Source organism: Peromyscus californicus, unplaced genomic scaffold, assembly GCF_007827085.1.
Source record: "Peromyscus californicus insignis strain IS unplaced genomic scaffold, ASM782708v3 Scaffold_15__1_contigs__length_86483966, whole genome shotgun sequence".
Classification (NCBI taxonomy): Eukaryota; Metazoa; Chordata; class Mammalia; order Rodentia; family Cricetidae; genus Peromyscus; species Peromyscus californicus.
In genome coordinates this window covers 4726263-5014620 of record NW_026294447.1, presented here as the reverse complement: position 1 = coordinate 5014620, position 288358 = coordinate 4726263, and the positions used below count along the sequence as shown (strand labels likewise).

Here is a 288358-nt window from a genome sequence, read left to right as displayed (position 1 = left end):
ATCTAAAACCACCTCCTCCACTAGCTGCAGGGGGAACACGGAGATTCACAGATAAAGGGAAGACGTCTCCCAGAATGCCCTAAACATGCAGACAACCACACCAGATCCCCACAATAACCCTGTGATACTCCCAACTGGCTTGTCTCAGAATCCCCATAAACATGTATCCCTGTTGAACCAAGCTTCCCAGGTAGGAGTCCTATAAAAATGTTCCCTTTGTGTGGGAAAGGGTGATTTGACATCATACATTATGACTAGAGAGGCTTCGGCCAGTCTGTTCCCAAAAGTGGAAAGCACGTGAGTACTGCCCCATGCAGTGACAGTGTCCTTTATCCTAACTTGAAATTATTTAACTGGAGAATATTAGGCCACCAGACACTGGCTCTATTCCTTAATTATGATTAATTTTTAACTTTAAGGATTTAAACAGTTTTAAGATTTATTTATTTTTAAATTTTTACTTCTGTGTATGTGACTATGTAAGTGTATGCCATATGTGTGCAAGTGCTCTCAGAAGTCAGAAGAGGGCATCAGGCCCTGCAGTTGCAGTTAACAAGCATTTGTGAGTTGCCCAGTGTGTGTGCTGGGAACCAAATTCAGGTCTTTTGGAAGAATAGCAAGTACTCTTAATCAACGAGCCACCATCTATCCAGCCCCTTTAATTATTTCTTAATCCTATGAAATTTTCAAATTAAAACCTGAAAGATTTAATCTTTTTTAAAACCTCAAATTAAGAAAAAATATTCCCGGTCTGACATACAATGTTCCCTATGAAGCCTGGCATTGGGCAACATTCTGTTAAAAATAAACGATTGACAAGTAAAACTATTACTATGCAAATAAGTGTGTGTTTTACAGCTAGGAGACTAACTATTGAGGGAAACCAAAAACTAGTTAGGCATTATTTCTTTAGAATATTTTCAAACTGGAGATTTTTAAAATGTGAAATTGGGCCGGGCGGTGGTGGCGCACGCCTTTAATCCCAGCACTCGGGAGGCAGAGCCAGGCGGATCTCTGTGAGTTCGAGGCCAGCCTGGGCTACCAAGTGAGTTCCAGGACAGGCGCAAAGCTACACAGAGAAACCCTGTCTCGAAAAACCAAAAAAAAAAAAGAAAAAAAAATGTGAAATTGTATGTTTAGAGAAATTAATATTTTTAGAAATACATGGAGAAATACAGGTGAGTTTTTCTAATATTTTATTGTTTAGAAAAATAACAAGCTGCACACATTGTTTATAAAAACAGACCCTTTGCCTCCCATACCATTAGCAGCTCAGGCTGGCCTCTACTCACTGAGAACAAAGAATCAGTGAACAGAAAGAGAAAAGAATAAAAAGGAACCCGCCTGCTGCCAGAAGATGCTCACATATCCCAGAACATCCCAACTCAACTGCTCTGTTCTTAGCTTTACCTGTAAGTTTCTTGGTTTCATTGGACCAACTGTCCATCTTTCCACTGCCTCAATTTCTCAGGATGTGCTAAGGTTCAGATTGCTCCTACTTAGGAAGTACCAATTACAAAGCAGAGCATTGGAAAGGCTCAGCTTGTGCCTATAAAGTATATTTACAACTCCCTGGAGCTAAACAGGTCGGAGCTAAAAGTATCATTATTTTTGTAGTTAGAAAGTTAGAATCCCTTCCCCCTCATGCTTTATGCCTTTGAAAGAGCTCCTTGTTTTCTGCCTAAGTTCTGGCCCACAGGGGAAAACATTCTCTTTCAAAGGGTTTCTTTCATAAACAGGTCCTTTTTTTTAAGTGGGTCCCACTGATTATGTTTATTAACTTGTAGTCACACTTAAGGAAGGTTTCATTTGGTACTGGGAATAAAGTAGTGTAGGCAGTCAGCCACACCCTAACCTAAAAAAGAAATAATGTACAGAAAAGGCCTGGGGCATCCAGGGAGGCCAGGGCTGTGACAGCTTGCTCAGAGTTCTTGCATCACTCAAACCAAGTGCAAACAATGACTGAGCGTACCAGAAGCCCTCCTCCCAGCCTTGTCAGAGATGAAAACCACCCAGCCTCAGAGCCACTGCCATGATTGCACAGGGAGACATCTCTGTCAATATAAGGGAAGCTGAAGATGTTCAAGCTGATCAACAGCAAATGAATTAACAAGCTGTCTTCTTGTTTCCTTTTGGCATGAGGTTTGAATTCTCCTCTGTTCTCTGAGCTGGACAACTCGGCTAACTCTCTCTGTCATGTTCCTCTGACCTCATATCTTACCACTTGTCATAATTCTATATTTTCTCCAGGAGGGAGCAGAAACAGAAATCTATTCAATGGAGACCATCTCAGGAGTTTCCTAGACTTTAATCAATTTTCCCGCAGGGTCATCCTTGACATTCTTTACAAAGGTAAAATCAGGTTGAAATATATGTCCAGAGCAGTCTTAAATTAGGCCAGCTGGACGGGTCAACCTGCTGACCAAGGATGTATAGTAAGAAAAAGCAGTGGCTTCTGGAGCTCAAGCAGCCGGAAGAAGCTGAGCACGGAAGGAGCTCTTTCCCCCTCCTCCCTACTGTGGTCTCCTTGCCAGTCAAAGTCACAAAGCTCAAGTCAAATGCCTGCTCCCACCCAGCTCCAACCTTCCAAACATCATTCCCAGTCACAGGGTCTAGCCCACCCTGGGACCTCAGAAACCATGATAATGATGCAATGTATTTTTTGAAACATCAAAAATGTCCTCAAAGAGTTCTACTTACTTGTGTTTACTTCCTGGTCTCTAAGCACACACGCAGCTGTTGTGATGCAGATGGTATATCTGCTCTGCCCTTCCCACTTTGCACATCCGCTGTTGTGGGAATTTGTTACCAATAGCTTTGGGGTACAATCCTTAGGGCATGGCTTCTTGTCTGCCTACATGATTTCTTAAAAGAGGAGAGGGGGTCACTCTCTCTTGGGTAGTGGAGACCGAGTCAGGCAGCATGGGGCAGCATGTGTCGATTTCCATCTTTCCTGGACGATACAGAAGGACTCTGCAACTGGATCTACCTTATCCTGTATTGGTGAGTCTGTTTTCCCACAGCACCCATTAATAAATTGATATATATTCATATATATACCATTTTGGCTCTCATTTCATACCACCTATGTTAGTCAGGGTTCTCTAGAATGACAGAACTATAGGATGAATTCTCTCTAAAAGACCCAAGAAGAATATAATATTACCTGAGCAAACAGGAAGTGCAGAGCAAACAACATCCAAAACTATAGTAATGGCAGAGACATCTGGCAACCTGGACAGTCACCCAAGGTTCCTCTGCAACATTGGGGCATCCATTTTTAGCCTACAGGCCTATAGTATCTGAAAGATGTTTCTGTGAAGCAGAAATTTTGAAGGACTGTCCTACCTTGTCTTGGCAAAGTTCGGCAGTTGCTTTTTTGTGTGTCCTGCTTGTCCAGTTTGGACAGCATATTGTCAGCAGTCAAGGCAAGGGTAGTTTCTTGACCAAATAGCTAGCCTTGCCACATTGAGAGAAAACTCCATATGGAGGTTCTTTGATGTCCATCATCCTTTTATGAAGTAAATTGGTGCTGCCAGGAGCAGACATATCTCACTGTCATGGAAAGTCTTATGTGATTAAAATATTTTAAATGCCATATTCTATAGGTCTCTGAAATGTTTGAAGACCATCTATCTATTTAAAATATATCTGTTTAACCTTGAAAACATACCTAACATGACTATAAGTTTGATTGTTATAGATGACTAACTACTAACCTGTGTTTCTTAATTATTCTAAATGGTTTATAATAATAGGTTTTAAGGAGTAGAAATTTACATTATAATGTTAAATGAACTGCATAGATGCAATGCTTTAAACAAAAGTAGAAACACGCACACATATGCACACACACACATATACACATACACAGTATAACAAAAACAACCATAAATTTGTATCAATATACAAAAACCCATATCAATGTAAGGTATTTGAGATTAATAGTTGTTGCTAAAGTTTTCCTGCCTGGCCCACAGTCAGGACAAACTCTCTCACCTGCCAGTCCCACAACCACTCAGACCCGACCACGTAAACACAGACACTTATATTGGTTACAAACTGTATGGCCGTGGCAGGCTTCTTGCTAACTGTTCTTACAGTTTAAATTAATCCATTTCTATTAATCTATACCTTGCCACGTGGCTTGTGGCTTACCGGTACTTTACATCTTCCTTGTCCTGATGGCAGCTGGCAGTGTCTCCCCCACCCAGTTCCTGTTCTCTCAATTCTCCTCTCTGCTAGTCCCGCCTATACTTCCTGCCTGGCCACTGACCAATCAGTGATTTATTCATTGACCAATCAGCAACACATTTGACATACAGACCATCCCACAGCAAATAGTTGCTTTTTAGTTTGAAGTAGATTCAATAATCTACCGTTTTATGTATCATTCCCGTATGCCCTTTTTTTCTTTTCAGAAAGAGATCCTTGAATCCAACTTCCTTTGCTTAGTTTCCTCCCATACCATGACCAACAGCAATTTGCAACCAGTTCCCCACAAACAATGATAAACATCCAAAAAATGACCAGAAAACATGCACCCCACCTCTTGGGAATGTGATTGCCATGTTCTCTAGAGTGCCTCCTCCTGTCTGGGGGCAATGGCATCTTTAGGGGACCCTGGGAAAACTGGGATATCAGTAAAGTCCTGGGAGAGCTAGCTGTGTTATTTTTGTTTAGGCTCTGTGTGATGGGAAAGTGTAGGGTTGATCTAAGTCCTGCCTGTGAGGCTTGACCACCTCAGCTAGCATTTTTGAAGTTGTTCTGGATGCAGAATTTTGAGGAAACTGCAACAGAAGCATTTTGAGGGCCTGGATCACCTGGGCTACTTGTCTTCATTGGTTTCTGGTCTTTTTTTCTGAAAACATACAAACTTTTAAAAGGTAACATTTATATCTGCTTTAATACATGTATTGAATGTGTAGTGTGCACAAGTCAGTTAAAGATGATTTTCTGGTTTATGATTGAGAAGGCAAAACTTCTTAAGTCTGTTTGGACTGTATAATCAAAACTCTATCCATGCCATATGAAAGGATGGCATGTAATAATAAGTCATAAGGACTCTGTAGCCAACAAGATATATAATGTCTCATATATACAGTCTCAGAGCTGTTCCCATGTAGAGGGATCAGCATATACATCACCTGTCTTGTAGTCTTTCTTGGTTTCTTAGTCAAGATTTTTAGGAGTTCTCCCCTAGTCAAATTTGATCTTCATTAATTTTGAAGAGAACCATAACCTTTTGTTTCCTGTGGAAAGAAAGGCATAATATCTCCCCAATGCAACATATGTTCTGACTTCCAGTTTGAACATAAGACATTTAAAAAATATATAGGCTGATTTCATTTAGCAGTTTCCATTATCCAATGTCTGTCTGCAGCTATTGATTTTTATACATTAGCATTTAAAAAATTCAAAGTCAACAAAGCACCATACAGGATCCAGAGGCCCTGTGTATTTCCCATCCCTACATGACTTATTCTTTGTATATTACTTTATTCTTTCTTTAAAGACTTTACTTTATTATTTTTAAACTATTTTTATGACTGTCTATACCTATTTTCTTTTTCTTTATTTAGCATCTAAGTACATTTTTAAACACACTGTAACCTGTTCAGAGGTTTTGTTGGCCTGGACCTGTTTTCTGTTTGTTTATTTGTTTGTTTGTTTGTGTGTTTGTTTGTTTGTTTTGTTTTGCATATCTGCAGTCTCCTCTGACCTCATGAGCCAAAATTTAAACTGCTAGGCTACTGCTGTGTGGCTTTGCTTAGCATATGGTGGACTGACAACTGGTTCTGCTCACCTTAGTTCTGTGAGAGCTTAGCCTCATGGGCAGGTACCAGCCCTGGAGCCACATTTACCTGCCCCAGCTCTTGAAATATTGTGTCCACCTGTGGCAGGTATTGGTACTGATTCTGCCTGCTCAAGTGCTCACTGCACAGCAGGGCCTCTTAAAAGAGCTATGTGTGGCGATATTTTATTTGTTCACCCCAATAAAACTTATCTGGGGATCAGAGAACAGAGCCAGCCACCAAATTAGACATAGAGTTCAGATGTGGTAGCACACACCTTTAATCTCAGCACTTGAGATCTCATGTCTTTACTTGGGAAGGACATGTGCCTTTAATCCCAGGAAGTGATGGCAGGAAGCAGAAAGGTATATAAGGCATGAGGACCAGGAACTAGAGGCTTTTAGGCAGTTCAGCTAAGATGCTCTGGAGGCTGAGGATTTCAGTCAGAGGATTTGTGGAGTTGGTGAGGTAATAGCTGGTGGCTGGCTTGTTCTGTTTCTCTGATCTTTCAGTGATCACCCCAATATCTGGCTCCAGGTATTTTTTTATTATAAGACTTTTCAAGGTTCGTGTTACAGCCATGCCTTAGCACACTCACGAGACCTCAGTCACCGGGAAGCTATACCAGGAGGCCACTTGTTCCGAACTTTTTTTTTTTTTTAGCTTTCAGGCCTTATGTGGATATATGTGGCTGGATGTTGGGGGCCACATGTAATGAATCTTTCTCTGTCCACTAGATCCCGAACAATGACACAGAAACTTCTTATTAATTATGAAAGTTCAATCTATAGCTTAGGCTTGTTTCTAAATAGTTTTATAACTTAACCAAACCACTTTATATTAATTCTGCCACATGGCTCACGGCTGTTACATCACCTCCTGTATATCTTGCTTGCTCTGCATCTCCTAATGACTCCATCTTTCTTCTTCCCAGAGTCCCCTCTGTCCCTGGAAGTCCTGAGTATACCTCCATATTGGCCATTCAGCTCTTTATTACACCAATCACAGCAATATATCTTCACACAGTGTACAATTATCCAAAAAAGTCCCAAGAGTGGGAAAGGTTTCCAAGATGGGGAAAAACCTTCCTTATGTGGAGTTTTTATAGGAAGATGTCAGAAACTGGACCAAGGTTGACATGATGACTGTAAGATTAGTTAGCACTTTGGGTGCCAAGCCAATTGAGGGCTGATATGCATATCCCTCTAGACCAACCGTGAAGATGATTATACAATGACCATGAACTGCCAACCCAAGCACAGGTTATTGCAATCCATCTGTGACTTGTTCTTGGTTAGCTGCCAGCCTTGACTGTCTGCTGGTTGTTACTCACCGACAGGTGGTGTTGTCCTCTGACCTTGCAGGTGCTCAGTGATGTTAACTGTACTGCACTCTGCTAGCACATCTAGCAATAAGCAGCTACATTTTGTCTTCATAACCCTACACCTACATGATAGTCTGGGTAGAGGAATTCTCAGAGGCTACTTTTACTTAGTTTATTACAAAATATGAGCTATGTTAAAAGCAAGACTATGTGAAAATACCTTATATGTGTTCCTCAGGGGCTAGAGAGCTGGGGAGCCAGTCGGCCGTCACTGGCTTTGCTTCTCGGAGCCTCTGTCTCCAATCAGATCTGCTTGGCTATTCCATGCCATAGGTCCTTTGTTTCTCATCCTTGGTATCCCTATCCCAAAACTCACCATTTCAACTGTGACAATTTCTTAACCCTGATGTCCATTCACGCTATAACTTGTGTGAACAGATTGTCATATTTACCACGAGTCCATTTCCTCTGCTACCTGACAAGGAAAGTAAAGTCATCAGTGCACAAGATCTCGAAAGAAATAGAGAAGTGGCCTAAATGAGCAGGCATTGATTCCTCACGGCACAAGAAGCACTCAGAAAGGGAAATGACAAAGACAACACAGAGCTTTTGGGAACTTCAAGGAAAATTATAGGACTTAACAACTGGGGGGGGGAGACGACTGATCGTGCAGGTACTGACACCATAAAAAGTTTTGTCTCACATGCTTCCAGAGCAATTTTTATTCCAGAGATGAGATACAAAAGAAAAGAAAGGGAGGGGTTTTTTGTTTTGTTTTGTTGTTGTTGTTTTTTTGGGGGGGGGTTGTTTTTTAAATTTTCTTTTTATTTATTCTTTGTGTCTTTCACATCATGCATCTTGATCCCATTCATCTCCTCATCCCTTCATATCTGCCCTCTGCCCTGTACCCTCCTCACCAAAATAAAATGAAATAAAATTTTAAAGTAAAAGAAAAATCTTGTCATGCAATCTGTAGTGTGACATAGAGAGTCACACAGTATACATCTTTATTTGTATAATGTCCATACATCTTTATTTGCAAGTGTTCAAGACCTCTGGTTTCTGCTACACCATCTATACTGGACCCTTATTGGGGCTCCTCTTGGATATTCTGTTGTTGCTGCTCTGTGTCATGAAGATCCTGCAGCTTAGGGTCTGCAGTACCTGCCCCTTCACATACTCCCATGGGTCATAGATGGGGTAGATGTTGGGGTGTGCCAACTCATAACCCTGGTTCCGTGTCTGGGTAGTTGCAGGGTTAGTCAGTCTACCAGTTCTCCCCTGTCCTTACCACCAGGGTTAACTCTCCAGCATTATCCTGACTAGCTTCCTCTATGCAGCACTGAGCATGGGTGGGGCCAGTTCTCCTGCTTTCGTGCCAACAGGGCCAGCCCCCCACACCTATACCATCAGAGCCAGCTCTACTGTGTTGCTGAGGTGAGGTGCAGAGGCCACTCTGCAGAGTGGTCCAGCTGGTGATGGGCAGGAACAGCTCTGTGCTCTTACAACCTCAGGGCCAGCTCTCCCAACATCCACAGGCAGTAAGGGGTAAGGGGAGGGGAAGGGCATCTTTCCCTGCCCCTGCCACCAAATGGTAGATGAGGGGCAGGACTAGATTTCCCACACTCATGTTCTCATGGCTGGCTCACTCATACTCCTGTCAGGAGGGTCAGCTCTACTGGGCCATCCAGGTGAGGTACCAGGCCAATTCTCCCAAGTGCTGCACCTAGTAAGGGGCTGGCTCACTCCCCTGGCTATAGTAGGTGTCAAGAGATGAGGGGGAGGAGGACATCTTTCCCTCACTCAAATACCACATCACAGATTGGGGGGCAGGATCTACTCTCCCATTCTCATGCCCTCAGAGCCAGCTTGCCCATGCCCCCTCAAACAGTATCAGCTCTACTGTGCTGTCCAGGTGAGGTGTAAGACCTGCTCTCACAGGTGCTACAGCTGGTGAGTGCAGGACCAGTTCTACCTAGTCCAACCTGACCTTTAGACAGCCCTCGGTGTAGGGGAGTGTGGATTGAGAAATAATAGATATGAAAAATAGAGACATAAACGTAAAAGAAAAAGACAGAGAAAGAATAGCATTGGGAGGGCTCTGGGTCAATACCACAATCACCTTGAGTTTATTCCTCATGAATTTTGTATACACCAGCAAGGGGAGAGGCAAAAGACCTCCTCCTCTCAAGGACACCACGGTTGAAGGTACAAAGTACAAACAAGTATAAATGCTTCCTTAATTCTCAAAACATCTAGTAGCCATGCCTTACACCAAAGCATCCTGTAATTAGGCCTTAAAGTATAAGACACCTGGTAGCCACACCTTTGGCCAAAACATCCTATTATGCAGCCTTGCAGGGCAAAACAAGCTCAGACTCTCTGACCTTGAGTCAAGATAAAATAAGGCCACACTATGGATTCTCTGTGGGCCCCCAGAGATTCCTGCTTCTTTATAATATAAAGGGTCCCTCGGAACCCTCAGATGACTGTGCCTGTCTTAGGTCATCTTCTTCAACCATCCAGTCTTACCCATCATTGGCACATGAATTGCTCATTCATGCCCTGTCTTAGGTTGAAAGGTGGTAAAAAGGACTTACCTATCTTTGACTACCAGCCTCTGGAAAAAATCTCAAGTGAGGTGCAGAGCTTAACTATGTAGTTCTGAATCAACTTTCCATCAAGAGTTCACAAGTAGCTTGATAACCATAGGCAAGCAAATAATGCCTAGCAATACACATGCTCCTATGGCTGCAATACCTCCTAATAAAGGAGAAAAGGATGACCAAGAATGGAATGGCCTTTCTAAATTGATCCAAGATGTCTACAGTAGTTTCAGCTGCATCAAGCCTTTTTTAAACCAGTAATAAGGACTCATTGGCCTCATATCAAATTCCTCTCAGATGAGCCCTAACCTTTTTCTCATCCAGTAACACTTTCATTGGAAATAGAAGAGGTTACAAACATTATCAGGTGAACACCACAATTCTAGTGTATGATTATTAACAATGGACACACAATTGGCTAAATTACAGTTCTCTTAACCTTGATCCATTCAAGGGACAAGAAAATGTTTTTGGTTTGAGTTGCTCCAGTCCCCAAATACCAAATAGCAGCAAAACCTTTGTCCCATCTCATCAGTCAGGGAGGCCTCTTCGGTACCTCCAATTTGATTTCCTGACTAGTCTAGCACATTACCTCTGTAATAGTGTTCAAATGCTTTAATGAGTCTCTTTCCCATAGGAGGGAAATCTTTGAGGCAGCTGTTCTCTAGTCCTTCTATTTCTTCTGGGCAATCAGCAGATAAACACTATGCTGGCAAAGGTGACCTCCACATCCCAAGATGTAGTGTGGATAAATGGCCAAACACACAGTCACAAACAGATAGGCATTCCTCAACTGGATTCAGAATAATTAGAACTCACAGAGGTCTGGGAAATTTGTGCAGCAAGTCTATTAGGAAGCCAGGAATCATTCCTTTCCTTCCCAGACTGTAGGATGTAACATTGGAGGATCAAGAATACAGGTTCAGCAAATTCACTCGAATTCATCTTGGGGAGTGTCAGCAGCTACAGTGTTATCAGAGCTGGCATTCCTCTGTTCCACACACCACACCAGGCACTCAGGCAGCTATCAAGCTTCATTTTCTTCCTGTGAAAAAACACAAGCATGCCCTTGACCCCATATTAAAACAGGGTCAGGACCCTTCCATAATCCAGTGCAAGGATCCTTCCATTTTACCTGAGCAAGTCACTCAGGTGCCATCATGCCAAAATCTGTCCACAGAAGATTGCTTATGGGCATCCACATTCAAAAAATTCAAATGGAAGAGGTCATGATTCAATGTATTATATGGTGACTGAGGGTATAACTCCCCCCTCTTAATTTTCTGAGGTTGTATCTTGAGATTGCCATGGGCTCGCTCAATGATGCCTTGTCCTTAATGATTATAAGGAATGCCTGTTTTATGCTCATTTTGCCACTGGGAACAAAACTGCTGAAATGCTTTACTAATATATACTGGTCCATTATCCATTTTTATATTTTTAGGAATCCCATATATGAAAAATATTTTAAGCAATGAGCTATCACATGCTTGGAGACTTCTCCATTTTGCACAGTGGCCACCAAAAGCCCTGAATACATATCTGTTGTCACATGCACATATTTTAATTTGCCAAATTTCACAACATGAGTAATATCCATTTGCCATAAATGATTAGGAAGAAGGCCTTTAGGATTTACCCCAAAGTGAGGCAGAGGAAATACTGTAGGCACACATCACATTGCTTAACAATCTGATGAGCAACTTCCCTGGTAAGGCCAAATTGTTTTCTTATACTTCTGTGATTTTGATGATGAAGGGCATGTGACTGTTGCACCAGTTCTACCTAGGATGAGGTGACCATCCATGTTAATTTATCAGCTGATGCATTACCATCAGCTAAAGGGCCAGGAAGATTGGTAACAAAGCATGGTAACTTTCTTTGATGAATGGCATCTTGAATTTGCTGAAACAACATCCTAACCTGACCATTACTAGTTCCAGTGCAGGGAACACTTTCCATAACTTGAAGGGCTCTGAAAATATGATGGTGTATATCTATATACAAATGAACTATTTAGAAGAAGCTGGAAAACCACAGCTACAGCTCATAATTCTACTATCTGAGCTGAAGCTGGAGTTGTTTGTACTAATGTAACCTTTAGCAATGATAACATAGACAGCTTTCCCATTATAGGAACCATTAGTAAAAACTAGCATAGCATCTTTTATGGAATCTTTCATCACAACCTTAGGAAATATAAAGGAATGCATTTGGGCGAATTGCAATTGATCAGCTGTAAAATGATTATCAATTTGGCCCAAAAACTGAGAAAAAGCAGTTTCCCCAAGAATCATTGTTTTGAAATAGCAAATCAGTTTGTTCTTTGGTAAAAGGAACACTGATCACACTTGGTTGTCTACCAAAATATCACTTAGATTCTATCTGGCTTTTCTGTACTAAAGAAGCTACTGCATCATAATAAGTGTTCAGCACTTGGGTTGGGGAAAAAGGCAGATATAACCACAGTAATGGCCCATCTTGCCGTAACACAGCTGTTGGAATATGTTGCAAGCAAAAATTCCTTTGTTTTTATCCTCCACCACAGCCTGATCTCTCTGGAGCAACTTCCAACCATCAGACACAGAAACAGACTCCAGGCTCGCCAGCAGGCTCTCTCAGCCATTCTAATCCAGCTACTCCAGTAGGAAGGGGATGCCCTTCCAAGAAGAGACCTGCAGAGTCTCCAACTTTTGTGAAAGGGAAACTATTGAATCTCTCAAGCCCTTCAACTCCTCCTTTGTCTCATCCAAAGGTTTCTGCTCCTCAAACCAAGCTTCATAGCCAGGATGGAACTGATCATCATCAAACAATTTATAAAGGTGTCTGCATCTAGCAGCTCCAACAACTCTAGACCCAACTCAGACCTCCATCCTCAGTACATCCAGACCATTCCCTTAGACTCACGCTGTCACTCATTCACACCCACACTCACACCATTACTCATTCATACCCACACTCACACCATCACTCATTCACACCCACACTCACACCATCACTCATTCATACCCACACTCATGCCATCACTCATTCACACTCACGCCATCACTCATTCACACCCACACTCATGCCATCACTCATTCACACCCACACTCATGCCACCACTCATTCATACCCACACTCATGCCATCACTCATTCACACACATATTCACACCATCACTCATTCTCACTCACACTCATACCATTACTCATTCACACCCACACTCACACTATCTATCACTCATTCATACCCACACTCACGCCATCACTCATTCACACTCACACCATCACTCATTCACACCCATACTCATGCCATCACTCATTCACACCACACGACATACCCAGAAGTTCACACTTTCAAGCTACTTTCACAGACCTAAAAAAAAACACACACACACTCAAACCTTCACAACTTAGATACTTGCTGCAGCTCTAACTTTAGCTTCTCTGGCTTTTAACGTATCTTTAAAGAGCTGTCTATTATTACCTTGTTCTATATTTGCAATTTACTCTCAACGTAAATCACCGCACTACCATTTCTTATCTGAGCACTCACTTCAACTGGCGGGGTCCCTCACTGGAATCCCCCATATACTAGGCCACCATCTGCCGAGTCCAGCCCAACCTTTGGACAGTCCTTGGTACAGGGGATTGTAGATTGAGAAATACTAGGTATGAAAAATAGAGACATAGATGTAAAAGAAAAAGACAGACACAGAATAGCATCCGGAGGGCTCTGGGTCAATACCACAGTCTCCTTGAGTTTATTCCTCATGAACTTTTTATACACCAGCAAGGGGAGAGGCAAAAGACCTCCCCCTCTCAAGGACACCGTGGTTCAAGGTACAAAGTACAGACAAGTGTAAATGCTTCCTTATTTCAAAATTCTCAAAACATCTAGTAGCCATGCCTTACACCAAAGCATCCTGTAATTAGGCCTTAAAGTATAAGACACCTTTGGCCAAAACATCCTATTATGCAGCCTTGCAGGGCAAAACAAGCCCCGACTCAATGACCTTGAGTCAAGATAAAATAAGGCCACACTATGGAGTTTCTGTGGGCCCCCACACAGTTCTCTTTAGTATTACAACCAGTGAGGGACAGGACCAGCTCTCTTCAGCCCTATCCTCTCAGCCTTCAGTTGGAATCAAGAGCCAGGGACATCAACACAGACCATGGCTGCAACAGGGCCATGAATCCAGACACCGGCCCTCACAGCAGCCCAGGCCCAGGCATCACCATGACTCTGGATGGTAACAATCAAGCCACGCACCTCAGCCCGCTCCTCGGTGCTTTCACCTCTTCAGATGTTACAGGAATTATTGACACCAGCCCTCTGCCATTTATAAGGAGCAGCAATGGGCATAGTCTTCTCCGGAGAGATGTGACCTGAGAAGAAGCTGTGTGTGTGTGTGTGTGTGTGTGTGTGTGTGTGTGTGTGTGTGTGTGTGTGTAGCAGGGGGTGGGGGGGTGGGAGTGGCACTCGGTCTCTCTTAGTGGTGCGGACTGGCAGAGAGCCACTGAGAAGCGTGGCTGGCAGTTTGGTCCCCACCTCCCTTGGGAACGAAGGCAGTCACAGCTGTGTCAGCAGAGGTGTGACAGCTCCGTTCTGTATCATGAGTGCATTGTGCTGATTTTACCTGTCAACAAACCATGACTTGATCCCAGACTCTCTTCCCTCTATCTGCCACCAACTTGGCTGCCTGAGTCCACCCACGTGGCCTGGCCACGCCATTCAAGGGCACAGGAGTTGCGTGCCCAACCCCTGGCTTTAAAATTCTGGTTCTGGGATGTGGAGCTGCTCAGACACATGTGGCCGCTCTGTCTGCTGAGGGGTCTCAGCGACTTTAGCCAATACACCCAGGAATGCTCCTAATTGGTCACAACTGCTCTGCAGTCAACGTAATCTCCCGCCTTCACAGGGCAAACATCCCTGTCTTGAATTTCTGCCTCCTCAGGCAGGAACTCTTGGACTTCTGCTGTCATCCTAGATAGGTTCTGCTTGGCGCACACAGACACTTCTTCCCCAGGCAGCTTCCAGGCCTGTAGCCTTGCGGATTTGAGCTGCACGCACTACCCTTGAGCTCGCGCTGGGATTTTGCAATCCCCCCACCAGACACCCTGGTACCCATGCACCCCCACCCCCTCCCCGGCCCACATGCCAGAGCCCTGTCTGCGCTGTGGTCTGGGCACCTGTAGACACCAGGTGCTTTCCTGAACCGGCTCTGCTCTCTGGGCACCAGCGCTGGGCGAATCCTAAGCGTCCCTTCAGCGTGCAGACTGGCCTGCTTTGGCTCCGCACCTGCTCCACCTGCTGGTCCAAGCATCGTTACTATATATGAACGCCTTCCGCTGGACCCAGCCATCAGAGCAGTAGCTCCACCTACTGTCAGTCAACATTACTACATCTACAACAATTATCTGAGGATCTGACCTGCTACTAAGTCACTTGATAACTTTTAAAAGGTAAACTAACATATAAATTAATAAATAAATTTTTAAAAAGGGGGGATAATAAAGGGAAAGGACAATCTGTAGACCTTTCCCAGGTCAATGGCTGCAAATATCACATTGCAGGGAATTAGAACCCTGCTCACTGCTACTATGGACAGGATACTAGAAAAATTTACTGAAGAGATAAACAACCTAGCTGGGATCAATGCAATTTTAGTCATAATTGTTATTAGTCTGGCAATTCATATCTTATCCTTAAAAATTGTTTAATAACAGTGCCAAAAATGAGAAACTGGCTGAAAAGATACAGGCCTTGGAACATAATATGCAAGTTTTGCAAGTAGTCACCAAGGAGAATAGGACAGCCTTTACTGATAAGATAAAGGAAGGCCTTAGAAGTATTTACAAATGAAGAAAACAAAGAGGTGACTGATAATATGTGATCCTTAGAACAGCTCACTACTCAGGAGATACAAGCCTTACAAAAGGCGACTACTGGTAAATTCCAAGCCTTAGAAAAATATATTAGAACTGACAATAAACGTGTTCAAACAGAGACAGAAGACTCCAGAGGAGAACCAACCTCACCACTACCTTATGTAATTAGAGAAGAGAAGCCTAAGGTTGTTAAAACATCAACCATGATTTATCCTGTTACCATTTATAAAAGACCACCAAATGACAAGTATCCCCAAGGATATACAGAATATAAATGGAATCTTATACAAATGTTAGACTTAAAGAATACTAAGGAAATAATAGTTTCCTATGGTATGCATTCAGAATATGTGAGGCAGATGTTGAATACATGGTCCTCTCAAAGGACTGGAAACAATTAGTTGCAGCAGTATTGGAATATGGTCTTCAGTTAGAATAGAGTAGCTGGTTGACAGAAGAAGCTACAGCCATTGAACAGCAAGGTAAGGTCAGAGGTTTTGAAATTTCCTAAGATCAAACCCTTGGTGAGGTCTGTTATGCTGATATGGATATTCAGGCTACGTTTGATGAGCACACCTTGTCCATATATCATACAACAGCCTTAAATGCTTGGGCTAAGATTCAAGAATCAGGAAAGAGAACCAAGCCATATACTAAAATTGTACAAGTCCCAAAAGAACCCTTCACTGACTTTTTAAAAAGACTGACTTCAGCTATAAACATAATGATATCAGATTCAGAAGTTAGACAAGTACGAATTCAATCTTTGGCTTTTTCAAATGCTAATTTATAATGCAAAAAGATAATTGGGCCTTTAAAGATCAGATCAGCACCTATAGAAGAATGAATCCAACATACGGTCAATATGGATTCTCTTAACCACGATGATGGTTGGGTAGGAGAGGTGATTTCCAAAGGGATAAGGTAATATCAAAATATCAAATGTTTTAATTGTGGTAAACTAGGTCATCTAAGAAGAAATTGTAGGCAGGGCATTCCTAGAAACAATGTTTCATTTTGAGATAACCCAAATAGGAGATCCCAACATTCTGGATTATGCAGAAGATGCAACAAAGGCCAAAATTGGACCAATGAATGCAGATGAACAAGGGACAAGCATGGCAACACTTTACTAACAGGAAATGCCTTGGGGGCTCTCACAGGCCCCCATGTCAAACTTGGTTCACTCATTCCCTGTCACCATGGTGGAAACTCCTCCCCAGAGGAATTAAAGAGCCCAGTGCCTATGGTAAAAAAAAAAAAATACTACTCTGGATGATATAATAGCTCTAGAAGATAAAACAAAAGTTTCAGGAGAAATCACAAAACAAATATTTTGGCAGACTTCTATAAATGATCAAACACCAAAGCTAAAGGTATGAATAAGTGACATTGTAATTGAAGGCCCTTTAGACACAGGGGCAGATGTGACTATAATTGCACCAGAATCATGGCATCCAAACTAGCCTCTTCAGGAGGTAGATGTTCAGCTTTTAGGGATTGGAACCTTATCTGAAGTAAAACAAAGCATCAGTTGGGTTGAATGTATAGGGCCAGAAGGACAGAGAGGAAAATTGAAGCCATATGTGGCTAATATAGCAATGAATCTATGGGTCTGTGCTTTGTTACAGCAATGGAATACTCAAATTAACATTCCTCCAATCTCAGAAACAGACCATAAACCAATGCATATTTCTGGGGAAAATATTCAAAGGTATTAAAAAGAGCAGTCACTGATCATTCAGGCTATACAAAAGGGGGGCGGGTAACAACAGCTGTTGATCTTACAGAAGTATCAACAGCCTTGCCTTTATAATGGCTAATTGACAAACCTGTCTGGGTGGAACAATGGCCTTTGACATCAGAAAAATTACAGGCCTTAGAACAGCTGGTATAGGAGCAGCTCAACATATTGAAGAATCAACCAATCTTTAGAATTCTCCTGTACTTGCTACTAAAAAAAATGTGGAAAAAGGAGAATGCTGACAGATTTGAGAGCCATAAATAAAGTAATTCAGCTGATGGGCTCTGTACATCCTAGAATTCCCCTGCCTTCTCTGTTACCTAAAAGATGGTCTATTATAGTTACTGATTTAAAAGACTGTTCACTATACCTCTACAAGAAAAGGATAGAGAAAAATTTGCCTTCACAGTGCATACTTATAATAATTCTTGGCCTGTTAAGAGATATCAATGGAAGATTATCCCAAAAGGAATGTTAAATAGCCCAACCCTGTGCCAATATTTTGTACAACAGTCATTGGAAATAATTCATGCACAATTTCCTCAATATATTATTTACCATTATATGGACATTATCTTATTAGCTGATTCAAGTGTAGATACTTTAGAAAAAAATGTTTGAAGAAGTAAAGAAAATTTTGACTTGCTTGGGATTACAAATTGCTCCTGAAAATATACAAAGAAGAGATTCTATTAATTACTTAGGATATAAAATAGGTTTACAAAAAGTCAGCCCCAAAAGGTACAAATCAGGAGAGATCAATAGCAGATGCTTAATGACTTTCAAAAATTGCTGGGAGACATTCCCTATCTACATATCACTATTGACATAACAACTCAAGAACTGAGTCATTTGTTTCAAACCTTAAAAGGTGACAAGGGCTTAAATTGTCCAAGAGAATTATCAGCTGAAGCTGAGAGAGAATTGGCTTTGGTAGAAAAGAAATTACAGGATGCACATGTGGATTGTTTGGATCCAGAGCTTAATTGTATTCTGGTTATTTTACCCTCTACACATTCCTCTACAGGGATTTTAATGCAGAGGGAAGACATTATCTTAGAGTGGAACTTTTTACCACACAGAGTAAAAAATTAAAGACGCATGTGGAAAAGGTTTCTGAGTTGATTCTAAAAGAAAAATTAAGTCTTTGTCAATTAATAGGAATGGACACAGCAGAAATTGTAGTACCTTTTACTAATGCTGAAATTTCCTCTTTATGGGCAGAAAATGAGTATTGGCAAAGAGCTTGCAGTAATTTTTGGGGAGAGATCAACAGCAGATTTCCCAAAAGCAATGGACTTCAATTCATAAAAAGAATAAATTGGGTCCTCCCTCACATTGTACAGGGAACACCAACATCTGGAGCCCCTACATACAAATCATGAAAGGCAGGTTATAAATCAGGAAATTTAAGTAAAGTGGCTCAAAGCTCTTATGATTCTGTCTAAAAGTCAGAATTATATGCTATTCTCATGGTATTAATGGACTTACAGAATCTCTTAATGTAGTCACTGACTCTCAATATGCAGAAAGAGTTGTTTTACACATTGAAACCATTGAACTTATTCCTGATGAATCAAAATTAACTTCATTATTTATACAATTACAGGAAATAGGAATAGGAATCACCCCATATATATAATACATGTCAGATCCCATATGGGTTTGCCAGGCCCTCTAGAACAAGGTAATGATGAAATTGATCAGTTATTAGTAGAAAATGTGCTGGAGGCCTTAGAATTTCATAAAAAAAATACCATAGAAATAGCAAGGGTTTGAAAAAGGATTTTTCCATCACTTGGCAACAAAGCCAAGGAAATTATAAGAAAATGTCCTATTTGTTCCTTGTATAATCAAACTCCACTACCTGCAGGAAGTAACCCAAAGTGTAATCTAAGAAATAAAATTTGCCAAATGGATGTGTTTCATTTAACAGAATTTGGAAAATTAAAATATGTACACCATACTATGGATACATACTCAGGATTTCAATGGGCAACTGCTTTGAGTACTGAAAAGGCTGATTCTGTAATTGCACATCTATTAGAAGTCATGGCTATCATGGAAATACCTGAACAAATTAAGACAGACAATGCTCCAGCATATGTCTTTAGTATAATTAAATAGTTTTTTGCATATTACAATATAAAGCATATTACAGGTATACCACACAATCCCATAGGACAAACAGTTATGAAAAGATCTAATCGCACTATTAAAGAGATGCTAAATAAGTGGAAAAGAGTAATAAAGACCTCCAGAGATAGATTACATAATAGCTTGTTAACTTTAAATTTTCTAAATGCTAATGAGAAAGAAAAAAACAGCTTCAGAAAGACACTAGACAGTAGGAAAAAACTACTGAATTAAATCAGACTGTGTACTTGAAGGATGTGTTGACCTCAGAATAGAAATCAGGATGTGTGTTACATTGGGAAAGGGGTTTTGCTTTTGTTTCCACAGGAGAAGAAAAGCTATAGCTACCATTAAAATTAATAAAGATTCAATTTGAACAGGAGAGACCGCTTGATTAGGAGAAGTGATTATTCATCATCTAAAGTGGTGATTCAACATGTTCAAATGGAAAAACTCAGCAAATTAGGGTCAGGGCAGGGTCCTTTTGCCTTTATGAGAAAAAAGTATCCATCTTGAAGACATCAAGGACCTTTGACAGATAGACATCAAAAGATGAAGGGAGAACTGTCCAGAAAAAATTACCAAGAGAAGGAATAATCTCTCCTAATGGTATAATTACTTTCTGCAGGGTTAAATCTCTTTACCTCTCAAAATATTTGTAGTCTCAACTAAATTAAAAACTAAAGATGGCTTTGGAGTTGGAGTGTGGCTCTCTCCTTCTCTAAACCCAAGCATGTTGTTAAAAGAAAATTCAGAGTCTCTGTCTCATATCTGAAGAGCCACCTGGTATGGGGCAGAAGAAAACCAAAATCTAGGGACTATTGTTGTCATAAGTCTTACACCTTTATTTTGACTCCAAAAGTTCTAGAGAACTTTTCTTTAGGTATAATACTATCTTGAAATTTAGACTGCCCATTTTGATATTAATAATGTTTAAGTTTTCCACAGTGAACAATAAACTTTCCTAACAGTGATCTCTAAAGGATAATGGGGCCCCACAACAATAATTCTACCTGGATCATTATATTGCCATTAAGCCAATAAACACCACCCAAAGATTGGCTTTGAACTATAAACTGTTCAAAACAATTCTAAGATGCTAGCTGAGATGGCTCAACTTTTTTGTACCACTCCAGCCAGAACTGCAGATAAGCTTTACCCATTACTCAGAGACTGGCTACAAATGTTGCTGCTAGTTTTACCAAGATTTAACCATTGCTTTGGGTTTTATAGGATCCCATAGAAATACCATCACCCCCCAGACAGCAGGGAGTAATTCTAAGAACAAAACACCCACTTTCTCAAGGTGGGATGGATGGTTTTTGGTTTTTCTCAGGGTTATTGAATAATTTTTGTCAGGTAGGGAGCTTAGAAATAAGTTGCTATAGGGTTGGGGGCAGAACAAAAGAAATTAGACTCCAGGATCTTATTTGGAAGAGAAAAAGAGGGGATAGATATAATAGGATGAGAAGGTAGATTATTAAATCTGCTTGTAAACTAAAAAAACCTATCAGTTTTAAATAATTTACATTGGTATAGATTCTTGTATATTGACACAAATTCCTAGTTATTTTTGTTATACTGTGTATATGCTTCTATTTCTTTTTAGGATAATTTTGTATATTGCTATATATTCATAATTATTTTTGTTATATCATATATAAATTCCTACTTCTATTTAAGACATTTTTGTATATTGATACAAATGTAAAGCTATTCCTTTTATACTGTATATATGTTTCTTCTTCTGTTTAAGATATTTTTGTATATTGATACAAATTAAGGTTATTTTGTCGTGTTGCATTATACATTTCTAACTCTGGTTAAGATAATTTTGTATATTGTCACAATTTCAAGGTTATTGTCCTTATACTGTACATCTGTTTCTAGTTTTGCATAAGGTGTTACCTCTACAGCTTGTTTATTTATATAATGTGGAGCTTTAGTCCTTAAGGTATATAGGTTAAAAAGAATTGCAGGTTAATAGTCACCCATGTTTGTCAAACCTATAGTCATGTTAGTTGCATTTTCTAGGTGTGCAGAGATATGTTCCAAATAGACACACGATCTTCAGACATTTCAAACAACTACAGAATATGGCATTTTAAATGTTTTAATAAGTTAGAATTCTTTGATGTGATACACACACGTCTGCTACTAGCAGCATCTGTCTACTCCTGAGAGGATGATGGGCACCAAAGACATGCCATATGGAGCTTGTTTTCTTTTTGTCAAAACTGGCCTATTGGGCCAGAAACTGTCCTTGCCTCAACTGCTGACAGTAAGCACACTGTCCATTCTGGACAAGCAGGACAAAAAGTGACTGCCAAACTTTGCTAAGACAGGGTAGGACAGTCCTTCAAATTTTCCTGCTTCTAAAAAAGGTCTGTCAGATATCTAGGCCTATAAGCCAAAGTTGGATGTCCCAACATTGCAGAGAAACACTGGGTGGCTGTCCAAGCAGCCAGCTCTTTCTGCCATTTCTCACATTTTTTTGGAAATCTCTTCCTTGCACTTCCTGATTACTCTGGTAATATTATTTTCCTTCTCAGGTCTTTGATGGGATTGAAGACTAGATAGTTACGGTTACAGTCATCTCAAATTTTAGCTAAAAACAAATTAGAAATGAAATTTAAAGTCTTCAGGAAAGGACAATTATTGAAGTAGTCTCTATATATTTGCCTGTTACCTATGGTCTGGACATCTAGAATGGGATTCCTACTTGATATTTGTTCTTCTTATATGTTGTGGGAGACCCACCCCCACCTTTTTCCCCCCAAGGGTACTCTTGAGGAGTGAGGGATAAAAGATTTAGATAGAAATATAGAGGGGAGAGAGACAGATAGAAACACAGGATAGCATCGGGAGGGCCTGGATTTTTATCCACTGGCCCCTTCTGTCTCTTCTAAAGGGCTTTTTAAAGGAATGCCAAGAGGTGGAGCAAAAGACCTCCCCTTAGCACAGCCGAGTACAGACCTTTCCAAACACCTGGTAACCACACACCTGGTCAGTCCATCCCTTTACGCAGCCCTGCTAAGTAATGCAAGCTCAGACCTCCCTAGGAAACCTCTGTGGGCTTCCACAATATGTAGTTTCATTTTTGTTGAGTTTATTACCTTTTCTTTCTTCTGGACAATATTTGATAATAGTTTTTAATTGTATATAGTTTTATTATGTTAGGATTAGAACCTTCCTTCTTAAATAGGTAAAAAGGGGGAAATGTTACAGAAATTCTTGACACTGCCTTGCTAGCCAGTTGTAAAAAGCAGCTTGGCCCAATGGGTGTGGTCGTCTCTGGAGAGATGTGACCCAATAAGAAGCAGGGAAGGGGAAGGGGAGGTGGCCAGTCTTGCTGGCAGTAAGACACTGAGAAGTGTGGCTGGCAGTTTGGTCCCCATCTTCCTTGGGAATGAAGAGGAAGCAACAACTGGATCAGCAGTGGTGTGCAGCTTCGTTCTGTATTGTGAGTGTACTGTACTGATTTACCTGTTAATAAACACTTACTTTAACAGAATTTTCCCAGGGGCCTGCCCTGAGAAGATTCCTTCCAGCATCCTGGGGATGATGCTACATCGGGCATCGGTTATCTGAGGGAAAAGAATCTATGTCCACGCTCTTTGTCCATTAACTTTATTCCTCTATGACAAAATTCTTTCTATGGAGCTTCAGTTCCATCCTGACTCTCAGTTCTTCTCTGTACCTACTTTTCCTGTCTTCTCATAGTCCAAACTAAGCTCCTATGCTTTTGACCTCATCTTCATCCTCTGTTCCTTCATCCTCCATCTTTCTTTCCTTGCTCCTTCCCTGAGAAACTGTTCAAAAGATCTGTCTTGCCATCTACAGAATCTCTGCCTTCTTCTCTTCTCTCTGGCCATGTGGCTCTGTCTACCATCTACAGAAAATGCCTTGTTCTTTCTCTCCTGGCCATGTGACTCTGCTCTGCCCAGGAATCCTGCCCCAGTCTTTACTGTACTTAGTTATACAAGAACCTCCTTTGTTCTGAGTCAATTGCTCTAGAATGCCTTTTTTCCTGTCTGGGGAAGGGAAGTCTGAGCTTCATTTGCACAAGAAGCAAAGCTATGCATCTACAGCCTGCCTGTTTCCTAGGCCCTGTAGGGGTCTTACGAAGTGGATCAGCAGTAGGTCTGAGAAGCTAAATTGTTTGCCATAATGCGTAGTAGTATATGGGCACACAAGAATTTCATAGCAGAAGATAGCTGATACATATTAATAAGCTAAATAGCATCAAATATTCCTTGATAAATGGCTTCCTCTTGAAGGACACCTTGGTCAGTCAAGGAATACCTTATTATATACAGCTGAATCTCTACAATATATTCTTGCAGCTCACTGCATGGGTTGATCCTAGACTTCTTTCCCTCTTTACCACAGCAGGGCCAACTCTTGGCCTTCAAGAATCAAGAGCCTTAACATCAACACAGACTGTGACTGCAGCAGGGCTATGAACACAAACATGTTCCCTGGCAGCAGCCCAGGGCCAGCCATCACCATGGCCTTGGATGTCAATCAAGCCAGCAACCTCAGCCTGCTAGTCGGCACTTTCACCTCTTCAGAAGTGCCTCTGTCCACAGAAAATGAACCATTCTGCCTCTTTCTCCCATACCACACCAGATATTTGCTCACCATAATAGTGCCTGACTTCCCAGTGCCACAAGGAGCCAGGCAGGCCTGTGTTTCCTCCTTGGCACCTGGGGTGAACTGCACACTGTGGGTCTCCGTGTCCCACTCAGTCTGTGATGGCACTGAGCAGGGACTGCTTTCTCCTTGGCATCTAGGGTTGACTGAAAAGGAAGGTTTATAGAGGCCACAAAATGGTGAGTTCTAAGCTTTATAAAATCACTGTGACTAACGTCATGATGAATCGGAAGTGACTAGTGAATCGGAAGAACTGCTGGAATCTAATAAAACCAATACAATAAAGCCTGGCCAGTGGCCCTCAAGAAATCTTTGTATCCCTTAGGAAAAAGTCACCATCCTGCCTCTGGACATACAAATTAAAGAAAATAAACTTTTCTGAACAATACAGTCTGCAGGACCCAGCTTTAAGGAGGAATCATTTGCAAAAGCAGAGATATCCTTTCTTCAATGGGGGTAAGGCTTAGTAGGAGATTCTAGCTCTAGTCATTCTCTTGTCTAGGTGTCTTTGCACAGCACATGACCTGCACAGATCCATGAGAAACAGCAGTGGTAACACAGAGGGAACAGTAACTGACTGGATAGTAGATGGTATGCTGAGGATGATCTCTGATCCATGCCTTGCATTGCAGAACACAGGCTAGTGAGTCCAGACTCTAAATCCAAACACCCAGTTAGGCCATTGGTTGAGGCCTCCTTGTTGTTGTTGTTGTTGTTGTTGTTGTTGTTTTGAAACAGGATTTCTCCGTGTAATAGCTCCGGCTGTTCTGAAACTAGCTCTGTAGCTCAGGCTGGCCTCAAACTTCACCTTCCTCTGCCTCCAGAGTGCTGGGATTAAAGGCGTGCACTCCCACTGCCAGGCTTATGTGGCCTCCTTCTTCTAGAAAGTATGATCTGTTAGAATAGATGGTGTTTTGTTCAAATATGATTGTAGATAACATGACTATAAGCAACAGCCCTAGTTGAATAACATTCAGGAGATAGCTTAGCAATAAACTTTTAGTCCCTTATAATTAGATCATGGAGGCAATCCCCTCTTCACCATGCTCCCCCTTTTATTTATCTATTTCTCTCTTGTCAGTGCAAAGGATAAAACTCAGGGCCTTGTACATGCTGGGCAAGCGCTCTGCAACTAAGCTAGGTCTCTACCTGCCCACTCTGCTGCCCCCAATTTCTACTCTAGATAAACATAAATTTCAGCTAGGACTTGTGAACTGGACCTTTTCATTGGAGATCGAGAGCTGGGGGATAGCAAAGGAAAACAGGTGAGTCAAGCCAGTGGGTGCTTGAGGAAAGATCATGTAATCATGTCAGTTGATAGGTTTTTAAATGGTTTGACCAACAACTTAAAAATAGAAAGACAAGGCTAGACATGGAGACCACGACTAATCCCCACACTTGGGAGGCAGAGAAAGGAGGATCATATAAATTGGAGCTCAGCCTATTCTACATAATGAGCCCCAGGCCAGCCAGGTTACCTAATGAGATCCTGTCCCCAAAAAATGAAATAAGAAGAAACCATAAATGAAAAGGAGATGAAAAGGGGGAAAAATCATCAGGCAACACCACAGGACAGGAGTGTGAAAGGTGGGGGGGGTTGGGAGGCACTCTTCTTTTGTTCTATAATCTTAATTCTCTCCTTTTTTTTTAACTTCAGAAAATGTCCATCTGGGCTCACTTTTAACCAGTGTGGTGTTGGTGGTAACGGTGGTTTTGCTGTGAATTGTAGAAGCCCTGCCAATTCTGGATATTAATTTCTTATCCAATGTGTGTTTGGTAAGGACTTCCTTCCTTTCTAAGTTTGTCTCTTCACTTTGTTGTTTTTCTTACCACAGATGCAAACCCCCTAAAGTCACCCACAAGGTCAACAGCAACTGAAGAACACAAATGGCTTTGCAGAGGATTTTGCAGACTCCACTTAGAAACAGGGGTAAATGTCACAAGACAAGCAGAGGCCTCAGACTGACAGACTAATTCCCAGAGAGGTGGACACAGGGAGAGGGCCAGGCTGAGAGACCTAGGGCCTCCTTGTCCACCGGTCTGTGCTTGCTGCTGACACACAGCAGCCCATGATGTTTGCTCTCTTCCAGGGATGTACACAGCAAGGGCTCTGTGCATGGGAGTTCATTCCGGCCCCACCTCTGCGCTGCAGGGCTCCTATGCAGATGCCCCATGACAGATTATGTAGGTATTTGGGGAGAGTCTGTCTTTGGGACACTGTCCTCTGGGCTATTTTTCCCTTCTATTTACTGCAGCATTATTATTTGAACAAGTTTCTACCCCACACTTTCTCAACTCTAGAGAATTCTTCCAATCCCTGTGGGTATCTACTTCATGAGAGAGAAATCAAGGACATCTTCAGACTCGTGTCCTAAAGTACGAATTATTGTGCAAAACTTTACAGACCGATGTAAGTTCAAAGGAGGCAGATACTTCCGTTTCACTTAGAATATACTTGAGGTAGAATGTGGAAAGTGCTACCTCTGAGAAGGCGAGGAACCTTTAAATGGTACCTACAATCATGTAGTTAATAACATGCTGGGAACTAAACAGCAGATCTGGTTTCTAGTCCAACAGCATCACACATCTACCCAAACTACATTTGTCTGAAGTTGGCTCTGAGAAAACAACAGCTTTTAAGAAATTGACTAATTAATCCCCTCTGCTGAAGGGTAATTGTGGGGAAAGATAAACCTCTATTAGTTGTGCTGAGACCCTGTCCCTTCCTAACTATGGCTGCTACTGGCAATTTACTTAAGCTGTTTCACCAAGTGAGGCAACATGCAGTGAGGGAAACCAACATTAAAGGATATAGAAGTAAACTCCACCGTCTAACACAGTGGTTCGTGTGACCCTGATCACAGGCTACTTGTAGCCAAGCAAGTGCATGAAAAGGTGTTCAGCATCGTTAACCATCAGGGAAAGGCAAAGTAAGCCACAGTGACCTCACATCTGTTAGACAAGCTATTGCCAAAAATGCACAAAGTAACAGGTGTTGGCAAGGATGTAGAAGTAAAATTGTCCTTCAGTGCCTCTGCTGGGAACAGAAACTGGTATAGTCATTATGGAACCCAACAAGGATGATCTTAAAACTTATACCTAGAGCTTTCACACAGAACACAGCAATCTCATTTCTGCATATCCATTCAGAGGAAATAAAATCACTATCGCCAGGATATAACTGTACTTCCAAGGACATTGCAGTGTTATACACAGTTCAGATATGGAAATGTATGCATATATACACACGTATATACATGTATATAGACAGGCATTCATTCATGGATGTCTGTACATATGTATGCATATGTATATATATGGAATTTGCCTGACATGGAGAGAGAGTGTGTGATAAAAGATGGCAAAATGATGATAAGTACTTGGGGAAGTTAAAGAGTTCTTCAGTGGAGTCCTCAGTCACAAATGGGACACTTACATCATTTGTACACACACACTCAGGTTCCTGAACCATCTCAGAAAAAGGCACAAAAAGATTGTAAAAGTCAGAGGTCCCAGCCTGGAGCAAAACTGTCTTCCAGACAAGACAGGAGTGTTCATGAACTTGCAACTGCTGTGGCAGCCTGCACAAGACCTGCACAGGGTCAAGCCAGTCAGCGCTCCAGTGCAGAGAGAGGAAGGCGCTTCCCGAGCTCCCACCTCAAACTGAGAAGACAGGAACAGTCGACGTCTGCTGAGGGAAAGAGTCAGTTGTCTTTAATGACGTGGCCCCAGCAGGTCAAGCCTTGCCCCTCACCCAGGAGCAAATGGACGGCACAAATTGGATTCCATGGTTTATTTACTTTTTAAAAAGGAGGCTGATAAACTGTGGAGGGTAGAGAATGGGGACAAATCTAGAAGGAGTTAGGGGATGAATGGCGGTAAACAGAATCAAAATACTTTGTATGGTATTCTCAAAGAATTAATAAATAATGTATTAAAATACTTTGTTATTGCTGCTTATAATAATATTTATTCTGATTCAGGGAAGAAAACACAGAAACAAGTAAATGTTTTTCAGATATGAGCAAATGAAGAAAATTTTCATATGTACACAAAACAATGTCACAAAATCCTTGAACAAGAAAGGAATCCTGCATCTAAGACAACAGTGCGCCGAGTGAAGTGAGCAGGCAATGTGTGGTCTCACCTCCGTGACTACACTGAGTGAAGTGAGCAGGAAATGTGTGGTCTCACCTCCGTGGCTACACCGAGTGAAGTGAGCAGGAAATGTGTGGTCTCACCTCCGTGGCTACACCCAGTGAAGTGAGCAGGAAATGTGTGGTCTCACCTCCATGGCTACACCGAGTGAAGTGAGCAGGCAATGTGTGGTCTCACCTCCGTGGCTACACCGAGTGAAGTGAGCAGGAAATGTGTGGTCTCACCTCCGTGGCTACACCGAGCGAAGTGAGCAGGCAATGTGTGGTCTCACCTCCGTGGCTGCACTGAAGACATCAGACTCAGAAACAGAGAGCAGATTGCTGGCTATCGGAGTGGATGACTGATGAACGTGGGTATGTTGCCAAAGGGTTCAAACTCTCTGTTATTAGAGAATAAATTCTGCAGAGGGTGTTAACTGGAAGGGGGGAGGAGGAAAGGGATGGGAGGGCCATTTACTCAACATTCAATATAGCCTGTAAAAAGTTTAGAGAAGAAGACAGGGAATCAATCTAGGTGCTTATTAATGGGTGATAGGTAAATTAAATGAACTATCTATAGATTTGAGAGAGACAGATAGACAAAGAGACAGAGACAAGATGAGAGATGAAGAGAGAGAATAAGCTCTAGAGGTTTAATGTACAGCAAGCTGACTACAAAAACAAGTATATATTCCATACTTTATATTCACTAACACAGAACCATGAAGTAATTATGTGAGATGATAAATGGGTTGACTAGCTGATTACAACAATCATTTCACAATGTATATCATCAAAATGTCACCTTGTGGACACACACACACACACACACACACACACACACACACACACATTTAATTTTTGGCCAGCAAGATGACTCGGTGGGTAAGGGCACTTGCCATCCACCTGAGTTAAATCTCCAGAACCCACATGGTGGAAGGAGGGAACTAGTAGCTACAAAGAATGGCCTCTGACCTCCATGTATGCACTGTAACACATGTCTACCCCTCTCCTCCCCAACACATACACACATTTCATATCCACATACAACAACTAAATACATCAGTCATTTAAAAATACATTTGATATATCAACTATAGCTCAACAAAGCCAACGAACTTAAAAATAAAGAAGAGAAATAACAATTTGTGGAATGTGAGTAGAAGTAAAGGAGCTGAAACATACAATGTGTAATGAGACATGATGCTGAGCACTTACGTGAATGTGTCTAGAAAATGTATACACAAAAACCTTGCTTCATCCTTGTAACAACCCCCAAGACCACACTGCCAGACTCATCAGAAGCAGAACTGGAACGACCCATCCCTCCTGCGTCTAACCTAGGCAGACTGCAGGATCCACCCCACTCGCTTCTAACTGAACTATGCTGCCGGTGCATCTTTGGGTTAACTTTTTGTTGCTATAAATACATCAGAAAGCAGCTTGAGGGAGACTTTGCCGGGTCTCTGCTCTCATGTCTGCCTTGCTTCCGGGTCCAAGCACAGGACATCTTGGCAGGGAGCATGCATAGAGCACAGGGGCTCACCCTGTGTCAGACAGTGATGGAGGATGCAGGAGGAAGGGTCGAGGGCCAGAATACACCCTCATTGCCCCAGTAACATACTTCCTTCAACTAGGATGCATCTTCTAGCAGCCTGTTCAGCTACGTGATCTAAACACCTCTCAACAGCTAGGGACCCGGTTTTCCACACACGAGCCTTTGGAGGGATGTGTCCTATGCAAAGAGGAGCAAACAGCCTCGTCCGTACAGCAGATGGTTCACTGCAGGGCGCAGTGACGATCGAAAGGATTTGCTTCACACCTGTTTACCTTTCAGCCAATGATGTCGCCTCTTTCACAAGAAGCTCGAACGTAAATTTATAAAATGACTCATGGCTGAGAAATGTCACAATGAAAATATATAATAAATGAAAGAGAAAACAACCACCCCTCCCACATTACAATGTGCAGACCACAAGTGTAGCTCACTGCGCCGACCACCTTGGGGCCAACGAAAGCACCTTGCTTTCTGGCCTGATGAGTAAGTAAGCTGGAGACGAAGGGAAAAAGAAGCAGGTGTATGATGAGGTTCACAAGGCCTGCACACCACACAGCATGCAATCTTAGAATGGATGCTTCCTGGATGGAAACCTGCCTAAGGGATAGGCTAGGAAGCACGTGGGTGTTCAGGGAACGGACAGGGCTGCTTTGTAAATTTAAGGTGGGTGTTTCTTAGGAATAATCCCTGCTGTTCGTACTTGGTAGTTTATCAGCTTACTAATTTTGTAACTTTTTAAAACGCATAAAGAAAAAAAAACATTTTGTTTTTTTAGATAGTGTTTTCCTACATAGCCAAGGCTGGTCTCCAACTCCCGATCCTCCTGCCTCAGGTTTTTTGAGTGCTGGGTTTCTAAGCATGTGCTACCACAGTCGGCTAACACTAAGAAAAGCGGCGTAAGCAAAAACAGTGGCTCAGCACTAAAGGCAAGGCCTGCTGCAAAGCCTGACCCAGAGTCGATCCCAGGGACACACTGGGTGGCAGAGAGAACCGACTTCGGAAAGTTGTCCCTGTCCTCTGCCGGTGGGCGTGACATGTGTGCCTCCCCACCCCCTTACACACAAAAATAAACATCAAAGCAAACCTCTTTTTAATGGTCAGTCCCCATCTACTGGGACAGAAATGTTACATAAGCCACCTGTTCCAGCTTGTCGGCGTTCTGCCTGGAGAACAAGGCTGACCTGGATGCAGGGACCGTGTTTCCCAGTCACGGGCTTTGATGCCGCCTGGCCTCTGGTTTCTGAGTCCCTAAAGGGCGCTGACAGTCCGCACCGCTCTGGAGTGTCTCCTCTCCTCTCCCTCTCCTGCTGTCCGGAGGACAAAGCTATGGCTGTTGCCACGTTTGGTGAAACACATCCAAGTTTTAGAAACCTAAGAAACACAGACACTAGGGACAGAAAGGGGAAGCGGCCGCGACTGTTTGAACACTAGGAACATTCCGGCTCTTTGGGGATAAAAGCTGAGTATTGGAGGCGGTGTGGACCTGTGCTGGAAACCCCTTAGAAGGCAGGCGGTTCCCAGACTTCAGGTTTCCATTGCAGACGGACCAAGGGCAGTTACACTGAGCCGTCTTTTTCGATTTGGCCACTAGAGGGGGGTGCTGCTTAACAGTTGGCGCTCTCGGTGGCAAGCTGCGTGGCTCCCCCAATGCTCATCCCAACATAGGTCAAACTAAGAATTTTTGTTTTCAGTTGTGGGTGAGGCCCTGCCACGTTGTTAAAAAAAAAAAAATGAGCAAAAGATACCTTTTGTCTTCTTTGCACCCAATAGAGTGAAAACAAATCCCCTCCCTTCCCAAACCCTTGCCCAGAAAAGATAATACTTAAATAAGATTACCAGCTGCTGAGTAACAGGCTAAAGAGGATCTGGGAGATGCTCTTTGCCGACCTAATGCCTGTGATAGAAGCTCTGAAAACTGTGTTAGTTTCTAAGAGACAAGAGACACTTGGGACAGCGTCCCCGAAGCATTGCCTAGCCCTGTAGACTCCTAAGGTATGTTTTGTAGAAAAAAAAGTTATATCTTATAATAGTCTCTTTGGGCAAAAGGAAAGTCATTCATTGAACTTCAGAGTTACAATGACTAAAATCTGAAGAATAAAATGATTCCAAATGGTTATTTGGGGAAGAAATGATTTTGTGTCTTCCCTACCCTGTAAGAGCACAGAGGGCTCCTTGCTCCCTTACGACACAGATGTCTATAGAGACTGCACCTCCACTAAAGAGACGTAATCAGTTTCACAGGCAGCAACTCAAACACGGAGCCACGAGAAGGACTTGTATGAACTTGACGTTCCCTCTAACTATTTCATGACGCAAAGTAATCTGGTAACAAATTCTCGAGGAATAATTCAATCAAAACGAAAGTTAATTCTTGGACAAAATATAATATTCTCACTAAAGTTTTAAAAATCCCACTTATAATAGTATCAAAGTAACTAGGAAAGATTTGAAAACACACGCTAGGGGCTGAGGAGAGAGCTGAGTCAGTAAAGAGCTTGACACATAAGAATGAGAGCTTGAGTTTGGCCCCCAACACCCACCTAAAAAGTCGGGTGTGGTGGCAGGTTCTTGTAGCCCACGCTGAGGGGCAGAGATGGGAGGGTGCCTGGAGCTTGCGGTCCAGCAATGGTAAACCAGTGAGTCCCGGATCTCAATGGGAAACCCTGTCTCAGAAACAAAGTGGAAGGCCTAGGAAGATGACTTCATGGGTAAGAGAACTTGCTGGGCAAACCTAAGGACTGGAGGGCCGGAGTTCAAATCCCCAGCACACACATGAAAAGCCGGCCATGGCTTCCTATGTCTGTGGCCAGGGTTGGAGCACAGAAACAGGTGGATCTTGAGAGTTTCCTGCAGAGCCAGCTTAGCCAGCTCAGCAGGCTCCCACCTCAGTGAGGGACGCTTTCGCAAAGCAGTACAGTAGGGGTGACAGAAGACACCCAGCATCTTGCTCAGGCTTCCACGTGCATGCATATAGACACACACATACATTTTCCACACATACACCATACACAGATACACATATCATTCCCCACATACAAATAAATATATTATTTTTAGGTGTGTGTGTGCATGCGCGCACGCACACATGCACACACACACATGCAAAAAGAAGGCATCAGGTATCCTCTGTCCTTCCCCACATATTCCTTTGAGGCAAGGTCTCTCCATAGCCCTGCGGTTCCTGTTTCCTCAGCTAGCCTAAAAGCCAACAAGCCCCAGATATCCTCCTGTCTCCACCTGTGGTGGTCTGAGTAGGAAGGGCACCCGTGGACTCATGTGTTCAAATGTTTGGCCCATAGGAAATGGCACTATTAGAAGTTATGGCCTTGTTGGAGGAAGTGTGTCACTATGGAGGTGGGCTTTGAGGTCTTATATTTCACGCTATACCTAGTATGATAGCAGTTCACTTCTGGTTGTCTGGGATTAAGGTGTAGAACTCTCAGCTCCTTCTCCAACACCATGTCTGCCTGCATGCCACCATGCTTCCTGTCATGATAAGGACATACCTCTGAAACTGTAAGCCAGCCCCAATTAGATGCTTTTCCTTTTATAAGAGTTTCCACAGTCATGGTGCCTCCTCACAGCAATAGAAACCCTAAGACATCACCCCACTTGGAGCTGAGATTATGTGTGCACCAGATACCTGGCTTGTTACATGGGTGGATTAGAACTCTGGTCTTTGTGGTTGTGCAACAAGTACTTTTAACCACTATGCTCTTTCTATCCCTCTACTATGTCTTTTTATTTTTTCCAAATGGATGTTTTAAGGAATGGCACTTAAGATTACTCTTTGGTCTCCACAAATGTGCTCATACATGTATATGTGTACCTGCACATACAAAAATAACCCCACAATATATACACATGCATACAAAACAAATAAAACCTGGTGGACATGTATGCTGTGGGATGGTCTGTATGTCAAATGTGTTGCTGATTGGTCAATAAATAAATCACTGATTGGTCAGTGGCCAGGCAGGAAGATAGGCGGGACAAGGAGGAGAAAAACTGGGAAGTGGAAGGCTGAGTCAGAGAGACACTGCCAGCCGCCACGATGACAAACAGCATGTGAAGATGCCGGTAAGCCACGAGCCATGTGGCAAGGTATAGATTAATGGAAATGGATTAATTTAAGCTGTAAGAACAGTTAACAAGAAGCCTGCCATGGCCATACAGTTTGTAACCAATATAAGTCTCTGTGTTTACTTGGTTGGGTCTAAGTGGCTGTGGGACTGACGGGTGAGAGAGATTTGCCCTGACCGTGGGCCAGGCAGGAAAATTCTAGCTACACATGTACATTGAAATTATAACATACCCTTGAAAGAAACCTAAATAAGTAGAAAGGAATCCCAAGTTCACATACTTGAAGACATTCTTTGGTTAAGAGAGTCAGGCATCCTAAATTGACCTCCAGATTCAACCCTGCTCCCACCAAACTCTCAGCTGGTTATTGTTTTCAGAGGTTAACAAATTAATCCTGGAAGTTCTATGGACATTCAAGAAATTCTTAGTTGTTGTGGAGTATTACTTTAACTATGTAAAGATGTGTTACATTTGCTTATATTGTGGAATATTATTTTAACTATGTAAAGGTTTTTGTATTTGTTTATGCTGTATTTGTTTAACTATGTAAAGATGTGTTACATTTGCTTATGTTGCATTTGTTTAACAATGTAAAGATGTGTGACATTTGTTTTACCTTGTCTGTCTAAGGAACCTGATTGGGTTAATAAAAAGCTAAATGGCCGATAGCTAGGCTGTAGAGGGATAGGCAGGGCTAACAGGCAGAGAGAATAAGTAGGAGAAAGAATCTAAGCTTGAAAAGAACAAGGGAGAAAGACAGGGTCACGTCCTGGGGCTAGTAAGCCAGGCAGTCACCAGACAGACAAACAGAGGAAGCAGGACAGTAGAAGATACAGAATGAAGGAAAGGTAAAAAGTCCCGAGGCAAAACGTAGATGAAGAAAAACAGGTTGAATTAAGTTATAAGAGCTCGTGGGACAAGTATAAGATAAGGCCGAGCATTCATAACTGATAATAAGTCTCCATGTTACAATGAAAGCCTGCTACACCTAGTAGCTGGAGTGACTTGGAAAAGAAGAACCAAGCTGACCATTACACACTCCCCAACACTACAGTTCACTGCCAGGCTATCGTGGTCCATCTATGTGGTGTGCCATAAGCACAGACATGCACATAGACAAAACAGAGCTGAGAGTCCAGAAATAAGTCTGTGCGTTTATGATCAACTGGTTTGTGACAAGGGTCTCAAGATAATATAATAGAAGAGGGTTTTCAATAAATGGTGCTACAATAACTGCTATCCATGTTCAAAAGAATTAATTTAGAACCTTTTCTCATATCACAAAAATGTAACTCAAAATAGATTAAAAGGCAATAGCTGAATGTGGAAGACAGGACAAAGCTCCCGGGTGGGAAATGTAGCTGTAAACATTCCAGCTTTGAATGAAACAATAGTTTCTTAGATGTGGCAGAGAACACAAGAAAAACAAATACAAAAAAAATGCTTTTAATCAAAATTAAACTATTTTGTACTACAAAGGAATTATCAGGAGAAAAATTTAAAAGACTGCCCACAGACTTGGAGACAACATTTAAATTTTACATATCTGATAAGAGTCTAATATCAAGAATACATAAAGAAGTAGACATGGATAGTAAGAAGGCAACTTTTTTTTTTTAATGAGCAAGAGTTTGAAAGACGTTTCTCCAAAAATAAGGCACAAGTGACCAATGAGCATGAAAAGACATTCGCCATGCTTAGTCATCAGGGGAATATAAGTGAGGTCACAGGGAGGTACCACTTGCTCCCCACTAGAATGGTGTGCTAAGGCATGTACACTTGGCAACGGGGTAGAGAAACCAAACCCATACATTGCTGATGAGAATGTCAAAGGCTACCTCTCCTTTACAGAGCAGTTTGCCAGCACCGAAGCTGGGTGGGGAGGGATGAATCCAACAATTCCAGTCCTCGGATAACTGAGGGTAACTGATAACTGAAAGTGAACTCAGGATACTCAGAAACAAGCTCATACAAAGCCCTGCACATGAACAGGGTGCCCAGGGTGGCATTGCCATGGTCCCCAGCCTCTTTAACTAACCCAAATGCCCTCAATAGACATAGAGGACACTGGTGAACTAATGTCCCATGAAACCAACTCACATAGCTAGGAAAGAGAAGGATTCAGGGTCAAGTTTTTTAGCTTCTGTGTAAACCTATATAACTATCGCTACTGATTATTGTCTTCACATGAATGAAGTATTAATGTATGTGTGTGTTTGTGTGTACTATGAATGTAACTGAGTTTTCTCTTTTGCTTTATTTTAGTGTTCTTATACACTGTATTGTATGCTTTTTAAAATCCAGTCCATTAAAGTTGTTAGTATATAGTGACACTTAGAGGCAAGTTGCTATGAAAAAGTTAAATAGCGAAAATCTGAGTGAAGCACCCAGAAGACAAGGGTCAAACCACTGGGCTCTTGTTGGGGATATATTTGTTAGCAGCAGCCTGGAAAAAAAGGCTCAGAGGAATGGACTTCTGAGAGATGCTGAGATCAATGGCATCCCATTCCTGCCTAAAGCTAAAGGGATTTATAAAAATTCCAGCCAGCTCACATTTTGAAGCAGAAATTTTGCAAAACACCTTCGCTGACAGCAACTGGCAGCAGACAGACGCTCTTCCTACAGCTTCCTTTACCCAGCCTTGAAGACTGGCAGTGATCTCAAAGAGCTGGTGCCCAGGATGACATACTCCGGATGAAAACTAGATGTCTTGCCCATGCTTGACCACTGCCATATCTAACCCTTCCTCATTAAAAAGGTCCCTGAGCTGATGAAAGAGGAGACACAGTGGCATCAAAGTCTAGCATGCACAAGGAGGAAATGAGGCCAAAGAAAACAGGGTCCCTCTGTCACTCTCCACCCCATCTGAATTGTACAGTATGTTGTTATTCACATATAAACAAAACTGCATAACTCATAAGGAAACAGTTTGACAGCCTCTCTGAAATCAAATACACTCCCATGGTCATTGCCCGACTGGTCCAGATGGAGAGCACTCCGTGTGACCTCAAAGCCCCTCTTCCACCTCATCCTTGTCTTCCCTCCTACAAAGGCAGCCATGTTCCGGCTCTAACATCATCACTTTGAACTTGAAACAGGGCCTCCAGATGGAGCACAGCAATAGAGCACTTGCCTAGCATATTCAAAGCCCTGGGTTCACTGTCCAGCATGGCGGAAATACTCAGAGGCATCCATGCACCCTGTCTGTATTTGCCACTTCTGTCAGAAGTAAGGTTCCTCCGAATCTGTCTTCATGGTGAGTGGAGTTACTTGTACGAGCATATGATGCTACCCGCAGCTCGACAGCACATCTCACTTCAATACATCGTTCTGTGACACTTCCCTCGGTGGGACACAGCTCTGCACATTTGTTTACTAGGTACAGTAGCATAAACCATGCTCATATATCCTCATTTTCTCACTTGTCTCTGGCTTAGGATCTGTTATGATGTCTCTTCACAGAAAAATTCACATAAGGACAATCATCACAACTAATAGTGCAAATGGATTATGGTTCAAGGAGTCCAAGATGTTTATTCTTTGCTCATGCAGGTCAGTCCCTTTACAGGGGCCCATCCCCAGATCACATGACTCCCAAATTGCCTTTATCACATCTCCATTACAGTCAGTAAGGAAAAATGAAAGATGTGAGCAGGAGGCTGTTGAATTAGGCCAGCCTAGAAATGCAATGCTTGTTCCTGTGCCCAAGCTCACCATAACCTATCACAGGTTGTCTTAGTTAGGGTTTCTACTGCTGTGAAGAGACACCATGACCATGGCAACTCTTATAAAGGAAAATGTTTAATTGGGGAGGCTCACTTGCAATTTATATGTTTCGTCCATTATCACCATGGCAAGAAGCAAGGAAGCATGCAGAGAGACAAGGAATTGAGAATTCTTACAACTTGACCCACAGGCAACAGGAAGTGGTCAGTCTCACTGGATGTGGATTGAGTATACATGAGAACTCAAAGTCCACCTCCACAATGACACACTTTCTCCAATAAGGCCCCACCTCCTCCAACAAGCCACACTTCTTAACATTGCCACTCCCTTTGGGGGCCATTTTCTTTAAAACACCACATTCCACTCCCTGGCCCCCAAAGGATTGTAGCAATATCATGATGCAAAAATGCATTCACTTCAACTTCAAACATCCCCATAGTCTCCTATAATGGTCTCAAACTCATTTAAAAGTCTAAAGTTCAAAGTCTCTTCAGAGATTCATGCATCTCTTAACTGTAATCCCCCTATAAAATCAAAATCAAAAAACGATCACATACTTCCAACATATAATGGCACAGGATATACATTACCATTCTAAAATGTAGAGAAGGGAGCACAGTGAGGAAATGCTGGACCAAAACAAGACCAAAACCTAGCTGGGAAAATTCCAAACTCTGCATCTCCATGTCTGATGTTAAAATGCTCTTCACATCTCCAATTCTTTTCAGCTTTGTTGACTGCAACACACTTTTTCCTCTTAGGCTGGTTCCACTCTCTGCTATCACTTCTCCTCAACAGGTATCCCATGGCTCTGGCCTCTCCAACATCTTGGGGTCTCCAAGGTAATCCAGGCTTCAACTTCACAGCTTCACACAATGGTCTCTCTAGGCCTCCATACAGGGATACCCTGACAGATGATTAGCCTCAGTGGCTTTCCTTAGGAGTACAGGTAAATTCCATAAACCATTTCTTCTATTCTTAACTTTAAAGCCAGAGCCACATGGCTGAGGCTGCCAAGTTCTGCTGCTTGCTGGGGCTGGAACATGGCCCCTTCATTCAATTACATCTTCACCAGCTTTCTGTTTTCCATGATTTCCTTCACTGCCTAAGCTTGGCTGTCCTGGAACTCAATCTGTAGACCACACTGGTCTTAAACTCAGAGACCTGTTAGCCTTTGCCTTGCTGAAATTTATTGCTGCCAGATAGACCAAACTCCAGACAATCCAGGGCTCAAAAGGAATCCATGGCATTGGTATATACTAAGACTTTTCTATCTGAGGGGGTTAGGGGAAAAGATATTCAAACACTCTCTTGATGGTTTCCTTCAGACCTTTTCTTTATTCTTCTTTTGCACTCTCTATTCTTTATTTCCTTGGTGAGTTCCTTCTCTCATTCTTGATGTTCTCCTTCTAATTTTATTTTATTTATTTATTAAAACATCTTTATTCTTGATGTTTCCCTTCTAGTTCCTTTTAGCTCTCTCATTCTTGATATTTTTCTTTCTAACTCTCATTCTTGATGTTTTCCTTCTAGCCCATTTTAATTCTATCTAACTCTATCTCTATTCTTTCCCTTAAAGCTTATATACCCCAGCAAAATCTTTCAGGCAATACAAAAATCACAATGTGGTTACATTTTGGTTTTCAAGTAAATGATTACAATGAATACAAAACAAACAGTAAAAAACAGCATGTTTTCCATATCCCTTACATGATTAAACATCTTACATATTACAGGTGAAAAAGAAATTATCCCAAGAACCCACATACATTCATACCTAAGCAACTTGTTATAGATTAACTGTGTGGACAAGCAGGTCTTTTACTGGCAGGCTACAGTTTTGTAGTTACAAAGAAAGGGCCAATTACTTTATTACTTATCTTGAAAGGTAATCTTATAAGGAATCTTAAAGGAATCACAAACCTAAACTTATATATGAAAAAGAATCAGTCAGCTCTACTTTAAATCTTTGGGGTGCATACCCACTCATCAATAGTTTCTTATATCAGGAGACTGAGAACAAAAGTGGGCACAAGGAATTAACCATCACCTTTGATCACCAACCAAACCTAGCAAGGAAAGTGGGTCAGCTTGCAACAATTGGGCTGCTGTGTATTTTTGTCCCTAACCTAATGAATCTAACTCAGCCCTGTGTCCTTGTGAACTTTAGATTGTTTTCTGGGGTTATTAATCGTAAAATTATTATCAAAGCATCTGATCTAACCTGAAGTTATTATAAGGCTTTGTTTCAGCTAATGATGCACACCAAAACTTGTGACTGCATCTTTCTTTCAGCATTAAGAGAATTAGAGCCAGCCTGGCTCCTGGGGACTCAGCTGTTTTCCCGAATCATTAACCTGAACTGTGATCTATGCAGCTCCTTAGGTAAAACTAATATAACATTTCCTTGTATTTATTTTTATTTATCAAAACTCCATATAAGCTAACATTATTATTATCATCAATTAAACAGTACAACTTAGGGAGGAATCATCTTTATAGTAATCCACAGGTAAAAAATGCCCAGCAGAACAGGATGTTTCCATGAGACAAACACACTGCATTACAGGCAGTGGGGATCTCCCATCACCCAATCACACCATCCCAGATACCAGAGAAATATAGCAGCAGCAAACACATAAAAGCACAGCAGAAGCAAACAACATTCCAGGGTCTGTGGTCTCAGAGGGCTTTGTCTGTCTGGGATTGCCCCATCAGAGAGTTTCCTCCTGGTGGGCTGACACTTTGAACTCCAATTGACACCTGCTGCTCCCCTGACATGGCCACTGGCAGAGATTAAGGGTGTGTATCACCACACCCAGCTGTGTTATGCCATAGTATGGACCAGAAAAAAAAAAGTCCCCTTGCCACATAATAATCAAAACATGAAACACACAGAACAAAGAAAGACCATTAAAAGCTGCTACAGAAAATGGCAAAGTAACGTATAATAAGGCAGAACTATTAGAATTACGCCTAACTTCTCAATGGAGACTCTAAAAGCCAGAAAGATCTGGACAAATGTTCAGACTCGCAGAAACCAAGATGCCAGCCCAGATTATTATATCCAGCAAAACTTTCAATTACCATAGATGGAAAAGACAAAGTCAAATTTAAACAATATCTATCCACAAATCCAGTTCTACAGAAGGAATTAGAAGGAAAACTCCTACCCAAGAAAGTTAACTGCACCCATGAAAATACAGACAATAATCTCACACCAACAAAACTCTAAGAGGGGAAACACACACAAACATACATACACACACTACACTACTATAACAACATAATAACAGGAATTAACAACCATTGGTCATTGATATCTCTCAACATCAGTGGACTCAATTCTCCAATAAGAAGACACAGGCTAACAGAATGGATGCAAAAACAGGATCCATCCTTCTGTTGCATGTGAGAAACACACCTCAACATCAAAGATAGACATTACCTCAGAGGAAAATATTGGAAAAAGATTTTCCCAAAAAATGGACAAAGAAAGAAGCTGGTGTAGCCATTCTAATATCTAACAAAATAGACTTCAAACCAAAGATAATCAAAAGAGACAGACAAGGACATTTTATACTCATCAAGTAAAAAATCAACCAAGATGATTTTTCAATTCTTAACATCTGTGCCCCAAACACAATGACACCCATATTTATAAAGGAATCACCACTAAAGCTTAAAACACATATCCACCCTCACATATTGATTGTGGGAGATTTCCATACCCCATTATCACCAATGGACAGGACATGCAGACAGAAATTAAACAGAGAAATACTGAAGCTAACAGATGTTACAAACGAAATGGACCTAACAGATTCTATAGACCATTTCACCCAAGCACAAAAGAATATACTTTCTCCTCAGCACCTCAAAGAACATTCACCAAAATTGACCACATATTCAGTCACAAAACACGTCTCAACAGATCTAAGAAAACTGAAGTAATTCCCTGTATCCTATCAGATCACTATAGATTAAAGCTGGATTTCAACAACAGAAACAACAGAAAGCCTACAAACTCATGGAAACTGAACAACTCTCTACTGAATGACTGCTCTGTCTAGCAAGGCAGAAATAAGAAATAAAGAATTCCTAGAATTCAATGAAAATGAATGCACAACATACCAAAACTTATGGGACACAATGAAAGTGGTGTTAAGAGAAAAGTTCATAGGACTAGTTGCCTGCATAAACTCATATCAGCAACTTAACAACACACCTAAAAGTTCTAGAAAAAAAAGAAGCAAATAAAACCAAGAGGAGTAGATGGCAGGAATCAAACTGAGGGCTAAGATCAATAAAATAGAAACAGAACAATACAAAAAAACAATGAAACTAAGAGTTGGTATTTTGAGAAAATCAACAAGATAGACAAACTAAAAGATAGAGAGAATGTCAAAATTAACAAAATCAGAAATGAAAAGGGGCCATAAAAACATACACTGAGGAAATTTAGAGAATCATCAGGTCATACATCAAAAAACTGTACTCCATAAAATTGGAAAATCTTAAAGAAATGGATGATTTTCTTGATAGATACCACTTACCAAAATTAAATCAAGATCAGATAAACAACTGAAATACACCTATAACACCTAAGGAATTTGAAACAGTCATTAAAAGCCTCCCAAACAAAAATAGCCCAGGGACATACACTTTTAGTGCAGAATTCTACCAGACTATAAAATGTCAATATTCCTCAAATTATTTTGCAACATCAAAACAGAAGGAACATTGTTAAATTCATTTCATGAGGCCAGAGTCAACCTGATACCCAAGAAAAAGAATTACAAAACAATTTCCCTCATTAACATTGATGCAAAAATACTCAACAAAATATTCACAGAGTCCAAGAAAACATGAGAAAGATCATCTACCATTATCAAGTAGGCTTCATCCCAGAGATTCAGGGATGATTTAACATACAAAAGTCTGTCGATGTAATCTACCATCTAAATAAACTAAAAGAAAAAAAACATATGATCAACTCATTAGATGCTGAGTAGCCTTTGACAAAATCCAACACCCCACCATGATAAAAGTCTTGGAGAGATTAGGAGTACAAGAGACATACCTAAACAAAAAGCAATATACAGCAAGCCTATAGCCAACATCAAATTAAATGGAGAGAAATTCAAAGCAATTTTACTAAAACCAGGAATAAGACAAGGCTGTCCACTCTCTCCATATTTATTCAACAAAGTACTTAAAGTTCTAGGTAGAGCAATAAGACAATCAAAGGAGATCAAAGAGATTAAAATTGGAAAGGAGGAAGTCAAGGTATCATTATTCACAGATGATATGATAGCATGCATAAGAGAACCCAAAAATTCTACCAGGGATCTCCTACAGCTGATAAACACCTTCAGCAAAGTGGCTGGATACAAGAATAATTTTTTTAAAAAATCAGTAGCCCTCCTATATATAAATGACAAAAGGGCTAAGAAAGAAATCAGGGAAACATCACCCTTCATAATGGTCACAAATAATATAAAATATCTGGGGTAACTCTAACTAAGCAAGTGAACAACCTTTATAGCAAGAACTTCAAGTCTTTGATGAAAGAAATTGAAGAAGATATCAGAAGATAAAATGATCTGCCATGCTCATGAATCAGTAGGATTAAGATAGTAAAAATGGCCATCTAACCAAAAGCAATCTACAGATTCAATGCAATCCCTATCAAAATCTGAACACAATGTTTACAGACCTTGAAAGGACAAATACTCAACTTCATTTAGAAAGACAAAAAACCCAGGATAGCTAAATGCAATCCTGTACAATGAAAGAACTTTCAAAGTTATCACCATCCCTGACTTCAAGCTGTACTACAAAGATACAGTAATTTAAAAAAGCATGGTATTGGCATAAAAACAGACAGGTTGATCAGTGGAATCTAACCTAATAACTAGACATAAATCCACACACCTATGGACACCTGCTTTTTGACAAGGAAGTTAGAAATATACAATGGAAAAATGAAAGTATCTTTAATAAATGGTGCTGGTTTAACTGGATGTCAGCATGTAGAAGAATGCAAATAGATTCATATCACCCTGCACAAAACTCAAGTCCAAGCAGATCAAAGACCTCAACATAAAACCAGACATGCTGAACTTGATAGAAGAAGAAGTGGGGAGTAGCCTTAAACGCATTGGCACAGGAGACAACTTCCTAAATAGAATACCAATAGCACAGATACTAAAAACAGCAATTAATAATTGGGGGCTCACAAAATTGAAAAATTGCTGTAAAGCAAAGGACAAAACTGCAGCCTATGAATTGAAAAGATTTTCATCAACCCTACATCTGACAGAGGGCTAATATCCAAAATATATAAAGAGCTCAAATTAGACATCCAAAAAACAAATAATCCAATTAAAAATGGGGTATAGATTGAAACAGAATTCTCCACAGAGGAATCTCAAATGACCGAGACGCACTTAACAAAATGTTCAAAATCCTTAGCCATCAGGGAAATACAAATCGAAAGGACTCTGAGATTCCATCTCAGAGCGGTCAGAATGGCTAAGACAAGAAACAAGTGGCAGCTCATGCTGGCAAGGATGTGGGGCAAGGGCAACACTCCTCCATTGCTGGAGGGCTGAAAACTTGTACAGCCACTTTGGAAGTCAGTATGGAAGTTTCTCAGAAAACTGGGAATTGATCTACCTCGAGACCCAGCTATACCACTCCTGGGCATATACCCAACGGATTCTCCATACATCATAAGAACACTTGCTCATCTATGTTCATAGCAGCTTTATTCATAATACCCCCAAACTGGAAACAATCTGGATGTCCCTCAACCAAAGAATGGATAAAGAAAATGTGGTATGTTTATACTCAGCTGCTAAAAAAAAAAAAAAAAATAACACCATGAAATTTGTGGGCAAATGGATGGAACTAGAAAAAAAAATCATCCTGAGTGAGGTAACCCAGATACCAAAAGACAAACATGGTGTGTACTCACTTATAAGGCAGTTATTTGCTGTAAAGTAAAGGATAACCATGCTACAGTCCACAGACCTAGAGAGGCTAAATGACCAGGGCAGCCCAAGGCAGGATGCATGGATCTCTCTAGGAAGCAGAAATAGAATAGATTTAGTGGGTAGACTGGGGGTAGGTGAGGATGGGAACAGGGTGAATTGGGGTGGAGGGAGAGATGACTAAACCTAGTGCAATGAAAACTCCCAGGAATCTACAAGGATGACCCTAGCTAAGACTCCTAGTAACAGGAGATACAGAACCTGAACTGGCCATCTTCTATAACCAGGCAAGACTTCCAGTGAAGGGATTAGGACACCAACCAAGCCACAAAACCTTCTACCTACAATTAGTCCTGCCTGCAAGATGTGCTGGGGTTTTACCATAACTTGTGGGGACAGCCAACCAACTGGCCCAACTTGTGACCCATGCCACAAGGGGGTCCCATGACAGACATTGCCTGGAGGGTCCGGATCCAGAGGCTGGATAGCCCAGAGGCCTAGGATAAAAACCAAACATGATCAATAAAAATAATAATAATAATAATAATAATAATAATAACAAAAAACAAGTCAATGAAATGCTTCCTAATGATACTCTGCTATACGTGTAGACCAGAGCCTGGCATAATCGTCATCAGAGAGGCTTCATCCAGCAGCTGATGGGAGCAGATGCAGAGACCCACAGCCAAACAGTAGGCAGAGCTCAGAGAATCCTGCAGAAGAGGGAGAGGAAGGATCGTAGGAGACAGAAGGGTCAGGACACTACAAGAAAACCTACAGAATCAACTAACCAGAGCTCACTGGGGCTCACAGAGACTGAACCGACAACTAGGGAGTCTGCATGGGTCTGACCTAGGTCCTCTGCATATGTGGCAGCTGTGTTCTTGTGGGACTCCTAACAGTGGGAGTGGGGGTGTCTCTGACTCTTCTGCCTTCTTTTGGGACCCTTTTCCTCCTTCTGGGTTCCCAGTCAGTCTTAATATGAGAGTTTGTGCCTATTCTTGTTATAACTTTATATGCCATGTTTGACTGAGATCCCTGGGAGGCCTGCCCTTTTCTGAAGGGAAAGGAGGAAGAGTGGACCTGGGGAAGAAGAGATGAGAGGTGGGAGGAGAGGAGGGAGGGGAAAATTTCAGTTGGGATGCAATATTTAAGAGAATGTTTATTTATCAAATAAAAAATAAATAAATGAACATATCTGAATGAGAAAAAAATAATGTGTGGCCACTGTATTTCTTACCACATAAGAATGACAACTCCCTAGCCTCTTGCTGGGAAGCAGGAGGGAGTAAAGCGAAACTCACCCCACAGCCAGTGATGGCAGAGGAATCCTGGGAGAGCACGGAGCAGGCGTCGCTCACCCTAGCACCTGCAGCATTTCACCCCGAGTGACTGACTGCCCTCTCAGGCATCACCCTGCAGAGACCGAAACAGAGAAGGACCAAGGAGAAGGACCAACAGCAGGCACAGGAGCCCGTGTGGAGGAGGAGGGCTTTGTGTTACACCGTGGGGCAGAACCGATGCCGGTGACAGAATTATTGGTGGGCCTTTTGATCATCAAGTGGAGAGCTGTCATAAATCACAAAGATAAAAGTCAGTTTCATCTAGAAGACTGTGCCGTCTCCAAACATCTGGCCTGGAAAGGATCAGGGGTGAGCGTCACTCAGATATCCTGCTGTGGAATGGGCTGCTGGACTGCAGGTACACAGGCCAAGTGTCCAGGCACAAGGATTAATGACCAGACAGGAGGGCTGGTGACCCAGTCACCCTGTTATCACTCAGCCTGGCTGGTAGACATCCCTTCAGGGTTGTGCTATCCCTTTGTCCCTGTTGTTCTGTTTATTAAGTTAACTAGTCTTTTCTCCTTAAAAGGAAAGTGGTTTCCCTCCTCTCTTCATCATTTTTAAATTTTAATTGTGAAATACACAACGTAAGCTTCACCCTCTTGACCACCTCCAGCTGCAGTACTCAGGTCAGCACTGTGCTGCTTCCTTGGGTTGTTAAGAATGGAATAATCCGTTAACTCTTTAGCATTAAGCTGAGGCACTACAGTAAACAAAACAACCCAAATACACTCAAGCAAACAGGAAATACAAGGTCTCTAGCTCTGTCTTCATCTGTGCCTTTGGATGGTGACCAGACAGCATGAAATAGCTGGGCTAATCCAACTCCCCCGCCCCCCCCCCACATACAAAGTAAGACAGATACACACACACACATACACACACACTCTGAAAGACAAACAGATACACACTGAACTCCAGACAGACAGGCAAACATACACACACAAACACTGAAAGACAGACAGACAGACACACACACACACATTGAAAGTTAGACAGACAGCCACACACACACACACTGAATGACACAGGCACACACACACACACACACACACACACACACACACACACACACACACACACACACACACTCTGAAAGACAAACAGATACACACTGAACTCCAGACAGACAAACATACAAACACTGAAAGACAGACAGACAGGCAGACAGACACACACACACACACACACACACACACACACACACACACACACACACACTGAAACACACACTGAATGGCAGACATGCACACACAACTTCGGGATCCCAGGGAAACCTCAAATGCTACAGATTCTGCTTGGCCTGTGTTCTGTCTACCAGAGCTGATAGCTCGGGATTCTCAGTCCACCAAGAACAACAAGATTCATTTCTCCTGTTTCAGACTTCCCAGCAGTTTTATTATGTCTGTGATGTCTCAGAGAGGTGTTCCAAGCCACCTTCTCTGTTTTATTCAACTCCCTTCTCAGGAACACAACTACTAAGACCAGGGGAAGCCCTGAGTGACAGTTGTCATGGGAACCTGAGTCCCACTCTCCCCTTGAGAGGCAGAACTTCCTGCTATGTTATAGAATGAGGTAGTTTCTTCATTGCCAGGATGTCCCAGCAATGGCAGACAGTGCAGGCTGCATCAGGGACCTCCATATCCTTCCCTGTGTGGGCCTGGCTTCCTTCATCCTGTCCACATCTGTGTGCTTCCAGCGGTCCCTTTATCATGGATGAGAGCCCACTGTCAGCACTTTCTGTGTTTAATGAGACTCCAAAACCTGTAGACACTCCCCAGGCATTACTATTTGCTCAGCTCCCATGGCCACCAAGCCTAAACGGAACAGAAGGAGCAAGGCATATGAAATGAGCAATGTGGTGTGATGCTATCCTGAGACAGCTAAGTCAACGCTCTCTCTTTACACGGGTCTTTAGAGATTGTCAGGGACAATTTTATTCAGATGTTTCCAGCAGCCTTTGGCGGGTGAACTGATTGTATCTCATTGCCTTCACTTGCAGGTGAGCAACTGTTACTCACAGAGGCTCAGATAAAAGGACTAGAAAACTGATATGCTAAGATCTCTGTGCGTGCAAGAAGGAACTTGGCCCTGGTTACTCACTTTTCTAAACATGTCCACCCTCACCAAGGCCGTTCCAACACTGGCAGCTGTGACAACTGTTGTCTGTAGAGCCTGAAGTAAAGTTCTGATTGTCACAGAGAAGCAGAACCAATCAGTGGAAGGAGTTTTAAAAAGACATGACTTTTGGTCTTTTTCAAGGGACTTTGGGATGTGAGCAGTATGTCCTCACTACCAAAGAACATCTTCAGATTTGGACCAACCCCGGCGGGTGACAGGCCACACTGCTAAGGCAAGGGAAGGAACAGAGACTACTCATGCATGTGAGGATAGCAGTTCGTCCACAATGTGACTAGGCTGTTTGAAACCAGGATTTTGACCAATTTTATTCCCACCACTCTTTGCTCTCCCAGCAATGTGGCTACAGTTACCAATCATGGAAAGAATAAGAAGTTGAATTGTCATCCCATCCCAAGCAACAAAGTGAACCCCAGCGATTCTGCTTAAAATCCCCTCACAGATTAGATGAGAAATAAATATAAGCCACAAGTTATTAAGCTCCTAACCAATGCTTATGGAAAAAATAGTAAAAATACTTTTTGAAAGTAGTAAAATTACTACTGTAACAAAAATGTGAAAACAGAAAAAATTTCATGGTAAAATAACTTGTTGACAAATTATTTTGTATGTGTGTGGTATGTATGTATATGATATATGCACATGTCTGTATGTATATGATATATGCACACTCATGCCCACTGTGCAGAGCAGCGGGGATATCTGGTGTCTCCCTCTATCACTCCCCACTTCATTGCCTGGAAACCAGGGCTCTGGCTCCTGATTCCATGAGGCTGGAGGCCCAGTGAGCTCCCAGGGTCTTCCTGGCTCTGCCCCTAGTGCCGGGGTCACAGGTGTGGACAGCCATGCCTGGCTTTCGATGTTGGTGCTGGGGAGTCCAACTCATCCTGATGTTTGGACAGCAAGCACTCTTATCCACAGAGGCATCGCCCCAGCCCCCAAAATATTTTTTAATTGGTGTAGGAAATATTATTCACGCTGGATATATACAGTAAATTTTCTGATTTAAAATTGATAGAAAAACCAATCTAAACAACAAAAATGAATCTTACAGAAATAACAGGTGTGCTGAGTAAGCCTTCGTGAATAAAGCAGATGTCCTCTAGAGGCTGATTGGTATATTAAAAAGAAAAATCAGAAAAGCGTAGACAGGGGCAGGAGAAACGGCTCTGTGTTCAAGAGCACTCGTTGATCTCATGAAGAACCGGCTTCAGTTCAGCACCAGCACAGAGACTGACAACCGTTGGTAACTCCAGGTCCAGGCGAAATGGTGCCTTTTTCTGACCTCGGCAGGAACCAGGCACGGATATGATGCACACACATACATGCAGGCAAACATTTGTACACATGAAATAAAACCAATCTAAAAAAAGAAGTGAAAAGGCAGCATACACAACTTTATAGTGCCATATACAGTAGATAAAATGAATGAGGAAATAGGTATGTTTTGCCTGTAAGAAACACACAAAAGATAAAACAGAAACTTACAAAATCGACACAAATTCAGTTCATGGGAACACATCCATAAAGGTAAAGTCGAAACAAAACTTCTTGAATGAAGCTTGGTATTTGGTTTTCACTTTCATACAACATAAATGTTTTACATATACCACAAAGTAGAATTAAATCAGAAACCTGGGGGAAGGAAAACTCAGTAAAGTCAGAAGGCCTTCTAACTAACTAACTATATAGATATATATGCATATATATGTGTATAATCAGTAACAACCACGTAGAGGAATAAACCCACACAATTAGAACACCGCGCTAATGGACAGAGTGTCAGGACAAAGAGAGCCGTCATGTAACCTTAAATTTGATGAGCGCATTGTTGTTATTGGTTCTGAAAGTGCGATGCACTGTAACTAGGAATAACATAACGAATAGAAAGACACTGTGAAGAACCGGAGGTTCCAGAGGCTGGAGAAACAGTACAGCAGGTGAAGAGGTTGTTGCATAAGCCTAGAGGCCACGTTTGAAAACCGCCTGACTTGAGAGTGCATGCACTCATCTGAAACCCCAGCCTCCCTTCAGGGCATGGAGGAGGAAGAGGAGGATGGCCGAAAGCTCATGCACTAGTGAGCCGGCACAGGCAGCGGTGAAGCACAAGGAGAGACCTGTCCCAGGCGAGGGGAAGCAGAGGGCTGACCCTGAGGTTGTGGGGTTGTCCTCTAACCACCACAGGCTCCCTGTAGCATGGGTGCTTACGTTCATGTACACACGCACACATGCTTGCACACACACACTCATGAACAAGAAGTTTCAATGTAAAAGAAAAATATACGTAAAATGGAATGGGCAAAGAGGAAAAATCCTTTATGTTTATTTTAATTAGAAGTATCAATATGACTGATGAAAGTATAATCCTAGCTTAATCTATTGAAAAGGTCTATAACATTCGCCATTCAAAGGAGCAGCCCTCTGGATAAATAATTGGTTACCAGGTTTGCATCAGTCTTGAACATTCACCAGCACGAATGAGTTCCCACAGAGATGAGCTTTGGAAGTGAAGCTCTGGCTGCATGTAGAAGAAGAGAGTAATGATGGCCACGGACTTCACACAATAAAAGAATGCCAAACACAGACGCTCTGCAAGACAGCATGCCTAGACTATTCCAGGCAGTCATTGGCAAGAGCAGTGGGAAGCAGAAGAGTGTTCTAGACTGGAGGAAGAATACAGATATATTCAGAGAAACAAAGAGATAACATAAGAATATCCAAAAAGTATCTCTTAGAAAGGGTATCACGTTTACTACATTTATTGGATCCTCATGGAGGAAGCACAGCCCCAGAACCTGAATTTCATTCTTGGGACACACTTGGTGGAAGAAGAATCAACTCCCCCCATATCTAAAGGGCTTTTCAGTGTGCCATGTTAACAAGCAAAGACTCTCTGGGTTTCTGAATTATGTCTGTGAGGTTGTCAGTGCTGGAATGAGGTAAACTGGTCACATCATCCAAGAAATCCTCCTTGTTCGTTGAGCTAAGGGCTCCAAACAAATGTGTGTGTTGGGTCCAAGTATCTGGTGGGAAGCAACATAAACTTGCCCTAAGGAGTAGAAAATGGGATTGCTGAAAAATGTCTGCCAGGAACCAGCATGCAGTTGGCAAGAACATGGGCAGAGCATGATGCATGCCTGTGATCTCCACACTCAGGAGACTGAGCCAGGAGAGCCAAGTGTTCAAAATCAGCCTGGGCTATACAGTGAGACCTTGTCTCAAAAACATCAAGATGTTGCTCAGTGGTAGAACTCCACCTCCCTGCTTCACTCGCTAACTCAGGATTTACCACAAATCCCACCAGCCTCTGGTCTCACCTGCAAGAAGATGCTTGCCATAACTTGTTGAGAATTGATATATGGAAGGAGGCAGTCTCCTTATATTAACTGATTGACTGATTGATTGATTGATTGATTGATTGATAGGCCTGAATGTCCTATAGTTTAAGAAGCAAATGAAGTACCCCCCAGCCCCCATCCTTAATTGGAATCTGCTTTAAGACCTAACGTTGGAGTCCAGGAGATTAAAAAGTCTCTAGTTTTTGCCTTCTGTAACAAAAGACATTTGTTAAATTAAGGAAATCAGCCTGTGGCTTCTGTTTACAAGAAGCAGCAAAAGAAACCAAGAAGTCTGCTTTTAAATAATTGTTAGCAAGCTGTATCTAAACATAAGCACACAGGATACAGACAAGGCTATTAGATAAATGATTAAAGGATTTGGTAAGTTAAAATAATCACTTGAAAATTAGAAGTGAGTTCATATGAATGTCACGACAGTGTTCTTGTAACTTAGGGAAACATGGCAAGAAATAGTCTCCCTTGGGTCTTTATGAAGAAGCCATTAGTCCCTACAAATGACCATATGGTGCTATAAAACAGAGGCCTGATTTAATAATGTTTATTTGATATTTTCTGGGTTTCAAGTGCCTTTAAAAAGCCAGGGTATACTTTTCTTTGGGAAATCAAAAATGCAAAGAGACCACATCAAGTTCCCCAGTCTGAACCAGTCTGAACTAGTTCCCAGGTCTGAACTACATAGCTAATACTTTCTAAGTGGGATAGGGAAGGGTGGGAGAGTGGGTGAGTGATGGGGCTCCCTGCACTTCAAAGGGGGTGCTGGGAAGCAGGTGGGCTGTCTGTAGGGAAGGTGAGGGACAGTTGCTGTGTTGGAACGCACATGTGGCAGGGCAGCAAATAAGGGTCCAGGAGATCAAAAGGAAACCTGAAAATCACAAGTCACCCCAATCTGTCCCTCTCAACTAGGATTACAGCAGCAGGCAGCTGAGAGCCAGCACCTGATCCTTTCAAGGTCAGGAGCCAGGACTCCAGTGTGTCTGTGAGGGATCCAAGCAGTCAGCTTCACTGCTGCCAAGTACAGAATCCAGGGCAGCTGGAGAGCTCAGCTCCAAGAGCTTCAGAGTTCACAGAGGAAACCTGCATTCCACAGGCTTCAGGGCTTGTCTGAGCATCTCTGTAAGCTCTGCTCACTTACTAATGCTCACCAACAGTAAGGGATGTTTTCCCAAACTAGGTTGTTAATGCCCAGGTTGACCAAGGACAGCCTGTGTCCTTCTGCCCTAAGCACAGTCACACACATGCAGCAGAAACATTTATAAATCCTTTAGTGTATAACGGGATCCAGTTCCAGCACCTTACTTGTTAACCCCTGGTCTCTTTCCAGACATGGGGGAGATGACAAAGGGAGGAAGCCCTTTTTAGGTTGATTTGGATTTAATTTCCCATATGCAGCATTAGCAGAATCAAGGAGTGAATGGCTACCGAGATATAGCAAAGGGCCTGGTGGGAACTATTTCCTTGAACCTTATGAAAAGCAGAAAAACCTAGTCATTGATTCCTCTCATTAGCTTTGTGAATACAAGCAATTCATAGGGTACTCTGCCCTCTGGTTTCTCCCTGTCTAAAAGCTCATACTCCCACTGGTGCAAATGAAAACTGTTGAGTAGGTCAACATAACATCTTAAATGGTGGCTCAAGGATTAAAGAATCAGTCACCGCTTTGTTCATGTGTGTCTTAATAGATCCCATTTCCAAAATTAAAATTTTGATTGACTTCTACAGTTTTCCTTTAACTACTAACATGGAAAACATGTAAAATGTAGTCACAGTTTGGGGTCCCTTGAAGCAGAGACCCTCCAGGCTGAAAATAGTTCTTTTCTTTAAGCTGGAATCACACTTGCGTGAGTAATATGAGCACCGTTGCACAGGCCTTTTCCTCCTCAGCGAGTGCTAAAATCTGGACGGGTTAGAATAAAAGTAGACTTAGTTCTGGGGCTAATATGTGTGGTTTATTACATTTCATATCACATCTTGTATGGTTCAGTGTGTCCAGGAGCAAAATTTCACAAAATAACAAATCTAGTCTAAATCCAGTGCTTAAGTCATGTTCTCTCTGCTCCAATCCCTAGTAATGTTTGCTTATTTGATTTGATTACAAAAGAGAAAATCAATAAAATGCTACCACCAGAAAATTTCAAGCTGTGATTGCTCAATAAATGTATTCATTCAGTTGTCAGAAAACACAGCAAATCATCTGGCAGAGAATATATGTTGTCTGACTTGTGGGATTGAAGATGAAGCCACAGCCAATGAGGATGAGACACCAGTCCTTGGTAGGGAAACCCCAATCACAGGATAATCAAGTTTGCTGTTGGTAATGTCTAAGATTTGTCTTTAAAGGTAACAGGGTCTGAAAAAATCTAACTCTGTCACAAAGATCTCTATGTGGGGGATTAAGTGCCACTGACTCTTGGTGACTTTCACAAAAGGATTTTAACTGGGAAGATCTCATCATTAAATGGATAGGGTGGGGTAAGGGGCTTGGCAGGGACAGCAAAGGTGCAAGGTGACACAGCGTCACAGTGACATCCCTGCTGGCCATTGTGTCAGGGATTTGACAGCACTCAACCTGCCATGGTTTCTACCCACATTGTTTACAGGATTCCCATAGACTCTGTTAGGCTTAATGTGCTTCTGACAGATGCCATCCCTGCTTGTTTACCATGTTGCTCATGGCTACCCTGACAAGTACAAAATATGACTGAGGAAGAAATGTGTCAAATACAGCAACATCAGTGTGGGTCTGAGTGGGAGTCTAGGGAAGAAGTGAAACCGCTGGGACTGGCTACTTAGTTCAGGAGGTGGTGCAGCAGCTGACCAAAGAGCACAGTTTTATAGCTTCGGGTACTGCGGCTAACGCAAGCAGGAAATGGAGGAAATTTATTATGTTGGCCTATGCTGCATAAGACTGTAGTTACACACACACACACACACACACACACACACACACACACACAAGTGTGTGTGCACATGTACACATATATCTGAGCAAGATGGTATCTTGTTTGAAAGAAGAGGATTCCAGTACTGTTCAGCTGCTCAATGTAATATTTCTGGGCTTCCTCTGTAACTGTGAAATCACATCACTCCCTTAGCATCCTCTTGAGTCGCCGGCGACTTTTCTTGGAACCCATTTCAGCAGAGCACTAAGGAGCTTGGGTCCCCATCTGAGCACTGGATACGTACCTTGTTCCTAAAAGGAGCGTGGGAGAAGGCTCCATTCTCTGCTCTCTCCTCATGGGAACTGGGTTTTCTTGATTCTAATCCCGAGCCCTGGCACTCAAGGGCCGGACAGTCTGGGTATAACCACCTGATCCCTCACTTTGGTCGGCACTATCAAAGTCGGTATCGTAGCCTCTTACTGCCCACCTGGTTCCTTTGCATTAGCTTGGAATGCACAACCCCACAATGCCTTGCCGCTGACACAGTCCAGCTCACCTCAGTTCTCTCCAACTTTTCCAATGTCCTTAAAACAAGAGAAGCTAGGTTTCTAATGGTCAAGGGTATGCCCCCAGAAGTGCTAAAACTAAGCAAGGGATTGTTTTCCTCAGAAAAACATTTTCTAAAGCTTGCTAGCTCATGTGGCCTCTCAGCAAACAGCCAGCTGCATCGGTATCAGGTGGGAGCTCGCCCGAGGTGTCCTGCCTTGAATGCCTCTTTCTTGGCAGAATCGTTCCTAGTCCCTCACCTGTACTTCTCTGGATTGTTCTCCCAAACAAATACATTCAAATATGAGTTTTGTTGGCTATATTCCCTCCAAAAACTGACCTAAAACATCCCTAATATTTCAAAATACATTATGCCCAACCTTCATCTTAGATCTCAGTCTTACCTCTTAATTTCCCCCAAGTTGAAGTGTGTCTGCCAGCTTGAATTCATATTGAAGGAGGATAGGATTGCTAACCTGTGGTTCCATTTTGTTTCCCTCTGCCTTGTTCTTTCCAAGGCTGTTCTTTCCTCAGTTTACCATGAAGTCCAGGATCATTGGTCTGATAGGCCAACATTGGGAAAGGGTATTTTCTCATTTCGTCCATACTAAAATTAAATGGTGTTTGGGTCCAGATCCTCAAAGATGTGCCATACTTCGGCATCAAGGAACAGTTTCTAGTTCTTGGAAAGCCCTTCAGTATTTATAAACTGCCTTTTCAGCCCTGTACTTGTGCATATGTTGATAAATTTCACTCAGGTTTTGTCATGACACATGCAGCTTGGTTCCCAGAACCATGGCTAGGGGTAGTGAGGAAATGAAGACTGGACAGACACACAGACATGTGTGAAGCTGGGATCCGATGGGGTTCTTGTACCACTACCATCATAATGGGGAAGCTCAGCAGCTGTAGCAGAGCGGGGAGGTTAGGTGGGCTTGGAAGGAGGACTCTCTGAGTGAACAGTCTCAGGCTGTAAACATCCAGGAGGAAGCTGCAGTTGCCATTCTTTGCACATACTGGTCAGTCCTCCATAAACACTCAGACTGGAACTAATGAGTGTCTTCTCACCCCTCTTCAGTCTGACTGAAACTGGTAATGGCTTTGCCAATTGTCCCACAGGTCTGAGGCCTTTGGAGTGCTATGCCCATATCAAAACGCACATTCACTCAGGACTTCACTCACTAGGGGGCTTCCTCCTCCATGCCTCACCAAGGGTTGATAATGGCTTCCAATTCTCAACCCAAGAAAAGACTGCAACCTTTGAAACCATATCTGTCTTTGGAACTCATCTTCTGAAAATCTCATTTCTCTTTATTAATTGAATATTAACTCAGGTGGTTGACAGTGGCAGATTCATCCCCATAAGGCACTGACTTTGTCCAATAATTCAGAAGAGATGTCTGCAAATGTATCAGCCACTGCTTCCTCTCATCAACAGCAACATTTCCATTTTCCCAAAGTATTGATGAGAAATAATAAGGTGAACAGAGTCCATGCTAGTTGGCGCTTTTATTATACATGTACTTTTTGTCATAGGGGAGATAGTTACACTAAAAACTAATCACATGCCCACAATCTGGCACTGAGGTCTGTCTTAGGGTTTCTAATGCTGTGATGAAACACCGTGGCAAAATGTCACTTGGGGAGGAAAAGGTTTATTTGGCTGATGCTGCCACATCACTGTATAGGAACACAAGCAGGTAAGGAACCTGGGGGCAGAAGCTGATGTAGAGGCCATGAAGGGGTGCTGCTTGCTGGCTTGCACTGTATGGCTTGCTAAACCTGCTATCACAGATAGCCCAGGGCCACCAGCCCAAGCATGGCACTACCCACAGGAGGCTGGGCCCTCCCCCATAGATCACTATAAAGAAAATGGCCTACAGCCCAATCTTATGGCGACATTTTCTTAATTGAGTCTTCTTCCTCTCTGATGACTCTAGCTTGTGTCAAGTTGACATTAAAAACTAGCCAGCAGAGGGCCATTATGGGAGATCCTGCCTAAAGTCAGTCTGGGCTATATATGGAATCTCATCTCAAAAATGCAAGGTCTGGGCATGTGGCTCAGAATTAGTGTACTTACCTACCACGCACATAGCCCTGGGTTTGCTCCCCAGCACTGAAACACGACAACACAGCCCTTATCATGCTTTATATCTTCTGTGCCAGAAATTCCCACAAGTCACATGAGCATGCCTGTGCTTGCCTAGATTCTCAAGTCTGAGGCTGTCATGTGATCTTGCAGCTACTAACTGAGGCCATTATGTAATCAGGGTGCATTTGACTGAGGTCCAGATAACACACCTTTGTCCTGCCTTATCTTGCACATATTTGAACCCAAGGACATAGTAGGACAGAGAAGAGTACAGAGAATGATGACCGTGCTATCAGCCATTCATACTGTGTATTTCCTGCATTTGAGCAAAGTGGTATCCGTAGCCAGTAAACCCCATTCACAAGAGCTTGCCCTCTTGAGAGGTTTTCATCAGGCTAAGAGCACACTGCAGGTAGATTATCGAGAATATACCTCTCCTCTCCAATGGAAAGCAATGCCCATCCCAGACTAGATTGCTGAGAGCAAATAAAAAAATTAAATATAAAATAAATACAGAGATGATCCAAAGCAATTCCTCAGTAATTTATGACATGATTGGTATGGAAAAGTCACATACAGACTCACAAGGTTTACTTCAGAATATCTGCATCCCTGCCAGGGCCCTCACTTCTCTGTTTAAACTGGAAATAAGGCAGTTTCATATTCTGATTTTTCAATAACAGAAACCAACTATTTTGGATTAAGCTGTCTTGGTGGGCCAAAGCCAGGGATATACTAGCTCTTGATAGTAATATATACAAATCTCACTCACTTCAGTGGGAACAGTGCTGTGTGTGGAATAGTTTATAAAACTGTGCATCTTTTTGGTTGTCCCAATAACTAGGGAGCTGTACTGATAGCCAGTGAGAACAGCGACTCCAGACAAGCTGACAACACAAGAATGCTGTGGAATGATCCTTCTGGACACTGTGAAAATGTGTTGCTCTAATTGTTAATAAGAAGCTGATTGGCTGATAGCTAAGCAGGATTTTCAGGGCAGAGAGAATTCTGGGAAGAAGAAGGACAGAGTCTTAGGAGTCATGAGCAGATGCAGAGAGAAGCATGATGAACATGCCGTGTTGAAAGAAGGTACTACCATGTGGCAGAGGTTAGATAAGAAATATGGGTTAATTTAAAAAACAAGAGGTAGCTAGTAACATACTTGAGCTATTGGCCAAGCATTTATAATTAATAGTAAGTCTTTTGAGTGGTTATTTGGAGTAGCTGCTGGGACACAGAGAAACTCCACCTCCACAGAAATTTGTCCCATGTTCCTGAGAATGTTCAAATATTGATCCACTTCCATCAAAAATACCCTATATTGCAACTGTCTATAAACACTCAAACTGGGATCTATTGCTTTTTATTTATAAACAACAGTGCTTCTTTGAAAACTCAGAAACTTCAGAGGATACGTATCAGCTGAAATGGGAACACTTCAGTATTTTTACAGCTGCTAGGTCCAGATCAGCACAAACTAGATAAGGCTCTCCAGTGTGCCTCTGCTTTATTGGTGCACCAGGAGTCTCCAACTCTTGTCCTTTGTGTTGGTGTTCAGAATAGAAAGCTTTAGTGCTGAAGGTACAAAGGCCTTTCCATTCAACATCTCTTCGTGCATTAGACTTGACAATTTGGAAGTCATCACAGAACTTACTATCAGACTCACAAAGCTTTCAGGATAATGAATTTGTATCATAGTTTGTAACTTATAATTAAATTGTCATTTCTTTTTATACTAATTCCTAGCAGAGTAAGTGGATCACAGAGATCAAATTTTCCATCAGAAGGGTAATTAATTACCAGAGCCAGGGTTAAACATTCATTTTAAGTTTTATTTTAAAATTGAAAAATTTTCATCTGAATATGTAGTGTTTTCCACAATACCTAGCTATAATACACATTTTTTAAAATATTTTGTGTATGTATGTATGCATGTATGCATGTATGTATGTATATATTTGCATGCTCCAGTGCATGTGTAAAGGTCAAAGATCAACATGCAGGAATCAGTTCTTTCCTTCTACCATGTGTGTTCAATGGAAGGAACTTGAGTGGTCAGCTTGACAGCAAACTTCATATATGCTGAGCCATCTTGCAGGCCCAATATACTATACTTTCAAGACTCAATATATAATCCATAGATGGTTGCGAAAGATCTTCCACTTCAATAAATCTACTTAAAAGACCACAGTTGTACATTTCTTAGCAATGATCACTTCAGAAGACACCATGGTATGTCCAGTGGTTCTCAGACATCCACCTTTGTCTCTCTGCACTGTTACAGTGACTCTGAGACATTCATGTTGCCAGTGTTCTGACATGGAATGGAAAGTGGACAATCCCATCTGTTTCAACCTTTTCAAACAATGGGACCTCTCAGAACACAATTCCATGAGCAACGATTTCCCTGTCTTTAGCCACGTCTCAGGATGGTGATGAACCCCCAAACCCAGACAGACCCAGTACCCCTTGTTCCTTCTCTTGACAGCTCAGTGGCCTGTGCTATCTTTAAGGATTATTAAAATAGTCTGACTTTTTCCTGAAAAATAATGCTCTCATTCTAAGTAGGCAGGCATCCTTAAAGCCTGGGTAGGCTTCTAATTCCACATTAATCCCAAGTGAAGAACTCTCATCCCAAGTTCATTAGCACAGAGGTGCAATGCTCAAAGGAAACCCTCAGAGTTCCCTCAGCAGCAAGAGGTGTTCTTCGGAGCCATGCCACAGGTGTGTGGCTGGAGGTTGACTAAGGCCTCTGGTTGGAGAGCAGAGCACACTCAACGACTGAACTGTCACTAAACACAGTCCTACTGCTAAGTGTTCTGTTCTGTCCCCACTGGTTAAAGCTGCTAGAAGGAGACGACAGAATGGTTGAACTCCTAACATTAGCCTTCAAGCTTAGGGACTACTTCCTGGGCTTCCCTCCCAACCCCAGGCGAGGCCAACAGGCTCGACACAATCAAACCCCGAGTACTACAGGCCTTGTGCACCAACAGGGTCCTCTGGGTGTGTGAGAAGAAACGGGTTTAAAGTAATTTGCATGCCTATGCTTTTTAAAGAAAGTGCAATTCTCAGTTTTGTCAAACTCTCCAATCACAAGGGCAAAGGTGAAGATGGGCAGCAGGGTCACACTATGAGCATAGTGCTGGGACTGCAAATGGGCTCTGTTTATGGATTTCCCAAAAGAACTTTAGTACTGTCTGCAGGGAGGAAGACAGCTGAAAACAGAAGATAAACTCACACAAGCAATAGGAAAAGGCAGTTAGATGTGTGTGTGTGTGGCGGGGGGGGGGGGGGTTGCCAGGCATATTTTTATAGTTAGATGTTTCATCAGTTGGTATTATTTCTGTCAGTTTATTCAAGATGTTTTCTTTTTTTTTTTTTTGGTTTTTCGAGACAGGGTTTCTCTGTGTAGCTTTGCGCCTCTCCTGGAACTCACTTGGTAGCCCAGGCTGGCCTCGAACTCACAGAGATCCGCCTGGCTCTGCCTCCCGAGTGCCGGGATTAAAGGCGTGCGCTGCCGCCGCCCGGCTCAAGATGTTTTCTTAATCCTCCCTAACGGCCACTGAGCCAGGAACAAAGATTTGCCCTTTCCTGTTCTTTCTCCAGATCAAAGTATTTCTCTCCAGCCGCAGTGTTACTTTGTAGCCTAGGCTGGTCTGAACTTGGGCCCTTCTTACCTGGGCCACCCTTTACTGGGATTACAGGGGTGCACTATCATGCCTGGTGAGGCAGGATGGGGTTACAGGTGTGCACTACCATGCCTGGTGAGGTGGGGTGGAGTTACAGGGGTGCACTACCATGCCTGGTGAGGTGGGGTGGGGTTACAGGTGTGCACTACCATGCCTGGTGAGGTGGGGTGGGGTTACAGGTGTGCACTACCATGCCTGGTGAGGTGGGGTGGAGTTACAGGTGTGAACTACCATGCCTGGTGAGGTGGGGTGGGGTTACAGGTGTGAACTACCATGCCTGGTGAGGTGGGGTGGAGTTACAGGTGTGAACTACCATGCCTGGAGAGGCAGGGTGTGTGTATTTCAGAGCAAAATTACTTCGACCTCAGTTCTTTTCTATGCTAACTTACCCCTTTCTCTGAGAATCAATAATTTCTATCTTGAGTGTGTATACCCAACAAAAAAGTAGAACATTCTCCATTTAATATCTTGAACATAGGGAGAATGTTCTTGGGGTGCAAGGTTGGGCTTTGAAAACTCTAGACTTTCTGTCAGAGAACACTTACTAGGCATTTTAAGTGTGTGTTTATTAAAAAGCATAGTAAGGCTTATAGAACAGATTATATTTTGATTTTTGCTTCAGAATAATTTTAGAATTACAAGGCAACTAAAGGACAAAAACCCGTGTTGTACACTGTCACATATACTAAATTAAAGTCACAAACGCCACGATCTTTACTTCTATAGGCCTAAAGACACTCGTGCCTTTGGAAGGTCTGTCTGGGAAGCTTCCACCACTGAGCTACATGACCCCCCACCTTCTTTGTATTTTTAATTTTGAGACAGTAAATTGGCCAGGCAGGCCTTGAGCTTGCAACCCTCCTGTTTAGTTTCTCTTAAATCTTTTGTAATAATTACTCTTGGAGGACACAGGGGGATGCGGGCAGAGAAATGGGCAATTACATGAACATCAGTGAAAACTATGTTATGTGTTGATTTGGTTTACAATCTTCAAGAGAGATGTAAGTGGTTTTTATGCTTCAGGTACCATGGTGACTGGCAGGAAGTTATAAAGCTGGTGACAGGTTTATGAGACACCACATATTAGTAGTAGCCCCAACTGCAATTTATGTAAAACTGTCCAAGTATCTCTCTATACGTAGGTCCAGAATCATGGCACATTAGCACTGGATGCATTAAAGTATACATTAGTACTTTGGTGAATATTTAGAATATGTTTAAAACTTGATATTATCATAACTGATTTACTTTGAAGAAGGAGAAATAAGCCAGATATGATACATAGCTGTAATCCCAGTACTCAGGAGGCTGAGACAGGAGGATCTTGAGTTCAAAGACAGCCTGGGTAGCATAGTGAGATGGTGTCCAGCAATGGCTCCTTGAGATAAACTCCATGCACACATCAGCCTGCTGCTTCCCAAGAGTTCTAAGGCCAGGACGAGAACTGCATTCCCTGGAGCCCCTTAGTCAGCAAAGTCCAGAGACCTACCAGTTATTCACCAGAATCTCTGGCCTCATCCACCCAGCTGACAAAAGTCCCATGGTGTTCTGTTTTTGAACCAGTATACCTGGAGTGTCAAGGTGTCTGCTGTTTCAAGAGGGTCATCAGGTGATCCTGAAATACATCAATATGTCAGTGCATCTGGACCAGTATCCCAGGACATGTCCTCTGTGATGCACTGGAGCTTTCTATGCTCTGAGCATCAGCTTGTTTCCTCATCCTCAGACCACTCCTCAATCAAATGGTGAGCCACGGCAATATATTTTAGAGTTCTGGCTCCACGCCAGGTTTAAGAACATAGGTTCTACATTAAAACCACATCTGGCTACCTCTCTATGCTACAAAAGCTTTGGAACATCACAAATACTGCAGTCAGAATCCAGGCTTTGGAGCTGATGACTGCTTCTGAGTATTGGCTTCATCATTAGCATGCTGTGGCCATCAGTAAATACAGGCACTTCAGCCATTAAACTGTTACATTATCCATTTCACAGTATTAATTTTTTATTTTAATGGTCTTATTGTGATTTAGCTACATATGGCACATTTCAAGAATACAGATTAGGGCTTGCAAAATAGCACAGAGGCTCTTGCATGCTGGTCTGACGACCTGAACTCAATTACCAGACCCCACAAGGTGGCAGGAGAGAGCCATCTCCCGAGAGCTGTCCTCTGACTTCAGTGTGCACTTTGACATGTCTGTCTGTCTGCTCCAGTGCTTGATTTCATGCCCCTCCCACTTCTCTCCCACTTTCTCACGTAAACAATGAATAAAATGAATTAAAAGCTCAGTTTAACAGCATATTTACAGAACTACACAACTATCACCATTACCTAATTTTAGAATAGTTTCCTCCAAAAAGGAACTTTATATCCATTAAAAGTTACTTCCTGTTCCTTTTCTTGCACAGACCCTGGACAAGACAACCCACCTTGCACCTCTGTAGAGTTCCTCCTCTGGAAGAGCTCATTGAAACAGAACCGTGCCTTGGCTGGCCCCTGAGACTGCTTTCTTTCACTTAGTGTTTTCAAGACTTATGTTGAGACATGTTGAAGTATTGTTAAATACTTCAACACTGCTGAAGAGCATCGCACTGTGTGAGCATACACCTTGTGTATCCACTCACCTGCTGACATTTGTGTGGCTTCCATCCCTGTGCTATTACTAAAACTATAGTGCTGGAAAACATATTCGATCACAAGGTTTTACATGGAGGCAATTTTCACTTATCATGGTACAAACCTAGGGACAGAATTACTAGCTCTTAAGATAATCCTCACCAAACATTTTGAAGAAATGGGCAAATGGTTTTCCAAAGCAGCATTTCATAAGCCCATTGGCAACCCCCCCAACCCCCCTCTCTCTCTTCTTGTTAGTGTTTATTAAAGACATATTACTGACTATGGAGCAGTTTGCATGGTGTTTTCATTTGTGCCCCCCTTAGTGTGGAGCATCTTCTCATGCATCTGACTATTTGCACGTTTTCCCCCTCTTCCTGCTCCACCTTGAGGAATATCTATCTAGACTCTTTGCCTATAGTTTTGCTGGGCAGTTTGTCTTTGTCATTATTGAGTTGCAGTTCTTCACGACTCTGGATACAAGTTTCTTAATACACATATGACTTGCAAATACTTTCTCGCTGTAGGCTAGTGGTTCTCAACTTGTGGATCATGACCCCTTTGGCAAACTCTATCTCCAAAAATATTTACAATTCATAACAGTAGCAAAATTACAGTTATGAAGCAGCAATGAAGTAACTGTATGGTTGGGCAGCGGATCAGCACAGCAGAAGGAACTGCATTAGCAGGCTGAGAACCGCTGCTGGAGGCTGTCCTTTTCCTCGACAGTGTTCTTTGAGCCACAGCATTTTTACTCTGATGAAGTCGTTTACTTCTTTTTCCCTTAGCTGCTTGTGTTTTTAGTGCCATATCTCAGAAAACGTTGCTTAATCAGGTTAAGAATGACTCCCATGTACTACAGAATTCCGGTGAAGAGCGATGGGACGAGTGTCTATGAAATCTGATAATGTAAATGTCAGCAGAAAGTAAGCAAGTATAGCAATCAATACTATCACTCAGAAACTTCCTGGAGCTCTGCTCTCCAGCTCTATCTGGGTGGTTCAGGTTCCACACCACTTTTTTTCCAGCTTTTCCCCTGGTTGAACTGGCTGGGTCTTTGATTTTAATTAAGACTATTCTTAACCTACTGTCTCTGGATACCACAGAATCTTTAGTGAAAGCAAGGGATCCATCTCCTTGCTTGTGCTGGGTTCTGGATTGTCCAGAAGAGGGCAACAGCTAACTAGAAGAGCATCCCCTGGAGAAGAGAGCACTGGCCAGACAATGCCCATCATCAGGGCATGAACACGCTCCCCTGTGAATGCTAAGTGTTAAAGGGCACAGGGTTTTCAATGAACTTAAGAAGTTTTCTCAACATGTGGTATATCGTGCAGTTACCAACTTCCCTTATCTCCCCCAAAAAGTCACAGAAGTGGCTTTCCTGCCATACTTTCACCAGAATAAGATCTCGAGAAATTACTACCCTGGGCATGGGGTTGTATCTCTCTTCAGATGAGACTTTCAAGTTCATATTTTGCCTACTTAATTCTATAGGTCACTTGCCTTTTGGAAAACAGCAGTAATAAGAATCAGGATTAAATTCACTGCATATGGCCCAAAGCAGAAAGTCCAGATAGCCCCTAACTTATGGTTCTGCTTTACAATGGTACAGAAGCAAGATTTCGATAGAAAGCAAGCTTGGAAATTTGACACCAGACCCCTATCCTATATAGCACCATGCAGTACATGGTGACACTGGGTGGTAGTGTAAACCACACCCAAAGGCCAGTCACACAGTTGCAATGACCAACACTCTGTACAATGGGAACATTAATGTTTGGGAGGTCAGGTGATTAAGCACATTCTCAATTTACAATTACTTCAACTTAGAATGTGTTTAGTAGGACACAACCCAATTTAAATCAATGAATGTCTATGTACTACCTGTCCATCTATATCTACTTGGCATTGTGGGAAAGCTTAGGATCCAAAGCAAACTTTTTATATAACTATGTGTGGGTATCTGATGTTAGCTCCTAGGGTCTTCCCACATTCTCCAAAAATTACATCAATATTACAGCTCATGAAGGCTACTCTAATCAAAGTCAATTTTCATATTACAAAGGCCAGGTATGTAGCACAGTATGAAAATTTGCTTGCATTTAGAAGGCCTTAGGTTCAACCACCAGTACCAAAATGGTAGGTGGGTAGGTAGGTAGGTAGGTAGGAAGGAGACTGACTACTCACAGTGAGAGGTCGTCGTGGGCCACTCTTCGACCCTAATGTCCCTTATAAAACTCTGAATACAACAAATGTCCTGAGATTTTGAGCTTTGCAGACTCCACATAAGATTCACTGTCTCAAGCTACCAGTGCTGGGATAGGGCAGCGAGTGCTCGTGCTTGCCCCCAAAGCCTTAGTGTAGTTTGACCAGTGCTCTTGGCTTAATCCTTAATCCATGTTAAACTGCAACATCCCCAGCACGCCCAGCTGGAGTAAGTGAGTGACTTCTCTGACTGTCTCTGTCTTTCTCGGCCTGGACAGCTGGGCAGACAGGGAGCCACAAACTAACTAAGTTAGAAGATGTAAAATGTGGTGAGAAAAATAAGATGTCAAAATGAGGTGCCAAAGGGCTTTGAACACAGCTCATCAGTTTCAGTTCTTCGTATGTGATTAGCAGCTTGCGACCACAGGGCACAGTTCATGTTTATTTGTTCCTTTGATGTCTAAAAAAAAAAAGAAAGAAAGAAAGAAAGAAAAAGAAAGAAAGAAAGAAAGAAAGAAAGAAAGAAAGAAAGAAAGAAAGAAAGAAAGAAAGAAAGAAAGAAAAACAGCAGCTGCTGCTGAAGCTCTTCCAAGACAATCCCCAGTGTAACTATTCCACACCAGGCAGAGTCCTAGACCTGGGCTTTTAGAAGATCTTCTCCAAAGATGGCTGGACAGTGTAATAGTGCCTACTGTGGTCTCACTTGTGAGGTGAATTATCTACCATTAAGCCTTAGCTTTCCAAATAGCTTGTCCCAATCTAGTTATCTCTCAGATGTCCTGATGATTCATAAATCCTGAGGCCACTCTGAAGACAATTCTATCCAATGCTAGGCCTTGCCCATGCCACCTGCAGACAAACACGGGGTTTCCATATAGCCATTAGGGGCTGGTGGCTGTATTTATGCCTCAGATTTTATGCTATATTTACGCCTATGTATTATTATAACTGTTGAATTGTTCTAGGAAGTATCTCTGCTTCCTGATCTTCGGAGCTGTCCATTTTCTCAGTGTTTCCTTCCCTCCTCACCTGCTCAGGTTTGTGTTGTGCTAACAGCTGTAGGTGGAAGTTTCTGTCCTGCCTGGTCCTGCAGCCATTCAGTTCCAAGAGGCTTATAATGATTATAAACTGTTTGGTCTATTGCTCAAGTTTCCAATTAACTAGCTCTTATGCTTAAATTAACCCATAATTCTTGTCTATATTTAGCCACGTGGCGCAGTTTCTTTTCTCAGTCCAACATTCTCATCTTCCTTCCTCTGTGTCTGGCTGGTGACTCTGTCTCTCCCTTTCCTCTTCCCAGCCTACTCCTACTTCCTGCCTACACTTCCTGCCTGGCTATTGGCCAATCAGCATTTTATTAAACCAACAGGAGTGACAAATCTTTACAGTGTACAAGAGCATTATCCCACAGCAAACAGCCATCTGTGGGATGTCCAAAATGGCTTCCAGGGAACTTGCTATCCTTCCTCTACCTAACCTCAAACTTTTGAACTTATGGTCTCTTTGTGCTAGCCCCTTAACTTTCTGACACCATATGTTCTCAGCATGCTGGACCGATTCATCATGACCTCTCCACTATAGCCTTCACCTTTTGGATTCAAAGCAATGGGATTTGAAAATCATCTAATGAGCAACAGGCATCCCACTCCTCTCTTAGTGGTCTACCATGCTGAGTCCCCTTCCTTCTCTTGGGGGCACACTGTAACCCAGGCTCTTAGTCCCCATCCCCTGGGAGTTCAGCTCTGGCCTGTCTCCTCACTCTATCTGTCCTCTCAGGCCAGCTCAGTCCCAAACCAAACATATGTTGGTCTTCTGTTCCTTCTTCTGCTCCTAGTGAACCAGCTTGGAAATTTTGTTTCTTCTTGAAATTGGAGTTCTAAATGTATAATCTGCATAGAAGTGACTCAATAGTTTCACCTCTGACAATTATTAGAACTTGCTTGATTTCTTTCCAGATTATTGGAGTGCATTAAGAACTGATAGTACAAAGAACATGATCCATCCCTGATATTTCCTAGAAACGGGCCCACTAATCAATACAAAGCAGTGATGATATCACCGCCCTCAGAGCACTATGGTATCAGCTTCATAAAACAGCCAGATACTAATGTTCCTCTCTCATAGCCTATACAAACTTTACTGTCCTGAGTTTATCCAGTGTTATTCAAAATACAGTCTTTTTCCTTGCAAGATAGGGTTTCAATTTGGTACCATTTTATACACTCTTCATAGGAGTCATGAGAACCAAGTGGAATTCTGGATCCACCAAGTCTCAGCAGTGCGACATTGCAGACTGTGTGCACTGCCTCTGTAACTGCAGAATAGAATAACACCAACGTTCACCTCATGGTGATTCTTTCACAGATACAAGAGATGAAACATGCAAAGCATTTGAATGTCAAAACTCATATTATCCAGTATTACTGATAGTCATGAAAAGATGATTAATCATCAATCAAAATTCTAAAGAGCCACTCTAAACTTGCATTAGAAAATGTAATACTATTCTTATGAAATGTAAACAGAGTCCTACTAAGTTTTACCTCCATGTCTACACCTTAATAGAAATTAACTGACTCTAAAAGTAGAAGGCTAAATCACTGCACTCATCTCTACACCAACACCAGACAGTGGCCTCTGTGTATTGGCCGGCAGATGGACTGAAGGGATACATTTTAAAAATCTTACTACTTGCAAACTAGTTATTATTTTACCCATGTAAGAAAATCCCCCAAAGTAACTGCATAGTCAAGAAAAACTGAAGAAATCCAGATAGCTCTGCAAAGGATACTGCAAACATCCCTTAGAAATAGTGGCAAGCCGAGCATGGTGGCACATGCCTTTAATGCCAGCACTTGGAAGGTAGAAGAAGGCAGATCTCTGAGTTCAAGGCCAGCCTGGTCTATAAAGCAAGTTCCAGAACAGTCAGGGCTAAACAGAAAAACCTTGACTCAAAAAAATTAGAGAGGAAAAACTAAGAAAGAGAGGGAGAAAGAGACAGAGAGAGACAGAGAGAAAGAGACTAGGAAAGGAGGGAGAAAGGAAAGGAGAGAGAGAGGAGGGAGGGAGGGAGGGAGGGAGGGAGGGAGGGAGGGAGGGAATACTCACAAGACAGCCATCTCAGGCTGACAGGAGAATGACTCCTGGAGAAGATGCAGAGAGAAGGGCCAGGCCTGCATACCTAGAGACTCCATGTCTCAGGCTGTGCTCGTCAGTGACTCACAGCCACTCAAGGGGTGCTCTCTTGCCCAGGGGCCTGGCACAGAGAAGGCTCCTGCTGGTGAGAACTCATTTTGTTCCCATCTCTGGGCAGCTCCTGAGTAACTGTCCTGTGACTAAGGCTTCACAGTGTGGGAAAGTCTGTCGAGACGATGTCCCCATTATTTCTTCTTTCTAATCATCTAGGGATGCGGTTTGGCACTCACTCCCTCACTCACCTTAGGGATTTCTCTTCTAAGAACATTCTAGTAGCCTCTGCCTAAGAATGATTCTTTTCAGTGACCAGAGTCACATAAGTGGTCAGAGAACACTCTGTGATGACCAGGAGAGTCTGACTCCTCTGCTCTTTTGACACTTGGTGCACCTGCTTATGTGAACTGTGATAGCAATCCCAGTTAGGAAGGGATGAGGTCTCAGCATCACTAATAAAGGAACAGCTTTCTCCAAAATTACCCAGTCAGCAGAGGGGATTCACTAGTGTCTTTTTTTTTTTTTTTTTTTTGGTTTTTCGAGACAGGGTTTCTCTGTGTAACTTTGCGCCTTTCCTGTAGACCAGGCAGGCATTGAACTCACAGAGATCCACCTGCCTCTGCCTTCCGAGTGCTGGGATTAAAGGCGTGCGCCACCACCGCCCGGCATTTAATTAGTGAATTCTTAAAAGCATTTTTTTCGGTCCAGCTCTAGTTTGCCATCTGAAGTTAGGAAACCCACACATCCTTCTGTCCAAGCTGTAGTTTACCACTGGAGGTAGGGCACACATGCACACTTCAGGAGCAGGGGTTAGCCATTTGAGATTGGGGGCACACTCATACTTCAGCTACAATTCCAGGCATTTGAAGTCTGGAAGGGCATCCTGATTCTCACCCCCACACCACGTGGCTCAGGGTATCAAGCCAAGGACCAGTCCCACACTCAGTCTCCACCTACCTCTAGTTCCTCTCTATAGCTCTTCCTCATTTACCTAACAGCAAGGAAGGTCCATGCAGCAGGCCTTGTCAGCTTCCTCCATGTCCCATCATCTTTCCTTGGCCTCTCCCAGGTTACAGTGCCTGTGGCTTAGCCTCCTGAGAGATGAGATTGTTCTTTACATTATTTGAGTTCCTACTTGACCTCTCTCTTTTCAGTCCACCATTAGCTAAATCTTGTATCTATCTCACCCTTCCTTTTTGCTTTGCTTCTACCATTGTTCCTCCTGTCCGGCCCCCTCCCCTAGTTCCTATCTAGCATCTCAATACTGATCTTCCCACTGTGAATTCTTTCTTTTTTCTCATTTTTTTCCTGCTCATAGTCATAATAAGTGATATACTAAGCAGTATACACAATGTTATCCACATCTTCCAAACAACTGGTGTTTAAGAGATGACTGTTTCACAGTCAACTGACTATTTTCACAGTGGGTAGACTGCTCAACAGTGACTTTTTACAGACAGTCCTCAGCCTTCAGTGGGTGCTGGGGATGATAGAGCCTGGTGCCCTAATAGTTTAGGAGAGGGAAATATCACCTCATCCCTACTACAACCTAGTCTTTCATGAACAGTGTAAATACATCCACTAAAAGCATAAAGGTGACCTGGAAACAACAACATTCTAATCCCAACTGGGCTGGTCCCAATGTAAAAACATCAGGAATATGAAAAACCAACATAGTCTGTCTCCTCCAAAACCTACAAGCCCACAGAAATGGCCCCCAATGAAAATGTACCTAGACAAAGTTTCAGACACACAATTCAAAAGAATAGTTATAAATATGTTCAAACAACTCAGCCAAGAAGGATATATATATTTGTTAAAGTTGCTTACTGTAGCATTATTATGGCGATTGATAATCACTATGAATCTAAGTGGTATAATCAAGCCCATAGTGCTCACTAAGGAAGTCCATGCTTTATAATGCATTGTTCGTTCCACGTGCCTTGACACATCACTACTGACATGTGTTCACCACTGTGATTTCAAACTGGATACTTTTATCATTCTAAAGATTCAGTGTTTCACATAGTCATCATTCCTTCTGTCTCACCAAATCCCTAGTAACCCTTTGATCCAATTACAGAATGAAGTCTCAGAAATAAACGCCATTTAGAATCAGGCTAGGTGCGTATCAGTAGATGAACTGATGTTCAGGTATCTCTGTGGATGTTGATTTATTAGAAATCTCCAGGGATATACCCAGAAATGGTATGGCTAGGTCATATGGTAGTTCTATAGTTAATTGTTTTGAGGACCCTCCATACTGATTTCCATAAAGGCTGAACCAATTTGCATTCTCATCAGCAATTGACATCAATATCACTTGTTAATGTCTGTTTTGCTAACGATAGCCATACTGACAAGGGTGAGGAAATCTCTAGGTGCTTCTAACTTGCATTTCTTTGATGGCTAAGGATGCTGAGAACTTTTTCACACTTATTGTTCATTTAAATATGAAGACACAGGTAAGTAAGAATAAAAATGCTATACCACTCAAACACTAATTAGGAGAAAGCTGGATTTTATGTTAACCTGAGAAAAAGCAGACTTTAGGAGCAGTATCATCTAGATAAGAGGCCTAGTAAGCTACAAATGTGCCAATTAATCATACAGACATTATGAATAAAAACTAAAACATGGATGCATCTAATAAAGAAGTATCAAGGACACTGTGATGCATAATCTGATGAAAGAATTACATGGAGACAGAATGACACCGGTAGGGCTGGAGAGATAGCTCAGTAGTTATATACTTACTGTTCTGGTAGAGGATCTGGGTTTGGCTCTCAGCACCCATATCAAGTGGCTCACCACCATCTGTAGCTCTAGTTCCAGGAGACTCAATGCTCTCTACTGGCCTCCAAGGGCACCTACACACTTGTGGTGCACATACTAATGTTCAGATACTCATGCATGCACATAAAATAAATACATTTCCAGAGTGACAACTGTAGTTAGATAATTCTTCTTTCTCAGTAGTTGTAAGATCAGCATTAGCAGGGATGCAGAATTAATGCATCATAAACTGCTGGCAGGTATATAACATGCTAAATCTACTTTGGAAAGTTAACTGGTAGTTGCTCTTTAAATTACATAAGTATTTGCACATAATTTAGAAACCCTACCCTGAGAATTTGTCAAAAAAATACACACACATGTCCAGAGACTTGTATATGAGTACTTATTCTGACATCACCTGGTGTACTTTAAGACAATCCTGATGTTAACATGAAAGCTAGTCTCATACTCCATAGGCTTAAAACACGATCCAAACAAGACTTATCTTTATGTCTGGTGCCAGCTTTACTTGTTAGTAAACAGGCCACTTGAATTTTGGGTCAACTGGCTATAAATCCCACAACCTTCTGAGGGGCACTGAAAGTTCAATAGAGTGAATCCAGAATTCAGGAAAACACTATGCCTATGACTGTAGTATTACTTTAACAGAAACAATTAGGGCCTTGGAGGTTCTGCAACACAGAGTTCTATGAGACTTTCTGTGGAATCAGGCCATTATCCTTGTTATAGGAAATGCAGCAGGGCCCAAACAGAATTACATGTCTAAGATATTCCACCACCAAACTGAAACCTAAGCTGTTTGCTTCTGAGAGTTGACCTTCATAGAAATGAGGAAATGACAGCTAAATCAAACAAAGTCAGCAAGATTGTGTTCATATCTTAAAATGGCCAATCCACTACTTCTTATTTAATCCTACCTCTACTTTCCCTGCCTATAAAACTTCCCTGCTTTCCGTAGTTCACAGGGAACTCCTTTTGATTTTGCAGACAGGATGCTGTCTGATTCATTTTTTAAAGAGTCAATTCAATTGTTGAAACTAAGTTTATTGAAATTTTGTTCTTTGTATCCATTTTGTACAATTAATGTGTTCTCCAATCAGGAAGTACAAACAATGCTGGGGTATCCAGACTTCTGCTGTGTGATCTTTCTGTATGCTGTGCATGTGTTGCTCTGATTGGTTGATAAATAAAGCTGTTTGGCCAATGGTGAGTCAGAATAATATTACGTGGTACATTCCAACTGGAGAGAGAGGAGAAAGGAGAGTGGGGCAGATGCTGTGAGCCGCTGCCAGGGGAAGCAAGATATGAAAGTACCAGTAAGCCCCGAAGCCACGTGGCAATGCATAGATTAATAGACATGGGTTAAGTTATAATAGCTAGCTAGCAAGAAGCCTGAGCCATAGGCCATCCAGTTCATAATTAATATAAGCCTCTGTTTACTCGGGACCAAGCAGCTGCAGGATGTAGGTGGGAGAGATTCATCCCGACAGCAGGGCCAGGCAGGACCAGAGAAACTTACTACTACAGACTTCTTCTTGGGGGTTTCATTTTCACTGGCATAGCTGGATGGTCATGAAGGTCATCCTTCACCCCTTTCATGGTTTATCTTTCTGAAGAGTAGTTCCATCGTACATCATCACATGATTAACAGATGACTCTTAATATCCAGGAAAATCTCAGGATGTAGAGTTCATTCTTATACTCACGGCAGTTTTATTCATAATCATCCAAACCTTAAAAATAACTGTCCTCCAACTGGTGAATGGATAAATGAACTGTGATGCATCCAAACAACACAGATGAAAATGTTTCTGTTAACATTACTGTTAAAGTCACTGGGGAACTGGGAGGGGGGTGTCATATTCCTCTTTGGAAACTGCTAGTCAAGTTGTTCTTGCTCAGAGAAATAAACTCCCTCCATGCTCATGCAAATGGCCTAATTCAATGCAGTGGGCAATCAACAAGCCATAAAAACAGAAGGCAGGGGGAGTTATTGGAAAGAAAAGGGGACTGGTAGGAGTAGGAAGGGTGTAAGAAAGAATCATGGTGAAAGGGTATCATCAGATACATACAAGAAATATTGAGTCTAGAGGTTCTCAAATGTTTTGTGAGACTGGGGAAAAAAGTTATTGAATACATTAAAAAAGTTTTTTACATTACCAGAATCTTAAACCTTTAGGGAAGATAAACAAAAACCCTTCCTTGAACCATTTAATCAACATAGGGAATTCAGTATTTAAAATGGGTTTCCCAACAGGAAGCAACAACCAAGTTTCACATGACTAGAAACTTTAGTATTGCTATTTATTCACTTTAGGACAAATGCCTATCGTTATTTTAAATGGAAATTATCAAACCCATATAATTTATCCAAGCACTCTATTTAGTATTACCTAAGCTTCTTTAATATTTACATATCAAATTATAAGGACTTTGTATTTTATTTTAAAAACCAAGTGCTATTAGCATTCTTCTTGCAGTTATTTGATAACATACATATCTTCACTTCTTGTAATCCAGCCATTGAGACCAACAGGTGGGCTAGCAAACTTACTACTGTTTTTATTGTTTTGAGTCCTAAAAATCATTTGGTTCTCTTAAACTTAGAGCAAGTCCACTTAAAGTGGCCCATTTATGTTTATTTGTCTCTGTCAAACTTAAGACAACCTGCTGAGTGTGTTGGTACATGACTTGTAAATGGAATACTCAGAAGGCTAAGGCAGAGAGGTTGTGAGATGGAGAGAGACCAACGTGAATTACATAGTGAGAGTCTATCTCAAATATTTCTTACACATAAGAGTTTTAGCTGAGTCTTGAGTTTCCTAGAGATGCTGGGTGAGTTTAGTGATGGGTGCCTTCCTATTTCAGGATATATGAATGTTCTGCTTGTAACATTAAGCATCTGCCCACTATCTGGTTCATCTTTTTCCTTCTGAAGAAAAAGAAAAGTCAAACTGCTCAACAGGCTACAGGTTAATATGAAGTCACACAAGCTAGCAGCAGTCTCTCAAATGTGCCAGCTCATTCCTGATCACATGTACATTCTTAATGGAGTCATTATAAAACCAAGGACAAGTGCCTCAAGTCTTCAAAACTACAGGAAACAAATTGCACTTTTTTTTTTTTTTGTAAATCTCTATATGCATCCTTTTCTACTTAATAGTTAGTCTGTCTTTTCAGATTATCTTCAGTAGTGCAGAGAAATGACCAGTTTCTGTACCTCATTAAGAGGCTGAGAGACACTGAGTGGGTCTGACGGCTGCAAACACAAGGTCAACAACTACCCTTGTAAAGGCTACTTTTCCAAAGACAAAGAGCCTTTTCATTTACATTCACATGTGCGAACACAAAACTCACTGACACACACGCACTTTTACAACTTCACCCATAAGTCAAAAATCCAAGAACAAACCTACCAATGTGTAGGAGATGAAAGAGCATGGAGCTGCTTGTTTCCCAGCAAACATAAAAAACACTTTTCTTGATCAGTTTTTAAAGTTCACAGTACTTTCTAAGTAAGACAAATAGATGATTTAACCACATACAGGAAAAACTGATACAGGCTGAAACATCAACCACTAAACCCTGTGGGTGAGACCAGCTGTTGGCTGAGATTATTAGCCCTCAGGACAGGCGGAAGAACCAGACAAAAGGTTGCCTGACAAGAGGATCAAACCACAAAACTGGCTCTGAACCCTGCCTCTGTCAAGTAAGAAATAAAGCAGCTTTGCACTAATCAAAACCGGAGCCAAGTTTACCAAGACCCAGGGAGACACAGGGACTGAGTGACGGAAACGAATCGGCATGGACTCGTCACTGGGGGCAGGTGGGCCTGGGGCCGGTGAGGGGCATTTTGTAGTACCATCACCTGACATCCCAGGAGGACATCTACCCACCAAAGGAAAATTCAAGACAGAAGCATTTAGGAATGTGTTTACTTGCAAATACAGCAAAGGAATTTTCAAGCTTTAGAAGGACAGACTCAAAGGCTACTAGGCATTTGAAAAAAAAAAAAAAACCTTCTGTAATCACCAGTTACTCAGTTATTAAGTAGTAAGCTATGGAATAAATGATCAGTTTTCTCTTGTAACCATTTGTCTCACACTTCTGTGGACCTTGAAAGCCAGCATATTTCATTATGCCCTGTACTCCCAGTTGTGGAGTGGTTATGATATGTGGAGTGGTAAAGGAAAATGCTTGGTGCTTCTGCCTTCACCCCACCCTACTCGAGGCAGTTAGGGATTCATTTATCTTTCATTAGGGAAACCACAAGCCCTCAGCCATGGCCCTATCAATGTTGTCAGGATGCCTGCCACAAGTATGAAACCCCGGAATGTCCAGTGCCAGTACTGACTGAGAAGCCAGACCATCTGGGGTTGGCTGCTTTAGTACTTCCCAGCTGTAAAACAAGCAAGTTCCACCTATAGACTGGAGAAGACAAAACTGCACCTGCACCTCGTAAGGCTGCCGAGACCACGGATTAACTGTTCGCTCTGGTCATCTTCACTGGAAATAAATGTCATCCTTCCAGCTGCTTGGACCGAGACCACGGATTAACTGTTCGCTCTGGTCATCTTCACTGGAAATAAATGTCATCCTTCCAGCTGCTTGGACTGCAACAGACATCAACTTCATCTTCATGTAACTTGTTTCTGCCATGTTTCCACTTGACGGTGTGGATGCTCCAACACTACAACTTCGCACCCCTTCCTTGGAACAACTGCTAGAGGTGGCAGAGCTGGCCTGGCTGCTGCCCTGAAGGAGGGGCTGCCGGTCGGGCTGCCCCCTTCTCAACTGTCTGAGAACTCTTTGTTGTAGGAGTGGTCCAATTAATAAAACAGCTCACTAAACCTTGACTGGATGAAAACCATAGTCCATATAGAGCAAGTTTCCTTTGAGTCTGGACTTTTGGTAAAAGTCAGGAAGCAAGGAATGGGATGGCCTTAGGCACAAAGTCTCAAAATATCTCACATTTTGTCCTAAGTCCTTGCTGGGAGAACTAAGTGCACCTTGTATGACTTCCCTGAGAGGAACACTGGCAGTTTAAGCTTGTCACTCCCATACTTCACGACAAGCTTTGCTTATCTCTTGTCTAGCTTACTGACCACATTACTGTGGTCTGAGGCTTCCAGTGAATGGGGAGGGGGAGAGAGAACCATGGGGACTTCCAACATATACTTCTATTGTTTTATTCCATTCTTAATATGTAAAAGATCACCCCAGCTTAAAAGATCACATTTAATATATTTCTCATATACTGCATTGATAAGCATGACTTGAGAAGTACAATTTTCATTCTGAGCTCCTACAAAATTTCCTGAATCAAGCACATTATTTGTCATTATATACATGAGTTAACGTCCAACACAAACATTTTAGAAATCGAAATGTGTGTTTTCCTTCATGAATTTTTCTGGTTACTACTGGCTTGATTCTAGCAGGACAAAGAATTCTATGGCAAGCACCTTTCTCATTTTCTTGAGGAAAACAATCAAGCCCCCTTCATTATTCTGGTACTCAGCCAAATTCCACTTTAACATCTACTGTCCAACCAGCTCTTTATTTATTTACCATATTTTCTGTTTTCTCCCAAAGACTGGGCATTTTACAAACAATTTAAAAAATTATTATGTCCCAAATGCACATTTTTTGTTGTTCCAGTACAATTCACATTTCCCAAGCAAAGGCACTACAACTCTCCAGTGACTATCGTAGCTCAACATTGGAAACATGATCCTTAACTGCTGTCAGAGACTGTGTGATCAATGAAGCTTAGGAAAGGGGTAAGTCCAGGGAAAGCTTTCAGAGGCTCTCTCAGAGCCTGGTACAATGCTCTGAATGTGACTACTGCAGCATTCTGTAGAACACTATGGACAGTCCTGTCAGAGCACATCTTAAAGGGACTGATATTTAAAGTATTGTTCTAAGAAATATTACACCAATTCATAGTGAGGTAATAGGTATTTATTTGATGTCCGAGCAGTCTGTGGATCTAGACCAAGAGGTTATACGTAACCAACCAAGCACTGTCTTTAGAATAGAACATGTCTAAAATACCAGTCAAAATGTGAATTTCAAATGACATAAAATACAACTTGCTAATGGATTACTATTTTTCAATCTTTGTCTTTTGGAAAACTCACTATATAATTTTAGGTGACTGTATAGCCAATGGTTTACCTTATAAAAGAAAAAATTAAATCCAGCTGTTTTTAACTATTCAGTAGCTCATCTATATTCCTGGAACTGGACTGCTCAATTTCTAAATTGAAATTAAAGAATAGAGATTGTAAAAACAAGACTACTGAGCAAGCATTTTTAAAAATAGCACATATTGCCAAATAAACTCAATGAAAGTGTTTGTTAATACTTTATTAGTATTTTCTAATGGACAGAACATAACACAAACCAAATCAAAATTTTAATCTTTGTAGTTAATAAAAATAACTGACATTCTGATGATTTCCCCTTTGTTAAGGAAGGAGAGCAGTGATAGAGCAGTTAGGCACAATTGACACTTATGTACAGTGATATGCACAGGTAATTTTCTAACAGTTAAAACCCTAAAGTGTGCTCTGTAGTTCTCCCTTATCATACAGGAGCCATGCTCCCATACGCAACATTTCTACTAATAAAGAATCTCACACGAGTGACAAAGACTTTTAAAACAAGTCCTTAATTAAGGTGCAGCAACAACGAATCCAGTTGTTGGATTAAGAAGACACAACTATATCTCAAAACATTAAAAATGTACTTATTTTACAATTACTCAAATAAACATGCATTAAACGAAAATATTGCACAAAATTAAAACTTTAGATTGTGAAATTTATGTTGTTCTTAATTTTTAAAAAATCGGTACACTTTCAGGTCACATTTAACTGTCTGATTTATTTTTTCCCCAAATATCTGCAGCACAAACTCATAGTGATCAAACTGAAATATTCAAGAATTTTTGTTTGTTTGTTTTAAATTAAGGCTAACAAAGTGCATCCATTGGTCAATGGCACAATTGTTTCCAGCAACTACATGGAATACCCTAATGATAAGAAATAGTCATCTGAGTGCTATGTTTAAATTATACAATCAAATTTTAGGTGAATAAGCTGTGATGGTTTCTAATTAGTTACACATTACCTGAAAAAAAAAAATCAGAAAACCCAAAAGAATGATTAATTTTGAAGGTCCTTGCCTAAAGGCACCACTGACGTAAAAGCATTCAGAAACTTAACATCGGAGGACATAAAGCCTCTTCGTGTACCTGGTCTTCACACGTGCAATAAATGCACGACATACAACATCATGAGTACATGTGGCACACTGCATTTGGCCTCTGGGTTAAATACTCTACACAGCTGGACCAAGTCACTCAACAGGCTACCTGCAGCCATACCACAGCCCTACTCTCCGCTGTGCAGACATTTCTGCTCCTGAAATATAAACTCTTCTCAAAAAAATTACTTTAAAAACATTTACTCAAATGGTTGTGTTTTCACTCTCTGTTCTGTTTTGGTATGATTGCAGTTGTCTTGCAGGGCTGTTAGGAGAATGTGCATTTTTTATGACCTTTTGTCCCCTGGTTAACAGTCAAGTTTTCTCACTTTATATAGAAATGCATTTCACATGTACACACTAGGCTCTTGTATGAATCCTTCTGTATATACTTAGATTTATTCATGTAAAAATATAATTGAAACGGGCAGGGATATGATATATGAACATCACTGCGCTTGTGGCCATGCTGATGCTCCCTACAGATGTGTTTGACACATCCAATTAAGCCTGGGGCCTGGGGCAGAGGGAGGGGCTGGCAGGGCAAGGACAGGATATATGGTGAGTATAAGAAATAGTTCTTCCACCAGAGGAACAGAATCTTTTCTTACTTGCAAGTTGCAAGAAAAGGATTTTACTTACGTAATTCTGAAAGACATGCAACACATGCTGAATATATGCATACTACAAATATGCACAACAGCACTGATAAACATCATAGAGCTTTACAGGAAGGCTTCCCTCTGTTCACAGGCTTTCCTGGGTGGGAAGGATCTAAGTGAAAGCAAGACACGAGTATCTTGTTCCAATCTTAAAGTTCCCAAATAACTGGGATATCAGTACTCTGTCCTTTACTGTGAGCACCCAAACGTTCTTTTAATACCAGGATACTGGCTCAGTGGTCTGAAAAGTAGCTTCACTATTTTAAGGTTTTAGTGTTAAATATTTTTAAAACAAAAAGAACTGATATATCCAAACCCTTAGTCATTGGAAGTATTTAAAAGTACAGAAATCCTGCATACATGGGATATGAAGACTTCTTAATGGACAAAATGGGGGAATACTAGGAAATGTAAAGGCTTCAAAATTAGAAAAGGTATTTTGTTTCACTGATATATAAAATTATATTAGGGAGTTAAATGTATACACCAAAGGGTTTTGTGTACTAGCTTTATTTAGAATTTTACATTATGCGAAATATAAATAAAAGCATATTTAAAAAATAGTACAGTTCTGTTTTCATTATTTATTTTCATATATGTACACATAGTAGAATTAGGCATTTGTATGTTTACATAGGACTATAAGCTCATTAATCCTTTGATTTGCTATGTCGGTAGTTACCTAAGGCATGTCTAGATCATATGATTAAAGTTATCATATGGTAACTTTTAATAGAGTACTGTTTAAATTTCCAATTTTTAGGACAGAATGTATTTGGCAGTTCTTACAATAAATAATTCCCCTTCTATATAATCAGTAATCTGTTAAAAGATTTAAAAAATCTGAACTTAGAGCTACCACATGCTTCTTCTGCACAGAATGCCAAAGGAAAAGTAGAGAGTTGAATACCTTAAGAGCAAGCTGAGCCCTTAAAGCACATAAAAATCAATGAAAATTTATACCAATGAATAATAAATCCAATCAAATTCTAGTTTTGATTGGTTCTATTTTATAGTGCTTTACTTTACACAACAAAACTGTAATTTTGGGAAAGGGTTATTTCCTACACTGAGGGCATTCTGTCACTTTTCCCAGACCTTGAAACATCTGTTCTAAAGATCACTCACCTGCTGACCCACATGATATCAAAATGCTGACAATGATCCACAAGATCACCAAGGGAAACAGACCTCTCCCAATCACGCACTGCAGTCTCCAACTATTAACCAAACTAGTGACCTCTGACCCATTGCTTTGTGCTTCCCTTAGCACTCATACATACACTCTGGCACTTTGTCACTGGTAGAGAATGCTGATTCGTTTGGAACAGAAGAGAGCAACTCCATTCTTGAATGAGATGGGGGCAGTATCCTCTCAATGTTGCAAATTATGCACCAAATCATTTAAGACACAGGAATCTCTCTTGGTATTGGCTGGGTTACAGATGAGCATGAGAAGACCCAGTCTTATGGATGTACTAGTGATTTGTTCTGAGACACTGAAAGACTGCTGTAGACGCAACAGTATGTGAGTTACACCCCGAAGAGCGGTCCACACCATCAGTCCTGGACAAGAAGAACACCAGCTTTACAGGCTGGAGTGTCACCTTTTCTGTGAAGAAGGCGCTTGAGTACTTTGAAGTTTCTGTTTATATTTCTGCATCTGCTTTGACCTTGAATGAAGTTTGTTGAAAAGTTCACGGAATTTATACTGTGGAAATAAGGTTTCTAAAAAGCCTTCTAAGAAGACATACACCATTCTCCTATTTAACTGGTTGTGCTGAAACATTTCAAAAACACGAAGAATACCTTTCCGTGTTGTTTCAGCTCCAATAATGTGCTTCAGTTCATCTGTATGAAGTAGAGAAAAACATACAAATTCATTCTTCAGAAAAAGGAAATACATGCCTAAACGATGACCATAAATCAAGACTCTACAAAGCATACAGCAGAGCAACTCATAAACAGTAGGTATCCAGTTAATGAGCTATGTATAACAGTCTTAAAGCGTCTGCAAATCTGCATCTAGCATCATCTGCCCACTAACACTGAAGACACAAAGACAACAAGACAGAACAAAGTGAAGAGCCATACTTCCAGGCTTCAGTTCATAGTCACAATCCTATCTCTTATTTCCCATGTAATACTCACTCTCCCCACCAACCACTGAATGAAGATTTCTAATAATCCATATCCTTATAGTTATACAGATTTGTAAGACTTTAGTAAGATGTTCACAGTGTGGAGATGTTTACAGTAAAATAACAAGAAAATGTCCTTTGCAGAAACAATGACTGTAGTAGATTTTGTTACTTGGACAAGACGAGGATGGGGACAAGGAAATTAAGGATTATCCCTGGTAAAAAAGAACTTAAAAAAACAAATCAGAAGTAAATAAAAAGTGGTAAGAAATGAAAGTAGAGAAACGTGGCTGAAGTTTAGAACTCCTGTACAAGAAAGTAAAGAATGGAAAAGCTGCCAGGTAGTGGTGCCCTTTTCCCATGAATCCCAGCACTCTGGAGGCAGAGGCAGGTAGATTTCTGTGAGTTTGAGGCCAGCCTGGTCTACAGAGTGAGTTCCAGGACAGCCAGGGCTGTTACACAGAGAAACCCTGTCTCGAAAAACAAAAACAAACAAACAAAAATAATGGAAAAGTTGTCATGACTATGAGGTCAAGTAAGTGTGGAGCTTACATGAACACCACCAAAGTACCACAGATAGAACACTGGAAAACTGCATACGAGTGTCTTGGAACTATTCATACATGCCCCAAGAATAAAACAAACCTGCTGTGGGATGTTTTGTATGGCAAATGTGTTGCTGATTGGTCAATAAATAGAATCACTGATTGGCCAGTGGCCAGGCAGGAAGTATAGGCAGGGCAAGGAGGAGAATAAAGCTGGGAAGTGGAAGGCTGAGTGAGAGAGACACTGCCAGCCGCCACGATGACAAACAGCATGTGAAGATGCCGGTAAGCCACGAGCCACGTGGCAAGGTATAGATGTATAGAAATGGATTAATTTAAGCTGTAAGAACAGTTAGCAAGAAGCCTGCCACAGCCATACAGTTTGTAAGCAATATAGGTCTCTGAGTTTACTAGGTTGGGTCTGAGCGGCTGTGGGACTGGCAGGTGAGAGAGATTTGTCCTGACTGTGGACCAGGCAGGAAAACTCTAGCTACACAAACCAGTATTTTGCTGTTAGAAAGAAACAGAAAAATTTAGCAGTTTGCAGACTTAGAATGTATAATATTAAATAAGCAAGGTCACACAATCAGATGTGGAATCTAGTTAATAATGTATAGATATGTAAACAAAGGTACATGTCTGTACTACCTAACATGTAAAACAAGAAAGGCTAAATATTAGATGAGGAAAGGCTGAAAGCAGGTAATAGACATGAGGTATGAAAGATAATTTAAAGCTGTTTTTCTAGTTCAAATTCTGCTGTGGATTTTTCTTTTTGTGGTAGATAAATGCATAAAAACATACTCAATAGTGAAAGAACAGCTATTCTAACTGTACAGAAATTCAGTGAAGTGTATAGACTCTGGATCTGGTTAATTTTGGTGTATGATGTTTACTTGCAAAGTTTTTAATATTAAATTTTTAAAAACATACAAAAACTTGTAACTCCCAAAAGGTCTGTATCTAAGCAGAGATACACTATAATTTAGCACAAATATGTGACTCTACTACAAAACATAGGATTAAGTAGACATAAAAAATCACAGTTTCCATCTACCCTCAACTTCTTTAGGTCTTCTTCGCAGCAAGGCCTTCCTGGTAATTGTCTCGAGAGCTGAACTCACCTGCCATGGCCTCTTCCTTCTGCTGTATTACTGTTCTCTTTAGATCTGATCACTATCTAGCACACTATGTTTATTTCTTTGTTTGGTCTGCTGGTTCCCCCTCAAAGAACAGCAGCTTTAGGAATGGAAAGCAATGTGCACAAACGCCTGGCACACCATTTGGTCCAGGTCCCATGCGTACCTATGTGACTAAGAGTTCCTGCGGCTGTGTCGGCCACAGCACAAACTGCTTTACTGGGACACTGAGGAACAACAGCCTAAGTTACTGTTTCTTTTAATTTTTCCAAAGTGCCATTTCTTTACTTTATGCCACCATATTTAACCACATATGGGAAAGTAACAGCAATGTGGCAGATTTCTAACTTAAGATAGAAAACTAAACACTGAAAATCTAATTTTAAGTCATAAAAAAAGTCAGGCATACTAGCTTATGCTCGTGTCTTTAATCCCAGGACTGGGAGGCTGAAGCAGCCTTACACTGAGGTCAAGGTCAGCAGGGGCTACACAGTTGTATCAGACCAGCCTGAGCCAGAGCGTGAGACTCCATCTCAAAAATTAGAAAATGAAGGAAAGAAACAAAGTAAAATTGTAAGCAGAAAAGCAGGTAACAACAGATCAAAGAACTTATAAATTCATCTTGTCCGTTCCCTATATCCACAATTAAAATAGAGGTACAATATATCTAGGCATTTATTTATAGCTTTGCATTTTGAAAGATACTCGTGACACAGGGACAAAACTACCATCTCCTTCTCCAGGCCATAAAAGCCCACTGGTCACAGGTTCTCTTTCTGAGAGAAAAATAAAGGACAAGTAAACCTGTGTTAATGCAGTATCACAAATAAATACTCAAATAAGACCAACAGAATACTCATTTCAGCTATGTGTTAATAAGGATTAATAATTGATCTATCAGTTAACTGCATGTAAATAGACATGCATTCTAAGTTAAACATTCTTTCTGAAAAATTCAAATTTCACTTTGTTTTTTAAGATGGGGTCTCATGTAAACCAGGCTAGTCAAGTGTTAGGATTCAAAGCATGTGCTGTGACGCCTACTATATGCAGTGCTCGGGATCTCTACGGCTTTGTGCATGCTAGGCAAACACTCTGCCAATGAGCTCCATCCTCAGCCACACTCAGGCCTTTCTTTAAAACAACAACAACAGAAAAAACAACAGGCTGTCCCCTAGGCCATGGCCTACTAGTCCCAAGTCACACTGATATTTGTATCAGCCCATCCATCTGTCATGTTGTCTTTACATAATTTTCAAAACGTTTCAAAGCAGCAGAGTAAGCTTCTTATCATTCGAAGATGAGTCAGAATTCTGATACTCACTAACTACAAATCTTGGGTCGGTGACTTGGAGCTGTTTCCTCATACACAAAATGATAAAGTTAATAGTGACTTGTTTCAAAGGGCTGTTAAGAGGATTTGTGAGCAGGTATGAGAAATGCCTCGCATAATGCCCAGTAGATAGTAAGCCATCATCTGGTAGTCAGTATAATAACAAAAATGAGCTAAACTAGCATAGTGTCAATGTCAAAAAGTCAGAAGAAATACAAATAAATCAAATTTTAATCAAATGTGTTCACTTACCTGGCATAACTGCAAATAATTTTGTTTTTCCTGCAATTCTTGTTCTCATTCGGATAGCTTTATCTCTGCATGGAACAGTCTCTGCTAAAATGCCATTGGGCCAAAATGCATCTCTATTTAAGAAAATTAAATAATATTTGTAAGTAGTTTCATTTTCTAATGATAATAGTTGATAACTTTATTACAAACTGCTAAGAAATAAAATATTCAAACCAAGATAGCATTTCTAAAATTTTACATAGACAATAACAAACATTATCTAAGAGCAGTATTCAATTTAGGCATAAAAGAATATAGACACAAAAAAGCAGCAGCTAAATTCTGGCTCCTTAGTACTTCACAAACACTAATAAAGTGGAGTATGTGGATCAACACATTACAGACATTTAAACTCCAAAGTGGGCGTGTGCTAAGTCAATATCTTATTCAAATCCACCCACAGCGCCCCGAACTTGGAAAGCCTAGCAGCTTAACAGCTAATCTCTCTCGGCCATGCCATTCCAATCCCCATCTAACTCAGCCAGCATGAATCTCAAGCTGATGCCTACAATGTATTCTCCATCTTCCAAGGATTTCAATCCTGCTTCTTGTTGTCTGGCCCAAGGGGACCTGGATTGAAAAAGAGAAACGAGGCTCCCTAGAAGACCAGAGTCCACCTTTGACCCTGAGGCATCCTGTCAATACTGTCTTCTACAGATATGCTAAGCCCCACCCATCGCTATTGGACTTGCCTGCAGAGAAATCATCTTAATGTGCACTAGAAACACCTTGGCTGTAAGGAGATAAAACCATCTCTGTTGTGAAGACCTTCTACCTGTTAAGACAAATCCAAACATCTCTAGAGAAAGGATCCACATGGGGTTAAACTTCCCCAGCTGAGTGAAATCTACACTCAAGGCTGAGAATCACTGCTACAGGATGCACTGGCCCTAACTAAATGAACACACCAGGGCCGGTAGTCCGACTCTGGAAACAATACAGTACAAAAGGGAGAAACTTAGCTTCTGATCAGAAAGGAGATTCCTCCTTTTCTCTCCCCAGAGAGAGCCCTTGGGCAAACTACTTCCCTTCTCTAACCCTCCACTGTCTCACAGCAAAGTGAAGGCAAAATGCACACCTGATGAACAGGATATAAAACCAGGGAGAAGCACGTCAGTACAGCATTGACAGTTCCCTTCTTAACCCATCCTTACATCTGAAGTACCGGTGTGAGGAAGCCCTATGCATTGCCTATCGTAACACTTACAGAGGGGTAAGCCATCCTTACATCGGAGTCCAGACGCCAGGAACCCCTATGCATTGCCTATCTTCACATTTACAGAGGGCTCACTTCTATGCATTGCCTATCTTCACATTTACAGAGGGCTCACCTCCATGCATTGCCTATCTTCACATTTACAGAGGGCTCACCTCTATGCATTGCCTATCTTCACATTTACAGAGGGCTCACTTCTATGCATTGCCTATCTTCACATTTACAGAGGGCTCACTTCTATGCATTGCCTATCTTCACATTTACAGATGGCTCACCTCTACGCATTGCCTATCTTCACATTTACAGAGGGCTCACCTCTATGCATTGCCTATCTTCACATTTACAGAGGGCTCACCTCTACGCATTGCCTATCTTCACATTTACAGAGGGCTCACTTCTATGCATTGCCTATCTTCACATTTACAGAGGGCTCACCTCTATGCATTGCCTATCTTCACATTTACAGAGGGCTCACTTCTATGCATTGCCTATCTTCACATTTACAGAGGGCTCACTTCTATGCATTGCCTATCTTCACATTTACAGAGGGCTCACTTCTATGCATTGCCTATCTTCACATTTACAGAGGGCTCACTTCTATGCATTGCCTATCTTCACATTTACAGAGGGCTCACTTATATGCATTGCCTATCTTCACATTTACAGAGGGCTCACTTCTCTATTTGCTTTCTGTGCTCTTCTGAAGAAACTGCATCTTATCTCTCCCTCCTCGGTGACTGACAGAGTGCTCTGAATACATTTTCCAATATAAACTTTAAAATTACTGTGTTAATGTTGTTTTATTTGTACTGTCCTCAAACATTAAAGATTAATGTGTCAGATACAATTTTGTAAACTCTTCATTTAGTGATTTCTATGATAAAAATGTTAAGTTTTTGAAACAGGGTTTTCAAGTGCCCAGGCTGGCACCTGAATTCACAACATAGTCAAGACTAATCTTCAACCTCTGATCCTCTTGCCTCTACCCCAAATCCCACCAGGCCCAGCTTTCTAATACTATTTCAGTGATCTTAAAGCTGTTCTATGTGATAAAATCTCACCTATCATTTTAAAAATGTTCCCTCTGCATCTTTGCTAGTCTGGTTTAGAAAAGTCAATAGCTCCACAGAACAGAGGCTTATGTATTCTAATTATCATGTGTGCATATGCATGGCAGGTATATCTGGGGGAGTGGGCACAAGGGCCACAGTACACATGGAGGTCAGAGGACAGATGCAGAGGAGCAGACTCCTCCTTCACCTTTATGTAGACTCAGAGGCTCAAACTCAAGTCACCAGGCTGGTGTGCCAAGTGCCTTTACTGTCCAAATTATCTCATCAGCCCCATTATGTATTGTAAGTCTCCTAAGTCTTTGTTCATCCAAACCAGTGTTAAGACCAGGAAAGAAACAAAACCATTAAGTTAAAAGACAAGTACGTATAGCACTGCTAAACTCAGTACTATGTCTTAAGATATACCTGAAACGCTTCACCGAGTCAGCTACTTGTTCGGGTGAGGTCATCCAGTCAACATGGTCAACTATTTTTCTGAAAGTTAAGAAATTTGAAAGAGTAAGCTTAAAGTCTTAGCAGGCAAATACAACTGACACAAGTCTCACAGTAACACTTTGAGTGGAGATGAGTTTCTTCTGAGAAGAGGAGAGCCAATGATCTTTAAAAGCTCCAAGGAAAAAGTGCCTGATAACCCTGAGCCATTCACTTAGGGAAGCGAAGTTTACGGACAGTCACATCGGCTCTAAGGAAGCAGCAGAACAGCTACCTGTTAATAGTGTCACCATATGTGGCTCTAATAAGCTGCTGGAGCAGGTTCTTGATATTCCTTCGCAGCCACTGGTTTCTCTCTTTTAAATCAAACACCTCATCCATCAGAAGCAGCATTACCCTAAGTGGAATATTGTCATCCACCTGGAAACAAAATAAGACATAAAAATCAGGATCACTGTTCAGCTTCGTACTGTGAACGACTATTTGTACTGAACAAACAGCAACCACTTAAGATGTCAGAGAGTATATGACATTAGAGTCTTCAGAAGATGACACTGCATTTTAACTCAGGAAAAAAACATGTCTAACAGGTACTTTTATAGAACACAGAATTTTACAATCCTGCGAAGTTAAGTAAATTCTAAGGTTGTAGTTTAAAAAAAGCTTCTCAAAGTCGATTCATGATGATAATCTTACAGAAATATGATTTAGTTCTAACTTTTAGCACTCTGGTAATATAATATTAAAATAGATAATTATTTTCTGGTAATATTTTTTCATAAAATAAAAAGTATTTTGGCCAGGTGGTGGTGGCACATGCCTTTAATCCCAGAACTTGGGAGGCAGAGGCAGGTGAATCTCTGAGTTCAAGGCCAGCCTGGTCTACAGAGTGAGTTCCAGGATAGCCAGGGCTATACAGAGAAACCTTGCTTCTTAAAAAAACAAACAAAAAATAGAATAAAAGTATTCTTATTATCTATATTTAAACAGATGAAACAAAGAATGTTTTGCTTAATTAAGATGTTTTATGTGTGTGTGTGTGTGTGTGTGTGTGTGTGTGCTCGCGCGCACACATATATATACAACTATTTTCAGGGAAAAAGAAGTTAAAGTACAACCCATTAAGTAATTAAACTATCATTATAAAATGAACAATTTATGGAAATTTTATGCTTCAATTGGCACAGTTAATATTATGTTATTAATATTAGTATATTTTATATAATTGGTATAATTAATTAGTGAATATAGTTAGCAAACCTAGAAGAATTTAATTAGTACACCTAAAGCTACTATAATTTTTGTAGACTTTTTACCACATATTGCTCTGTTTGGGCATTTTTTATCTTACTGATCTTTTGCTTGTACATTATGGTTTCCAATTTTGTGTTTTTTATGGCTTTGGGGTTTTGTGCATGTGTGGGTTTCTTGTGTTTTTTATTTTTAAAAAAATTCTGGGTTTTGTTTGTTTGCCTGTTTGTTTTCTAAAGAAAGAAAGGGAACATAGGTTGTGGAGTTGGGTGGGTGGATTGTGGAAGGACCTAGGACAAGTCGGGGGAGGGAAATATATGATCAGAATATGTTATATGGAAAGTTTTTATCAGTTAAAAAAGAAAAAAGAAATTAATATACTTTAATCATAAAAGCCTTCACACAATAGTGCAAAATAATAATAAAAACCAGCTGGAATGCTTTTATGTGAAAAATTATGCATGCCAGTAGAAAATCGTTACTGATTTACAACTATATGTAATGGCTGATCATTTTATAATTTTTGATAGTTTGATACTCCTTTCCCTCAATTCTGTAACTTAAATAATGAGAAAAGGCATGGGTTTTAAAGTTTTACTACTATGTTGCAAGCATTTGATTAGTATAGTTTTTATGCCATGAATGGACAGTTTATAACTTAAACACACTGGGGGGAGAGTGACTCATTTCATTATTGTGGTAGAAGAAATACTGCTCAATTATGTGATTAAAATAACAACATAAGTTGGCTAACAAGACGGTATGAAAAACAGTTAAACTATAAAATCCACATAAAAGATGCTTACAGATATTGTTAAACTCATGAAATATTCTAAAATGACCTTGAAGAAGCAAAAAAAAAAAATCAAGACAGTTTATTGTAAACTAATCTATCTGGAAACTGAGAAAGGAAATTGTAACTTTAAGATAAATCTGTCTAAGAGACCAGAGCCGAAACAGATTCAAAAACACACAAAAACTGAATCACACATATAATATATAAGATAAGGAAAAAACCAAAACAGTGGCTAAGATGGACTTTCAGGAAATGGTGCTTAGGCCAGCTGAATGCTTATCCAATCTACACATACAATTAATCATAGATAGAGTGCAAATTTAAATGCTGCCACGGTAAAGCGAGAGGGCTTGTAAAGGAAAACCACAGGGCAGCATCACTGTGACCCTAAGGTAGGCCAATTTACATAGAGTAAGTACATTGGGGGGACATTTCAGATATACACACATACACATGCACACATAAAATAAAGAAAGAACTCATACTGAGATTCTATGCAGCATCCACACTAAAAAAACACACAAAAGCAAAGACAGCTGAGCCAATAGGAAAATGAGTAAAAGATCTAGATACCCATAAGACCACTGAATGAATGGCCAACATACTGAATCTACATGAAGCACAACCACGAGAAGGCCGAGTTATAGAGACACAAATGTTGGCTCTCGGCAACATGCAGACCATGAAAACTCGTGTGCCGCTGGTGACAACGAACACGGCACAGTCAGTCATGGAAAAGTACTTGGTAGCACATGCTAAAGTTTAATTCATAGAATTCATATATAGTTTCTGACTCAGGAATTGAATTTCTAGGTAGAAGAATGTGTATTTATCTTTTTCAATTTTAAGATATGGACTAAAATGTTCCTAGAGTTCTATGCACAATCCGACATGCGAACTTACCAGATTCAATCCACATGTTACACAGACACAAACACTGAGAGACGACGACAGGACCCAGCCCAGAAGACCACACAAAGCTCAACAACAACAGACAGACTAGGGCAGTACACCCTCTGGAATTGCATTACCAAGTACAGAGTGTGAAGACCAGGGGAAAGAGTGGTAAATCCATGGTAGAGGAGAAGGTTACAACAGCAAGGGAGGATTTGGTTTCTAGGGTCCTGGTAATTTCTATTTCTTTGTTTGTTTTTTTAAATTAAGAGTGTTGATATCAGAAACATGTTCAGTCCATAAGAATTCACCATGCTTAACCCAATACGGGAATCTGAATGAATGAAACATGCACATTTATTTAAAAAAATCTGCCAAACATATTAAAATAAAATTACAGAATAAAAATTAACTCACATTATCATCAAGTTGAGCTGAGACTCGACAATGTTCAGGATCTGAATCAGTCTTCGTAATTAAAGGAGGCACCTATACATTTAAAGTAATAAAAAGTTAACACACTAGCACAGTGAAATAACCTAGCACCACCATAAACCAAAACAAACACCAGCATTTGATTTGATTTTTGGTGCAACATATTAACAAAGCTTAACATTCTAAATTTTAAACTCAACACGGCCAGGGGACAGTGCTGCAGTCTGCTTTTAAGACCTCGTGAAAGCATGTTAACAGATTTAAGCAATTAACCAATTATTTGATGAGCAGGAAGAAGGAAAAACCAGTGTTAGCTGAAAAACATCTGGAAACAGACCACGTATTTTAAAGCCCGGGAAAGTCTGATGATGTTTTCTGCTCCAGGTCATATGAGGTAGGACCAGCAGAAGTAGTACTGCCACTCATTTCAATGTTTCACTTTTCCACAGACACATGTAAGGACAAAGCACCACTGAAAGGACAATGTTTAACAGAAAAGGAACTCTAACATTAAGGAAAATCTGTGTTCAATAAATATGTGTACATGTCATTCAGATTTGCATGGAATTAGATATTACCTATGTTTACAACAACTCAAGTATTAGGTTTATGCTTTGTCTTTTACAGATTTGATAACATCCTTAAAAAACAACTATGTCAAAATTATTTTAAAAGTGTAAGTTAAAAATGCAACAAAGGTATTCGGTAGAACCCCACTGTCTAGGAACGTAATAAGAAAGCTTCCTGTCACTTCTGTACCACCCAGGGGTATGCACATGAGGACACACCCACACACTGACTAGGGGAGGACCTCTCTTGACTTTGTTCTGATGGGCCTCCACTGTTTGAATCAGGAGAAATTGAGTGAATATTAAGTACAACTCATTTACAAGTACAACTTATCTATTTGCAAAGAAATCTACACCATGAAGAATCAAAATAGCTCAGTGTAATAAGTTGATACAAAATATTAACTTTGTTAATTTTAAATATTTATTGTAAATGAATTTTTAAAAATCTACCACAACAGATTGATGAAAGAATTTTTTTAGTGTCAGTTTCTGATATAAATTTGCCCCTTTAGCTTTTTTTATAGATGTATGTCTGAAAATTTGGGGAAGTAGCTCAATACATTTTAGCTGACATAACAACAATTTGCTTTACATACCACTGGGAATCCTCTTACCTTAAAGAACGACTGCTTTATGTCTTGACCTAACCTCTCTGACATTCTGCCTACGTTGTCTGACATTTTTGTCACTCCCTCTGCCAAGCTATCAGGAAGGGATTTTACTGCATTTGAAACATTCCTCATAGAGTTGCGAAGTGGATTTACAAAAGTGTCCATCTAAAGTGAAAAAGAAATTATATTCAGATCAGTTACACAACTTGAGGCAAAGAAAATATAGAGTGCAACAATGGGAAGAGGAAATGATTTTCTAGTCAATGATATGCCATTCATTGCATTTAAAAAATTATATATATATATGTATATACACACACACACACACACAAAAATCTGTTGACTTGGTGCACCTTAATACATATCTTGATAATGCATATACATGATTTTAAAGTTTGACTGGGGAAGACAGTGTTAGGACAGGAATATAAGCCTTCATTGTTTACTTATTGAAGAAATGCTGAATACCTTCCCAAATAAATATTGATACAAATAGAATTAACCACTGCATACTTCCACCATAATCCAAAGCAATGGTGAGATATTTGCCATAGCATGAGACATGTGCCAAAGAGCTACAGAGAGAGTTGGACTAGCCAAGAGGAAGAAGTTCGCTGAGGTAAGCAAAGCCAGAAGGGTGGGGTCACCTAGGCCTTTTGACACCAGACATGGAACTACAGCTACTAGATTTGTAGTTTTCCTCCTGAATTTTGGTCTTGCTTTGGTCCAGCATTTCCTTACTATTCCTCCAACTTTCCCTTCTGGAATGGTGATGTATATTGTGTGAAATTACATGTTGGAAGTTTGTTATTTACTTTTTAATATTTATGGGAGTTTACAGTTAAGAGACTGCCTTGAGACTCAGAAGAGCCTTTGGACTTTGTGTTAAGATGTGAAAGACTATGAAGACTAAATGCATTTTGCATTATGTATGGCCACAAGCCTATGGGGGACAGAGTGGAATATGATGGTCTGAGTAAGAATGGGCCATATATTTGAACACTGAGTCCACAGATGGTGGAACTGTTTGGGACTTGTTGGGGAATGGACGTTGAGGTTCACAGAGTCATGCCAGTTGCAGTGTGCTCTCTGCCTCCTACTTGTAGATCAAGATACAAGCTCTCAGCTGTCCCTGATGCCATGCCTTTACTCTGACACCATGGACTTTAGCCCTCTGACACCATATGCTCCATAAACTCTTTAATGGAAAAGTTGCATTGGTGTTTTATCACAGCAACAGAAAAGTAAGACAGCCACCAATAAAGCTGCTATGCTTTATGGAATATTCAATCTTAATCAAGAATACACAGGTAGAATAACTTATTTATTTATTTATATTTTTGCTGCTGCTTTGTTTTCAAGACAGGGTTTCACTGTGCAGCCCTGGCTGTCCTGGAACTGTCTCTGTAGACCATGGTGGCCTGGAACTCAGTGATCTGCCTGCTTCTGCCTCCTGAGTGCTGGGTACTAAAGGCTTGTGCCACCATGTCCAGCCTGATATGCAGGATTCTAAGAAAGGACCTTATGAGAATATCTATCAAATATCTATCACATTGAAGACATGCAAATAATGAGAAAACTGCAACATTTAATATAACATGATATTCACTAAAGAGAACTTCATAAGTATAAGAGTCCATCTTATGATTACTTCTACAAATACAGGTTTTATTTGAAAACAGACCTAGAAAGTGTTCTGAAATATTCTGAAAACAGACAAGAAACACACTTTCAAACCACGAGGCACAAGAGTAATCATGGAGGCCAGTGCAAGTCAATCATGGAGGCCAGTGCAAGTCAATCATGGAGGCCAGTGCAAGTAAATCATGGAGGAGGCCAGTGCAGAACAGCTGTCTGTTCTTTAAGGCGCCATCTCTGCTCTAGTAGCACAACACACAATGGAATTTTAACTTAAATTTATACTTCTCACTATGGGCAAAAATGATTTCGCATCACAATGTAACAATAGAAAAAAGGTACATCTAAGTGAGAGAAAGGCTGCTTGGCAATTATTCTATTAATCGTTCTACAGATTTTTTTTTTAAAGAAATAGGGAAAAGTAATAGTCTCTAAGATACTTCTTAAGTTGTGAAAAGTCTCTCATAAAATGCTTATAGAAGAATCTAATGGCTACTTAGGAGGGTCTTTAGACTTTATTAAAAATTAAAAATATAAATGCAATTAACATATATGTACTACTGCTGATTATTTAAAAAGACGATGTATATTTAACATAAAATTTCTTTTATCTCAGAAGACTTATCAATTCTTTTGCTAAAATTAAAATAATCATAAAACAGAAAATAAGGAAAATACCTAAGAGAAGACTGGAACACATCCCTACTAACATTTAAGGTTGGATAATGAATGCAACCACTCTGCAGAAAGAGTATGAAAATATGCACATGCATATATGTATGTATACACACACACACACACACACACACACACACACACACACACACACTTTACTAGTTTAAAGTCTATATATAGAATTTATTTTTAAAACATTCAACTTAGGAAGGTTAGCATCCATTACGTTGTAGTTTAAAAAAAAAAAGGACTACAAAGGAAGTGGCACTATTAGGAGGTGCAGCCTTTTTGGAGTAGGTGTGTGTGTGGCCTTCTTAGAGGAAGTATGTCACTGAGGGGGTGGGCTTTGAGGTTTTCTTTACTCAAGCTATGTTCAGTGTGGCACACAGTTGCCTGTTGCCTGTGGATCAAGATGTAGAATCCTCTGTTTTTTCTCCAATACAATGTCTGCCTGCATGTCACCATGCTTCTCATCATGATGATGATGGATTGAACCTCTGAAACTGTAAGCTACCCAATTAAATGTTTTCCTTTTTGTTTTTAATGACAAGGAAGGACTTGGAAGGATGGTAGGAGCTTTTCTGTTTTTATTTTAAATTCATCGAAGACTTCCAACAATGTGCAAACGGTTACTGCATATCTTCCCAAATTCTATTACTTCTGCCTCTGCTCTTATAATTAACTGCAAACATTCATTAGTTATCTGCAAGAAACGTTTAAACACAGAATAATATCTTACGTGATTTATGCTTTGGCTTAAAATAAAGAGTTACATCTTCATTTCTTGAGAAAACTAAAGTAGCAAAATGAAAAGGAATACCATGAAGGTTGCTAGCAAAGAAGGAACAGGACTTTGAAGGCCTGTTTACAAGGCTTCTGTTCATACCACAATGCATAATTCCAAAAACAGGTCTGGTTTCATATTTTAAATGAACTAAAACACTTTAAATAATAAACATTCCACTCAGCAGGTAAAAATACTTTCAGAACACATCCTATTTAACATTTTTTCCTCATCTTTAATTCAAATAAAAGACATTTCCTCCCTATAAAGAATATTTCCAACTCAAAATAATAAATAGCTTGTAACCTATGTTAGGTTTTATTTTAGGTTTCCTAATGGACTAAGTTTATTCCCTTGTTTTTCCTTCTTTCAAGCTCCACTAGATCATAATGTGAGCTTGTACATAAGGTAAGATGAACCAGTCTGCCTCCATCTTAGGCTTGAAAGTCATTTCATAGTCAAACTAGGCTCATTCCTGTTTTGATAAAATCTGTTTCTCAAGGATTGGCTAGGCCCACCTGTAACCTTAACTACAAATGGTTCTGTGCTCCTGTTGTGGGAAATGGCAACCACATCTTTGTTTCAAAAAGTTGTTACAGCCATCTTGCAACCTTACCTTTGTTTTAAAAGGTTGTTATGACCACCTTATAGTTAAGTTTTTGTTTCATGCTAATGTCTCCTCCTGTAATCCCACCTATTTTGCCCACCAAATCTGCCATTGGAAACTCCCTACCCCTGAGCAATAAAAACCTCTTCCTCACATCCAATGCTGATCTCTTGAACCCCACTTCTGGGGAGAAACAGCCAATGTACACAAATAAAAAAGCTTGCTTTAATTAACCACTTGAGTAATTTGGCCAGGATGATTTGGATTGGCGGTCTTCCTGCTCCCGTCTTTGGGATGAACAGATCCTCCAGGCAACAGTGCAATGATTGAAGCCACCATGCCAAGATGCACTTAACATATCATTTTAAAACACGTGCAAATCTCTAGTTTTCCTCTATCAAAAAGGAACCACGAAAGAGTATCTGAAGAGGAGATTCAACAGCATGCTTACCTTGCGAGCAAAATCACCTTTCCCTTTACTGTAGGCTTTGTTCTCGAGGAAATCAAACACACAGTGAGCCAAAGCTGGGGATGCCTTCATCATCTCAGGAGTTAAGAGTAACTAACAGGGAAAGGAAGGGAGTTTAAGATGGCAGGGCAGTGGAAATTATTTTTTATAATTTCATTTTATAAGAGGTTAAGACTATAAAATACTTTAACTTGACTCTATTTTCTGACTCTACAACTTAAACACATTAGAAAACTGTGTTGTTTATATAATAATGCTCAAGATTAAAGTTAAAGAAAATAGAATTTTATGATACACATAAACAAAAACATAAAAGTTCAAAACAAAATACTGCTTACACAAATACTAATGAACTTAATAATCTAGCTTTGATCCTTCTACATCACAAGTTGTGACATAGTGAGTTCAGGAGTTAAAAGTATACAGTAGAGCCACTTTTAAAAATAGACTTATAGTACCTCATTTGGGAAAAGTCATTTTATCAACTATACAAACATAACTGATAGGGATCTTACTAGAACTAAAGTTGACTATTTTTGAAGCAAAATGTTTAAGAACAGCTTTAGAAATGTAGCATGTATGCCTTCAGCTTTGAGCTGGGAGAAAACAAAGGTCAGCAGCCACACCTTTGCCACCTCCTCTTCCTGTCCTTTCAGTACACATAACAACGAAGTACAACTGCAGTTTTAAAGCCAGTCACATGTGGAGACATTTAAGAGAAGAGATTAAAAAAAAAAAAAAAAAACAACCCAAAAAAACTTCTAAACAAATTATTCAGCTTTTAAATTTCACTAGATTCTGAGGGAGGAATTTACTAAATCTTTTTCTAAAAGAGTCATATAGTAATTATGTAGGTTATGACCATAGAGTCTCTACTGTAACTATTCAAATCTCCTGCTTGTTAAAAAAAGAAAGAAGAGAGAGAGAGAGAGAGAGAGAGAGAGAGAGAGAGAGAGAGAGAAAGAAAGAAAGAAAGAAAGAAAGAAAGAAAGAAAGAAAAGACAAGACAAGACAAGACAAGAAAAAAAGAACAGCTCCAGGCAACAGATAAAAATTCTTGGTTGCAAAGAGACGCTTATCTGTTGGCTGCAGTTTGCAGATTCCTCCTGCAGAAGACAGGGAGCTAAGTAGTGGGACACTATCAGCTGTGGTGATGCCTTTCTGAGACATACAGAACCGTTATAAACACTTACTAGGATAAACTGAAAAGGTTCATTACCCCACCTGGGTAATTCCTGGGTATTCAGGTGTAACACTTTTATCTCTGGGCATTCTACTAGCCTGTGCAATATGTAACTTGTAAAATATGTTTTGTTATTTCCTATGAGGAAATTTTATGACCAAGATGGTAGATCCAAGAAGCATCTTCAGCTATATTCCTCTCTTGAACTATTCAGAGAACAAAAAAATGTTCTGGTTTTTGTGGTAACCGGAAAAGTTACTATGTATTGAATTGGGAGCATGTAACTGTTGGGTATACCATTATGATATATCTAGTTACAATAATCTGAAAAACATGTTACACATGTTCATGTAAACATAAGGAAACAAGTATTGAGTGCTTAAAAGAAAATGTCTAAATGTATCACTAAATATAGAAATAGTTAATAAACTATTAAAAAGACTACATGTCACATTTGATACACTCCTCAAAATTGGTTATCAGTCCACTATTACAGCAAAATACTCAGTTGTGGTTTTGTTCTTACTGCTAATAAGGCTGGAGATAGAGCCAGGGTCACAGGCATGCTAAGCATATGCTGCACCAAACATAACTCAATAAAGAAATCTACTCTACGTGTGTATCATAGCAAATGAAATCTGTGGGAAATAACAAAATGCCCTTACTTGCAAATAGGCATTTAAATCCTTTTTCCTCTTCTCTAAAAAGTCCCTGTCCATGTTGTTAAAAGTCTTTTTACCAGGGAGCTTCAATATGCTGGACAGATTTTCAAACTAGAAAAGAAAATACATTCAACAGTTCTTTTAAGAGAAATAATTTCCACTTAACAATTTCTCTACATGTCAAAAGTATCTTCAGATAATTTGAGGTTATATTTTCTTACATTAAACATCACAAAAAATACTGCCCCCAAAGTCCAAAATACAGTTACCCTTCTTTATCATGATGAAGAATAACAAAGGTAGGTAACTGATGAAAATGGGCATTCTGCCATATGAAGTTTCATTTTGGTGTTCTAATTGTCAGATTATTCAAAATTTCATAGTAAAACAGTAATACCTTTCTTAGCAACCATTTGACTCATGAACAGAGTATTAAAGATTTAAAATTTTACTCAAAGTTATGATATCATGGCTTGTTAAAATCTAAAAGACTAATTTAATATTAATGACAATAAAACAATCACAGTATTATTATATTTATAAAGCAGAAAAGACAAATTACTAAGTATAGATATCAACTATATTAAACTCTGTATACATCTATAAAAAGCATTAACAATCTTTCCTCATCACCATGTGAAAAATAGGCTCATGGATTACACTATGAAAAAAACCTAAGAGTCACTGTCATGTTAAAGCAATATAGCAGTCTAGCCTTCACAGACTGATGTTTAGGTACATCTTAATGGTCCATGACAGTAACCTACTACACCTTCTCAACACAAGCTGTTACTACAGCGGTTGCTCACATGACCTAAGGGCAGGGACTTTACTAGGAACAGCTGGTCAACTGCTGGGACCTGCAGCCTTGGGCAGTTTCTTCCTCTTTCCATAGTAAACACACTGAAGCAAGCAAAGCTTTTAAAACCATCCTTTGTTTAAAATATATTATCTCTATGAAGAAAACCAATCCTTATGGGGGGGGGGGGTGTTCAGAATCATGCGGATCTTCAACACAGTGAACTAGCTCATGGTTGTTTAGAGTGAAAACATGAACAGGTTCATTGCCCATTGCATATGTAAAATAATTCTTTTCCTTTAGTCATTATCAAGAAGAAAAAACGGGCAGGAGCAATACATTGAAAGTACTATGTAGTAGTGATAACTCACAAATCTGGTTACATATAAAGCCAGAAGAAACAAATCTCCATTGAATATACTAAGTAAAATAGACTGTCTGGTTCAATGACCCCCCCGCCCCCGTAATAAAAAATTACAAGGTGGAAGTCAACATCCAATGCTGTTTTAAAAGACTGACAATTTCCTAAAATATTATTTATGTATATGACTCTAAATTACCCACTTAGTTTCCTTTCTTACCAAAGAGTAAGGGTCTGAACCGCATTTTCTCAAGCTCACATGCTGAAGGCCTCACCTCTAGTACCCCACACTGTAATCATATAAGACCAGGTCTTTAGTGAGGTAATTAAATTAATCCAAGACTTCTGGAGTAGGCTGTAAGTCAACCTGACTCTGTGTTATCTTTGTAGGAGGACAGCATATATCAGGAATATACACATACAGGAAAGAGGCCATGTCCTTGTCTGGCAACTGAGAAGCCTTAGGAGAAGCCAACCCTGCCAACACTGGACCTCAGGCTTCCAGCGATTGGAATGATTGTCATTGTGTGATTTACCCAGTCTGAAGTATTTTATGAACACAAATGCCAGTTGTCATTAAAATAAGAATTTCCCCATAAACTTTAAAATGTTAAGAAACTACAACAATAACTTAACATCACAAAATAGAAAGTCTGGATTTTAAAGACACAATCCTTTGTGAGTTATCTGCCTGTACATCAGTATTCTAAAATACTGTCACAGGAAACGGTGATAACTTTTATATAACCTATCAATACGTACAGAAATATTTTAAAGAATGAGAAAAATAGAAAAATGTCCAAACAAGTAAGAATTGGCACATACTAAATCAGAATGTCCTCTAAAAGGACTCACATACTGAATATAAATCATAGAGACACTCTAAGCCCAAAGATTTTATCTTTCAACATTAAACATATTGTGTTTAGATTCTTAATACACCTCGAGAAATTTGATGAAGCAGGTATGAAACTATGCTATGAGAAATTCAAAATGTGTAATACTCAAACACTTAATGATCGTATTCATTTGTAAAATGAATATTTAATAGCATCATCGACATCAGTGTGTGCACTCATACAGACTTCACTCAGGGAAACAGAAATGCACAGTATCTATAGGAATGTATATTCCTAGAGTCAAGACACTGCCTGCCTGGTTCACTGTTATTTTTCTAGAACTGAGTAGAGTCAGGCACATAAGAAAAACTTAATAAATCTTTTTAAAATAAATGGTCAGTTCAAGCCATTTTTAAATGTATATAACATTCAATTTTTAACTCTTAAGCTTATCAACCTTCTCCATAAATGTAAGACTATTAAAGTCTTTAAAGAAAATAAATGATAGTTCATTTACTTAGATTTAGAAAAAAAGATTATTCACTAAGTTAAGCAAAATGACACTAATTTTAAAATCATTTATTTCACTTTTAAGCACTACTTATTTATTTACGTTAAGAGAAAAATTGTAACTATTTGTTCACAGAAAAATGTCCTATAAAACCAAATTCCCATTAATTTGCACTAAGTGAAACTATTCTTGGCCATTAATGATTTTTAAAAACTTATAATTGGTTCAAGTGCATGAAAGAGCTACATGAGCTGCCTGCTTTTAGACAATGATCTAATATATAAGAAGTAAGCAGTTTCTCTCCAATGTGAGCTGGAGAGTCCTTCATAAAAGATTATTAACATAGAAAGATATAAAGGAAAAGACATGTCCAAAGACAGTTACTTATTTCATTAAAAACAGTCCTATTAGTGATGTTCAGAAGTTGATCAACACCTCCTGTTTTTAATCATTTCAAAGCTCTAGTTTATCTTCTTGTATCTGCTAAATATTTTAATGAGATTGTCATGGTACCAACCATATTTTTTCAAATACATTAAATGAAAAGGACATTTTCTGATTGCTATAGTACAAACTCATTTGAAATCCAATTAGGTGTTATCTTTATTTTATTGGCTTGATATTACTTAGATAACTAAAATTTTGAATCAATCAAATTTTGAAACTTTCAACTGTGAAAACAGATTACCTGTTCCATCTTATCTGGTATTGTTTTTTCTAAGTTAAGGAGGAGAAGAAAAAACAGCTTTTCGAAAATAATAAAGAAAAACAGTTTGTTTTCATTTAACTTTAAAAGTCTTTATAGTTATTTCTACAAAATAAGATTAAATTTATTAAGAATTTAAAACAGTATTTGGTTAATGTCAGGTTCATTTTAGACTGTGGTTCAAAATAACTTAAGTAGGTTTTAGCAACATTGTTGGATAGAAGTACCATTCAAAATAACCATAGCTTTAAAGTATGCCTCCAAAAACCACCACTGTGTTCAAATGAGCAGCTACAGCAGTCTCCTTCCCTGCTGCAAACCAGCATCTCTGTAGAGCACAGGATCTCCTCCCTCCATTCATCCATTTGTTTTCTCTCTCAGGTCAGAAATGGCATTCATTTAACTCTTCCATTTTAAAGTACCACTGGTGCTTTGGTGTTACTCCATAATGAGCAGACTGGTTCAAGTTTCCACATCTGATTTAGTGGCTCATTGCTTAAAATCATGGCAATTATATAAAAAATCAATACCTTATTTTCTCTCATTAACTTTATTCACTGTGAACATCCTTAGAGAAATGTAGATCCAAAGCTGAACCAAGAAACAGTATAAAGGCCACAAGTTTTACAAACCTCATTACCTGCTCAGTGATTCTCATGTGGAAGTCATGGAAGTCACTATACCGCCGATAGGTTTTCCACATCTCCTCGGTGTTTAGACTGCGCCGGTGGACAGTGATGGCATATAGCGCATATGTCTTGCCATGATCATTACAAACGCCTGCCACAGCATATGGGTCATAGTCAGCATATACTAGTCATTTCAAACAAATGAAGAGGAACAAAAGACACAAAAAGGAGGAAATGAAGAACAAAAACAAACAAACAAAAAAAGACAACATGAAATGAAGAATTTGAAATGACAGACAACAGAATGGCAGCAATGATGAAAGAGATTCCAGTCCTCTGTGCTCACATGACTATGGTATTATAAGCAATGACTACAACATAAAACAAGTTAAAAGTCTAATGATGCCACTGGCCACTGGAATCTCTTCTCAAGAGCTTCTATTCATTTTTAAGAATGTTGTCACAGTACTATTCAGTATACCAGGAACCCAGAAACCAAGCAATAAGCTTTTACTATTTGTTTATAGTAAACTAAAATCTGTTCAACTAAACAACAACAAAAAAGCTACAGGGTAAAGCTTATCTCCTGGTAATTCTTTTCTCAGAATTACCAATTACATTCAACAATTTACAGATACGGTTTATTCTGGGAAGTTAGCAACAACAGCAGCAATAAATAAATAAACAAAGCCTTCATCTTTCTGACTTTCCACATGCCATACAAGCCAGGGAGCCTTTAAAGTTGAAATCTGTTTCTACTTTGTACTAATCTTAGATAAAGAGAAGAACTCTTAATCATGCTCTTATCTTTCTAAGCTTACTGTTTTACTCTAGAGCAGTGGTTCTCAATCTTCCTAATGCTGTGACCCTTTAATACAGTTACACTGAGGTGACCCCCCACAATAAAATTACTTTGCTGCTACTTCATAGCTGTAATATTGCTACTATTATGAATCATAATGTAAATATGTGATATACAGGATATCTGATATGCAATGCCCAAAAGGGTTGTGACCCACGGGGGTTGGGGTTGGGTTGAGAACCACTGTTCTAGGTCTCCAAAACTTCATTACTTTCTTTTCATGTTTATCTAGTATGTATCTACATGTAGGAGTGTAAGCATGTGTGCACATTCATATAGAAGCCAATGATAAACATCAGATATCTTTCTCAGTCTCTCTACTTTTTGTCTGAGCAGGATCTCTCACAGAACCTGGAGTTATTCACAGAATTGACTAGATTAGCTGACCAGCAAGCCCCAAGGATACTCTTCTCTCTACCTGCCCAGCCCTGGGTTTCCAGGGGCATGCTGAAGTGCTACCATTTTTACACGGATGCTGGAGATCTAAATTCCAATCCTCATGCTTCGGTGGCAAGCATTTTACCAACGGAACCATCATTTTTTCCTCATAGCCTACGGCATCTGTAAACTTCTTCTTTCCTCCATTTTTAAAATATTGCCATGTGTGGCAGGCATCCAGGCTGTTTAGCCCCTCTATTCCAGTTCTTAATTGGGTATTCATCTTAATTATAATCATTGTATTTTTTTATTTTACATTCTTGGTTCTTTTCATGCTTGCCTTAGGACTTATTCTTCTATTTTTCAACATATTTAAGTACTATTAAGATGATAATTTCTGATTTTTTCAAGTATACAACTTTCCCTTACTGTGGCTCCTATTCCCTCCTGGAGCTGCTTTCTGAAATTCACCTTCAAGCTTAGGCATCTGAGTGCTCTGGCCTATGAAAGAATGCACCAGGAAAACTGTTACCACTGTAAGTGGTTTTCACACACCTGGCCCTCTGTATACTTAAATTCAGCCAACTGAGCATTGAGGATAATTTTTAAACATGCTTGTACTAGTATGTACAGATTATTTTTATCCTTATCCATAATCTCTAGCCAATACAGTACATCAATTGTTTATACAGCATTTCATTGCATTGGGTTATCAATCTAGCAATGATTCAAAATATATGGGAGGGTATGCACAGGTCACTGAAAATACCCTATGACTTCCTAAAAGAGAACAGAGTATCTGTGGATTCTGCTCTCTGAAGAGGTTTGGGAATGAATATGCCATGCCTTCCGAAGGGCAACTATACTAGCTCTCTCTGGATCGATACACTGGCGTATATAATAACTAGAGAACAGTGAAATGCACATACACTCATGTAGGCACATAAACCGAGGCTTCACTTCTAGGGGAATATCAGATATCATTCCCTATTATGACCTTCGCATTTCTCAGTCTTTACACTTGAATCTAAACTAAGTTTTCCTAGTTCTTGTTCACATCAATCTGTCCTTTCTGACACTGAAAGGGAAGAGTTCTGCTCTCCCTAAACTAAGGGCACAAAAATGCCACCAAAACTGAGATATACCATCTTATTTTCTTGTTTAGACAACAGGACAAGTGTTACTCCTTTTTTCCAAGGAGAAAACAGACTCAAGGATTCCAAATGCAGGAGCTGAGCAAAAGGCTCTTTATGTTACTGTGAGCTTCACTAGGCATCACTGCTTCTTCACTGCCCAGAACCTGCTCTTCCTCATGGCTATGGCACCTGGATACTTTTCAGCTACTTTTACAACACTGCCATGTGTGGAAGGCATTGTGGCAGTTTAGACTACTACATTATCCAAAACTCTAACATATAATGATAGATTACAATGACACATAATTGTGAAAAAAAGAAAAAAGGAGAGGTTTTAGAGCTGACTAAATGTTTTGCTGTCTTTCAAATCATCTAGCAAAGGAGTTTCTGTGTACCTTCTTAGTAAATTATTTCAATACTATAAAAGTAGATATCTATACTGGCAAATATACATGAACAAAGCCTCAGTCTAACAATTTATGATAACTTTTCCAAAATTTTCACTTCCTACTTAAAATTGTCTTTCCTTCCCTTTACATATATTACCAATATTTTTATTCGGCCAATTTAAATTATATCGATGATAATATTAGTAATAGAAATTCTTAGTCATCACATTCTACATACACATTTTTGCAGTAGGCACTGCTCACATTTTACTGTCAACTTTCTCTTACAGACTCAGTCGTATCAAATAATAGATGACTTTTCCAGTAAGTTAAAGATTCAGCTTTTCTAAACACTGTTGCCAGATCAATAAAGGATTGGCTTTATCAACTATGCTCAAGGGATGTTTGGAAAAGATAATGTAGAAGCCAATCAGACAGCTCATCATAACCAACTACAAATTAAGGAGAACAAGGAGAATAGCAAGGAACAGAAGAGACAGAGACCATGTAGAAAAGTACTTTTCAAAGGATAATCGAGATTTGTCACAAATTGTTAGGGAAAAGAGACACCCAGGGGCACGTACGGCAACAAGAATAATGAGGTTAACATTTTAAATTTCAGAAAACAGATAATTTTGATGAAAGAAAAAACAGTAGAGGTCATGGACCAGTCTTAGAGCAGCAGAGCAATGAACTTCAGTTTTATGTTCAATAACAGAAATGTTAAGGACATGAGATCATGGATCAGTGTCCAGCTGGAAAAATAAATACTGAATAAGCACCCATATATGATGACTGTCACACATAAGCAATTACTAGTAGTTAGTTACACTTATAGCTATCTCATGAGATAGGCATTTCTATCAAGGTTCTACTTGATAGGTGAAGAAATTCCAGTAGCTAGAACTGAAGCTACAGAGTGAAGGTCTGAGCCCAGGCAACTGGTCAAAGCTGTGCTCTTAACTCCACTATATGATATTGCTTTCCCAGAATTTCTGTATGTTTCAATGAGAGAAAAAACAATTTATTAAAAATGCTTTGCCTTATGCTTTCATGCATTTCAAAGAATAACATACTGTTGAAAAATAAACAACTGATTAAACAACTAGAAAATCAGAACAGCCTAAAGAGAAATATTAACATCAGAGACATGGACATGAATATCTTCTTCTAGACATAAAATTCAATATTTCTAAGAAATAAAAGACTATTACATGAAAAGACATCCTTAAATTTAGAAGACAAGCCAAGAAAGAATATGAAGACTTTCTTTAGTTTTTTTAAAAACTGATGGAAAGAAAAGGTGGGACAAGTGCTTCAAAAGTTCAAAGGAAAAATAACAAGACCTCTACTTTAATCGACAGTGCGCTCTCCAGTGATGTCTAAACGGAGAGTAATAGATGTATTCACCACATGTAAAAGGTGAAAAAACACCTGACACAACTTATTCCAGAAATCTAGCAGATGTGAGGACGCAAATGAGTCTTTAGCTCCACTGAGAATAAGAAAGCAAAGCCATACTTAAAAACGCAGATCACTACTTTTCAAACTAGATTATGTATCAAAATCTCTTTTCAAAATCTAAAATGTAAAGTAAATGAAATTTGAGACGTGTATCTCTGTATAATACAGCATTAAGTATAGCAAAAACACTCTTGCACTCTAGGCACAGTGAGAGACCAGGGAGAAAACTACCATTTCTAATACTCATCAGCATTACTTATGACTGTCACAAGGTCCTAGGTGGCTTAACCCATGAAAGTATCTGTGAGGGCCTTTGAGAAATGTGTACAAGTTCTGTCTATCCAACTCTCTCTGCCAACTCTTAAGTACATGAAAGCAAATACAGATTGGAGAGTTCTGCAACAAAGAAATAGAATTTATGAAAGGGATTACCAGCAAGATTCAAGTTCAAAGAGGAAAAGACTGGCTCTAGAATTTCCTTGAAATGATAAAATGCTTAGAAAGTAAGCATTTTCAAATGTTAACAGTGGTAACCTTAGAGAAGAAAAATAACCAAATAAGCAACCAAACATTACAGGACTTAATGAGGAATTTATTTCAAGAAAACAAAATCAGAAAATATGACCATAAAACATGCTGAATGGAGTAATAAATGTGAAAGTAACAGGGATGTTACAATCGACCATACTTAGGCGTAGTTGCAGCACGAAGCCACTTACCAGTATCAGAAATGTAGGCATGAAGTTGTCCAGAATCCTCAGAGGACACATTAGAAAGGTCATCTAAAGACTGGAAGAAAAATTAGGGAACAAAACTTTACAGGAAGAGTATTAAAAATTCTGTATCAAAGGTCTACCACTCATATCTCCTCATGTCCATTTCACACTATGTGCATGGCCACCACACCTGGACCAGGATGCTCTGCGTTTACACTGAGAGAGCTGATGAGGAAGCTAAGCTCCTGAGCTCCTGAACTTGGGAGACTGAGGCTGCAACCTTGAGTCTCAAATTGAAACAAAAATAAAAAAAGAAACCATAAAACCAAACAATTTAGTAACAACATATCACAATAGCCTCTTTAACACTTATCCACATACAATAACTTATTTTCAATTACAGACAATATAAAGGAAGTTAAAAATAAGAACTCTTTACAATAAAAATTTTAAGGTGAAATATACTACAGATAGATTTATATTTGTTAGCACTGTTGTTAACAGAAATAATCAGTTAATTTAGATTACTTAGCACAAAAGGAGGGTAATTATACCTGCATCATGGGGTATGTGAGATTAATGAGAACACATGTAAAATATTTAGAAAACTGCCTACTATAATAATTAGCCATTATGACTATTTACCAAATGGAAGTAAGTCCAGACTAAGACTTTTGTTAGTAAATTTATAATTCTACAAACAAAACCATTATTGATTGACCAAAAATTAATTTAACTATTAAATTAAGTGAAGTTAAATTTTAAATCCCTTGGCCACATACACATGCACCCCCACACACAAGCATGTCGCCAAGGCAGAGAGGGCACACAGACAACCAAGCAAGGCAACCTGAAGCTGCTCTTTGAAGACCCTGCCTGCAAGGTTCTCCTTGAATGTCAACCAGGATGGCAGAGCTGGGGTGACTCGCGCCACTCTCTGATATAATCGCCACACTCTATCTAAAACTGTCTGTGCAATGTGCTTATGATCAATACTTTTTTCCCTAGTGGGCACAGGATTTGGGATTTAGCAGGTAGAACGTGCAATTTGTCATTTGGCTCCAACAAAAACCCCTTTGCACTTAATCTCCAATAAGGTTTAATGCATTAATAACAATTCCATACCTTTGTTAGGACATAGAATAAGTGAAAATATTTTGGAAAGAAGTAAAACACATATACTTTAAGTGTTCATGTGGGGCACACAAAAATGTTTTCTTAATAGAAACAGCACAATTTAGATATAAGATTATTTTACATATCCAATATCTACCTGTAATTTATAAACTGTAAGTTCTTTCAATAGCACAGCACAAAAAAAATCACAAAATAATTTTTCAAAAATAAACATAATCTTCTTACATATAATCAAAAAATGATAAAAATCTTAAATATTGTTGCAAATATCATATACAAATAAATATAAAACAGACTATAGCTGGACGTGGTGGTGCACGCCTTTAGTACCAGTACTCGGGAAGCAGAGGCATGCGGATCTCAGTGAGTTCGAGGCCAGCCTGGTCTATAAAACAAGTTCCAGGACAGCCAGAGCTTCTACACTGAGAAACCCTGTCTTGAAAAACCAAAAAAAGAAAAAAAAAAACAAAAACCCTCGACTATGAAATTCCAAATGATAGAACAGTATTAACTCCAGAATTACATTCAATTTGGCAATTTGGAAAAAGTATTGTTTGATAAAAGAAAATTGTGATTTTTAAAACAAGTGCATGAATATTGTCCTAAAATAACCACAGTTTATAAAGCAATCCTTGAGATAACATTCTTAAATTTCTTACAAGGAAAACAAACGGTTCATTTGTTTGTTTGTTTTCTAATTTTATGGTATGGCAACATTTAAACAGATTTTTTTTCTCCCTCTTCACTGTTTTTACAGACTGCTGTCCAGGTTGACAAAGAAGTCTAGGATTCAAACGATCCTCTTGCCACAGTCTCTAGACGAGCTGGGCATATCGGCAAACTTTCTTTGTTAGCTCAGCAAACACAATTAAGATTTCATTGGTAGAGCTAGTAGGAATAATGTATCCGCTAATCTCAACAGGGTGATGTGTCAAATAATCAATGCATTAAGTATCTTTACTGCTTAGTACATTGCAATCAACAACTATGTTCAGTTTATTCAAAATCTATTTAAAATTCAGCCAGTCACTAAAGTTTTAATTCATATCATAAAACAAATCTGAGTGACTCCAGCTACATAAAAGCCGGAATTTAAAAGATTTATGAGAAAAACAAAACACTACAAGTAAATGACTCCCAATGTGACTTTTGATTTAGAGATTTTTGGATTCCTTTTAACTTCTAAAAGCACCTACTTCAGACAGAGAGAAAAAAAAATCACATTTTATTACTGTTTAAACATTTGTATAAACACTATAAATAGGAATATTAGAAAATTTCAAACTGAGAAAAGTTTTCAAGATTTGCAAAGTTTATATTTCAAAGTATATGACAAAAATTTTTGCTAACATTGAATGCTCTAAAAACAATTCCTTTTTATGTTATGACACTTTGAAATATAACAAGTAAAAAGTTTAAAAGCATTTTAAAAGTTACAAAGAATCTGGCGTGCCTATGGCTGATTTGCTTCAGTTGTTTTGCAAGTTATACTCTATGTTGAAAAGACCATTTACTCAATGAGGTTATTTCCAAATAAGAAGCAGTAGAGCTGCCAATAGACCTCTGAACTTACTACCCTTACCTCTCGGCCATCTCTAAACGACGAACTGAGTATTTCACAGAACACTAGCATTTCTTCCTAATAGTACTCTAGGAGATAAGTTATCCAATGGCAAGAGCAGATACATAGGAGAAATAATATGTTCATTATTGAACATACAACAAATTATTGTCAGTGGAGTTTATATGCTAAAAATCTATCATTCTTAATTCTCTAAATAATAAGATATAATTGCTATAAAATTCTGAATAAAAAACCCTTTTTGTAAGGACTTGAATTGTTTTGATGCACACGCTACTACATCTGTGGTGGGTTGAATGGGACTGTCCTCCACAGGTGCCTATGTTTACATGCTTAGTTCCCAGCTGTTTGGGAAGGAAGTGTGTCACTGGATGTGGTCTTTGAGTTTTCCCAAGCCCATACCAGGCCCAGTCTCTTGTGGAATATTTAAATATGTAAAGATGTGTGACATCTGTTTATGCTGCATTTGTTTAACGATGTAAGGATGTGTGTTAAATTGTGTAAAGATGTGTTGCATTTGTTTCATCTTGCCTGCCTAAGGCACCTGATTGGTCTAATAAAAAGGTGAATGGCCAAGAGCTAGGCAGGAGAGGGATGGGCGGGACGGGCAGGCAGGGAGCATAAATAGGAGAAATCAAAGCTCAAGAAAGAGGGAGAGAAGAAGAAGAAGAAGAAGAGAATGAAGAGAAAGAGGGGAACACACACCTGGGACCAGACAGCTGCCAGCCAGCCAGCCATGAGAAGCTGGGAAAGTAAGATATACAGAAGGAGAGAAAAGGTAATAAGCCTGAGGTAAAAGATAGATAAAGAGAAACAAGTTAAAAGAGCTAGCCAGAAACAAGTCTAAGCTAGGCTGAGCATTCAAAACTCATTAGTCTCCATGCCATGACTTGGGAGCTGATTGGTAGCCCAAAAAGAAAAGGCCTGGTACAGTCTCTCTCTCTGCCTGCACATCAAGATGAAGCTCGCAGCTACTTTTCCAGCACCATGTCTGCCTGTCGGACGTCACAATTTCCCTGCAGGATGACAATCAATTAACTGTCTGACGCTGTAAGCAAGCCCTCAATTGCATGTTTTCTTCTAAGAGCTGACTTGATCATGGTGTCTCTTCATAGCAATAGAACAGCAACTAAGTTGAAAGTTATTTCTTTTGAAAGTGGGAGAAAAGTGATTTAAAGCTTTAAGGATAATAAATATATGAATATAGCATTTAAAAGTGATGAAATAATTCCTTTTTTTTTATTTTAAAGATATGGCCTCACTATATAGCCCTGGTTGGCATGAAACTCACTATGTACACCAGGCTGGCCTTGAGATCACAGAGATGCCCTGCCCCTGCCTCCGATATGCTGAGATAAAGAAATCGATTCCTTTATAAAATTCAACTGCAGCTTTGTAGGTGTGATCTAATTCTCATTTCTTAAAAAGGAAAATTTAAAGTCGTAGATGCCTTACAAACTTAACATTTCTTTAAAAGCATAACAATGTCTTTTCATTCTATAGGGCAGCTTGAAGCTTCTTATTTACATGTATTAAAAGCCTGTCACATTATTTTCGAGTTATTTTACTAATTAAAGTACTTGTAAGTAGTACTTACCAAATTTATGCTTCCTGTAGGAGACCCATTAAAAGATTCTACAAAAGGAAAATAAAGCATAATATGCAGCAATACAGCTGAATATACAGCAAAAAAATGTACAAAGCTGTTGCTTTATGTAGGTTTAAACATCAACAATACAGCTCATATAAAAGCAGAGCAACAATAAAACTGTTTTACGCTTCCAAATATCTAACCTTTTAAATCTCCAACTATCATGTAATTAGACATTGAAATGAAAACATGCATACACCTGACAGGCGCACACAAACCAACTCACATGTAAGTACCAAGTAACAATAAGTAATCGTTTTTACACCCTTTCTCATGTATCATATGATGTTGTTTAATGCAATGCAAGTAACTCAGAGTTGCAAGGCAAGAACTCAGAGTGAAGCCCATTAGGTAATTACAGAATTATTTTCTTACTTCTGTCTCTGAGTATTAAAAAAATGATATAAATAATATCACTCTTCAGTGTGAGATACAAATACATGGATCTTAAAAATATCTAATAATCCATTGTTTCCTCATAAATTCAGCATAAAACATTACCGTCTAGATTCTGAAATCACTGTATGCAATGCCACTTAATTAAGCAATAATGATGAGAAAATAATTTTGTAATGAATGTTAAGAAAGTATATAGCTAGGCTTGATTTGATGATGGATGCTTACAAAGAGCCAGAGAAATCAAAAACAGAAAAGGAGAAAAATGTGCACAAAAATGTCGAGACTCACAACTTTGTATGCTGACTTAAAAAAATTTTTTTTAAGCCTTGGAGGAAAATGCAAGTGTTAGAATAAGAACAAAAAATGTAAATAAATGTTGGCAAATAAGTCAAGTAGAGATTAATAACACTAATGACTAATAACAATAATCCCTTCTTTGCTCTTGGGTTTGCTACATATTTAACCAAATGAAACTTTAAATTACACTGTCTCTGCTGTGGTAAAATACTACTCACACACAATTTAAAGTTCATGTACCTTTTCCAGACCTTACTAATGTATAAATTTGACTAGTTCAATGAATCTTCAATTAGACTGCATTACTTGGACAGTTCTAAGAGGGGCAGGTGGTATTGTCTTCTATCCTAAATAACTTGTTATACAAAGAGCACTTCTTAGTTTCCCAGACTTCTGATCACAAAAAAACAAATGGGAAACTTCATCTAGAAATACTCTTTGGTTCATAAGCAGATGATGCCTACAGCAAATAAATATGCCGACTGTCCTCCTTATATGATTAACGCTTCCTACCCTTCTGTGGTCTGGCAATCTCTTAAGCCTTGTGACCATAGAAAAGTCTCAAAAAAAAGTAACAGTACAGAGAGACGTAAGCAGTAAGAACTCAATGCGAGAATGCTAGACCTATGATCTGAAATCCAAATAAAAAGACAATAAATCTGACAGCCATTTAAAATTATGTTGCATATTATACTATTTCTCTAATATCATTTTAAAACTGGCTTTCAAAACTCAATATTTTCTGTGTGTAAAATGCATAAAAAAAAATCTATCAGTTAAGACAATAAGGTATTAGAAAGCAATGAAGCATTATCCTAAAGACAGACACACAAATGTGGGCAAGTAGATAGCTTAGCAGATTAAGGGCGATGGCCGCCCTGGCTGTTTGAAACCAAGAACCCACAAGGTGAAAGGAGAGAATAGACCTGCAAGTAGTACTCTGACCTCCACTTGTGATACATGCACACATGTATATTTTACATATATATAATTACAAACTACAATCAGTGATTTAATCTGAAGTCACTCAGTAACTGATATATGAGAGAAGTCTATTTACTTTAGAACAAAGCCAATTCAAAAAATCTTAACCTAATTTATATTTAAAGTAAGTAGAAGGTTTGGACTGACTGGTGGGAAGGGCGACTTGAGACAATAAGCCAATCCTACTCACAGAGAGTATGTAGGTACTATCAGCATCTCAAATCACAGAGCACTTAGGGTATTTGATCATGATTCAGTTTATCTTGTTCCATTCTGGGTTACACAACAGACCCACTTCAAAAGTATTAAGAAAATTTCCAAATGGATGAAATGAATATAAGCGAACACTTTACAATAGATATTTTAAAATAGTGAGCTGACAGCTGCTTTTTCAAATTTCACAAAAGGATCTAACATTTCCAGCAGCAATAAGAAATACAGATAAACTGTACAATTTTCCTATGCCTCTCCCCCACAAAGTATAACATTTCAAGAAATAAACTACTTCCTTAACTACACAATCATAACTAAAGGCTTAAGTACTCCTAGTAGATTAATGTATCTCTGTTTTCAAGTGATCTTGTCCCAAAAGCCTATGGGTAAGTAAATGGTATAATCAAAAGATGTCCTTCAGGCAATTAGTTCTAAATTTTCCAATTTACTTTATCTTCACATTGTTTATTTATTTAGAATATCCGAGAAAGCTGTTCAAATCTTAATAAAGCCCCAGAATTTCATCACAGTAAAATGACCGCTGGATCGAGGAATTCATGTTTGAAGGCCTCTTGTTCCATCATAACATGTTAGTTGCCACTTGCACAACCTTATGCCTGTGCTTTAACTCAAAAAACATTTTCAGACAGAGAATTCTGTTTAAAAATGATGAGTGAGTTATGCTATGATGATGAAACATTATTCCAGATTTACAACTGACAAAAATGAATTAAAGCAAATAAACTCTAAGACATAAGCAGTAATCAGGAGAATGAAGGTAAAAATCTAAATACCCTCTGACTCTTCCAACTGCATATCATACTAGAACATGTCGCTCACTCTCAGTATCATCGTTTAAAAAAAAATAAAAGACTGAAATAAATTACTTGGGGGTTTCTAGGTAAAAAAGCACCCCTAACGTGTAAGCTTTAGAAAAGGACACAATTAAAGCAAACAGCTACCACACTGTCCACTGCTTTACAGCCTGGGGCCTATTCTCAGAGGCCTTACTTCTTTCCTCATTTACTCTTCACAAAAGTATCACTTCATCACCACTGATCAGCAAAATAGAAATCATCATAAAAATATTCTGGATGACCCTTATTAAGAAAACATTCTTATTCTCACATTTCCTTATATTCTTTAAAATATATTACAATTTACATTTGTAGTTTAGAACCATCATTTATCACGTTTAAAAGGTCATTCTTCTGGTAATCAGAATGCACACTGAGACACACACCCACACCCACACACCTTTCCACCTTACCTCCATCCCCATCATCTGATCCTCTGAAACTGGGATCTTTTAACATGTCAAGCTCGGCTAACATCCGCACATACAGTGCATTCTGCCTGAAGGAAGGATAAAACCTTTCATCCCGCAGCATCAATTCATATACCTGTGGAAATAATTGAGGTATTCAAAACTTAATACATGTTAATTAATGATTTTGCTACGTTAAGTATCACAAAAGCTCTATTCCTATTTTTCTATAATGTATCATTATTTAAAAGGTGTCAACAATAAGACAGTTTAATAACTAATATGATATTCTGGACCTTGCAGTGACTAAAAGGTTTCTACCTTAATGTAAGTTATGTGATATTATGCCATTTTTATGCTCTAGGAAGTAGTGTTTTCTAAGGAACAAATACATATATGAAGGTTTATATTAAGATGAATTTTGAGGCATGCTTTTTTATATATAGATATCTACTTACTGAATTTTTTTTTAAAGATTTATTTATTGTGTATACAGTGTTCTTCCTGCAGGCCAGAAGAGGGCACCAGATCTCATTACAGATGGTTGTGAGGTACCATGTGGGTGCTGGGAATTGAACTCAGGACCTCTGTCTGGAAGAACAGCCAGTGCTCTTAACCACTGAGCCATCTCTCTAGCCCCTACTTACTGAATTTTCAGACGAGTATCTGGCTGTTCCTTCACATTAAACAGAGCAACACAAAATAAGAACTTTTCTCAATGGCCATTCAAGGAAATAAAAAAGTCATTTACATTCTTGCAATTATTACAACCCTAATATCTTTTTAGTAACTATTCTACTTTAAAAAAAAAAACCTGTATGTACACAGAAATACTTTTTCAAGAAACATGAAATATTAATACCTTTCTTTGAATGTCATCAAAGATTTCTGGAGTTGGATCTTCATGATTCAAAGTATCTGCTAATTTTGCTACTAAATAATCATCAACAATAACTCTTGGAGATGCCTAACAGAGAAAAAAATTAATGATCTTTGTAATTTCTAAATGTAAGTAAACAGTAAAAAATCAGAGTTAATAACAGACTCCTATCATTTAGAGCAGCTGGCAGGTAAGAATCACTGGTTTACCAACGACACTGCAGTGTTTAAGAAAGCTAAAACACAGCCAGAGTGTTTTGTTCGCGTCCTGTAGACTGCAGGACACTCACAAAGGTTTTCTGTCTTTTTGAAGAGTTGTTTACTTTATGTGTTTAAGTATTTCTTCTGTGTACCACATGTATTCCTGGTGCCAACGGAGTTCAGGAGAGGCTGCTGGGCCCCTGGAACTGGAGTTCCAGGCAGCTGTGAGCTGCCCTGTGGGTGCTGGGAATCCACCAGGTCCCCCGAGAGCACTCAGCGCTCTTACCTGGTGAGCCAGCTCTCTAGCCCTGGCAGACAGACTTAATTCTTGATTTTTATGGAGCAAATTTCATCTTAGTAGGACTTACTCCCAAAATTAAAAAAAAAAAGGAGATACTTCTACATGAGGTTATCAAAATCACTATTAAGGATTAACGAAGATTTACTTAAGGCATAGCTGTATAGTGTTTGGCACACAGGATACACTGTCATCAGGAGTTAAATCAGTCAAGCAATCAGTACTTATTTAAGTATTATAGGACTAATTTGACACCAGATAACTTTCTGAATAGCTATTAAAAGACTATCATTATCCTAAACTTATTTTAGTGACCAATGTTGCAACAAAGCTCCAATGTGATGTGGGAACAAAATAAATCTTAAAGATGAACGTGTTGCCAGAATTTTCATTTCAAAACATATGCAACAGATGCAGACATACAAAATCTGATCTTTCTTTTTATATGGTACCGGGACTGAACTGAAGGCCTGTGCAAGCTAGATGAGTGCTGAACCGCTAAGCTCCATCTGCAGCTCTCTTCTGCTTCCTTCGGCACACCCCGTCTCTTCTATCCTTCTGACTTCTGTCTATCAGGTCCCCGAATCTGAAGGAACTACCAGTCTTGACTTGGTCATTTATTATTTCCATGAACTTAGATATACTAATTAGATTTTATAAAACTGATTCCTCCCTTGGACAATAAGAATAAATATACACAGGAAGACTGTCCTTAGGATTAAATAAGGCAAGGTCATTGAAGCCATCATACCCAGTATAGTAAGTATCACAGAGTATTATGAATAATACTACCAAAGATAGAAAACAGGGATGACAATAGACCCTTACCTTCTCAGACAAATACTGTTCATAGATTCCAACAGCAGCTGCTCTTAGCAGACCTTTGGTTTGGTTGGTCTGATGTTTTCCATCTCTCTGACGACTTGATAGAACCTCCAGCTGCTGCTGGGCTGTAACCCGGTACCCTTCCACTGTCATCCAAAAGAAGAGATGAGCTTGACCTCCAGTTTGCTGCATATAATCTACCAAACCAGAGCCACAGCAACAGTTACCAATGTCATACTTTTAGGTTCATATTACTGTATGATACATAAGAAGAGTTACAGTTTCAAATACCCAAACTCTATATTTCACATACTCAAGTGGACCATGAGCCCTCCACCCTACAGAAAGAACTATGGGCAACAAAGAGATTGGGAGACATAGTCTTCCCCAGGGAAGAGCATACCACCTGGTCATCCAATACTAAATGGTCAGCTCTGAAAACACAACTATAAGAAACATTATACATAAGGAATAGGGTATTCCTTATATATTAAGGAATATATCTGTATATACACATTTGTGTGGAACAACAGTTAATGAAAAAAGAGGTCACTGATTTGACAGCAAAGTGGGGTGTATGGGAGAGTTCAAAAGGAGGAAAGGAGGAAATGATGGGATTATACTAATCTCAAAAAAAATAAACATAAGTAAAGGGTTTAGTAAATCTCTAATGTCAAAAAGTAAATGTAAATTGGTTAAGCTAATAAAACAGGAGAAAGCTTTTTGTAATTGTTTTTGAGACAGAATCTCACTAGTGGTTCAGGCTGGCCTGCAACTTAAGCGCTTTCTACCGAATCCTTCTGCATATAGGCATAAATCACTATGCCCAACTTAAAGCTTTTTAATATCATGTCTTGATGATAAAATTCCTAGTGAACATGCTACATAAACTTTTTATAAGTAACTACATAATCAACATTCAATTTTTATTCTGAAAAAAGATTAGCAATAACATGTAATTTTATAGGTATATTAAAATTACGTTTAGCATTGTATGAAACCATATATACTTTGTTCACATAAATAATGATTCAAAGATTTAAGTATGCTGGAAATGTCTACCAGATAAAAGTAATTTTAATGTGATATTAACAAAATAATATGTAAGTACTAAAAAAACATAAAAATAAAGTATCTCATTTATACATGAATATGTTATTTCACATATCATGTGTTCCCAATAAAGTATGATTTTTTGTTTTGAGACAGGAACTCCCGTAGCTCAGGCTGGCCATGGAACTGCTATACAGCTGACAAAAAACCTTGTTCTCCTAATCACAATGTTTCCACTTCCCAATACTGAGCCAATAAAGTACTGTTTCTCAATGAATTTAATTCACACTAAACTCTTCTATGGCTTATTTTTAAAATAGTTTGGCAAATGTTCATTAGTTATGAAAAGCATTTATTTATTACCAAAAAAAAAATAAATGTCTACCTCTATGGTTTCTAAAGAAAAAAAAGATAAGCTGGGTGGTGGTGGCGCACGCCTTTAGTCTCAGCACTTGGGAGACAGAAGTAGGAAGATCTCTGTAAGTTTAGGGCCAGCCTGGTCTACAAAGTGAGTTCCACGACAGCCACGACAGTTACACAGAGAAACTCTGTCTCAAAAAAACCAAAAAAAGGGGGGAGGGGAGAGGAAAAGATGAGCTCAAATTGGAAAGCAAAATAATAACCATCCAAATTCACTAATATCTTAAACTATTAAACTTCAAGTAAGGTAGCAGAGTAAGAAGCCAACAAACTCTACAATGAAGTACAGGCAGGGTCTGTCTAATGAACCCTGAAATGAATATTCTGAAAACCAGGGTAAAGACCTGGGGAATTAAACTCGCTGAAATGTAAAATAGGACAATCACTGAAAAGTAAGTATAGTGGTTCTTCAAAAAATGAGTAAGAAAATTATGATTCACTAATTCCACTCACTGTTATATACCTAACAGAATTGAAAGAAGAGTCTCAAAATGCTGCTTCTGCATCCATATACATTGTAACCTCATTCTCATTAGCAAAACTATGGACGCAACCCAAGATTCCCGTGAGGATGAATGGATATGCAAGGATACTGGGGGGCAGGAGAGGGGAGCACACATGCACACATGTGTGTTTATGGATGTGACAGCCTTAAAAAGGAGGGAAACTCTGACATATGCTGTAACACAGAAGAAACCTGAGGATATGCTAAAAAAGTAAGTCCATCACTTTAATAAGCACAGAATTCTGCCTTATAACAGAAGAACCATTTTAGAGAGATAGATGGGGGATGCTTGTACCTTAATAATGCATTTAATATCACTGAACTATACATTTAAAAGTATTAAGTTTTAGAATTTTTGGGTTACTTGTATTTTACCACAAGTTTAAAACCAAAAAAATTTAATGTCAATATTATTTAAATAAAGTTTTACCTACCCATAAAAAATTGTAGTGCAACATTATCTACAAGAATGCTGTCCAAGGGGACTGTACAAAGTTTCCCAAAGTTTGCTGCTAGCTTCACAGTATTTATTTCCTACAGACACAAATGAATACAAGTTAGCACTTTAATCACCAATCATTAGGGCAGGATGTCTATATAAATATAAGGAAAATGCAACATTCTACCAGAATGTGACAAAGACAAAGATTCCCCTTTTTATGCATGTTGGTTTCCAATAAAATACTCTGCTGAGTGACTCTAAATCCCTACTCATTTTAAGAAGTAGTTATCAAATAATCATTTAAAATATAATAAGAATTCATTTCCTCCAATACAAAATAATCTATATCATTGTATTTTCATGCATTCTCTATTTCCACATATTCTAGTGTAAAACAAACACTGCAGGAAATAAAGGCAAAAGAATATGCTTGAATGCTTCACGTATTCAAAACCACTCATTACTTTCATTTTGATTGGCATTTATCTAATAGGAAAACACTTCCAAAGAGCAGTGTTGCTTTTAACAGAGTAAAACCTCTGCTACTGATAGAGAAATTTTATTTCTTTTCAAATATAAAGAGTGAACTACACAGTCAAATCAACGGAACAAGATAGCTCCCTACAAAGAGAACTTTGATTAGAGAAAAGGTTCAAAATGTAAAGAGCATTAGTGCCGGGCACTGTGTTGGATACATTCTACACTACACTTCATTTAAACTGTACAGCAATCCTGCTGGGTACGGTCACACCTGAGTGTACAGCCAAGGAAAGCAACCACCAGAGAGGTTGGTTTCTGTCTGCACTGATGGTCCACTGTGGGCAACACCATCACCAGGGGCTGAGTCTACGCTGTGTGAGAAACTAGCAGCAGAGTGAGCAGAGCAGGTCAGGAAGCGGCACTCTCTCATGGTAGCTTCTGCCCCAGGTCCTGCCCTGCTCTCCCCTCATGTGGACTGTGGCCTGGCAGTGTCAGACGGAGTCTTCCCTTCCCTAAGCTGTCTTATCACAGCAGCAGAGCCAAGGGAGACGACCCATGAGAGCACAAGTTGGCCATCCACACATTCCCTTCTGCACTCATCTCCAGTCACCTCCAATCGGCCTTCATGCCAACTTATTCAAACGCCGTGAGCTGGCAGCAGACCAGCCCAACGTGCTGTACTGCTACCTGGTGGGACAATCTTCACAAGAGATGTTGTAGTGCATGTGCTGATGCTACACAAACTACCATATCACTCTCGATATGCTCCTAAGCAGTCCCTCAAATCAAATCTCCATTGCTTCTGACAACCATCATTAACATTTGGGTGATTTGTACTGATTTTTGTGCTAGAACCTCAAGTGTTTCTCAAACAGTTATCACTTTCACTGTCTTGTCATTTAAATTTCACTTACTATCACTTAAAGCAGACCTTATTCCTGACAGCTTTAACAGACCACATCCTCTAACACCGAGACCCATGTCCACGGCTCAACAGAGAGCTGCAGGCCAGAGCACTGCACAGGGGAGACTTCCAGGCAGTGCTACAATCAACCTTCTTGAACTGCTTTACAATGAATCGGTCATGCTCTAGCATATGAATCTCTTTGGGACTAAGAGTATGCTCAGTTGGCAAAGTACTTGCAAGCTTCAGAACCTGAGTTCAGATCCCCAGGATCATATGAAAATGCCAGACACAGAGGCTTGTATCTGCAACCCTCACACTGGGGTGGAGAGCGTAGAGACTGGGTTATTCTTAGAGCTCAGTGGCCAGCTACTCTAGGTGGCAGGCGAGCTCCAGGTTCAGTAAGGGATCCTATCTCAATAAGGTAGAAAGCAACCGTGGAAGGCACCTCTGGCCTCCACATGTACTGTACTTGAGCATGCGCACACTCTCTTCTGGTGAAGTCCTGTTGTACATAGTTCCATTAATTAATACTCTATTTTTGTCACACGCTAGGACTTCAGTCACCATTAAGTTTACAAAAAAAGTATTTTATACTTACCTTGCCTGACTGTAACCGCTGTATTCTTGAGTCACATACTTTCTTTACAAATAATAAGCTATTTATTTGATTTTTAATAGTGTTAATATCTGAAAGAAAAAAATTCATTATAAGCTAAAAATTGGTTGTAGTTTTTCAAAAATACTTAACACACACTTACTATAATTCAACAAAATAATCAATACAGCAATTTTGCTTTAATAAAAAACTATGAAGCCGGGCGGTGGTGGCGCACGCCTTTAATCCCAGCACTCGGGAGGCAGAGCCAGGCGGATCTCTGTGAGTTCGAGGCCAGCCTGGACTACCAAGTGAGTTCCAGGAAAGGCGCAAAGCTACACAGAGAAACCCTGTCTCGAAAAACCAAAAAAAAAAAAACTATGAAATTGCTTCATAAAATTATTCATATACTTTAAATTAAATCATACCTACTATCTCTAGGGACAATTGCCATAACACCATCTTCACGTTTACTGTAAGAACATGTTAGTACAGTAAGGAAGACTTAATCTGAGCATTAAAAACCAGAAATTTTTGGTTTCATTTAGGCAACTGAAAAGCTTTATTAAGGGTACGACAGTCCTCGAAGAGAGCACTGTCAGAAGAGTCACTTACCATCACCAGCTGTGTCTAAGGACCTAAGGTACTGGAGCTCTTCGGCCGCCTTATCTCGGACTGCTTCCAATTCTCCAACATTGTCACTTAATTTAATGATGTTCATAAAGGCCTCATAGTTGCAATTTGAATCACGGATCTAAAAATAAGGTTTTAAAGAACAGATAGGAGAAGGTTACTTACTAAGAGAAAACTTCAGCACTGAATGACAGCTATGGGCCAGGCACCAAAAGGAAGAAGCAGTGTGCTCAGGCACTTACATTAAAATGGATCACACTAACAAAATAGATCAAGCTAAACACATGACATCCTGAAAAGCGCACTCATGCTCAGAAAGAGTGGTGACAGCAAGGAAATGGAGGTGGCTGGAGCTAAACCACGATGACCTGCACAACAGAAGACGAGCAGCAAGAATGGAGTAAGAATTCTACAGTATAAGGGTTTGAGTGTTTTACTCTGAAAAATCAAGAAATCCAGTCACTGGGTTTAAACTAGAAACAGTTTGACAATCAAGTAGAGAAGAAGAAAAGGACAAAGTGCGGGAAAACATGGCAGCAGCAGTCATGGGGGTGTGACAAGGAGGGTTACAGAGTTCCCTGTGCACTGTTTTACAGTTACATCTTTTACAAACAGTACCAAAAGAACCAGCTAACACACCAGCTAAAGTGAGAAATGAAGAGCACTAAAACTACCCTCAAACTTGTGGCCTGGAGAACAGGAATAGTGGAGCCACCGCCAAACAGGACAGAGACAGCACTGGAAGAGCGGGGTCAGGGAGATCTGAGGCAACCAAATGTAAACATTAAGTTTGCCTTTTCATAGGAAAGGCAGGGATTCAGGAAAGACTAGGCAACACAGAGGCAACACTTAAGACCATGAAGCTGCATGGGAAGCACAGAGAACAAGTGTGGATTGAAAGAGGAGCTATCCTAGATCGAGCACACTCAAAACAGCAAAAGACTAAGAAAGGCCAAAATTTAAAATTGGAAAAAAAAAAAAGCATGGTGTCATAACCAGCCAAGTGTGGACACTTCCTCCAAAGAAACATCACCTCCAGGAGGGAGAAGGTGGCGTGCGAGCCTCAGAAGGTAAGTAAGTTCCATGCCTGGGAAAGCTGACCCTTGGAAGGTTCTTGAAGGCCCCCTCCAGCTTTAGGAGCAGGCAGTAACTGCTGGTTGCTGAGGGAGGACAAGACTAGCCCAGACCAAGAGACTTCGCAGATGTGCAGAGCTGCCTCTAAGACCTGCAGCTTTTTGAGTCATCCACCATGTTGGGGTAGGCTGTTCAGTTATCAAGTTCTTTGAAGTCACCCCTGTTCCTTCTAAGTCACCCTCTGCCCACTCCCCTATTAGCAGTCCCAATAATAATTCATTGGTTTCTTGGCTGTAATTATTACTTTGGTCTGCCATGGGTTCCCTGTCTGAAGTAGACATATGCACGTTGTGTCTCCCAAGAAAGTTTCCCACACAAAACTAAGACAGTGTTTTGTAAGGGTGGAAGCGATGGAAATATAAAAACAGAAAAAAAAATACAAAGATTTCAGGGCAGATTAAGGATACAGATAAGATGGGCAGTCATGAAGTTATAATGAGGGTAGATGCCCCCAGCACAAGCACATTCAGCAACTACTGGGGAGGAACAGAGAATAAGATTATATTAGACTTAATCATGGCTATCACACGGTGAGTAACAGAGCATCACTAAACGATAATTCCAACCACTGTGACTGATAAAACACTTTCAACAAGGAAAAGCAACCGAGCTGTGAAAAGGCAGCAGACTGTCTGAGACGCTGTCCCTCTCACAGAAAACCCAACAACAGGGACCGCAAAGGACAGACCTCAGAGACAGGCCCAGCCACGGCACGAACACTCGCTCTCATTAGAAACCAGACAGCAAGTAGACAAACTGACATTTCCAACCACACACCTTTACAAGTACTAAAATAAAACTGTCAAACACTCTAGAGAAAGTGAAAGTATTCTGAACTCTTATAGTAAAACATATTTTACGACAAGCTAAGGCTCAGTGAGCTTGAAGACACTGATGCCCATAAACCTTGAAAATTATACAAATCCTACAGGAAATTGTTCAGAATAAAATAAAATAAGAGCAAAATGATATGTAGAATTATAAAAAATTAGGATTATTAAAAATGATACATAAGAGTTTTATTTTTCCTTTGGTGTTTTTTTTTAAGAAATTATGATACAAAAAGCCTAAATTGCACTAATGAAGAAATTATATGGGTGTATAGATATATAAAAGAGTCCACAGAACAGGGAGTTGAAATGGTCCTACTGGCAAGGCTCACAATGGATGTGGGGGAGTGAAACATTGTTCTATGCATATGCTGATGAAGTGGTTCATTCTAATTTTTATAACAACCACTAAAATAGCAATAGTTACAAAAGAGAGGAGGAAGAAATATTAGCTGAAAAGCCATTTGGGATACTAAATCAAATACTAAGTATTATAGTTAACTAATAAAAAGCAAGAAATGAAGCCAGAAAATCAGCACATTAAAGGCCACACACTTTTAGGGCCAGCAAGATGGGTGTCCTCAACATTTCATAGAAGGAATATGCAACCTGTATGAGCATTGTTCAAATTACTCATCTCTACATATACAGGCAGTGAAAGCCACAACTTTAAATAGTAGTAACACCATAATAGTAAAGAAGGTACTAGAAATGTAGAGAGTACTTTAAAAATAGCTTTTACTTAATTTCTTTAATATACTATTGGTTAATCATTCTGATCTCCAAACTCTGTTTTTACTGCTAAAAACCTGTTTCAAATACAAGCCACAATTTCAAAAGGTACTTACCATCCATATGACATACTGATTAATATAATCAGGATCACTGAGTTGATTTATTAATGGAAGAAGAATTCCTCGTGCAAGGATTTCCTAAAAATAAATTTAAAAATAGATAGCTTAATTGTCTTCTCCAATCTATCATAGTGTAAGTTTCCTTAAACAACAGTAGAATTATGATACACATGGAACATGGAATCACTGCAGCCTAAAAGGCGAGCCACAATTCCCATACATTAATGAGATATAAGTATCAATACCAACTGAAACATATTTCTATGAGGCTCATACCACGGGAGGGAGCCCATGCCTGACACTGCCTGGAGGGCCAGCACTTAGAGGTTAAATAGCCCAGAGACCTAGGACAGAGAACCAAACACAACTGGCCAAAAAATAAAAATAAAAATAGTCAGTGAAATGATTCCTAATGACATTCTGCTATACTTGTAGACCAGAGCCTGGCATAATCATCATCAGAGAGGCTTCATCCAGCAGATGGATGGGAGCAGATGCAGAGACCCACACTCAAACATTAGGCAGAAGTAGGAGGGAGAGACTGAGAGGAGTGGAGGGAGGGGAAACTGAGGTCAGGATTATATAAAATATATGAGAGAAAGAAGGAAGGACGGATGGATGGATGAATGGATGGATAGATAAGATAGATAGATAGATAGATAGATAGATAGATAGATAGATAGATAGATAGATAGATAGATAGATAGATAGATACAGACAGGCAGGCAGGCAGGCAGACAGCAGACAAACGGCAGACAGATGGCAGACAGACAGACAGAGCAAGCCACATCTCTATGAAACCAGAGGGGAATAAAAATCAATAAAAGAATACCTCTGGAATATTAGTATTTGTGTGAATTTTTAAAAGACAAAATATTAGCATAAAGGTGTTTATGGATCCAAACATCTATATTAAATATATTTAAAAAGAAAAGAACACACTACTTTCAGAACTGTCCACTTCAAGTGATGAGATGGAGCAAGTACCATGTACTATCAGCAGCATGGGCTAAACCTGGGTAGCTGGTATACAAATGTCTCCTCTACCTGACTATTTTCCCAATAAAAATGTGAAAACTTAATAATATCAACTCACATACTCTAAATACAGTCCCACTCTTAGCAGTTTTTATGCTCTTATCTACTAAAACTCTGCCCTCCCTCTAATGTTTTACTCAAGAATCCATTATCCTTGTGTCTTTCCCATCATGCATCTTCATCCCATTCATTTCCCCATCCCTTTGAATCTATCCTCTGCCCTTGCAACCTCCCCACCACAAAATAAAATATAATAAATTAAAAAAAAAAAAAGGAAAAATCAATCTCGTCACGGAAGCTATAGTGTGACACAGTCTTACAGTAAATCCTTCTATCCATACATCTTTAGTTTCAAGTGTTCATTGCAAAGAATAAATAAAAAGGAAAAAAATAAAAACATAAAATTTGCATGTTTAAAAAAAAAAAAAGGACTCAGGGCGGCTGCAGGATATCCCAGAGGAGTTCCGGTGAGGATCCAGTGATGATGGTGAACCAGAAACCAGAGGTCTTGAGCCAGACCAGTGACTACTCACTGAAATGAACAACTGCTAGTTACACTGACTGGACGAAAAGTACACTGTGTGACACACCCAGGCTCCCGTGCTACCAGGACAGATGAAGAGCTGTTGGAGAGGGGGAAAAGATGGAAAAGCAGACAGTTTTTTGCTTTTCGTTTTGTTCTTGTTTTTGTTTCCTTGCTTTGTTTTGTTTTGGTTTCTTTTTTTTTTTTTTTTTTTTTAATTTTCTTGGGGATGCACTGCAGGGGTGAGGGGAGGATTGGGAGGATTGGAAGGTGAGCAGAATTGGAGTGCATGATGTGAAATTCCCAAAGAATCAATAAAGAGATTATGTTTTAAAAAAATCAATTGACCTATCAAGTGTGCCCTGATCCTTTCAGCTGAAGGCTTTTCCACTTCCAAGTTTAAAACGCATCTGTGCCTGTATTTACAGTATTTGTCTCTTAGTGTTTTTTTTTTTGTTGTTGTTGTTGTTATGTCTTACATTTCTCTTATACAATAGCACTACCTAGAAACCCTTGGTGTATAAGTGAAATTCCTCAACTGACCTAGTCACTTACTCATCTTTAAAAATACTTACCACTCCTCTAGGCTATTTAAGTCCAAGATGGGCATCTACTTACATGAATGGAAATGAAGGCTTAGGAACTTAGAACTGATACTACTAACATAGAATTTTTTTAGTGGGTATTAACCATCCCCTGATGCCTGTGATATCTAAAGTTATCAAAATTCATTTTTTGAGAATACTGGTAATGCTAACTTAATACAATATATTCATTTCCTAAGTAAAAGACCAATTGATTCTCTTGGCAAATCTCTAATTTATCAGCACCATTTGTTTTCATATATATATATATATATATATTATGCAAAGACCTCTTTTTCTTTAAAGAAATATTTTGTATAATCCTGCATGAATAAAGTTTTGCTGACAACTATTACCTCATGATAAATTAATATATTTAACAAGCAGTAATGCAGGCACCAGTAATTTCTAGAAACTGGGGTTCTTTACAGTTCTAGATTATAAAGAATATAGTTAATTTCTAACTTTTTATTTATTTATTTTACTTCTAAGATAGGGTCTCAAGCAACAGAGGCTGGCTTCAAACTTTCTATGTAGCTGAGGATGACCCTGAATGACTAATTCTCCTGCCTAAGCCTCCTAGCTTTCGATGTTACAGGCATGAGCCGCCACACTAGGCTTTCTAACTGCTTTTAACATTTTTATTATATTTGAAATTCCTTTCTTCAAATTCTGTTTATGACCCATGTGTTCAAATTTTAAAATGTACTTTGTAAGCAGAAAATCCAATCCCCAAAATCATTTTTCAGAGTTGTTTATTCAAAATAGAAAAACATTGGAAATAACTGTGATTTTATGTTTATTATTTAATATAATCAGTGGATAAGTCTTAGAAAATTACTCTGGTCTTCTAATTCTCTTCATAGAGTCTCTGGCTGTTAAAAGGTTTGTCACAGGACTCTATTCACCACAGTTTAAGACCCCCAATTCCTTTCGCATTTATTACATTTGTGGGCACACACACACAAGCACACAACTCAGCACTTGTGGAGTTCAGAGGAAAACTTGTAGGTCTCCTTCCATTGTGTTGGGAGTTCCTCCACGCAACAGGAACAACGAAATCGATACAACAGAAAGAGCTCTTCACCTGTTGTTTAACCCAAGCAAAACGTCTGCTGTGAAAGACTAACTACTAAGACAAGAAAACTGACACAGGACTCAAAGTGCAATGAACGAAACTGACTGGTTGAATGCAGCATTGTAGTAGACTAGATTTGACCAAAAAGGATGAAAACGGGCCAAAAAGCAATCTATCGTGAGACAAATCGGCCGACCATCCTGCATCATTTTAAACAACAGCTTCACTTCACAAAGCACATCTCCATTCCTGGCTCTGCAGTAGCGTGTATGCCACACCAGAGAGAAGACCAACAGACTTTCATCCTTTATCACAGCAGAGTCGCTGGTCTGTACCTGCTATATACCACACACTGTGCTAAACACTACACTCACAACCATATAGATAATAGCAGGTATGCTCTCAGTTTACACTTCATTATGGAGAAAAGTACCAAGTTAATAAATATATATATATATATATATATATATATATATATATATATATATATATATATATCACTTTAAATGTGGTAAATACTAAGAAAAACTACTGGGCACTGTCTTCAGTACAGGAAAATACAAAGGAACTTAAAATTCAGTGGTCACAAAAGAAATCGCTGATGAGGGATATTGAGATATAAAAACTGAAGATATGGCTAAGAGAGTAACAAAATCATTCTAAATAAGATGAACAAAAGTATGATACAACTATCAATGAGTGGGGAAAAAATAGTACTTCTTGGGGAGAAAACAAGTGTTAACTAGAACTGACTGGTGACAGAGCTTTTATCCTCAACCAAACTCTAGTTGGTTACTAGAACTCTCTTCCAAATTGGATCTCAACCTTTCTTCATCATTGTATCTTACATTTTAACAGAATCCAACCAAAGGTGTTTAGCAATGCTTCCACCTTCTCAATATCTGATCAAATTTCTCATCCTCACTCTTTGTATGAGAGCGATCATCCTGGCCTACCTCTAGCAGGAATCCTAATGAGGGTGTTTCACTACAGCCACCCTTATCTTTCATATGCCTCTGTCACAGTTAGCTTCAGTTGTCAACTTGATATGAACTTAGAGTCACTAGGGAAGAGGGAAGTTCAACTGAAAACTATCTGAATCAGATTGGCCTGTGGCCATGTCTGTAAGGCATTTCTTAACTGCTACTCGATGTAGGAGGGCACAGCCACCATGAACAGAGCCTGACCTATAAAAGTAAAGTGAGCTGGCATGCTGGTGAGGGTGTGAGGTAAAGGGAACATTCATCCACTCCTGGTGGGAGTGCAAACTTGTATAGTCACTCTGTAAACCGGTGTGGCAGCTTCTCATAGATCTACCCTGAGATCCAACTATCATTCTTGGGAATATACTCGAAGGACTCTACAGCCTACTACAGACACTTGCTCATCCATGTTCATTGCTGCTCTATTACTAGAGTAACCAGAAAGTGGATACAGACTAGATGTCCACCACCAGATGAATGAGTAATGAAAACATAATGGTCAAGCCATTGACTATGAATTTCCACTTGTTTTTCCTATCCTCAGAACTGGCTCTAGTTCTATAATGGAGCTTTATTATTTCCCCTACTTTACCATTCCTGAATTATAATACCTTTTTGGAGCTTTACTACAGATTGGGTTTTCTGTGATATTATGTCATAAAGGCCAGAGATAAAAGTTACATCATGGGCTGGAGAGATGGCTCAGAGGTTAAGAGCACTGGCTGCTCTTCCAGAGGTTCTAAGTTCAATTCCCAGTAACCACATGGTGGCTCAAAACCATCTATAATGAGATCTGGTGCCCTCTTCTGGCCTCCAGACATACATGCAGGCAGAACACTGTATACATAATAAATAAATAATTTTTTTTTTTAAAAAAAAGTTACATCATACAGAACCTCCAGAAGGATCCCAGATTTGAAAAACTTGCTTGATAGCTATATTATATTAAAAAAAAAGATTAAACTGCAGACATGACATAGAATCAAGAATCAGACTTCCATTCTGATGATGGGGAAATTTTTCTTTTTATGTGTATATGCACCTATATGTGTCTGCTACATCATGACTGTGGGTACCCTCAGCAGCTTAAAGAAAGTACTGGCTCCCCTGGAACAGAGTTACAGGTAGTTGAGCAGCAGATGTTCTTAACCATGAAACCATGCACTCTCATTTCGGACACTTAGGAGTTTAAAAGGTAACTGAGTTAATCAAATAGCTATTTCACATGAGAAGCGATTCAGAATGACATGGAATTCAGATGCGAAGTTTGGGCTAAAGATACAAAGTTAAAGCTCAAAAGCACTTGGACGTGCTTGAAAGCACAGAAGGTGTAAGTGAGACCAGGGCTTGGACTGGAGAACTTAAATATTTACAAAGTTAGGCAGAAAAGTTCAAAAATAATGTAGATCTGACTCTAGTAACAGACATGATGAGAATGAACCCCCCTTTGGAATGACTGGCCCAATAATTGGCTTTTACATGAACAGTTTACCCTATCACACTGTTCCCTTGAAAACATACCACTCCCTTCCTATAACTCTCATCAACACACCTGGGAAGTAAACTAAAACCAAGCTACACAAATGCTGGAAACTGTGGTACAGACTGAACAGCAATGTGGGCATAAAAGCAAGGTTGCAGCTGTGTGTACTTTGCAGGAGAAAGGCTAAGGTGATTATGAGTTTGCATGCTAGGCAGATGCACTTTCACTTAAACCCCGTTATCAGGATATGCTCTTCTCATTTCATTCATAAGCAGCAGCCAAAGCCAGAAATCTGCATTTAGGCAGTCTTACACAAAAGACTTAAATTAGAGAATACAATTTAAGAGCACTGCTCTCATCTTAGTCATGTTCCCATTGGGAAAAGCCAATTCTATTTTAAAGTTTCTGTCTCAAAATGTTACATCTATCTAAGCTAATTTAAGAAAAGCTGTAAAACTGAAGAAATTTTTTAAAAGTCTATCTGTCTTGTTGGCCAACAGGTCCTCATGGAATGCCCTAAACATCACAAGCTATTGCCAGGGCTATTTGGTTGCTCAACACAAACTGATGGTAAGGACTTATTGCTGAAGACAACACTTAATTATGTCATCAAACATGAAGAGTTAAGCCAGTGCCCAACTAGAAGCTTCACCCCTAATGACTAATGTTCCAAGTGCTGGAAGGTATTCTGCATGCTACTGGAGGAGGACCGTGACACTCAGTGTCACCCACTACAAACCCCAGGACTTACAACAGTGACATGCGTGCCTGCATGAGGAGACGGTGCAGTGATGGCACAGATGTCACAGGTGTAACCAGTCACTTTCTACCTGGATTTAAGACGGACACCGGTAAATGGACAAGAACCTGAGACTTAATCACGACTTGATCACGACTTAAAGGAAAACCTACTACTATTCTTCTGCTAAAGGAACATACTAATAAGGTGACTCCTAATGACATACTGTTATACCCACAGATCTGTACCTTGCTCAGCCCATCCCAGAGAAGATTCTTGTTGCAGTAGGATGGAATTAGCAGAGACCACTACTGGATAATGTGCAGAGACTGAGTCTCTGGATCACTCATTCATTCCTAAAAGTGATGTCTTCACCAAACCCTTCCTCTCAGAACTAAGGAAGCTATGCAAAGGAGGAAGCAAAAGGATTTTAAGAGCCAGAGGTGATGGATGACTTAAAGGAAACACTATCTTCTAGCCACAACAGGATTTACATATGTGCACAGAGACTGTGGCAGCATACACAAAACCTGCACAGGATCAAGAGACAGGGTCCCAGCTCTGCGAGGGGGAAGTAGACACAGAGTCCCACCTCTAACCAAGAAACTATCTGTAACTGATGCCATTGGCAAACAGAAAATCAGTTTTCTCCAATGGAGTCTCACTGGGTATAATAACCACACTCCAGGGAAGGCCCCATGCCTAGGGGGTGTTGAGCAACACAAAACACACTCAATGGTATTTTGTGGACATTTTGTTTTGTTTGCCATGATTTGTCATGATGGATTATTTGGTTGTGATTTTTTCCCTTTTTTGGGATTTTCTGTGTTTCTTGTTTTTTTGTGTTTTGTTTTGAGAGAGACGCAAAAAGGAACATAAAGTTGGGTGGGTAGGGATGTGGGGAGGATCTCAGAGAGAAAACATGATGAAAATAGATTGTATGAATATTTTTTCAACTAAAACAAAGTCTGTCTGTATTATAACCAAATATTAAAGCATCTAGCTCTAAGGCAGTTCTCAAAGTATCGGCCAGTGACCTCTGGGGAATTCAGAAAAGGGCCCCATGATCATTTCTCCCATTCAAATACTAAGCAGGCCCAACCCTGCTTAGCTTATGAGATCAGATAAGATTTGGGTGAGCTCAGGGTGGTATGGCCATAGACCAAAATCCTTTCTCAAAGAATGAACTGAGTCAACGCCCATTTTCCTGATACTAAGACCTTATTTACGTTCTCACTCTCACTCTCTAATAAGCATACAGTAAGATTTTAAAAAGGACAAGATGGCATGTCACTCATCTACCATCTAATGAATTTGTACTTACATGCTCTTCTGTTTCAGCATTTTGTTTTTGTATTTTATGATAAGTACATATTATAGATGAAGAATCACATTTTAAAAGCTCCTTAATGCTTCAATAATTCTGCAGTTTAACTGGGTCTCGAGGTCAAAGGTTTTGAGAACTACTGCTCTCAGTTCCTTTAGGTCATGATTTGGTACGAATTTACGCTTACCCTGACAAAGTATCGCATGATCTTGTTCTGGAAATCTCCAGGAGGTAGCAATAAATATAATAAAACCTCACACAAATCCCTTAGGAATCCTAAAAACAGAAAAAGTAGCCATAATAACATTAGAAAATCTAAAGTCTCTACCTACTTTTAATACAAGAAACATTTTTAAAAGGTTCGTGTTCATAACAGCTTCCCACTTTAGTGCTTGCACACACACCAGTATTCACTAAATTGCCTTCACTGCTCTCCAAATCATTACTCTTCATTAATCAAACTCGCATCAGTTTGAACCAGTCTTATTAATCATGAGAAATTTTAATGACAAAATTGTTTTCTTCTAAGACAGTTTCAATATACAATGTACTCTCTACTTCTATTATGTATTATCCTTGTATACTTAAAAGATTTTGTGCACGTAAAGATAACCTCTATTACTTATTTCAGGAAAAAAGAAACACTTCTACAATATCAGCACGTACTATCAATGCAGGGCTACGTTCTTCTTGTCTACTGATGTAAGAAAGCGCTCCCATGCGCATACCTCACTTCATTGTATGGACTGTTATTTAACTGTTATTTCACACAATGCTAAAGGCAGTGAAAACTAAACTTAATAACAAGTATAAACAGGAAAAAAGAAAAAATGGGAAAGAATAAAATCATAGAAAAGGCAAGAGAACAGTTCAGTATGTCCTCAAACCTGAAGAAAATCACTTCTAGAACTACCAGTGCTTCCTTGTGGTTGTTCTCACACGGACACCTCTTGGGAAAAAATTCAACAGCTAATCCCATGGGTAAAATTACATTCCAAATAATAGTAAATGTCTAACTGTGAGACTAAACTGAAATAAAAAAATAATAATAAAAACCCTCTGATTAAAACTTGTCTAAATTCCCATCAAGTGAAATTTTACCTGAACATCAAGAAACACTTATTGCAGTAACTAGTCAAACAAATAAAACAGCACATAATAATCTAAATATTTTATTTGAAATTAATTAGAAAAGAGTTTAGGAAAACAGGTATACTCTTAGGGTAGAGATAATAAATTGAAGAATAGAAATTGCTACAGTTCTTAAAATGTTCAGTGTTCTGTTGTTTAAAGATAACCTTCAGAATGAGAAAAGCATGCAGAGGCTACATGTAAGAGTTAAAATAAAGTCATGTCTTCTCTATGCAAGCTGTCCTGTGCAAGAACGATGCCACCTAAGATTTGCTCTGCTAACGTCTCTAACCTGAGACTGTTTGCAAAAGAGTTATATTAAAAATAAAACCTTCTTCATCTTTTGGAGAAGTGCACACAAGATCCCGGCAAACATCCTTCTCCATTTCAACTTCAACTTCAAAAAAGGTTTCTACCAGATCCTCTGCTGTACCTAGAACAACAAAAACAACTGAGAATGTGCAAAGAGATAAAAGATTCTGAAATCCTAACTTGAAATGAAATAAAGTCAGTACCTTTTACTTGATCATCTTTCTCTGTTGCCCTCTGTTGAGCCTTTCTGAATACTCGTAGGTGAGTGCCAAAGTCATCTACAATGCGTGTAGTAAAATAAGGCTGCCAGTCTATTTCTTTTGACCTTACAGAAAAAACATGATATCATTATATAAATGCTTTACAGACACGAGTCAGATTCCCTGGAGCTGGAGTTGTGGGCAGCTACAAGCTGGTAGTCGTGGTGAGAATTAAAGGTCCTCTGCAAGAACTGCGGTACTCATAACCACAGAGCACCCCTCCAGCTCCTCAAGTCAGATTTTGTTCCTTAATTATTTTTATATCTTAGATTTTACTACATAAAACTCTAAGTATATCAGCTCTTATTTCACTTAGTCTTATGACAATATATTTTAATTAATATCCAAAGGCATAAAAATACAATTTACATTCTTAAAATTGGTAAATATAGTAAATTTTTCCAATTAAATCTAAAATAAGCCTACCCATGGGTACATCATGTAATTTCTCAGCCCAGATACAAAATATCTGAGATATCCAGAATGTTTCCATTTGCTTAAGAGTATTTCAAACACTTCGTGGTTTCTTCTGAATCCGTTCTAAATATTACACTCTTTCTTTTAGTTACACAACCTATGTTCTGAAACCAAATGTCTAGGATAAATTATTTCTTCTTACATATACTAGCGCTTGAAACTATGACCACTAAATAAGAAGACATACAGAACCATTAGGCTAAAAGATGATGGTAAGTATAACATATATAAAACTCTTTAGAATATAAAATGTTGAATATTAATCTTATGAAATCACCTAGTACTCTATCTCAACAGCAACAAACTTAAAATAATTTCAGTAAAACAAATAAAAACAGCACATAATTCTGTTAATACTTTCAGGAGAATACCTAGAACGAACAAAAATAAGATACGTCCCTGAAGATGCTGGGCCATGAGAGAACCCAGGGCCATGGGACCAGGAAAGAACACATTCACTGACCACTGACGACAAGCATACAATGAACAACTTGTGCACACATTCATTTCATGGCTGGCCCTGTTTATTTCTTTTCAATCGGAGGCTTTGTAGTATAGCAAATAAGGCATTCTTGGCAAAGAAAGAAAAGAAGAGATTGAGAGTCCGGGGATGAGTGGCACAGACAAACGCACACTCTGCCTTCAGGGGGTGCAGCTTTCCCAGCAGCCTGCCGCTCACAAGGAAACCTCCATAACATCCACATCCAAACAGAGCTGCCACGAAGAACACTGAAGAGCAGTGATGCACTGAGGAAGTACAGATTACCTTCCAAAACAAATCTATCCTTGACAAGGCACTGCTCTAGTCTGAAAGACACGAGAAGACGAATAAACTGCACGTACACAAACAATGGCAGTGTCGGAATCTTTAGGAGCTGAGAAAGGATCAATAGTCTCAAGATACAAGCACATGTTTAAGCATGCAAACCAACCTGGCAGCAATATTATGACCCTCTATAAAATCTAAAATAAAAAGTTAAGCCCAGCAGTCACCAGAGGTCCTTCCACCATTGCCCTTATTCAAAGAAATGAATTTAACTCAGTCATGTTGACACACACGTACCCAAAGCAAGCAAAAGCTAAGGGCTCTCGAGTCAGCTGCGGCTACACACTGTACTAGAGACCAGCTTTGACTACACAGTGATATGCTGGCCTTAAAAGCCATTTAAGTCACAATCTATGTGAGCAACCTTCAGTTCTGTAAAACAGTGAACTCAATTATTCCATAAAAGGTTCCTTCTAACTATTTTGGAAGAAAAAAATAATATATAATATTTCATATGTTTTCCTTTACAGAACAATGCCATTTATTAATTTACTGAATTGTTCCAAAATTAGAAGTCATTTCAAAGCAATCAATTCATTGGAACATCTGACATTTAAAATTAGAAAAACCATCAAGTAATGTAAATACTTACTATAAACTATTCAAACATTTAAATCTAGATTTCTTTTTTTCAAAATAGAAGTATGATGAGGGTAAAAAAAAGTACACTACCTCTATTTTGACTTTCTTACAATTATATGCAAAGAGAAATTTGAACTCCAAAGAACACTGTAAGAAGGACAATATCATTGTTTTCCATATAGAAACAGGAGGCCATACTAAAAATGTTTATTATCTGTCTTGACAAAGGCAGAAAACAGTTTAACAATGGAGTACTTTTTAAAATAGTGCATGATAAATATGAAAGAAATGAGATATGAATATTAATAAAAGCCATTCAGCTACACATTCATGACTCAGCTTCCTAGAGAACTCCTACTATCAACTGCTCTGAAGTCATGACCAACAAAAAAGCTCTGGTCACTTTGTCTACAATGTTCTTCCACGTGACACTTGGTGCGCTGGAAACACCGGGGCAACCTGACTAGTACTGTCATGCTGTTACTTACAAGGTAATAGTCCGTGAATTTAAAAGAGCATATTTTCTCTCTTTCTCTGTCTCTGTCTCTGTCTCTCTCTCTTCTCTCTCTCTCTCACACACACACACAAAATGTAATCTAAATAGAACATCTGTATCACACTCTCTTCGTCAAGGCTTGGGGACCATCAGAGAAGAAGCAGGGCAATTTTAAGACCAAGGGCAAGGGGAAAGTCTATAGTAGACCAGTGTCCGCCAGGAATGACAGAGCAGCAGCACACACGGACCTGGAGTTCCACGACTGTATGCACAGGACCTGCTCACATCAAGCCAGCCACAATTTTGTCTTTAATTTTAAAAAAGGATAGAACATAAAAAATTATCTTGGATATCTTTATTACTGATCATCGTATGTTTAATTGCCTATCTATAGCTATAAAGGAAAAATATCTGATTTATAAAATGCAATTTTCTTCTTTAAATTTCTTGAATTAGCTATATACTGAAAATCCAAAGATCACTGCTAGTATTTCCTGCATTTATTTTTAATGTCACTGTTACATATAAATATTTACAAACATAGTTGAAATTATGCAGCACACACTATTTTGTAAGACCTTCATTTCAATACATTTTCTATACACTTAATGTTTATGAAATGTCTTAACGGTAGAGATGGAGAGAAGGCTCAGCAGCTGAGAGCACTGACTGCTCTTGGTGACCAGGGGTCAGTTCCCAGAACCTACACAGCAGCTCACAATTGTCTACAACCCAGTTTTAAGGGGATCTGATGTCCTCTTTTTGCCTCCCCAGGTATCAGGCACATGGTGCATATACATAAATGCAGGCAAAACACCAACACACTTTAAAAAAAAGTTTAAAAATGTTTAAATGCCTCAATGGTGACAAAGGTCAAAGGTGTCTACTCCTAGACAAGTAAACTTCTTTTTTAACAAGACAAATAAAAAGTATTAAGCTGAATGTCCTTCACCTCTGTCACAGGCAGGCGATTATACCAATTAATTACAAAAACTATGAGAGAAGTACAGACAAATGAGCATAACTGTCCAAATGCAGAGAGGCTCTCTATGTCTACCTGGCTGTCCTGGAATTCGCTATGTAGACCAGGCTGGCCTTGAACTCACAAAGATCCTCCTGCCTCTGTCTCCTGAGTGCTGGGATTATAGGTGTGCACCACCATGTCTGGCTTCAATATTTATAAAGCAGAAGGCAAAGTAGAGTCAGTAATAAAATACAAGAAACCTTACTTTTAAAACAGAGTGAGGGTATGCCTAGATACTTCCTTAACGGTGATACACAAATGGCTAGTAAGTACGTGAGAGGATGCTCAATGCTAACGTTCAGAGAAATGCAAGACAAAGCCAAAATGAAATGCTACCTCACTCCTACTAGGCAGCTATAATTGAAACTGACAGACAATAACAACTATTGACAAAGATAGAAAAATATGAAGTTGGTAATGAGAATGTAACACAATGCAAACGGAAGAAATTTGCATTTCCTCAAAATACTAAGTACATCTATCTAAGAGAAATGGAAATATTTATTCATGTAAATAATATGTGATGAGACTCTCCCATGGTAATAGTCTACTATTCTATTCACCTTTTAGTTAAAAATCCCCTTTCATTCGGAAGCTATTTTTCCTCTTGTAATACATGACATATCTGAATTTTTCTGTGTAACTATAAGAAGCAATCTTACCTAGTAGCAAACTGAATGAGTGCATTTTGAAGAGTTTGCCTAATTTCAAGAAGAAAGGACTCATCATCGCTTAGTGTGTAATACCAGTACTGGACATAATCCCTCAATGAAAACTGTATAACCTACAGCAAAACATTAGGGGGAAAAAACAACTTTTTAGGATTTAAAAACTTAACAGCAGCAAAAAACCAAACAACAACAACAAAACACTAAGACAATTACTTGCCAACTTATATTCTGCTATACATCTTAAATTGTGAAAGTAAATTCCTGTCTTCACTACCTCATGTTAAAAACTGTCTCAAAATGATGTTCTGATACCCCAGCTCATGACTTCCAGTTCTTAAGGAACACAGAATCTATGACTACCCACGTTCATGTGGACAGTCTGGAAAGGGAATGCACACTGAGTGCTGGCTGCAATGAGTGTGGGATGAGATGCAGGCAGTACTGACGGACATTAACATGAAGAGGTTTCTGATCCCTCCCCAGATCCACTGTGACCTGATTACAAAACTAACAACTCGACTAACACCTTGGATGCAGCCAGTATTGCTAGTCCACAACATTGAGATTATGATTTCTACAAGTCATATAAACTAACTACAGGTTCAAAGTATAAAGTGCACGATCAGAAAGTATCTGAGAGGGGGTATCTTTACCTACTTCTAATTAACACTTTTAATCAAACCAGAGATAAGCATCTTTAAAGGAATCAAACTAACTCAAAAGTCTAATTTACCAAACCACTGAGCTTGATCAACAAGACTGTCACATTAATATTTTAAATTATGAAATTACTAGACTATCAGACGTCAGCAAAACTTTTTTCTAATACAGATTAGAATAATGGCTATCATGTTAAATAAACCGCCTCATTATAGGGACCCAATAAATAGAATTATTAAGTATAAAATTCAAAGACAGCATTATCATAAAATTTCAGAACATTAAATAGCTAAGAGGTACAACTTAGTATTTGCAAAAGAAATATATCTCAACTACAATAGATGAAATTCAAACACCACATACTGAAACTCACTTGCTGGAGAGGCTCATCAATTATATTGGCACCCGTCAGTCTTCTGTCGATCTTAATAGTCCTGGCTTCTCGTTTCATTTCTTCTAAGCACTTAAGGAAAACCACAATATGTTACTGAGTACTTCCTTGATTTCAAATATCTCCAGTTTGCTTCAAATTGATTTCTTATTACACTTTCCTTTATTTTCCAGCCAATAGATAATTTGCTAATATAAACCAAACTTGATTTCTCAGGGTAACATTATTAGATATCCAGGAAAAAAAAATCTATTACCATTTTCTATGAATTCGACAGGTATAGTAATTGCTACTGTTCAACCAACCCTCCAAACTAAGAAGTTAATGTTTTTGATCTGTCAATTTACTGTCTTTACTAATATTCTCCATGTTGTTCCCTCTCCTTTTCTAGGGATCAAGAGCATATTAACTATCAAATGAATTCACTTTAAAGTTGATTTTAATTAGAAACAATTTTAAACAACAAGGAAAATGTAGTTCACTACTTTTAGTAGTCATTAGACTGACCATTAGCCTGAGAATAGGGAGAAAGGAAGTGAGGACTCTTAAATAAATCTAAACATCAATACATAGTCCTGTAACAAATAACACACCAATAATTGGGTCCAGGCAGACAATATAGATTAACATTATAATGAAGCTGAGAGAGTCCTTTTACCTAGTGAAGAAGCAAAAGAAAAGGAAATCACAGATGACATGAGAGATTAAAAAAAGGAAAAAACAAAACAAAACAAAACGCACAGACCACTTACAGCCTAAGATTTAGCAGGAGTTTCTACAGACTTCAACAAGCTCCCTTAAAAACCTTGAAAGAAAGAACCCAAACACTACAATGTTTTTATTAGGCCACTTTATTCATTCATTCATTCATGATCTCACTATATAGTCCTGCCTGGAACTCACCATGTAAACTAAACTAGGCCTCAAACACAGAGGTCCATGTGCTTTGGCCTCCCAAATGCTGGGATTTAAGGCAATTAGAGGAATGTGCCACCACAAAAGGTTAGACCACATTTTTACGGTTTCATTTCACAGTTGAGATGATGCAAATACTTATTTTTGCTCTAAAGTTGTCAGAGTACTCAGTACAGAAACATATTGAGCAGTCAGCTGCCTAGAGCAGGAGACAGGATCACATGCCCTAGGTATGTAGTAGGCTAGATCACCTAGGTTTGCTTTACACATTCCATGGTACTCAACCAATAAAATGCCTCAATTAATAAGAATGCAAACTTATTGTTAATGTGTAAGTATATATAAAATGCATGTTTTAGGTATAACATGAACCAGTAAGTTTTTTTCATAGACTATATTTACAAATCATATGTTTTAAATAACAAGTCAAAACTACTTTGTATCATTTATGAAAAATGGATTATAAATATGACTAGTCTTGACTTTATCACTATAGAAAATCTCAATTCTTACGATGCTTTCTAGTCTCTGCTATGTATCTTCCAAATGAATGAAAACTATAGATGGCTAAGAAAGAAAAGGCCTAATTCCTTAGAGAGTCTTGTAAACAAAACAGAGAATATGGACCAATGGCAGTTCTAAAGAAACAGGAAAAAACAAGTTTAGGTAATTAAGAAAGTTGTAAGTATTCCATCTAGCTGTACCACTCCATGGGATTTGTCTTCAGAAAGTTATGTCAGTATTCAGAGATGCCTGTGCAGCCATGCTTACTGTAGCATTATCCAAGATAAAGTCAGGCTACAGATGAATAACTTAGAGTAGGCACGAAAGGAAGTATCACTGCACATAAAACAGAAGAAAAGCAGGCCATTTGCAGAAAAAAAAATGGACAGATCTTGAAAACAATGTATTAATCAAAACAAGGCAAACACAGAGAGACAAGTAAATAAGGTCTCGTGGTCTCTCTGGTATGTGTAAGCAAAAGACAACAGAGAGTGCAGAGAGACCATGAGGATGAGCACGGGGCTGGGAAAGAGAGAAGAGTCCAAAGAGTGGACGTGATCAAAGCATGCTTCTATAGAAATTTCACAGTGAACCCACTAATGTATATAATTAATATGCATGAATAATAGACAGGATGAAGAAAAAGGTTGTAATATGTATTCTTGAAATACCAGTTGATTAAAATAAAATACTCAGAATGGAGTGGAATTCTTTCATTTCTATAATATAAACTAATACTGGACATGACTTACTTCTTCAGCTACATTTTAGTAGGGAAGTGACTTTAAGATTAAATTACTGGCATCAATTTCAAACCATTTGCCTTCACTACAGAAAATGAGACCTCCATCACACAAAACTTGAAAGTATAGGAACTATGAGGCCTATGTAGCCACAGGATGCAATACCTACTTCATTTATAAATTGATATTTTAACAGAAAAATAGCATTATTCAGAATGATAAAAATAAGACCTGAGTTCTTAAAACTACAAACACTGTATAGTTTAATCGCAAACTATGCTTTTCAAAGTAAATAAACAAAAAGTGTACATTTTTCTGATTCTTATTCAATTTACTTCTCTCAAACAAAATATTCATTGGCATTCTTACAAATTATATAAATAACAGTTTGATATTGAGAGGAAAACAAATTAAACTAACCAATTTCTATCTTTCCCTCAAAATTACATTCCCATTTGTTTATATATAACACTAAGAAAATTTTCAAGATGATGTTTAAGCTCTCCAGAAGTTCTCAGGAAGATCAAGCAGCCCCCACGAGTATGTGAATGACAGCCTTGTTGGGCCATCAAGATGGAAACACTGCCACCAAGAGGTGTGCCATGGCTTTCACATTCCTGTACGTGACCTACCTTAGGGACCCCAGATGATGTTGGAGGAAGAAATGAGTGTTCACACTGCTCTAGGTATTTTTCTGAGTTTGTTTTCCCATACAGGAGAGTAACCACTAAACCCCTAGGGGGAAAAATAAGTATAGATTAAAAAAAAAAGTATTTCTATACTTTATTATACTTATTACTGAATATGCTGATCAGATTTTATGAGTTACCATTTCTTAAAATTAAGTCTAGAAATTTAGAAAATCAAGATTGACAAATTTTGTTAGGCTTTGAAGTTTAGAACAGCTAGCAATAGTGAATTATATAGTGTTTTTTGAAGTTGTACTGAAATAATTTTTATTTAAAAACCCCAGCTAGGCAGTGACAGTGCACTGTCACTTGAATCCCAGCACTTGAAGGGCAGAGGCAGGCGGATCTCTGTTAGACTGAAGCCAGCCAGGACTATGTAGAGAGACCCTGTCGTGAAAAACCAAAACCAAAACCAAAACCAAACAAAGGGCAAAGGGGAGGGAGTCAACACAGAGGGATAGGGAGGGAAGAAGGTGAAATAACATGGATGATGTCTAAGAAGCCATAAGAAATCATATCATTATTTATTTACCTAAAATGACATATCATACATTCCAGTCTCTGTGTGTGTGAGTGTATGGATGTATGTATGTGTGGGTGTGTATGTGTATTTGAGGGTGCATATGTATGAGTGTGTATATGTATGTGCATGAGTATGTGTGTATTGTGTTTCTGTGTGTGTATGTATCTGTGTGTGCATGTGTGTTTGTGTATGTATATGTATTAGTGTATGTGTGTATGAGTGTGCATGTGCATGAGTGTGTGTACTGTGTTTGTGTATGTATGTGTGCATGTGTTTGAGTGTGTATGTATGTGTGTATGTGAGTGTGAGTGTGTGTGTGTGTGTATGTATATGAGTGTGTGTGTGCTTGTATCTTCAGAATTCGCAGTACATATTACCTGCGGTATGGCAGATATTTTTACTAAGATTCAATTTGGTCCTGTTTCAGTTTAATCTGATTATTAAAAGTACTTACAATAAAGTAATTATTAAAACTTGTATTCTTAAGAGCATAATTGATAAAATACTAATCTTAGCCTACGATGCAACAGTAAGAAAGCAAGTTCAAAGAATACTTGTAATTACAAACAACCGGGTGATGCTTGTATCTATGATGTTTAAATAAAACTAGAAGCTACAATTGGCTGGAGATATGGCTAAACCATTAGAGGCTAAATGCACAGTCAAAATGTAGGGGCTACAAATGATTCAATAACCCAACTAGCCGGGCGTTGTGGTTCATGCCTTTAATCTCAGCACTTGAGAGGCAGGTAGATCTCTGAATCTGAGGCTAGCCTCATCTACAAAGTGAGTTCCAGGATAGCCAGAGCTGTTAAATAGAGAAAGCCTGTCTTGAAAAGCCAAAATAAATAGATAAATTGATAAAATAATCTACTCAATATATATAACAAAACATCCTGAAATAATAATGTCCTGACAATTTCCTATGATTCTTTTAAAAAAACACATTGTGCTTTTCTCCCCAAAAGTATTTTCTTAAGATTTGTAAATAAAAGATTAGCTTTAACTGTCTATATCACCATCATTTTAGACAGATAAACTACATTTAACACTTGTTAAGATTTTTATTTTTTTTAATCAAAGAGCAGGATGGGTTGTCCACAGGAAAATATATTCCTGTCAAACATACACATTAAGTAAATAACAAAAACACATCTTTGAAAACTTAGTAAGAATTTAATTAATAAAAAAGCAGAGTCAAACTAGCAAACAACTTTGAATTTATGATAGGTCATCACTTGACTTTAAAAAGAACCTATTTTGTTGCTTAAATTTACAATACATTGAATGATACAAAGTTTCACTGAAGGGACAATCCATCCTCACAATCAAGGCTACAAAAAGGGAAGATCTAATTCAGAGGATTATGAACTTGTTGACTAAAACTGAGCATTCTGAGAATGTCTGATGAGCTAATCCTCTCCAACTGGGTTACAGAAGAAACAAAGACCCCGAGGACAGGGCCCTCAGGAGGTTCAGCGGGGCCTGTAGAGAATCACACTAATTCATAGCACAGCATTAGCCTGGAATTTCAGACTCCATCCTATGATTCTAAGCATTATCTAAAGAGGTTTTACTAACCTCACCACACCTTCCAAAAATCTATCTTTATCTAAAATATTTATAGAATTCTAAGTATCCAAACCATTTTTGGAAGTTATTCCTTGATAAATTAGCAAATTCAGAAAGGGGTCAATAAAACTTCTAGTAACTCTGTAATGAGTAGACAGTCACCCTTCTGTCTCTCAGCACTCAGAGGCAGGCAGATTTCAAAGTTTGAGACCAACCAGAGTGAGTTCCAGGACACCCAGGGTTACACAGAGAAACACTGCATAGGAGAAGGAAAAAGAAAAAAAAGACAGAGAGAGATCTTGTCTGCCATCTTAGAACTCTCATCTTTGTCTCTAAAGCTCAAATTTCCTCTCTTTTGGTGGTGGGAAATACTTTGAAATACTTCCCTTCAGTCTTGATCAAGAGCTTAATTAATAAGTTAGAAGAATCTCTGTCTTTTAGATTCTAAAATTTAGAGACACATCTCTTTAAGAAAAAGAATCTTTCCAGTCGGTAGAAGCAGCCCTGACCCTGAGGGAAAGGACAACCGTTCAAGTCAGTGTAGCAGAGATCCCTTCCAGCTTTGGACCTGCATATTTGGCTTCAAACATTCTATACCAATGTTTTCATTATCAATTAAGATATTCTGAACTCTATGTCACCTGACTCCTGTGGCTGAAATCGATTTATTTAATTATTTCAGTACAAGATACTGTATCTAGACAATTACTAAGAAAATACTGAACCTAACAAACTCTACAGTTTTGTAGAGTCTGTGACAGAACTGCTCAGTAATCACTAGTGTGCTATCTAGAAAATGACCAAACATGACTTTCAAGCCTCCAGCCTGAGGAGGTGCTGGGTAGTAGGTGCCATCAGAAGCCACCTCTTCAGTGTCTTACAGGCTCTTATGTCATTGTTGACATGCACAATAAGCCAAAGCACCTGAAACACCAAGGTGTTTTGCTCAGAAAAACTGCTCAGAAACTCCTCCAAATGTTTGGAGGTTTCAAAAATATTTTCAAAAAGACATAGGAAGTGTACATCATACACTAATTACATAAAAATGGACTTTCTAAACATGCACATCAACAACAAAAAACTCATCCAGCTGAGCTGCACTGGACAGTGTTTCACAGGCATGCTACCATCTAGAGTCTCCTTATAATTCTAGTCTATACCAACTGTTCTGTATACAAAGCCATAATAAAGTTTGGCTGGAACCTTCTTGGTAAAGGTATATCAATTCAAATGAAATCTTAAACACTGCAAACCAAGTAACCACAAAGAGAACACTATAAAAGCAAGTATTTATCTGAACTGTCTGGATCAAAGTAAACACATTCATTGGAGGGGACCAATATTATTTGACATCTAATCAATGGACTAGTATCTCCTATAATGTAAAACTAGATGTGTTATCTCAGCTAATCATAATATCACAATTTCATCTTTAGTCATTGAGACTTCATTTTTAAAGATAACCACCACCACATACAAATGGGTATCTTAATTTTACTTGTTTTTTTAAACTTTAGTGAACAAAGTCTGATAAAATAGCATTCACGTATAAATCATACTGAGTTATCATTTTGTTTCAATTTTAACAAAATAACACATAAATTATAAAATCATCGTTGTGCATACTTACCCTCCCACAAAACAGAGGATATAAAATGCCAAATAAAATATTACAAAGGGTCCAAAGGTTACTAGAAAAAGGACAACGCCAAGGCTTCCCCATCCCCATATGGAGAGACTGGCCTGAAATAAAGCAAAGGAACAAAAGGAGAGAGAAGTTAGTAAAGGCCAAAGAAAGAACTCTTCAGACGAATCGGAAAAACTTTTAAGTTGTTTTTAATTTCTTCTTTTAAACACTAATGAGTCTAAATTTCTCTCTTTATACACTTATGGTATCATTACAGAATGTATTAAAATATTTACTTTTGGAAATGTCATATATCTTTGGATGTTTATTTCCAAGAAACAATACACAAGAGATTTACAGAGCTCATCAACAAATATTGAGGAAAAAAAGTGGTAAGAGATAGATATACAAATTACTCAATGAAAAACTTGCATGAGAGATAAATTATTTATAAAATAACTGAATATTTATATTTGCAAAAGCATAGAGAAAAGTTTGAGTATCTGTCATTATTATTAATAATACTTTAAAATTCAATCTCAAGAATTATAACACAAAGAAACATTTTAATTAAAATTTCAATGTACATAATCTATCTCACTGAAAATTATGGTATCTTTGTTTTATCTAAATGCTACACAGAAATTTATGAAAATGTACTTGAGAAAATTGCACCACCAAAGCTAGCCACAAGTCTAACAAAGCATTCCCAAAGTTTCCGTCCTTTAAAAAGAGAAACTAGTCATTGAGAATCACCCTGTTCTATCTAGTAAAAGTATTCCTTTGTTAAGGGCAAACTGGATTTCAGCAATTTAAGTCATAATGAATAAATAAAGACATTCAATTCAAAAAGTTTCTCCATCAATTTGCTGTGTACTGTGATGTATACAAAGATGGCATTTGTCTCCTGTTATCAAGAAGCACAGAGAAGAATGTCTTATAAGACAAAACAATTAGACACTGAACCAAGAAAAAAAAGGGATAGAAAGCATTGCAAGATGTTACACTAAACAAAATTAATGACAAAACCCAGACAACACGCATTATGGACTGTGAATGAAAGGGTTTATGCATTCATCCACCAGCCACTGACTGCTTCCTATGTGCTAAGCACAGTTCAAGGTGCTGATACAAAGCTCAGACTTGTCAAAGCAGCACAGCCTTCATGTTCATACACCGCCACAGCTTACACTTCAGAGGGAGCAAACACAGACAAGCGAGCACACAGTCCGTCAGCTGGGATAGCTCCTCCAGAGAAAATCACCAACTGTGACGGCTCAGCAGCTCTACTGACTGGAGAACACAGAAACAGAAAGCTTCCCCAGGACTTATTTAAGGGACAGTATTTCCATTTATTCATGTCTTCTGTGCTCTTCATCAGTCTTTTTGCCATCACCACCGCCCTGCTTCCAGGAGTAGCACAACTATTGCTCATTTTTATTTTTATTATCTGCGTGCTGGCCACTGATACCTTTAACCAGAGCCAGAATGGCTGTTAGTTAATTTTCTGTCCCATCTTCCCATTCTCTTCCTTGACTCAGATGGGGATAGTACTTCACTCACAGAAGTGGTTACCTGTCCTTCCTCCTAAGAACTCAAAGTAGGACAGTGATTGGAAATAAAGCAAAAAGCAGCCTGGTACCTCTGATCATCACTGAGCTTGGCATATAACACCTACACCTCACCACAGTACTGCCCGATGCCCAGCAACAGCATCCAGCACCTACACCTCACCACAGTACCGCCCGATGCCCAGCAACAGCACACAGCACCTACACCTCACCACAGTACCGCCCGATGCCCAGCAACAGCCCACAGCACCTATACCTCACCACAGTACCACCCAATGCCCAGCAACAGCACACAGCACCTACACCTCACCACAGTACCGCCCCAGCACCTACACCTCACCACAGTACCGCCCGATGCCCAGCAACAAAAAACATTGTTTCCCAAGGTCCCCCCAAACTGTTCACAACCTCCCCCAGGAGCTCTGATAAGCTCTCCAGAAAGGTGAGAGCAGACATGGTCCAGGCACTACCCAGCCCACATTCTCTAATGCAATCTGACTTCATGTTAGAAGTATTACCCCTTCTGTTTATAGATTTGTGCTTGCTCATTCCAGAGCTCAATAACTTGTTGATCAACAACATCCATACATTTTTAAAACAGTGAAATGGCTGTCACAGGACAAAAAGGAGCCTGTAACTGGAGGACAGGAGAGCCTTCACACATACTTCTTTACCAGGTTATTTGATTCTAATTATAGAAATCTATTTAGTCTTACGCTTGAATTAGATCTTCCTCAATTAAGCAAACTTCAAGGGGCTGGCAAGATGGTTCAGTGATAAATGTTCCTGCTGCCAAGCCTGAGGACCTGAGTTTTATCCTGGGACGCACAAGCAAGAAAGAACCAACTCACACATGCTGCCCTCTCCACATGCATGCTGTGGCATGTTTGTACACACAAAAAAACAAAGAAGGAATGAATGGACAGATAAAAATGCAGTATCTGATTTTTTAAATCAATTTTCAAAGAAGTAATCACAGTTAATTGATGTGACTATACTGGAGACTGGCTGCAAACTAGCTATACGTATAGTCCAGGCTGGCTCCAACTCTGAACAATCCTCTTGCTTAGCCAGCTGAGGGATGGAATTACAGGTCAGTGTGCAGCACTATGCCCTCAAGTTTTGATTCTTCCAGGTCTCTAACTTCTCCTTTGAAAGACAGCAAATCATTTAAAAAAAAAAAAAAGCCTTCTCATTAATTTAAACCAATTTTGAGAATCACTATAATGTACAAAATTCCAGCTATTTAACAGTAAATTAATGATACTATATACACATAAAGTCTACAAAGCAATGCTTTGCTTAATTAAGGAGAGAAGTTTTGTCCTGTTTTTATTTATTCTTTTGCAATTTCCTTGTGTGTTTGTGTGTATACTTGGATCTCACCCTCTGCCCCCACACTTCTTATACCCTAGGCAATCACTGTGCAGAACTGTAATGCCAGATCACAGGGACTAACCCTAGAGACTAACAGAATTAAGCATGTCCAGTTAAGTCAGTCAAGTGATCATTTGCTTTGGTGTTAATCACTTACAACTATCTGAGAATTTCCAATTAAAAATTCCTTATTGAAACATCAGAACAGAGCACTGTCCACAAGACTTTCACTGAATATTTTATCTAATGCTAGCTAAAATTTTAATTCTAATTATTTCCTAAAATGATCAAGGATAATAAAATTTAGGATAATTTTGTACTATGTCAAAAACCTTCACAAATTCAGACAAGTATTACCTAAAAATTAACTAAAGTGAATACCAAAAAATAGAAATAAATCTACAGGGTTCATTTACATTAAAATAATCCTTAATATTTTCCCTTTTTTGTTTTCTGCTAAACACAGAAGTCAACCCTGAAGTCTCTTTACTGGTTTATCCAGGAACCACTCATAGCTCTAAGCTGGAAACCTCTGAGGTCATCCATGGCTTCTCAAGCTTCAAGCACCTAAGAGCATGGGAGCTGAGGCAGGCCCCAGTGTTTTTCCAAACCTGTCAGAATGGTTTAGACTTTAGACCCAAGGAGATTATATGGTTACAAATCTTCCTAAATTTAGTCTCCTCTAAAATCTAAAAGGTTCTGGAAATCAAAACTGTACTAAGCACTCTACATACTACTTCATTTATTCCTTGGAATAACCTAGAAAATAGTGAAGTAGATGCATATACTGCTAAAAAAAATTTTATGGGCTCCAGAGTTAAATGACCTAAGTTCAAATTTCAGCTTCACTATTGATTAGCTGTGTAATCATCACATGCTTTCATTTCCCCATCCAGGTTACACTGTTACTGTGAGGAACAAATGAGTCTGTGCTCCACCGGTCAATTTTAATGCAATCATTATTATTCTGTCTAGTTTAACAATATGAGTAGTGGTAAATTTGCCCAGCACATAGGAAATCATGGAAATGATCCCAGCACAGCTCACAAACAGGTAATCCCTGCACTCCAGACAGGAAAGCAGGAAGGTCCAAGTTCAAAGTCACCCTTAGCTACAGTGAGTTCAAGGACAAACTGGGCTACATGAGGCCATACCTCATTTTTAAAAGAAAGTGTGACACGCATATATATTATTTTTATGGGTGTTTTGCCTCCATGTGCATCATATGTATGCTGGTGTCCACAGAGAGCAGAAGAGGGTGTCAGATCCCCTGAAACTGGAGCTACAGACAGTTATGAACTGCCATGTGGGTGCTAGGAATCAAACTCAGGTCCTCTGCAAGAGCAGCCAGTGCTCCTAACTTCTGAGCCATCTTTCCAGCCCCCAAGTATATTTTAATACATTATATGGAAGAGGGTAACCAAACAGATAGGGCCAAGAATCTTAAAATTTATACAAATTTATTCAATGCCAACTTTAAATTATATATAGTTCAACAACCAAAACAGCCCTAAAAACGGCACTACCACAAGCCTAGTCTGTCTTCCTCCAACCTTATTTTATCTGTGGTAAGCTGGAAGCTATTCTCTAGGGATTTAAATTGAGTGTTATCTTGACAAGAGACCCAAGCTTCACTTAAGATTATAACGCAATCAAGGTCTGGTATATACAGGCCAGTTCACTAAATATTAATCCATTCACCAGCTAAAAGGAAAAACAGAGGCTAGAGGAGAGAAAATAAGGGACAGAATATGGAGACCAAGTATGAAAAGAGATCCTACATGGAAGTGCTCCTCTTCACCTGACCATATGGCTTCAAGCATCACACAGTCCTGCCAGGACAACCCATGCCAACACTCCACAGCTCCATCCTCCTCCTCCCCGGGGAAGAACACATAAAAATAGTAGCGATCTCTCAGCTAACTCCACATACTCTGGCACAACCTATCTAACTGCTATGCTTTTCGGGAGCAGCCACACGAGCATCTTAGGTACTGATACCGAGTTAACAGCCAACCTTCTCTTTCCATGATCAGTAACAAAAGGACAAGCATCCTCTTTCACTGTCCCCATTCAAGGTACCTAGTGTACCCCTGGAAGGATGCCTAAAGATGGTGACTTGGTACCAAGTTTTAGATACCACTGTGGAGTAGGCAGGGACAGAGGACAAACATTTTGGTCAGGTACTTTCATCTGAATACCCTTGGATTTTCTCCTTCCCAACTGGAGGGTAACCACAATAAGTAAGTTATACCTCATACATACATTTTGGTTCTTTGGTAATAGAACTACTTCCTTTATATACTTCTAAGACAATTACTTTCATATATGTAGATGACTTCCAAGTCTTTAATATTTTTATTAAAAAGTAGTGACAATAAATGATCTCTCACAAGCTAAGAGGGCTCCAAGAATCTAGTAATAAAGACAATATGAAAAACCGAGCTGCTAGGAATCAGTGGGTTTTTAAGAATGCATTTATTATTGCTGTGTGTGTACCAGATGTGTCCATGCACAGGGTCAGAGGACACTCTGTGCAGGGGCCACTTTTCTTCCACCTTTGCATGGGTTCTGGGGATAAACTCAAGTTTGTACAGCAGTACCTTTACCCACTGAGCATCAGATCTGCTCAAATTCTGTGTTTTTAAACTAGAGTCTATCAGTTTTAGAATACCTACACCAAGTGTAAAGTTATAGCAGGTAAACCATACTGTATATTATTCCCTCAGGATACAAACTAGGTTAGGCTTCATTCTTCTTCCTTGCTACCACAATGTAAGCAGTGGAATCAACAAATTAGGGAGGGACCAGAAGCAACTACAGTATTAAAATTAAATTAGAAAATCACATTTCCTGAATGCTTTCTGCTGCAGAAAGAATATTAAAACTACAGGCCGGTTGGTGGTGGCGCACGCCTTTAATCCCAGCACTCGGGAGGCAGAGCCAGGCGGATCTCTGTGAGTTCGAGGCCAGCCTGGTCTCCAAAGCGAGTTCCAGGAAAGGCGCAAAGCTACACAGAGAAACCCTGTCTCGGGGAAAAAAAAAAAAACCTACATAAAATGCTTAGGAGTGTATAGAAATAAACAATCCTGACCGACTTCCCACAAATACTCTTTAAGTCAAAAATGCAAAACTGTTTGCTACAATTCTCTGGACTTCTGACAAGAGGCTTAACAGACAGTGGGGTACAAAACACACTCACCAAGAAACTACTAGAAACCTGGCCGGGTGGTGGTGGCCCACTCCTTTAATCCCAGTCATCAGGAGGCAGAGCTAGGCAGATCTCTGTGAGTTCAAGGTCAGCCTGGTCTACAGAGCGAGGTCCAGGTCAGGCACCAAAACTACACAGGGAAACCCTGTAGTGGGTAGCCATTCCAGCTTTGATCTGTAAGTTCCAACCCCCATTGAGACTTCGGCAACTGTCACGCCTACAAGGCGGGGCGAAAGGAGGCGCCTGGGGACCCGAGATCTGGATCGGCTGGCGCTCTCTCTGTTGCGGGACCCTGGACTAGAGAGGTGTACCAAGCAGAGCTCCAGAGAACACCGCTGGACTGCGATACACCTTCCCCAGACTCCGCGACCTACCTATCCCTTAATTTGTAAGTTACGCCATTAAATAAATCTCCTTTTATCTACGTGGAGTGGCCTTAATAATTTCACCAATATCTGGCGCCCAACGTGGGGCCCGAACCCACGACCCTGAGATTAAGAGTCTCATGCTCTACCGACTGAGCTAGCCGGGCCATTTCTCAGGTACCATTATATTCCTTCTCAGGTCTTTGATGGGATTGAAGACTAGCAGTTATAGTTACAACCTAGTAGATAGAACATATTAAGTATTAGATTCAGGTTCTTTAGGATAGGACACCTTTTGGAATGATCTTTGTAACATGCCATTTACCTATGCTCTATACTTCTCTGGATAATAGTATGTGTTTCTTGCTTGATATTGTTTGCATTGGTTGTAGTTCCATCTTATCTAGGTCATTATCCCTCATTATTCCTGGACTATATTTGATAACCATTCCTTTGTATATAGTCTTGTATTAGGTTAGAACTTTCTTATTTAGACAAAAAGGGGGAGATGTAGTGGGTAGCCATTCCAGCTTTGATCTGTAAGTTCCAACCCCCATTGAGACTTCGGCAACTGTCACGCCTACAAGGCGGGGCGAAAGGAGGCGCCTGGGGACCCGAGATCTGGATCGGCTGGCGCTCTCTCTGTTGCGGGACCCTGGACTAGAGAGGTGTACCAAGCAGAGCTCCAGAGAACACCGCTGGACTGCGATACACCTTCCCCAGACTCCGCGACCTACCTATCCCTTAATTTGTAAGTTACGCCATTAAATAAATCTCCTTTTATCTACGTGGAGTGGCCTTAATAATTTCACCAATAAAACCCTGTCTCAAAAAAACCAAAAAATAAATAAATAAAAATAAAAAGAAGGCCAGGCGGTGGTGGCGCACGCCTTTAATCCCAGCACTCGGGAGGCAGAGCCAGGCGGATCTCTGTGAGTTCGAGGCCAGCCTGGTCTCCAAAGCGAGTTCCAGGAAAAGCGCAAAGCTACACAGAGAAACCCTGTCTCGAAAAACCAAAAAAAAAAAAAAAAAAACCAAAAAAAAATAAAAATAAAAAAATAAAAAGAAACTACTAAAAACCTATTTCTCTATCACAATAATAACTGTCAATAAAGATTTTTTAAAATAAATTTTAACACTCAAAGATTTTTTTCAAAATAAACTTGAGGGCTAGAGAGATGGTTCAAGGGTTAAAGGCACTAGGGGGATCTTCCAGAGGAGCTGTGTTCGAGGGTTCGATTCCCAGCTCCAATACAGTGACTCACAACCATCTATAACTAATTCCAGGGAATCTGACACCTCTGTGTAGCATGAACCTTAATAGGTCTTATTAATAAAAACAAATCCGAGGCCAGGTATGGGATGAATGCTAGAAGATCAGAGAAACAGAACAGGCCACAGCCACCTCGACTTGCCAATTCCTCAGCTGATCCTGTTTCTTCAGACTGGAAGCCTCTGTGTCCTCATCTAAATGAATCTCAGCTGAACTGCTTCTCGAAAGCCTGAAAGCTTAACCTGCCTACTTCCTGGTCCTCACGCCTTATATACCTTTCTGCTTTCTGCCATCACTTCCTGGGATTAAAGGCTCACTTTCTAGGATTAAAGGCATGAGTCACCATGCCTGGCTGTTTCCAGTGTGGCTTTAAACTCACAGAGATCCAGATGGATCTCTGCCTCCCAAGTGATAGGATTAAAGGCGCGTGTGCCACTATTTTCTGGCCTCTGTAATCTAGTGGCTGTTCTGTTCTCTGACCCCAGATAAGTTTATTAGGGTGCACAGTATTTTGGGGAACACAATATCACCACATATATATATAATATATAATATATATATATATTATATATATATACACACACACACACACACACACACACACACACGCAAAACACTCACATACATAAAAAAGTAAATACATTTTTAAATTTTTACTTAATGTGCAACAGTGTTTTGCCTGCATGTATGTCTGTGTGAGGGTGTCAGATCCCCTCAAACTGGAGTTACAGACAGTTGTGAGCTGCCATGTCGGTGCTGGGAATTGAACCCAGGTCCTCTGAAAGAGCAGCCAGTACTCTGAACTGCAGAGCTATCTCTCCAGCCCCATCATTTTTTTAAAAGACTAAGTTTTTTAACACTCTCCAAAAAACAAAACAGACACACATCAAAAATGATGACGCCCTCACCTCTATGTTATGTCACAAACATTAGTAGATGCTACTAAAAAAATGCTTACTTAGTGGCGGGGTGCTAACCTTCTGACAGAATTTTCATTATTTAGAAAACATGTTGCTATTTATAAACATTTCCTTTTGCCAGATTAAGGTCAAATTTAGATTCTTTTAGCTAACATTGATGTATATCTCATATAAAAAATTCTCTTAAAAATAATTGAAAGCAAAAATGCAAATATTCCAAGGAATAAGACACTTAAATCTCCAGTGTGAGTTAACTATGTGAGTTAACAGAATCCATTATCCCAAATGATGATGATGATAATAATAATAATTGATCTTATTTTGAATTAACTATCTCTATCAGCATATTTATTGTAATTATTTTCCCTAAATAAAACTGTATACTCATAAAATACGCACAGCTGTCAGAAAAAGAGAGACTTACCAATGCTCCTTCTTTACAGGTCATGATAGACAGGTTCTGTCAGACAGTGGGTTACAGGGGACAGATCTCAAGACAACAATACCCTGTTCTACAGAGAGGACCTGGGACAGTACCAATATCTTACACTTATGAAAACTACACTCAATGAGAGTAATCACATAGAGAGAAACTCCCTCTGGTGTCTCACAGCATGGTAAACTGATGATGGATCTTCAGTGGAAAAATATCCTAAGAATGGCAACCAAAACACTTCTATCTTTTGAAAGAGCCTTTAAGTATTTTATCTTTCAGTAAAAAGTAATGCTGGCAGGTCCAACAAAATACATCAAGACTACTTAGAAAAATGTCTGACTCAGAGTCTAGAGTAGAAATATTTTTAGACTCTTCAAGCACCAGAAAGTTACTGAAGATACATGGAGAGGACTCAGGAGGCAAGCTGAAGAGCCCCCTGGCCCACCAATGGCACAATTAGAGCATTGGCTGTGGTGATTGGGTCCCAGTGATCTGGATCCCAGTGATCTCTTCTGAACTGGCAAACAATCCTGTCACTATTCTTAAAGAATAGTAACAATTTTTTAAAAAATTATGGGGCAGGAGAGAGTTAAACAACCATCAAGGCAATCAATGTTGACGAAAATACAGGTTTTTAAGAAATATTTCAGATAATGACGGATGTACTGTAATTCTTAATGAATTACATGTCTAGCAATAATCTAGCTGTTAACCCTTGGGAGAAAAAGCAGAAACAGACGCTTTGTGGAATAAAGCTATACAGATATCACTATCTGTGAAAAGGTGTTACTGGAAAAAGTAAAATCAAACCTGAACCTTACTTTGAAAATGCAGAAAACTGAGAAAATGTTACAGATGCCATGGAGATGAATTCAGAAAGGGCAAAAATGGAAGAAAACAAACCGTTTCTTCAACAACTGAAGCTCACGGGAACAAGAATGACAATGGACTAGAGAGCAATTTGTCGATTAAAACAGCAATGTGCTGACATGACTCAAATAATCTTAAACAAGCACAGTGGAAGAAGGAAGAGAAAGAAACACAAATCTGGGAGTTCTAGGCACTGTTAGAATGATGATATTAATAAATTACTACTTATTTTTAGTTAGTATAATGATATTATAGTTGTTTTACCAAAAGAAATTTTTAATGTATTTTCAAGATGAAATCAAACACTTAGAATTTTCTTCAAGATAATCTTCACGGTTCTTAGTGGAGAAAAAGTAAAAGGAAGCAGCTATGACAGGCCGTGGCTGACAAGTGCCTAAGCGGGCATGAGCTCAGGGTGCTCAGTACACTATTTTTTCCTACTTTTCTGTTTAAAATATTTCACTGGAACATTTTTAAAACACAACAATCATAACACTCATTTGGACAATTAAGTACACTTTTTCTCAAGTAACCACTGCAGGGAAATAAATATGCTGCATCTTTACAGCCCAGGAAACTCAATTTGGGTTAGACATTTCCTATGATTACTTAATAGTGGTGCAACATACAGGAAGCTATTTAACTAAGAAAAAGATGATTTTAAATGCAGAACTGTTGGGCATAGTGGTGCACACCTTTAATCCCAGCACTTGGGAGGCAGAGGTAGGGAGATCTCTGGGCAGCCTGGTCTACAGAGTGAGTTCCAGGACATCCAGGGCTACACAGAGAAACCCTGTGTGGAAAACCAAATAATAGTAATAATAACAACAATAATAATGGCTGAGTACTGAGTTCTAATATCTTGTTTTATGTATAAGAAAGTAGACATTTCATCTAAAAACTACTGTCTTTCAAAAGATTGTTTTGGAGGTTTCAGACTGATTCTACAATAATTGGTTAGGTATATGTCAAGCCTTAATGTTGAAAGTATAATCAAATAGCTTTTGCTTGCAAGGGAAAGAGACTGAAAATATAAACTTAGCATGCTAGATTGTGCCAGAATCTCAGCATTCGGCAGCTGGAGGCAGAAGCTCTAGAGTTCACGGCCTGCCTGTCCTATGGTAAAAAGGAAGCTCAGGAGAGGCAGCCACACTGCTCGGCGGGCTAAAGAACTTGCTGTACAAGCTTGGCTGCTCACACAGGAGAGCACCTACCCCAAGTGTCCTCTAACCCCCCGACACACTGTGACACACATACACACCATACACAGCAAGAAATTTTGTAAACTGATCTATCTATTCTTCTTTCATATACTACATCCTGACCACAGCTTCCCTCCCTCCTCTCCTCCCAGTCCTTTCCCCACATACACTCCTCCTCCTCTCTCTTCAGAAAAAAGCAGGCCTCCCAGGGATATCAACCAAACATGGAATAACCAGTTACAGTAAGGTTGGGCACATACCCTCATATCAATGCTGGACAAGGAAACCCAGCAGGAGGAAAAGAGTCCAAAAAGCAGGCACAAGAGTCACACGTGTAGCAACACAAAAAGCACCACGAACTGGATGAGGAATCATTTTTTAAGGAAAGTCAGTGCTTCCAGACCTGAAGCAGCTCTCAAGCTCCTTTTAAACTGTCTTCAAAGGGCGGTCTCAGGGGCTGGGAACGTGTCTCAGAATAGACTGCATGCCTACTACACATGAGAAAGGCCAGACTCAATTCCCAGTACCAAAATAAAGTTGAAACCACACAAAAGACACTTTTGCAGTATGATCAAAAAAAAAAAAAAATACTAGTTTTGTTTTGTTAAATGACCATGTTGCCAAACTGCCTTCTAAACATTTATGCTTATACACAGAGTCATTCTGCTCCCAATCTTAGCCAGAGAAGCTTCTTTGTGCAGTGGGCAGCAGTTAGAGCAGTGACTCATGAACGGTTAGAACGCTGACAGTGAGTTAATGTTCTGGCTCAGCCCTAAACAGGATATGGATACCAACACCCTATGCACCCAGTCAAGGCTCCCAGAACATCACAGAAGGGGGCAGAAGTAGTGGAAGAGCCAGAAGATGGGCAAAGTGCTGGGTGAAATGCTGTATGCTAGACATGGCACGGCCACCAACTCAAAGCCTCCCTGCAGGGACTGTTCCTGCAGGAGACAAGCCACCAGACAAGTCAGCATCACAGCAGGCAACCAGCAGGTTGCAGAAAGAGAAGAGGAGGAGACATATAACATGAAGGTGAAAGGAGGCGTTCGGAGTGTCTGAGGGAGTGGAAAAGGGAACTGGAGGTGGTATGACCGAAATATATCAAAGGATAAATAAAAGACAAGAAAAAAAACAATCTCTTTCCAGGAATTCAGCCCATCTCCTTTCCACTACTGTCAAGAATATTTCAATATAGTAGATGATGCTGGTGTTTATTACAAAGAATTTAAAAACTGAGAAAGTTGGTCCATTTCATTTTTCCAACATATAAGTTTTCTTCCCTTATATTCTAATTTCTAAATAAATATTTAAAAGCCATTACAGATTGATGTTTCTGGCTTTTCTCAAAAAAGATAGAGAGAGAGAGAGGGAGGGAGAGAGGGAGAGACGAAGGGAGGGGGAGACGGAGGGAGGGAGGGGGAGAGGGAAGAAGGAAAAGGAAAGGAAAGGAAGAAAAAAGAAAAGAAAATTCTGGCTGGGATCAGTGAACCTAAGATCTTAATAAAGCTGTCCTGAGACAGAGCCCAGCAGGAGTATCCACCCGAGCGTGATGTGCAGCAGTCATGGCCCCACATGTGCTATAAAGGTTTACTTGATGCTGAGTCTAATTTGGTTTGAAAATGGTCTCTCACTAGGTTACCACTCCGGCCTTGAATTCCTAGCCTCAAGTTAACTTCCTGCATCAGCCTCCGGAGGAGCAGTCATGCTGCAGAGATAAAATTTTACTCCTGTTTGAGTAAAGAAACAAGACATTTACCTGTACCTAAGATACAGATCATCACTGCATAATTACATTCACCGCATTCACTATCTCTGCTATTCCCTTCCTTAAAAGAAGGGATCGATGCATATCCAGTCACTAAAGGAATGTCAGAGCCCTGTTAGCCCACCCTCGCGGAGCGTGCTCCTCCTCCCAGTTAGCAAAGCCCACCCTGTTTTCCCTGAGGCTCTCCTGAGCTCCCCTCTTCACTGTCAAAGCCTGAGGCAAACCCTTGACTGTAGGTGCCAGATGGTAGGACGGTGCTGGTCTGAATGAGAACAGGGCCACAGGCTCATACACTGGGACATATGGCTCACAGTGGGTTGACTGTAGGTAGGACTAGGATCAGGACATGTGACCTTGTTGGAGGAGGTGTCAGTGGAGGGAGGTTTTGAGGTTTTAAAAGCCCACACCAGGCCCAGTCTCAAGATCTCTACCCCATCTTTTGGATCCGATGTAAGCTCTCAGTTACTGCTCCAGTGCCATGCCTGCCTGCCTGGTACCACACTTCTGCCATGATGATCATGGACTACCCTCCTGAAACTATAAGCAAGCCCCCAATTAAATGCTTTCTTTTATAAGTTGCCTTGGTCATGGTGTCTCTTCAGAGAAATAGAACAGTGACTAAGACACTGACTCTCCTACATTCTTCTTATTGTTAAAACAGCCTTTGATAAAGATTATGAAATATCTGCCTTTTCCATGAATTAAGATCAGTTCTCCTGCTTCTGTTTGCTGGCTGGACTACTTTTCCACTCTAGCAATATTCTCTCTTTAGCACATTCTCTTCAAGAGCCAACACAGCGCTATCTTTCATGAAGAAAGCTTTTCCTTTTAAAAATCTGTGCTGGGTAGTCTAATGTCAACTTGACACAAGTAAAATTATCTGAAAACAGGAAATTGAGAAAATGCCTCCATAAGATCCGACTGTAAGTCATTAATTACTGATGTGTGAGAGCTCAGCCCATTGTGGGTGGTGCCATCCCTGGGCTGCTGGTCCTGGGTACTCTAAGAAAAGATGCTGAGGAAGTCATGGGGAGCAAGTCCCTAAGCAGCTCTAGACTCCTGCCCTGTTTGTCCTGACTTCTTCAGTGATACGAATTATAAGCCACATAAACCCGTTGGTCTACATGATGCTTTGGTGTTTCACTAACGCAATGGTGACCTAACTAGGACACCCAATGGGCCTCCTTACGCCCTTAACTTTAAAAAGTCTAATGTTTTCCATGATGTAAGGTATGGAGGAAGCCCTGAGTGAAGTCCTTGGTTTATGTGTACTTTTACATGGGTATAGGCGGGTGAGGATTCCAAGACCAACTGGCCCATGGGAAACTGGCCAAGCCATTACTCATATGGGTCAGGCTGAAGAGAAATGGCAAAAGCTTCTCTCAGGAGTCCAAGTATGAGTGTTTATGAGTGACTGATGAGTACGTGAAAAGGTTAACATTGAAGCTTCCTCCTCCCTGACGCCTACAGCCTATAGAGACCTCCTATAGAGACCAGCCAACCATGCTCCATCCTGTACCTGCTGAGAGAGACTTCAAGTACCCTTGAAGAACAGCACCTGAATCCAGCTTCACTGGCCATGTATGTGTGTCTGTCTTTCTTTACTCCCACACCACCAAGCCAGTGGGAGGAAAGGAACATACAACAATGAATGAGCCATGAATTTGAAAACGAGCAAGGATGGATATACAGGAGGGTTTGGGGGAAAGAAAGGGAAGAGGGGAAGAATGAAATTATATTATGATCTCAAACAATTTTAAAAAATTAAAGCTAAATGCATCCAACAAACTTGTCTATAGATCTCTACTTCTTAAGAACAAAGTGAAAAAAAAATTTCCTTATTCTTTACTCAGTACTACAAAAACATGTGTATACTTATTTAAACTGTCTATTCCAATTCTTTCCTATATTCTATAGATAAAGACCCTACAGTTTTCAGTGAACACACCAAGAAGCTCCTACTAAGTGGTATATATCTTTTAGGTGTTTTTTTCAGAAACAAGTTATTCCAACCCCAATTCTCATATAACTTAGAAATGGTGCAGTATAACAATTTCCCCTTTATTTCTATATTTCTATACACTTTTATTAACTGGATCATACAGTAGAAACTAAATATTTAACCATGAATAACCCACTTAGCAAAAAATAATGCAAATAATGTGCTAAAAATTAGTCTATCAGTCAAACTATATACAAAGACAGAAATTAGAGAATCTAAGCATGACTAAAAATAAGTAAAAAGTAATTTTAAAATAGAGAATCCAGTACCAACTGTTCACAGGCTTTGAGGATGCAGACTCTGATACCTGCCATCCTAGGCTTGGGATGATACTTAGTCCTTATCCTATTAGAATTGATAAATCTGCACCTAAAGCTCGGGTAGCCGAAGAACTAAAGAGCCTTCCTTCCCATCCTGCTTCCCCAAGGTTGCAGTCTACAGCACACTGAAATGATGACCCGAGTTACCAGAAAGTCATATCATATAGTCTAACATAACAATGCCACCCGTCACAGCCAAAGAAAAACCTGAATTAGTGTTCTTGCAAACACTCTGAATCTGCACCTATAACACCAACACTGCACAATGCACCCCAGAGAGTTCACTAACAAATAACCACTGGGTTTAAAAGGTGAAGAAAATCCACAGCCCCCTGAATGTCAGGTAATGAAAGAAATCAAGAGTAAAGAGAAGCAGCATAGCTGCTCCTCAGTTTTCATCCTGCAAGTGAGCATATCTAAACTATGAATACCAACTTACATACAGCCCACCTATCACAGTATACTTTGGACATCGGTTAAACTCCATAACCCATCACAAGCTTCATCCACCTGACATCACAGCCTCAACAAGTTATTCTGAGCTTCAGAACTTAAAATACACTGAAATTAAGTAACTATATACAAGATCATCTAATTAAACAAAATAGGGCCAGTGAAATGCTTCAGTAAGTCAAAGTACTTGCTGCCAAGCTTAGCAACCTGAGCTTGCTTCCTGGACCTACATTGTGGAAAAAGAAAAACTGACTATCAAGTTCCTCTTCCGTCCAACACGTTACAGCATGCGCATGTACACACACAAAAAATAAATGTAATAAAAGTTTTTAAGTATAAAATGTTTAATCATGACATGCATCTTGCTTAGGAAATGGGTTTTAATTACTAGTTAACATGGTGATACTATAATTATATGCAAGTTGTGGTTTCACATAGAGTACTATTTTCTTATTTCTCCTATAAGTATTACCAAATTTACTGTTTTACAGTTCATTTTATTCTGACTAAAAACACTGAAATTGTATGAAAATATTTTGATTAAAGTCCTGATTGAAAAGCAAATTCATAGTCATCCTATTTACCTAGGCCCATTCTTAAAGCCTGAAAGTATTGGACTTCTAAAAGTTTTCATTTTTAAAGGAAATTGAAGCAATCTACTAACAGTCATGTCTGGTGTCTCATATTTTCAAGTTCAATGGTACAAAAAAAAATCAAGTTACATGTAAAATTAGCAAAATGGATTGGGTGACGGATTTGGTGGTGCATGCCTGTAACCCAAGCACTCCAGAGAACTATCAAATTTCAAACCTAGTCTGGGCTGTACAGAGTTCTAAGCCAGCCTCAACCACATAGGGGACTCTGCCAAATAAATAACCTGTTTTTCTTTTATCAGTATGAATCAGTATCAATCACAAATTTCCAGTTCCATATAGCTTTTCCTTTAGTCTAAGGTAAGCAGTTATTTTAATAAACTTATTTCAAATCACCATGCATAAAATCCTAATTCAGAAATAAGAGAAGTTTGCCTAGATAAGATTACTTTTCACTCTTTCTTAAATCCGTACTAATATACATTGAAGAAAGTAAAATCTAGCGAATCTGGGACTGAGCAACTTAAATTATTCCTGGAAAGCAGCAAATATAAGTGAAACCATACTCTGCACTTTGCCGGTCATGGCTAGGCACAGACACGACAGACCCCAAAGCAGCACAAATGGGAGGAGAGCGGGACACGAAGCCAAACTGCACTCTGAGACGCTGCAGCCTTGCTGGTTCTTGTCAGAACAAGCAGCCAGTAACCATTCCACTCACCGAGGAAGCTGTGGGGCAACAGTCCAGATCCCCAGATCGTGGGTCTCTCCTTGGATCCCATAGAATCAATTCACACCCTTTAAAGAGGACACAAGCTAGAACTTCCTAAAATGGTCAATGCATCAAAGGTTTAAACGGGCACCTGAGGACTACTCATCCAGTGTCCAATTATAATCCACCATGGGACTGGTGCACATGGTTTATGGACTACTTCTGAACGTAGACCACCTGATACCATGAAGCAGTAAGTTTACTGCTATCAATCCTGCCCCCTACTCTAATCACAGTCCTTGCTCTTCATCCAATTTCCCACATTCCCTCCTTCCTAAAACTTCCTTTTAGGCTCACTCTGCTCCACGGTACAAACACTCCCACATTACCAAGAATTTCACTATCTTGCATAAGGAAAAGCTGCTTCCTCTGAAACCTTCTCCAAGACTGCTTATTCTTTCATTTGTCACTATTATCATAATTTGCACTTATCACTATCATCTGCATCCGATGAACTGAGGATGGGAACCATGGCATCACAATTTCCAATGTGCAGCACAGTTAAGGACACTGGCGGATTAAACAATTTTCCAGGTGACTGCCATCTGCAATCACATAAAAGCTACCGATTCCCAAACCTTTCACTGCACATGGACACATGGAATCCAAAACTCTTTTTTTTTTTTGGTTTTTTCGAGACAGGGTTTCTCTGTGTAGCTTTGCGCCTTTCCTGGAACTCACTTGGTAGCCCAGGCTGGCCTCGAACTCACAGAGATCCGCCTGCCTCTGCCTCCCAAGTGCTGGGATTAAAGGCGTGCGCCACCACCGCCCGGCTTTCCAAAACTCTTTTTATCCCATATACTAGATAACCTGAGTCATCTCAAAATACACAAGGAGAATCCACCTCTACTCTATTTTTAATAAGCACTTCCACATCGGCCAACATGCACTGCAACTCTACTTTAAGCACGGTAAGGCTAGCCACCCCTTTCACATTGTCTTCGTAAAAGGAAACGCAAAGATCCCCCCTTTTATTCTCTAAGCCCTCTAGCTTGAAAAGGACTGCCCTACAGTCCACTGTCATTAAGAGTTCCCAATAGCTGGTTATCCTACTTTTCCTTTTTGTCCACTTCTATGGCATTCTGCTTTCTAGGCTGAACTCCAAGGCTCACCATTTCAAAGTGTCTCTTGCCAGTATCCTCATTTATCAGTGGAGCTGGAACTGCTTGAACTTTCCCATGGTCACCAGATGCAATAAGGTTTAGGAAGGCCTAGCCCTGAGTCTGCTCTGTTCACTGTGTGCCTGGTGGCATACAGGCAGTAGATCCTAAAACTCTGTGCTGACTAAGTACAAGCACAACCACAGACAGACCTGACAAAGCACTCTAAGGAAGGCTTGGGAACCAAGACTCTCTTCTTCCAACTCCCAGGGATACACCCTCATCATCTCACTGCCCTTCCTGAGAACATACCAGCTTCTGTGTACTTCCAGCCCATTCGCCCTCGAATTCTGTGTTAAATCAACTCAGTAAGGAACTACTTTTTCCTGAGCAGAAGTGTAACAATAAACAAGAACTACTTAAAATTAGATGAAGATTATCAAAGAAGACAATTAACAACAACAGACTGGCTCATTTTTCTAAATTTAATGAAAATTCTCTCATACGCACATACACAAGAAAATAATACAAAAGGTGATTATTTAAAATAGAAACACTAGGGACTATGAAGATGGCTCAGGGAAACTGCTTGCTGTACAAGCATGAGAACCTGAATTCAGATCCCCAGGACCCACAGAAAAGGCTGGACATGGCAGGGTGTGTCTGTTCCCAGTACCAGAGATCAGACAGGCAGATCCTTGGGCCTTGCTGACCAGCCAGTCTAGCCTTATGGTGTGCTCTGGGTGCAGTGAGAGATATGGTCTCCAAAACCAAGGAGAAGGGGTAGCTTAGTGGTAGAGTGCTCGCCTTGTATGCATCAGCCCCAACCAAGTTGAATCCCCAGCACTACAGAAATAAACACCAAGGTAGAGAATACTAAAGGAAGATACCCAATGTTGAACACTCTCTCTCTCTCTCTCTCTCTCTCTCTCTCTCTCTCTCTCTCTCACACACACACACACACACACACACACTCACACATGCACACACACACACTCACACATATGTGAGCGTGCACACACAATGAACGCACATACACATGTGCACACCAGAAAAATACTTTCAATACCTCTGTATTCAAGAAACATGAAATTTCTACACTTCTTTATTCATCAAGCAGCATAGAATTTTGAAAAAAACAATACAGTGTAATCAGTATTTTGTTACTTTTCAGTGGGACAGGCTACTTTTCCTACAAAAAAAAAAAATCTTCTTAAGGCATGTTTTGTATCTTCAATTAACTACCAACCTTTTAGCATGCAAAGAAACCCAAAACTTTAGAGCAAAAGAATATAATGTTTTCACTTCTGTGATAAAGAGGAAAACTTTTAAATCAAAATGGCTTTTAAAAATGACTCTAAAATATCATGTCAACATTTGTCTAGACGTAAGTTTTTCTAAGTATTTATATGGTTTTTTTCTATCAAACATACTTAATTTGGAACAAAAGGAGTTTCTATCAAACGTCTTCTGGACATTAATTATAATAGTCTATTTTTTTCTCCACTAGACAATTAATAATTATGAGTTAAATTAATGTACTATCCAGTAATTAGACATCTTTTCATATCTTCAATGAATTCTATTTAATTGTACAGAATAGATTTCCTTTAATGTTAAATCAGACAATTTCATTTGTAATTTCACATGAATATTGTAGTAAGATATATTAGATATATTAAGTGAAAACATGTTATAAATTTGTATATGTATGAGCCCTTTTAAGAGCATAAACACGTCATAATATAATTTTTGTGACTGCCTGCATGAAGAAATGAGACCTCTATATAACAACTCAAAGTTTAAACAGAAGTAATTTTCTGAATTAAAATGACATGATCTCCAAGTTATGATACTTCCTCACCTAAAATCAAAAAGAGAAGGACAAAAAAAGCTGGATTTTCATGAACATTTTTTTAAATGTTGATAGGGTTTGGAGAGATGGCTCAAAGGTAAGAGCACATTGTGCTCCTACAGAGGACCTGGGTTCCACTTCCTGAACCCACATGGCAAATCACAGTTCTCTATAATTTGTTCCAGGGCCTCTAACAACCCTCCTCTGAAAGCTGGGGAACACTGGGGGCTTTCATAATGATCACGATGTAGTCCTTAATTGTGATGTATTTCTTAAAGTCAACAACAGAAGCCAATAATAAAGCTGTCCATGTGACCCTGGTAAGAAAAACTCTGTTTAAGTACAAATAAAGACGGCCTGAGCTATTCAGGGCCACTTGAGTGCAATCCACTTGGTGGTCAGGAGGTTTCCTTGCGCTGACACCCGTTCCCTGTCTCAGGACCTGAACCTGAGCCTAGGCTGGACTCCAGCAGGAAATTACTTCTGAATAATAGACAGGGTTTTGAGTCATTATGTTCTTTAGTGTCACGAAGAAATTGTTTTAATAGAGAAAAACACTATTCAATTATATTTTTCAAGGAAGAAAGAAAACATCAAAAATGAAATTAAAATCTTGTCCATGTTTCTCTATCAGTTCCTACTCTATAATACTGTTCTCTTTAGATTTTCTCTGTGTAGTTCAAAAACTGTAATAAATATGTAATTTTGACATAACAGCACTGTTTGGCATTTCTAGTTAGGCATACTGCCTACTGTCTCGTCTGTTCAACTTCAGCCACATTATATTAGCTAAAGATCCTTCAAACATCAGAGTCATTCTCTGTCACCATCTAATTCTAACAATAGCTCAATTCCAAGAAAATTAACCTCAGATACTTTAGCATAATTAAACTCAGTTTGCACAACAACAAAGCTCCATTTACCAGTTGTGATGGTAAGAAAGTTGTGATGAATAAGAATGTCCCCCACAGATACACAGATTTGAATGCTTGGTCACCAGGGAAGGTGTGGCCTTGTTGTAGTAGATGTAGCTTTGCTGGAGGAAATAAGTCACTGGGGTGGGTTTGAGGTTTCAGGTGCTCAAGCTAGGCCTAGTGTCTCACTCTCTTCCTGTGGATCCATACGTAAAACTTCCAGCTCCTTCTCTAGCACCACATCTGCCTGCATGCCATCATGCTTCCCACCATGACAATAATGGACTAAATCTCTGAACTCATAAAACAGCCCCAATTAAATGTTTTCGTTTATAAAAGTTGTTGTGGTCATGGTGTCTCTTCATAGCAATAGAAACCCTAAGACACCAGTGTTCCTCTCTAAGTACACAAAACTTGTACCACAGCAGTTCATGGCACAAAGCAAAATAGAACATATTCATAAAGGACCTATGTTTGCCCTTCACCCACACAGACTATAACAATGCAGGATACTGGGGCTGAAGAGATGGCTCAGTGGTTAAGAGCATGAATTGCTATTGCAGAGGACTCTAGTTCAGTTCCCTGCACCCCCTTTGGACAGCTCACAAACACCTGTAACTCCAGCTCCAGGGAAATCAGACACCTCTGGCCTCCAAAGGCCCCTGCACTCACAAGCACATACTCACACATATATACACTGTCTTAGTTAAGGTTACCATTACTGTGATTAAACACCAAGACTAAAAACAACTTGAGGAGAAAAGAGTTTATTTGGTTTACGCTTATATATCACTGTTCATCACTGAAGGAAGTCAAGACAGGAACTCAAGTAGAACAGGAACCTGGAGGCAGAAACTGATGCAGAATCCATGGAGGGGTGCTGCTTACTGGCTTGCCCCAATACTTGCTCAGCCTGCTTTATTACAGAACCCAGGACCACCAGCCCAGGGATAGCACAACAGGCAATGAAGAAAATGCCCTACAGGCTTGCCTACAGCCTTATCTTAAGGAGGCATTTTCTCAGCTGAGGCTCCCTCTGCTCTAATGACTCTAGCGTGTGTCATGTTGATATTAAACTAGACAGCATATACATACATACAAATTAAAAATAATAAAAATAAATCTTAAAAACAGACTACTTCTGGCACTTCCAATTCTTAGTTGATTCTTTATTTTCTGTAATATCCATTCAAAGGGAAATCATTTCTTTAATGGTAAGTGTTAGAATTCCTAACCACTCCCCCAGCTACATGACCAAGCCTGTGCTGTCCAATAGCCAGGCAAGATACTTAGTCATCCCAGGGCCTTACATCCTACATAATCCGTATGCTGCGTGAACATGTAATCTGTGCACATGCATGGTATAGCTACATAAGCCTACATGCGCATGTTGGGGGGGACCTATAAAAGTGGGTTCCACCTATTCCTTCTCTCTCTTCCTGCACGGTCATTCCATAGGCCTATGCACACCCCTTTATTCCCTTCCCTTAATAAACTCTTAGAGTGGGTTTTGTTGTGCCTCGTGGCTTCTCTCACATGGTAAACAGAGCCATTTAATAAATAACAATAAGTGGACAAAGTAAGATTGGCATTGTGCAACCTAACACTGATGCCCCTTACTTCATTCTTAGATAACAGGGAGACTTTAACACAGCAATGAGCTACCACTTACTATTAGCTCAGGACCTTTGCTAGCTTTTAACTACATCTAACTCTGAGAACCCTTTAATGAGTAAGTTACATTAACAACTATATTCTAGAGATACAGAGAAAGAAACAAAACAAAACAAACAAAAGGACACAGAAATGGTCAAGTCACATAATGAGAGAATGAACTAAGTCTGATTTTAAACTCAAGGCATATTTTAGACAATTATTTTGCAGACTGCCAAGCACTTTCATTTGTATAATAGGGGACAGGTATATCTCTGAGGTACAATAAATCTGAATAATCAAAAGTAATTTAGCAAGACTGAAAATTTCAATTAATTATAGGAAAAAATAGAAGTAAACAAGATGGCATCTTAAACTCCTTGATACTTTTTAAGAGTCTTACCAAGAATTTTCAGGTATTAAGGTAACTTTCGGGGTGTGCTCTAGAGCTAGGGAAGTTCAACATAAGCTTCCTTCACAACACTAGGGCAAAGATAGCAAGTCAATGATCCTAACTTAAAAACCAGTGGGCTTCACCTAACTCAAAGATGAGTCTTTTTAATCAAGAAGAGTCGTGCAAAGAAATTACACTGAACTGCACCATTTAAGAAAAATATAGACGGACAGGCAGTGGTGGCGTGCGCCTTTAATCTCAGCACCTGGGAGGCAGAGGCAGGCAGATCTCTGTGAGTTCGAGGCTAGCCTGGTCTACAGAGTGAGATCCAGGACAGGCACCAAAACGACATAGAGAAACCCTGTCTCGAAAAAAAAAAAAAAAAGGAAAAATATAAAAACTATTTTATTTTATTTTTTCAGCGTGCAAATAAACATGAAAAACATTTCTACACTCAATCAAATAAGTGTAACACAAAATATAAAAATTATGGATGTTAAATATTCTGTGGAACCTTTTCAGCTTATTTAAGGGGAAGAAAAGGGTAAAGGCTGGGGAGAAAATTCCAAGAGAGAACACTATAGGCCTTAAATCATGGAGGAAAAAGAGAAGCAGGGGTGTTGTGGGGAGGGATGAACAGCACACACAGTGACAAGAAAGCTGAATATACAAAGTTAAGAAGCAGATATGGATTCACCACAAAAGACTTGATACTGTGTAGAAAGTTACTGTAACAGAAACACCGGGCTCCCTGAGAACAAAAACCACTTTACAATTACATGAGCCTGCCTGGACATCTGCTGTATAAAGAGACTGAAATTATTTATATGTTTAAATATCCACAATTTCTATTTACATAAGCAAATATTTGCAGTAACTTGGCCCTTCACATCGCGCATAGTGAAGGGGTTAATTTTACTGCTCCTCACCTTCCAGTTCCTTATAACAAACGTCAACAGAATTTAATGAGTTGTAAAATACTCATCGACCTGACTTTCTAAGACTTCCACTTCAGTTGTTAGGAATTACTTTACATGAACTGTATCAAGCAGACAAGAGCCACAGCAGCTCTATCAGAACACCACATGACAACACTTTTAGAGTGTAATGAGAGTGAGTGTACTGTAATTTTCTCTTTCCTTTCATAAAAGCTTTTGTGGACCAAAGAAACATAACTGTTAACTAAATTTTCTGATTATGACCAATTTATATTATACAGGTGTCATCCCTCTTGATTTCCTCTTGAAATTAAGTATAAATCTAATTCTTAAAATTCACACTAGAAACATAATGCCTAAGTTTAAAAGTTACCTGGCTCCAAGAGGACAATGCGTTCAGCATTTTAGTCTCTTCAATGAAACACAGACAACACAGAAAACAACTCAAAACAATAAATTCTAAGTTTAAGAAATAAACCACTTGCTATATATATCCAAAGAAATAATCACAAAGCATAGTATTTACTCAGTGTCAGTTCTAAACAGGACTTAGCATATATTACTTCACCTAATACTCATCAAAAACCTATGGGATAAGCACTATGAATGAGTTTTATAACTCATTCTGAGAAAATTGCAGTTCAGAAAGGCTAAGTACTTCACCAAGGTCAAGAAATGTTTAGAATGACAAAAATTATATTCAGACTCAAATAACCTGGTGCCAGCCATCCTCCTAACCAAAGTGCACACACCTCTTAAGAAGGTCAATTTCTGATATGAAGAGTATCTTTCACTCCTAACCAAAGCACACACACTTGGTGATATGCAGAGAGCATCTTAGCTACTTTTCTATTGTTGTGACAAAACTTATGGCCATCGCAACTCATAGCAGAAAGTGTTTAATCTGGTTTATGGTGTCGGGGACTAGAGTCCATGATGGCAGAGCAAAGGCAAGGTGTCAGGAATAGCTGAGAGCTTGTATTTGGAACCACAAACAGGAGGCAGAGAGCACAATGGAATGGTGCAAGTCTTTTTGAACCCTTAAAGTCCACCCCCAGTGACACACCTCCTCTAACTTTCACTTCCTAATCCTTTCCAAACTTTCCCATTAACTGGGGACCAAGTGTTCAAACATATGAGCCTATGAAAGCCATTCTCATTCAAACAACCACAAAGCATTAGAGGATCTATACAAACATAATCTAAGTCCATAAACATTCGAAAGTTTTACATGAGTGTTAATTATTTAACTTTCTAAGCTATTGGACATTCATGGGGGGAGCGGGATTCCTCGATTATAAAATAAAATTTAACAAGCCATAAAATATTCTCAAAGCTTATTCATTTTTCTAAAACCTGTATGTAATTAATATGCACTAATTAATGTTAATAATTTCTAGCTATTATTTAGTTCTGTACCTTTTATGTATTCTATTTTTATTTATATTAATTCTTTATATTTTCCCCAACCTCTCTCTAGCCAAGTTCCTTCTAACAGGATCAGACTACTGCAGTATTTTGTGTTGAACACTTCAGGAAAAACAAACACAAAAAAGCAAGCAAGCAAGAAAGAGAAGGTAACACATAAAAACACTGGTCATTCTACAACAGCTGCAGTCTGGTTAAACATCAGTGCTGTTTGTTATGAGAAAAATAAAGCATATCTCAAGTTCAGAAACAGAAATCAAGAACAAACTACAAAGTACCTTATGGCTTGTAGAAACACTGGGTAACGTACATCATGACATCTTGAAGTCACATCATTACCCTATAAAATTTATGAAATAATTGAAACATACTGAAATTCTGTTTCACAGTTATCTCTTCCACTTCAATCCATTTTACAACCTGCAAACCTCAAGAGATGGTGACCTGAAAGGCCATTTTTTGCATATGTTTGTTGTCAAATAACAATAAGAAAACTTAAAAACATACAATGCAAAGGATTATATATCTATCTTCTTCCGAACCACAAGCAGGCTAAAAATAATCTCAATGTTTCAGGAACGAAAGCAGATAAAACAGAGCAATATCCAAGGACTTTTCAAAAATATGAGGGTAACGTCAAAGAGTCAAGATTCACCTTAGGGTTTTCAGAAATGCACGAGACTGAAATGTCTCAGGAAACTGGAGGAAACAGTTATAAAGTCAGCAATAATGAGCTATGTCAGTTGGCACATACTGGCTTCTGCTACTACAGAATATGCTATGGAGATCATCACATTTAGCTTCACCAGCTGAACAGAGTAGAAACAGATTATCAACAGCAAACTCTCCTGGTACACAGTACTCTGTAAACAATGGGTGAATAGATGGACAAAACAGCCCAGCAGTGCTCTGTATAACTAAGAAGCACTATAATCCAGAGACTCTGATAGCACCTGCACATTTTAGAAATGTGCCCTGCTCCCAAATTTCTAACTCTAAAATCAATGATTATTTTTATTCATACATACTCGTAAACATAGCATTAAAAATCATCAAACTGAAGCATTCAATGAAGTCATGAAAATCAGCCTTTTTGTACTTTTCTAAACAAAGCCTTTACAGATGTATCTAGATCAGCAATAAAAATTTTAGGAACTCATGAAATCAGAATACCATGTAGTCAGAGAAACAAGATAAAAATCTACCTTGTCAAATTCATAGTTTATTAAATAACCTGTTAAGATTTTTTTTCTCTTTCCAAAAAACAAAGACATTTACATTCCTAACTGAAACCCTCCTTGCTCAACTGTTTGTTTCTTTTCCTCTTTCTTTTTCTTTTTCTCACTCTTTTTTATTCAGGGGAGGTAGAGGTAGGTAATGCAAGTCTCTAGAAACATAGTGTTCAGGCCATGGACTTAACTATATAAGATTTCTAAGACAAATAAGAGCCAATCATTAGAAGTAATTATTGTGACACCTTAAGTTTATTGTAGACAATCTTATCTAAGTTATTGTCCACTCATTAATTATTCTTGAGGGGATGTTTAATATTTATTCTGTCAACTCATACTTTAGTGTTTAAAGTTCTGTTTAGACTACAGGGACACCACTTTGATCATCAGTCTCAAGGACTCACAGTGGTAGGAAAATAATGAACATACAAACAAACAAACAAATAAATGAACGAAAGTACGTGGAGATCAGACCAGGGTGCAAGTATCATTTTCACTAGGGTAATGAGATTTGGCAGTCTATCAGTAAAATGTGATAAGAATACTCTAAGGATACTTAAGAGTCTTTAGAAAAATAAAAAACAGACTGACAGGGTTAGTTTAGTGGCAGAGAGCAGCCACTAAAAAAACAAAGATTCACAGAAGTCCTCTCTTTAGAGCACCTGCAGCAGTAGAGAAGACAGGACACACCCCAGCTGTAAGACGCTGAATCAGAGCATCCAAATGCACTAACAGCTTCCCCTGGAGTTGGATGGGTAAGTCAAGTCATACTCTACTTTGAACCACATTCTCCAACCTCTTTTCTCTTGATTTCACTCTTTAATAAGATTCCTTGTTTCATTCTGACAAAAGAATTTAAGGCTTCAGTTTCGATGGCCCAAGTGGCACAGAACTCAATCGAGCCCTGACAGTGAGGCTTCTGAGCACAAGTTTCTAGTGTGACTCACATCACCAGCTCTTACTCGAATTCTTCTAACACAGGGTAGCCATACTCTCATTTGGTAAACAAGTCTACCTTCAATACAATTTTAACTAAAGCCTTATAAATATTATCTACAACAACAAGTTTCAGTTTTCTTGGTATGAATTTACCAAGGTATTATTATCTCAGTTTTACTCAGAAGGAAACTAGTGCTTCCAAAGTTCAAAGGACTACTTCAGGATCCCATCTTAAACAGGGAATTGTGACTATTATAATGCTCAGCATACAGGTTAATTTGCATGTTGTCTCACTCCTGTAATAATATTAGTAACAGACTTACGTATACATTACCATTATTCCAACATATGCATTTGCTCAATTACAACCATTTGTTAAAGGTTTAAAATGATTTAAAAGCTATCATTTGCTTCAATTCAAGGTTCCCTCTTCTAAGTATTTAAGACAATATTATCAAAATAAAACTTGACTCTGAAATTTAAAGTTAATTCTAGAGTACTGTCAAGTGAGAAATACATGACAGTATGTGAAACCACAAAATTTCAAGACACAGTTTTTTAAAGCCATAATCTGAGAAGCTTGCTCAGAAAAGAAATCTGTGAAATGGCTTATCTTTTCCATCAAATGGCTCATTAGTGGCCAGCACAGGGAAACCTGAAGAACAGAACCTAGTTTCTTCCTTTCTAGCTCGGGCTCCCTAGTTTTCACTGCTGCTTAGTTAACTCACCGTGTTGATTCCGCCTATCGCAATCTACTTCACATATCCCCTCAAGACTTGTACTGTGCACTAGAAATGACACAAATCCTCAGCAAGCATGAGGACTACACGTAGCGGGAGGATTAAATTAGAACACAGCACCTTTATTATCTGCGAAAGTATGCATGGAAGTGCAGGTAGTGTTACATTAAGAAACGTACAGCAAAACTTCCTGCAATGACCATGTGTGTATAAAGGTCTGAAAACTCTTGAAACTTATTTCCTACTCCCTGACATTTATTTCCCCTAAGTAAACTATAGGAAAGTTTGTAAATATGTAGCAATTAATGTTGCAGTGCTTCTCATCATAATCTAATAATATACCAATTACACAATCCTTTATAGATTTGTGTGGGAATTGATCATCAAACTTTGGGGTGTAAGGTCAGGGATGGAGCACTTACATAACATGCAAAAGGCTTGTTTAGGTTGTAGGTGTTAACTAAATTGCTTTTGTTTGCAATAGTATCACCTCTGTGTAGACAGGAGGCATGTGACACAGATCTATAACCCCAACTCAAAAGGCTAAGATTGAAGGATCCAAAGTCTAAGGCCAACTTGTGCTACATGCTAAGACCCTATTGCAACAGAAAGGAATTAGAAAAAGAGAATATAGGCATGGTGAATTAAAAATAATAAAAATAATCACTTTATGTTAATGTCCAACCTCTGAAAACGTGTAAAAAATACAAAAGTCAAGTCCCTTAAAATTCTTGAAAATATATATATCATTATTATTTTCCAATTAAAAGTAAAACTTAGGGGTTTTTTTTTTTTGCTCTGTGTGTGTGTGTGTGTGTGTGTGTGTGTGTGTGTGTGTGTGCATGCACGTGCACAAGCACATGATGGAGGAAAATATGCCTGCCATAGTATACTCTGGAGATCCAAGGACAACTTTGTAAAATCAGTTCTCTTTGCCCACCTTCACATGAGGTCTAGGGATTAAACTCAGGTCAACAAGCTTGTATGGCAAATGCCTTTATGTGCCGGGCCATCTCACAGGGCCCAAATAAAAGTTCAAGGATGGGGAGTTCAGATCCCCTGCACCAGCAGAGAAGATAGACCTAGCAGCACAAATCTGGTGTCTGTCACTCCTCTGCTGGGGGCAACAGACACAGGCAGATACAGGGGCTCACTGGCCAGCTAGCCTAGCAGAATCAGTGGGGTCCAGGTTCAGAGAGATTCTCTCATATGTAAGGCAGAGAGCACTAGAGAAAGACACCCTTCCAAAACCCCTGGCTTCCACTTGCACAGGCAAGCACACACACATATGTACACATGCCCACACACGCATGCATGTATGCATACAAAACCACATGTGCATGCAATAAATAAGATAAATAAATTTTAAAGATAGAAAACTCATAGAATGGTAGAAAATATTTGCAACCATCATTCTGGTAAGGAGCTACAGTTTAAAACATAAAGAATTCAAACAATTTAAGAAAACCCATTTTAATAATGATCAAAGGACATGAAAGATCTACTATGGCCAACATGGAAATGAAAAACTGTTCACCATCGGAAAAATGCAAATTAAAGCTACAATGAGATATTACTTCATATCTACCTGTTAAAATAGCTACTATCGAGCCGGGCGGCAGTGGCACACACCTTTGATCCCAGCACTTGGGAGGCAGAGCCAGGTGGATCTCTGTGAGTTCGAGGCCAGCCTGATCTATAGAGCAAGATCCAGGACAGGCTCCAAAGCTACACAGAGAAATCCTGTCTTGAAAAACTAAAAAGAAAAAAAAAAGCCATTCTCAAAACAATCAAGGCTACCAACAGCAGCATGGAAGCCAGTACAGCTGCCAAGGAATAGGACACACGGCCACTCTTCAAAAACAAAGCAGAATTACTACACGCACCTGCAGTTCACATCTAAAGAACTTTATGTCAAAGGGATATGTGTGCTGTGTGCGTGACCACACTGTTCATAACATCCAGACAGGTAATCAACTTAAGCGTCTATCAGGATGAATAGAGGGATCGTTTACTACAAGACGGTGAACATGCAAGACACTACGCTAAACGAAGTAAACCAAGCAAGGAAAGGAGTGCTTCAAAATCTCACATAGAGACCACAAAATAAACTCACAGGAAGAGTGACCATTACCAGAGTTCATCCAGTAGACATGGCAACGGTTGGTCAAAGGCTACAAAGTTTCAAATAGGGAGAAGTTTTGAGGTGAGTGGCTTAATCCCAGCTCTCCAGAGGCAGAGGCAGGCAGACAGATTTCTGAGTTCAAGGCCAGCCTGGTCTACATAGTGAGTTCCAGGTCAGACAGGGCTATGCAGTCTGCACAGTGAGACCCTGTCTCAACAAAACAAAACAAAGTAATATTCAGCTTAGCTCTTTTAAACATGCCAAACAAGGAAAGTGTACACCAGCAAACCAGGGTCACTCCAGTGAAAATCTTCCACGCCCTTTGTAAAGTCCTTTTCACACCTCTTCACATGCCTTGAATACCAGTAAGCCTCTGGAGTTCTTGTTCTGGTTAGCAGCCTTTACAATGTCATTAATTAATAATTAAAGAAGCAGCTCATATAGTTTTAGGATTAATCGATCCCAAGAGTATTTCCACCATAAATACACTAATCAATAAAATCCAGCCATATTTTGCGTAGTCTTTACAAGCAAGTATATGTGTGCAGTCATGTCCTTAAAGTCCCTAGGAGCTCAGGCCCTTCCTTGATGTGCAACCATCATCTACTCAGTCTCACGGCTTCAGCACATGAAACACGAGCATTTCTGGAAGTCTCCATGGTCACATAACTTTGCCATAGGCTATAACTGTATCACTTTCTTCCTGAGTCAATCACCCATGGAAAGCAATAAGCAGCCCTCCAGAGAGAAAACTGATTTCATTTTCTTTGAGCAAGTAGCCTCCTAATTTATCTGAACCACAAAGCCTTTTCATTCTTTAACAAGCTGGGACTTCTAAAAGTCCTACCATTAAGGCCTTTTCCACCTATTTCGTATCTGTTAACCTTGAAGTAAAACACTACTTTATTTAAAATTCACTTAGTGTCCCACATCCACGCACGGCACTTTCTGTCTCTCACTCTCTGGGAGTTGTGGTGTCTGTGTTTGAGGCTGGCCTCATGCGGCCCAGACTGGCTTCAGAATCACTCGCTGGTCTTGCCCTCTAGTCTCCAGGTCTCAAGTGCTAGAATGCAGGTCTGAACCATCCGCCTACTCATTATCTGTACATTCACAGAAACGACAACTGACTGACACTGACAACTGAGCACATATTCCTCCATCACCTACACCTTTCCTGAGCGGTCATAACTACTCCTGAGTCACAACCTACTATAGCTTCTCAAATAAAGAAAACTTGAAAAGTTTACTAATGAAATTCAGTAATACTTAACAATATTTTAATACTGAGAAAATTCACACTAATTAAAACAAATTCTGACGTTAAAAAAGTCCCTATTTTGAGATGTAAAGTTAACTATTAATAAGCAAAAGGCCAGAAAATATTAAGCAAAAAATTTTCAAACATATGATAAACTTTTTGCAAATGTTATAGGAGAAACATGGATGAAAATTAGTGTGAATTCTCTCAGTATTAAAATATTGTTAAATATCACTGAATTTCATAGTAAACTTTTCAAGTTTTCTTTATTTGAGAAGCTATACTAGGTTGTGACTCGGGAGTAGTTATGACCGCTCAGGTCTTAATAGGGACCAAGAGAGAGGAAGAAATCTTAACTGGACATTAAAAAGGAGCTTCATCATCCCTGCTGGAAAATATGAAGACACACAAATACAAAACGATAAGTCTTTCAAATAATTCAACTGCATTCAAAAAATTTTAAAGCAAAAAACGAAGCCAAAAGTTAAAAATAAGGACTGCCTAACTAGGCCTATACTTCCAATTCACACTAATATCTGTTACAGGTTTCAAAGTTCAATGTACTTATTAGTTTGCTTATTTGAGTAATTTTCTCTTTTGCCTTATTTAAAGTAGCTCTTAATGAATAACTCTCCCATTTTCTCTTTTCTGAAGTTTCAATTAAATGTATAATTTGACAAATGTAAAACTGAATAGTTTCATATGAATGCTTATTATTGATATTATGATCATGTATCTATGTATGCCCATTTGGTTGTTTGTTTTTAATTAAAACCAACATAGTAACAATATCAGAAATGGAAACGGAGGTGGGGTGTGGGGGGAGAAGGGGAAGGGAGCAGAGAGGAAGGAGAGGGCAAAGAGGGATTCTACATTGGGGAGACACAGCACAGAATTCTGAATGAGAGGACTTAAGTGTGACTCTTATTCTCTGGTTTTTAGTCAAGTTATTCTCACCTCCTCAACCTGTTTTGTCAGGACACTAATGGTGACAGTCTCACCTACCTTAACTCCGCCTGCTGACCGGGGAGAGGGCCTACTGCACCTGACTAGTAGGAGCGTTAGGAGAACCTCCCATGATGCAGTGCAGCACTGTAGATTATATTGAGATCTAATATTAACTAAGACACCTCCCCTAAATCCCAAGAAATGCTGGCTAGGGTAACTCACCACTTGCAGACACATACACAAAGTCATTTGTATTTTTAAATGTTTCAAAATGGGACTGTTTACCCGGCTTAAAAAAAAAATAACAAAAAAAGCTAAGTTCAGCAAAAAGTCTCAAGTAATGAATTCTCTTCTATTCAACTGCTGACAACATCCAGACAAGGAAGTAAGAGGTTTTTAAACTGGTCAAGAAAGCTGAAAACTACTCACGGAAAGGCAGCTGAGAAAGTAGTGGGTTCTGAACCGAGTCAGGAAACCAGATTTTTAGTTTCAACTCTTTCACTAACAATTGTTGACCTTGGACAAGTCTCTGGGCTTCAGTCAGCTTATCTATAAAATGTCTACTGAAAATCACAGATGAGATCAAAGTACAATTTAATCTGAGTTTTACTTTAGAGAAGCAGCCCAAAGTCAGGCTTGATAACTGCAGGAACTGCCCAACAGTGGAACACTGGCTCTGCCACTACCAAGCCTGTGTGCTGCACGCATGTCCGTGGACCTGTACACACACACACACACACACACACACACACACACACACACACATAACAAAGGACAGCTTACTCCTGTCCCTGACCTATTTAAAATACTGGAACATTAACTCATATAAAAATACATATGTTTAGAATGAATGCCCAGTCTATCGAAATCAAGACAGTTATGCTTGTATATATAAGCATAGTATTTTCGTTGTGAAAAGATCAAAAGTCTAAGAAGTTTTATCAAGTGGACATTTCATACTATACATTATAGACAATAGCGAAAAGTTATTAAAATAAGACAACTTCTTACCGAAATATCAGAATAAAAGAAACTGAATTGCTATTTGCTTTTTAAATATACAGCTAATGACAACTTATGATATAATGATATTCTGTGACAATAATAGTAACCAGAAATTTTTTTTTTAAATGTAGAACTGGGAAACATAAGGTGAACTTCCATCTCCTAGAAATGTATGGTTCATCAGTTAACAATCAACCAGTAGGGACTCCCCAGGAGCATCATATATGCCAGATTCTGGACACAGATGAAGTACTTAGCTTCTTAGCTAGACAAGTTCCAAAGACTTGGAAAGTCCAGTTTGTCCCATTGTGTCATCGCTTTTAACACGATAAAGCCACTCAGTCGTCTCAAATACTTTATTTCCTTTTTGGTGAGTGTAGGACTGCTTCCCAGTGATCATTAACACTGTTTATTCATCAGCTCACAAAAAAATGTCCAAACCAGTCCCTAACATCGGGATCCTCACAGAACCTGAAGTGAGCAGGTTCACAAGCGTCAGCTGTCCACACCTGCACAGACCATTCACACAGCTCTGTCACCTCCGGTCATTAAACTAGTTGCACCGATAAAGTTCTTCTCCCTAAAGTATTGCTAGTGCAGGCAAACTCTACTTCTTCAAAGTCTGGTGTCTGCACTGGACAGTGGGCACTAAGAAATGGGAAACTGATTGGTTCATCATCGTTGCCCTACTTCCATTTCAGGTCAAATGAGAGAAACTGTTCCACAGAGAGAAGCAAGGGGGCCACCCGCAAGTCAAGGAGGTGGATGACAATCTGAACTTTGGGATCAGGAGACTGCAGGAACGTGACGGGATGTGGGGGCAGAGGAGGAGGGCACGAGGCTCGCGAGGGTGGCTGGAGGAACCTGGCTCACTTCGCCGAGCAGTCAGAGGCGAGGCGGAAGGCAGAATGGAGCGCTCGGGCCGGCTGCCACGGCCAGGATGCTGCCCCCGCCGGGAGGGGACGGGCCCCGCAGCCCGGGGACGGGGACAGGGGCCGGCAGCGGGACGCGGGGGCCACGGCCGCCTCTGGGCAGCAGCGGGGCGCGGACACCGTGAAGGAGCGGCGGCCGGAGGAGGTGGAACTCTGCCGAGTCAGCACCGCGCCCACTCGCTGGCACTTGTGGGATCCCGGCGGGCGGGCGGGCCCGGCCGGGCCGCGGAGCGGCGTCGGGGACGGGCTGGCGCCGGCCGCCCGCCCGCCTGGCAGGTAAACACTGGGCGCCGCTTACCTCTGTTAACATCATTACACCCCGGGGGAGTGAGGTCCTCCCTAGCCTCGCCGCATGGCAACAGCCGTAGCAGCAGCGGAAACTGCCCGGGCCGCCGCCAACGGTGGCAACTGCTGCTTCAGTCCTGTCCCGGGCGGCGGCTTTACTCGGCTTCGCTGGCTTCCCCCCGGCCCGGCTGCTCGCGACGGACGCGCCGCCATCTTGGAAGAGCGACGTCCGCGTCTCCCCGCGACGTGCGCTCCCATTGGCCGGCGCGCCGGGCGCGGGCGTCTTGTGACCGTCTCCATGGCGCCGGCGCGCGCAGGGACGGAGGCGGGCGCTGGGCCGCACGCGACCCGGCTCCGGCGCGGCTGGCTGGGTCCCGGCCGGCGCGGACGGGGGCCGCGGCGGAGGCTGCGCGCCGTCGCGCATCTCCCGGACCCCGGGGAGACCCCCCGAGGGCTCGCGACGCTCGGCCGCCGCCTCCAGGCGCGGTGGCTGAAACTGCCGCCCGCGCCGCCGCGCTTCTCCCCGAAACTCGGGCAGGAACTTGTCCCCGTCCTCCCAGCGCTCAGGGACTCCTCCTGTGCTGGGCGCGACAGGTTGTAGATGTGATCCGGGCAGATCGCCTTCACCCACGATCCTGGCACAGATAGGGCTGCTGCCTTGCTCATTGGCCAGAACCTGCCTAAGCTTGAAAGCTTAGTGTTTCTTCCATAGAGACCCTTAAAAATCCAGCAGCTTTTTGCCAGATAGCTGCAGTCTACACAGCTTTATTGGGATTTTATTTTAAGCTGTATGTAATGTGCTTATATGTCAGAATAAACACATTTCGATAGATGTCTCTGTAGGTAGTCGCGAATTAAATAAGACTGAACTCTGAAATAACGTGACTGTAGCTCCTGAGACCCAGACACCTCTCAGTCCACCTCTAATGTGAATAGTAAAACCTCCCGCTTCTTTCTGAATTACTGTGAAGTAATTTTCCTGAAGAACCTCTGCTGTTACAAACGAATTTGCAAGGAAACTGAGAAGTGTTTGGACTTGAGAAATAAAACACTTGCATCGCATTCTTACAAAAGGTTTATGAAAGGGGTTGTGGAAAACTAAAGCCAGCAGTTACTTCCTCTATCCTGGAATCTTTGCCCTTAACAATGGTACTATTGTGCTAAATGTAATTTAAGGATGTACTCGTAAATTCTCATAACAGTCAGTAAAGCATTACAAACCCTGTATTATCTCTATTCTGTTGTGTCTACCCAAAGAAAAATTGATTTAAGCCATCATTTAGACTTTCAAAAATAGAATCTGCCTGTTCCATTCAAAGTAATAGCAAAGTAGTTTTTTTTGTTTTACTCTGCAACTTATATCTAATTTCTCTTTTGCTGGAACAAGAGCATTCTCACTTCTTCAATACAATAAAATATATTTCCAGTGTTGGCAGATTAATCTATAAATAGGAAACAAGATTAAAAAGTACAAACTGCATTGATGCTAAGAGAAACCAAGAAAAGAAACAACAAAGAACCTGGAAACAGATACTGTTTCGACCTGTAAATAAGAATGCAGAAGGTTCATTAATATTTAAAATAGCAACTAGTGAATTAAAACTGTAATTTAGGTGTCTGGCCTGAGTAGTCTGTTCTATTTTCTCCATGGTTTTCTCTTCATAGAAGCAAGATATTTTCTCTCTTTTTTGTTGGGGGTGGGGCAGGGATGCTTGTTTTTTTGGTTTGGTTTGGTTTGGTTTTTTGAGACAGGGTTACTCTGTGTAGCCTTGGCTGTTCTGAAACTGGCCTTGAACTCAGAGATCTGTCTTCCTCTGCCCCCTGAATGCTGGGATTAAAAGTGTGCTCCACCATTGCCAGGCTGTTTTCACTTTTTAAAAAAGGGGTAAATTAGGAGCCCTTGCTGAACATGCCCAAAACCCTGGGTTAAATCCCCAGCAGCACATAAATCAGGTGTAGTAACAATTGCCTGTAACCCCAGCTCTTGGGCTGTAGAGCCTGGAGAATTAGAAATTCAGGGTTAATGTCAATTAAAAATAAATAAAGCAAGTTCAAGAACATTCCAGGATAAGTGAGACCCTGTGTAGCAGGAGGGAGGAGTGGAATTTGAGTGTAGGTATAAACAAGGTTTGCACACAAACCTGTGCTGTGACATGGGTGTGCCTTAGCATTCAGAACTGTGTAAGCCTGGGAAGAAATCAAGATTACCAGCCCTTCCAGTCAAACTTCCCAGCCAGAATCTTTTAGTATAGCCTTAAAAATCCTGTTCTGGGCCGGGCGGTGGTGGCGCACGCCTTTAATCCCAGCACTCGGGAGGCAGAGCCAGGCGGATCTCTGTGAGTTCGAGGCCAGCCTGGGCTACCAAGTGAGTCCCAGGAAAGGCGCAAAGCTACACAGAGAAACCTTGTCTCGAAAAAACCAAAAAAAAAAAAAAAATCCTGTTCTGATTGGCTTCCCAATCTCCACCTACCAGCCACCTCCCAACACCTTCCACACAACTTATTTCTACTAGGATGACTCCCTGCTCCTATAATAACTGGACATCCTATTGCCCAGGACCTTAGAACAGTTAACTGTTCGGAAGAATCTTCACCAATGCCAGCAAAAACACCTACCCTTGGCGCCCAGTTAAAGTGTTGCCCCTTCCCTACCTTCTCCCTTTCTTTGCTCTGTTCTCTTTTTCATAGTAGTTATGCTCGCTAGTTTTTTCCTATTTTCTGCCTCCTAGGAGAATGCAAGCTTCATGAAATCAGGAATTTCTCTCATGTTCAGTGATGTCTCCTTGGTGGCCGAAATACTGGACTAGCGAGTGGATGCCCAGTGTTTCTTAAATGAATGGTGAGCCATCCCCTAAGAGACCTCAGGAAAATACCCTAATGAAAACTAGAAACAAATCCTTTGTGTTGAAGATTGAACTAGTTAAAAACTAACATTGCATATTCTTATTTTGTAATTATGGGATCATCACTTCAGTCACTGGAGACCTAGAGGGTGCTCAGGACAGGCTGTGAACTGTGTATTTTCTTGGTGGTACTGGGAACCTAGGCCCCATTGTGTGCTAGAAAAGAGCTATACCCAATGAACTATATCTCTAGATGTCTTGTAACTCCTTGTTTTTATACACAGTCTCAGTGTGTTCCTCCAGCTGGCCATGAGCTCTAACCCAGGATGGCCTTGAGTTTTCAATCCTGCCTCAGCTCCTGAGTAGCTAGGATTATTGGCCTATACCACCAAGCCTGGTTTCTCTTGACCGTCTTACATATATGTTGCATATTGGTCAACTTACCAGCAAGGAAAGCAATAAAGTAAAATACATTATTGCAGAAAGTTTCAGAAATTGAGTTATGTAGCTGGAAAAGAAAATGCTTACCGAAGCAAGTAACTCTAAAAATCTAAACAAAGTAAGCCCCAGTTGAGAAAGGGTCACAACTACATTCCATGTGGCCTCAAGGACATCCTGCTCCTATCAGTTGATTAGGAGGAAACCTGAGATGGGAGGATGCTGGACTGTGGATAAGAAATTTAAAACAAAACAAGCTTTCTTAAGAAGCACATGATACTGCAAGCGATTTGGTCCCGACAGCTTGTGGATCAGCCTCACACTGGAGAGGATGTCACAGAAGAGGGCGAGGCAAAAGTTAAGCCACTGACCTTGATGTCTAAGCCTCCAGAGACTGAGAATATCCATTGCCAATTTCTTTGGTTTTGAAGCAAAAACTATTTCTACATATTCAGCTCTCCACAAATTGAATCTGATTTCATTTGGAGAAACTGAAAAAGTATATGTCATTAACTTCCCAAACAAATTGAATCTATCCAGCAATTTTCATGTTTAAATTTTAGCACCATAGGCTGTAGATGTATCCAACCTTCTTATTAAATAATAAACACAGAACCAATGCAAAGAAGAAAGCCAAGAGGTCAGAGCTAAGAGCTAAAACCTTACCCTTCCTCCTGCGGTGGTCCTACCTCTCCGAACCAGCTACCCCTGTGTTAAAGTCTTTATATAGAGTTCCTGTCCTGCCTTCTCATTGGTTGTAAACCCAACCACATGACCGCCTCCTCACAGCCTGTCTGTATAGGCCTCCAGATTTTCCATGATTGGTATTAAGATTAAAGGCATGTGTATCCAATAATGGCTGTATCCCTGAACACACAGAGACTTACCCAGCTCTGCCTACCAAGTGCTGGAATTACAAGCGTACGCTACCACTGCCCTGGTTTCCTATGGCTTGCTAATAGCTCTGACCCCCGGGCAACTTTATTTATTAACATACAAATAATATTTTAATACAAATAAAATATCACCATATTTCCCCTTTTCTATTTTAATAAAAAGGAAAAAAAAGAAAAAGCTTATAACTAATATAAGAAAAACTATATACAAAAGTACAATAACTATATACAATATATACAAGTAATAAATACCTAAACAATGTCTAGTCCATTTGTATTTGACAAATTCAGAGAAAATAATTTCATTATCTATCCTATTTTGGTAAGTCCAAAATGTATCCTAATTAATCTTCAACTATAACTAACTAACCTTCAACTATAACTAACTAATCTTCAACTCCCTCAGAGACCCAAGAAGGAAATAATATTAGCTAACAAAAATAAAAACAGGAAGTGCACATAAGCAACTTCCAAAAAATTTGTGAGTTGACAGAAACAGACAGCTGTTAGGACAGTCACCTGAGGTTTCTCCGAAGTGCTGGGGCATCATCTTCAGCCTATAGGCTTAGCATATCTGACAGACTCATTTGTGAAGTAGGATGTACACAAGGTCAACAGTTCAACCTCACATTGAGTGAGAGTAGTCCATGTACCAGAAACACCTGAATTCCACTAGTGTCATGTCATGATTCAGGATTTTAAATTCTGGAAATTGTTGATGGTTTTTTAATTCAGCTGTCCATTCTTCTTGGCTGTGTATATATGGCTTCATCTCAGCATCCCATTCTTCTCCATATCCCTCCATCAAATGCCAGTCTACTATTGAGAGGCGTGAGCTTAGTTACTCTTCAAGAATAACTGTTTCAGCTGCTGTTCCATTGCACATCAGAGGCCATCGGCCCACTGCCTGTTCAGCTGCCTTCGAAGAAAAGGGCACTGTACCTTTTTCGAATTGCGAAGGCCACTTCAGGGATGGTGCCATATTGTTCTGGCCTCTGAAGATGCCTTTTGATAAAGCCATAACCACACTTGTTTTGGCAAGAATCAGTAATCCTTTGTTTTATGTCCTGTCTGTCCATTTTGTCCTGTTGATTCGAGGATACTTTGTTGTCCAGTGGCTAACTTTTGCCACAATGAAAGTTAACTCCATATGCAGTTTCTTCAATGCCCATATTTTCTCTGAAGTAGATTGGTACTGCCAGGAGCCGACATGTCTCATAGTCATAACAAAAAAGAAAAATTTTCTAAGTTATTAAAACATTTTAAATGCCATATTCTGTAGATCTCTGAAGGGTTTGAAGATAACCTGTCTATCTAAAATATATCTACTCAATCTTGAAAACATACCTAATATAACTACAAGTTCTATTATAATATCTAACTACTAACTTTCATTTCTTTATATCCTAATAGTTGGTAATAACATTCAAGGATCAGAAAATTGCATTACATTGTTAGATGAACGGTACAATTAGAAAAATATATATAACATTTTCTAACAATATCAATTTCAATATATATAATTTGTATACAATATAAAACAATCCAATCCAATGTAAAGTATTTACATTTTTCTTTTCTTTCTTTTTTTTTTTTAATAAGAACCTTAAATCTAATCTCCTTTGCTTAGCCTTTTTCCTAACCCTTGACAACAACTTGTAACCAACCCCCCTAATCAATGAAAATTATCCCAGACCCAAAACCCATTAAAAGACCAAAAAAACCAACCGCCCCACACCACCTCTTTGGGAATGTGGGCGTCGTATTCTTGAAATTGCTTCCTGCTGGGTATGGGCGAAGGTATCTTTATCCTGAAAGAAAAATTTTAGGTTAATTGTCAAATTCTAGGAAAGGTAAATATATCCTTCGTTATCCAGTCTGTGTATAATGCCAAAATTCAGGGTTTATCTCAAATCCTTATTCAAGTAGTCTTTGAGACTGGATCATCTCAGCTAGCTCTTCTCAAAATTGCTCTGAGCACTTTGTAGTTCAAAGCTGATCTGTAGATGATGTTTGTCAGCTTAGTGATGTTATTATTGTCCACGTGGAATTGTTGTTGTTGTGGGGCCCCATCTTCTTCCTGGAGACTTCAGTTGATGTTAGGCCTAACCGTGATTTCCTGCAAAAAACTGATAAGAGACTCGAACACAAAGACTATATATGCGACTTTTTAGAATTAGTTAGTACTCTATATGACCATTTATATCTTAACAAAGTTTAAAATGTATATATATCTATATATATTGATCTTGTAAATTTTGATATAAAATTCATACTTTAAGAAAAGTTTAAAGAATCAGAATAGAATCAAAGAGTTGAGATTCGTAATAGAATAGTCCCTTAATTAATTTGGCTTTTCTCCTGTCCCATAGCAGAAGATGGCTCTTTTCCTCTGGCATGATACAGGGAGTTTGCATTTTCCTTTTAACAACATGCTTGAGTTTAAAGAAGGAGAGAGCCATTCTCCAACTCCAAAGTCAGCTTTAAATTTTAATTGAACTGGGACTATTAGAAGTTAAATAGTGTTAAATCTTTAAAGAAAAGCAGAAACAAACATTTAGGAAGACATAAAATTTTTTTAGATAACATACCCATACACCATTTCACTCTGTTTCTTAGGATAGATGATTTGTTCCTTTTCTTCATTTGTCTCATTTGTCCAGTGTTCTTCAAATTCGTTAACCTTCATTCTCCTAAAAGACAAAAACAAAAACCTTTCCCCAAGGTTTTTTGAGGGTGTTCCTTTTTGACAAGTTATCTGATTAAATGAAAAGGCATGTGTTACTGGTGTAAGTTAGTTTAAATTGGATGTTTACGATAGTTGATGAACTATCACCTCCTCTAATTAAGAGGTCTCTCTTGTTCAAATCGAACCTTTATCAATTTTGATGGTACCCACAGCTTATCTTCTCCTGTAGAAATAAAAGCAAAACCTCGTCCCCAACGTAACACATACCCTGGTTTCCATTCTGAGGTCAGCACATCCTTAAAGTATATAGGCTGATTTAATTCTGTAGTTTTTTCTATTATCCAATGTCTCTCTGCAGCTGTTGTTCCTTTCTCATTGGCATTGAGAAAATTCAAAGTTAATAGAGCATTATGTAGTCTATTTCTGGGGGTTTTTGTTACTCCTTTTTGTTTATTTAGCATATCCTTTAGAGTTCTGTTTGATCTTTCTATAACTGCTTGACCTGTAGGATTATGTGGTATACCTGTAACATGGTTTATATTATAATAAGCAAAAAACTGTTTCATTTTAACAGAGACATATGATGGAGCATTATCAGTTTTGATTTGTGCAAGTATACCCATAATGGCCATAACTTCTAGCAAATGAGTGATTACACAATCAGCTTTTTCAGAACTCAAAGCAGTTGCCCATTGAAATCCTGAATAAGTATCGATAGTGTGGTGTACATATTTCAGTTTTCCAAATTCTGCAAAGTGAAACACGTCCATCTGCCAGATTTCATTCCTCTGAGTACCCTTTGGGTTACATCCTGCTGGTAATGGTGTTTGATTGTAGAAGGAACAAGTAGGACATTTCTTTACTATTTCTTTGGCTTGTTGCCAGGTTATGGAAAAATCCTTTTTTAAACCTTTACTATTTACATGATGTTTTTTATGAAATTCTGAGGCCTCCAGCACATTTCCTATCAAAAATTTATCAATCTCATCATTGCCTTGTGCTAGAGGGCCTGGCAGACCAGTATGGGATCGGATGTGAGTTATATATAAAGGATGACTCCTTTTTCTGATTGTATCTTGTAATTGAATAAATAATGAAGTTAATTCTGAAGCATCGTGGATAAATTCTGCAGTCTCAATATGTAATACTACTCTTTCAGCATACTGAGAGTCAGTTACTATATTGAGAGGTTCTGAAAAATCCACTAATACCAACAGAATAGCATACAATTCTGATTTTTGAACTGAATTATAAGGACTTTGAACCACTTTACTTAAATTTTCTGATTTGTAACCTGCCTTTCCTTGTTTGTTGGCATCTGTATAAAATGTACAAACTCCAGATATAGGTTTTTTCCTCACAATTCGAGGCAAGATCCAATCAGCTCTCTTTATAAGATCAATTCTATTGCTTTTGGGATATTTGCTGTTAATTTCTCCCAAAAAATTACTACAAGCTTTTTGCCAAGCTTCATTTTCTATCCATAATTTTTCAATGTCCTCCTTAGTTAAAGGTACGACAATTTCTGCTGGGTCTATTCCTGCTAATTGACGAAGTCTCAATTTTCCTTTCCAAATCAAGTCAGAGATTTTTTCCACATAAGTTTTTAATTTTTTATTTGGTTTATTTGGTAAAAATATCCATTCCAATATAATATCTTCCCTTTGCATTAATATTCCTGTTGGGGAATGCCTAGAAGGTAAAATAACCAAAATACAATCCAGCTTTGGATCAATACGATCTACGTGCCCTTCATGTACTTTCTTTTTTACCAAGGCCAATTCTTTCTCAGCTTCAGGTGATAATTCTCTTGGACTATTTAAGTCCTTATCACCTTCTAAGGTTTTAAACAAATTATTCAGTTCATCATTTTTTACCCCAACAATAGTTCTTAGATGAGAAATGTCTCCAAATAATTTTGAAAGTCATTAAGAGTCTGTAGTCGATCTCTCCTAATTTGCACTTTTTGAGGTCTAATTTTTTGAAGTTCTATTTTATATCCTAAATAATTAATAGAATCTCCTCTTTGTACCTTTTCTAAAGCAATTTGTAATCCCCAGCAAGGCAAAATTTTCTTTACTTTTTCAAACATTCTTTCTAAAGTATCTGCATTTGAATCAGCTAATAAAATGTCATCCATATAATGATAAATTATAGATTTAGGAAATTTTTTACGTACCACTTCTAATGGCTGTTTTACAAAATATTGACACAAAGTTGGGCTATTCAACATTCCCTGTGGGAGAACCCTCCATTGAAATCTTTTAACCGGTTGAGAATTATTATAAGTAGGCACTGTGAAAGCAAATCTTTCTCTGTCTTTTTCTTGTAAGGGTATTGAAAAGAAACAGTCTTTTAAATCAATAACTATGAGAGGCCACCCTTTTGGTAACAGAGTAGGTAAAGGAATTCCAGATTGTAAAGAGCCCATTGGCTGAATTACTTTGTTAGTTGCTCTAAGGTCTGTTACCATTCTCCATTTACCAGATTTTTTTTTTTTATAACAAATACAGGAGAATTCCAAGGGCTGGTTGATTCTTCAATATGATGAGCATTTAACTGTTCTTCCACCAGCTCTTGTAAAGCCTGGAGTTTCTCTGTTGTTAAAGGCCATTGCTGAACCCATACAGGCTTGTCTGTTGACCATTTTAAAGGTAGAGCTGTTAATGTTTTTGGAAGATTATCAGTTGTTGTGCCCTGTTCTTGTATGACATGGATGGCTGGTGAGCACTCATTAGAATAATATCTTTTAATATTTCTCTCAGAAACATGTACTAATTTATGATTTGTTTCTGAGATTGGAGGGATATTAATCTGAGTATTCCATTGTTGTAACAAGTCTCGACCCCACAGGTTCATAGCTATGTTAGCCATATATGGTTTTAATTTTCCTTTCTGTCCTTCTGGACCTATACATTCAAGCCATCTTACACTTTGTTTCACTCTAGATAATGTCCCAATTCCTAAGAGTTGAATGTTTACCTCCTGAAGAGGCCAAGTTGGATGCCAAAATTCTGGTGCAATTATGGTAATGTCAGCACCTGTGTCTACCAGACCAGACAACAAAACACCATTTATTTTTATTGTTAGTTTTGGTCTTTGTTCATTAATAGAAGTTTGCCAAAAAATTTTCTTTATGTTTTTTCCTGTATTTCCTATTTTCTCTGTTTCATCATCTCGACTAACATGATTTATTCCAATAGACATTTGGTTATTTAGTTGCTTTGAGTAGGGGTTTCCTCTACAACTGCAGGAAAGGTTTGAACTGGATTTACTGTGGGGGCCTGCCTGAGGCCCCTCTGGGAGTTTCCCGAAGCTCGAGGCAGAAGGTTACCCTGTCTGTCCCTTGTTGATCTACATTCGTTGGTCCAGTGTTTTCCCTTACCACACCTTCTGCATACTCCAGAAGGAAGGGGCATTCTGTTGCCAGTGTTCCTTGAATAAGCATTATTTCTAGGAATGACCTGTTTACAATCCCTTTTCAAATGTCCTTGCTTTCCACATCCAAAACATCTAACATTGCTCAAACCTTTTGAAATTGCTTTTCCTACCCACATATCATCATGGTCATACGCCTCTACATTAACTGTATCTCTAATCCAATCTTCCAAAGGTGCAGATCTTGCATTTAACGGCCTGATTATTCTTTTGCATGCTGCATTTGCATTCTCAAAGGCTAAAGATTCAATTATTATCTGACTAGCCTCTGAATTCGGGACCATTTTTTGTACTGCTGAAGTCAATCTTTGTAAGAAATCTGTGAAAGATTCTTTGGGGCCCTGTATAACCTTTGTAAATGACTCAGTTTTTTTTCCTGGTTCTTCAACTCTGTCCCATGCATTCAAAGCTGCCATTTTACATAGAACTAGGATTTGGACATCATATGAACATTGTGTTTGTACTGAAGCATATTGGCCTTCGCCAATAAGCTGATCCTGGCAGACTTGTATTCCGCTATCCCTCCATTGTCTTTCTATATTTTTAGCCTCATTACTGAACCACATTTTCCACTGGAGATTTTGTCCGGGTTCAAGAACAGCCTGTGCCAATTCCCGCCAGTCCTTTGGTATAATCCTATTACAAGTTGACCAGGTGTTTAACATTTGCTTTACATATGGGGAGTGCATGCCATAAGATGCTATTGCCTCCTTAAATCTTTGTAAGTCTAACATTTCAACTGGAACCCAAGTATTTTGTTCATTCTCTTCATCAGGTAGCTGCTGTACGGCTACTGGATAAATTAAGGGTGATTGTGTGAAAACTGGCTTTCTTTCTGTAACCTTACGATCCAATTTTGAAACAACTTCACTATTTATTTCTTCTGTCTGAATTTGAATTTCTCTATAATTCATTTTTACCGGTTTAACAAGTTTTTCTAAGACTGTTATCCTGGCACTTAAGTTGATGATCTTTTTAAATAGTAAAATGAGGATAAGAAAAGTAATAAACTGAATAATTCGATCAATATTAATCTTTTCATATAGTTGTTCCATTGTCAGAATGCCTAAAATTTCAAACAAAGCCCAATTTTCTTCCAATGTACACATAAAGCCCATTTTTTTTTAATGTAGAAAAAAATTCTCTTTTAAATAGATATGTTAATTGACTTACCAAGCCCGGCTAGCTCAGTCGGTAGAGCATGGGACTCTTAATCCCAGGGTCGTGGGTTCGAGCCCCACGTTGGGCGCCAAATGTAGATGTATCCAACCTTCTTATTAAATAATAAACACAGAACCAATGCAAAGAAGAAAGCCAAGAGGTCAGAGCTAAGAGCTAAAACCTTACCCTTCCTCCTGCGGTGGTCCTACCTCTCCGAACCAGCTACCCCTGTGTTAAAGTCTTTATATAGAGTTCCTGTCCTGCCTTCTCATTGGTTGTAAACCCAACCACATGACCGCCTCCTCACAGCCTGTCTGTATAGGCCTCCAGATTTTCCATGATTGGTATTAAGATTAAAGGCATGTGTATCCAATAATGGCTGTATCCCTGAACACACAGAGACTTACCCAGCTCTGCCTACCAAGTGCTGGAATTACAAGCGTACGCTACCACTGCCCTGGTTTCCTATGGCTTGCTAATAGCTCTGACCCCCGGGCAACTTTATTTATTAACATACAAATAATATTTTAATACAAATAAAATATCACCATAATAGGCCAATTAGTTTTATTTGTAATTCACAATTATGCAGATGAACAGTGTATAATGTAGTGTTGTAATATATGTATTCACTTAAAAATCAAATTAGCAAAATTATATCTTTTATCATCTTTATGACAAAACCTTCAATATCCTCACTTCTAACAAATTTGAAATAAGTCATCCACTGATGATGTACACTGTCCTCTATCTACTGAGCGTTAAATATTATATTTTCATTAACGAAGTCCAGTGCTGTGGATATCGTTCAGTATAATTAAATGCTGATTGGCCAGTAGCCAGGCAGAAAGTATAGGCGGGACAAGCAGAGAAGAGAATTCTGGGAACAGGAAGGCTGAGGCAGAGAGATGCCGCCAGCCGCCATGAAGAGAAGCAGATATTAAGATACCGGTAAGCCACGAGCCACGTGGCAAAGAATAGATTAATAGAAATGGGTTAATTTCGGTAGAAGAACTAGATAACAAGAAGCCTGCCATGGCCATACAATTTGTAAGCAATATAAGTCTCTGTGTGTTTACTAGGTTGGGTCTGAGCGGCTGCGGGACTGGCGGGTGAGAGAGATTTGTCCTGACCGTGGGCCAGGCAGGACCAGAAAAACTCCAGCTACAGTCCAGAAACAAAGTCAGGAAAGCAGGATTAGAGTAACATATTGGCCACAGACTTACAATCTAAGAACAATCAGCAGGGCATCCCCATTCTGTTAGAAGTTAGTCAGATAATTCAAATCTCAGAGCTGTAAAGTCAAGCTTTGAATAGCCCAGCAAGGATATACTGACCTAACTCAATACTAAGACAGACAGAAATAATATGGGGCTTCTGCTATCAGTACATAAAAGCCACAAAATGATAATGTTCATATATCTCTTCAATAATAGCTCTAAAATAAAATTACACTAAAATCTATATAGAAGTACTTATTACAAGTATGTAAAAGCTGATACTTTAGTCATACAATAAGTTAATGGTATTCCAATCAATAGTTTTAAAAACAAATACTTTGGCTGGGAGTTGGCTCAGTGGATAAAATACTTGCTGTTCAAATCCTACCACCTGAGTTCTGATCCCCAGAACCAGTGAAAAGCTGATCTAGGTAGCTCTGAGCCATAACCCTGCTATTCCTCCAGGGAGAAGAAGTTTGAAGGCCAGCTTGCCTGGTATCCGCAACAGGAAAAACACCAGAGACTTTGCCTCCAATGAAGCAGAAGGCAGGGGCTGCCTCCCATGGTCCTCTGCCCATACATGTGCCCTAGCACATCAACACTGCCTGCCCCCCATGCATTATACAAACACAGAGTTTTGTTTGTGTATTTAAAACTGCAAAAGTTAGATGTAGACAACTTTTAAGCATTTTATTCTTATTTACAGAAACAGTTTTTCGGTGCCTTTTAGTGCAGGCATAGTAGCGGGCAGTTAGCATTTGACAGAGGCCTTACAGATCCAGGTTTTACAGGTCGCTTACCAAGAGCACACAGGACCTCACTGGAGTGGAGGTTTGTCACTGTGAAGTGCTTCCCTCCGCCTTGCCCTGCTCCTCGGAAGGAAGTCACAGTGTGCAGTCCATCCCTAGAGCATGGAAATGTGCGCTGCTCTTCGCTGGGGACAGTGCATTAACAGCTTACTTGGAATTATTTTCCATGAGAGAGTGGTCACTTCCCTATTTTGAAAAACTTGTTTGTTTGACAGTCTCGTACAAATAATGAATTTTAGTCACTTAGCGTCTCCTTTTGTCCTCTTTCCTCTCCCCCCAGCCCTCCTCCCTGCAAGTCCACTCTTACTTTCCTGTCCTTTTGCATCTAACCCATCAGGTTTCATTGCAGTGTCTCCCCCAAGCATGGGTGGGAGGTCACCTACAGGAAACATCACGTCACCTCTATGGATATGGGTACATAGATACTTCTTTCATACTGTTACCTATAGTCCGATACTAGTTCATTGTTCCCATTCTCTGCTTTTTGTCTAGTGGAGTGCTTTTAGTTGCCCTTTGTCCCTTCCCGTGTTCCCATCAGTGTGGGATTTGGTGTTTTTTTAGTTTGGTTCTTCCATTTTTTGTTTGTTTTTGTTGTATTTTTTGTTTGTCTGTTTGGTTGGTTGGTTTTCCTTTTGGCTACTTCCTCATTTCTGGTTGCATAGGCTCTAATTGGCCCTTCTTTGGCCTAGCCTACAATTAGCCATCCCAAACAAATTTCAGTTCTATTAATTGGGGAATAATACTAGAAACAAGACTTGGGCTCTGGAAGTGATGTTATTCCTTGAGCTGTTGTTCATGTTAGACCAGTGGAGTCATAGAGCCAAGAAACTACATGAGTTACTTTTCTTCTTGCTGTGGAAAACGTCCTGATAAGAGCAAATTAGAGGTTAGTTTTGAATCACTTTCAAGAAACATGGCCCATCATGGCATGGTGTCATAGCTCATCCTACAGCCCATCATGGCATGGTGTCATAGCTCAGCCTACAGCCCATCATGGCATGGTGTCATAGCTCAGTCTATAGCCCATCATGGTATGGTGTCATAGCTCAGCCTACAGCCCATTATGGCATGGTGTCATAGCTCAGCCTACAGCCCATCATGGCATGGTGTCATAGCTCAGCCTACAGCAGCAGAAGATTGCAGCTTGTTCAATGTAACCAACCAGGTGTAGAGATCCACCCCAACAACCTTTTCCATCAGTTATCCCACACAGTCTTAAAGATTCCACAACCTTCCAAAATAGTGCTCTTGGGTAGGCACCAACTGTTCAAGCACATGCATCTGTGGGGGACACTTCGTATTCAAACCAAAACAGAAATACATGTATATACACCCATTTGTATTTATATATAACCGTCTATATCTTATTAAGCTAAACATAGCTGGGCATGCTAGTACAACCATATAGTCCCACCACTTGAGAGGTTGAAGCAGGAGTTTAAGGTCAGCCTGAGGTATATGAATTAATATCTATAAACTAACAAAGGGCATACTAGTTTCTCCAATTCTAATCTATATCAGAAGGACCATTCTAGCTTCCTCTCCTTAATTATGTGCAATTCCTACTTCAGTAGTGCGAGACCAGCTTCCTATCACCTGTATATATTTACTTAATTGTTCAATTTCAGCATGTGTATAGAGGCGGAAGAGATTGTTCACTCAGTAAAGTGGTGATTTTGAAAGTATGAGGACCTGAGTGGGATCATCAGAACCCATTTACAAATGCCGAGCATGATGGCACGCATGTGTGATCCTGGCACTTCGGAGGCTGGCACAGCCCCCTGGCCAGTCACCCCAGGCAATGGTGGGCTTCAGGTCAAACAAGATCCTGAAAGGAGGACCGCACTCCTGAGGGGTGACACCAGATGTTGTCTCCTAGCGCACATGTGCACGTGCGCGTGCGTGCACACACACGCGCACACACACACACATACATACACACACTCTCACACACACGCACTCACACATACACACAAAGGCACATGCAAATAGTCACACACATGCATTTATAAATGTGTGTATAGCAATATCAGAATTATTGGCATGTACTCTCATGGAAAGCATTTATCACCCAGAGTACGGAGCTGACACCTGCAGAAGCTCTTTTAAAGACCTCAACCATTTCCAGAGTTACTTAGTTCAGCACCCCTTGTCCCATAACCTTCAGTGAGATTCTTTCATGTGTTTATAATACAGTTAGATTCCTGGTGGAGGTTTGCTTTTGCTCTTGAGATCTGTGTGATCTAAATGGTTTACTTTAGGCTTTTCTTTGTTTTGTTTTTTGTTTTGTTTTGTTTTTATTTTGTGAATGTTGCCTTTCTTCCTGTGCTGTTCCATGAGTCTTCACAAATGCTTAATGTCATGTACTCGGCTTCACAATAGCATACAGAAATCTCTAGTGACCCTAAAACATAAGAGGAAGTACATGACAAAATTGCTTTTACATGATTGTCTGTAGATCTGAGCAGCCAGTGATTTTATTGCATCAACTTATTCTCTATAATACCTAACCACCTAATGCTTACTAAGTTTTTACTGTGTGCCAGATTCTAAGTGCTTCACAACAACCCTTTAAGATAATACCTGTTATTATTCCCATCTTACAAAGAAGAAAAGTAAAACCAGAGAGTTAAAATATTTGCTCAACTTTATACAATAAATACAATAGTACAGTCAATAGTTAAAGAAATGTGTATGTACATATGTGCATATATCTTTGATATATATACATATCATTTTATGTAGACACGTGTGTAAATCATATAGAAGTAGATGATAAATGATTGTTATGTCTGTATTTATATTCAGATGCATTAAGGTGATACTTAAAACTGAAATATTTCAAATATCTTTGTCTTCAACTTGACATGAATCACAAGTGTGAAGACTTTGACCTCCTGTTTTTGTCTTCAAAGGAGGAAATGAGAAAAGGAATCAGTTCAGGACGAACTCTATTAGTCTCCTATGTAAGGCTTACCTCAGCTGGTTCCATGTTTACAGAGGAAGGGTGAAATCAAAGACTGCCATTATATTGCTTCCTGTCTTAGTAGCCGAACAGCTAGGGTTGCTGGCTCTTTAAACTGTTTGTTCTAAGAATTCTACTACTTTTCCATAGCAATGTGTCAGGCGGCACAAAGTTAGGCTGCCACGCCTGCACCCCTTCATCAACGATATTTTTGTTTTCAGTGAAATTTTTAAACTGAAAACTACTTGTAGTAAATAGACAAACAACTAAATGGAGGAGAAATCACACATGTGCCCCGAGTAATTATTGCCTATGGAATAAAAATAAAGCGAGAACAGAATGTTTGCAGCGTGGCCCTGCCTCTTGGTATTAATAGAACAAAATCCTTGAAGTGAGAAATCACCAGTTAAGTTTTAGTTTCTTTTTCTGTAAAGGTAGATTGAAACATAGAGTTAGAATTAGCCCTGCTCTACAGCCCATAATACAACTTGTTGTCATAATCACTGGACAAAGCCTAGGCCACAAATCAAAAGCTTCTTAAGGCTCCTTTCTGCTTTAAAACCGTGATACTTGCTGACAAGAAGCAATCTGCAGTTTCTTTCCTATCACTTTTCTTCAACAAGCACATTCATCACCACCTCTTACAAGCCGCGCTGCTGCACAGTGCACAGGCTGCTATGAACCGGTCTGTGTATGGTAATGAACCTGTCTTGCCACCTTCCCTTCAGATGAGACACCTCCTGCTTCAGAAAGCCCTATGTGCAAATAGCCTGAGCAGAACTCAGAAGAAATGAGGGAAACAAAAAACAAAAACAAAGAACACAAAAACAAAAACAAAAAAACCCTATTGACATGTAAGAGCAAAGTAAATAAATAAGGGTATGTGGAATCAGTCTATTAAATCTATAAGGTCATTCACCTCTTTTGGATGGGTAAGATTTGTAATTTGTCTTGTTCATTAAATCAGCAAAATGCTGAGGGTTTCACATTTTATTTTTAAAAATAGATGTCCTTTTCGGGTTTTCCTGTTGCTGGGGAAGCGTTCTTTCCGTTGCTAACAGAAAGCTAAATGTTCTGCCTTGAATCCTGTTTGCTTTTATTGGTAGGAATGCTAGACGGATGGATGAATGAAGGAATATATACTTTTTTTCTGTTTCTATAAAAAAAACAAAACCCACCTGCTTTGAAATACGTGATAGTCTAGTTACCAGGTAGTTCTTTAACAGAAGCGTGGGATTTTCTCATTTGTCTATGCATTGTTTCTATTAATCTGAAAGTGGGTTGACAATTCAAATGTGAAGATTGCAGATAGCTGCTGAATTCATACTGGGAACGCTTACTGTCACTCACCGTCTGGTGATTAGGGCTTTTAAAGAAGGCATTTCTGCTCTCACGTTTTTGACTGACAAAATTTAGCCTCTAATAAGGAAAAAGGAATAGCTGGTCTCTGGCCCTTACTTCCAATCCTACAGTCATAGGATTGAAACACAAGCCATCTTGTTCACCTTTCTGTAATTACAGTGTGATTCTTCTCTCGGTGTCTCACTTTCTTTTCATGTTGCTATCATAAAATATCCTGACAAAAGCAACTAAAGGAGAAAGGATTTGTTGTAACTCACAACTCAAGGTACAGTCTGTTGTGAACTATTGTGTGGGGAGGGAGGGATGACCCTGAGGGTATCCAAGAGTGCAGGGGAACATGCTGGGCAGATACAGTGGCGGGCTGGGCAGATGCATGCCACGCAGGCATGGTGGCTGCAGCGGCCAGTAATTCACAACCCAGACACTTCGTCCACATGGAGAGTTTGTTATAATAGAGAGATGAAAAGGAAGATAGGAAGAGAGAGATAGAGAGACAAGACAGAGAGGAAGGAAGAAAGGAGAGGTGGGGGGGTGCACCTCATGGGAGGAAAAGCAAAAGAGAAAGAGAGAGAGGAAGGAGAGGAGTTTTTCCTTAGAAGGAAGCTTTTACGTCAGGATGCAGGGCAGCATCAAGAGGGTGAGATTCCAAGGGGTAAGTCAGAATATTAGCATTCCTCCATTTTGGTTATTATAAAAAAAAGTGAATTATGGAAGCAAGTGGGGAACAAGGGCACTGAATTCTCGAGGCTACTTCAAGCTGACAAGGGGCAAAGTGGGCAGTGGGGAAGCTGGGTGAAGAAGCACAGTTGGCTGGCATTGTGGAGATCTCGTGTGTCTATTCCTTGAGGTTGCTAGGAGAAAAAATAGATTGCTATCCTTGGCCTTATGAGCTGGGCTAGCCATAGATAACTGCCAGAAAGAATGGAACAGAGAAGTGCCCTGGTGTGCAGAAGAGACAAGGGTGAATGAGTGAGACTTGAGAGCAGATATGTCCTTCACTGGGACATCATGGAAAACCAGGATCCAGTTGCTGGGCAGGTGCCTGCCTGAGCCTGGAGAGGTGGTACTGGCAGTGAATTGAAGGATGTGTTCTTTAGGAGTGCAGAAGCCATCACATCTGCCATTTCTCTGGAGGTGGGGGTGCATCCATCCCAGGTGGCATCCTCGGTTGGAGGTTGGCGTCCTCAGAGCTGGTGCCAGCTGGTGCAGGAGCTGGTATATCTGGAGAGCCCCTTGGCCCAGACAGGGAAGGGAAACTGCAAAATATGCTTGAAAATGGGTGAGGTCAGGCTGGAGAGATGGCTCAGCGGTTAAGTGCACTGACTGCTCTTCCAGAGGACCTGAGCAACCACATGGTGGCTCACAACCACCTGTATTGAGATCTGGTGCCCTCTTCTGGCCTGCAGGCATACATGCAGGCAGAACACTGTATACACAATAAATAAATAAATCTTAAAAAAAAAAAAAAAGAAAGAAAGAAAGAAAATGGGTGAGGTCAAAATGGGCTCTGGAGACTTTTAGTTTTCATCAAACCAGATTTCTTGATGCAGTAACAAAACTTTTCCCAGGGACCTGTAGGTATCTGTAAGACAGCTGGAATAGATTTTTAACAGGAAACATTAAATGAGCCATCAAGGTGCTTGTCAGATCTGAGAAGGATAAATTTAAGAAGTGAGTCAGCTTTCCTATCTTCATATAAACAAACCGGGATATACTGAGAGCAGTCAGTAGTAAAAAGTTACATTGAAATCTGTTCTGTGAGTTTATCTGATCCGGTAACAAGGTAAGTTGTGTCCAGACCTAGTAGTAGCCCGAGGAGAGGGAGACCTGTGAGTTTTACATAGAGAACTGAGAAGGCAGCTGAAGCAAAGCCTGGTCGTCAAATGGAATCAGAGTTCTGAGAAGGAAAAATCATACCTGAGTGCAGACCAAGCAGCTTTCGAATCTGTTAAAAATGACAGGGACCAGTCCAAACCCAGTTAGCCATGCCCAGGTCTCCACATCATTGGCAGAAGTATCAGAACAGCATCAATCTTTAACCCATCAGGACCATGAGGTGGGAGTTTTTCCTGGGGAAGAGGGACATAGGGAAGACTGAGCTTATTTTATCTAGGCAAAAGGGGTGCAATCAATTCCCGATGTCCTGCTGTTTGTCCACAGTCTGGCCTGGGTCCTGGTGGCAGGAGTCACATTTGGGCAACTTGCCCAGAGGTCAGTGTTGCCATTGTCCAGATGAAGACATCTTCTTAAGAGACCTTGGGGTCACTGTTAGGATCTGGGAGTCTCTGTCTGATATAGTAAGATTTTTGAGTAACATTTTAAATGCCATATTCTGCAGATCTCTGAGCATTTGAGGACTGCCTGTCTATTAGGTCCATGACTGGACCTCCACCCTGCCCAGATGGCTGGAGCCTGAGAGAGGCATCTGGGGAATGCCAAGCCAAGGCCTGAGGACTTTTCCTCGACCTGTAAAACAGTGGTGAAACAATGTGCAGCAGAAGGTGATTCCCTAACCTCCCTCCACACCAATGGCCTGAGCAATGGGTGCCCCGCCCATGCTGCCCTTAGTAAAGATGGTGGTAAGGTCATCTGACCTGCCTGTTTTAGCCTTAGCCAAGATGGCAGCTAGACCATGTGGTTGCCCTTATTTAAGATGGTGCCTTGATCACATGATTGCCTTTAAGATTTGCCACCTGATCACATGATCACCCCTATCAAATATGGCACCTGACCATGTTCATGTGGGTTTTTTTTTTAAATAAACAGCAGATAAGGAACAGATAAATTGAAGCATTTAAAGGTCAGTCTATGGTGATATTTTATTTGTATTAAAATGTTATTTGTATGTTAATAAATAAAGTTGCCCGGGGGTCAGAGCTATTAGCAAGCCATAGGAAACCAGGGCAGTGGTGGTGTATGCTTGTAATCCCAGCACTTGGTAGGCAGAGCTAGGTAAGTCTCTGTGTGTTCAGGGATACAGCCAGTATTGGATACACATGCCTTTAATTTCAATACCAATCATAGAAAACCTGGAGGTCTACACAGACAGGCCGTGACAAGGCGGTCATGTGGTTGGGTTTACAACCAATGAGAAGGCAGAATAGGAACTCTATACTTTAACACAGGGGTAGCTCTGGTTCGGAGAGGTAGGACCACCGCAGGAGGAAGGGTAAGGTTTTAGCTCTTAGCTCTGACCTCTTGGCTTTCTTCTTTGCATTGGTTCTGTGTTTCTTATTTAATAAGAAGGTTGGTTACATCTACATCAGTCAGAAAGGAATATAGATGGCCACATCAATCACACATTTCCACTCGCACATAGGAAATAGTTTGAGGCCAGCCTAAGCTTCATAGGGACCCTGCTTAAACAACAACGAGCTGTGTGTAGATGTGTGGTGGTACACTATTATAATTTCAGCACTAGGGACAGAGGCTAAGACAGGTAGATCAGTGGAGTTTGAAGTCGGTCTGGGTTATAACTATGGATCTGAGATCAACCTGGGACACATAGAGACATAATGAGACCCCCATCTCAAAATGCAAAACTAAATAAAAATAAAATGGAAAGAAAAGATTACCTGACTATCCTATGCTTAAGATAGGACTTAAGGCCAGGCTAAAATACACTTTTACTACACTTTTAATCCTAGCGTTCAAGAGGTACAGGCAGGCAGATCTCTGGGTTTGAGGCTAGCTAGGGCTACACAGTGAAACTCTGTCTCAAAATAAACAAACAAACAAAAAACCACAAACCTGAGACAGTTAGAGAGAGAGAGAGAGATAGGACTTAAGAAAATTTGAGGCCTTAAAGTTAAATTATATATTATTATGGTCTTAAGTATGTCACTGTGAAAGACTCCTCTATTTTTAAATTTTTTAATTTGTGTGTGTGTGTGTGTGTGTGTGTGTGTGATCAAAGAAGCCAAAAAATAGATCAGAATGTTGCCCAGCTCTTCTGGACCTGACTAATAAACAACTGTGAGTCACCTCATCTGAGTGTTGCGAACCAAACTGAGGTCCTTTGGGAGAACAGCAACTGCTCTTAAACCACTGAGCCATCTCTCCAGTTCTAAAACCACTAGGGGATTTTTGTTTTGTTTTTCTTGTTTGTTTGTTTTAAATAGTTTTGAGACAAGATCTCATTTTGTAGCTCTGGCTGGCCTGAACCCATTGTGTAGACAAAATGGCCTTAAACTCAGAAATCCACCTGCCTCTGCCTCCCCATTTTAAGGATTAAAGGTCTGTGCCACAATACTTGGCTCAAAGCTATTTCTTCTTAAATGGGAGTTTTCACTTTAAAGGTGCGTGTATTTTTCTGGGTATTTTGTTAAGTTTTATAGTTATATCAGAAATTATGATAACCATGAATCTCTACTTTGTGAAAATATATTCAACTTTTTAACTTCCACATTTAAGAACAAGTTGTCATTAATTTATGAGCCATTGCAGGGGCCCATAATGTGTCCATACATTGATCTGTGGTGTGACTATGCTGTGTGCTCACCTACTCTTTTCTTTCTGAGCCTGGAAGGAGATTGAGTCTTCTGTCTATTGAGGTAGGGTGCCTGACTCAATCCCATTGGTGGAATGAAGCAATTCTCTTCTTGCTGTCTCCTTAAGAAGTACTGCATGCTACACATTGAGGTGTATTTACTCAAGATGCAAAAACTCATCTACCAGATTGGATTATTTATAAAAAATATGAAGTTTTTTTAAAGTGACAGATTATTGTTGTCAGGGCAGGTGGCAAATACATGCCCTAGATTAAAGCACTGTCTAACCAGGGGACTGCTGCTTCTGCCTTATAATCCCTAGAATGATGGGCCTGTTTGAGAAACATCACTGAAAGAGATCTGTAATACATGCATGGTTCTCAGACGAGACCTGCACATGGCAGATTAAACATGCACTCCACAGAGGTTAAAACTCAGCAGCCTATGTGGTGGCTATGCCTGTCATCCCAATGCCTTGCAAGTGAAGACAGGAGGATCAGGAGTTCAAGATCACCTTCAGCTATATAGTAAGTTTGAGCCAGCCTGGGCTACATGAGACCCTGTCTCAAAGATGAAGAAATTAACTCCAAGAAAAATCAAGATTTAGAAGGCATAAGGTCACCTTCAGACATTACTCTAGCCTGACTACCCAGAGAAGCAAACCAAGGACATAACAGGACAGGAATATGTATCAGTGAGAAACAAGTGTGAGCCATGAGCAGGAATTTTGAATTAATAGAACTTACCCAGAGGATTTTAACAGTTGCTAGTGAAGGATGAGGCCAAATTAAGAGCTGAGGAGGAGAGTGAAGCTGGTGGAAGCAAGGGGGCTAACCTTGTCAAACCCCTCATGCTAGCTGTGTGTCTTGTTACCTTTAAAACTCATGGCAAAGGATTGCTGTCTCATTTTTAAAACAGAGATTAATACTCCATGTTTCATTTGCCTGTGAGTCCTCTGCTAATACCTGGCAAGCCAATTTGAATCTAGAAATTTCTGAGTCAAACTTACTCCTTTTTCTACTCCCACAGTCCCATTCTGAGTTCTATGAGTTAATGTGCCTTTTGAATGCTTGATTAAAAGCTCCTCTCCTTTTCCTTTTCTCCCCATCTAGAGATGACTTGTTTCTCCAACTTAACAACCTTTCTCTTCTCTCATTTAAGGGGAGATAAGAACTTGAGCCCAGTAAAGTTGTTTTCTTCTGCTCAATTGTAGAAATCTTACCCAGAGTTCGGTCCAAATGCAAACAAACTTTTCTTCTCTTGATTGTAAACTGCTAAGTTCACACATTTGTTGAAATTATCTTATTGATTAACTTGATATTATCCATTGAGCCAAACTGATCAGAGGACTGAGTAGCATGGATATCAATATGACCTGTGTATTTCTGCCTCATGTCCATGAACCACTGTACCCTAAGGAAATAGAGTCCATTTGCCTACAAGTTGTCCTGTGTTCTCAATGAATAACAAATGAGCTGCATCAGCTGCATTTTCTTCAACTTTCCTCCCTCAGGAGCCTAGAATTTTCTTCTTCCCCAGACCATGGCATTTCCCTCCAGACAACTAATAATCATATTGATAAATCTATCCTTTGGCCCGCCCATCCTCTTTCTCTTTAGGCTAGTCCCCAGTCCCTAAACCATCCTCTACAACCAGGAGCTCAGGCTGTCTGTGAGCTGGGCTCCATCAGCGCACAAAGACATGGCCCTGTGGTCTGTCATTATCAGGAAGAACAAACCAGAAAGTATTGAACTTATGTTCAGTCAAGTCTGATCACACTGTCTTTCTCTTATTAGTTTATCAATCACTTTTAGTTTAAACCAGTTGCCTAGAAACATTTTTGTTGTTATTTTGAGGCAGTGTTTCTTTATGTTTCTCTGGCTGTCCTAGAACATGCTATGTAGATCAGGCTGGTCTCAAACTCACAGAGATCTGCCTGCCTCTGTCTTTAGTGCTGTTATGAAAAGTGTTAGCTGGTCTCAGAAACATTCATTTATTGCCCAATTATTCTCATTCATTCATTTCTTCTGTTTCTTAAAGGTTCTAAGGATTTGAATTACAAGGAAGCCATCAAGGAACAGACTTTTGTTTTCCTTGCTAAATACATAAAAATAAAATAAACATCAAGTGTTTCTTAGTGTTATTTATGTTAGTCTTAAAAATGAATGAATGAAGCCGGGCGGTGGTGGCGCACGCCTTTAATCCCAGCACTCGGGAGGCAGAGCCATGCGGATCTCTGTGAGTTCGAGGCCAGCCTGGACTACCAAGTGAGTTCCAGGAAAGGCGCAAAGCTACACAGAGAAACCCTGTCTCGAAAAACCAAAAAAAAAAAAAAAAAATGAGTGAATGAATGAATTTTTAAAAAAGACAAACTAAGCAGCGTTTGCAGGCTGTCCCGTGTCACACGTTGCCCAGCGCGCTTTTCCAGAAGATTATTTGAGAGTGAAAAGAACAGATACAAATCACAAAATGAAGAAACAGGAGCCACTGGTGGTCATACACACTAGCCGCAGAGCCAGACAGGCTTCCAGACAGGCTGCGGTGGGCTCCTTTTTCAGTTAAACTATAAAAGGACAGAGATAGCACATTTTATAAAAGTGATACAAAAAGCTTTTTATCATTTACACTATTAAAGAAAAAATGAGTTTGCAAAATCCCAAAATAATAAATACTGCAAAATCTGTCAAATCACAAAGTGAAACTGCTCAACTAGAGTGCTCTGTTCATACATACCTAGAGAAATACAGTTGTGGAGCCTCTTTCCCCAGACAGATCTCAGCAGAGCCACTGTGTCAGCTCTCTAGTTGAGGAATAGTGGTTCCAAGTTGTTTCTTAACTGGCCTGTTCCTGTTTAGGATCATGCAGGCCATCTGCTAGGACTGTTTTGAACTGGTTCACAAGATCAATTGTTAAATTTTTATTATTTTTCTAGATGATTTTCTGTTGTGTAATATTTTGTTTGTGTTCTGACAAATAAAGCTTGCTTGGAGTCAGAGGGTAGAGTTAGCCACTAGTTAACCATAGAGGTCTGGAGGTCTGTATAGAGAGGAATAGTAAGTGATAAGGCGGGGCAGGGATAGAATCATGGCCCTTTTGCTTGGAGGATCCAGAGAGGTAGGAAGTGACTGTGGCTGCTCCCTTACTCCTCTGATCTTTCAGGTTTTAACCGATATCTGACTCCTGGTTTTTACTGATAAGATTAATTAGGTTTATGTTTCAATGATTAAAATTAAAATATTTAAGTCAGGTGCAGCAGTAGATAGCTATCATCCCAGGAGGTAGGAAGTAGAGTCAGGAACATGAAGAGCTAATTTAAAGCCAGCCTTGGCTACATTAGCAAGTTAGGGACCAACCCAGGTTACAAGAGACCCATTCTCTAAAAACAAAAAACAGGAAAGAATAAATAAAATTAAAGTATATAAACTTACAATTAATAAGTTACATATAAATGTAACAAACACTGCAAAACCTTCACTTCATAATTATTTTACTACTCTGTGAGTTTAGCTTGAGTTCACTGTTGGCTGCTATATGGGGAAGCACTTTGAGGAGTGTGCTGGAGCAGAAAACAAAGCTTAAGACTCTCCAGTGAGGCAAGTGATCAGGAAATGCACAGTGAATTTAAAGGTTTCCGTGACGAATGTTTACATCATGAATATCACCATGCTGCAGCTCAGCGAAGATATGGCTCCCACTACTGACAAGATAAAGCCCTGGCAGCTCACCTGCTAATGGAGCAGACAATATTCATCTTTGTCAAATACTTTCTGTCACGTTTAGCTACATATTAAGAATACAGAAGTTCAGCAAATGTCAGCAAAAGTATTAGAAATCACGAAACAATGCACACGGTATTATTTTGTGTGCCATTTGTTGTATCAATAAAACACATTTTAAGTTTATATGCACATGTGTATATCACATACATTGTATGAATATTCCCTAAGTACCCTGGGAAGCCAGGTGATCTGCATAGTGTTGATAGTTGACCCTTTCACACCGCCTCAGTTTATCCAGTGGTTGACAACATTTCCCCTCCTCCGTTGTCTCATTTGAGTAGTTCTCTTCAAGATGAGGAAGACAGTCCCTTGCCAATTACCTCAGCTGTCTTAGAGCCCTGATTCAGGAGCCCTGAGATGTTGGCTACAGAATTTCAAGAGTTCCATTTTCCTTCCTACCCTTCCTGCCACAGTGGTCTTCAAATTGATTGGATTGGTGCAGGAGGTGTAACTGGAGGATAGCGGGCCTCTGTGGAGATGGACTCCTTCTCTGGGTTTGATGCATAGATGTTTCTTCTGGGCTCACAAAGCTGGATCTGTTAGCACGTGTGTTTTCTATCAGATGAAAATATGTCTCCTCAGGAGAAAAACGAGATCACCCAGCGAAGAGAAGCGAGCAGACATGAGGAGCAGGTAGTCTCCCGCCAGTGCGGTTCCTCCTGCAGGCTCTGCGGCCCGCTGTCGTTACTCTCTCTTCCCAGCCTGAAGAGCCACCAAACTCCAGTACTCAAGGATGGCTCTTTGCCTTGTAATAACGTGAACCAACTCTCTCCTGAACTAGTACAAAGCGCTGCCTCAGCATGCCTGCCAACTTCCTGAAACCGCACAATACTGTGCGTAATTGTGTTGAGAGCACCTTTGCCCCGGAACAGGGTTAATGGCTATATCATCAGATTCATGAAGGAACGATATATCCATGAAATCTCACCAAAGTTCATGTAAATCAAAACAGCAACAACAAAGCTGTGTGCTGCCATTTGCTTAGCGTCTTTTGCTCTAGTCTGGAGTAACTACCCACCCGAGGATACATGTGAGTCTGTCTTTACCTGATTTTTAACCTAGATTTGAGGCCTTCCTCTAAGTCTTAAATCCTAAAGGACCTTTGGGTTTTCATTTGATTCCTTCTTTGCTAATTTCTTCACATACCCGCCTATTTGTGTATGTGTGATATTGTTAGCACATTTCTCAAGACAGCCTAAATTAGGAGGCATTTTTTATTCTCTTGATTTATGAAATTTTAAGGAAGATGGGCATCTAAGAAATCAGTGTCTTTATTCTACAAAAACTTTTTAAAAAATGGCTTCTGTGTATCAGTAGAAATAACTTGAAAGAAATAATATTAGGTGTTAAGATCCAATTTGAATCGAGACCCAGTGACACACATCTGTTGTCCTAGCATACTGACAATGGAGACAGGAGGATGGTGGATTGAGGGTGGCCTGTGTGTACTATCCAGTGAGACAAGTCTCCACAATTTTTTCCCTGTTTCTCAGATGTTTTAAAATTACTTACAAACAGGCTTCCATGCTGAGGACAAGTTATGAAATAGGAAGATTCATTATTGAGGTCAAATTAAAGCTGGACTCAGTGTGAGTGAGGAAAGAGTAAAACATATGAAACCTATCTTGTTCTCTTGTGATGTTAGCTATCAAGCAGAAAAGTAATTGAACTTGATGAAAAGCAAAATAAAGTGTTCCCAATACTACGCATCCAATATCTTTACTTCAGGAAAAGCTAAAGCAATTTCAGGCAGTTATTTTTGTCTAAAAAGTAATTTATTGCTTGGGTAAGCATGACACATGGGGTTTTGTGAGCCCTGCTCACCTGGCTGGAGCAATATTATATCAGCCTTTGTAGTTTTGGTTCATTGTACCTACAGCACAAAAAAGAATTCTTTGAATCTCCCCTGGAATATAATGTGTACAGTAGTATAATAAAGTGCTTTCATTGAAAGTAAATTTGGTTTGAAATTTAAGTTTTTTAGAACTAAAACACTGCCTCCTCAGACCCAAGAGACAACATTATAAATACCCTAAAGTGAATCAGCTCTGCTTAAGGCTTATACATGAATACAACTAAACTAATGAACAAGGCTTCTGATAAGCACATGGAAGCTAAAACTAGGGAATGAACTGGACCATTTTATGAAGAAATTTACTACTTTCATTGTGTATGATTACTTGAAATTTAATGTTGCCTCTCAAAACCCACATAAGTCATTAAGTTGCCATCTGACAACCATTAATTGCCACAAAGAAAGAAATTCTACCCCCAGCTTCAAGACTGCAGCTTGTACATATGGGTAGTTGGGTAGTCTGACTTTTAAGGTTAGCTCCACTTCTTGGAGTATACTTACCTTCATCAGTCTCTCTTATTCTATTAGCTACATTAATTTAAGTGTATACTGGGCTAGGTTGATAGATAAGCGTAATACTGAAACCATATGGAGACATAGATGAGAAACAGAGAGAGAGAGAGAGAGAGAAGAAGAAGATTGGTAGGGTGTGGGCACAACAAGATGAAGGAATTGCCCCCTTAGCGTTCCTTACAATACTCAAATCTTCATTGTAGTTTCTCATGATGCATCTGATAACCAGGGAAACTTAAACCTCAAGAAACAGAGATTTGGAATAGCACTACCGAAGTTACTATTTTTGTTACCTACACACTGAATTGTTAATTGTCATAAACCAAACAATGAAATGTAAAACTGAGCTTAAGACGGTAGGAGTCAGAGGGGATGAAGGTCACCAGGAGAACATAGTCCATTGAATCAACTAAGCAGGGCTCATGTGTTCACAGAGACTGAAGTGATAAGCACTGGGCCTGCATGAGTCTGCACCAGGTCCTCTTATGTTATGACTATTATCTTGCTGTTTTGACGGACTCCTAACAGAGCGAGAGGGTGTGTCTCTGACTCTTTTCCCTGCTATCAAGACTCTTTTCCTCCTATTGGGTTGCCTTGTTCAGCCTCAATATGAGGGCTTTCACCTTGTCAATAAGTATTTTGTTTCATCTGACTGTTGGAGACCTGATCCTTTCTGAAGAGGAAATGGAGTGGGAGTAAATCTGGGAGCGGGAGGAGGCTAAGAGGAGTGGAGGAAGAGGAAACTGTGGTTGGAACGTAAAAACAAAAACCAAACAAAATGAGCTTGGCACCAATTAAATAATTCTTGTATGTGACGACTCCTTACCAAAGGCTTTATGGATAATCAGTAAAGAGTTAGAATGTTGTCACCTTTGTACTGCTGGAGGGAACATTATGAGTAAATGACACACACACAGTTTGTCAGGCTTAGTACAGTTACCCATGAAGTGTAGCGAAATATCAATAAAAAGGAAGTATGGCCAGGCATAGTGGACACGCCTTTAATCCCTGCATGGGTGAGAAGAGTTGAGAGGGTCTCTGTGAGTTCAGGGCCAGCTTGGTCTACACAGCCTGTTCTAGGCCAGTTAGGAATACAAAGACCCTGCCTCAAGCAAAACAAAATGAAACAAAAGCTAGTAACAAACAAAAAAGGAATCACAAACAATAGCATTCCAACTGTTAGGAAGTCAATCTTCCTGATAGAGGAGGACGGCGAGATCTTCCATTGCTGGCAGGATTTCTACTAGAAGCCTGCTGAATTGTCCTCTGTTGGGTAACTCCTCATTTTCATTTGCAAGCTTGTGCTTCTGTGAAACATCAGCTCAGCCAGCTTAATAGCCCTGGTTACCTTCTCTTTTTGTTTATAAATAAATGTCTCACTAAGCTAGAAAAACTATCTTGAAATCTTTCTTACAGTGTTTCCCAGGGTGTAGCATCCACCTGGGGTGCAGCATCCATAGTTAGTCCTAAGCATCCACCTGGGGTGCAGCATCCATAGTTAGTCCTAGGAATCCACCCAGGGTGTAGCAACTATAGTCCTAAGCATCCACCTTCATGCTTTCTCTTTCTATTCCTTGATTTGAGCCTTCTACCTTTCTTGTTCTTAGATGAACCTAGATGAACACTGAAGATACCTCAGGCCCAAGTAACAGGAGCTCATAAGGCTGTACCAATTCAAGCTGAAGTGCAAAGGAGACCAAACATTGATCTTGAAGTGTCTGTCTGGTGAAAAACGCTCTACTACACCCTAGGTTGAAAACCCTCCTCTTTTCAAACCCCAACTATATCTTTTCCACTAGCCTTCAAATTTGAGTTTCTTTCAGTCACCTTCAAAAATGAATGAAAATGAGAAATGCGAAATAGTGAAAAGCAATAAGAAGAAAAGTATGCACATCAAGGTCTGATTGGGGTAGGTCTAAAACATTTAAAATGAAAATTATTTAATTAAAAATATCAAATCATAACTTTCAGAATTTGGGGGGGATTAGTTTTGTAGATAGCTGATTGTCCTTTGGTTATAAAATCATTATGAAAATACCAAATGAGTCATATTGCTTGCCTTAATCCATACAGCTATAAACATAGATACAAGGTGAGGGACAGGGCAGGGAGCTTAGATTTATTTTTTTAGTATGTATATGAGTGTATGTTTTCATATACACATGGGTGTATGTTTTGTGGGGTGTGTATTTGCATATGTGCATGTGGGTGAGAGGCTGGTGGTCAACCTCAGTGTCATTCCACAAAAGCTACCCACCTTGCTCTTTGAGACAAGGGCTCTCATGCGGATGTGGGGTTCAACTCCCTAATGTGGGGATTACAAATGCATAAGACCATGCCTGGTTTTTATTTATGTGGGTGCTAAGAAATAAACTCAGGTTCTCCCACTTGAGTGTTGTCTTAGTTATGGTTTCTATTACTGTGAAGAGACACTATGAACATGGCAACTCTTATAAAGTATTCAATTGAGGCTGGCTTACAGCTCAGAAGTTTAGTCTATTGTCATCATGGCAGGAAGCATGGCGGCACATAGGTAGACATGGTGGCTGGAGAGCTAGCTGAGAGGTCTACATCTGGATGGGCAGACATAAGGAAGACAGTGAGACACTGGGCCTGGCGTGAACATCTGAAACCTCAAAGTTCACCCCCAGTGACACACTTCCTCCAACAAGGACACGTCCCCTGAAAGTGCCACTCCCTATGGGCCTATGGGGCCATTTTCATTCAGGCCACCACAAGTGGTAAGTACTTTTCCAAGGAAGCTACTTCCCTAACCCAACAAATTAAAAATTTCACTCAGATATCATAATTTCAACTGGACAGTGACAGTTAACGAAAGTCAATTTTGAATTATTTAAAAAGCAGAGGATAATAGACTTGCTGGATGTAATTTTATAGAATAAGAAAATTGTGAATGAACTGTAGAGACAGTTCAGAGAAATTCAAGCAGAAACGCTACTGATCACATACCAGCCACACCGTAGCTAGTTGAGCACCATTGCTTTGAAGGGTTGAAGGGATTTGCCCTCTGTTAAAATAAGCTTCTTGAGTTGAGAGGCCTATCTTTATATGCAGAGGTCCTACAAAAAAATGTAACTCAACAAGTATTGGTGCAGTTGCTTAACTTACTGTTGAATGTTAAGGAACTGTTCTCAGGTGAAATTTTACCTTCAAATGACTTCTGAAGGTGTTTATAAAACACATACCCAGTCCCGCCCCCAATAGTCTGCACACAAGACTAGACTTTACAAGTTCTACAAATTGATAAAAATTTCCATAGCGATTGATATATATGTAAATATAAAGACTCCCTAGAAGCAATCTTGTCAATGTCAAGAACAAGGCAAGGATAGCTACTCAACCAGGATTAGAGATTTTAGCTAATCCTATCAAAAAAAAGAAAATAAGAAGTATAAAAATTGGATAAGAATGAAATTATTCAATTACAAACACTATGTTGGTAATCTAAAACCCAAGATAATGCTAAGGCTAGTACAAAATCTAAAAATAAGGAAGTAGACATTTGATTAACCTAAAAATCAATATTTTGCACAGATAGAAACAACAACCACTTAAGTTATATAATTTAAGAAATGAAATATTTGGAAATCTTAAGGGAAAAGTGTGCTAAATTTACTTAAGGAAAAGGGTTTAAAATGTTATATGTTCTTTGTGTCTTATATCCAGAAAGTAGACCTGAAATAGTTGAAAGACATTCCTTGTTTTTGGAAAGAAAAACTTAAAACAAAAAACCCACAAATTTCTTTAAAACTACTATTTAATTTAATATGATTTCAATAAATATAATCTGAAATTGTTTGACGAAGACAGATTAATCATAAAGTTCATATGGAAGAATGTTAAGTATTTTAAATAAAGAAAATCTAATGAGTTGAGGCTAGCTTTACATGATATAATTATACCATAAAACTTCCATAATTAAAAAATGCAGTGTAGATGCATGAATAGCGAGACCACTGGAACTGAATGTCAGATCCAGAAATAGATCCAAGTACATATAGAACATAGGAAATGAGAACCATACCAACTTAAATAAGTTGAACAAATGATGGATTTTTAAGAAAATATATTCAAATTTTAGACTTTGAGAAGAAAGACAAGATTAGACTCATACTTCATCCATACAAAAGAGATCCTTAAATACATCTGGTATCTAAATGTGAAACATTAAATTGCACAATAACTCAAGGAAAAGTTGAATAAAATTTATTTAAAACGTGAGTGTAAATTAAACTAATCAGCTTTCTTTTTTTTTTTTTTTTTTTTTTTGGTTTTTCGAGACAGGGTCTCTCTGTGTAGCTTTGTGCCTCTCCTGGAACTCACTTGGTAGCCCAGGCTGGCCTCGAACTCACAGAGATCCGCCTGGCTCTGCCTCCCGAGTGCTGGGATTAAAGGCGTGCGCCACCACCGCCCGGCGGCTTTAAGATTTCTAATCATTAATAGATAATATTTTTCTTTGTGGTCCTTATTGCTGAAACCTTGGCCTATTCTCATAAGAACAGGAAAATCCAGCAAAAGGCATCTGGGGGTTGAACCCTGAAGTCAACTACAGGACTAGCTAGAGTGTCCACTAGGACTGGGAAAGCTGTTTGTGTAAGTGCAGCCTGTTTCTACCCTCACAGCATTACTCATCTCACTCCATTGGGGTTCTGCCCTTCCTTTCATATCTGATAGCCCTTCAAAACTAGAGCCTCTAGCACGTCTGTCTAGTACTAAGAGATGCTGTGTAGCATTTCCTATACTCTCTTTGCTATAACATTGTACACTGCCCCTTAATTCCCCTTACCATTAATTACTGACTGAAGACCTGTTGTGCAATAACCCAGAATCTGATGATCATCAAATCAGCTTGTCCAGGTGTTTGTACTTCTTTGTATGTACTATGTGTATCCTGATGTGATAGGAGCCCTTGTTTTGCTTGCTGTCTCTATTACTGTGAAACTTTGTCAGCCCACACCACGAGTCCCTCCTTTCTGACCTGTGTGGGCGTGTACAGTAAGTGCACACTTTGGCCCCTTTTCCCACCACTGTGACAGAATTCCTGACTAAGGCAGGTTAAGGAAGATCAGTCTTGGCTCGTGGTCTGAGGGGGTACAGTCCATCACGGCAGGGAAGGCGTGGCATGGAGCGTGAGACGGCTGGTCATACGGCTTTTACAGCCAGGAAGCAAAGCGAGGTGAGCCACGGCACTCAGCTTGCTCGCTGTTTTGGTCTAGGACATCAGTCCTCCGAGTGGGTTTTCTTCTCTCTTCACAGCTTCTTCGGGAAAGCCCTCACGGGCACTCCTAGAGGTGTCTCCTACTGACAACGAAGACACCATTGCATTGAGAAATAAGTTTAGGCTGTATAATATTATAGTATATTCTCTCCTGACTGATGTATATATCATTTTTACATTCTTAGTTGAAAAATATTTGTGGAGTCAATATCATGTGCTAGGCATTGTGCTGGGGAATACAGAGAGAGAGCAATCCTGGTTTCCCCAATATTACGATAGAGCCCATTTAGTGCCACAATATGCTGTGAGATCCAGGAGGCAATGTGAACAATAAATGGGAGAGCCCAAATGAGACAGCAACTTGAGGCGAGCCTTCTCAGAGGCAGCTGTTTATGAGTCCAATTATATTGTAGGAGTAAAAGTTAGCTAGAAAAATAAGGGGCTGGGAAGGAAAGTCACTTAGGCAGTCAGAACATGAAATGAGAAGTTCAGATGTATGAGGCACAGGATGCCCCGATGACTCACCAATATATAACAATATACAGATTAGTATTTTGATATTTTGTTTGTTGTAGCTGGGGCTATCAGGCAGGAAGTCAGTTCAAATAGGAGCTAGCACATGACGTAAGGCATATTATCATTTTATTCCTCTGTGTCCTGTTTACCCACTCTTAAAGATGAAAGTACTGACCTGCTTCACAGAGATGTCATCTAATTGATACTTAGAGTTGCTCTGAAAACATCAAGCCCCTTTCAAGTATGAAGTAGCAGCACAACTTTCTTGTGAACCATGCTTGAGCGTGAAAGGAATTTTTACTGATGTCTCTTTAATGATCTCAGCCTGAAGTGGATGGAAAAGGTATGATGGCCCCGTGAGAAGAACTTCACAGAAGACAGGAAACTTTCAAAGTTCACAACACTGGGAAGAAGAAGCATAAAGGTACCGTATTGTCCTCTTTCAAACTCAGATGCCAATGGTAACAGTGGTGGTATCTGGAAAGATCAATAGGAAAGCAGAGAGTTGGTGGGCATGGCCTGTTTTGTGTTATTATTATGTACAAGACAGTCACATTTAAAAATATTTTAACTTTATTTTTAATCATTTATAAACACGCGCGCGCGCATGTGTGTGTGTGTGTGTGTGTGTGTGTGTGTGTGTGTGTGTGTGTGTGTGTGTGTGTATGAGTGCAGGTGCCTGTGAGTCCAGAAGAAGGCATCAGAGGCCACAGAGCTGGAGTTACACAGGCTGTTGTGAGCCTCCTGAGAGAAGCTCTGGAAACCAAACTCAGGCTGTCTATCAGAGCAGTACACACTCTTGACTGCCGGCCCAACTCTCCAGCCCTCTGAGTCACATTTTTAATAGTCGAGTCATAGGCACACCTATAGTGTAGGAACGAGAATGGTAGATGATTTATAGAGCATTAACCACGTGCCAGCACTAGGCTAAGCTTTTGATTTTTTTATTCCATCAAATCTTTAAATTCATGACTGATAATAGATATATCCATGAACATACTTATATGCTAATTTATAAATCCTTAATTGAAATGTGGTAGAATGTAAGTGTGTATTTTCCTTACTTTCCCTTATGTATAGACTGCACAATTGTCTTATTGGTATGATTTTATGAAGACTGAAGATTTCATTTAATCATGCTGTATTGACATGTAATTTATTTATTTATCACCTACTTCCTATAGAAAATAGCTTTTGATCTCTACATATTTGCTTACTTCTTATAAGTTCTAACAAAAAATTAGTCTAATGATTAGTAGATGTTATCAAGGGTCAGGAATTACCAGAATGAGAAGCTGGGAGAAATTAAACAGGGAAAAGGTAAGGCCCAGAGTTTAGCATCTTTATTGGTTCAAAGGGCAGTCAACCAAAAGGCAGAATGGGGTTAAAAAAGGCATAGTAATTGGGAATAGAAAGAAAAATAAATCTTAAAAAAGGAAAAGATTCAACCTTGAATTTGAATCACGACACTGGTTAGAGGAAGAAAAGCAAACTCAGGAGGCCAGTAACCACACACCACAGCCCAAGTGCTAGAATCTGGGGTTTCACTTAAATCCCAGATTCACTTACTCTCTGTCTGTCTCTCTCTGTTTCTCTGTCTCTCTGTCTCTCTCTCTCTGTCTCGCTGTCTCTGTCTCTCTCTCTCTCTCTCTGTCTCTCTCTCTCTCTCTCTCTCTGCTTTGGTTTGTAAATTCACATACATATGTGTGGAGGACAGAAAATCAACCTTAGGTGATATTCGTCAAGAACCATCCACCTTGTATTTTGAGACAGGGTCTCTCATTGCTTGGGAGCCCATCGGTTAGGCTAGGCTGGCTGATTTTCTTTGCTGATTGCATCTCCCCAGCCCTGAAATCCCAGATTGTCTAGTCCACAGCCTTCCTGGATCTTTCAGCTTTATGATGATGCTGTCTGTGGGCTCCATGCTTTGTTACTGTGGCAGCCTTGGCAGGGATGACTTTCTAGAATCCTTACAGAGCATCCTAGATGTAGGTTTGCTTGCTTTGTTTGGTTTTGTTTCTGGTTTCATTTTGTTTTGAGATTTATGGCTGGAAAGAATTGTTAGGTTGGCTGTGGAGGATGTGTGAGTTCAAATTCCAACCTCATTGCTCACTGACTGTGCTCCTTTGGGAAATCACTCAAACTCGGTGCACAGGTTTCCTTATCTGTAAGACAGAAACAAGAATAATGTCTTGCTCAGGGAATTAAAACAAAAAGATGAAGTGACACAGAACTGTAAGTGTGTGGAATACTGCCTCGCACACAGGAAGTATCCATGCCAGCTTGTAATAGTCCATCTTAAATGGCAGGAAGCTATTCGGATTAGCTATGGTGCCTAAAAGACAATGGGGTAAGAAGGGGTGGGGGGTAGGAGGTGGGGTAAGGGGGGTTGCGGGGGGAATGAGATCCTGTAAGACAGACAAAACCAGCTCAGTGAAGAGGGAATGAAGAGGCACTTTTAGGCAAGCCGATTTAATGAATGAGGCACACTATCAAAGTATAAGGAGTGAATGAATGCAGCCTAGCCATGCAGAAACGTCTAGGGGTAAGGAGGAAGTCTGCTTTGCTTCTCTGTTCTGCTGAGTTTGGAGGCAGTCGGGATACAGGAGTATCACAGAAGATGAGCACAGTGGAAGTGGGCGTGGGGAAAGTTAAGAGAAATGGAGGCAGGCTGTAAAAGAAAGACTTACTGTGTGTCTTCTCAGGTGGAGAATGTAGATTTAAACAGATGACATGAGGGGGGGAGGGGCTATCTGAGGTGAGGAGGGGAGCACCAGAGCCGGAGTGGAGACAAGACAGGGTAAGGAGGATGAGTAAGTACAGACTACAGCGATTTACAAGTGTGACATTCCCATAATTAAGTCCATTATTTTGTACCCTAACTAAAACAGAGGAGAGAAAAACCCAGGTTAAGCCTAATTCGTCCTCGGGCAACTGGCCACTGGTCTGTGAAGATAATAATGGAGATGAGGGGAAAATGTGAGAGAGTTTTACAGGAGAGGATGGGCCTAATGAGCGGTGGGCGGAGAGCATGAGAATGAGGAAGTCGTGGAGGAAGGTGAGGTCATCCTAGGAGGCAGACGAGTCAACAGTGGTTTTCCTCTCACTGACTGCTTTGCAGATCAGCCAGGTGCAGGGCCGGAGCAGAAGGTTGTTCAGGCAGCACACATGCACACCTCAGCATTCTGTAATCAAAGCGGCAGGAAGTAGCTAACTTCTAAATCCTCAGCTCACATACTCTTGATCTTGAAACCAAATCACCATATGTCCAGAAAAAGGTGAGGAGGGACCCATGAGACTTGTGGGAGGTAAGAGGCAGGAAGATTTCCACACTGTGATGTGGTTAAAAAAAAATGGGTAGAAATGAGGCTGTTCACTGTCTGTTAAGCCGTGTGGGTTTTGTTCTGGCCACTCTGTTAATTTCAGGGGTTTCGCTAAAGGTATGATTTTAGAGAAACCTAGGTATCAACTGCCCAGACCTTACCACTTAGTTCGTTCAGGTTTAGGCAGTGGTCCTATCATGGCGGAGAAGCCTCCGGCCCTGGTGTGTGAGTGTAAGAAACAGCAAAACCAACAGGCTATGGCTGGAGGAGTGGGGCATTCATAACATGGTTTATAACATGAAACATTCTAAATAACTTGACCCTTGGTGTAGTGTCTTTGTTTGCTAAAATGTTTAAAGACTTCCCCAGAGATTATTTTGATTCTTATAGTCCAATATGCCTCCTACTTTTTGGTAGAACTTCAAACCTGTAGAGACATAGCTTCTCTGGATAAAGGACAAATGGACTCCACAGTGAAGGGCTTGTGTGTACACGTTAAATATGAGACGTGTAGACTGACAGGCTAACGGCTGGCCTTGATGCTTTGTTTTGAGCCCAATTCCAGTCTCGACTCTAGGTGGCAGTTTACTCCACCACTTAGGCTCTTTAAACAGGCAACAGATTCATTCACAGTTTTTTCATGAATGCATAATTTTGTGTAAAAATTAGTTCCTGGCTCTCAGGATCTGTTAAAAATAGGTTTGGTTTTCAGAATAAAATCATGGCTCGAGGTACAGGTTTTCCATGTATCTTATCATTCTTGGTTTCATCAACTTGATAGGATAAAGCAGAAGAGAACAGATAAAGATGAATGTTTTAGCCATAATTTTTTTGAAGAATGTAATCCGCTTAAGCATGGCAATAGTTCTCTGTCAAAGCTGGCTTCCATCATGCAGAGGAGAATTCAGTCTGAATGATTCCTCCTTGAATGTGTAATGTTCACAAATATTGAGCCTGTTTGGAACTCTTCATTTTTTTTGAGATTGTTTAGGATATAGATTTGATTGAAGGAAAACAGTTCTACAAACAAACAAACCAAAGCGAGAATGACCTGTTTCTTTGTATCTTTTTATATAGATAGCCAAAGTTAGAGTTTAGATGGCAGAGACACAGTTGCGCTGCACCATTCCAAACAATGCTTCCTCACACACTCACATCCAAATACATTTGTATGCTGTGTACTGGTTTATTTTTATAAGGGATTTAAAAATAGAATATGCGAGAAGGTAACTCTTTAGCCTATAAAGAAGAAAACACAGGTACAATCTGTCGGCCAGCCTACTCGACATACTGTGCTTTTAAGATTTTTGTTGTTGTTGTTTGTTTTTTCATTTCAGTTTTTCGAGACAGGGTTTCTCTCTGTAGCCCTGGCTGTCCTAGAGCTAGCTCTGTAGATCAGGCTGGCCTCAAACTCACCTGCCTCAAGGTGTGCACCACCACATTGCACTTCTAAATAAGAAGCATGACATGCCATGCTCCTGAGTATTCCCAGAAGTCACAACATTGGATTCTAAAGTAGTCTGAGTAGATGGTAGCTGGCCTGCTGGAGAGTCTGGCCGCCTGACGAATCTCCTTTTATATGCTTGTTCTGTACATAGACCCTGGTGATATGAGCACTCACTGTCCAATAGGAAGTAACGTGCTAACCTATCCCAGCCAATAGACTCCCACTGTATAAGTGGTTGGTCACCTGCAACAAAGAAGATGCTGTTCCCTGAGTGTTTTTTCTCTGTACCTTTTACTGACCCATGGTCATTGTGGTCTTGTGTGTGTGTGTGTGTGTGTGTGTGTGTGTGTGTGTTGGTATGTGGGGGGGGGTGCCCCAGTAGTGACAACAAACATCTATCACGAAAACTTTTCATTTTAGAATTTTTTCAGTTTTAGTATCAGCAGGAGAAACAAATGCATAAAGGATTTAAACTTCACCTTAAAAATAGGATTTCTTTAAATGAAGGATAAGAATAGAGTATCTTTGAATGAGAAATAAGATTATGTTGTGCACAGTGCCTGGCACACAGCGTCCTGCACACTAGTTTTTCTTATTCATATTGTTCTGTATTTCATAAATATATGGTTCAATTAGAATCTCAAAGAGCCTGGCTAATGTGTCAAACTCCTAGGAAGCTTTTATTTGTAAGTTGCATGATTGGACTTGTCCTGTTCCTACACCCTCCTCCATGTAAAAGGAACACTAAGAAGCTCCGTACAACAAAGGACACCATCATTTGAATGAAGAGGCGTCCTACAGAATGAGAAAAAAATATTTACCAGCAATACATCCCTCAGAGGATTAGTACCTAGAATACACACACACACACACACACACACACACACACACACACACACACACACAAAAAAAAAAAAAAAAACCCTAAGAAAACCCTACCCATCAGAAAGACAAACAACCCAACTTGAAAATGGGGTAGGAACTAAACTGAAAGTACTCAACAGGAAACAGAAGTGGCAGAGAAACACTTTCAAAAATGTTCAGCATTCTTAGACATGAAAATGCAGCTTAAAACCACTTTGAGATTTCATCTTACCCAGATGTTGTCAAGGATGCAGGAAAGGGGACCATGTGTCCACTGCTGCTGGGATGTTGTAGTCATTATGGAAATCAATGAGAAGATTTCTCAAAAAGTTGAAAACAGGTCTATCATAAGATCGAGCCATACCACTCTTAGGTATACATCCAAAGAGCCATATCCATGTCCATTGCTGCTCTGTTCATAATATACAGAAATAGTCTAGATGCCCATCAACTGATGAATAGATAGAGAATATTCCATCTGAATATTTATAAAGGTCAAGAAGTTAGGAAGGGTCTGTGAAGTGGGACTTCTGTGAAGGGAGACAGAACACACTACTATAAAAGGTTAAAGGGGAATGATAGAATGAGAGGGATAAATGAGGTAGGACCTGGAAGGACAGGGTAAAGCAGGAATTACAAGTAGGGATAACTAACACTGAAGACATTTCTAAAAAGGCATATGGAAATGTATTGCTGTAGAAGTGTCTTAAAAGATATACATACATAAAGAGCATAAATGGAGTTACCCTATAATGAGACAACAATGCCCCTACTAGATACAACAGGCTAACACATAACTAAACCAATGTCAGGAATTGGTTACCTCTTTTGGAGTTGTTGGCTATTGAGGGTCTCTAGATTCCTCCAAAAACTATAGGCTATTGTCAGTGTCCTTTGTTACCCTCCAGACTTGATGATAAGACGCTGTTGCTGAAGATATCACATACTTGTATCCTAGAACACAGAGAAATCAAGCTTGATACTCACCTAGAAGCTTCAACTGACTGGCTAGCTTTCGTAGTATTGGAAGGTGGTATGCATGCTACCAGAGGAGAGAAGTAATGGCTAAGCTTGCCTCGCTGTGGACTTTGCAAGCTACAACAGTGACCTGCTTGGGCAGACATGCCTTCTAGTGCAATAGCGGCATGGACATTGCAGGAATAACTAACCACTTATTGATTAGACTTAAAGAGCGCTCTACAAGCTGAACACCGTATCTGGTACCAGTTTTGGGGCCAAGAATTTGTTAATAGGCAGGTCATAGGCCCTAGGGAAGAACCTCCTCTTATTACTCTGCTAAACGGGCACAGTATTAAGCCAACTCCTAATGATGTATTATACTCACAGATCAGTGCATCTATACAACTGCATCAGAGGAGCTTATTTTTGCAGTAAATGGCAATTAACACAGAAACTCAAAACTGACAAAGGGACAGAGAACAAGAGTGTATAAAATGCTCATTCTCAAGTGGGCCATCTATATCACATGCTTTCTTTCAAAGGCTCAGGCATCATTTTAGAAGAGGGTGCAGAAAGATTGTAAGAGCTGGAGGCAGAGGATGATCACAGGACACAGTGTTTTCTGGGCACGGCAGGTCAGTTGAACATGTAACTTCACAGCACTCAGACAGCAGGCAGAAGCACTGCAAAAGTGAGCTCAAGCTAGACAAATGCCAACATGGAGAGCAGAGGTGGGCATCAAGTTCCCACCTACAGCTATCGCTGCTGGGAGAGGAAGACTAGTTTTCCATAGGGGTGAGACCCTGGTGGGTTGGAGCACTCTAGGGGGAAGGACATATTCCCAAGAGTATATGGGCAGCACACCTGTACATGATGGGTTTAAAAAGAAAAGAGAGAGGATGCAGAGTTGGGTGTGTGGGGAAGTAGGGGTGGATCTGGGAGGAGTTGGAGGAAGAGGGCGAATATGATGAAAAATCATTGTACAAAAATTTCTAAGAACTAGTATAAAGAGTTAGACCAGCACCTCAAGGCAGGGTAATGGCTAGACAAGGATTCTAGAGTAGGACACTTGCAATAGGGTATAAAGCTTGAACAACTGGAAAAGGCTGAAATTCAGTGTTGAATGGCCAAGGAGAAAACCCAGAAACCATCTGAGGAAGTCTGCAAAACAGTGGGCAGGCAGGGCACCAGAGGAGGTCTACAAAGGAGAATTAGGCCTAGTAGGTAGGTTTTGTTGACATTTGGAGTTTTCAGCCTTTCTTGGCTGTTACCTGAGCACACTGCCTCTGGATGGACAGCCCTCCTGGGATTCTTAAGAGGATTTGCTACACACTATCTTAAACCACCCCTGCTCTCCAATTCTTAGGGGGCTCCTAGCTCCCTTTCTGCTTCCCGTCCTCTTAGGGATGTTAGCTGTATCTTAATACTGCCACTGTCATCCAACTGTCCACTACCCTTATTCTCTATGAAATCTCACGGTGAATAACAACTCTCTCAGCAGCACCTCTAAAGGGTCTTTGATCATTCGTGACTGAAGACTCCCAGCTCTGTACCAATTTCACAATTTGTCTATTGCTACTCTTCTAGTTAAAACCACAGCTGCAAACTATTTCCTGCCTGTACAGCATGAGCCCATTCCAACTGTCTCATTTGGTAAGTCAGTACTGTTTTGTGTTTAAAAATATTTAAATTTGCTTTTTATTTTATGTGTGTGTGTGTGTGTGTGTGTGTGTGTGTGTGTGTGTGTGTGTGTGTAGCTATATGTGCTTGTGCATGTGTATGTTCCTCCAGGGGCTGGAGGTGGATGTTGGGTGTCTATTTTCTATCACTCTCCACTTTGTTTTTTGAAGCAGAGTCTCTCACTGTAGTTGGAGCTCATCTATTGACTATATTGTCTTGGAGCAAGCCTCCAGGATCCTTCTGTCTCTACCTCTCCAACATTGGGATTATAGATGTGTGTTTCTACACCCAGCTTCTTAAAAGCTGTTGATGGTCTGAGAGCAGATGCTTATGCTCACACAAGCATGTTACTGAACCATTACTTCCACCATAAAAATGTCTGGTATTTATATACATTATGCCCAAAGCTTTGTAACCTGCCAGTCTTTTTATGTAAGTCATTATAAATAATAATCTTTATAAAAGAATCATTATTATAGACATTTATTAAGCATTGTCTTATTTAATCTTTCTTTTCTTTTCTTTTTTAAAGGTTTTTTTTTTAGATTTATTTATTTATGTTATGTATATGAGTGCACTGTCTGCATGTACACTTTTATGCCAGAAGAGGGCATCAGATCCCATTATAGATAGTTGTGAGCCACCATGTGGTTTCTGGGAATTGAATTCAGGACCTCTGGAAGAGCAGCCAGTGCTTTTAACCACTGAGCCATCTCTCCAGCCCTTAATCTTCCTTTGCAATGGCCATGTGACACATACTATCACTAGCCTTATTTTAACAGTGAAGGTCTTTAGGATTTGAAGTAATTTGTTCCAGGTTTTGGGTCCGAGGTATTATGGTAGGAATTTAAACAACAGAGGTGCTTTGCATACTTCTAAACAGACTATTGCAAACTTTTACTGCTCTTTCCTAAAAGTTCCTGGGAATCCTGACTTCTAGTCCTTCCGACAGGTGGTCTCAGCTTCTGTAGGAATCTGTAGGAAAACGCTGGCAAGGAGGAGAACTATTGACTCCATTATCCACCCCTTAATGTGTATGAGAGAATTAGCAGTAGCATGTCCTGGTCTTATATTGCATTACCATTTCTTCTTTTACCTGTTTTAAAATTTTCATTGTTTTTAAGTGTGTGTGTATGTGTGTGTGTGTGTGTGTGTGTGTGTGTGTGTGTGTGTGTGTGTGTATGTGTGTGCGTGTGCATGCATGCATGCATGTGAGTGCAGGTGCAGATCCCCCTGGAGCCGGACATACATGTAGTTGTCAGACATACATGTAGTTGTCAGACGACTGATGTGATGTGGGTGGTAGGACCTTGGGTCCTCTGCAAGATCAGTACATGTACTTTTTTTTTTAATCAAGAGAATTTTTTATTCATTTTACATACCAACCACAGATCCCCCTCTCCTCCCTCCTCCCACTCCCTCTCCCCCAGCTTTCACTCCACCCAATCCATCCCCCATTCACTCCTTCGAAAAGGTAAGGCCTTCCATGGGGAGTCAGCAAAGTCTGGTACATTCAGTTGAGGCAGGTGCAAGCACCTCCCCCCTGCATCAAGACTGTGCAAGGTGTCCCACCATAGGCACTGGGCTCCAAAAAGCTAGCTCATGCACCAGGGATAGATCCTGATCCTACTGCCAGGGGCCCCTCAAACAGACCAAGTTACACAACTGTCTCCCATATGCAGAGAGCCTAGTCCAGCCTCATACAGGCTCCACAGCTGTTGGTCTAAAGTTCATTAGTTCCCACCAGTAGTACATGTTCTTAATCACTGAGCCATCTCTCCAGCCCTTCTGTCTTTTTTAAATAACACACTTTTAGTTTTTAAAAGTTTAGTATAATTACATCACTTCCCACCTTCTCTTTCCTCCTCCAACTCTTCCCATGCACATATAACCACTCTCTCTAAAATTTATGGCCTCTTTTTCTTTTGATTGTTGTTATACACACACACATGCATACATAAACACACACACACATATATATATATATATATATATATATAAATGTGTATATATTCATAAATACATAAATAAAGCCTGCTATATCTGTATGTTACTTGTGTGTATGTACACTGGCATTGGATAACCAGTTGGAGGGCTCTTCCCTGCAAAAGACTCTCACCTGCTCTCAGCAGTCCCTAGTTGCCTGTAGGATTGAGGGTCGTTTAGGCTTGAGGTCGGGAGAGCTTTCCCCTTCCATGTTGTCGCTTCCAATGATGTCCTCATGGTTGCTTTTTCTCACCTGATCCATCTACAGCACAGCTCCTGCAAAGGCTCAGAGATCCCTGTAGAAGAGGGCGCAAGGATCTTAAAGCCAGGGGAACAGGAAGTTTGCTGTAACCTAAGTCTCATCAGCATAGCTCAACAAGACCTTCTGTATTTTTTAACCTCTCTCTCTACGTGCTCTTTTCCCTTGGCTCTGAAGGTGATCAAGTCTTCCTGATCTCGTTCAATCAACCATTTAGTTGGCTCCTCCCTTCAACCACTTTCACTGTTCACTCTCATAGCCAAGCTTCATGGAAGAGTATTTAGCATCTCTCATCTCAGTCCTTGTGATGGTGAGATCCAGGAGGCTAGAGCACATATCTCTTCTGTTTGCTGCTCTACTGACTCACTCTTCCACTAGGCATAACAATGCCTAGCCCAATAGGTATTTGTTAAAGTCTTGCTAAGTTATTGAAAAGATGCATAGATGTGTGGGCTAAGAATACTTTTGAGGGGCTGGAGAGATGATTGTGGTTAAGATCCCTGGCTGCTTTTTCAGAGGACCTGGGTTCAATTTCTAGCACCCACATGGCAGCTCACACCTGTATGTAACTCCAATTTCAGGGCTTCTGACACCTTCACACAGATATACATGTAGGCACCAGTGAACATAAAATAAAAATAAGTTATATATTAAAAAAAGAATGATTTTGATCAACATGTTTTCAAAAGCTTCAGTAGTCCTGCTTCACATAAACCAAAATTTACTATTCCTTCATATTGTTTCTCCTTTGTGTATACATATAAGCTTTCTCCTTGTGTGTATATGTACACAACAATCACAAGGTAAAACTTTTATATCAAACAAGCATCACTTATATAATGTAGTGATAAAATATTTGTATTTGCTACTGCTATTCTTTGAAGTATTTCCTCTGGGATGGAAGTTCACTTTCTCTATGGATGAAATCTAGGGTAGGATAATTCTCTGCTTACTTTTTGATGACTAGCTTTGTCATAATCCTGGGCTCCCTGAGCTCATAAAAGTCTTCATTTTGCAGAAGTGATGCTCTCCTGAAAGGGGGGGGGGGGTTCACACTCCATCACAGTGATGAAATCCCTGTTATATGTCAACACAATGAATGAAACTTTATTTGGGCTCATCTTTTAAAAAGCTTCAGTCCATGGTGGTTGGCTCTGCTGCTTTCAGGAATCTGACAAGGCAGAACATGGCAGTGGGAGCATGTGGCAGAGGACCACTGCCCACCTCGGGGTGGCTAGGAAGCAAAGAGAGAAAGGAGGGCCCTGGGTCCCAGTGTCCCTCCTCGGGTATACTTCCAGTGACTTAGTTCCATCCCCGTAGGCCTTGTCTCCTTACACTCTCACCACTTCACAAAAGCACCCCAGGCTGGCAGCAATTTTAGGCAGCTCTTCCTGTCGCTTTCTATAAAACTGGTGGACTTTCGTGTACTCCTTGAACTTGTATGCCTCTGAGGGAGTTCAAGAGTCAAACCAAAAGAGGGAGAATTTAGACCAAGTCTGTGTATATGTGTGGGACCTATGCTGTATGCACATATGATAAACATATTCAAGTTAAATTCAACTGTCATATAAATGATATATAAAGTTGATACACACATATGCATATATAAATTCCATGTTGTCATATTCTAGTTTCCTTGTTACTTCTCGGATTCCCTCATACTAAGCCTTGTTTCTTTCTCTTGGCCCAGTCTTTCTGAATTCATGTCTTTTAATGTGGATTTCCCTGCAAGACAGTTTTTAATTGTCTCTCTTGCTCTGTGCATGCAAGTCTATCAGCCAGTTCCAATCTGTGGACTCAGATCATCCTTGAAGGGAAGGGTGCAATTTCTACCCACTTGGGAGTGCTTTAAAGGAAGGCATCACATCCTTCCTGGCATCCTAACACTGCTCTTATCTTACACTTGTTCCTTGAGACCCAGTAGAAGAAAGAATCCGAATCTGCCGAGCCACACGTTTTGAGTATGGAGTGTTAGTCATGTGAAATATTAGGTTGAACCTAGATAATACAGACTCTTATTGTGCACCCCATCGCCTCTACACAGGAATGTCACAGATTCAGTATCGAAATTTGCAATAATCAAACTCTTGAGAGTTTCAATATTACAGTTTTAGGCAGTTCTGTCCGCCCCTTCCCATAACACCCACTTATGGGTGTTCTTGTTACTCATTGATCTTGCCCGCCCCCATCTATTTGACCCTCCTGCCATTCACTTTTTGGCATGAGTAGCTCGGCCTCTGTTTGTGCCTAGGTTCATTATGTGGCAGCTGTTTGCATTACCATCTCATTATGTCACTGAGGGGGAGAGGTTTCCATGGTGATGCCAAACTGCTAAATAGAGATTTTACTACATTGAGATTTTATCTCTTTGGGGTAGCAGTTCCAGGGGAGCTGGGCTAGAACCTTCCCAACATGAAAAGTGCCTGTAAATTTCCCTTCTGTTTCCTGAGTCTGTGCTTTATTCAGTGAAGGTATGCTGTCATTATGAATTCTTCAAAGATAGAAGGTGATAAAGAAAACCAATAGTTGTTCTTTATATTTACTTGCCTTTCTGATATGTACGTGGAAGTTGCTAGAATAACATTGCATAGGAAAATGATTTGACCTATTGCTTTTTATGATTGCTCCACCAGCAAAAGAGACTTTGTATCCCAGGAAAAATTCTGTATAAGAGTTAGCCAGACTACTGTTATAATTATTGCTTATACTTGGTGACTTCCTAAGTTGTCATTGCCTGGGGAAACAAGGGTCATAACAACATTCAGATGATTAGATCATACTTTTCCTTCTCACAAATGAGTGACACTTAATTTCCATTAATTGCTTTGTGCTTAATCCTACATGTGCAGGGGGGATTTTGTTAATAAATTTTCCCTGGCGGTAAGCCTTCATTAATTTGATCTTCCCCAAAAGCAAATCTATCCATGACAGAGAATTTTTTTCATCATTTACTTGAAGACTTTTAGTCAAGGCAAATCATATTTGTAAAATACTTTTAAGTTCTTTATGACTTGCTATTTTATTTGATATGACAACATTGTACTACCTAAGATACACAGCAACTAAAAGTTTTTAAGCTAAGTAGCATTGACATTATAAAATAATTAAGTGTGCCATTAAGTGAATGGACTAATAAGGTAAGTATACTGACCATGAGTACATCAACACAGAATGCAGTATGCCATGGTTTGGATGTAAAATGTCCCCCATAGGCTCATGTGTTTCAACACTCAGTACCTGGGTGGCCGTGCTGTTTTGGGAGGCTGTGGACCTTTGGAAGGAGGGGCTCTAGCTGGAGGAAGTATATCTTGGGAAGGAGAATGGTACCCAAGGTTTGTATCCTGCCCTACCCCCTGTCCTATCCTGCGTCTTGACCACTGAGATGTCAGCAAGCACCTGCCCCATAGAGGTCAGGTATTTGATTATTGTGCTGGTGAACTTTAAATGTCAACTTGTCACAACCTAGAATTACCTGAGAAGGGAGTCTCAAATGAAGAATTATCTAGATCAGGCTGGCCTGTGGGTATGCCTGTGGGGGATTGTCTTGATTGTTAATTGAGGTAGGAAGACAGATCTTGAATGAGAGCAGCTCTATTTCGTGGGCTGGACCCTGAACCATATGAATGAGGGAAGCTAGCTGAGACCAACGGCAAGCAAGCAGGCAGCATGGATGCATTTGTGTCTCTCAGCAGTATTTGAGGCAAAGAAATTACATATTAAATGGAAAATAGACCAAGTACATAGGGTGTATTTTAATGGCAAATTCAAGTTTCTCCCCTCCAAAAGACTGCATCTCAAGGAGCCCCAGGGGTCTTCATTACTATTTATTCTAAGCTGCTTCTATTTCTAACTAGTCCCACTTGTAGGGAAATAACATCTGTGTCTACATGAAATGTAACTCAACTAGTATCCTTCCTCAGTATTCTGATACAAGCCATAGGATGAAAGAGCTGCCATTTATAGCATCGATTCAAGCCAGGATGGTCAGTTTTGCCTTTTACGTAAGTTTGCATTTGAATTCAATTTCATTTAATCCCTAGCTACAATAAATAAAACTCTCTTTTTGCTTATTATAGCATTTTTATTTACATACCTTGCAAATTTTTTCCAAATGTTAAAGGGAAATGGTGGACCTGTGGATAAGAGAAAGAGAAGTGCATTGACATGGTTGATCAGGATCCTCTAGCCAGGATATTTCCAAACTGTGGGAGATGGACTAGAATAAGCGGACTATTCAGTCAAGTGTTTGAGGAACTGAGTCCTTTGTTTTGGTGTGTGTGTGCGACAGGGTTTCTCTGTTTGTCTTTGGCTGTCCTGGAACTGACTCTGTAGACCAGGCTGGCCTCAAACTCACTGAGATCCTCCTGCCTCTTCCTCCCGAGTGCTGGGATTAAAAGTGTGTGCCACCAAGCAGGGCTCAGACCTAAGTCCTTTAAAAATTGCAATTATAGACAAAGCCAAGATCCATTTGACTGCTAGCCAAGTATCACCTGGTACTATTTTTGTGTAGAGTATTATTGCCAAGAAATACCTTCACAGAGAGGGAAAGTGTAATGACTTTTCTGTCCTATAACTGCAGATAAGAGTTCAATGTCAAAATGCATCGCTATGCCTCACCACATAGCTAGAAAGAAAATTAATCAACATTTTATGTGTGCAGATGGAAATGCTTAAGCCGATTTTACAAACCAATTACTGTTTGGTTCTCAAAATCTGAAACTTGTTCAAGATTTAATACACACTGGACAGCCTCAGAACCCCTTGAAGAATAATAATTCAAACTTAATGTACAATGGAAGCTGACTCCCATTTCTGTATTCTCTAGTCTGTATGTTTTTCAGTTAAGGTGAGTTATAATTCAGGGCCATGAAGGAAATGTCTGAGTAAAATATGTCTCCTGCTGATTGGCCCTTTTCAGAAAGACTTATGCAGCATATTTCTGGTGATGTAGTAGTGTTGCTGTTAGGGGTCTGATTCTGCACTCCTTGTTCAGAATAAATGTCCTGAGGATTCTGGATAAAGATAGCTGAGTTTAGGATCAAGAAGCAAGATTTTTATGGTAGCATTTGTCATGGCTTAACCTTCAGAATTACAACCAAAAGTAAAACTCTGCAGGGTTTTCATTGTTGCTTCTTCTAAGTTATTGACACTTAGGTAAAAATACTTTTTAGAGTTATATTTTAGTTTTATCCAGACTATAAATAATACATGTTTACAGTATACAAATAAGAAAAAAGATAAACTAAAATCAAAATCACTCATAATTGTACCACATATAGATAATCTTATTAATATTTCAGTCCTTGATGTTTATAATATGGCCTCATTAGTACATTTAAATAATTGATATGACAACAATATTAATGTATTAAAATTTATCACTTTCTTCTGGATTTCAAACTGTGATGTATCATGCTGTAACTTATTTAGTAAGCAGTATATCTTTCATGTTTTGTATGCCTTTAACAAGGATCAGCCATGAAAATGATAAACACCAGAGTGTAAAGTATTTCATTATATGGGTCTTAATTTTTTGTTTTATTACTCCCTAAAAATGTTTTGAAAAATTTATATACCCCATTACTAATTTCAGTCAATGTTTAAATTTTTTATCATGGGTTTCATAGTTACAAAGCATGCCATTTCCACAGTATTAAAATATTTAAATTAAAACTATTAACAGTGCTTTTAAATATAGCTAGAGCAATTTAGTGATTTGATACATTTACTTAAAAAATTTAAGGCTGTTTTAGTCAAGAAGTATATATTTTTTCTTTCCCTCCTTAGTTTCATATTTCCATTTATTAATATTCTTCTTACTCTAATACAGTATTTTTATGTTTGGAAGTATTTATTTTTAAAGTATTTATTAGTTACACCTTTATTTGCAATCTCTGAAAATAAATGTGAATATAATATGGCATTGGTTAATTCGTTTATTTCTGGAACTTAGGGGTTAATTATCTTATGCATTGAGTTATGATGATATTTAATGTGGAATAGTTGGGTCATGTTATCCTAAACATCTGCTTTTCTTAAAATTCTATTAAACATCAATAGGGAAATTTTATCACCAATGCACTCTTATTCAAAGGAAATTGTAAGGCTGGGTGATGGTGGCTCACGCCTTTAATCCCAGCACTCAAGAGGCAGAAACAGGAGGATCTCTGTGAGGTCGAGGCCAGCCTGGACTACAGAGTGAGTTCCAGGAAAGGCCCCAAAGCTACACAGAGAATCCTTCAAGAAAGAAAGAAAGAAAGAAAGAAAAAGAAAGAAAGAAAGAAAGAAAGAAAGAAGAGAGAGAGAGAGAGAGAGAGAGAGAGAGAGAGAGAGAAAGAAAGAAAGAAAGAAAGAAAGAAAGAAAGAAAGAAAGAAAGAAAGAAAGAAAGAGAAAGAAAACTGTAAACTTAAAACTATCAGTATTTTTAGCAAATGTTAGTGAATATATTTTTCTTCTTCCTTTTTTTTTTGTTTTTTTGTTTTTGTTTGTTTGGTTTTGGTTTTTCAAGACAGGGTTTCTTTCTCTGTGTAGCCCAGGCTGTCTTGGAACTCACTGTGTAGACCAGGCTGGCCTCAAAGTCACAGAGATCTGTTCGCCTCTGTCTCTTGAGTGCTGAGATTAAAGGCATGCGCCACCACCACCCAGCTAACTTATTTTTCATATTTTTTTAAACAATATCAGCCTACTAACTTACCTCTAATATTGTCCTTTCTACTCAAACTTGAGACAAGCAGAAGAGGGAAAGAAAGATGTTTTTTACTACCTCATATTTCCTTGAAGTCATTTTCTTTATTAAAAAAAAAAAAGCCAAATCATGTCTTAACTAAAAGAGATTTCACAGGCACTATAAATTTGAATTCCCATTGGCTAGCATCTGGCCTGGGGAGTGTAGCATTAGGAAGCTGAGCATGGTAAGAGCTGTGGCTGCCATTTGGTAAAATGCACAAAAGCCTTAGGCAAGGAGGACAGGACAGTGCACATGTTATCAGGACACAGGAAATTACATTTTTAAAAACATGAAGGAGCTGGGCAGTGGTGGCGCACGCCTTTAATCCCAGCACTCTGAAGGCAGAGGCAGGAGGATCTCTCTGAGTTTGAGGCCAGCCCGGTCTACAGAGCAAGTTCCAGGACAGCCTGGGCTACACAGAGAAACCTTGTCTCGAAAAACCAGGCTCAGGTGAATGTTACAGATTCAGGGAAGTGCTGGAGACACTCTGCAGGTGTCAGAACTTCACGGGGGACACATCCTAGGAGCTCATTTAGACCTTTCCTCAGTTCGAATGTCTTGTTCAATCATCTCTTCTCTCAAGCTGAATCTTCGCCCACTCTTACCACTCCACCACTTTTACTATTGGTTTGTTTTTCATTAATTCCATTTTCTCATGGCGTTTTCTCTGAGTTTTCTTTGTGCATCCCTTTGGCTGCTTGACTTCTTCAATACTTGAAACTACGGCTTTACTCAAACAAGATTCTGACTTACTTAGCTTAATTTCTGCTTGGCCAGCTTTCTGTGGCTTCTAGCCATCTCAGAGTCTGGATCCTTATAGTTCAGAAGCCATTCTTGTCCCAACTGCTTTGGTGACCAGAGGCTTGAGGTAAGGATCTCAACAAGGGCACATCTTTTTGTAGCATGTTTCCGTGTCCTCACTAACACTGTCTTCTATTTGGAGTGGGTTTGTTTGTTTGTTTATAGAACCTAACATAGTTGGGCATGATGACTTAAGTCTGTAATCCTGGCAGAAGAAGGAGTATTGTCATGATTGTGAGGCAACCCTGAACCATAGCCTGAGAACCTGTTGCATACAAAACAAAACAAACCCACTCATGAATAAATAAAGCATTATATTATGATCATCCTTCCATGGCCATAACTATTCCTCTATATCCCTTTCATGCAATAATTACTAAAGGATTTTGTATATTGTACCTAACTAGTCTTTTAAAAATCACAGTGCCTATAGGTCATCCCACCATTGTTTAACTGGTACAGTCTTGGGCTTTGAAATTCCCCCCAAATTATGATTTAACTGGTATGGAATGTGTCTTGGATTTGGAAATTTTTTTTCTTCAGAAGACATATTTGGGGACCATAACTAACTGTTGCACAGTGGCAATGACTAGACCCACAATTTATTTAATGTATGTTGATGTATTTTTAAGGAGTTGTTACAATTTCACTATTATAAACAACACTATCTAGAATTTTCTTTTAGCAAAGCTTTTTTCTTATCATAATTTTGCCTACTTGCATAGGACAAAGTCAACTATTAAAATGATTGGATAAAAGAAATAGAAATATTTCCCAACCTACTTTAAAAAAAAACTACCAGTTTACACTTGTGTGAACAATAGAAGAGTCTATTTTCCTGGATGTGATGGTAATCTGGCTGTGACATCTGTTATCTCACTGATTGCCAGGGTTGATGTTGCTGATGTGGCTAGATAAACCAATGTCCCCTTCTGTGGTGGTTTGAATAGCAATGGTCCCCATAGACTCATGTGTTTGAATGTTTGGTCCATAACGAGTAGCACTATTAGGAGGTGTGGCCTTGTGGGAGGAAGTGTGTCCCTGTGGGGACAGGCTTTGAGGTCTCAGAAGCTCAAGCCATGTCTCTTCTTGCTGCCTGCCGTTCTAGATGTAGAACTCTCAGCTCCTTCTCCTGCTGCACTCTGTCTTGCTTTCTGCTGTGACAATAATGGACTGAACCTCTGAACCTGTAAGCCAGTTCCAATGAAATGTTTTCCCTTATAAGTGTTGCCTTGGTCATGGTGTCTCTTCACAGCAATAAAACCCTAACTGAAACACTTTTCTCCCTCATTTCTCTCCATGCTACATACTTAATTGAAGAGGACCACTTTCTCTGATGAAGAAGGATCATCATTTGGTCAAGGGTGCATAAGTACCTTCACTCCTCTGATAGAACTTCCAAACAGGCTCTTAGCAATCTGTTTTCCCTTTCCTAACTAGCATTGTATATTAATTTCCTTTTCCTCCTTGATGAGAGAGAATAGTATGTTTTAACATACTGTTATGTGTTACTTAAGTATGATTTTCCCCCTCTCCGTTTATTTTGTCTCATTATTTCTTCTTCTATGAGTTAACACCATTTGTTCATTCTACTCTCTCCATGCAATCATCTGTTTGATTTCTCTTCATCCACTAAAGCTATAGTCACAGAGAATTCATCAGATGTTATACATGTAGTCAAGATCAGTGTTTGCCTTTTCTTATTTTACTTTTCATTGCAGATTTCTTATAAAGTCAAAATAGTCAATATTTAAAATTCAATTTTTTTTTTGGTGAAGACCAAATTCTTTGTTCAACAACTGAACGGAGTCCCCAGACTCCTTTTCTTTTCTTTTTCTTTTTTTTTTTTTGATTCTTTTGTGTGTGTGAGTGGGGTGTGTGTTTGTCATTTTATTACAAAATAAACAAAGAAAAGCCCCCCAAACAACCAACAAACATTATTATCATTTTCCAAACCTTCAAAACTAACCTTTATTAAGATTCAACTTATCTTTTTTTAATGTAAAAAGAAAGAAACCAACTATTGTGATGTGCTATCATCTCACAACTAGACTGTTGTGGTGTGCCATCGTCTCACACCTAGACTGCTGATTCACTGTTTGCACCCAAGTCTTACCAGAGGTCAAGCTAAAACCAAATGCTGCAAAAGCTTAGCCATGCCAAATGGTTTTCTTTTGGTAGTACCACAGTCACTGAAACACCGGAAGCTTGCTGGATTTGCTAACACTCAGGGAAACGATGATGGCAGAAAACATCAGACGATGTCCATCTAAAGACTCTCTTGCTCATTTCCCCCACAATCAAATTCCTAGATTAGAAAAGTTAAGAAACAAGTTGGTTCCCCGTTGCAGTATGTGGCTTCTGTGTCTGTCTGTAATGTAAGTCATAGATACAGCTCTCAAGTTCTGTGGAAAGTTAAAGCTAATGTTACTCTAGAAGAACTGTGTTCATTACAGCATGGATCTGAACCAACTCACATATCCTTATAGTCGTCCTTCAGTTTATGATGCTGAACGTATGGTGTTCTGGCTTACAAGAGAATCACAAAGATGAGATTGCCTTGTAGTCTCATTTAGACAGTTAATTTTATCTTTGTTTTCTTTCATTGTGTTTCTCGATGGTGCAAAACTAATTGGCTCTTATCACAGTTACATTACCTTCAAAGGCAGATAAAATTAATGCAAAGTAAAAGATCACTATAATCAGAGATATCTGGTTGAAATGGAGAGAGGCTCACTTAAAGTGTCTGCACAATCCCAGAGGACTCTGGCAGAATACTAAATCATGACTTTCTCCAGGTTATCATCCTGGGCTCTAGTTCATTATTTTGTATCATTTGTTTTAACCTTGGATTGTCCCCACTACATCTGCTCTGCTGTGATTAATTCTGCTGATGGAAATAAACTGTCGAAGGGCGACACCGCGCTGCATGACTAATTAGCAGACCGAATTATGTCCATAAATTAACATTTTGTTTTTATTCATTTAAATAAATCAAAGTTGTCCAAAATTATTTTGAGTAGATCGCTTTAATATGAATTTAGGCTTGTAACCTTTAGCTGGGTCAGTTTGTATTCTTTTTGCCTGCCCTTTAGCCAGCAAATTCTTATATGTTTTCTAACCTTAACTTTCCCGAAACTCTCAAAGCTGGGCTGTTGTTTCCACTCAGCCAAAGGGAAGGCAGCTTTGTCTGGCTGCATGCTCCACCACCTTCTCTGTTTTAGCCCTCCCTTCCTCTATCTCTCCTGCCCTCACCCTCGCCCATCTCCTCTTTCTGTTTTTAATTGGTCGTGTGGAAATGGGTGTTGTTAGGAAAATCAGAATGTTTCCTGAAAGGATCTTTGAAGGCCTCCGTGAGAAGAAAAGGCTAACCAAAAACAGGCACCAAGGGGTCTTCTTGAATATTAGGATTATTTTTATTCTGCGTGTGTGAGTGAGTATGCATGTGCTTGCTTATGAACACAACTGTGGAGACCAAAGGCTGACATTGTGCGACACTGTTTTTGGCTAGACCTGCTGGCCGGGGAGCCACCTGTCTCCGCCTCCCTAGTGCTGGTATTACAGCTGTGTGTCAACACACCTGATTTTATGTGGAAGCTGGGGATCGGAACTCAGGTTCTCATGTTACCCCCTGAAACAGCTACAGCCACCATTTTAAAAATGTCTTGAATAGTGGTAGTAGGTCTTAGTAAATGTTAAAAATCTGCATAAGAATTCAACCTTGAATGAATATAACTTCTAAAACTGGTATCATTTCATCATCAGGAAAGAAGGCCAGGAAATGTTTTTGTGTATTCTGCAACACTAGTTGCTTGCTTCTGTAGACTGTAGACCACCACTCAGTCTTCCTAAAATACTGTTTCATTGTCTTGTTTTGATAAATACAATTCAGTCCTTTTCAGGAAGAGACTTGCTAATTGCCCCTTCAGCAAACTGAATAACCTAAGCAGTTACAAGTCTGCAAGTTAATTGAAGGAAATTCTCTATACACTTGTCATTACCATGTACATAGGGGCTGTGCTGGAGTATACTTCTCCCCATCTTAGCCATGCTCTGCTTTCCCAAAGGGCTTCCACTGGCAGCTTGTTTGACAATGAGAACATTCACTCCGTGAAAATCTGCAATGCTAAAATCAGGACTTTTGGGTTCTTGACAGCTGGCTGTAAAACATTTACAACATTCCATGATGCTAAACTCGACTCTGTTATACTGTCTACCCTATCTAATTCTCAGTTGGTCCGTAGCGAAGGGGATACCCTCTGGACCCCTCTCTGCCTTGCTCTCTCTCTCTCTCTCTCTCTCTCTCTCTCTCTTTCTTGCTTGAAGTCTCCACTGCCTATTTGTAATATATATATCATAAAAATTGATGTTTAAAATAAATGTCTAAACTGAGCATGGGTGGTGCATGCCTTTAATCTCAGCACTTGGGAGATAGAGACAGGTAGATCTATGAATTCGAGGCCAGTCCCGTCTACATAGTGAGTATCAGGACAGCCAGAGCTATATAGTGAGAGACTCTCTTCAACAACAACAACAACAAATAAAAAAAGAAAGAAAGCAAGGAAAAAGAGAAAGAAGAAAAGGAAGAAAGAGAACTAAATGCCCAGGAAAATCTCCCTGAGTGAAAGATCATGAGGTGGTTATTGACCAGCCTCAATTCACCTGGACCAAACACTGGCTCAGTTGCAACCCCAGACAGATCACTTCATTTCTGATGCTTAGACAGTCTTCCAAGACGTAGCCTGAGATGGGTTGTGTAGAAGCAACAACATGAGAAGAGGACTTGACCTGTGAACAAAACAAGTCCAAATTGGGAATTATGGGGGAATTTGATTGTCTAGATTATTAGAAGTTCTTAAATGCAAACCAGAACTTATTAAATACAATAGACAATAGGAACCTATTATGGGCTGATTATCCTTAATTCAAAAATATGAACTCCAATGCTCACAAATCCAAAACTTTTAGCATAATGTTAAAAGTGGAAACTCTGCCTCTGACTTCCATAATGTTTATAGTAAAAATTCAAGCTCATTAAAATTATTGTATAAAATTCTATATAATGGTTGCTTAACAATTTTCTGACTTTTTCCTGGGCCCAGGAAGTAAATACTTCACTGGTCTCAGGAAGTTCCTGAAACAAATAAGACTCACAAGTCTCCTCCCCTAAATTGTGGAAGCACTGAAGAATTTCTGGGGGAGGAACCCCTCCCTCTATCAGCTGAGTAGCCTGAAGGAAACTCCGTCAAGCTGCCTACATGTTATTCAGAGAGCTCCAGGACCATAGCTTTTGTAAGCTGTCCCCAATGCTGGAGTGGGCTTCTCAGTCATCCATGTTCCTGTAAGTAGCCCTTCACCCATAGTCCTGGGAGTGATCTCAGTAAGTTCATTGGTTCACCTAATTTATTTGTAGTGAAGTTGCTATTTTGGTCTGTTACTTTTCCCTATGTGGGTTAAGTAGACATTGACTGAATCTCCCTAGGAAAGTATATACAACAAAGATACAGATGAAACATATTTCACAGTCTCTCTCTCTCTCTCTCTCTCTCTCTCTCTCTCTCTCTCTCTCTCTCTCTCTGTGTGTGTGTGTGTGTGTGTGTATGAAATTATTGTAAAATCTAAAAAAAGAAATATTATAAACTCCAAAATATTTCTGGCATTAAACACTTTAGATAATGGATACCTAACTTGCACTGGGCCTTCTAGCATTAGAAAGATGAAATTAAAAGAGCATCCTTGAGGTTTTGGAGAGGTGACTAAGTGCTTAAGAGTATTTGCTGCATTTGCAGAGGACTGAGGTTCAGTTCTCAGCTTCCATATAGTGGCGCACACCGTCTGTAACTCCAGTTCCAAGAGGACTGATACCTCTCAATCTTTCTCAGGAACCAGGCATGCACATAGTGCATAGACATACACTCAAATGTACAAAATAAAAGTAAAAAATTAAATAAATGAAGGGTACCTTTGAAGATTTATCTTGTCAGGATTATGTCATGTAGGGGGGAAATGTGTAGGTGAGGAATTGTGGGGGAACAAATAAAAATAATAGGTAAGCTTTGTTAGAAAACACACAGGAATTTCATCAGGATAAAGCCAAGACTAGGGGAGAGCTGCTCACTGAGGTGGAGGTTAGGGTGTGGGGAATGATCCCATGAGCTCTGGGGAGAGAATATGGAAAAGAATGGAATCAAAGGAAAAACCTGGTCTCAAGGCTAGTGAAGGGGCATGTCAGAGTGCTAAGGGATGCCCAGAACTAGAAACTTGAGCTGTAGAGTGGACCTTGGTTTAAACATTTGCCATACAAGCTCATATATTCTACTACTGATATTGAGGATCCCATGTAACTTGCAACTGTGATTCCATGATTTCTGTAAAAATCTGTGACACACATCTATATACATAAAAAATTTAGGATTTTGCTTGTTTTAACTTTTACTAGCTATTTAAAAATGGATAAATAGCAATGTAGGTTATTTCTTAAAATTTTTATGCCATATTTTCCAAATTTTGTTACCAAATAGAGAAACAAGAGGCAAAGATTCATCAAAGTAAATTTGTTAATTGAGGGATGTATGTTTCATAGAAAGGAAAGGAAAAATAGTGTAGAGTTTATTTCATGTATAAATCATGTACCAAAACTGTTGGAGCTGTTCTATATAATGTTGACATTATCACTAAATAAACTCATATCATATTCTTAAGATAGAGTTTCCTATATTTTGTCTGCACTATTTCTGGGTGTTCAGAAGAATCAAGGCCAGGTACTACATGAATGCCCTGACACATTGACCACCACGGGATCCCAATAGTCAGGTCAAACAAACAATGTAGGTGTGCATCAGCACATGACTGGGTAGACAAAGTTGTGAAATATACACACAGTGGAAGTTTTACTCTGCCATAAAGAATAGAATTATGTTATCTGGAGAAAAGTAGTCAGAGTTGGATATCATTATGTTAACTGAGCTACACCAGACTCAGAAAGATAAGTATCTAAGTTTTGCTTACATGAAATTTAAGGGGAAATGACCTGAAATTCAAATGACTATTTCATATGTGGCTGGGGGAAAGGGAAGCAGGGCATTACAAAGGTACTTGGGGGCTGAATATGACTGAAGTATGTTCTGTTCATGTAGGGGGAATGTCTTAGTGAAATCTCATCCTTCACACAATTAATATACACTAATGAAAAAAAAGTAAAGTTTTAAACTTAAGAATGGCAAGAAAGCTTTGTTTAAATCAATAATATGGATATGGAATATTTTTGTCTTAATTATGGACACAAAAAATCAGAGGTTCAAAGACATATAAACTGGTAAGTAATACAGCTAGATAGCAAGATTAAAATGATGCAGGAGCCAAATTTCTGTAGCTACTTGGGGAGAAGAACTGTTGTCCTCCTTTTTTAAGTGGTTGCTGCCTTTTAAGCCACAGCTGTCCTAACCAGCAACTGCAGCTCCTCCACTACCAGCAGCAGTTAGGCCACAAGAGCCACAGCCTGAGGGAATTCTGTTCCCTCAGGGTCGACTCTTGCAAAGTTACAAACACAACTAAACCTCTCTCCCTCTAAAGAACTCAAGATTCAAAGGTTAAGCTGGAATTCTGCTCTTCAGAGAGGCTGAATAGCAAGAAGCTCACCTCCTCTCTTTGCTTGAGTCATTCAAAAAGCCCTCTGTAGCTCGAGTTTTCTTCAGTCCCACCTAGGCCCGCAGCCACTCAGACCCAAATAAACACACAGAGGCTTATATTAATTAAAACTGTATGGCCTAATGGCTCAGGCTTCTTGCTAGCTAGATCTTACATCTTAATTAACCAATTCCTATAAATCTGTACCTTGCCACATGGCTTGTGCCTTACCAGTATCTCTACATCTTGCTTCTCATGGTGGTGGCTGGCAGCATCTCCTGAATCAGCCTTCCTCTTTCCAGAATTCTCCTTGTCTGTTTATCCTGCCTATACTTCTTGCCTGGCTACTGGCCAATCAGCATTTTATTTATCAACCAAATCAGAGCAATACACATTCACAGCGTAAAGAATGACATTCCCATCAGCCCTCCCACTTCTCCTCGCTCCTCCTTAAAATCCCTTCTCCACCTGGCTCATCCCTACCACTTCCTGTCAGCTAGTTGCTGACTCAGCCTCCTGACCACAGGTGAATTTTATTTAATTAAACACATCTTTGCATCATTAAGCAAATGTTCCAGGGCATAAACAAAAGTAACACACCTTGAAATAATATGCTACAACAAAGAACCCTTTGTGAAAACCACAAATTGCTCACATGTTGCTGTGAGAATGGAGGCTGGATTAGTGTTTAAGGCAGCAGAGTCTGGGGCTGGAGCGATGGCTCAGCAGTTAAGAACACTGGCTGCTCTTCCAGCTCAATTCCCAGCACCCATGAGGCAGCTCACAACTATCTTAACTCAAGTTCCAGAGGGTCTGACACCTTCTTACAAACATACAGGCAAAACACCAAGAATATAAATAAAAAAAATTAAAAGACAAAAGGAAGGGCTGAGGGAGATGAATAAGAAGCCTTGTAATTGGGTGTGCCACTGAAAAACTAGACAGATAAGAAGAGGGACCGGGTTCTGGGCCGGTCGCATCCCGCGTGCCCCTCCCAAGCCTTGAGGAGCATGTGCAAGCAAGCCACTATTGTCCTTTCATATGTTCTTGCTTCTCATGCAGCTATTTTCAATTTTTAACTTTTAATTTTTAAAGATTTATTTATTTTTTAGTTTATGTGCATGCATGTTTTGCCGGCAGGCATGTCTGTAGACCACATATGTGTAGTACCTACAGGGGCCAGAAAAGGACTGTGGATCCCTTAGAGCTGCTGTGAGCCTCCCTGTGAGCACTGGGAATCAAACTTGGGTCCTCTGGAAGAGCAGCCAGTGCTTTTAACGGAGCCAGTTTTCCAGCCTTTTTTTTTTTTTTTTTAAGATTCATTTGTTTAGAGCCAGGCAGTGGTGGCACACGCCTTTAATCCCACCACTCCCGAGGCAGAGCCAGGTGGATCTCTGTGAGTTCGAGGCCAGCCTGGTCTACAGAGCAAGTTCCAGGACAGGCATCAAAACTACACAGAGAAACCCTGTCTTGAAAAACAAAAACAAAACAAAAAGATTCATTTGTTTATTTTATTTTGTATGTATGTGTATACCACATGCATTCGGGTGATTGTGGAGGCCAGAAGAGGGTGACAGATCCCCAGGAACCATAGTTACAGGTAGTTATAAGCCACTTGATGTAGGTTTGGGGAACTGAATACCTAGGTCCTCTGAAAGAGCAGCAAGCACTATCAACTGTTGAACCATCTCTCCAGCTCCTAATGCAGCTAACTGTAGCAGCTTTAGTAAAGATAGCATCAACAAAAGCCACCTGTTTCAGGAGGGCACCTCAGACCACCCCATAGGCATGGAGCTGAACATGAGGTGATTAAGAAAGATTGCAGCTACATATTGATGTCTGTGATAGAGTCAACAGCAAAGCCACATGCTCTTATATAAATGTGAGAACAAAGATGTTTAGTGTAATTAACAGCACTTGAGATACCTGCAAGGTCAGAGGCTGTGATGCTAGTCAGTGACTAACAGCTAGAAGACAGTCAAGGTCAGCAGCTAACAAAGCACAAGGTAGAAATGAACACAAGTGGCTGTAACTATCCCTAACTGGGTGAGCAGTTTATGAACTATGCATGTCCATACAAAACTATACTGTGAAAGGGACCATCATACTCAAAAACCCTCGAACAAACTTGAGGTCTATTTGGTTTTTGTGGTGGGTTAAATAGGAATGGTCCCCCATAGACTCAGGTATTTGAATGTTAGGCTTACAAGGAGTGGAACTATTAGGAGGTGTGGCCTTGCTGGAGTAGGTGTGGCTTTAATGCAGGAAATGTGTCACTGGGGGCAGGCTTTCAGGTCTCAGAAGCTCAAGCCAGGCCTAGTGTGTCTCAGTCTCTTCCTGCTGCCTGTGGATCCAGATGTAGAACTCTCAGCTCCTTCTCGAGTACTATGTCTGACTGCATGCCAGCATTCTTCCCTTTTCTGTTTTGCTCTGCTTCAGCCACAGAGGTCTTCTTGTTGCTCATGTGAGTGAGTGTGTATGTGTGTGTGTGTGTGTGTGTGTGTGTGTGTGTGTGTGTGTGTGTAAAATGGATAAGAAATGGTCCCAAAGACTCACGTATTTTAGGTTTTGTCTTTAACGTGACAGTGTTCAGATGTATGTATGTGGGGGGGGGGGGGCTTCCTGAGAGCTGATTGGATCATGAGTTCTAAATTCACCAGTGATTGCTTCCCCATGATAAATTCATAGCTCAATGGAGGTTTAGACAATGCGGCCTGGTTGGAGGAGGCAGGTCTCTGTGTATGGCTTCAGAGGTAGATCTTGTGTCTGGACTCTCTCTCTTGCTTTCATTCTCTCTCTCAGTCTGCCATGCTCATGCTGTCTCACTCTTGCTGTCTCTCTCTTTCCCTTTTTTCTTTCTCTTCCTCCCCTCATCATGGTGTCTTGCTTTGCTGAGGTCCAGAAACATGGGATCTAAGCAACCACAGGTGAACACATGTGAATCTTCCCTCCTTTAAGTTACTGCAGGTACTTTGTCATAGCAACAAAAAGTTGATGACTAGATGTATGCTTCTGCCTTAAAGTCTTGGCAGTGGCTACCTGACATCTTCTGCTATTCCCCAAGTATTCAGAACCCATTTCCTTAATCTTTCTTTAAGAGGTAGGGCTGTTCAATAGAAAAGCCAACTAGTAAACAAGAAGGAGTAAAGGCATAATTTCAGTCTGTAAAACAGATACTAGTCATTGCTTATTTCCAAACCAGAGACCATTTAATGTTGAAAAAGAGATCTCTTTCCTTTGCATGAAATGATGAGTTATTCCAGGTATCACATAGCATGTACAAATACATCAGGGCTAAAATTTGATGGATTTCTGTGGAAGAGAGGGAGGAAGGCTTGTAGGAGCCGGAGGGTTCAAGGACACCATAAAAACCCCACAAATGAATTAACCTGAGCTCACAGGGGCTCACAGAGACTGAAGCAACAATCACAGAGCCTGCAGGGTCTGACCTAGGTCCTCTGCATATATGTTATGGTTGTATAGCTTGGTCTGCTTGTGGGACTCTTGGTAGCAGTGGTGTGTCTGTGACTCCTTTGCCTGCGTTTGGGACCCTGTCCTGCCATTGGATTTTCTAGTCCAGCCTTGATACAAGGGGAGGTGCCTAGTCTTACTGCAACTTGATATTGCCATGTTTGGTTGGTGTCCCTGGGAGGCCTGCCCTTTTCTAAAAGGAAACGGAGGAGGAGTTGGGAGGGGGACTGAGAGGAGAGGAGGGAGAGGAAACTGTGGTTGGTATGTAATACATGAGAGAAGAATAAATTTTTTTAAAAAAATTAAATTAATGGATTTCCTGGAAAAGAAGGAAACAGAATAATGAGTACAATGGCTTCTGAAGAAGTCACTAGTTGCATAACTAATCTGGACAAAATGTATTATTTAAAACCATTCAATCATGGCCTTATCTTTTCTAATTCTTGCAGGATGCCTCATGGTATAATCATCTGACTGTATCTCTGAAACATCATTAGGATTTGGGAAGCATGTTAACAAACACTTGATGAAGCCACTCTGAAGAAAACACCATTAATCATGTCATCTGATAAAAGACACGTCAGGTCTGTTTCGACATTTACACTCATACTGAATTTCTGTAGACAATCCTTGGTACATAGAGACTAGGCATCTTTATTGTGAATGAGATTAGGAATTAGGCATCTTTTTATTATTTAACATAATTTCTTCATTGAATCATTGAGAAATTCACATCATGCACCCCAATTCTGGTCACCTCCCAGTCCCTCCATATCCTCCCCTTTCCCCTGCAGTGGCCTCCAAACAAAAATTAAAAAAAACCCAAAAAACAAACCAAACCAAACCAAGCTAGCAAACAAATAAAAACAAAAAGAAAAACAAGCAAAACCTCCAAAGAACAAAACAAAACAACAACACAAAACCTCTCCATTCCTCCATCTTTCCTGCCTCTCCAACACCTCTTCCTTCATCCTGGTGGCATTGGGAGCCATGGTGTGTCACTCAGTTGTTGTAGAATATTATTTTAAGGTGTGTTACTTTTGTTTATGTTCTGGAACATTTGTTTAATGATGCAAAGATGTGTTTGGTTAAATAAAATTCACCAGCAGTCAGGAGGCTGAGTCAGCAACTAGCTGACAGGAAGTGGTAGGGAGGAGCCAAGTGGAGAAGGGTTTATAAGGAGGGGTGAGGAGAAGCAGGAGGGCTTTTTGGAGGACTCAAGCAAGTAGAGGAGGTGAGCTACGTGCTATTCAGCCTCTGAAGAGCAGAATTCCAGCTTAATCTTTGAATCTTGAGTTCTTTAGAGGGAGAGAGGTTTAGTTAAGTTGTCTTTGTAACTTTGCAAGAGTCGGACCCTGAGGGAACAGAATTCCCTCAGGCCGTGGCTCTTGTGGCCTAACTGCTGCTGGTAGTGGAGGAGCTGCAGTTGCTGGTTAGGACAGTTGTGTCTTAAAAGGCAGCAACCACTTAAAAAAGGAGGACAACACCCAGTAGACCCTTCGCTCCATTAGCTTTACTCGCAAGTGTTCATTGCGATGAGTCACTGGCCTGGTTCAAGGCTTCTGGTTTCTGGTACACCATCTTCACTGGATCTTCCCCAAAACTCTGCTTGGGTATTCTGAGGTCTCCCAAAGTCATGGAGATTCTGTGGTTATTGTTCCTTCACTGACCAGCTCAACTGCCACCCAGACTCACAGTCCAGCCTGGGGTTGGCCCAGCCTAACATCTCCCCATCTGGGATTAGGCATTTTTATCGTGAATGAAATATGGGATTAGGAATCTTTATTGTGAATGAGAGATGTTTAGATCTAATTTCTCAAAAGGCAACCTACCCAAGATGCTGTGATTTTCAGTTGTAGATGCTTTCCAGGGCAATTCTCTTAGCTCATTGCTGCTCAGTTCCCCCAAAATGTACAATTTCCATTGCATCAGTCATCTACTGGAAATACATTACAAAACCTACAAGAGTGCCCCGTGGCTTTTTTGAGTAAATGAAAAACCTTAGGTTGGTATTTAAGACATTTCATTATTGCTAGGTTTATCCTTCATTAGGGAATTTTCTATCAACTTAAAAAAATCTGTGGAAGCATAATAGCTGAGTATCCAACATTCTGTTGTCTTCTGAGTGTCTGCCTTTGCCTCCTCTGAGAAGACTGATTGTGCCCATGAGTCACATACCTAATCTCTTTTGCAAAAGGTTATCCAGGCACACCCTGGGGCCTCTATCCAGAGCATTCTTTACCAACAAGGAATTTCTTCATTTTAGCATCATTTGTAAATCTAGCTAGGCTGAGAACTTACCAAGTAATTGGCTCCTGGCTCCCAGCTCTGTTTACTGTGTTGTTCCTTCCACACTTCTACTGTTTTCTTGTAAGTAGCACAGTGGAGTGACGCTATCTACAGTGTTTAGGCTCCAATCTCTGAAGCCAAAAATGCCCAAGTTCACCACTTCCAGGTTGTTTCTGTTCAGAGCAGAACTACTCTTCTGCCATTTTACAAGCACAGACATTCCTTTAGCTTACACTAATCTGGTTGCCATTTTGTTTTGAAGCCTCACCAGAAATACATCTAATATTCATATTTTGCTAGCAGTCTGCTTATGGTAATATACACACACACACATACTCTCTCTCACACACACTCACACACATACACATATGCACACACATACACTCAAACTCACACATATATACACATACATGTACACACTTGTACTCAAACACACACACATATACATTCACACCACACACATAAACACACATATACACACATGCATATATACATACCATACATACTCATATACTCATATACATACATACAACATATACACAAATATGTATACATTCACTCACACACATACACACATACACATTCACATACCCACTGCAAAGCAATCTAGCCTTTCTTTTATTTTCTTTCTTTTTTTTATGTATATGGGTGCTTTGCCTTGCCTGTGCTGGGTGCCCAAAGAGGCCAAAAGAGTACATTCAGTCTCCTGGAACTGGAGTTACAGATTTTGAGTTCATATTTGGGTGCTGGGAACTGAACTTAGGGCCTCTGTAAGAACCACGAGTGTTATTAATTTTTGAGAAATCTCTCTAACCCGGCTAGCTTTGTCATTCATGTTCAGACCCTAAAATCCTTCCAGCCCCTACACATTCCCTATTCAAAAGCCACTTCTAAGACAGGGCATGCTCGGGGTGGAATGACCATAGATTGGGACCTGAATTATATTAGTTTTCTAGACTTGCAGCCAACAAGCTACCAACTAGATGGATTTAAATACATAATATTACTATGCAAATTGATAGTCTTCATTTACTTTGTATTCTGTGAGAAGTTTGTCTCAAATAACTGGTTGCATGAAATTGACGAGCTTCATTTAAACAGGGGAACAGTCTTACTATGAGTCTTAATGTAGAAGTTGCACTGTAGTGTATATTATATATGTTCATATGCATGATCAAGGAATTTATTTTCTTCAAGGAAACAGGAGGATCATAGTATTAAGCTGTTATTGATGCCACATGAAGATGCTCATCAGATGCATTGCTATGGTCTGGATAGATGAAAGCCTGAATAAAGTCCATGAAAATATGTCCAGAGGCTCATTCTCCACTTCAGAGAATTTGTGTAGACAGCAGGAGTGGATGCCAAGGCAGGAGATCAGGAGAACACCTCCACAGAGACTCATGAGAATGAGTATCCCAAAGATGATACAGCTATGTGCTTCCTTCTGCTAATACAGCCAACTGCTCCATTAAATGGAACATGTGTGCATGAAATTCCTGCAAGAATACTGGGTGTGTCCTGAGAATCTAAATTCTGCAGAATTATGTGTACATTCCTGTTTCCACTCCTATAGCTTTATGTGTTAATATACTGTAACAAAACACACTCAAAAAATCCTTCATGAATTTTGCTCACTTTTTTTCCCAGATGAACTTTAGAAAAGCTTGTCAAGTCTGGTTTATTAAAAACTCCTATAAGGATCTTCATTGGGTTTATGACAACTAGATAATCTGAAGAAGCTGTCAGTGCAATTTCATCCTTCTTATTCAGGTTCTAGTATACTCATTTCAGACATTTTCTGTATTCCTTAGCAAATGTTTTATAAGTTTACATGGCGGTTTTATTACTACCGATAGATGGTATTGCTTTAGGCTGCGGATCTATATAGTATATATGAATGTATATGAGATAGGGTCTCACTGTGTACCGCAGGCTGTCTGGCCTGAGACTCACTATGGAGCGTAAGTAGACCTTGAACTCTCAGTCTTCCTGCCTTGGCTTCCCAAATGCTGAGAGTTCAGTAACTTCAAGCAATACTTTTTAGAAGGAACCATAATGGTAAGGTTTCTTAATCTTTTAATACTAAAAGAGATTTGCCTTAATACTGTCTTCAAATCGGAATGAACATAGGAAGTTGGGTTTAAACTATTTCTTTAGAAATAAAAAGATGTTTTGTTCTATCCTGCTTATTCTCTGGCAGTTCATATGAGAAGCCAAATAGCCATTTGAATACTGCTTTTTAAAATCTATCTTGTTTTTGTTTCAACCTTTAGAAATTCTTGAGGCTTTTCTCTATTTTCTTGGAGATGAGAAATTTCACACAATCTTTGTAGCCACCCACTTCCATACACACCCAGATTCTGCACTGGCTTTCCTTAAAAGACATGAGAGCATCATCTTGAAATACAGAAACAAGGTCTTTGGGCAGGCCAATCTACTACAGTGAAAGAAGATGAAACATAACTGTTGAAACTGACCGGAAGGCACTGCATGCCATCTAAACTCTACCATGGTGTTGGTACATGGTACAGCACAACATCTACTGTAATATTACAGATCACCTACCAGAGACCTTGCTTTCCATAGACTGTGAACAGTTGAACCCAGTTGCATATGTGCCCAGGAAGAGGACACCTGGACAGAAAGCTGGAGTGAAAGGAGGCTCCACTGTGTACACTTTATGATCCCAATGCTGGCTTAACCTGGGAGCTGCTCTTGCCTCCCCTTGGGTTTAGAATCCAGGAGAGTGGCTAGGAGTGCCCAGGGTGCTTGCTGAAGTTTTCCATAGGCTCTGGTGAACTTGCAGCACGTGATTGCGTTTGATAGATAAGTGGATTTGTGGCTGATTTGTCCTCACATAGTTTGATGCAACATGTTGGGAGATGAGAAACCTTGCAGGAATGGGGCTTTGTGAAAGCCTCAGAGCTCACAGTCAAAGAAGTCAGAACGAACCGAGTCAGGAAACCCCACAATCCCCTATCTCTGAGGCCACAGTGGACACAACTGGGTCTCTCATTGAGCATTCCATCAACCACAGAGGCAAAATAATGAACAGGGTTAATTTTTATTTCATCTTACTGCATTTAAAATTTATGTCATTTTGTTACAAAGGAACATGACTGAACAGGTAGGAAACAGATTCTCCGTTGTGAGTTCTCCGGATGGCTTCTGCAAGAATCATAGAGATGTCAATCACCCAGATTTTGGGGCAGTGCTTCATCTTGTCCTCCTGAGGTATGGTATTAGTGACCACTACTGCTTCAAAGCTTGCACCATTGATGCGAGCAATGGCTGGGCCAGAAAAGATTCCGTGAGTCAGGATGGCATAAACTCTGGTGGCTCCTGCTGAGAGAAGTTTGTCCGCTGCGTGACAGATTGTACCACAAGTGTCAGCCATGTCATCCACAAGGATAGCCACCCGATCCTTCACATCGCCCACAAGAACCATGTGGTCCACTTCATTGGCTTTCTTCCGTTCTTTGTGAATCAAGGCAAAATCCACATTCAAATGGTCTGCGATGGAAGTTACCCTCTTGGCCCCCCCAGCATCTGGAGAGACTATAGTGCAGTCCTTCCATTCAGAGATATTCTCCCTTATCCACTTTAGGACAGCTGGCTCTGCATACAAATTGTCTACTGGGATGTCAAAAAAGCCCTGAATCTGAGAAGCATGTAGGTCCATGGTGATGATGTGATCTGCACCTGCTATAGACAGCATATTTGCTACGAGCTTCGCAGAGATGGGAGCCCGGCTCTTATCCTTTTTATCCTGACGGGCGTAAGGGAAGCATGGGATGACTGCAGTCACCCGGCTGGCTGAAGCGATCTTGCAAGCATTGATCATGATCAAAAGTTCCATTAAACTGTCATTGATTTCGCCACAACCGCTCTGAACAATGTAGACATCCTCTCCGCGCACACTCTCACCGATTTCCACGCAGGTTTCCTGGTTGCTGAATTTCTTAGTTACCACCTTGCTGAGCTCTAGGCCCAGGCGCTCAGTGATCTTCTGGGATAAGTCTTGGTGGGAGCTGCCACTGAAGATTTTGATGTTTGGCATCTTGGCCAGAGATCCTAGATTCAGCTGTTCCGGGCTCTGCCGCCTTGGAACGGAACTGGGACCACAGACCCTAATAGCTTCCGGTCATCGGGTCATCGCAACGGGTGGTTATGAAGCCGTTACTGTCTCTTCCATAACGGCTGTGCTAACCTGACCCCAAGTCTTTTGAAAAAACAAAAGGCTTGGTTGGCACCTACTGCACACTTTCAAATTAAGAAGACTTCCAACTGCATGGGAATTTTCCTAATGTTATTATTATTCTTAGTAATTTTTCTTGTTTTGTTTTTTCCCAGAAAGGGTTTCTCAGGATATATCCCTAGCTGTTCTGCAACTAGTCCTGTAGATCAGAACTGGCCTCAAGCTCAAAGATAGATTGCCTCTGCCTCCTGAGTGCTGGAATTAAAGGCATGAGTCACTGCCTGGCCCATTGTTACTTATTATTAACTTGCAGGGAATGTTTAAATTTGAATACTGAAACACAAAGCAAGGTTCTTTTTTTTTTTTTTTTTTTTTGGTTTTTCGAGACAGGGTTTCTCTGTGTAGCTTTGCGCCTTTCCTGGGACTCACTTGGTAGCCCAGGCTGGCCTCGAACTCACAGAGATCCGCCTGCCTCTGCCTCCCGAGTGCTGGGATTAAAGGCGTGCGCCACCACCGCCCGGCTTTAAAGCAAGGTTCTTAAACAAGTTTAAATAGAAAGTTTCAGACTGGAGGAGGTATGTGCAAAGTGTTGTTTAGTCCATTTCTTCAACAGAATAAGAAGGCAAAAGGTTGGAAAATGGTATAAATGGGAATCCATTCCAGAGTGTTTGCAAGTACCTCCAGGTTATATAATGGTGGGGTTGTGGTATAAGTTAAATAATATTCCTGTGTGTCAGTTGTTTTGCCTTTTGCAGATGTATCAAAATCTGAGCCCACAGTATCGTGGCATAGCTGTGAATGTAGCTCAACATGTTTGCAGATGGCATCACCATGTCACAGTGTGTAAGGCTTGGACGTCTCTGTTGGGTTTACGATGATGAGCTGCAAATAGCAACTAACCTAGATGTTCAAAGAAACAGAGTCTGGGACCAGCATGTGATCATCAATACGTATTAAAACACCTATTTTCTACACGAAGTCTGAGAAACATATTACTTGGTTATAAAGTTTTATTTTTATATATTTATGAGATATTATTATAGAGTCATGTAAACAACTAACAATGCCCATGTTAAAATGTTACATCAAAATAGCATGCTAATGATCTAATAACATCCCTTGACATTAAAATACCTTCTTTTCTCTTCAGTTCATATTCTTTGTGATTGACAATGCATGCCAACTGCTTTCTGTTCACAAATCTTCATTCATGTTTTTTCCTTAAAAACAAATCCAACAGAAACACCTGTGCCATGTAATTCATCCCAAATGAGCTACATACAGTGATTTGTACAGAAAATCCTGTAGCTTAATTTAGAAGCACTAAAAAGTACTTGCAGCTTCAATTAAACTGATTTTTCTTTTAGTGTTTTCAATATGGCACATATTTTCAGTTTTTAATGAAAAACAAAACAGATTTTTAAATAGATTTAATATTACCTAAATAGGACTGAATGCTAATGTAAACATTTAAAACCCATAGCTGGTTGTATTTCTCTTGAGGTGTTAACTAGAAGCCATTTTTGTATTGCTGTTATTTTTGATCTGGCTGTTGCTATACCTCATAATTCAAGGGATTTGTCTAGAATCATAGTATATAAAGATGGAAATGGCCTCAGAGACCATCTAGTCATTTTATATCCCAGTTCACAGCCAGGGAACCCAGAACTGGAGAAACAAACTACCTATGATTTACTACTGACTCACTAAAGCTCAGTGTATACTAGGATGTGGGCTTCCTAGATTTCCAATTATAGCTTTTAGTGGTCTGTCATATTAGGCCCTTCTCCCCACCCCCTAGTTTATTAGAATAATGAGGGGGGAAAGTGTGCAGAAATATTTGCATAAAATTTTCTTGCTTATCAAGTAACTACAACAAAGAACAAATATGACCCCAAATGTCCTGGTGCTGAAACCAACCTCTGAAATTTCCAGAAGGAAATGAACCACTGATGTCATAGATTGTGATGTCATAGATGGTTATTCTGACATTTTTCAACTTGGATAGATCATACTGGAATTTCATGTTGTTCTCTTTGTTCCATAGGTTAAGAGAGACAACTGCCTTATCATTGACTGCTTCTGGAAAAAAAAGTTCATGTAGCAATAATACATATTGGATAACGTTCTTTCTGTGGAGGTATTGCTTCTTAGAAAATTGCTCTAGAAATGAGAATGATGAAAGGGAGAAAAGGCTGTATCTTTCTCCTTCTCAAAACAAGAGCGCTTTAATATCATCTCCACAGATCTGTGAGGATTGTTGCATTTTGAAGGTCTTTTGAGTCAATAACCATTATATATATATATATATATATATATATATATATATATATATAATATATATTTCCTTCGTGATAGTTTCTTGCTTCACTGCTTGTTTTTTTTTTACCCTTCACAATTCTGACATAAATAATTCAAAGACAGTTCTGATGCAGCTTGATCAGCTAAAGAGAAAAGAAATCCAAGCAGTCATTTTAGAAAGCGAGGAAAATGGTTGTATTTTAAGTTAAATAAATGCTTTCACTAAACACACTTACAGTTGACAAAATGCTAGATGTTTAGGTGGCAATTATAGTTCTTTGATAAACTGTCAAATCTTGTCACAACACATGTTACAAACAAGGACAGATTTAGATGTCCTTTATGACAGCTTTGTGTAGGTTGGGAATGTGTGACAGTTAATTTCAAGCAAGGAACATATTTTTCTTTCCAGCAGTTATCTTCTTGTTGATTAGGAAGACTTTCTTTGTGCCTTTAATCTTACTCATTGACTCACAGTTCCAGATCATTATTGTAAGACTGCCTTACCTCGTCGGTTTGATTCATAATCATCAACCACAATACTGGGAGGAAACAGTTTCCCACTGAGATTTACATTTGGTACAAATGCTTTAAAGTTTGTTTTGTGGTTATTTACAATTGGAGTTGATGACTGTGTGTGGTTATCAAGCTTTTTGCTGGAAGTCTGTCATCTTGTACAATGGATGTGTAGGTAACAGCTAGGTAAATAAGGCAGAATGAAACAAAGAGGAGAGCGGGAGGAAATGCTATGATTCAGAAGCGTGGCTTTGATTATGAGGGTTATGTTAGACTCGTGAAGGTGTTTCTGAAGTGTACTTTGGAGTTTCTTTTAAAAGTCTGGTGAACCAAACAATCCAAGTATGAAATAATAATCGTGGAATAACAATGAGATTCCAGGAGCTCAATGATGTACCAAGGTAATGACAGATAAAGCAATATGTAAAGAGATTCCATAACTACCACATTGCAAATAATAAAATCTCTTCCTCATGGCTATGCGAAAAAAATTGGAGTGTTTCAAAGCAGATTCTGGGCTGATATTTGCTATTTCATGTATAATCTCAGTTTCATACAAGTAACAAAAAGTTAACGAAATTAAGGAACACACAACTTCCATTTATGTTATTGAAATCTCTTTAAAAATGTACTTTTGTAGTACTCAGGAGGCAGGGTTAGGTGGATCTCTATGGGTTCAAAGCCAGCCTGCTCAACATAGCAAGTTCCAGGCCAACCAAGATCACAGAATGAGACCCCATCTCAAACAACAACAACAACAAAAAAAACAAAACAAAACAAAAATAATGTACTTTTTGATGCTTTGAAGGGCAAAGAAGAAATGTATATGTGGTGGTTTAAACAAGAATGGCCCCTTAGGCTCATATATTTGAATGGTTAGTCATCAGGGAATGATTTGAGAAGGAAGAGAAGGATTATGAGGTATGGCCTTGTTGGAGAAGGTGTGGCCTCCCCGGAAGAAGTGTCACTGGCAGTGCGACTTGTTGTTCTGTCTAGTACGATAACTATGATCAACCTTGCCTTTGACAACTCGGTGCTGCCTCTTTGCCCCTGCTACTTAGGGACTTAATTAAATCCATTGCATTCAGTTCATCCAAATGAACAACTTCTGTATACCTGCAGAACCCTGACTGGTGTTTGTCATCAGAATTGGAGGTATCAATATGGCATCATTTACATACACCTGATCCATGAGATCTACATTGTTGGAAAATACATGAAGGAATTGAATAACTTCCTGTGGCTCTTCAGATTATCTCTAGGTGGAATAAACAACCTATTTTGTGAAAGGCAGAAAAGCAGGGAACTGGGAAGATCAGGTCAACATGCTTACTAGAAGGATTAACTAAGGAATCTCCCACAGGATTTATGTAATATCTGGTCAGTTAATAAACAATAAATTGAAAATGAAGCTTACCCTTTTTTCTCTTCAGTAGTGACTATTAGTAATAATGATTTTTCCAAAAGAGCACTGAAATAGCTATCCATTCACATAAATGAAAACTGTGGTGTGTTTGAGGGTGCTTGTGTATCCAACAAGTTAAGAGAGATCAGGACTGCTGGGAAGACCAGGTAGATCACAGGTTCATAGACTCCATTCCCAGAGATGCTAATCAGCACTCTAGCTGGGATGTCAGGGGAAGTGTCTGGGGTTTGTGTTTCTAACCAAATATATTGGCTGGATGCTTCCCATAGCATTTTCTTTGGTGTTGTCTTATTTACAGTCTTTAGTGTCATTGTTGGCACTAGATGGGAATCCTCCTGCCTCAGCCAACTGAATGCTGAGATGACAGGAATAAGCTGTCATGCCCAGCAAACTTGTTTCTTTTTGTACAGCTTCTATTCCTTTCCCCAGGCTCATCTTGGGTTCTTCGGCTTATGTATCCCATTGTGTCAGTCACTTGAGTGCCAGCGTACTGGAGCTACATGCTTTCATTACTGTGTTTCCAGCTAAATCTTATATATAGCATTTTTGCAGTATTTCTTTTTTGTTTAGGTAAAAATATTTTTCAGTTTTAATGGCGATTGCCTGTTTAGGAGTTTAAGCGTGTCTTTCCTCCTGCTTTCCTTTCTACCCCTCATCTCCCTCCTTTCTTTCCTTGACCAGGAGTCCATGTACCTAGGTTGTCTTCAAACTGGTGACTCTTGCTTTTCTCTCCCAAGCACTGGGATCATAGGCTTGGGCTAATATACTTGTTCACACTAATTTTTCTTCTTTTTAAAAACAGATTATTATTTTTTTAATTATGTGAATGTGTGTGTCTATGTGTGGGTATGTAGACAGGAGTACCAGTGCTTATATTCACTCTTAACCACTAAGCTGTCTCTCCAGCCCTTGACCTTCATTCTTGAGAGATATTTTGGCTAGTATATAATCCTAGGTTGTCCATTGAATTTCCAACCATTGAAACTCTAACCTTCACTCTTGGGTATTTAGTTAGTGCTGTTTAAAATGTAGCCTCCTTTGAAAATCAGCATTTCCCCTCTCACTTGTTTTTAAAGTTTTCTTTTCCCTTTCTCCCTCATTTCTTTCCTAACATCTCTCTTGCTCTGTATATTCAATGTTATTTGTTTAGGTGTCTATTTCTTCTAAGTCATTAGGTGTGGCCTTTTAAATCCATGCCTTAGTGGCTTTTATTAGGTATGGAAAGTCTTCCTGGTTTATCTCTTCAAATATTTCCCCTAAGTCTTTCTTCTGTTGTCACTGATGACACATGACACATCTTTAGATTCTATTTTCTAACAATCCGTCTCTCATAGTTTTTCCTCTCCACTGCATTCTGCATCCTCTTCTCTGAGACCTGCCTTAAGTTTATTCCCTCTTCTTCCTTCTCCTCCTCTTCTTATTCCTCTTCACCCTCCTCTTCCTCTTCTGTGTGTGTGTGTGTGTGTGTGTGTGTGTGTGTGTGTGTGTGTGTGTGTGTGTGTGTGTGTGTTGGGGGGGCAGGTGAGCAGAGGTCAGAAGACAACATCATGCATTTGGTTCTCTTTACTTCCATCTTTACATGGGTTCCAGGTATCAAACTAAAGTTCCCAAGCTTATGTGGCAAGCCCCTTATATACTGATCCAATTCACTGGCCTCTTATTCTCTTTCACCTGGGGGCTGTTATGTTATCAATTAGGCCTGCTGAGTTTTAAGTGTTAGTTACTTCAGTTTTGTTTGGAAGGCACTTCACTGAGTCCCTTTGTAGTGTTTCTGGGGGGTGCTTAGAGGTCATTGTTCTTCATCATTGTCCTCAAACTAGTTCTTGCTTGACACCTTAAAAAAACCCCACTATAATAGCTGTGTCTAACCATTTGAATCTAAATATTGTAGAATGTGCAGCCATTATTTATTCTTTGTTTCATGATGACCTCTCCTTTAGTGCTTGTTTATATTTAACTCTATACTATCATAGTAAGAGAATTTATTTGAGGAAATTGTTTGAAATAAAAAATGAGGTTTTTTTTCCAGAAAGAATTTGTTTCTGACCTTTATCGGAGTTGCTGTTAGCTTGGGGCCACCTCAATCCAGCATCAGGCTCAAATCTCCCCAGATGTATTATGCCCCTAGATTCAGAATTATCAAGAAGGGCCCAAGGTCACAATTTGCAGAGTCCCCTTGTCTCGTTCCACATTCCATTTGTTCTGTCATGCTCACTAGCCATCACTTCCTGCTGTAGACTGTGGGGTGGGTCTCCTGTCTCACCACAGCTCCAAAGACAGAGAACTCTCCCAATCCAATTTAATGAATAGACCTTCCCTCTCTAGACACTTCACCTTGGGAAGACCTCTGGGCCTTAGCTTCTTGGCCAATGACATAAAAAAAGAATGAAGCCTGAGATTACAGCTGGTGGTGTTTGTCCATGAATTCTGTGACTTCCACGACTCATTCAGCACAGCCAGTTCTCGATTCCCCTCCCTGAATTGTGAAGTTAGCTGAATATCCATGCCATGGCAAAAACTGTCTTGGATGATAGTTGACAGTAAAGGCTGTCCTGGTGCTTAATAAAGACAGTACAGTGGATAAATCCATGGGATCTTGTTTGAAGTAATAGAAAGTAGTAGTCTCAGATCCTATAAGAAAGTGCTTATATGGGTTGGCTTTTAGGATCAGTGTCTTAGGGTTACTATTACTGTGATCAAACACCATGACCAAAAGCAACTTGGGGAGGAAAGGGTTTATTTGGCATCTGCTTACAAATCACTGTTGATCATTGAAATAAGTCAGGGCAACAAACCCAAACAGGACAGGAACCTGGAGGCAGGAGCTGATGCAGAGGCCATGGAGAGGTGCTGCTTACTGACTTGCCTGCCAAAGTTTGCTCAGCCTGCTTTATTATAGAACCCAGGACCACCAGTCCAGGGATGGCACCACACACAATGAGCTGGACCATCCCACGTAATCACTAAGAAAATCCCTACAGGCTTGTCTACAGCCTGATCTTATGGAGGCTTTTCCTCAATTGAGGTTTCTTCCTCTCTGATAATTGTAGCTTGTGTCAAGTTGGCATAAAACTAACCAACGTAATTAGGTATTGTAAGATTGTTTGATGATAATGAATAGGCCATCTAAGTTCCATCCTAACCTTTCTGACTGACAGCACCTTGGAAATGAGGTTACATTAGATTTATGGTGTACTCCAGGCCTGCACTAACATATACTGAATTTATACAACGAATGTGCACTATATATACTACCATCTGGAAAGTCATCTTAAAATAAATGTTACTTTGTAACTGTTGTTGACTTTAGCAGTTGCCTTTACCAACAGTCACTTTTTGTGTAAATACACTCTGCTTCATATTTTTATATGTTAATAACTTCTTATCAATTCAATTCATGAGCTCTCATTTAAAATGAACTACAATGAGAAAAGAAGAACCAGCTTATTAGTGTCAATCTGCTTTATTCTTTCTGTAGACATGAGAAAAGGAAAGTCTATGAGTGGTAATATTTTCTGTCTTGAAATTTATGTATTTTTAAATCAGCATTTTCTGCTTTAAATATTTAAATATTAAGCATTTCGATAATTTAGAGTGTTGTATCTGCTGGAGATGTAGAAAAGTGGTGGTAAATGGTGTTTCTAAGTATGAGTAGTACAGAAATAATTGACTTCTGATCTTCAAGTTTAATTTAGCTGCAGAAGGGTGAGGTAGGGCTGTGGATGTGCATAAGCGTCATACCAGACCAATGGAACTTGAATCCTGGCTAGGCAGTTTGATATCTGATGATGCTGAACACATTTCTTCACAACCCTTTGCCATGATTTTCTCATTTATGAGACGAATAATTGTAATAGTAATAATCTATTAGTATTGTGAGGATGAAATAAGTAAAAATAAATGTAAACCATTTCAGACCTTATATATGTGCACCACATGTAGTTTATAAGCGTGATGTGGACATTATTTGCATTTATTTATTTATTTATTTATTTATTTATTTATTTATTTATTTTGTGCATGGTGTGTGTGTGTGTGTGTGTGTGTGTGTGTGTGTGTGTGTGTTTGTGTGTGTGTTTGTATGTGTGTTTGTGTGTGTACTCAGACATTCTGCAGCATAATAGGGAGGTCAGACGACAGACAGTTTGTGGGAGTCATTTTTCTCTTTTTGCCATGCAGGTCTTAGGGACCAACTCATGACATCAGTCTTGCAGTAAGTGCCTTGACCTACTCATCCATCTCACTGGTCCATGAGCATAATTTTTGCATACAGAATACAAATAGGTGTCAACAGTTTCATAAAATAACATCAAAGTCCTAGTCTACACCCGAACCTCTGTACATTTTACTTTTCCTCCCACAGTCTTCCTCTTGGAGGGCCAGTCATAGTGAAGTGGAACAGGCAAGTGTATGCTCAATTGTCATCTTGAGAGAGGGAAGCTTTTCCAATGGATTTCCTAGGTCAGTCACTATTGGAAGGGCAAGGTGAGGATAGAGTGTTGAATGAATCAGTGGGGTTATGCTCTACAAAATTGAAGGCAGGACAATGTGGTCTGAGGAATAGCAACATGGTATTCTTGAATAGTGTGGTGTGAGATTAAGACAGGTCTTTCTTGTGGTGATATTTTGTTTGTGCTCTAACAAATAAAGCTTGACTGGAGATCTGTGAAAGCTAGCCACTAGAGGCCAGGCAGTGGTGGCACACACCTTTAATCCCAGCACTTGGGAGGAGGAAACAGGAAGTGATATGGCTGGGTGGAGAGAAGAAGTGAAAAGGTCTTTGGATTCAGCACAGGTAAGTCTCTCTCGTGGCTGCTACTTTACTTCTCTGATCTTTCAGCATTTACCGCATATCTGACTCTGTGTTTTTATTAAGACCAATTAGAATTTGCACTATACTTTCTATGAATGAGTGTCTGTAGATTTCCAGTGAGTGTGGAGACTATGTCAGATTTCCAGTGAGTGTGGAGACTATGTCCACAAGTGGACAAAATTTTATTCTTTCCATGGCCCATGGTATGTTTATATTTATTTTGATATTTTAATGCATCCTCTCTCCATAGAATGAGCTAGGAAAACATTTCTTCCCGAGACCATGTGAAAAATTATTGGTTAACCAGCAGAAGATGATGTAGTCCTTTTCCAGTCAAGGGTTAAGTGTAATTTAAACTACCAATCACAAAATCTTTTGAGTATTTTAACATTTCATTCTTGGAGCTCTTTTTTGTCTTACGTTTTTGTATATTTTATAGAAAAAATGATGACTCATGAACATGATCTCCCTTTGATGTAATTTTATAATAGTAAATTATTTCTCACAGCAAAATATCACTGAAATATTTAGAACAAGAAAACATATGCCTTATTTTAATATTTCTGGGGAAGCAAATTCCATGGATCCTTTTGATGATTTTCTTTTAAATATATGAGTCATATAGGAAATTCTCTTGTGTCTTGTTTTTCTGATGAAGTTTAATAACTCTTCATGTTTGTGTACCCTGTGAAGACTGAGAGCAGGAAACATGACCCTCTTTGTACGTTAAGTACCATTATTTTAAAGACCTTTATTTTTATCAGGACCTTCACTTTTCATCCTATTTCTAAGTCTTTTGATCAGTTTTACTGCTCTGTTATTTTTTTTAATTGAGTCTAAAGAATTCTCTTGTATCTGATCAGGAGAGCATACCTTGCACACCAGTGCTTAGCTGCCATTCACATATCTCACCATCACACCACCACACTTGCCATTTTAGGAACTGTAAAAATGTTTCATTTGAGTTGGTACATTATTTCCTGGCATTTATTTGAGATCCAAATAAATTAAAGCCTTTCGAAATCATATGCCCTCCTTACATAACAATGCACACACACACACACACACACACACACACACACACACACACACACACAGGGAGAGAGAGAGAGAGAGAGAGAGAGAGAGAGAGAGAGAGAGAGAGAGAGAGAGAGAGAGCTAATGAATTGTGATAATTCATTAGTAACTACTAAAGAACAGCACGATGTGTTCTGGAGCTACATGAGGCTGATGGCTATTACACATTCAAAGACTCTCACATGCACACACACACACACACACACACACACACACACACACACACACACACACACAGTGCAAGAAGAATGAAAAGAATGCATTTCAATGACTAACCGAACAGTATGTCTTTTAAGAAGTGAATTATAAGAAATAAACAGCTCTTAAATTGAGCCATTAGATTTCATCAATGATATGCTTTTAACCTTTTCACTGTAAGGTTTGTCTGTTTGAAGTCTGCAACCTGTCATTAGCTAAGTAAAATTGGGATAATTATGTTATGGAAATGGGACCAAAATTGGTAAGATAACTCAATGAAATTTAAGATTCCTTTGATGACTATTAGTCTACTGTACTGGTTCTTGAACTTAGGATTCAATCTAAAGTGTGGTCTAAAGTCTTATTTTAACTTTCTCTGTTCATTACAGCATTCTGTCACTTGCTGAATGACAGAATTTTTATTCTTTTTTCACTTGTATCTTTGTCTTTAGAGCTTCCACCACTTTTAAAAATAATTTTCTTTTATTTCTAATTTGTGTGTATGTTGTGTGCACATGTGTGTAGTTGTGCACAGAGTCCAGAAGAGGCCACTAAATCCCCTAGAGCTGGAGTTACAGGATGTTGTAGGCTGTTCAAGGTTGCTGGGAACTGAATTCAGTCCTCTGGGAGAGCAGGAACTGAGCCACCTCTCCAGCCTGTTCCTCTCATTTCTTTCTTTAATTAAAACAAATTATGTGTACATGTGTGGCTGAGCATGTGCATGTGCAGGAGCCCAAAGAGGTCAGAAGAGGCACCAGGTCCCCTGGAACTGGAGTTGTGAGCTGCCCTGTGGGTACAAGGTATCAAACTCAGGTCCTCTGCAACAGCGGCCTGTGCTCTTAAGCACAGCCTCAATTTCTAACACTAAAAAAATTGTGGAGAAAAATTTCATGAAGTCTTCCTTTCCATATTTACCTTCTTGATTTGTTAATTAAATCTTTCCTTCCTTTTCATTGGGAGCTTTCAGATTATCTCCAGCCATTAACAACTAATCAAAATTTATCTATGATTCAAAATAAAAATTAGTGAACAACTTAACACCCAAATTAGTGAAATTTAACTCCTTGAAGGCTCCATGTGTTTGGATGTGCTTACATCATTATTTTCCCTATAACCTAGTTACAGATCACTGAGCTATAACTTACGTGCAAGCACTGTTGGGATTTCATGAATATTTAGTGCCTGTTTCTAAGTCTGTGAAGTCTCATTAATCAATGCTGCTTTCCTCCATGCCACATGGCTGTGACTTTGGTGCTATCTCTTTGGAATGATAAGGGTTGAGTTCCACACAGTTTTCATATAAAACAGAAGAGAGAAATATCAATGCAAGCTTTTCTTTTACTGAAATTACTATGTCATTTACAGACCAGTGCAGAACAAAATCAAGAAGCTATTTTTAATTTCATAAACTAGAATCCAAAATATTACCATGTGTTTAATGCCTGAAAACTCCCTTGGTGGATTTTTCTTTTTTAGATTTCAAAACTGTAAACATGGATGTCAGAGATTTTATTGGTGAGTTACCTGCTCTAGACCAGCAAGTTTCAGTGCAGCCAATCGTTACACTTCCTTGAAATACAGATTTCCAGACTCAACCATAGGACCTCTTTTGACTCAGTAACACTCAAGCAATGCTTCTCATTCTGGGGTGTGCATTCAACTCACCTGGGGAATTTTTAAATGTTACCTCAGCATGAGCCACAGAGAGTTTGATGTGTTGGTCTGGGTCACCTTAACAATAATCCCAACCCTAGTCTTGACGCTAAGTCTAACAGCAACTTAGGCTAACATTCCTAGGCTAGAAATGTCATTCAGACTTTCTGATCATGAATATGGATTTATGCTCAATCTTTCCTAATCATCTTCAAATATTAATATTTTTAAGTTTATAAAGTTTTGCTTATCTCCTAGGAGAAGCAATGGCTGACTTATCCAAACAAGCTCTGGTGTGGAGATGTGAGGAAGCCTGCCTAGCTCAGCAGGAGAGCTTCTTTGAAATTCTGGGAAATCTTCCTCTCACCACAGAAGAACCCAAAGGTAGAGACTGTAGGGATACCAGAGTGAAGAAGCTGATGTTCTTGTGTCTGGGACAACTGGCCCGAGGTCTGCTTTAGCTTCAGTTTGCTCCTCAACTATGTAATAATAGAAAATGTTGACTGAGTATTTAAATACTGACTATACGGCAGAGCACAGGAAAGGAAATGTCAGGCACGGGGGCATGAAATAATTTTCCCAGGATCACATAGCTAGGATGCTGCAGACTTGAACCCAGTCTGACCCTGGTGCTCTCAGGGCCACTGTGGCATCACTCTGACTAGTGAGATTGCAATGTGAAATAATAGTCACAAATGAGCAATGTGCAGGCAGATTGAATCTCACCTCATTTATGTAATATCAACATGCATAACTTGATTTTTCCCAGTTTTAATGATCCCATATGTAAAATGGGCTAACAGTAAAATCTGTTTCTTGAGAAGGTTTTCAGCAGTCACTCTGGTGTCTGCATTATACAAGCTTTTCCATCCCACAGTGCCACATGAAATTACTGACTTGAACGTGAGAATACGCAGCTCTCATTTCCATCCTTTTTTATGTGCTAGGAACTCTCGTTTGTCAGTCACCCGCTTAAGTCTTCAGTTATCTTCCATGCAAATTTAGATGCTATATTATGTGATAGCAACGGTTTCTTCTCACTCTAATATTGTGTGATTCTGGATATTACAGAATAGCAACAAGGGTATATTTGTATATGTAAACTGTGCATATACTGGGAACTGCAATTCTCACCCACCCGTTCATCTTCTTAGTTCCAACAATTTCTTCTTTATTCTGGGCTCATCTGTCAAAATGTACAAGTAGAATACTGTGATTTCTAACTTTTTAGGAGTCTATTAATCTCTCTCTGTTAACAACCAGTTGCTTGAAGTACAATGGCTCCTATGCCTAGCGATCTTTCACATTCATTTTCTATTACCATAGAGAAATACCTGAAGTTGAGTACTTTACAAGATGCTGAAAATCCAAATGCTGTGGTGCTAGCTCAAGCCAGCCTTCCCCTGTGTGCAGTGCGTCGTGGCTCAATGGCACCCTCATAATGGGGCTGTCTGAAAGGAGGCGATATCACATGGCAGAACAGTAAACCATACCAGGAAGAGCCTCCCAGGCTGGGGATTGAACCCAGGGCCTCACACATAGCACATGAGCACTCTATATCACTACACAATAGCCCAACTCAGCCTCGCTCTTTTTGTTTGCTTACTTAACCATTCCTTTGCATGTGTTTATGTATGCGATGTTCATGCATGTTTGCACACATATGAAAGTATGTGTGTACATGGGTGCACATGCACATGTGTGGATGATATGTTATGAAGGCCCAAGGCTTATGTTGACAGTCTTCCTTGATTAGCTCCTCTCACTAATCAGCTAGTATAGCTATTCAAATGGCTCTAGCATCCCCTGTCATTGCATCCTGAGCACTGGAATTACAAGTGGGTGGGGGGCATTTATGTGAGCACTGGGAATCCAAACTCTGCTTCTTTTACTTGAGCAGCAAATATTTTATCCTCTAAGCCATTTCCTTCAGCACCCCTACTCTTTCTCTTATTAAAATTACATGTATGTATGTATGTATGTATGTATGTATGTATGTATGTCAGAGGACAACCTAGGTGCTGTGGAATATTAACTTAATGTGTTACATTCATTAATGCTGTGAAATATTTGTTTAATGATGCAAGTGTTGGCATTCTTTTATGTTGAATTCGTTTAACTCTGTAAAGCTGTGTTACTTTGCCTGTATAAAATGCCTGATTGGTCTAATAAAGAGCTGAAAGACTAATAGGTAAGCAGAAGAGAGATAGGTGGGGCTGCCCAGCAGAGTAATAAATAAGATGATAAATCTAGGCCTGAGAGAAGAGCAAGGAGTGAGAAAAGGAGGAGAGGAAGACGCCAGGGTCCAGACACTCAGCCACACAGCCACACATGGAGTAAGAAATAAGAAAGATATATAAAACAAAGGTAAAAAGCCCAGATGAAAAACATAGTTAAAGTGAAATGGGATAATTTAAGTTAGAAAAGCTGGCTAGAAACAAGCCAATCTAAGGCCGGGCATTCATAAGTAAGAATAAGTCTTGTATTTATTTGGGAGCTGGGTGGTGGGCACCCCCCCCAAAAAAAAAACAACAAAAACCCCTACATTTTGATGTACCAATGTGAGGTTGGGATATCCACCTAGGGCCTGGGAAAGCTGGGGGGAAAAAAAGAGACTCTGCTGCACAGTAGAGCATTTAAATAGCCTTTTTCACACTAAGTAGAAACAAAAAACTAAGTAAAATATGCCTGCTGTAGTGCAGGGCACTGGCATTCCAGTTCTTGGTCACCTATCTCTGACCAGGCCCATAAGCTTTAGGTTTGGCTTTTAGCGACCCAAAAAGTAGACGGAGTCAGCTGCCAAAGCTTCAGCAGAGGTCCTAACCATGCCACTTAGTAGTTTAAGGGCACATGTGGTTAGAAAAAAAATAGAGATATGCAGTAAAAGAGGTCTAGATGGGAAAAAACATCTAAACAGGTTCCATTGTGTTTCAAAATGTGAGTAGGCTTAAGAAAAGAGAAAGAGTATAGATAGTCATAGAAAGAAATAAATAGTTAAAAATAATAAAGTCTTTAAAGACAGAGTAAAAGTAATATAAAAGAAAGAGGCCGCATAACAATATAAAATACACAGGGAGTCTGGATCCTATATAGTATTGTGTTGATTTTGAATTTTTTGATTGCTGATAAGAGAAGACAGCCACTGAGAGGCATGAGACTGAAAGAGGGACTGTTGAAGTAAACCAGCCTGGATAGTTTATGAATGCCTTCACTTTAAAATGGAACTCAAAAAATGCATGGCTTTGGGGAAGAAATTTTGCTTTTATTTTCACAGTAAATGAGAGGTTATGGATTCCTTCAGGGTTGATATGGATTTGAGGAGACCTCCTGAATCTTGACAGGTGACATAGATAAACAAAGGTTATAGCTGGTCTACCCAGGACTTGGCCATTATCTCAATTTTCTTGGGGAACCCTAAAGATGCCTTTACCCACAGACCACAGGAAGCAGTCTAGAGAAGACAGCACCCACATTCCCAAGAGATGAGTGGGTGATTGTTGGCTATTTGGTGGGTTATGGATGTTTGTTATCATTTAGGGGAATATAGGAATACAGGATAAAAAGACATCTATTAATTTCAGATATTTTGCCTTGGCATGAATTTTGGTATATTGATACAAATTTAAAGTTATTTTTATTATACTGTATATATACTTCTACTCTTGTTTGGGGTATTGTGCTTATGCAGCTCATTTAAAAATACAATGTATAGTTTAAAAATGAGGTTAGTAGCTAATCTATAATAATCAAACTTGTCATCATATTAGGTATGTTTTCAAGGTTAAATAGACATGTGATAGATGATCTTCAAACACTTTAAAGACCTACAGAATATGGCATTTAAGATGTTTAAGAACCTGAGGTTTTTCATTACAGTGTGACATATCTGCTCCTGGCAGCATCAATCTATTTCATAAAAGGATGATTGGCATCAAAGAAACTCCATATGGAGTTTGCCTTCAATGTGGCAAGGCAAGCCTTTTGGGCAAGAAATTGCCCTTGCCTTGACTGCTGACGGTATACTGTACAGACTAGACCAGTGCAGTGCAAAGGAAAAAGACTGTTGAACTTTGCCAAGACAAGGCAGGACATTTCTTTCAGATTCCTGCTTTATAGAAGAGTCTGACAGACATTCTGCAGGACACAGAGGAAATCAACTGATGAACTTTGCCAATACAAGGTGGGATGGTTCTTCAAATTTTCTGCTTCACTGAAAAGTCTGCCAGATAGTCTAGCCCTGTAGGCTGAAAATGGATGCCCCAACATTGCAGAGGAACTTTGGGTGACTGTCCAGTTAGCCAGATGTCTCTGTTGTTAGGTAATATTACATCCTTCTGGGGTATTTGGTAGAGTTAAAGACTAAATAGAGTTACAGTTTTCCTTAGTTATGATAGAAAGTAAATTAGGTATAAAACTTTGGAATCACTAATATAAGACAGATAATAAAGTATTTTTCTGAATTTGCTAAATACAAATGGACTGAATATTGTAAATATAATTCTTACTTGATAACTGTTTTGTGGTATATAGTTTTACTATGTTAAAGTTAAAACCCTTTCTTTTCATTTATACAAAAAGGAGGAAATGTTGTGGAATATTAGCTTAAGATGCATCAAACTTGTTTATGCTGTGGAATATTTGTTTAATGATGCAAAGATGTGTTGCATTCTTTTATGTTGCATTTTGCCTGCCTAAAACACTTGATTGGTCCAATAAAGAACTGAATGGCCAATAGCTAGGTAGAAGAGGGCTAGGCAGGGTTTCCAGGCAGAGAGAATAAATAGGAGGATAAACCTATACTTGAGAGAAGAGTGAGGAGTGAGAAAAGGAGGAGAGGAGGACTCCAGGGTCCAGCCACTCAGCCACACATGGAGTAAGAAGTAAAGAAAGGTGTTTAAAATAAAGAAAGGTAAAAAGCCTAGAGGCATAACATAGCTAAAGAGAAACAGGATAATTTAAGTTAGAAAAGCTGGCTAGAAACAAACCAAGCTAAGGCAGGGCATTTATAAGTAAGAATATAAGTAAGAACAGGTCTCCTGTATTTATTTGGGAGTTTGGTGGTAGGCACCCAAAAAGTAAAAAACAAAACAAAAAATCAAAAAGAAAAGTAAACTACACCTATGTGAATCATTTCTCTCCTTGTACAATGTGGGTCCCAGGGATGGAACACAGGTCTGAAGCACCATAGCCAAAATCTTTACCTGCTGAACCATCTCAGCAGCCTGGTGTTCTCATTTTATCCTCTTTTTAAAAATTAAATAAATAAAATTAAAACAGCATTAACTGAGGATCCCAGGAGACACACCATAATCCTTTTGAAGGGCAACACCTCATCACCTATTGACAGCTCACTGTATCCTACTTAAAGGTTCAGCGTTGCCTTAGGACACTGCCACACAGAGACTCAGAGTGCCAGCCATGGCTCCTCAGCTACTCACTGACACCCATGGAAATTTATTTCATCTTCTGTTACCTAGTCTTTTATTACTAGAGCATAGTATTTATCAGATGTTGATTTCTAGTTGTGCCCTTAAACACGAAAAGAATGCAAATACTTTTCAAATTTACTAAAAAGTTGAATTGACAGAAATTTCTCTCATAAAATACCCCAAAACCTTTGATACCCCGTGTCATTTGTATTAGAACAAAATAGGATGTTGTTTCCAATTTAGGGCAGAATTGTTTAGATTATAATTTTACACTCACTTTAGTTAGCACATGTTCTCTATAAATCAGAGTCAGAGGTCAAGATTCACATGCTAATGTTTTGTTGAAAATGTGCAACCCTGCCTGAAGCTGCTGGCCTTAGGCTGGCAGAACAAGCCGCTGGCCTGCCGGATGGGCTGTCAGGCACCATTATGGTGAGTAAATATATGGTGCGGTATGGGAGAGAGAAAGAGGCAGAATAGTTCATGTTCTGTGGAAAGAGGCAGGTCTGAAGAGAAAAAAGTGGTGAGGAAAGGGTTGGTGTGGGTAACCTGCTTGCCACCCAGGGTCATGGTACCATCCGGTCCTGAGCTGTGGCCAAGGGCCATCCATGTCTGAGTCTGGGGCCCTGCCGCAGCCATGGTCTGTGTAAATGTCCATTGCTCCTGTTACGACCTAAGGCTGTGAGGATAGGGCCTCACAGAGTCGGCCTGGTCCCTCACTGGCACTACAGCACTAGGAAGAGCAGGCCCTGAACCTCGCCTGGGCAGCACATTAGAGCATGAGAGAGGGAGAGCTGGCCCCACCCCATCTGCCATGTGGTGGCATGAGCAAGGGACAGATGCCTTCCCCCCCCTTCACCCATTGCCACCTGCAGCGGGTGGGAGAGCTGACTTAGGGGCATGAGATCAGGACAGATGGCCCGGCCCATCACCTGTGGGCTCCCAGGCCAGATGAGGGAGGCAGAGCATTCCCGTGCCCTGGATGCTCTCAGAGAGCACAGCAGGAGTTGGCTGCTCCTTACCCAAATCAGGTATGGGCCCATTCAACTCCACAGAGACAAAGGCCATGCCATGTTACAGTCAGTTAAGCTTCTGTTTCTCTGCCTGAGCTGACTCCTCAGAAGTCACGTGACTGGCAGACTGCTAATCTAACTGATGAGTTTGTAAAGTCCCAGCCTCCACTGTAGCTCCTCCCCGATGACTTCCACCCACCATGCTTTGGTATTTGAATTGGTGCGTCAGTAATGTTTGGCTGTCTTCAATCAGGTCCACATACGCAAATTAGATGCATTTCCTCCCTTGTTCTCTTGTCCCCCCCCGCCCCGACTTGAGCTATATAAGCTAGCATCTTTACTTCAATAAACGAGCTGTCCTCTGACACCGTCTCCTGGATCATTCATAACCACCATGCTCACCTTGACCTTGCTCCCCAGCTCCCCTGCACCCTGAGACTGATGGTGCGCAATGGCTGATGAGGTCAGGAGACCCACACTCACCAGCTGCAGCACTTGGGAGAGGACCTGCACCCATCTGGGCAACACAGTAGAGCTGGCCCTGGCGGGGTGGATGAGCCTATAGGAGGGGTGAGAATAGGAGAACTGGCCCCACCCCTTGCTGCCTGCAGTTGGGTGATCTAGCGGGGCAATGCTGGAGAGCGCTCCCTGGTGGTGATGATGAGGGAAAGCCGGTGGGCTGACCAACCCAGCTACCACCCAGGCCCAGAACCAGGCCTATGAGTTGGCCCACCCCAACATCCACCTCATCTATGAACTGCTGGAGCATGTGAAGGGCCTGGTCCTACAGATCCAAAGCTGCAGGATCTCCAGGACACAGAGCAACAACAGGATATCCAAGAGGATTCTCAGTGAGGGCCCAGTAGTAGTTGATAGTGTAGTAGAAGTCAGACTAGACCAATGACTCATTGCAATGAACACTTGCAAGTGAAGATGTGTGGACTAAACGGTTTACTGTGTGGCTCACTGTGTCATACTACAGCTTCCACGATGAAAATTTTTTTCTTTAAAATTTTACTTTATTTGGTGGGGGAGGAGGGGTTTGCAAGAGTACAGGGCAGATGCAAAGGGATCAGGATGCAGGATGTGAAATCCATGAAGAATCAATAAAAAGTTAAAAAGGAAGAAGAAGAAAATGAAATGTGCAACCACATGGCAACTTGAGAAGGAGAAGGTGAAGTGAGGCTGGGAGGCCGGGATATATTTGGTGACACTGCCTGCCCATCCTCACCACCAGGGGCAGCAAGCTCAGAAAAAACGGGGTTGCTACTAGATGACTGATTCTAATAACTGGTGAGATATTGAGATGGGCTATTTAAAGACGTCATACCTCAGAACACTCCACCCCAAGGAATGACGTCAAGGATCTGATTCTGTCCCACTGATCAAAATGCTCTCATAGGCATGAAGCAAATCCATTTCAGAAAATGAGACTCTGAGGATAGGGAACCAAGCATACTCTCACAGAATGGACCTCCAGAACATTAAGGGTAAACCAAGAAGCTCATGGTTCAGGAAGCAGGTGAGACTAGGCATGCTAGGGAAGTTGCACACTACCAATTCATGTTGTATGTGGTGATATATCATGTACCCTAATAAAATATGCCTGAAGATCAGAGAACAGAGCAAGCCACTAGATTAAACATAGAGACCAGGCAGTGGTGGCACACACCTTTAATCCTAGCATTTGGGAGGCAGAGCTCCATCTGAATCTCTGTGAGTTCATGGCCACACTGGGCTACATGAGATTGGTTTAGTCTAGGAGAGAAAACAGAGCCAGGCAGTGGTGGCACACACCTTTAATCCCAGTACTGGGAAGTGCACATGCCTTTAATCCCAGGAAATGATGGCTGGGTGGAGAAAGGTATTTAAGATGTGAGGAGACAGGAACTAAAGGCTTTTCAGCAGAAGCGTCCCTTTCAGCTAGAGGCTTTTTCAGCTGGAGCCTTTTGGGTGAGGACGCAGAGGATTTCAGTCAGAGGATTTGTGGAATTGGTGAGGTGAGACGTGGTGGTGGCTTGTTCCTTTGTCTCTCTGATCTTTCAGCATTTACCACAATATCTGGCTGCAGAGTTTTTATTAATAAGACCATCTACGATTCAAACAACACTGTAGCTGATGCTATGCCATTATTCCATGACCCAGTGTTGAGGTATCTCCAAATTCTAGGTACTCTACTCTACCAAACTGCAAGCATGAATTTATTAATTAATGCTATTCTTTCCCTACAATAACTACTAGGAGAGTGCATTTCAAACTTGAGCATGCAAGGATTCACTTGGTGTGGACTCTTTCAGTATTCTAGTTTGGTTCAGGAGCATACAAAATGGGTATATGACAAGATGCCTTGGTACTATTTGAGAGTTTCGTGGCAGTGTTTCGTAGAAATGCAGAAGTGTTGGCTTCTGACTTCAACTACTGAAATAGAATCTTTGCATTTGCTTGTTTGTTTATTTTTATTTGTGCAGTCTTGAGAACTGAACCCAGAGACTTGAGTATGTCAGGCAAGAGCTCTAAAACTGAGCTACATTCCAGCCCAGAATCTTGGTTTCCTAAAAAATCCATAGATGATTTGCACACACATAACTCTTGAATAACATCACTTTGGTTAATAGTGTACTTCTCCATCTAACCAGAGTGAAGTCACAGTTTTGTTTTGATTTGCAATCCATTGTAGACTAATACTTTTTATGAAATGAAGTGAGTAAAAATGAATTATTAAAAGAAGACACTCTTTAAAAAGACTTAAACATATAACTATATTGATATTCAATGAGATGATAGGAAATCATCTTTGCCAAGCTACTTCAGAATCCTTCCTAGGTTTGAAATCTTCAGGCTTATAACGGCCATAAGCTGAGATTAGAGAGTCATGGAAGGTACCAGTTGGTGAGCAGATACTGAATGGTTCTTGTACTACAAAGTAAGTTTGACTTTTTCGTTTTTGTAAGTTTGAAATACTTTAGCAAAAACAAACATTTCTCAACCTCTGCAATGCAGCATTATAGTGGAAACACGCAGCACTTTGTTTAAAGACAATATTTTTCTTTATAATATATTATAAGATTGAGCTGTAAATTATAACTTTTCTGCTTCGTTCCCACCCTTCCCCCTCCGCTGGCCTTCCCCTTAGCTTGGATATTTCTTTAGCGTGCTGGGTCTGCCTAGCTTCAGGAAGCTCCTGCAGTTCTCAACAGAGTTGAAATTCAGGTGGGTATTAGGTCTCCCCCGCACTTAACTTTAGTGGGAGCAGGTTGTTTGGAGCATTTCCTAATAGCAGCTATTCATGAAAAGGAGACTTGGAAAGCCTACAGAGAGTGGACGAGTGACTCAGGAGAGCCGGGGAGATGATAACATGGGGACTACGATTCTGTGCTCAGAGGCACCATGGATTTATGACTTGAGTGATAGAATCATTGTCCAAGTAGAAACAACCCAAAACACCAGTGAGTAAAGAAATGCACAAAAGATTGTTGACTGTAAGAATACATGTAGCTTTACAATGTTTGACATGAATTTATTTGGGTGTGGGAGTAGTGTGCAGGTCTGGAGCTTAGAGGATAACTTGAACACGTCAGTTCTCTCTATCATGTGGGTTCCGGGGATTAAACCTGGCTCATCAGGCATGACAATAAGCAGCTTTACCCACTGAGCCACCTCACTGGCCCTGGCTTTAATTTTTTTTCCAAATTAGAAGTTTTACTGGAAACTCCAAGTGTCAAGAATAGGTATATATTGCATATACATGCATTGTTTTGTTTTTATGTATTATTTGTATGTACGTGGGATGCATATATAAGCATAAGTATGTATATCTAGTGCATATATACAGATAGAACATATAGATACACACAGATGTATCAATAGATTTTCCATTCCTCTTTAGAGGATTCATTTCACAGTTTAATCCTAGTTTTGAAACAGAAAACCTCACTTATCTGGCAGAGACAGAGGTTTTAAGGAAAACTGCAAAGAGATCTCAGAGTCCCCAGAGTTTGCTTTTAAACTTTATCCTTCATGAATTTTTCCTATATTTAAAACATTTTTACTCTACCACATGGAATTCTCTGCAAACTGATATGAAACCTATACTCATAGAATCTGATTACAAACTTTATAGGAATCCCTGAGAAATACTTCTCTCCTGATAGTGTCTTAACAACACCATGCTTCCTAGATGAGGCTCATTTATTTCCTAGCTATTTCTTGACATGGTCACTCATTATATACAAGGTTCAAATAATTTATTCCACCTTAAAAAAATTCTACTATTTTGCATTTGTATCTGAAGGCTGCCTCAATATATGGAACACAATGGTGTGCCAATCATCCATCAATTTTTTTAAACATTGGATGGATCCACCCATGAGCAAATTGTCTCAGGGACATTTGGAAATCTGTTCAGCTTAAATGGAAAGCAACCACTTATAAGGTAGATGGATTTACTTTACCTTTGATGATCAGGGTCAGTCCTCAGAATTACATTGTTGGGATGGAGGATGAGAAGTTGATACAGTGTCAATCCTAGGAGCATCCTGTATAAGAATGTGTTTTGTTCATTCTTGTAACCGTAGTGTGTAGCATAAAACAATGCTCAGTGAAGGATGGTGACTGAGTAAATGAACTTGATTTCTGAATCACATTCATATTTCGCCATATGACCAAACAAAGGAAACTCAGAATAGCGAGAGATTGTTCTATCTTCTCATCATGGCAAAGCTGAGGGAGGTTCTCTGTTTATTACCTACCCGATTCAGGTTGTGTTGATTTCCATGCTTACTCGTGCATTACCAGTTCACTGGAAAGCCTGTAAAAGCAACCTGCACTCTCACTCTTGTTTGTCTTTGTATGCTTACTCCTCTATCTAGTCAAGTTTTTATCCTTGAAAACTAGACCTTCATCTCTGCCTCTCTGCAGGGAGATTTGTTTACTTCTGTTTGTGTACTGACTCCATGAGGCAGAACCAGGCATATCGCCATTACTGCCTTGGTGGTCCATCCACATTCTCACTGTCATCTCCCGTGTCCAGGAAATATGTGGTGGAGGACAAGCACGGGTTTTGCAACCAGACAAAACGGAGTCAGGCCCTTACTGGAGCACTTTCTGAGCTATGCAGCTAAGCTGTGTCATTTTACTTCCTGACAGTCAGCTTACTTGTCTGGAAATGAGGACAGTGAAGTCTTCCTTGTGGGGAGGAAGTTGTGAAGATTAAGTCAGGCAGCATATGTAAACGTTTGGCACTTAATTGGTACCCAGGAGATAAAGGGCTGAGTAGGCACTCACTACTTGAAAAATATTTAAGATTGTCAAGGGCTCTTACAAAAGGGAAGATTGTGTAGCAAATCTACAATGGCGAATTCAAAGTCAACAGGAGTGCTGAGGATGCTGCCGAGCAACGTAGCATTGTCTGGCTTGGGCCAGACCTTGTTCTCCATTCTCAGTACTGAAAACACAATCAGTACAAATCTTGATTTCAGGCATCATTCTTAGAATTAAATCTAGTTTAGGGTTATAAATATGGAAGGGAAGAGGCATGCTAGCTTCTTCCTGAATCACACACATTCATTATGATGAATGATCAACAAGCGATATACTTGTCTTTCACATTTCCTTAAGAGTCTGTTGTGGAGTCAAACTGAAGAATGATCGGCGTGACAGTGGCACACTGGAGCATCGGAGCTCACCAGAGTACTGCCTTCCAGATGAGGCTATTCTTGAAGGACTTAATTTAAGCTTCCCACTTAGCGTTTCATGTGACTTGTTTTGTACAATGACAAAGCTGCAGGTGTTAACACAATCTCAGAGTTTAAAAATGTGCCTGCGGTATATTTAAAGTGACCAAAATAACTTTTTAAAAAAGAGTCAGAAAATAAACTGTTGACACAAGTCACCAAAATACTCCTGCCTAAGAAGTAAGATTGTAGCGTTTAGTCGTTCTTGCTCGGTCAAATACTCTCATGACCTCACCCCACTTTACCTTGCAGCCTGCTCCTGTGCTCGGCTTCTTTTCATTGCCTGCACACTTCGTTTCGGGGTGAGTCTTTTCTTGACTTCGCCTTTAACTTCTTACCCTGGTTATATTTTATGGCAGTAATTTACCTTTCTACATCTTTTTATTCCAACTAAAACCAAAGCTCATAGCCCAGCATGTGTGCGTACATGGGGCATATCTACTGAGATGTAGCTAACCCAGACAGGCCCAACTGGAGCAGATGTGGAGAAAACAGACCTGGTTCTTCACATAATGGACTGTGAACTTCCCCTCAAGGGCAATGGTAGAGTTGTTGGACTCACTGGCTGGTTTCTAGAAACTGGTAGTGAAAGCATGCCCAATGCTACTGTAGTCGTGGAGAAGGGGCACACGTCCAGTGGCTGAGGGGCTGAACCTTCCCTGTACTGTCCTGGAGGCATGCAGAAGGTGAAATGGAAAGGCAATTCTGGATGAATCCAGAAGTCTAAGTTTTAACTGGTCCTCCAGCTCAGCTCCCCTTCCCTTTGTGTGACTTGAAGAAGAATCTTGGAAGAGATTTCTTTAAATGAGAAGCTAATAAGTCATGAAACAAAGGGCCGTCATATGGGGTGAACAATCAATCTCCTTTATAGCAACTATGTTGAAAAGATGAGTCTAAGTTCCTGTGACTAGGACAGTATAGTCAAAAAGCTGAATGAGAATGTTAAACTTGAACCAGAATTCTTGCATTTTCATCTTCCTGATTTTATTCTTCCAAAGTACTAAGCCTAAAGAAATTTCTAGAATCTGAACTTTTTCTTGAAGGAACGACATTTAAAGTTTCTTACAATTTCTTAGAGGAAATTATTTTTCTAGATAGTCTTTCAATTAGACGAAACTGAACATGACATTTGTAGTCTGGGAAGGGAGAAGTACCCCACAAACTGAGAAAAAATATTGCTCATGTATGTAGAATTAGATTCTTTCTTCCTCATTTAATACCTGTTCTTGAGGGAAAAAAAAACAGCTAAACTCAGTAAGTTCCCTCTTTAAGTATGTGGCGGCACTTCCATTTTATCTGATGAATCTGTGGAAAAATGAAATACATTTAGAAGACATTGCAACAGGTATTCCTTCACTTAGGAAGTCTAACTCTCTCACTTGCCTCCATAAGTTCAACGAAAGGCAAGACATTAATCTTAAACATACTGAGTCATCAACAAGAGACTAAAAGCTTGAGAAACCAGCATTTGACAAGTCCATGTACTACCAACTCCATGCAGGATGCTAGTCAAGACAAGCACTATGTCCATTTCAAAATGCAAATGTTGTTTCTTTATAGAGACAAGTGGTAAGGTATCAAATTTTAATCCTGTAAATGTACATGGTGACTACATGGAATATTCTCTCCATTTTAATAGAATATCATCCAGTTGAAGTGCTTCATACATTCATGGCCCTTAGAATCTTCAGCTCCAGTATATTACACCTTTTAAGTCATAATGCCATCATCCTTTTAATCATTGAACATGAAGCATCCCTATCTATCTTTTATATTTACCACTATGACTATGACACATTTTGTAACTGGTTATTCTTTCACCCAAGGTTTAGTGACTTTTGCTACTGATTTGTTCAAATATGGTTAGGTCAAACACATAACAGATTCGGAATTAAGAAATTTGGAAGTCTTAGATTATGCCAATGTTTTCAAGATCCTTTGCAAAAGGAAATAAACTAATGGTTGGCAGGAAATGCCTGTCACAAAAAACATGGACAGAAAATCACATGGCTGTGTTACAAAGCACACCAAATCACGTGGTTGTGTTATAGAACATATCAGATTACATGGCTGTGTTATAGAGAATACTAGATGTTCTAGCAGGAATTTCAGTGATAGACATTAGTTCCTAGTACTTTATACAGTGTTTCACACTTTCTATGGAGTTTATTTCATATTAATTTTAAATTAATAAACAACTATTGAATGTTTGAAAATATAAACAAATGTGAATGAGTAAAATTAGTCATTCAAACTCCAAGTACTCATTTTACATATTTTTGACAAATTTGATTTTATATGCAATATCACATTCTGCTCTTGCATTTAATAAGAATTTCTCTAGTCTTTAAAACACCTACAATACATTTTAAAAACCAAAAGAGTATTTCTTTCTTTCCTATTTTCATGAAATGAATAATTCATGGTAGTTGTAGAAATTCCAAATATTCCCTAAGTGTGTATAGCAATAGTAACCCACCACAGAGAAGTAACTGCAGGAAAATTCAATGAATATCCATCCAAAATTTGGCCCATGAATCTAAACAAAGTTGTATGCATGTACACAAATAAATATATATGTAAACATGCAATGTTGGTGTCACACCACATTATATGCAGTTTTGGCAACCTACATTTTTGCATAATGCATTTTTAACATCTCATTTTTTAACATATCCCTTACTCTTCGCTCTTTTGAACAGTTACATAGGGTACCATATCAGTTAAAAAAAATCATAGTAGCCACATTGAATTGCGCTGAATGTTCTGGCATATTTAAACTTTTCTAAGTGTCCATTCCTCCATTAATAAAGACTGGTTTTAATATTTTGTTTTTTTATGTGCATGGTTGTTTTGTTTGCATGTGTGTTTGTGTGCTATGTGTAGAGGCTAGAAGAAGTCATCCGATGTCCTGGGGCTAGACTTACAATGGTCGTGAACTGTCATATAAGCGCTGATAATCAAAGTTGGGTTCTCTAGATGAGCATCCAGTGTTCTTGATCCATGAGCCTCCTTGGCGTCTCCTAAGAGTCACACTAAGCTCAACACTGGGGGAATAGCTTAAGTCTTCTGATAAATACTATGCACTTTCTGTGGCATTTGCCCAGCCATTTTGTATTTCTTATAAAATTCTTGCATTTATTCATCTTTGTAACTTTCTTTTCATCCAAAATATCTTAAAAGTCTTTTAGAATTTAAATTTGCAATTCTGTCATTACTGGTGACATGCTTTTCTAAAATTTAGTTTACATTTAAGGAAGACAACTGGGTAGGGAGCTGATGTCTGGGTGAAAGTTTCTCCTAGGTAAAGTTCATGGTGGCTCCCTGCTTCATCTTTAGTCCCTTGTCAGAGTCTTCAGAGAATGTGTGACATTTAACATGTGCTTTACAGGAAGTAGGAGATAGGTCTCCAAGAACGACACTGGCGACCTTCAGTGAGCAGTAGCACCTAGTGTGAGAACGGGTGTAACTTAGAATCATGTCCAAGTTGAAGTTGCTGGAAGTCATCTGTCAAATTTGTGCCTTCAGAGTGATCATTTTATGGAATCTTTGTTCGGGGAATTGCTTTTCACCTCAGTTCAATGTTAATTTGCTTGTAAGCAAGCAGAATGTGGCGACATTATTTCTACCCTAAGAGCATATGCGTGTTGTCCCATTAGTAGTAATATTTTCACCAGAACATTGTTGAACAACAGCAAGTGATAACATTAGCAGGCAGTAATCAGAAATTTGACAGCTTTCCTCAACATTCACATTTTTTCCTTCGAGGAGGCGAGAGATGTAAATTGAATCGAACACTCCAGAAAATGATTATTAACTGATGTTAATACAGGTGCCACGCTGATACTGAAATATTCGTCTAAAAAGAAAAACAAATCGATTTTCTGACATCACTGTATCCTTGTCCTTTTATCTCACAAGACAGAGAGAGAAGGGGGTGAGTTATGCACAATTTCTTACCACCCCAGAAAAAGAAAGGAGTTCTCAAGCATGAATTTCTTCAATTTTTTTGCTCCGGAACCTGATGTTGCCCAGCTTCTGTTCCATATTCATCATTTTATCATCAGCTGTGAAGGAAGATATACTTCTTTTGTCTAGCTAAACACTTCCTTTGATTCTGGGAAAAAGTTTTACTTTGTCACCCAATGTGGGTGCCTTTTCCAGCAGGGGTTGCATGAGAAGACAAAGCCTTAGGTTTGAATGACTGTTTTTGTTTTCAAATCTCTCATGGATGTTACAGCAATAATATCTTTCATGATGCAAAAGAGAGACCTTAATAATAAGGTGCCAGGAATTCTTTAAGGTATGAAGGTTATGACTTCACTCTAATCAAACACTGGTGGAGAATGACCCTTCACTCTGTTTTTCTCTGCAAAAACATAACTGGTTTTATGCATTTCAGATTCCTTCGGCACTAACCTCGGTTTGCCAGCAGCCACGGCAGCTGCAGCGGCTTCTTGCTTTTCTTCCTCCTCTTTCTCCTTGTTCTTCTTTTCCTTTTTCTCCTTCCTCTTCTCCAACTTCATCTTCAGGTTTTTGCAGATCTATTTTATTTTTATGTATATGTTTGTGTCTGTGTGTAGATATATGTGCTTGTATGTGCAGATTCCTGAAGAGGATATCGGGTCCCCTGTAACTATAGTGACAGGCCACCTGATGTGAGTGGCATGAACTTCACTTGTGTCCTCTGCTAGAGCAGCAAGTACTCTTAAATGTGGAGCCATATCTGCAGCCCAAACAAGTAGATTTTGCTTTTAAAATGTTTTTTTTCTTTTCTTTCTTTCTTTTCTCTTGAAACCAGAGGTCCCTTCTTCCCTCTGCCGCCTCCACAGTAGTGAAGTAGACATTGGGATCCTATCTTCTCACATTTCTCTGAAGATATTGATGCTGTGGATAAAGTCTCCCCCTTGGCCCATTTTCTATTTCCTCTACCGTACTTTTTCATGTTTTTTTTTTTAACTCATTCATCACTGTAGTGGGTAGCTGTTCCAGCTTTGACCTGGAAGTACTATCCCTAATGAGGCTTCTGGTAACTGCCATGCCTACCTATGACGTGCCCTGGGGCAGGGCTGAGATGGGAGCCCTTAAGACCCAAGATTCTGATGTCCTGGTCCTCTTGGTTCCTAGTGATCCTGGATGCTGGATGGCAGACCGAGCAGAGTTCTCCATAGAACCCTGCTGGACTGCACCTCACCTCTTCTGGATCTTGTAACCAACCCTTTTACTGGTTGTAAATTACCCCAAAATAAACCTCCTTTTTAACTATGTGGAGTGGCCTTGTCAATCCCCATAATACATTACCCTCAAGCTGATGCCTAAATTCCTTAGCATATAATAAATAGATATTTGTTGTCTGGCCTCCATTTTTGTTTCTGGTTTTATTTCACAGGATTACAGACTGTATTTGCAGCTACCCACTATCCACACTAATCAGTAGTTACATTAAGATAGCAAATTCTTTTCAATTGATTCTGAGGTTAGTTTTCACTGTGTTCCTTCTCTCACTTGTTTTTGTGTGCTAAGTAACGTCTCTAAGCAATGTCTCTCCTTTTTCTGCCCTTTTAGCCTTCTTCTGCTCCTGAACTCATCTCTGTGCTGCTGGCATCATTGGCGTCCTTCTGATGCACTCCACTGGCTTTGTGATTCCTGGGACTAGTTGTTTTGTCCTGAGTTCCCAGACCAGCATACTCTACTGTTTTTTCTTTTGAGGCATTGATTGTAACTGTTTAGTGTGTCTTCCCAAGTCACCTGCAAGTCTCGTGAGGGCAGGACTAGCACCTCAGTGTAACTCACATCATTGATGCCAAGCACAGTGTCGTCACAGCAGCTGCTGTTTTATCTCCAGCTTCAACTTCCGCCATTCATTCAGGCCGTGTGGGAGACGTTCTCGGGTCTCTCCGTTCCCTTCTCTTCTGACTTGTGACTGTGTTTGGCCAGTGAAGATGCAGCAAAAGAGAAAAGGCATTTATTCACTCGGCTGTGTCTGCTGCCTCCGTACTGAGGGAAACTGTCTTCACCTGGCCTTTCCAAACTCACATTTGCAATCTTCTCCATCTCCTTTAATGTCTTTCAAGGATGCTACTTGGAGATTACATATCTCGGGTTTCATTTGGATTCTGGATGTGGAAGGAGTCAAAGCAGAATTAATCTGATGTCTTTATATTTCTCTGTCTCCCTCCCTGCTCCATCATCTGGGTTGCTTTTGTTCTCAATTCAAAAAATACAGCCCCTCTCAAGAGACCCTTTCCAGGGCTCTCCTCTGAATTCCAGTGATCTTGGTTCTTTGGGCTCCAAAGTGGCATTAGTTGTGCTATTATGAGTCCTGAAGAACTGCAATGTTCCTTTGTAAGTGGCAAATAAGTTCCTTTGTTATTGTATATAATTTTACAGTTTTTGTGTGTCCACCACCACAAACATGATACAGAACTTTTGCATCATCTTCCAAAATTCTCTAGTAGTAACTCTCCTACCCCTAGTCTATGAAAATCATTGTGTACCCCAACTTTTGCATCTTTCAGCAAATCCTAACAATGGCAGTATATAGTATGTAGCTTTTGGGTTTGGTTTCTTGCACTCAGCAAAATACACTTAAGATTCATCTGTGTATCTCTATGAACCCTAGCTCTCTCTTCATTGTTCAATACAGTTCTGTTGTAGATGTACCACAGTACGTGTATCAATCATTGCTCTGCGGACTTTAGGTTGTTGTCCAGCTGAGGCAGCAGTAAATGAAGCAGTTATAATCATTTGCCTACATCTTTTTTGTGAAGAGATACAGTCATTCATTTTGAGTGTTAGGGGCCGAGAACCTGGGAATAATCCACCAAAAAAGACCGGGTTTGAGTAACTCAAAAACTTATTTAGAAAAGCTGATATCAGGGTCCGGGCTCCAAACCACACCCCTGAGGCAAGGGCTAAACAGGAAAACCACAAAGAGACCGCTCTTAAGTCCCACCCAATCATAGTGTATATGGGGAGAAGCGGCTGGGGACTTTCCATGGAGACACACTTTCAGCCTATCAGGGAGTTCCATGTTCGGGGCTCTGGGCCAACCAATCAGAAGGGAGTGGAATTTTACACCTGGTTTAGGGGTTTTTGGTGCTGGAGCCTAGCCTCAGGAAATTATGGGTAGCGGCTCAGGTCAGAGTGACAGACTGGGACAAAATGGAGTTTCTGCTGCAAACTAGAATCTAACACGGGTAAATAACAAGAATTTCAAAATTGGTTTTTATAATGTTCTCTCATTGTTGCTGGCAATATTTTAGGTCTTATGTATGCAGCCTGGACAGGTGTGTCCCTGATGGTTGCCCCAGTTGAAGAGGAGTGTAGCTAGAGTTTTCCTGCCTGTCCCACAGTCAGGACAAATCTCTCTCACCTGCCAGTCCCACAGCCTCTCAGACCCAACCAAGTAAACACAGAGACTTATATTGGTTACAAACTGTATGGCCGTGGCAGGCTTCTTGCTAACTGTTCTTACAGCTTAAATTAATCCATTTCTATAAATCTATACCTTGCCACATGGCTTGTGGCTTACCGGCATCTTCACATGCTGTTTGTCATCATGGCGGCTGGCAGTGTCTCTCTGAATCAGCCTTCCACTTCCCAGCTTCTTTCTCCTCCTTGTCCCGCCTACACTTCCTGCCTAGCCACTGGCCAATCAGTGTTTTATTTATTGACCAATCAGCAACACTCTTGACATACAGACCATCCCACAGCAGAGGAGGTTAGCATAGTTAGCAAGCTGAAGAATAAAAGATTAGTTTATGCATTCTTGATAGAGTCAAGACAGAAGTTAAGAACCAAGAATGAAACGGAAAAGCTGAGGGATGAGGCGGTATGGAGGAAGCAAAACTAGGTCTCAAACACTTCATCCAATGCATCCTGCCACCTGTCGCTTTTAAAATGAGAAGCAGACCAGGGAGCCACACGAACTGCCACATGGCAAACACTCAATGTCAGTTTCTTCCCTAGTATTGGCATCTTTACCCCAAATTCATCTCACCTTGACTGTTAGAGTCTCCTCTCTTACAGCGTGTGTTTGTCTCCTATTCATTTCCTGGGCAGTAATTGGCTATTCTTTTCCTCTGTTACCATTTCTGGAGTCTCTAGACCTCTGTGGGCCCACATGCCATCATGATCCTTGGCAATATGGTTGGCTTGTTGGAAGACAGTTTTATATATATACACATACACACACACACACACACACACACACACACACACACACACACACACCCCAGTCATAACAACAATAGCAGTATCAATTAGTGCCAACATTATTATGCATTTATTTTGTTCCAGGAACTGTAATCAGCACAGGCAATGGTCATTTAATGTTCGAACCAATTAAGTGTATTTACCTCTTATGTCTTCGCTTTATAGGCAAGGACACAAGCACACAGGGGTTGTGATATGTTTACTGAGCTAGTAAACTCATCTTCTTGGATAAAAATTCCTGTGTAGCATGTTCAACTGGATGTCTAAGATTGCTTTATATTGTTATGATAAAACACCACAACCAAAAGGAAATTGGGGAGGAAAGGAATTTCTTGGCTAACATGTCTCAATTTAATTTGTCATTGAGGGAAGCCAAAGCAAGAACTCCAACAAAGAAGGAATCTGGAGACAGGAATGGAAGAATACTGCTTACTTGCTTGCTCCCTACAGCTTAATCAGTTGCATTCTTACATACCTCATCTGCCCAAGAAGGGCACTGCCCACAATAGTCTAGGCTCTATCAGGTATTAATTAAGAAAATGCCACACAGACATGTCTACCAGTCAATGTGATGCAGACAATTTTTCAATTGAGATTCCTGATTCCCTCTTTGTCAGCAACTCTGTGTCATGTTGACAAAAAAAACCCACTAAAACAACAACCTGTAGATGAATTTCTAAACAGTCTTATTAAATAAGAAACACAGAGCCAAATACAGAGGTAATAGCCAAAGAGATCAGAGCAATAACCACAACCAACCCTAGCTTACCACCAGCAGTAGCTTCCACAGAGAGAGTCCTGTGTGACCTGTGTTTTTATTGCCTTCCTATTCTGCCTTCTCATTGGCTCTAAACCCAGTCACATGACTTCCTCGTCTCTGCCTATCTATACAGACCTCCAGGTCTCTATGGTTGGTACTGGGATTAAAGGCATCACCACGCTTGGCTATGTCCTTGACCACACACAGACTCTGCCTGCCATGTGATCAGATTAAGGGTGTGAGCTACCACTGCCTGACTTCTCTTTATGGCTCTGATCTCCAGGCAACTTTATTTATTAACATACAAATAAAATATCACATTTCAGCGCAAATAAAATATCACCACAACAACCCAAACACAACAACAATAAAAAACAACTAACCAGCACTCTGAGCATATAAAATATGGGAATTGTATAGTTTCATTTGAGGAAACTTACCAGAATAGGAATAAATTCACAAAATGCCTTTATTTGGAGGATCAATTAAAGAAGAGAGGAACAGTTTGAGGAAGGCTTTTATTGTCCTGGTGAATGGTCAATAGTTATAACACAGTTGGTTGAAGTTACCACCAATACAATACTAAAGCATATAATAATTTATTATATTTAAAGAGTTTTAAAATTTATTGTTTGAAAATTATATATATGTATATATATGAACACTAAATATATGTATATAGTGTTTCAATCAAATCCACTTCCCATTCCCTCCCCTCCAATTCCTCCACTCTCTCTCCACTACTTTTCTCTCCTAACTGCATAGATCCCCTTCCCCTCTTTCTGTCTTTTGCGAATGGATATAGAACTAACTACTAGAGCATGGGTGGCCTTGCAAAGCCTGCATCCCTGAAGAAGACTGACTCTCCCTCCCCCCAGCAGCCATCAGCTGTCAATAGCTCCTCAGCTAGTCGTGGGACTTCATGAATCTCCCCTGTCCAGTTTAGATTTTGTCTAGCTTTATCTAGACTTATGCAGGCCTCCTGTATGCAGTCCAGCCAGTGTGAGTTCATGTATGTGATGGCCCTATGATGTCCAGCAAATACTAGTTTACTGCAGATGTCCACTACTTCTGCCTCTGACAATCTTTCTGTTCCTCTTTTGAGATGATCCTTGAGTCTTAGAGTAAGGGTATGGTATAGATGTCCCTTTTAAAGAGGAGCACTCTGTAGTCTTTTATTCTCTGAATGTTGGTCAGTTGTGGGTCTCTGTATTAATCACCATCAACTCAAAAAGAAGATTCTCTGATGAGAGTTGAGAGATGCAATGTTCTATGGGTATACATGGAAGAACTTAGGGTGCAGTTTAATACTACATCCATTTAGCAGGATAATGATATTAGGTTTGCTCCTGAGCCTATCACCTAACCAATTATAGGTTTTGGTTATTGTCTTAGTTAGGGTTTCTATTGCTGTGAAGAGACACCATAACTACAGCAATTCTTGTAAAGGAAAACATTCAACTATGGCAGCTCACTTACATTTCAGAGGTTCAGTCTATTATAATCATGGCAGGGAGCATGGTGACATGCAGACAGACATGGTGCTGGTGAATTAGCTGAGAGTCCTATATCTTGCAGTCAACAGGAAGCAGTCTGAGACACTGGGGAGAATCCTGAGCATAGGAAACCTCAAAGCCTGCCCCCTACCATGACACACTTCCTCTAACAAGGTCATACCCACTCTATCAAAGCCACACCTTCTCACAGTGCCACTCCCTATGGGATGATGGGGGCCAGGTGCATTCAAACCACCAGAGTTATTCTAATTTTTAAATCAAGTTTTTGAGTTGGCATACAGTGAAAAGGTTTTATTTTAATTTTGTAGTGGTGGGGATCAAACCCAGTGTCTTATACGTGTTAGGTACTTAGGCTCCCATTGATCTGTATTCCCAGACCCTGGTTATGAATTATACATTTCAGATTATCTTTCCCCTATCTTTTCATCACCTCCCTCACCCCTTATTTCCTTCCTTTACCCCATACTCTATCTTTCTTTTCTTACCATGAAAGTAGCACTTGCATTTTTATATACTTCAGTTATAAGAATGCTGTTGTAAGTACTGAAAAAGATCTCCAAGGCTGAGAGATGGCTCGGTGGTTAAAATGTTTGCCTCACAAGTACGTGAGTTCAGATCCCCAGCACCTACATTAAACAATCCAGTATGGTGTGCTTCTGTGATCCCAACACTGGGAGGTGGAGGCAGCAACATTCCTGCACCTTGCTGGCTAGTTAGTGTAGCCAACTGATGAGCTCCAGGCTCAGTGAGAGATCCTGCCTCAAAAAAATATGGTATAGAGTCATAGAGAAATGACACATGACATTGACCTTTGACCTCCACAGCAGCATGTGCACATACATGACCACCCATACATATACCATACACATACACACATGTGTGCACACACATACACAGGCATGTATGTATAGAAAAATTGCTCTGATGTAGCTTGCATAATTTAAAAATATAGTTCCTTACTCTTTTAAAGAAGGTACCACAACTAGGTCTAAGAGGAACATTGATTTAGTTATCTTTGGCTATTAGTGCACAGGTCAAAGTGACTTCTAAATAACACTGGAAATATGCATAAGTTAAGGAGTATTCTCTAATGCTTGAGGTATTTGAAAATACTGATCTAAAGTAGAATATCCAGTTACCATATTTTCAGGAAGTTTTCACAAACTTAATTTTTTTAACAAATAGTTTAAACAGTAATGTGGCCTTTTTCTATTAATTACAAATTAAGCTTTAGTGGAAGATAAATAAAAGGAGTATGGTTACTATTCCACTGTTCCTGGTTGTAAATGGATAAATACGGAGAGCAAAAACAGTATTGCATAATTCATCTTAAATGAATTGCAGTATCTTAAATGTATTGACAGTGAACAGCCATTGAGTGTTGCTGATTGATGGGAGATGAAAGGACAGATGTGTCCCAGGAGCATATTTACCAATACAGATGGTCCCTTTTGAGTGATAAAATCAGAGGAAATGAAAGGTACTTACACAAAAGAAAAGAAAGAAAAACAAAAATTTAGTTTGTAACATCACATTTTTGATTGTTTTAGAATTTCCATTTTTAGATGAATTTCTCACTTGTGTGAATTTATGAAAGGCAAATTATGACTTACAGTATTTTTTTTCTCGGCTACCCACTTAGTTTTGCATTCTACCTTCTTCAAACAATTCCATTCTGTTAAAAATGTTCCGCGCAGCCCCGTGTTTACACAAGGAATTCACTGAAGAAGCAGGGTTGGGACTCGGGGCTTTGTACCACAAGTGTCTTTTATAATTGCCTCCTGCATGTACTCGAAGTAAAATTATGCTCAGCAGGTAGCTTGCCTCCACAGCAACTCGATGCAAGGTGGATTAAAAGCACCAGAAGGTGTAACAGACAAATGAACTCTCCTGTTTGCAAAGGCAAATTATAAGATATGAAGACCAAGACATAATGAAATCCTGCAAATAAAGATCATCACGAAGATATCAGCATCCTCAAGCATCCACGGTGTAAGGTTAATGTATTGAACTCATTCACTCGTCCAGTTTCATTGCACACCCTTTATATGCTCAGTGTTGTTCTAGGCACCCAGGTGTGTAACACTGAAGGGGATAGAGATCATGGACGTTGTGGAGTTTGTACGTGGTGAAATGGAGAAAAGACATAATAGAGATCAGAGGATCCCAGTAAGCTATCAGTGCTATCACCAGATGGGTATGAGCATTGTAAGCCAACACCCCACAATTCTTAATTAGGGACTGATACAGGAGGGTCCAGCCCATTATGGATGGTGCCATCCCTGTAGAGGTGGTTCTGGGTATATAAGAAATCAGGCTGAGAAAGCCATGGGAAACAAGGCAGTAACCAGCACTCCTCCATGGCCTCACCACCAGCTCCTGCCTCCAGGTTCTTGCTTTGCTTAAGTTCCTGTCCTGGTTTCCTTCAGTAATTAACTGTTACCTGGAAGTTTAAGATGAAATAAAATTCTTTTTCCCTTCAAGTTGCTTTTGCTCATGGTGTTTTACCACAGCAATAGAAACTGAGTGAAGACAGGGGAGATCTGAGCAAGGCTTTACATTTGGAAGTTGTCCACATATGGGCTGTATTTCAGGTGCCTGGGTGGGTGCACTTACCAGTCCCAATTCTCAGCCCAAGTGCTCATGACAGTTGTACAAATATTTCATTCCAGATGCTTTGATATGCTAGAAATGTGCTCAGTGATTACAGTAAGCCTGGGATTTCCTGTCCTGTCTGCCTCCGTCTCTGCTGTCCCCCTCATTATAAATGCATCTGTTGCAGCCCGCTGGTGTCAAGGACAGAGGATGACACTCATACAGTGCAGACCAGAGAACCCCCAGCTCCACGGTGAATCAGTGAGATCTGAGGGTCAGACAGATAACAGTGACATCAGACACAGCTAAGCGAGACAAAGTGCTCTTCTTTGCTCTTCCTCTCTTCAAGTTCCACCGAAGGTCACATCTCTTTTCTCCACTTGCTCTATACTTCCTGGTTTTGGACTTGTTTACTCTATGATTTGAATATGGTTTGTTCCCAGGGTGGCAGAGTTGGGCAGTGTTGTAGTGGGAGGTGCTTGGGTTATAGGGACAGGGGTTTCATGAATGGACTTCATTCCTGAGTAGCTTCCTGCTCTGAGATGAAGTGAGTGGCTTCATTCTAAGAGTGGGTTATTGTTATTAAGCAACTCCACCCTTTGTCTTCTCACTCTGGCAGTTGCTGGCTTGCCCCTCTGTCTTCTGTCATGAATTGGAGGCCTCAGGATGTCACCAA

The 288358-nt window shown here is 39.9% G+C and overlaps 2 protein-coding genes, 1 long non-coding RNA gene and 2 other non-coding genes across 11 annotated transcripts; 2 read left to right on the top strand and 3 right to left on the bottom strand.

Annotated features, from left to right (window-relative positions):
- Positions 1–77851: 77851 nt before the first annotated feature.
- Positions 77852–180799, bottom strand: Snx13 (sorting nexin 13). 5 transcript variants are annotated; one of them, XM_052738336.1, is made up of 26 exons: positions 180602–180797; positions 145713–145825; positions 141931–142033; positions 139119–139208; positions 138077–138198; positions 133953–134074; positions 133769–133870; positions 132494–132582; positions 124546–124629; positions 121716–121854; positions 121104–121192; positions 119111–119210; positions 116702–116895; positions 115358–115462; positions 114499–114631; positions 111282–111319; positions 106969–107038; positions 102032–102204; positions 98179–98286; positions 96313–96423; positions 92161–92322; positions 90957–91028; positions 87873–88018; positions 87572–87640; positions 84839–84951; positions 77852–81279 (listed from the first exon to the last, which is right to left on the bottom strand). In XM_052738336.1, the coding sequence occupies exons 1-26, from the start codon at positions 180614–180616 to the stop codon at positions 81032–81034; spliced, it is 2910 nt and encodes a 969-aa protein (XP_052594296.1). In that variant the 5' UTR covers positions 180617–180797; the 3' UTR covers positions 77852–81031. The 5 variants fall into 5 exon arrangements, with proteins under 5 accessions (XP_052594296.1, XP_052594297.1, XP_052594299.1 ...); XM_052738337.1 differs by having other exon boundaries at positions 102032–102171; positions 180602–180796; XM_052738338.1 differs by lacking the exon at positions 77852–81279 and adding an exon at positions 81369–81540 and having other exon boundaries at positions 180602–180799.
- On the bottom strand, positions 152328–152400 carry Trnak-cuu (transfer RNA lysine (anticodon CUU)). Its single transcript has one exon. It is a non-coding gene; the product is annotated as a tRNA-Lys (tRNA).
- An 11268-nt stretch (positions 180800–192067) lies between the features above and the next one.
- Positions 192068–192140, top strand: Trnak-cuu (transfer RNA lysine (anticodon CUU)). Its single transcript has one exon. It is a non-coding gene; the product is annotated as a tRNA-Lys (tRNA).
- An 18917-nt stretch (positions 192141–211057) lies between these two features.
- Positions 211058–281209, top strand: LOC128110674 (uncharacterized). Of its 3 annotated transcripts, XR_008218276.1 has the most exons (6): positions 211058–211786; positions 215125–215224; positions 222982–223047; positions 244395–244529; positions 262678–262803; positions 280159–281209. It is a non-coding gene; the product is annotated as an uncharacterized LOC128110674 (long non-coding RNA). The 3 variants fall into 3 exon arrangements; XR_008218275.1 differs by lacking the exon at positions 280159–281209 and having other exon boundaries at positions 262678–264933; XR_008218277.1 differs by lacking the exons at positions 222982–223047; positions 280159–281209 and having other exon boundaries at positions 262678–264933.
- On the bottom strand, positions 244537–258675 carry Prps1l1 (phosphoribosyl pyrophosphate synthetase 1 like 1). The gene has a single exon (XM_052738341.1). It carries the CDS (start codon positions 250295–250297, stop codon positions 249341–249343), a length of 957 nt encoding a protein of 318 aa, XP_052594301.1. The 5' UTR covers positions 250298–258675; the 3' UTR covers positions 244537–249340.
- Positions 281210–288358: the final 7149 nt, after the last annotated feature.

Coding starts and splice junctions, on each gene's coding strand:
- Prps1l1 (XM_052738341.1), bottom strand. CDS start 250,297: ATGCCAAACATCAAAATCTTCAGTGGCAGCTCCCACCAAGACTTATCC.
- Snx13 (XM_052738336.1), bottom strand. Junction 121,855..124,545: donor ATCAGTATGTCATATGGATG/GTAAGTACCTTT, acceptor CCTTATTTTTAG/ATCCGTGATTCAAATTGCAA. Junction 81,280..84,838: donor ATTATTTGCAGTTATGCCAG/GTAAGTGAACAC, acceptor TACTTCATACAG/ATGAACTGAAGCACATTATT.